This window comes from Rhineura floridana, chromosome 10 (assembly GCF_030035675.1).
Source record: "Rhineura floridana isolate rRhiFlo1 chromosome 10, rRhiFlo1.hap2, whole genome shotgun sequence".
Classification (NCBI taxonomy): Eukaryota; Metazoa; Chordata; class Lepidosauria; order Squamata; family Rhineuridae; genus Rhineura; species Rhineura floridana.
Window position 1 is genome coordinate 57255872 of NC_084489.1, and position 202900 is coordinate 57458771.

The following is a 202900-nucleotide window of genomic DNA, read 5'->3' on the forward strand; positions in this document are numbered from 1 at the left end:
GCAGTGTCATCGGGGGTCACACAAGGCAACCATGGGGTGCCCCATGGCCGTGGGAACCAGCACCCCCTCAGACAGAGTCAGCACAGGCCAAGGCAGACAGGAAGAAACGTTCAGCACCAGCAGCAGACGTAACTGCCCACAGCTCCCCAACCGCTCAAGGCACCCCAGCACCAAACAGAGGGGGTCAAAGCAGTAGCGATGGAGTATCCAGCAGTACCATCGGGGGTCCAGGGGAATGCTCAGGGAGCGAGCCACAGGCTCGGGAACGGAGCCCCCCCAAGTCAGAGTAAGCAAAGGCAACGGAGGACAGTAAACAGCGTCCAGCAATAGCAGCAGATACTGTGCACAGTGCCCCATCCACTCAAGGCACCCCGGCACCAAAGGCAGGGGGACAGAGCAGGAGCAAGGGGGTGTCTAGCGGTAACATCAGGGACCCAGGGAACCATTCTGGGAGCAAGCCATAGGCTCGGGAAGAAGCCCCTCTTCCTCGAGGATTTCTACCACCGGCAGAGCATCAGAGAGCACAACCCGAGGGAGCGCTTCGTTGTGCAATTACGCTACCAGGGGACTGAGGCGGAGCAGCTGACACGCAACTATGTAGTGAAGCACCTGTTCCTCAACCAACTAGGCATCGCCAAGGAAGAGCTCCTAGCCGTGATCATCCCGCCAGGGCTGCGTGAGGTCGACGTGTGCCTCACCACGGAGAGGGCGTATCAGGAGTTCTGGACCAAGTGCACAGCTGAGTGTTCATTTTCTCAGCTCAAGCATATTAAAAATCCCAACAGAACAAGTATGCGACAAGTCAGGCTGGATGCCTTGTCTCTGCTAAGTATAGAAGCAGATTTGTTACACCAGATTAGTTTTGAGGACTTGATCAAAGACAATTAAAAAATCTAGGAGAAAACTTTTTAAAGTATAAATAAAGTTATAAGTAGGCAACAATGTCAATAAGCATTATTTTGCATCTTTTGATCCATGTATGCTGAAATGCTATGTATCTTCAAGGTTAGAAAGCAGTGGAATAAAAGATGTTTTGTTTTGTACAAATAATGATATTTCTCCATTAGAATATCTTTTAAAAAAATTGTCCACCAACATCGATTTCTGTAGAAAGAGGATTTTCAAAACTGAAAAGTATGCTTTCGAGATCAGTAGAGATAATATCAGATCTTATTTTGCCTTATAATCTTTGGGAGGGTGATTAAAAATCATTTTCAATGAATGTTTATATTTGCATTTTTCCCCTTACAACAACTTTATTAAGAAATGCATAAAACAGTGTTGAAAATTTGCATTTTTTCTGTTGCCCTAGTTATAAGTAAATAATTTGCTTATATTGTTTACTGCTATTTAGTTTTAAATAAAATTTAAAAAAACAACAGTTTTTATTTAATATAGTTGTGGGGTCTGGCCTGGAAGAAAATTGAATTTTCAATCTCTTATTTCACCTTCAGCACTTATTGAGTCTTAATGTCTTGTCAGTTAAGCAATGGAAGGGCCGAGGGGAGCACCATTGTTGGGCTGTGCTTAGGGCATCAGTTGGCCTTAATCCAGCCCTGACAAACATACATGATTACGGGGAGTAAACAGTAGATCTAGTTCCCTTTTTTTTAATCTGTCTTTTGTTTAATTAATTCACAGCCAGTTCTCCCATGTTACAGAGGCCAATTGGCCACAACTAGGACTGTGCAAGCAGTCAATTTACTCTGCATCTCATGTGCTAGTTTGGGAAGTGGTGTACACACAATATCTGTGTTGGAATTGTTTTTAGCTTTTTTAAAATATGGGTTAAACATGTTTTTATAGGTACTTTGTTTTTAAGATGTTTTTCATGTTTTTGTTTGCTGCCCTGGGCTCCTGGGAGGAAGGGCAGGATATTATTATTATTATAGCCACAGTTCATAACTGTCCTGGATCTATGCTGCTACTTCCTATGAAATACCGCATTTTGATGTGTTTTTACCCAACCAGCTTTGATCCAAAGTGAGAAAAAGACGGTAATGTGTACACAGCCCAGTGGAATACTCTTCCAGCAGAGATTCAGCAAATATCCTTGCTTTTGACTTTCAGGCATCTCTTGAAGACCTTTTTATGCCAACAGTTGTGTAAAATTTTCTGTAGTAGCCAGTCATTTTAATTATTGTTCTGTACTCCTTTTTTTTAAAAGTGTTTGTATCAGGGCTGTGGAGTTGATATGTCAAACCTTTGACTCCGACTCCTCTATTTTTCTACTATCTGACTCCGACTCTTTCGTAAATGGCAAATGTATATTTTTTCTACTGTCTGACTCCTTCATAAATGGCAAATGTATATTAATGTATTATTATTAATAAATTAATATTGATATTAATAAATTAATATTAATATTAATAAATTAATATTAATAAATTACTGTTATTTTGAAGTCAGAGTCAGTACATTTCTTCCGACTCCACCCAAAATTGCTTCCGACTCCACCCAAAATTGCTTCCAACTCCACCCAAAATTGCCTCCGACTCCACAGCCCTGGTTTGTATTGCTATATATTGCCCTGATATTTTAGGAGATGGTGATATATAAATATTTATATACTTTTAACTAAAATATACATCGGAACATGATAGCAGGCCAACAGGTATCAACATAACAATCCAGACTACAAATAGATAATACACATCTGTACATAATAGCAGGCTAACACATATCAACCTAACACAACCCAGACCACAACTATGAGCAGTTTCAGATTTTTGCTCTATTTCAGATTGAATCCAAGCACAAACTGGCTAATTCAGGTTGCACAAATCAAGTGGATTTGATGCTCTTACACAACCAACCCACTTCCAAACAAAGATTATTTTTTTTAAAATCTGACTTTTGTGGTAAGGAAATTGGTGGGAAACTGCACTGGAAAGTGTAGGATTATTTATTTATTTATTAGATTTTATTAGTCGCTTGTTACTGGAAGGTCTCCAAGAGATTTACAACATTGTTAAAAACAAAAGTAAATATACCATACAGTAAAACCAAATAATAAAACAGTAACAACCACCCCCATACAACCACAGAAAGCTTGGGCGGCACACTAATGCAGGATAAGGATAATGACTGCTTGATAAGACATTGTATACAAACATATCAGAATGCATGCTCTGTAAACAGCCTGTGTCATATAATCTCCCACCAAACTTTGTGCAAACAAATCAGAGTGATTGCTCAATAAACAGGCCATCTGGAAGCAACCTATATCACAAACACAAAACAAGAACTAGAAGTGCATGCAAATCAGATAATCAAAGCAGGTGGCCCATCCACAGACTACATGTCAAGCCATATCTATCTCACACATATATGCCAAATAATATTCAAGAATTGAGTTTTTAGAAGACATTCTAGAAAACGTGTGTCCAATCTAGAGACAGTAAATGATATCAAGACAAGGAGTAATTCCCAGAACAATCAGTGAATGCAAGACAGAGAACTGAAAGCACAGCTAGAACAGATTGCTGAAGAACATGAGCATCAGAGACCACAGCTCAGGTCCAATATATTGTTATGAGTATGGGGTTGGAATGGATGATTCCTGTGGGTCCCCTTTCCAACCTCTGATTTGGAATCCTGTGCCTTGGGGCTGGCTCTGCTGGCCAGATGAATTTCTTTTGTTAAACAAATAGAGTAGCCAGGTAGGATAATGGGTCTATCAGTTGCCCAGCAACTGGTGAAATGGGCCAGGAAGATCCTTTTGTCATTGAAACTCTTCAGGAGAGCCTTCCCCCTCCTTCCTGGCTGCTAACAGAGGTTTGTGCTTTGACTGTTGTGAGTAGTGTCTAGAGCAGCCTTTCCCAACCAGTGTGCCTCCAGATGTTGTTGGACCACAACTCCCATCAGCCTCAGCCAGCATTGCCAATCATCAGGAAAGATGGGAATTGTGGTCCAACAACATCTGGAGGCGCACTGGTTGGGAAAGGCTGGTCTAGAGAATGGCTGGGGCTGCAGGCAGGCAGAGAAGCTATCCCTCTGCACCATGACTTTAGGATGCCTCCTGCAACCCAGATGGAAAAGCTTGATATGTTGACCCATAGGCATGACTGCCTTGTGTTTCCATCAAGACTAAAGCAAAGAAGAGCAGAGCAGGGGTTAAGCTGCTTGCAGAGCCTTGACGAGGCTGTCAAGGCCAGCACCTGGTGCTGCCAAGGCAACCAAGGGAGATAAAGGCTGGACAGCTCTGCCAGCCGAGTGTGGGGGGAAAGTCTATGGAGGAAAGCGGAGCTGGTGTTTTGTATCTGTCTGAGGCTTGTGTTTTATCTACAAGTAAAAGACTCTTAGAACTTTCTGCACTTGTCTCTGTTCTCTGGTTAATCTTACCGGCTAACCCCGGAACTGGGCATGCGCTTATTCACATGAACGACAGGGGTTATGGGCCCAGATTGCCCAGTGTAAACCAGTTAAAACCAGTAGAACCAGTGCAGTGGTGAAGACTGGAGCCCAGGCTTAGGGGCTGAAAGATGCAAGCGAGCTGAGAGAAGCTGAGGAGAGTGGCCGAGTGAGGAACAGGTGCTGAACATGGCGTTGTTGGCAGCAGGTATGCCTCTTGAGCGGCTAACAGACAAGAATTATTCCAGCTGGAGACTTTGTATGCAGGCTTTTCTGATCAAAGAGGACCTCTGGGAGGTTATAGAGAGAGCACCCCCATCGGTTCCACAACTGGCGTGGACGCGGAGAGACGAGAAGGCAAGAGCGTTTATTATTCTTGCGTTATCTGATTCACAGTTGCTGTATGCAAAGGACCAGAACACAGCAAAAGAGGTATGGGAGACTTTGAACAGAATTCATGTATGCCAGACAGCGAGCAGTAAAATATATCTGGCACGTCAATTATATAGGGACGGCATTTCTGCATGGTGATTTAAGAGAGGAAATATATATGGAGCTGCCTCCAGGTTTTGTGTCACAGAAAGGGTTCGTGTGTAAACTGCATAAATCTATATATGGATTACAGCAAAGTGCACGCTGCTGGAATGAGAAACTGGACAGAGTGTTGCAGGGGATGGGATTCCAAAGGTGCAAGGCAGACTCATGCGTATATGTCCAGAGAAAGGGAACGAAAACCACTTGCTGTGAAGTTTATGTGGATGACATCATGTACATATATCATGAGGAGCAGGAGGAACGGGAATTTCGTGAGAAACTGGGCAGGCAGGTAGACACGAAGAGTCTGGGGCCTGCTACACATTATTTGGGCACAGATATTGTGCGTGCGGTAGATGGCAGTATAATATTAAGACAGGAAGGAAAGATAAATCAGCTCCTGGAGGAGTGCAAAATGACAGAATGCAATGCTGTTAAGACTCCCATGGTTGTGACATTCCAACAGAACATGCAAGAGACGCCTTGTACAGAACCTGATATGTACAGACATATAATAGGAAAACTACAATATCTGGTGAAGGTGTCTCGCCCAGACATCTGTAATGCCGTCAGCATATTAAGCCGGAAGGTAGAGCATCCATCGGAGGCTGATTGGCAGGGAGTAAAAAGGGTATTACGTTATCTACAAGGTACAAAAACAAAGGGTCTGGTTCTATCAGGAGCGAATGTAGGGGGTCTGGAATGCTTTGTGGATGCGGATCATGCAGGTGAGCTGAGCAGTCGCAAGTCAACCACTGGCATAGTTGTGATGTGGCATGGGTCTGTCATTGACTGGAGTAGCAAGAGGCAGACAGTGGTTGCCACATCGAGCTCAGAAGCTGAGTATGTTGCTCTATCCCATGCCTGCAATGAGCTGCAATGGTTCACAATGCTCATGCAGGATATAGGCATGGAAATACAGCTGCCTATCACTGTGTATGAAGATAATCAGACTTGTATCAAAATAGCCACATCAGAAGCACATACTAAACGAACAAAGCATATCAGTGTCAGGTACTTTCATGGAAGGGACTGCGTGCAGAAGGGGTTTATCAACCTGACATATTGTGACACCAACAACATGGTTGCTGACATCATGACCAAGCCTTTATGTGAGGATAAGTTCGGCAAACTGGTGCCAAGGCTTGGAGTGGTCTGATGTACAATGTAAATAAAAACATGTAACTGAAATGTAATGTATGATACAATGTACTGTGGAAATGTAATCTGTGAAATGTTACTGGAAACTGAAATGTAACTGTTATAGTTGAAATGTATTGCTGAATCATGTGTAGTCTTAATGGAAAGGTGGGAACTGTTGACCCATAGGCATGACTGCCTTGTGTTTCCATCAAGACTAAAGCAAAGAAGAGCAGAGCAGGGGTTAAGCTGCTTGCAGAGCCTTGCAGAGCCTTGGCGAGGCTGTCAAGGCCAGCACCTGGTGCTGCCAAGGCAACCAAGGGAGATAAAGGCTGGACAGCTCTGCCAGCCGAGTGTGGGGGAAAAGTCTATGGAGGAAAGCAGAGCTGGTGTTTTGTATCTGTCTGAGGCTTGTGTTTTATGTACAAGTAAAAGATTCTTAGAACTTTCTGCACTTGTCTCTGTTCTCTGGTTAATCTTACCAGCTAACCCCGGAACTGGGCACGCGCTTATTCACACGAACGACATGATATTGGACTGCTGATGCCTTGAACCCCTCCATCCTAAACTCAGGTTGGAATGTGTGTAAATAAATAAACCATATTTCATAAAGACACCGCAGTCTCCGCTGACCTTCCCAAAGGAAACCAAACCCTTGAGATCTCACCTCTCGGAGATTGGGGAGGCGCACAACAATATACATTACATGGATCACGGAATTACGTATGTGAGAAATGCTTACTCACACCCTCATACATACACATAAAGTTGACAGACACAGGAAGGACAAACATCAACTTTTTCATGCACACTGTATGAGAAAGTGTAACTAGGTTGTTCTTTTTCTCAATTCGGATTGAAGCTGATTTGGGGAAAGATGCATCAAAATGCAGTATTTCAAAAGAAACTACAAGATAGATATGAATTATTGCTAACATCATGCATAGGCCACTTCCCAAACCAGCAGTGAAAGCACATTGAATGGTGGGAGCGCACAGTAAATGGGAGCGTGTACACAGCGAAAGCCAAGGAACTTAAGACACAGATGTACCTCTCTCTCTCTCTCTCTCTCTCTCTCTCATAGAACCTACAGTTCTAGGATGATAAAGCCCCTCCTTAGACAATGAAGGGTTCCCAAGTACTGAAGTGGCTGTGCCCACCTAGCCTAGTCATTGGTTCTCCTCCACAAGAAAGCATATAAAGGCTTCCTTTCAGGCTGGAGTCAGGACCAGCCCAAGATATTTTGTTGCCTGAAGCAGAACAGGAAATGGGCTGAGTGCTTAAGGCTAGCCACATATTTGGCACCTGAGGCAGAAAATTCACAAGTACCTCTCCCTGACAGCAAAAATACCACAATAATAAATTGAATAACTAACAATTTACTGCCTTTTCATAACTCCCAAAATCATTAGGCCTCACTCTGCGTAATGAGAGGGCTGGCTGTACGATTATAGCCATTATTGGGTTGGTGAGATCCCCTCGACACTGACTCCCAGGGCTGCCTGCAGCCTAACTCAGACATGTATACAAGGACAGGGTAGGGTTGCCAGGTCAGAAGCACCCCAAACCCTGATATTTCAGGGGCAGGCCCTAGTGATGTCATCAAACATTATATATTAAGCATTAACCACATTTGCTTGGAGCATACCATTCAAACAAAAAAAATTCTGATTGGAAATAAAGATAGAAATCTTACCTAAAAGAGGGTGTTCCCTGGTCCAGCTGAAGTAACGGGATCATTGTTTCTCACCTGGTTAGGGAGCCTGGATAGGGTTAAGGTGTTGGACTATGACCTGGGAGACCAGGGTTCAAATCCCCACACAGCCATGAAGCTCACTGGGTGACCTTGGGCCAGTCACTGCCTCTCAGCCTCAGAGGAAGGCAATGGTAAACCCCCTCTGAATACCGCTTACCATGAAAACCCTATACGTAGGGTCGCCATAAGTCAGGATTGACTTGAAGGCAGTCCATTTCATTTTCACTTGCTTCTTTCAAGGTTTACATGCCCTCAGGCCAGACCAGTCACCAAAAAGCCATTATAGGAAGAAGGGAGACTAGTGTTGTGGAGATGTTAGATGGGAGTACTCAGGAGTAAAGATGGATGTCCCTGAAGACTGCAATTCTAAATAAACATACTAAGTGATTAAGCCCCATAGAATTCAACAGGACTTACTTCTAAGTAGATATGGTTAGGATTGTGATGTTGGTAAGGCCTGTACAAAGATATTAATTTCCAAGCAGGGTAGGCAACCCCCCACCTGGAATGCCCTGCCCCTGCCTTTTAATGTGGCTCCTCCAAATGTCTTTACAGACGTGACCCTTCACTGCAGACAGAGTTTTGAGAAATGAGTAAGAAGATTCTCTACCCTTTCCTGCCTACCCTGTGGGCTGCTATAAACGCACTTTGACAGCCAATCCAGTTCCAGTGAATACTAACTGACAGAGAGAAAGCACACATGGTTTGGTCTACCTTCACAGGCAGTGGCTTGGGATCAACAGCAATTGCAGTCACACTTTCCAGTATATGAATTCTCTTTTTCCACTATTGGGCAAGAAGCAAACCATAACATAACCAACAAAGTGCATCATCAGTGGATTTAAGGGGATTGAGCTGAAAGCATGGAACCACTGTTACTGTTTTTATGGATGTAAGAGAGTAAGCTAAATGAAATGCAAATAGGAAAAATAATATGATTATTTCCTAAATGCAATACCATACCAACCACAACAGGATTCCCATGAGTAAGGCAGAAAACTCAGCATCCCATAACTAGTCAGGGTTCCTAACCAAAACCAAAACCTAAAAGAATCTTGGCAGCCAGTCAGCCAGGGTTGCAAAAATTCCCATTTAACACAACTTGACCCGGGGGCTGCAGTTAGTGCAGAATGCTGCATCACAAGTACTGACATGGGTGAGATCCTATCAGCACATAATACCTCTGCACTGGTTGCTGATTTGCTACCAGGCCAAATTCAAGGTGTGCTTTCTGTTACGGGTGCCACATAGTACTTGTGCTGCTCATATAAGAAAGTGATCCTTTAGTGTGGCAGCACCTATGCTTTGGAACTCCCTGCCTATTGACATTAGGCAGGCACCTTCATTGTACCCTTTTTGCCATCTGCGAAAAACATTTTTGCTTAGTCAAGCCTACCTAGGCATGTAGAAGCTATTATGTTTTTTATCTGTTTTAACTCGTTTTTATTATTTTTAATGTTTTTAAATACTTGTCTTTAATTGTTTTTGCCAATGATTTTATTGTTTTAATTCCTTCTGTAAACCACTTTGCGGTCTTTTACAACAAAGTGGCATATAAATGTTGTAAATAAAATAAAATACATAATGAATTTTGGAGTCACTGTAGCCCTTGGGTCTCTTTCCTCTTTTAGACACAAAGGAGTCTGCCTTATATTGACTCAGGCCATTTGGTACCATCTAGCTCAGTACTGATGACATGGACTAGCATTGGCTCTCCAGGCAATAGTATTTTCCAGTGATGGAATTTTGAACCATTGCATGCAAAGCATGTGCCCTACCACTGAGCTACAGCTGTTCCCCTTTTTAAAAATTATCTTTTAAAATTGCTCTTTTCAATTCACTAGTGAATGTACAGCATATCTATGGCAGATCCACACCAAACATTTAAAGCACATTCAACAAACATTTAAAGCACAGGAATCCTACCACAGAATCATGGGAACTGTAGTTTGTTAGAGCGGAGGGAACTATAACTGTGAGGGGGAAACTACACTTACCAGGATTCTTTGGGGGAAGTCATGTACTTTAAATGCAAGTTGGATGTGCTTTAAATGTATTGTGTGGATCTGCATATAAACCATTTTAATTAATTTTTCAAAATGGAAATCAACTCCAAAGTTTACTGGATAACCATGCGCTACTCACCATCTCTCAGCCTAATCTTCCCCCCAGAGTGAGAACAACAGAGGGGAACCATGACAACCTCAAGGAAGAAGAGCACACTTGAAATGTAGAGGAAATAATAATGTACAAACATATGTGAAATCAGATACGTATTGAGACATTGTATGAAGAAATATTCATATAAGCATGACTGTCAAAGATGTTTATTATTTACACAACCCGAAAAGATATTTATAGTGCAATCCTGTGCATGTTTACTGAGAAGCAAGTCCCGAAGTAATACCACCCTGGACTCCTACTGGGAGGAAGGGCAGGATATAAATAAATAAATAAATAAATAAATAAATAAAATGCATTCAGTTGGGCTTACCCAAACAGGGAAGTGTGCACAGGACTGCAACCTCACATCATAAGGAACTTCACTCACCCAACACATACTTCAGAATCATGCCACTTTAAGCTGTTTTGTAACTGTTTTATACTTGTTTTTACGGTTATTGGATTTTAAATGGATTTATTTCTTGTGAGCTGCCTTGCCTTCCAGTCAGCAACCCTACGTCACAGAGTTGTTGGAAAGACATACACACATGAGATGTAAAAATACATACGCCCCATATAATAGTTTATTGTTAAAACCAATTGGTCATTGCAGAATATTTTTTTAAAATCAGTATTAGTTTCCTACCAAATAAAAGCAGTGACATCTAAGCAGGCTCTGCGTAATTGCTTTAAAAAAATTAGAGGGGGAGAGAAGATTTATAACACAATCCTTTGCTATGTTTATTCAAAAGTCCCAACCATGTCTACTCAAAAGTAAGTCCTTTTGAATCTATGGGGTTTACTCCCAGGTATGTGGGATTTGCATTGCAGCTTTACTCCCAGAAATGTGAGTATAGGATTAAAGCTTCATATTGGGAAGTTTTTCAAAACAGGCAATGAATTAGGCAAACTGCCCTCTTCAACAGCCCAGGAAAATTTAAACTTGTATGACTCCTTATAATTAGAAAAGTATAACACATAAGATGCATGTACAGTTTTTGAAAATTTCTGTTAAAAATTATTTGAAAGATAAAATGTATAATATGTGTTAACACAGGTGTCTATTGCGAACCTCAGTATGTGAACCTGCCACACACATGACCCATTAAACACATCTCCTCGAGAGAAGGAGAATCTTTTGCTAGGGATAAACCGAGAGCTTTGCCCTGAAATGTGCCTAAACAGGTGTGTATAACCCAAGAAATGCAGGTCCAAACCATACTAAAGCAAAGCTTTCTTTTATTGAGAGAAAATAGAAGAACAGCATTACAAAATTACTGGGTGCGTGGCAGCATTAATCATTAATATACTAACCCATTCATAACTCTGTACTAAAGAAATAAAAGGTCCTTACTACTATAAGGAATCACAGGCAGTAGAGATTACCTATTTTAGACCCAGAAATGGGCAGTGATGTGAAGGAGCTCTGGCCAAACAAGCAGGAAGGAATCTCTTTGCCTCAAGGTTTGCATCGAGACACATTACCTTCCTGATCTGTGGCCTGTAGTCCTGCACTGCATTCCTTCAGATGCATTCTTTGAGCTACATGTTTGAGCTCAAATTGCCATCTTGGGTCTCAAGCCCTGCTCTTAAAATACCTTTTTTCCTCTCACCAAGCAATTGTGTATGTGGGGGGGGGGGGAATGAGGTGTTTGGGTATGAGGTGATCTCATATTGGGTATATAATTTTTGCTGACACTCAGTAGCTAGGCTACTTTCTTTAAGTAATGGGATCATCTGCTAGGCTTCAGGGAAGCCTGCCAAGGAAGAAGATAACATTTAATTCAGCATCTTCTTGTTCCTCTTTGGTTGTCAACAGAATGGCCTTACTTCTGTCCTCTTTCACAGTCATTCAGGAAGGCATTACAAGTCAGAAAACAGGGGGAGTGGGGTGGGAAATGTAGTCCAGAATACTCCAGGGCCTTGCCACCTCTTCAACTCCAAATGAACCAAAGTGGGGATTAGCCAGAGCACTCATAACATATGCTATTTTTGCTATTTTAATTTTGTATTTTAAAAAATCCTGCATGTACACTTTTACTGTAATCACAACTGAAATTGTTTATTGTGCATGCCTACCAAGATCCTGCTGTGATTTTGTTCTAGATCTCCTGCTTGATTATTATGCAGTATATGCACACAGAGAAAAAGGTACTCTTGCAGCTACTTCAGCCAATAAACTTATTCAACTCGTGATGTGCAGATAAGCAAGAAAAGGAAGCTATTTTCAGAACTTGCAATGGGTTCTAGCTATTGCCTGGAGACCAACAAATCTCTCATCAGTCACAACCCTGACTTCACTTATTGGCTAAAAACCTGAAAGGGCGGGGATTTGAGCAGCTGGCTATAGCTCATTTAACAGAAGTCATGGGTGTGTGTGACATTTTGCGTTTATCTCTTGAACCAGACCATCTAGGAACTTAATTTTTTTAATGAAAGCTAAGTGTCTGGAGATTGGGGTGACTCACCCGGAGACCCAGAGAGTACCCCCAAAAGACCAGAATTTCTGGGTGAAAACCAAAAGCCTGGCAACCTTAGGACGGGACGCTGACTCTGACACCTGGCTCCTTCTCCTCTACTGGGCTGGGCTGTATTCCATGCTCTTCCCTGCAGTTGACACCATTAGTCTTTTGCCTCACACTTCTTTCCTAACTCTAAGCCCAACCTGGAAGGACTTCAGGGGCACCATGGTGAAGCACGCAGGCAGGCAAGCAAACAGGAAGGAGGCAATGGGCTCAAGCAAGCAGATAGGTAGGCTAGCAAGGCTGGACAGGCAGTGCTCAGGCAAGTCCTAGCTCTGCTGCTCTTGCCGCCACAGCCTGAACCATCTCAGTCATCAAACAAGTCCTACTTCTTCTGGCTGCTAACAAGTTTGCTGACATCACTATATTTTATTTAAAATACTTGTCATCCATTGCCACAGGCAATCTCAGAGTGGGGCACAAGACTTACAATAAAACAATACAGTAAGAATATCTGTACAGATGAATCCTAGAAAGTATAACAGCTCTACTTAGTTGGAAATAATCATATTTTAATGGTGATATCAAGCATTTACTATGCGCTTTTGTTTGGAGAGGATTATAGTACAAATTGGAGACTTTATTTAAATCATTGATTTAAAATGGGGGTGGATCCTTGATAATTTAATGAACACATACTGCTCTGATTCAAAGGGAGAGGCAGAATGGACTTTCAAAGGAAATTATATACTTTTTTAAAATAAAAATTTGTCCCTACCTATTTTGTGATAACAGCTGGTATAGCACAGTGCGGAGGAGAGCCTGGCTGGGAGTCCAGAGTCTGTGAGTTAAAAACCCTGCTCGTGTCTCCTGGGTGTCAAGGCCAGCTAAAGATCATCCCCTGTCCCGTCCAGAGTCGGAACCACGAAACTGAGACACAGGTGCAATTAAATCTCATTTTATTGGAGTAACAGAAACATCAAAAGAAGTGCGCTTCATAGAAAACCCTACAATAACTCACTAGAAGTCCCTAACTATTCTCTAGTCATGCTCTGCGACGTAAAAGGAAAGTTGACTCAACAGCCCCCCTCAAAACGCAGCAGACTTAAATAGGGAAAGTCTTGGAGTGCAATCTCTCACTCCTTCGCACCCCCGCCCTCTGCCCGGAATGCTTTTCCCGCCATCGGGAGCGCGGTGAGGGGGGGTGAACCTCCACGGGCTCATCTGATGAAACAGGGTCCTTATCAACAGACAAGGAAGTAGAGGACTGGGAAGCATCAGGCGTCTCTAAGTTACTGCGGGTCGAAGGGGGAGTTACTGCTAATTCACGGCTTGGTGAAGGAGGAGTTACTGCTCTCTCGGAATTCTCCCCTAATGACTCCGTGGGGTTGCTTGAAGGCTGAGCGTTGTCCCCAAGGGGGGCTGCATCCATGGGAATTGGCAGGGTAACTAAATCGCTCTGTTCCTCAAGGTCTGGAGTAGACACAACAACAGCTGGATCTTCGGGCAGTTGAGGCGCCTGCAACTCATGCCTTCCCCCTCCCTGCCCTTCGAGGGAGAGCTGGGGCTCAACATCCCCACAGTGAGTGGCTCAGGGGTTATGTGCCCTGCCACCTGTGCAGCCATGGGCAAGCTGCATAGTCCCAAGGAGCCCAGTTGCCCCCCAGCTGGCAGTTGCAGACAAGGAAAGGGCTGGCTTGTGCAGCTGTAGCAAGCTGAGCAGGCCCTAGCCAGCTGGGGAGGACTAGCCTTAGAGTGAGGCAATGGTAAACCACCTCTGAATACCACTTACCATAAAAACCCTATTCATAGGGTAGCCATAAGTTGGGATCGACTTGAAGGCAGTCCATCTCCATTTTCATTTTGTGACCCCATCCCCTTTGTCTTTGTGTGTGGTGGTGGTGATTACCTGACAACATTTTAAAGTCCCTTCCCTGAGCAGCCATTTTAAATTGGTTGCCCAGGGGAGGGGAATGGTTTGTGAGTGTCTCTGGGGGGGGGAGTTGGTGAAGTGAAGTGAGTGGGTGCTCTGCCCCTCTAGTCTTAATATACTGGAAGCAAGCTTAGGGTTGCAGCCCTATGTACTTTGGACTTCAGTCCCATTTAATTCTGTAGGACACTTCCAAGCACATATGCTTGCTGACCTAGTATGTGTCCTTTGACAGCCGGTGATGCTTGCTCTAAGCTTATCCTCCCATCTACACTCTGGAACTTTGGCTTATTGAGTAGTAGCTGGAAAGCCACAATTTTAAATTGCCCATGATGCTCTGGAAAGATAAGAGCATTGTGGGTAATTACAACTGTGGGCAACTCATAGCCATTCACTCCAGATTGCAATGCTGCTAGTGCTGTTGCCCACCATCTCCACTGCCAGTGATCTTTGGTCAGTGCCAGTGCCAGGCTATTTTGCGCCCTAGGCAAGGCTAACTACTTGCACCCCTCAAAAAAAAAATTGCTAACTTCAGTTTTCAAAAACAGATGTCTTGTAGAAAAAATGAAAAGCACAAAACTTGAAACTGCTAAATTTATTTTAAATTGCAATAATAAGTAATACAACAATATTTGATTATCTTTCTCAAATACAAAAGAAAATGTTTTAGCACACAAATCATTTTGAATAATCTTGTGAATTGTGATGTTAAAATTTAAGTCTCTTAAAAGTTTTGTTAGAATGAAAAATTTTGAATTAATTTCCATGTGAAATAGATCTTTAGTAAAAGCCAATGTTAAGTTGTCTGACATGCAAGGGTTAAGGGATGAAGGTCGACACTGGAACAACAAGTGAGATTCACATACAACTGTATCATCTTGTGTGCTGTGTGTAACTATGCCAGGCTAAGACTCCCAAGATTCCCAAGACTCCCACCTGCGTGCTTTGTGCAATCTGCCTAGTGATAGAAGAATATATCTATGCTTGTGAGAACTGTAACTTTAGACCTCACTGGACTAGCAAGAGCTGCCCCTGAGTCTCCGTTTGCAAACGAAATAAAGAAAGCCTTGGTTTGAAACCTTGAGTCTCACGTTGTTTGAGTATTGGGATCTCATCCAGCGGTACGAACCTCGAAATTGAGTGTAACAACTTGGCGAGCCAGCCAGGAGATTCCTCTGGTGACCCGTTGACTCCTTGGGCCGCTCCGGAGAGCCAGGGGTAGAGCGCTCCAGGTTGTTTTGGCCTGCCCTGGGGCCAGGCAGACGGAGAGCAAGTAGCACGACGGTATCAATTGAGGACTCCCTTTTAGAGACTCGAGCAAACCAACGCCCATCCGGACGCGGATCCCCCTTCCTGACGAAACCCGGTAAGCATTGCGGGAATCTAAGGAAGGGTGGGAGGATGAGAGCCTACTGAAAAGCCCAGGGATCCTGTGGGACGTGGAATCCCCATCTGACCCGGTGCGTGCGTGTGACTGAGACGCAAAAGTGCTTGCGAAGTGAGTGTGGAGTCTGGATTCACGGTTCCATCTATCCCGCGAGGGAAGCGGCTGGAGAAAGATGAAGCAAGAGAAGGTGTGTGCCAGTTGGGTCAGGGTTGTGAAGCAACCAGGTGAAAACCCCGAGAATGGGAATAGGGGCATCCAAATACAAAGGAGGGACACCCCTTAGTTTAGTGTTAAAACATAAAAACCGGTTTTTGGGGAGATATGGGGAGGGGATAGTGTCTAAAAAGGGAATGGAAATGTGTTGCCAGAAGGTGTGGCCAAGCTGGGGAGTAGGCTGGCCAGAGGGAGGAACGTTTGATTTAAATGTTATTCAAGCTGTTTGTAAACAAACCAAGACAGATGGGTATGCAGATTCAGCACCATATGCTGAAGTGTGGAAAGCCGTGGTAGAGGCTAGACCACAATGGCTTGTTGAATATGAATGTATAAAGCTTGGTAAAATAATGTTGGTAGCCAGATCCGGAGGTCAGAAGCCCAAGAACCCCTGCCCTATCCTCCCTGTTGAGGAGGACTTTTTATTGGATAGCTCTATAATTCAACCCCCACCTTACAACCCACCGCCGGCACTCGCTCATCCCCCAGCAACGCCAGCAACGCCCGCTCCCGGTATACTTCCACCCCCACAGTCGACGTTCACCCCCCCTCCGTTGTTAGTAGATTATCAAAGAATGGTGCGGCAGACTAGTGAGGAAATAATGAAGGACCTTTGTGAACAGAGCGAGAGAAGGCTACTGCGAAATATACAAAGGGAAATTGACATTATGCAGAATCAGTTTGAGCAAGATATGAGAGAGGCAAGTGAAAGGAGATATACTGGACCAGTAACTAGATCCAGGACCCGAGAGCAAGAAGATAGTTTTAGAGAGCTCCAATGCCCCATGAGAGAGGTGGCTGACCCCACAGCGCCTGCTGAAGCTCCAAGAGCATATGTATACGTTCCTTTCACAACCTCTGATTTGTTCAATTGGAAGAATCAAACCCCTACTCTGAGGGAGGATTCTTCAAAAATGACAACCCTATTCCAGTCCATTTTTCTGAGCCACAACCCAACATGGGGAGATATACAAACCTTGTTGCAAACCTTATTGGGACCTGAGGAAAGGTCCATGGTTTTAAGTCAAGCAAGAAGACAGGCTGAGTTAGAAGCTGGCCAACAAGGAGGGGTGCCTGTGGGACAAACTTTCCCTGACCAAGACCCAGGATGGAATTGCAGGACAGGAATACCTCAAGCTCTGCAAAATTATAAGCGCCTAATCCTCCATGGTCTAAAGAATGCTATCACAAAGACTGTGAATGTAAATAAATTATATGAGGTTCGACAAGGACCCACAGAGGACCCACCATCCTTCCTAAATAGACTTTATATTGCTTTCCGGCAGTATAGTGAGATGGACCCAATGACCCCCGATAATGCCCGACTGGTGGCCACAATGTTTATTGGGCAAGCCACCCCAGACATAAGAAGGAAGCTTCAGAAATTACCAGGGGCACAGGCTCTGCCAATAGCTCAGTTGATGGAGGTGGCTTACAAGGTGTATGTGAATCGGGACCAAGTTGACAGAAAGGAGGGGGAGAAGCGATGGAAACGAGAATGTGCGGTATTGGCTGTAGCCATGGGAGCGCGACCAAAGGAGGGAGAGAGACCCCGAAGGAGATTAGAGAAAGATGAATGTGCAAAGTGTCACCGCCGAGGCCACTGGGCGCGGGATTTTACCCAGAAGGTAGATAGCGAAAAGGGATGGCAAAGAAAGAGCAACCGAAGGTCTGAGGAAGAAAAGAAGGAATGTACAATTTTTGGAAGGGCAGGGGAACAGTTAGAGGACTCAGATTGAAGAGGGTCTGGCTCGCCCCGGGGAAGTCAAGAACCAACCATCCCCATTGAAGTAAAGGGGCGAAGATATGAAGCTCTTGTGGATACAGGAGCTACATTTTCTGTTTTACCGGGGGCAAAGCCTGACATAATAAGCCCCCATAAGATGCAGATTGAAGAGATAGGAGGCATTAGCAGAGACTCCATTTTACTTGGCCACAATTAACAAAAGTGGGGGAAGAAATAATTGAGCACCAGTTCCTTGTGTCCCCTCAGTGCCCAATAGCACTTCTGGGAAGAGACATTCTGACAAAACTGCAAGCCAAAATTAGCTTTGAAGGAGATCAAATGAGAGTCAGAATCCCTAAGTGCTTTACTTCCACATACCAAATGTTGTTGCTAAAGGAACCAGGGGAAAAGAATCGAGAAAAGGGGCAACTTCCAGAAGAAATACCATCTAAAGTATGGGCATCTTTAGGGAATCCGGCACGAGCTAAATATGCCGACCCTGTGCAAGTGAGATTAAAGCCAGGAAGTCAGCCCCAATCTACCCGACAGTATACATTGTGTAAAGAAGTTAGAGAAGGATTGCAACCCCTGATATGTCCGTTTTTAAAGGACGGATGGCTAAGAGAAACCACGTCCCCTTTCAATACCCCAATAATGGGGGTCCCTAAAGCTAACAGACCTGGCCAGTATCGCTTGGTGCAGGATTTGAGAATTGTAAATAATGTAGTCCAAGGAGACCACCCAGTTGTGCCAAATCCCCACACTATCTTAACACAGATACCCCCGACCGTGAAATACTTTACAGTTTTGGATCTGAAAGACGCTTTCTTTTCAATCCCTCTCCACCCAATTTATTTGCCTTCCAGTGGGAAAACCCACAGACAGGAAGGGTGTGTCAAATGACTTGGACTGTTTTGCCACAAGGATATTTGGGGTCCCCATCAGAATTTACGAGAGCCCTTCTCAAAGATTTGGAGGAATGGAGAAATGGGCACAGAAATAGCCCCCTTTTGGTTTATGTGGATGATATCCTCGTGTGCGCTGATACACGGGCAGCGTGTGAGATAGCTTCAATTTCACTGCTCAAGGAATTAGGAGAAAGGGGATACAGGGTCTCAAAGGACAAAGTTCAATGGTGTCAACCTGAAGTTACGTTTTTGGGATATCAGATCCAGTATGGATCAATAGCCTTGAGTAATAAAAGAAGGGAGGCCATTATGAGAGTGCCCCAACCAAAAACACCCAAAGAGCTAAGAGCCTTCTTGGGGCTAACAGGATTTTGCCGACAATGGATCCCCGAATACGGAAACAAGGCTAAAGCCCTTTATGAGTCATTAACAAAGGAAGGTTTAAAAGACTGGAAATGGAGGGGCAATATGGAAAAAGCATTTACAGAATTAAAATTAGCCCTGAGCCAACCCCCAGTGCTTGCCTTGCCTAACGACCAGAAGCCCTATAGACTCTATGTTACTGAAAAGGACGGAGTGGCTTCAGAGGTATTGGCCCAAAAGTGGGGCCACGGGTGGAGACCCTTGGGATTTTACTCAAAGATTTTGGACCCAGTAGCAAAAGGGTGGCTGTCTTGTTTACGTGCAGTAGCAGCAACAGCGGTATTGCTGAAAAAGGCTGAGAAAATTGTTTTGGGAGCCCCCTTAAACATTCAGGGACCCCATGATGTTGCAAAAATCCTGGGATCAAAGGCAGATAAAGTGTTGAATCCTTCCAGGCAAACAGCATACGAGCAAACCTTGACAGGAAGGCGAGGCTTGACACTTTCGGTTTGTAACACTTTGAATCCAGCTACGCTCCTGCCAGAGCCTGGTGATCTCCTGCATGACTGTTTAGAAGTCTTGGAGCAGGATATTTCCATTAGACCAGGGCTGTCAGACGTTCCACTATTAGAAGCTGACCAAGTGTTTGTAGACGGGTCAAGCCGCATCTATGCTGGAAAACGCCTTACAGGAGCAGCAGTAGTAAAAGCAAATTCAGTAGTTTGGACAGGAAAACTTCCTGGACACTGGTCTGCCCAGCAAGCAGAATTATTTGCAGCAACAAAAGCCTTGAAATTATGGAGAGGGAGGAAAATAAATTTATACACTGACTCTAAATATGTGTTCGGAACAGCCCATGCGTTTGGAGTTTTGTGGAAAGAACGTGGCTTTTTAGGGAGTGATGGTAAACCCATTCAAAATGGAGAACAGATTCAGAACTTTTTAATGTCCCTATTATTGCCAAAGGAAGTATCAGTGATGCATGTACCAGCCCATGGGCGCTGCAAGAACCCTATCTTGAGACAGGGCAATAAATTGGCCGATGAAGCTTCTAAAGAAGCAGCTCTAGGAGGAGAGACGGATCCTCCTCTGGAAGGGGCCCTGCTACCTAGTTTGCCCTTAGCTGAGTTGAAACCCATTTATTCTCCTAAAGAAGAGGAAAGAGCATTAGAGGCAAAAGCAAAGGAAAGGGCTGACGGATGGTGGCAAGTACCCAGTGGACATATTATAATACCTAGGCCACTGTTAAGACATTTGGTGATTGCAGCCCACAAAGCTACACACCTGGGAGGAAGCGCTTTGGGGGATTTGCTAATGCGACAATTAATTGCACCAGGACTATATGTAGAAACCCAAAGGGCAGCAACTCAATGCCCCATATGTGCAGCACAGAACCCAGCTGGCATTAAACCTCCACACCCAATGGGAGGCAGGCCTTGGGCATTTTATCCATTTCAACGTCTTCAAATTGACTTTGCAGAATTGCCCAGAACAAATAGGTATAGATATTTGCTAGTAATCATTGATCAGCTTACAGGATGGCCAGAAGCATATCCTTGCAGAAATAACACAGCTGCAACAGTAGTTAAAGCATTGTTGAAAGAAATCATTCCACGTTTTATGCTACCAGAAGTAATTGAATCTGATCAAGGACCACATTTTGTCTCAAAGATTGTACAAGGTGTTGCAACTGCTTTGGGAATACAATGGAAGTTACACACCCCTTGGAGACCCCAATCCTCTGGTCAGATTGAGAGATGCAATCATTCTTTGAAATTGATTGTGGTAAAGATCTGCAGAGAAACCAAGTTAAAATGGCCTGAGGCTTTGCCATTAGCTTTGACTCAACTACGATCTACACCAAGGGGTGAGACTAAATTAACACCTTATGAGATGTTGTATGGCAGACCTCCTGATCTGGGTATAAGGAAGGGGCAAGGAGTATCTTTGATAATAGGGGAAACACAGTTACAAGAATATGTAATTGCCCTGCAGTCTGTTTTACATGATCTCCATAGGTACACCAGAGAATTCCAGAGGTTGCCATTGGAAGGTCCAATCCACCAGTTCCAGCCAGGTGACTGGGTCCGTGTCAAGAACTGGCAGAGAGATTCCCTGAATGACAACTGGGGACCACCACAACAAGTCTTATTGACAACCCACGCCGCAATCAAAGTCAGTGGGAACCCCAAGTGGATCCATACAGATAGGGTCAAATCTTCATCCCAAGCAGTGGAACCCGGGGAGGAGACAGCGCAGGGTCTCCCACCAGCTGAGGGCCGGAAGAAGACCCCTGAAGACAAGTGGCTTTCGGAAACCGTGCCGGGTTTCGGCCTGAAAATTAAATTGCGGAGAAAGCAGTGACTTTTCATATCTTTCAGCACCATCTAGTGGGCACCTGTGGAACTATTTAGTTATTGTTTTAAGCACCTTTATATTATATCTTAGGTATAAGTTGTTTAGATAAGAATATGTTTTTAACCATTTTGCTGTTGATATCCTCTACAGGAGCAGAGAGAGGTATCCTGGAATTAACCAGAAACATTTCTAAAACGTTTAACCTGACCAATTGCTGGATATGTACCCCACTAGTAATACAGCTGGGACAAATACCTCTGTATCCACTCCCCCTAACAGCTTTGGAATTAGCAGTGGATTATAGAAACAATCAAACCTGGGAAAAGGAGGATACTGTTCAAGTTATACCTAGGAGAGGCCTTTGGTGCTGGGAAAATTACGAAGGTACAGGTCCATTTGTAGGACATTCTCCCTGTGTGAACACTCGCAAATGGACTACAGTACCTATTTGGCCCAGTGGGATTGTGTGTAATAGTTCAGTTTATAATGATACGCACATCAAGGGCCACGAGTGTACAAGTAACTCTTGGGATTCCTTGGTCAAAGAGTGTTACAACCAATCAAATTCAGGTTGCCAATGCCACCAGTGTAAGACCAATCCAGATTCGTTCTTTTCATCCTGGATATGCCATCTAAACTCCAGTGGTACTTACAAAGATGTTACACGAAGAGTATGATGGGTAAATCAATCAGGTCACGTACAAGTGTGGAATAGCTCACTGGCCCACCAAGATTCTTGGTATGGAAAACACTCCTTATCATGTAAGGCAGGCACCAATAGAAATTCTGCCTTCTTAATATGTAATCACACTTCCCAAAATAGTATCTCGTATAGACCTTTTTATGGTTCATGGTATTCTACCCTTCAAGAGGGAGGTTTAACAGAATTTAATGGTTCCTTGACAAAGACTCAGACATCTGTTTGGGCAGATGGAAAGAAAGCTCTCAAACACCATTGGTTTGTATGTGGGACAACTGCATATACTACCAAAGGGATGGACAGGTTCTTGTTATATGGCTTATTTAATTCCACATGTACACATACAGCCCAAGGGAGACCATATATTTTGACCCCTGTATACAAACAACAAAAGGAAAAGAGGGAGCATATTACACCAAGGGAATCATCAATGGGGAAGTAAAGTATGGACCCCCCAAGATTTAATAGATTATTATGAACCGTTGACATGGTCAGCAATCGGATTACAAACATCCAGACATTTGACAAATGGAGTGCTTAGGCTACAAGCAGTGGTCAAAATTGTAGCAAATGCAACTGGGGATGCCATAAAACTCTTGACACAAGAAATAACTCAGATTCAGAATAAGGTAATTTTACATCAGGAAGGACTGGACTTACTGTTAGCAAATTCTGGAGGACTATGCGCAGTCTTAAATACCAGTAAAGATTGCTGCATAGAAATAGATGATAAATCTGAAATTGTCAATCAGTTAGTGGATCATGCTAAAAGGATAGCATATGTTGGGGATCAACATTGGAATGGAGTGAATATCAGCTGGTTGTGGAATTGGCTCCCAAATTGGGGTTGGATAAGGCATATGTTTGTGATTTTTTGTGTAATACTATTAATTTTGCTGCTGGTTCCATGTATTTTGCCATGTGTCAGATGTATGATGGAAAATGCGATGAAGAATCTAGTGCAAAGACAAATGATGGTCAGGTATCACAAACTAACCCTAGAGGATTGTATGATTTAATTCTCTAAACGCTTTTTGAGGGACGATTTTTAGAATGAAAAATTTTGAATTAATTTCCATGTGAAATAGATCTTTAGTAAAAGCCAATGTTAAGTTGTCTGACATGCAAGGGTTAAGGGATGAAGGTCAACACTGGAACAACAAGCGAGATTCACATACAACTGTATCATCTTGTGTGCTGTGTGTAACTATGCCAGGCTAAGACTCCCAAGATTCCCAAGACTCCCACCTGCGTGCTTTGTGCAATCTGCCTAGTGATAGAAGAATATATCTATGCTTGTGAGAACTGTAACTTTAGACCTCACTGGACTAGCAAGAGCTGCCCCTGAGTCTCCGTTTGCAAACGAAATAAAGAAAGCCTTGGTTTGAAACCTTGAGTCTCACGTTGTTTGAGTATTGGGATCTCATCCAGCGGTACGAACCTCGAAATTGAGTGTAACAGTTTCAATTTCAGGCACATCAAAATCTCTCTTTGCGTGCCTTTTCCTTTGCAAATTTTGTCACCAATTCCTTCAGGTCAAGTGCTGATGCTTGGGCATGTTCAATTGATATAGTTGCCAAGCCAACCAGTCTCTTTTGCAACATTGTTGAGCGCATGTAAGTTTTTATACGTTTGAGCTTTGAGAAACTGCGTTCACCACTTGCCACTGACACTGGAAATGCGAGAAGGCAGAAACATTAGGCACATTATCCAGGAGTTTTTGTTGTAGTATGAAGAGAAGTACTCCTTGTGGCGGCATAGACTTTGGAAGTCTTCAAGCTATTGCTATAAGTTCACAGCACAGATCTTCAGCATCAATATCTTTGTTTTCATTGTGCATCAATGATTTTTCCAAATTCTTGCAGGCCTTAAGTACATCTTCAGTAGATTTTTTGTTGATACTGTATATATCATGCAGGAAGCCAAATAGGGAATTATATTGTTGTAGCTGTTGGCATCTCTCTTCAACAGATTGTATGGCCATGTCTAAGACAGCATAGTAGAAACCTACTTTGAATTTCTGCTTTGGATCTTGCCGTGCCTCTTCTTGGGCCTCATATTCAAACTGCCCTTTCTTTCTCCTTTTTCTAACCTGTTCTGTCCCAAAGTTTGGTAGTATTTCTAGCTCCTTTGCAATCTCAGTAGCGTCTATCAAAACTTGTTGAAAACCCTCATCACACCTGCAGCCCACAAGGTAATTCTTGGTCACTTACAATTGGCTTGTAGCTGAATTTAAATCAGCTTCCTTATTTTGTAGTAGCTTGCTTGTAAGATTGACTTCAAAAAGGATGTTGTACCATGTAACAAGGGATACCACAAACTTACACTTACAAATTGCATCAGCAAGGGCCTTAGCTTCAATTCAGGACGTATTTCCAGATAAACCTTTTAGGCTTGTGTCATCAAAGATCTCTAGTAAAACATCATATATACTACCAAGATGATATCTCAGTGGTTTCAAAGCATCAATCTGACTCTCCCATCTTGTTCCACTCAATGGTTTAACAGTTATGCCTAAGTCAGATACATGGCTAGTTAGAATTTGCCAATGCTGAGTCGATGCAGAGAAATAATTATAGATCTGTTCAACCAAACTGAAGAAACTAGTTGCTTCCAGACAACACTTAGTGGCATCATTGACTACCAAGTTATATTATATATTATAAAGTTTAAAGAGTGTGCATTGCAGGGCACAAAAAAGGCACGTGGGTTTATGTCCAGGACTCTCTTTTGTACGCCATTTTCTTTGCCTTTCATGTTACTCCCATTATCATAACCTTGACCATGCAGATTCTCAATTGGTAATCCCATTTGCTCAAGCTGTCCAAGAAGAGTTTCTGTCATAAAAGCACCTGTAGTCTCCTTTAGTGGAACAAATCCCAAGAAATGTTCTCTTATGATAACCTCAGGCTCAGACATCTCATTATCTGATGGTTTGATTACATCAACATAACGTACAATCGTCATTTGTTCAGTATGACTAACATCAGGTGTGCAGCCCAGAATAATTGAGTGGTATTTGGCTGAGTTTGCATGTGCTAAATTTTTCTGCTTTACAGCACCTGCTAGAAGCTGTATAAGCTCATTTTGGATATCATTTCCTAGGTAGTGAACCATTGTTTCTTGATCTTTAACTCTGCTCAAATGTTTATTCATGACAGGATCAAAAAGGGCTAGATATTCTACAAACTTCAAAAAATTTCCATTGCTAGCACTGTACAACTTTTCAGTTGTACCACGGAATGCCAAGTTTTGCATGCCAAGAACTCTGACCAAAGCAATCAAGCGTTCCAAGATTTGTCGCTAATATTGTTCTGCTTCCTAATTTTCTGCTGGTTAATATCATCAATTGTTTTTCCTTTAGATAAGCGCAATTCAAGTTCTCTCCAGGTCTGATAGTTTTCTAAATGGTCAGTATTCCTCTCATGTGAAGAGAGAATTGCTCCAATGTTCTTCCAGTTTTTTTACCCTGTTTCTTGTAGGGTTGATGCGACATTTAAAAAAAACTAATCTGTATAAAACTGTGCCCCTCAAAGGTCAGTACTGCGCCCCTCTGAGGTCTGCACCCTAGGCGGCTGCCTAGTTGGCCAAATGATAGCACCAGCCCTGTCTTTGGTGTGTGTGTGTGTGTATTAAATGAGCAGCTCCTCATGAAGGCACATTGCAGGGGGAGAACTGACACCTGGAACCAGCCTGCATTCTTGGAATTGCCAGAGTGGTTTAACAGACAGTCCCTCTTCCCAGAGTATTCGGGGAGTAGTAGTTCTGCGAGGGGAATAGGGGTCTCCTAACAAGTCTCAGCAAACTTTACAAGCTATACTTCTGAAGATTCTTTGGAGAAAGCCATGACTGTTTAAAGTGGAATAATAATGGAATAAAGGTATGGTGTGTATGTGGCCTTGTTCACAGCACCACAGTTCTCACAGTACCAAGTGGAGACATCTGGATGCTTTCCCCCATTACCTTTGGGTAAGGGAGATGATCAATCACTATCCTCAAGTCTAATCTTCTTATTCTTATTACCATCCGCCCTTCATTCTGAGGTCTCAGGGCAGGTTACAACAATTTAAAATAATCCTTAAAAACAATTTAAAACATCTTTCAATCACACAAATAGGGTGGGTCCTAAAAATACACAACTCAGGTGTCAAAGGCCTGGGTAAAGTGGCATGTCTTCAGCATTCTTCTAAAACTGTATAGTGAGGTTGCCCGAGACACGTAAATGGGGAGGGAGTTCTAAAACTTAGGGGCTGCAACAGAGAATGCTCTCTCCCAGGCCACCACCACCTTCGGGGCTTCTGAGGGTGGGGAAACAATCAAGACCTCAAAGGGTCTGTAGGGAAGGAGGAGGTCTTTCAGATTTTGGGACAAAGTTATTTAGGACTTTAAACACACATGAGCACCTTAAATTGGGCCCAGAAACAAACTGGCAACCAATGCAACTGTTTTAAAACAGGGCTTTTATGAGTTCTAAAAGCAACCCTATTTTGTACTGGATGAAGTTTCCACAAAACCAATTCTGGCCCACTTGCATTGGCTGCCTGTATGTTTCTGAGCTCGATGCTGGTTTTAACCTATAAAGCCTTACATGGCTTGGGACCACAATACCTGATGGAACACCTCTCCCGATAGGAATCCACCCGTACACTATGCTCAACATCAAAGGCCCTACTCTGAGGGAAGCTGGGAGTCTGGCAACAAGGGAGAGGGCCTTCTCAGTGATGGCCCCCAAATTATGGAATGATACATTTGACAAGGTGCACCTGGCGCCAACACTGTTATCTTTTCGGTGCCAGGTCAAGACTTTCCTCTTCTCCCAGGCATTTTAGCATGTGTTTTAAATTGTGTTTTAAATTGTTTTTAAAAGATGTGTTTTTAAATTTGTATATTTGTTTTTAATGTTTTTAGTTATTGTAAACCACCCAGAGAGCTTCGGCTATGAGGTGGTATATAAATACAATAAATAAATAAATAAATAAATAAATAATCATCTTCAAGGGCAGCCCAGCATGGACTGCATTGCAATAATCCAGTCTGAAAGTTACCAGAGCATGGAATACAGTGGCCAAGTTATTTCTGTCTAAAAGGGGCTGTAGCTGGTGAACTAGCCGGAGATGAAAAAAGGCACTCTCAGCCACCGAGGCCACTTGAGCCTCTAGTGACAGTGTTGACAGCGGCGTCACTAGCGGGAGTGCGGGGGGGGTGCAGACCTCTGGTGCGCGCCCTCCCAGGGGCATGGATGAGGTGGCTGGGCTTGCATGCGCGCATACGCACACACTCGAGGCCAGCCACCCCATCCATGCCCCTGGGAGGGTGCACGCCGGAGGTGCACCTAGCCGGAGAAGGCCTGGGAATGCCGGCGCGCCTCCCTCACCCCATCAATGCTGCTTCCGGTCTCGCCCGCCCACCCACCCGCCTCCGAGGAGGAGTTGAAGCAGCCTTGCCGGGCAACGGCGCAGGGCGGGGCGGCTCTGGGTGTCACCCCCCTCATGGTGACACCCGGGTGCAGGCCGCACCCTCCGCACCCTGGTAGTGATGCCCCTGAGTGTTGAATTCAGGTGCACCCCCATCCAGAACAGTCTCCTCACCTCCTGGATGTAAGAAATCAGGACACATAACACCTCTGTCTTTTCAGGATTCAGCCTCAATTTATTGGCCCATATCCAGCCCATCAATGCCTCCAAGCACCAGTCTAACACCTCAATGGCCTCTCCCAATTTAGATGGAATAGAGAGGTAGAGCTGGGTGTCATCTGCATATTGATGATACTTCACTCCAGATTGCCTGATGACAGCTTCCAGTAGCTTCATATAGATGCTAAATAGCATGGGAGACAAGATGGAACCCTGCAGAACACTACAGGACAGTTCCCATTGTGCTGAACAATAGCCTCTCTGGAGGTAGGAACAGAACCACTGAAGCAGAGTGCCCCCAACCCCCACCTCCCTGAGAAGCTCCAGAAGTATACCATGGTCAACAGTATTGTAAGCTGCTGAGAGGACAAGGAGAGGTGGCAGGGTTACACTCCCCCATTTCTTTCCTGAGAAATATCATCAACCAGGGTGACCAAAGTGGCTTTAGTGTCATGGTCAGGTCATGGTGAAGCCAAATTGGAATTGATCCAAGTAATCAGTTTCCTGCAAGCATGCCTGAAGCTGGACCACCACCTTTCCCCAAAAGGGGATATTCATCACTGGGCAATAGTTGTTTGATACTTCTGGCTCCAGGGAGGTCCTCTTAAGGAGGTAACACACTGCCACCTCCTTCAAGACAGATGGTACTTCTACCTCCTCCCGTGAAACATTGATCAGTCCCTTGACCCACCCATCAACCCCTTATGGCTAGCTGTAAGAAGTCAAGATAGGCAAGGGATTGTGTTTGGTGTGCCTCCTGGTTATGTTAGATGGCAGGGATGGAGGGAGACATTTCTGAAGATATTTTCTTCCCTAATGACTTCTCAAAACCCACACTTCACATCTTCTTATTCTTTCACTTTTCTTTGTCTGGCATCAGACATGAGTAAGCCTAACCAGCAGATTCATTTTTCTTCTACCTTGGCCTGGAGGGTCCAGCCAGATTTTCATTCTTTATAGTACAGTTTAAGGGCTCTGCAATAGTTAACTGAACTAATCTATTATATTTGTGCAAGAGCTTCCTCTGGTGGTGACAATGTGTCTTGCAAATCATGTTATGTGGAACTAATCCAGGTCTTTCCTGTCAAATTAACAGCGCTCACTGTGGAATTTAATTATTGTAGATGTTGTCATGCATTTATTTGAGAAGCTAGTGCTATTCAGCAGGACTGCTAAAACAGCTATTTTAGGAATATTATCTTTTGTTTTAAGAAGTTTCTGGCCATCATAACAATAGAAACAATCTTAAAATGCTATAACAAAGCATATCAAAGAGGCATCTGGACAGCCATTTGTCAGGAATGCTTTAATTTGGATTCCTGCATTGAGAGGGGGTTGGACTTGATGGCCTTATAGGCCCCTTCCAACTCTACTATTCTATAATTCTATGATTCTATTATCTGTATAGGGAGACATACAGTACTCAATTCATTTTGAAATAAGTGCCCAGTTTTTAGGCTGAAGTCGCAATGCATAACTGTAAGAATTTTAATGTATCAAACAATAAAAGCAAACTTTAAATACTTATTCCAAAGGCACTTTGGATTTTTTTGGTTTGATACATTAATATCCTTACACTTATGTATTATTTACCCTTAACTCTTTTTTTTCTATACTTTTGCATTTTGTTAAAGACAAAAAAAAATTTTCTGGGAGTTAGTGCAGAATGCTGTGGCACGATTGCTGGCATGAGTAAGACCCTATCAGCACATAACACCTCTGCTCTGAAATCTGCACTGGTTGCCGATTTGCTACCAGGCCAAGTTCAAGGTGTGATTTCCATGCTACGGGTTCCAAATAGTACTTGTTCTGCTTTTGTAAGAAATTGATCCTTTAGTATGGCAGTACTTATGCTTTGGAACTCCCTGCCTATTAACATTAGGCAGGCGCCTTCATTGTACTCATTTCGGCACCTGTTAAAAACATTTTTGTTTAGGCAAACCCACTCAGGCATGTAGAAACTATTTTTTTTAATCTGTTTTTAACTCATTTTGGTTTTATTATTTTGAATGTTTTTAAATACCTGTCTTTAACTGTTTTTGCCAATAATTTTATTGTTTTAATTCTGAACCGTTTTGAGGGTTTTTCTTTTTTACAACAAAGCAGTATATAAATGTTGTAAATAAAATAAATAAATAAATTTCGGAATCACTGTGGCCCTTGGGTCTTTCCTCTTTTGTACCGAGTCAGGCCATTTGGTATCATCTAGCTCAGTACTGATGACATGGACTAGAATTGGCTCTCCAGAATTCCAGGCAATAGTCTTTTCCAGAGAATGAATTTTGGACCTTTGCATGCAAAGCATGTGCCCTGCCACTTAGCTACAGCCCTGTTTAAAACATATCTTTTAAAATTGTTTTTTTCAATTCACTAATGAATGCACAGCATACTAGGGCAGATCCACACCATGCATTTAAAGCCAAGGGCGTCACTACTTGGGTGCGGGGAGTGCGGACCGCACCAGGGTGACACCATGAGAGGGGGGTGTCACCCAGAGCCGCCCCCCCACCCCTAGGCACCAGGAAGCAGGGCAGGCGGACAGCGGAGAGCTGCCCTGTCTGTGCGGTGTGCATACAGCGTGCTAGCACGTGAAGGAGGTGTGAGCGTGAGCGCTGTGAGGAAAGGGCGCCGGGTGTCGTTGCAGTGACTGTTACCAGGCTGAGGCACGTGAGGGAGACGTGAGGGAAGGGCGCTGGGTGGATCTCCCACGCAACGGGGCCTCAACTCCAGCGGCATTGCAGCCTGTTGGGCAAGAGACGATCATTTGCCGCGGCCATTGGAGGGTCTCGGGGCACTGTTACGTTGAGCTGCTTTTCTTTTGGAGTTCCAAACAGCCACATCTATTGCCCGCGTTCCAATGGCTCTGGCGTCATCACCCCTGAAAGTCTGCGTCATGGGCTCAGGAAACTGGTGAGCAAGCGGGGGGGCATCGAGTCGAGAAGGTAGCAGGGCATCGAGAGGAACCTGCGCTTCCTTATCCTCAGCCCTGGTTGCTTTGATGTCTAGTGGGCAGGTGGGGGTGGGGGAAATCAGGTGTTTATTCCTCCCCCCGACTCTGTCATTATATTTCTTTCCTATCAAAGAACCCACTGCATGGCTGCAAATAAAAGTGACAGTCGGAAAAACAGGACACGGGCAGTGATACTTTTACTTCCTTGTTGGACAGTAGAACTGTTACACCCCTTAAGAACCTTTTCAAATGTATTTAACACCTGATCATACAGTTTACCCTCTTTTATTTTTTTAATGGAAATATAGTTTTTCCCACGTGGGTAAGAGTTTGGGGTTGTTTTTTTAGCGCTTAGATGCTGGGCCTGACTGCTCGCCTTTTCTTCTCGTTCTGGTTCATGATGCCTTAAACCTGATGCAAGATGATGGTCTTATGGCATGACAAGTTGCATGTCTAACTGAGACAGCTTGCAAAATCAACACACGTGGGCACGATGCAACCCACAAAATTCAGTGCAACATTGTTACATTCAAATAGAGAACTCATTTTCTGTGTGAGGAATCCTTGTGTAGCGAAAATGGCACCATCCATGCACAAGAGAAAGCTATTGGCAAGAACGCCAAGATTTATAGAAGAATGAAAAAAGTGGGGTGGGTGAGAAATCAAAACAGTCCAATGAAGAATGAGCATGCTCAGTGGTTGTGGGAATGGTGACTGTTGTGGGAGGGAAATGGAATGGAAGTATCCTAGAAATGGATATGGCTGGCTGGCACATTAAGCAGGAGTGCTCCACATGTGCAACATTTTCTTTCAGGCCCCACTTGTTATTTATTTTGTGTGTTTGTATATCATCCCCCCCTTGCAGGGACCCAGGGTGATGTATGTTTCTCTCCCCCTCCCTTACTCCACTTTATCCTCACAGCAACTCTGAATTTTGGCTGAGAAATAGTGACTGATCCAAGGTCACCCAGTGAATTGCATGTCTGAGTAGGGATTTGAATCTGGCTCTCATGGGTTCTAGTCCAATATGTAAACCATTATACACCAGTGGCTGTCATTTGTTTTGTATGATGGTGTCTTTCAAATGAATGTGCTCTAGATATATAGTAAAATGAATGCAGGTCCATCATGTTTCACTTTCTGCTGCTCTTCCCTCATGCTCTATGTTAGGAGGCACGAGGGAGGAAGTGGAGAGCCAGACCGCGCTGTAGGGCAAGGCAGAAGCAGAAAGCAGAAGCAGAATGGAGGTGAAGAGCTGAGGTTAGTGATGATGGTGTGTGTGCTTGCGTGCCCCCACTGCTCGTTCTGCTGCCTTCCTTCCCACCTGCCACCTCCTCTCCCCTCCTGCTTGTCGGTGCCCCCCCCCCCTGCTGCTGCTTCATACACTCAACCTTTTTAAGGGAACATTTTCAGGCAAGCACCACCTGGATAGATCTCAGTAGTTGAATCTTGAACAAAACGCATGTTCTTGTCAATTGCAAAGTGAAACTGATGAAAATGTAAGATCGCCTCTCCTGGAGGTCTCCCCGGGCTCATTCCTGGGCGGGGCGGCTAACAGGAAAGGGGGAGGCGAGACTCTGCGTTTTGGTCTCTCCTGCAAGAAACAGGCAGCTGATGGGATTATTTCTGGGGCGAGAGAGGTGCAAGAGGTCAGCTTTGAGTTGGGGGCTGATCAAGATAAGTGGCTTAGGAAACGGGCACAGGCTCCCCTTCTAGGAGTAAGCTGATGAGGACGGGAGCCAGCTTCTGGGTGCAGGAATTGGTGGGAGTCCCCCTCGTGCACACAGTCCATGAGTTGCCTGCCTATAGGGTGGTATTCAACAAAATCCTTGGGCCAGCAGAACAACTCCAACTAGTGCAAGGGGATTTCCCCCTCCTCTCCCCCACATGTGCTTCATAACAACCCCAGATCTGCTCTGGAGGGTGGGGGAAATCTCAGAACAAATTTAGGGAGTGCATGGGAGAGAAGGAGTAAACGTTCTGTTGTGCAAGAAAAAGTCCTTGTGCTGACAAAATGCTTGTGATTGCTACATTCAGTTCAGCCCATAGTATAGTTTTCAAAGAATATTAGCAGCTTTAGCTTTTTAAGTAGAGATAAATGCCCTGCCACTAGCAGAAATAACCATTAAAAGGTTTTGATCAGTGGATAAAAGTAATCACTCATCAGTTTTTGTGATGAAATTTTAGAGTTCAAAGACCAAAACTCAATTATAGTCCATTTGCTTATATTCACTCTTATACATTCCACCAAAACTAATAAACTATGAGGTTTCTTGACTGGAAGAAGGGAAATATTGGTGCAAGAAATTAATGCTGAGTAACATTTACTGAGATATTTGTGTATTATCAACACACATGCGCGCACGCACGCACATACAATCTGCATTTGAAGAGAAAAGGCTGAGTAGCTGCTGCATGAGCCAAGAAAAATGCTGCCTTTTTAGAGAACTGATGGCTTTGCTGAATTTCAGAAATGTGTTTGAAATCAGAGAAGTCTGTTTATTGGGAGGTTATAAAAAATAGATAGGACAAGATATGACTTAGACAACTTCAAGTCTCTCCCTCTAACAGCTGCCCTTTGCTATGACCCTGACCTTTAGTTTCATCATGCCAAAAGTCCCTTAAATATTTGTTCAGATATTTTGGGAATAGGCAGGTAACAGCTATGATGTCTGCTCTGATTAGTTTCCAAGCTGAAGAATATGATATTAAGGAAAATATATTATAAGAATTCCTAGGGACTTATTATTCTGGAAATAGTAAAGCATTCATATGTAAAGTGCATGTTGAGATGTAGCATTATAAAAAAAAATACTTTTTACTAACCAAACAATTTGGTGCCAGAATAACAGGAAACAAATATTACATTTTTAAGCCATCCCTATATCTTTATTTTCTAGTGGCCTGTATAATTAGCTTTGAGTGCTATAGTCAGGTCTGTGGCTTCCTTTGGAATCAATCCATCTCTTGTTTGGCCTTCCTGTTTTTCTACTCTCTTCTGTTTTTCCCAGCATTATTGTCTTTTCTAGTGAATCATGTCTTCTCATGATGTGTCCAAAGTATGATACATAGAGATCGGGAATACCATGGTCTGAATGATCCTGACTTTAGTGTTCAGTGATACATCTTTGCATTTGAGGACCTTTTCTAGTTCTCTCATAGCTGCCCACCCCAGTCCTAGCCTTCTTCTGATTTCTTGACTATTGTCTCCATTTTGGTTAATGACTGTGCCGAGGTATTGATAATCCTTGACAAGTTCAATGTCCTCATTGTCAACTTTAAAGTTACATAAATCTTTTGTTGTCATTATTTTAGTCGTTTTGATGTTCAGCTGTAGTCCTGCTTTTCTGCTTTCCTCTTCAACTTTCATTATCGTCATGATCTGTGGGTGGGTAGGAGGCAACAAGGGAGGAAGTGGAGAGTGAGACAGGGTGGAGTGGAGAAAACAATTGTTTTAAAAATGGAGTGGAGGGGAAAAGGAGCCAATGGTCAAGAACATGGATAAAGGAGGAGAAGGAGGCAGAAGCAGAATGGAGATAAAGAATTGTGGAGATGAAAGATGACAACGTGTCTGTGTGTGTGTTTGCACTTGGCACATAAAGTGGCCTCCACCACCCTCTCTGGTTACTGTGCTGCATTTGCAGTATTTTAACTTTTTTGCATCTCAGGGTAAAATGTTTGCTTGGGTGAGTGTCCCTTAGTTGGTGGCAGGGCAGGGTCCAGGAGGTGGTTAAGTGAGAGAGATTACGCTTGCTGGCTGAGTGGGGGGGGGGGTTGCACTTGATTTTACATGCAAAGATCTGAGTAGTGGCCTCTGCCTCCCACCCTTACCAGTGGAGAGACCACCATTGCTATAAAAAGAATTATTCTACTCCGTCTGTATGTGTGTGTGTTTATTTTTAATGTTGTTTTAGGCTATTTAGATGTGCAGCAGCCAAGGCCAGCACCTTGTAGACTTTTTTAAAAAAAGTAACTGAAATGTAACTGTAGTGATTACTTTTGAGAAAAAGTAATCAGTTACTTTCAGAGCAGTTGTAATTGTAACAGTAATTACTACTTTTTTGGGCCATGTAACTGTAACTGTAACTGATTACTTTTTAAAAGTAATCTTCCAAGCTCTGGTGATGCCACTGTTTAAAGCACATTCAACATACATTTGAAGCACATGAATCCTATTACAGAATCCTGGGAACTGTTTGTTAAGGGTGGTGGGAACAATAACTATGAGAGGAAAACTACACTTCCCAGGATTCTTTAGGAGAAGTCATGTGCTTTAAATGCAAGTTGGATGAGCTTTAAATAAATTATGTGGATCTGCATTACTTCATAAACTTTGCCTACATATAAATCATTTTAATTAAATTTTAAAATGGAAATAAGGTACAAAGTGTACTGGATGACCATGGGCTACGCACCATCTCTCAGCCTAATCTGCCCCTCAGGGTGAAAACAACAGAGGGGGACCATGTCCACCCCAAGGAAGAACACCCAAAATGTAGAGGAAATAATAATTTGTAAATAATAATTTACTTTTTTTTTTTTTCAATAATTTTTATTCAAATTTTCATAAAACATACAAGACGAAATCATAAAACATTCAAAGACAAAAAACAAAATCAAAAATAGTTAAACAAAAAAAAAAATAAAAAAAATAAAAATAAAAATAAAAAATAAAAAATAAAGAGTAAAATATTGACTTCCCATTTGTCAAAGATCAGATCAGTTATAAGTCTATAATATATAACAATCCTGTCTCTTAAGTCATATTATAAAATCACTTTCCTCCAATAGTTATCTTACTTAATCATCAAATCTCATAAACATTACTTTATTCTTTCCACAAAAAGTCAAAGAGAGGTTTCAATTCTTTAAGAAATATATCTATCAATTTTTTTTTTCCAGATAAGCATATCGATTAATCCATCTCATTACTAATTATGATAATCTTATTGTCATAACCATAGTAAAAATAAACATTTCAATTAATCCATCACATCAGAATCTGTTAGGTTCAGTAATTTCAGTAGCCATTATTCTATTATCCCTATTAGTTCCATTTTCCATCTTCCATCTTCAGTAGTCTTGTTAAGTCCAGTAATTTCGGTATCCAATCTTCCATTATCAGTATTCCATAATAATCTTGCTGTCAAAGCCATAGTCATATAGTAAGAGTCTGATGGGAATTACCTCTATCCCAAATATTTTCTTGCCATCCATTCTGAATAGGTTGCTGAAATACTGCTGTAAAATCATATCTCTGTTCTTTTTTTCAAAATACACTGGGTCATCTCTTGAAAGTTTTTCCATTGTCACATGGCTGCAGTTAATTCCATAGATTTTCTCTATATTGGGCTCCATCACATCATTCCAGTCCAGAAGATTATCCATGCCATTGATAACTTTATCTCTAGAATCTTCATTAATTTCTTCAGAGATAACATTGAGTTCCAAACAATAGATTTTATTTCTAAAGTCCATAGACTCCAAATCTTTTTCCTGTTCCACGTTTGTTCCAATCTCCGGGGTCTCCTCTCTCACAGGGACCCCTGTTCCAGTCTCCAGGGTCTCCTCTCTCACAGGGACCCCTGTTCCAGTCTCCAGGGTCTCCTCTCTCACAAGGACCCCTATGTCTTTAATCTCCTGTGTCTCCAAACAATAGATTTTATTTCTAAAGTCCATAGACTCCAAATCTTTTTCCTGTTCCACGTTTGTTCCAATCTCCGGGGTCTCCTCTCTCACAGGGACCCCTTCCAGGGTCACCTCTCTCACAGGGACCCCTATATCTTTAATCTCCTGCGTCATTTTACTCAATTCAATTTTCAGCTCCTTACAACCCTGTCGCAGGTTTTGTTTCGTTATCTCAATCTCATCCATTATTTTCTGAAACATAGTTATTTCCAGATTCTCAGCCACTTTCTTAATTGCCATTTTAAAAGAAAAATATAGGAAAACCACTTCTTATTTCAGCAACAATTGGGTTAATACTCCAAACTTGGTGACATCACAGTATAAACAGAGCAGACAGCCTTATCTCTCCATAGTTAAGTAAACAAAATGCAGTTCCCAGGATCGAAACAATTAATGGCAGTCGTCAGGAAACAGATTCGTCAAAAAAAAATAGACCAAAAAGAGAGTAGTCTCAGACAATATAATATTCTTCAAAATAAAAATCTGGAATAGAAATCCCTCTTCTGTGTATATCTTTAGAATGCAAATCCAGGACAGCTTTTTGCAACAAAAACAGAGATAAGCTATTAATTAGTGCGTAGCAGAGAGAAGTTATGGCTCCCCAGTGAGATGTCAAAAACCGATCAATCTGGCAAATCTCTTTTAAACAGCAACAATTTAAGTCAAATAAAAGAAAAATATAGAAAGAAGGGTGCTTGCCTGTTAGTGCGTTCTCTCTTAGAAGATAAGGTGAACGTTCGCTTTATCAGATAGAGCTTGCTGTTGAAAATCCGTCCCACCTTCGTCGGCTGGACCTCGTCCCATAAATTAATGAGATCTGGTCGTCCCAACAAAAATAGGCTTTGAGGTTAATCTCTTCGTTTCTCCCTACCCGGGAGAAGTTTAATCAGTCAAAAAAAAAGAAAAAACTGACTGATATATCTGAATAAGCTTCTTTTGAGGCAGGAGCCCGTCTCAAAAGCAGGCACAGGCTAAGTCACCCTTCCCGGAAGTCCGTAAATAATAATTTACAACCATAGTGTGAAATCAGATATGTATCAATACAAAGTATGAAGGGATATTTATATAAGTATGAATGTCAAATATGTTTATTATTTACACAACTTGTAAATATATTTATAGTGTAATCATGTGCATGTTTACTCAGAAGCAGGTCCCAATGTATTCAATGGGGCCTACTCAGACAGAGAAGCATGCACAGGACTGCAATTCAATGATAAGGAACTTCATTCACCCAATCCAAAATGCAGAATCATGCCACATTAAGCTGTTTTGCAACTGTTTTATATTTGTTTTATGGTTACTGGATTGTAAATGACATTATTTCTTGTTGTGATTTGCCTTGGTTTCCAACCCTACCTCACAGGGTTGTTGAATATATTCCATATAAACACACACTGGGGATGTAAAAATGCATAACCCCATATAATAGTTTATTGTCAAAACCAGTTGGCTTTTTTTAAATGTTCCAAGTAAAAGCAGTGACACCCCTAACTCCTTTTTTTAAAAAAGGATTGGAACAGGAGAAAAAGGTTTACAGCACAATCCTAATCATGTCTACTCAAAATAAGTCCTACTGAATTCAACCTTGGAACTGGGTAGGAATTTTTACCTCTTTCACTTTCGTTTGCTAACAAGTTTTTTGCCTGCCCTCTACTGTTCTTCTAATTCGGCTGATTGGTTTGTCTTTGTTTGGCTAATTTGTTTAATTTGGATTTGGCTGATTCGTTGCCCAGTCAGGTAGTTAATATTGTAAATAGGTTAATTTGGTCCCCGATATGTGGAATTAGTATTGCAGCTTTACTTCCAGAAACTTCCTTTTGTTCCTGGAAGAGGAATAAGCCTGGTGAGATGGGGAGGGGGTGGCAGGGCTGATGCCTGCAGAGAAGAGGAGGAAAAGCCAAAAGGTGCAACACTGGAGCATAACTAAGAATGGAAACTGATGCTGATAAGCCTGCGCTGCTTGCCGGGGCCGAGTTCAAACTGCCCGCGTGGTGGGAGCCATGGTGCAGGAGGTGGAGTAGTAGTAGCTGGAGCCTAGTTGCACTCGCAGACCCCAGCGCAAGTATGGCTGTGGCAGTGGGGAGACCCTCGGTGTGGTACATGGCCAGTGTTTTGGTGGCTGTAGGCCAGAACCGGCTGCAACCTCACCATGTAGAGGAGCCCCTGGAGACGAGAGACCGGATGGTTTACCCCCGGAACACCATTGTGCCGCCAGACGGCCTCTTTCTCAAGGAGGTGGAGTATTGTGAAGTTGACTTGGAGACCGAAACAACAGAGGCGGAAGGGCAGCTTCATTGAATGCACCATGGCTTACGATATGACTCTCTTCCAAGTTGTTGGAACAGAGCAGAGCAGGGGATAAGTGGGGAAGTGTGATGGAATTTGCTGTGTTGGTATATTTATTTGTTAATAATTTGTATTAAGTATGAGTTTATTTGTATTATGGCTTCATTGTGTAATTTTTATAGTACTTCTTGTGTTCTCTTTTTTCTTGTACACCACTTAGAGATATTTTTATATATTAAGCGGTACAGAAATAGTCTAAATAAAATAAATAAATATTAGGAAGGTTTTCAAAACACATTATGCATAAGACAAATAAACTGCCCTCTTCAACAGTCCAGTAAAATTTACACTTTTTTGACAATTAGAAAAGTATAACACTGCAGCATGTACACTTTTTTAAACTTCTGTTCAAAAATTATTTGAAAGATAAAAATTATAATATACCGTTTTTGCAAGTAATTAAAAAAACCCTGCATGTATACTTTTATGCCTCCCAAGATCTTGCTGTGATCTTCTGTTGTAGTGCAATCCTATGCATGTTTACTCAGAAGCAAGTCTCAATCCTGCACAAAGTACTCTTTATGCTGCTGAAAGCTATATATTTACAGTACTGAATTTCTCATGTGAGACAAGTAGAAAAGGAAACTGTTCTCAGAACCTGAAATGAGGTTTAGCTATTGCTATTGTCAATCACAACCCTGATTTCACTTATTGGGTAAAAACCTGAAAGGGCAGGGATTAGGGCAGCCAGTATTAATAGAAGTTGGGGGGGCAGCTGACATTTCGGTTTATATCTTTTGAACCAGACTACCTAGAAGCTTAATTTTTTTTTAATGAAAGCTAAGTGTCCAGAGATTAAGATGAGTCACCTGTCGACCTAGAAAAGACCCCCAAAATCAGGCGTCTCTGGGCGAAAACCAGACACCTGGCAACCCTAGTTGAAGGGGATAGAATAGAGAGGGAAATGTTACAGCTGCTCCAGTAAAAGTGTCATTTTTCCTGCCTTGCTGACAGGCCAGAAGACCTCTGTCGGTGGCAGGCCTTTGCAGCCATGGCCATGCACGCCTGTGTCACATAGGAGGCAGGGCAGGGTGGCTACTTAAGCCCTGCCCTGCCCTGCCCTGCCCTCCCAACAGGGCTGGATTATCCATTAGGCTTAGTAGGCTGAAGCCTAGGGGCCCGGAGCTCTTGGGGGCTCACGATCCGCAGAAGCAGGACAGGAGCTGCGGATCGCAGGACAAGAGCTTCCGAACCACCCGCCATTCCCCACTTCACTTACCTTTTTCTCTGCTGTTTTTTGCTGTTTGCCATCAATCAAGATGGCAGCAGAGGCTTCAGCCTCTTAGGGAAATTTCAGCCCCCATCTTGATTGATGGCAAATCTGTGCACACAGTGCGCGCAGCTGCAAAAAAGCGGAAAGGTAGGTGAAGCGGGGGGGATGGGACGGGATGGGATGGCAGGCGGCTCAGAATCAGCCTAGGGGCCCTCCTCAGCTTAATCCGGCCCTGCCTCCCAAGGCCTATATTTGGCCTTGCACAGTGCCCACCCCCTCAGGGCAGTACAAGTTTTACTGGTCACCTCGGGGCTGGGTCGGAATTTTTAGCTCATTGATTTTTGTTTGCTAACAAGTTGTTTGCCTACTCTGTACTATTCTTCTAATTCAGCTGATTGGTTTGTCTTTGTTTGGCTAATTTGTTTAATTTGGATTTGGCTGATTCGTTGGCTAGTCAGGTAGTTGATATTGTAAATAGGTTAATTTGGTCACATTTAGCGGATATGTGTGGGAATTTCACAGGGTAGGGTTTGGTGAGCACCCTTAGGCACCCTTTAAGGTGAAAAGTGTGATATGAGACTTGCCTTCCAGGTTTGTGAGGCCTCTTGGCAGGATAAAGTCCACTTTTGGGGCTAACCTGTAACACCCAATCAGAGTTGTGAGGCTCTGTGAGGTGGTGGGGCCCAGAGAAGAGGCTTGGGCTTGGACTTCTCTCTTTCCCTGATTGGGTAAGAGTTCTGTCCTGCACTTTTATCTGCTGATTTATTTATTTATTTATGTATTTATTAAATTTATATACCGCCCCATAGCCGAAGCTCCCTGGGCGGTTCACAACAGACAATATCAAAATACAATAAAACACATATTTAAAACAATTCAAACAACATTAAAAATGGGCTTCCTTAAAAATTTTTAATTTAAAACGTTTATAACACATATTAAAACATTAAAATGCCAGTTTTATATAATCAAGCACTTAATTGGTTTCATTTAAATAAGCGTGGCCCTTGATCTACCCACACTGCATCTTGTCTCGCCTCTTCATTTCCCATCTATGCAAATCATTTTGCGTTATGACTTGGCAACCTAACCTCTCACAAGGATACAGTTTGACAAACTGAATCCCCTTTGAAGGAAAAGTCCATTGAAGAAGCTACAGATAAAGCTGAGGCAAGATATTTCTGATCTAATGAGGAGTCATACAAAGTCAGAGAATGATAACATGCCACAATTATATATGTGGGCCGTTTGGACTGAACTGAATTAGACAGGAAAAAGGAAGTTATAGATTAATTTTGCAAGTGATGTAATTGAATGAAAGCTATTTCACTCGCTTGCTCTGACATGAAGAGGCATGCATTGCAATCCCAAGAAATAGTCCTAAATGTTTCTTTTTTACTTAGGGCTTTCTTTTCTATTCAGAAAAGTGATTTTACACTGCAATACAAATATTTTAAAGTGCTAACCAATAACATATTTTTGGATTCTCTGCTGTTTATTCTGACCCCTCCCTCCTGCTTGGTATTAGTTCCCACAGCAAGCCTATTAAGTGTTTATCAGCAGTTGTTACACAAGGTGCATTTAAATACACACAAGACTTCCTAAATCACAGCAGGTGACATAGGCAAGTTGGTGTGTATGGTGCTGCCAGATAACAATGGCCTGTTTCTTTGACTGTGAGTTCAAAGCTTAAGATATCAGGGATTTCTCTGTTGTAGGAAATAATGTTTTGGTAGCTCTACAAAGAATTGCCAGACATCCTGCGTTGCGTGGGATGTCCTGTTTTTGGTGTTATGAGGGGGAAAGGTTGGGAATGTCATCATGTGGTAGAAAAATGATACAAAATGTATAATAGTCATGTTAATGATTCTTCTGTATTGCTTTCAAAGGTCTTATTCAGTGTTGCGGTATACCACCCTGATATTTTGTGAGGGGACGGTACAGAAATACTTTTATAAATAAATAAATTAATTAAAATGCATAATAGTCCAATAGTTCACATACTCCAGTTCACTGAAGTTCTTTAATTTAAACTGACTCAGCAGCATTGAATCACACAAGTATCTTCCAGTAATAAGCTCCATCTTTTAAAAAAAGAGCATGCCTTCAGTTATTTATGTATTTGTTTATTTTATTGATTGATTGATTTTCTTACCCACCCTTCACTGTAAGGTCCCAGAGTAGTAAAGCAGGGAAACTAGGATGAATGAGTGACTTGAATGTCTGCTTTTCAATGCTTGCATGTCATAGCTAAAGAGGAAAATTGATCCTTCCTGTCCTGATGTGTTATATGAACACCCAGATATTGATATAGACCTTGTATCTGAGCTAAGAACCCCCTCCCTCCAGTTACCCACTTTCATTAAAGAGGCCACCAAAAGGAGAGGAAACAGTAGCCCTTCCATTGTGCTTCAATCCAGCTCCATAACCTGATCAATTACTACCTGGTGAACTTTGTAAGTCACATCTAGTGCATGAGTTTGCTTTGTTCCTCCTCCCTCCCAATCCCTTTTCCTTTTGTGCCACATCTTTTTAGATTGTCAGCCTAAAGGCAGGGACTATCTTATCTCTGAACTTTGCAAGGCACTCTGTGAACCTTTTTCAGCTGAAAAGTGGTAAAACAACAACAACAACAGGAGGAGGAGGAGGAATGTTCATTTTACCTCTTTTGATTTTACTGCAAAACTATGCAGATCAAATGCTCAAGATATGGAACACCTTCCATACTGGATTATAGAAAGCCACCTCTTTGTTATCATTCTTAAAATATCTTCTCCAATTTAATGTGGAATAACAATAAACCTTGGAAAAGTACAGTGCTTTTTCAAAAAAATCACTCCTAATTTTGAAGTTGCAAGCACTTTCAAATGAGAAAACAATAATAAACATTAATTAATTTATAATGTCATTTCTTTATTTCTATTTAATTGAAAGACTGTGCAATTTCTAGCACAGTTCAGTTTTCACTAGTGATGCGGCATGTTGGATGCTTATGGTGCTAATGGTGGGAGTCATTCATTGGCGATCACTCGTGGCCGAGGAAGATTGTCTTCCAAGATAAGGTCTTTAACGGTGGGTCCATAAGTGACTGTGGAGGCCAATTCTGGATTCACACAGCCTCCCACAGTGAGGACATAGGTTTCCAGATGGAAGATGGTCACAATGAGGATTTGCTTGACGTGCCTTCCGCTTAGCTCGTTTGTCCCTTTCGCCCTGTACTCGTGCTTCTTCAAAGTCCATAACACCTTTGATAATGGCCAACCTCCAATTAGGACGCTCATGGGCCAAGGCTTCCCAGTTCTTGATGCTTATGTTACATTTTTTTAGATTAGCTTTGAGAACATCTTTAAACCTCTTTTGCTGCCCACCGATATTCCATTTTCCATGCTTAAGTTGGGAGTAAAGTAGCTGCTTTGGAAGACGGTGATCAGGCATTCGAACAACATGGCCGGTCCAGCAAAGTTGATATTAGAGAATCATTGTTTCAACACTAGTGGTCTTTGCTTCTTCCAATACGCTAACGTTAGTCCGCCTATCTTCCCAAATAATTTGCAGAATTTTCCGGAGGCAGCGTTGGTGGAATCTTTCAAGAAGTTGGGAGAGGCGTTTATAGATGGTCCATGTTTCACAGGCGTACAGTAACGTTGGTAGTATAATGGCTTTGTAAATAAGCATTTTGGTCTCCCTGCAAATATCCCAATCCTTGAACACTCTACGCTTCATTCCGGAGAATGCGGCACTCGCAGAGCTCAGATGATGCTGAATTTCAGTGTCGATGTCAGCTTTTACAGAGAGATGGCTGCCAAGATAAGAAAAGTGATCGACATTCTCCAGCGTCGCACCATTAAACTGGATTGATGGTGCTACAGAGGGATTGGTTCGCACTTGTTGATGAAGCACTTTGGTTTTTTTGATGTTAAGCGAGAGGCCAATCTTTTCATATGCTTCTGCAAAGACATTTAGGATAGTTTGAAGATCTTCCTCTGAATGTGCGGAGACTACATTATCATCGGCATATTGAAGTTCTATGACAGAGGTTGTAATTACCTTACTTTTTGCTTTCAGCCTACTGAGATTAAAAAGCTTTCCATCTGTTCAATATGTGATTACCACACCAGTGGGAAGTTTCCCCTCAACAAGGTGTGTAACAAACGTACAAGTGATAAAGCTCTGGTGCCCAACTATATAGATGGGGAAAAACACCATCTATATTACAATGTGCTATGGCATTTGTGACAGTCATGGTTGTGGTCCCAGCCTCTGGCTCCTATTGGCTAAGTTGATGTGATGTCTTGCAATGTTTTCAAACAGACTGTGTGATGGGGAAAATGGTCCACCATTAAATCTTCAAATCATTCCTGTTTGTCAGCTGCGATAAAGGTCAATCACACAGCCTTAGGGACAGGAAAAACTGGGTGGGTTAGGGAGAGAGACTAAACTGTACGGAAACTAAAAGGCAGGTGGACCCAGCACAGCATGGCTGAAGGTGCAGGGTGCGGGAGGAGGGACAACAAGCGACTGGTGACTTTGATGTCAGTGGGGCACTGAATCCACTCCAGGTTTTAGTTTGAACTTTCAAGGAGCTGTCCCAGGTGGTTTCACCTTAGTCCTGAAAGTTCAGATTCACTGTCCCACTGACATTGGAGCCACCCGTCTCCATTGACAACAGGCAATATATTGAGAGGGGCCTTAGGGAGAGAGAGGTGTACAAGGTAGAGGTATGAGGCAGAGAAGACAGGGAGTTTAGAAAACGGGGGACAATGAAAAGGAGCAATGGTAGAAAAGCCACCCTGCTCAAGAGTTTCTATGCTGTTGACAGGAAAGGGGGGTAGAGAATGATGAATGATGCAAGACCCCCTTCCTCAGAGTGAGGCAGAGGGACCATGCCAGCAGGTTAGCAGCAGCAAAACATTTCAAAAGCAAGTGGGAAGATTTGGCCAGCAGGTCTTTGCTTGTGCCAGCCCTGTACCCTCTCCTGGATGCTGCTTTCAGTGTTTTGCATCTTTGCATAGCAGTGAAGGGACACCACTCACTGACGGCTTCTTTGGTTTACACATAAGTAAAGCCAAAGGACACAGACTGGACCACATCTAGAAGTGGGAAGCCTTTGAACTTGGGGATATCTTTGTCATTTTCTATAGGTTAGCTGCTGAAATAACCTGCTTGGATGGGCGGCATACAAATGTAATAAATAAATATGCTACTGACTTTTGTTGTTTGCTGCTGCTGCTTAATGTTAATAAATACTGGTGTAAAGTGTGTGTGTGTGTGTGTGTGTGTGTGTGTGTGTCTGTGTCTGTGTGTGTGTGAGTGTGTGTGTGTGTGAGTGAGTGAGTGAGTGAGAGGGAGAGAGATTCCAAGACATCCAAACTGAGGTACCAAGTTTTTCAGGGTGCGAGTCTGAGCTAAGCACAGAACCCAGTGCTGGACTTTCCTCTCATATAGGCTAGTTTACTGCATGCAATGTTTATTTAAGGGTGCTTTGGACTATGGCACAGTCCAGAATTCTACCATCCCCTAACCTTCTTCAGGCACTCCTTTGTCAATGTAATGGACACTGTGGGGAGAAGGAAGCTGGGAGGAGCATCTTAGCGGCTTTTCCCTCTGTTTCCATTGTCCTCCATGAGTCGGAGGGCGACTTTCTGCAGCAGGGAGAGTGTTCTTGGGTAGGGTCCCTGCACATTTTAGAACCCCGGAAAGTCAGGATTCTAAATGGCACAGGAAGCCCACACAAGTAGCCTGTTGCAGTTACTTTCCAATGAGGATGGGAGGAATTTCAGTTCTCTCAGTTTTACATTTTTCCAGTTTGAAATGCTTGACATTTCTGCAGCAATTTGCGAACTTTGGTTTTTTCCCCTTAAATCCTCAGCATTTTAGTGTGAATTTCTCTTAATAAACACATTCTGGTATGCAGTTTTAACTAACATACACATTTCTGTGATTTCTCTTAAGATAATAAATTTTTGTATGTTATTTTCATGAATATATTTATTTTTATGCATACTTTCCCCTAATAAATACATTTTAAAAACATTGCTTGGTTGGACAACTGCATCGCAATTCGGATAAGTGTGAATTTTGAAGGATGGCTGTGTTTCGGTTCTCATATTGTTTTGGAGAGTGTGAATTTAACAGATTTGGCTTTAAATGCAAACTGAATCAAATTTCTCTCCTATCCCTAGTTTCCAACTTGTGGAAGGAGATGGAAGGTGAGTACACTCATCCCCACTTCCTCTTACATCGTATGGAGAAAGGAATGTTTTAATGACTAATCTCATACTCATTCTGCTTAAAGCATCTCATAAATCATTCTGCTTAATGCATAGATCAGCTCTACTAGTTCCTAGGTTTCCACCAAAGATGAAGTAGAGTGTCTTTGGCAAGTCTGATGGGAAATTGCATTCCGTGATTTTAGAATAGTCACTAAAATAGCCTCTCTCCTTACCCTTATTGTCCAGCTGTGGCATGTAGTTGGTAATGTTCAGGGTTATGCCTAGGGAATCTCAATGAGTTGACTCTTATGTAATTTGGACACATATTGTTTAATATTTTATAGGTACAAGATTTCATAAATGTTTGATCTTTCATTTACCAAAGCATGTTGTGTAAGCGAACAAAGCGACTGAATGTGGTATTTATGACCATCTTGGATCAAAGGTTGATGCACAGTATCTGCTATTTAGTGCCATAATATTTTTTTCTGTGAACTAAAGTCACTGAAGTTCATTGTCAGTTCTTTGAAATGACACTAGCCAAGCAATAAGAATATACTCAATAATCAAATATACCTTGATTAGCCAGAAAAGTGTAAAGAAACATTGTGGGGATTTTTTTTTTGTCATTTTTGCTTTCTTTGTCTGGTAAGGATTTCTATCTTCTTGGGAGAGAAACATCACTTTCTTGCCCTAGCATCCATTATAACATTTTCATAGACTTTCCCCCCCTTACTACAGTTCAATGTGAAATCCTAGCCCAGTTTCCTCTGACTCCCAAAGGTTCCCTTAACATAGCCATTTTTGGCAGCAATAAGCATATTCCTGGCTGTAACAGTGGCAATGGAGATAGCTAGGATGCAGTTTAATTGGAGCCAGAACTCAGCCACAGAAACTATTTTTAATTCAAGGGTTTTACCTTGGACCATGTTATTTAATCATCTGAACATGTGCTTGAGTGGTTTGCATGACCATAGCAAACTCCAACATATTTGGGATCAGAGTCATTGGGGCAGACAGTTCCCACCAGAAACCCTCTCTATTTTTTTTTAAGGAGTGGTGGTCAATTTTATATTCTTTCATATTGTTATACTGTTTTATGTAAACTGCTTAGTGTTTTTTTTCTGACTAAGCAGTATATAAACCATGTTAAATTGCTTCCCATAAGCTTATACTGATGAAGTCTGATTTTAGGAGGAAGACTTGGTTGCCTCATCTGTTTAAACTGCAGAGGGCTCAGATAAATCACAGAGAGGATGTGCAATTTATTTATTTATTATTTGATTTATATCCCGCCCTTCCTCCCAACAGGAGCAATGAGCTAGACTTATATTTTCAGATGTAGTGAGAATGCCCAGAAAGTCTGGAACATGATTAGGTGGACTGAATAAATAGTAGAGCTTTTAAATTGTTTTTAAAAAAAAAATAAATTGTGTTTTTAAATTGTTTTTTTGTGTTTTAAAATTTGTATATTTGTTTTTATTGTTTTTAATTGCTGTAAACTGCCCAGAGAACTTCGGGTATGGGGCGGTATATAAATGTAATAAATAAATAATAGAGCATTCTAAACTAGTCAAGACGAGACAAGACTTCTCAATAACCCAACATGAATTTTCTTAATTTACATTGAGCACATTTGCAGTCCCAGGTGTTTAAGGGGTGTTATTCTGTTTTTGACAACTGCTAGCATAACATTGACAAGAAGGTATATGTCTTTTTTTTTTAATAATTTTTTTATTCAAATTTTTTCAAAAGACAAACAAAACAAAGTCAAAAAACATAACAATACAACAAAAAAAATAAAAATAAAATAGTTGACTTCCGATTTGTCGCAGATCAGCTATAAGTATATAATATACATCAAACCTGTCCCTTAATGTATACATACAGAATCACTTTTCTCCATAGGTTGTCTTAGTTAATCGTCAAATCCCAATATCATCATTTTATTTTTTTAAATAAAAAATAAAAATAGACAAGAAGGTATATGTCAAAGACGACATCAATTCTGAGAATAAGGCTGTGGACATACCATGCATTTAAAATGCATCCCTTCCCCCAAGAATAATCGGAACTGTAGTTTACCCCTTGCAGAGCTACAATTCCCAGCATCCTTAACAAACTACCATTCCCAGGATTCTTGGGTGTGTGTGTGATTTAAATGTGCTTTAAATGTATAGTAGGTAAACAGCCAAAATCCTAAAATAAACAAATGTCTCCACACAAAATCAGTGATGATTATGGTGGTCATCATCATCATCATCCTCATTTTACCTTTCTGGAAACAAATCATCCCAAGGTAACGAATAAGTGAAAATACATATTTTTAAAAAATAATAAATGTATAAAAAGCTATCATGATCCTTCCCACAGGGCAGCTGACAGTAATAGCCTGTGCTATCTTTTTTTTAATCTACAAAGCTTGATTTCAAACTGTAAGAGACCCTTTACCCAACAAATGCAACCTATACTTTATGCAAGAATCTACAAGAGATTTCCCCTAGCCTTCCACATATGGTTTTCAAAAAACTTCTTAACCTTACAATTTAAAACAAATAAGCAAAATCAGGCTTCCCACAAACAAACAGCATTTTCTAGGGAACGTGGTGGTGTTTAACTAAGCTATGTGTCCTTGGCTAACACACACACACACACACACACACACACACGACTTGCAGACACATTTCCTTCATAACAATTGTTCACAGCCTTGATAACACAAATAGTGAAGAATACAAGGAAATTACACATGCCAATCATAGCATGTGGTATAACTGAATGACAATACGCCATGCATCTCATAATAATGCCAAATCTCCAGTGAATGTGCACGGAGTAATGAACATGAGCAACATCAGCTTGAAACCTATTGATGAACATTTATTCTGTCATGCTCTTTTGGGAAATGGCAATTCTATAAAGAGTAGTAAAAACAAAATTAAACCTTATAAGATGCGTCCATTGTTAGTTCTGAGTAGACCCATTGAAATTAGTGATCGTAACTAACTTAGGTCCATTTATCTTAATAGGTCAGATCTGAGTAGGAGTTAATTGGACACAACCTTATGCAATATTGCCATTAAAAGTGTGATGGTGGCTGAATTTGTTTACACTACCAGGCTTCTTACGTGCTTATTTCTCATTTCTGATAAACATCTGTTTTCTGGCCATAATTTATTATAACAGAGCACATTTCCCCCCACAAAGCAACAACATAACAAACAGCATATTATGTTATTCCCAAACGCTGTACATATAGTGGCACCTGATCATAAATACCTGAACAGAAGTGTAAGTGTGCAGGTTGGCTGATGTGACTAACAATGGCTTTCTGCTTGAGTCCAGGATGTTTGGCTAGCCATCAGTTTCATTAAACTGGGATGTTGCCATGATTAGTTGTCAGCCCTGAGAGGTGGTTCCATAGTTAATGAAAGACCTTTACAATGCAATCCTATCTATTGCTCAGAAACAAGGCCCGTGGAGTTCAATGCTTGCTCCCATGTAAGTGAGAACAGGATTGTTGCTTTAGGAAGATAAGATGGGGTGGTGTCACCAATTCTTTTCTCTCACCTACAACCTCACCACCATCACCCACCCACCCACTGTGTATTCAAGTGAAATTCAACAGGCATGCCTTACTAGATATGGAAATACAACGATGAAAACTTTGCTACAGGTGGGAACAGATCTGATCCAATCCAGTTTGGATCCAATGCAACATTGATGGCTGGGATTCAAAGATCTATGTAACTGGGGCCATGTATCCCAGCAGGGATGTTTTTTGTCAAACGTCAGATCCCTATGCCAGATGACATACCGTCCCTGTTAAAGGGATGGGCTTTTCTATTAGTTGCAGTTAACTGTTTGCTTAATCAAGCTCATAATAACAACAGTTTTTGCATTAACGCGTGCTATACAGACTGAACTGGCTGCATAATTATACAGTCACAAGGGTGGCTATATACCTAGGGTTGCCAGGCTCAGGGCCCGAGACTGATCCTGTATCTTTAGGAGAAGAGAAAGTCAGCCAAGTGCAGGTGTTCTTGCAACATTGTAATGAGAAAAACCACAAGGTGGAATTCTCCCTTTTCCCTGCACTTTTAAAGATACAGAAGACCTCTTGGTTGCCAGGCCCGGCCTCCAAGAGGTCTTCTGTATCTTTAAAAGTTGTGCAGGGGGAAGGGAGAATTCCACCTTGTGGTTTTTCCCATTACAATGTTGCAAGGACACCTGCACTTGGAACCTGGCAACCCTAATACTTTAGCCAGCATGGATTTTTCACATTCTGCCATGTTAAATTGAAAATACCCCCATGTCATTCTGCTGCTGCCCATAAGCTCATTTCAAAACAAAATCTTACAAAACTTACAGCCCTGAACTCAGAAACACTTGCTTAACCACCCTCTAAGTTTTCATAGTGATACATAAACCACTCAGAGAGAATCAAGAGTTCAAAATGTAAAATGAGAATTTAATCCAGACCCCTGTTGGACTTTTTTCTGTCATTAATTAAAATTCTGAAATTAATTAAAAATCAGCCAAGTTCACAGAGTACATGTGTTGAACACCTAAGAGCATGATTCTGTGTTAGTTTCCACAAAGACAGTTAGAAACACGTACTTATGGGGTTAAGCCAGCAACTGAGCCGTGCCAAGGCCGAAGACTGCAGCTGTGGCTGACAAGGGCACCAAGATGTACATAGTTCAGGGGAAACCGAAAGTGTGTGTGGGGGTTATGGAGGAGTCTGTTGGAGCTGGAAACACTTGTAGAGAAATGTCTTTTGCTTTAGTAAAGACTCTTAAACTTTCCTACCGAACGGAACTGGTCCTGGGTTATTCTGGACACTGGGCAATGCTTCATTTCATAGAACCACAACATGTAATCCTATTACTGACCTTGCCCCATTCTCTGACCTTCATCTTCTGCAGTTTAAAAGTTAAAAAAAATGCCTGGACAATTTTTAATTAATTTAAGAACATTAACATTGAAGTCTATGATAGCTCAGGCATGCTCACTAAGAACCAACTGTCAGTGTTCTAAAAGCCAGACCATGATGCTGAACCAAGTACCCTGGTGGGCAAAGCTGAGAAAGACTAACTCCTCCCTGCTCACCCACCCAGTTTAAAAGTTAAAAAAATGCCTGGCTGATTTTTAATTAATTTAAGAAATTTAGCATTGAAGTCAATGATAAGCCTGGGCATGCCCAGTAAGATCCGACTGTCAGTGTTCTAAAAGCCAGACTAACATATGTTTGGCTTGGCTAATCAGGAGGCCACACCCATGCCAGACATTGATTTCACTTTAAACAGTTATGACTTCCCCCAAAGAATCCTGGGAAGTGTAGTTTGTGGAGGGTGCTGAGAGTTGTTAGGAAATTTCTATTCCCCTGACACAGCTCCAGTGGCCAAAGTGGTTTAACAGTCAGACCCTCTTCCCAGAGATTTCTGGGGATTGTAGCTCTATGGGGAGAATGAGGCATCTGGCAAATCTTGTCGTACAACTCCAGACCCTCCTTTTCCATCTGTGCACATCATCTTCTGGGCTTCCCTTTGGCTTTGACCCAGTTGCATCATTAGTCACAGCACTACTTATACTTGTCCATTGTTCTTCCCCAGTAGCTTGCTGAGTGCCATCTGACCTGGGAGTCTCATCTTCCAGCACTATCTCATGTTGCATATTGGATAGTCTATTCATAGGGTTTTCACGGTAAGAGGTATTCAGAAGTGGTTTACCATTGCCTTCCTCTGAGTCTGGATGCATCTTAGTCTGGTGTGTCAGCTTTGTCCATTCCACCTTGGGTGACTCTGCTAGGAGTCTAGCCTCTTGGTCTAGACTCCTGATGGCATTGCACTCAGCTTCTTCAACACATTCAAACTCCCTCACCACATTAAGGTGTACATCCTAGAGGGGGGAAATACATAGACCCCATATAATAGTTTATTGTCAAAACCAATTGGTCATTGCAGAACATTTTTTAAAAAAAGTAAAATCAGTATTAGTTACCTACATAATAAAAGCAATTATACCTATGTAATCCCTGCCTAATTGCTTTAAAAATAGGATTGGAGGGGGAGAGAAAAATTTACAACACAAGCACAATCCTTTGCTATGTTCACACAAAAGTCCCATTCAATTACAGCACAATTCTAACCATGTCTACTCAAAAGTAAGTCCTATTGAATTCCATGGGGTTTACTCCGGGTATGTGGGATTAGCATTCCAGTTTTACTCCCAGAAAAGCAAGTATTGGATTAAAACTTCATATTGGGAAGGTTTTCAAAACACTGCCCTCTTCAACAGCCCAGGAAAATTTAAACTTGTTTGACTCTTGCACAAAAGAGAAAATAAGTTTTTTGGTACTGCTGAAAGCTGTATACTTACTCAGTCTACAGGATTTTCAGATAAACGGGGGGGGGGAGCCAGTCTTCTACCTTTGCAATGGGGTCTAGGTACTGCTTGGAGGTCCAGAAATCCCTTGTCGATCACAACCCTGACTTCACTTATTGGCTATAAACCTGAAAGGGCAGGGTTAGAGAGATCATTTCACAGACATTGCGGGGTGTGCGTGATGTTTTGGTGTATATTTTGTGAACCAGACCACCTAGAAACTTAATTTTTAAAAAATGAGAGTCTGGAGATTAAGCTGACTCACCCAGAGACCCAGAGAGGACCCCCTAAAATTCTGAGTCTCTGGGCAAAAACTGGACACCTGGCAACCCTACTCCCTACCCTACCCTTCCTCCTCTTCCCTCCTTCTTCCTCCTCCCTGCCCCTCCCCCAGGTCAGTTTTACCTATCCTAAGCATGATTGCACAGAAATAAATCCTTTTGAACTCAATAAGCATGCAAATGATCAAAACTACCCTACCCTCTGCCTCCCTCCTATTCCTGACCCCTCACCCCTCCTCCTCCCCTCTCCTCCTCCCCTCTCCTCTCCCGTTACCAAATTCTTCCAAGCTAAGCAGGAAGTGGATTGGACTGTGAAAGACCAACCAAAATTGTGTTGGCATTTTTACAAATTTGTAGGGCAGTACAATGTATCACAGGAGGTCAGGTCTCCTGCTCCCCTGGTGCATTCACTATAGCTGCCCAGTTTACCTCCTTTTTAAAGTTTGATAGAAATATCTGTTGGCTATAGGTATGTTCTTAAACCACAAGGTCTTTTGCCTATTAGTGAATATATTATGCTATCCTCAGCATAAGGTTATCAATGTAAAATGAATACTTAAAGAAGAGACATGTGATAATCATAAGTACTGGCTGTCTGCATCCTAAGATCCTCATTAGAGGGTATTCTCCAGGGTCTCCAAGGTATACCAGTTGCCTACCAGTGAAAGGGCCTTATTGGTGGTGACACCTCAACTATATAATCCTCTTAGCAGGCCAATCAGGTTTGCCTAGCACCTACCCTGGTATAATTTTAGTATCAGGTAAATGCCCTTTTTATTTTCTCAGGCCTTTTAATTCAGTCTTACTGGGGAAGGGCCATAGCTCAGTTGTAGAGCATCTGCTTTGCATGCAGAAGATTGCACCTTCAATCCCTGTCATCTAGGGTTGCCAGGTCTCCGGTTTTTGGCCAGAGTTTCAGGGAAAAAGGGGCCGTCTCCGGCCTCCGGCAATACTTTGCTTAAACTGGATGATCTCTGGCTTTTCATTGGCCGCCTTCCCGCCCTTTGTCATTGAGGCAGGGAGAGCTGGTACCGCCGGGGCCGGGCTCTGTCTTCCCAGGCAGCAGCCTGTCTTGGACAGGGGCAGGCGGGAGCGGCAACGAGGGGCTGGCCCTGGGCGCGCGAGGCGGGCGCTGCTTAAAAGGCCAGTCGGGCGAGCACGGCGCTGTCATTCTCACTCCTGCTGTGGGCGCCGCTGGGCGGGAGTGGCTGCGATGGAGCTCGGCGGTGGCGGTGGCGGCGGCCGCAGCGTCTCTGGCTGGGGAGCGCATTGCGGCCGCTGCCGCCCAGCGGCGCCCACAGCACGAGGGGTGAAGCGGCCAGGCGTCCTCGGGGCTAAGAAGGAGCTGGCCCCGTCCGGCGTCCACTGCTGCTGTGGGTAGCAGGCTGGAGAGGGAGAGAGAAAGAGAGAGAGGCTGGAGAAAGAGAGAGATGCTGGAGAAAGAGAGATAAAGAGAGAGAGGCTGGAGAAAGAGAAAGAGGCTGGAGAGAGAGAAAGAGAGAGATGCTGGAGAAAGAGAGAGAGAGAAAGAGAGAGAGAGAAAGAGAGAGATGCTGGAGAAAGAGAGATGCTGGAGAAAGAGAGCGATGCTGGAGAGAGAGAGAGAGAGAGAGAAAGAGAGCGATGCTGGAGAAAGAGAGAGATGCTGGAGAAAGAGAGAGATGTTGAGAGAGAGAGAGAAAGAGAGAGATGCTGGAGAGAGAGAGAGAGAGAAAGAGAGCGATGCTGGAGAAAGAGAGAGATGCTGAGAGAGAGAGAGAAAGAGAGAGATGCTGGAGAGAGAGAGAGATGCTGGAGAAAGAGAGAGATGCTGAGAGAGAGAGAGAAAGAGAGAGAGAGATGCTGGAGAGAGAGAGAGAGAAAGAGAGCGATGCTGGAGAAAGAGAGAGAGAAAGAGAGAGATGCTGGAGAAAGAGAGAGATGCTGGAGAAAGAGAGAGATGCTGAGAGAGAGAGAGAAAGAGAGAGATGCTGGAGAGAGAGAGAGAGAGAGAGAGAGAGAGAGAAAGAGAGCAATGCTGGAGAAAGAGAGAGATGCTGGAGAGAGAGAAAGAGAGAGAGGCTGGAGAGAGAAAGAGAGAGTTTGGCCCTAATCCTCAGTTTCTTACTATTTCCTCTGGATAATTGCACTGCTGGAAACGGACAGAATCATCATGTAATTGTCTTTTCTTGACAGGATGTGGGAGTGAGATTGAAATGACAACAAATAGGAATGTGTGCCATTGTTCCATTTTTCTGCACATTTCCCATCTCTCCAAAGCAGCCTTCCCCAACCTGGTGCCTTCCAGATATCTTTGGGCATACAGCTGCCACCAGCTAACATCTGGAGGGCACCAAGCTGGGGAAGTCTGCCCTAAATTGTCAGCTGCTTCAGGTCTATCAGATCTAAGCATATGGTCACCCTGTTGTGGGAAAGTTCCCATTAAACTGACTCGTGTTGTCTCTTTAAGTCTCTAATGTGGCAATTTAAGCGAACAGACCTGATCTTGTTCTGGGTTTTGGACTTCCAGCAGGGGCTTAGACTAGAAGGACTAAAAGGCCCCTTCTAGCTCTGTGATTCTATGCTACATGTAAGTGTGTGTGTGTGTGTGTTACACACAAACGCACAGGCACACACACAAGCATACTTTTTTTCTTTGATCAATTTTGCTTAGAAAAAAAGTGTCTTGTTCTTGTCAGTTGACTTCCTTTTTTATTCTTTGTATGTACTTAAACAAGCTGGTCTGTTTTAAAAGAAAAGCTTGGTGGTGTTTGTGAAAGCCCACGAAAGAGCAATTTCAGGTAACTGCCACAGCCAAATGGTTAAGAATTGGCCTTATGACATAATGTGTACTGGCTGGTCTCTACAGAATTCCAAACACCATTTCAGACTTAAGGCTGCCATCTATTATCCCAAAGGCAGCCAAAGTAGCATCCTCCAGATATTGTACTAAAACTCCCATGAGCCCTATCCTGCTTGGCCAGCAATCACAATAAAGTCCAAAAACTTGACTGCATCTGTTTAATTATATGCATGGAAATGGAAATGGACTGCCTTCAAGTCGATTCCGACTTATGGCTACCCTATGAATAGGGATTTCATGGTAAGCGGTATTCAGAGGCGGTTTACCATCTAAGGCTAGTACTCCCCACCTGGCTAGGGCCTGCTCAGCTTGCCACAGCTGCACAAGCCAGTCCCTTCCTTGTCCGCAACTGCCAGCTGGGGGAAACGGCTCCTTGCGACTATGCACCTTGCCCACAGGTGGCAGGGCACATAATCCCTGAGCCACTCACTGTGGGGGTGATCTTTAGCTGGCCCTTGACATCCAGGAGACACGAGCGGGGATTTAAACTCATAGACTCTGGACTCCCAGCCAGGCTCTCCTCCCCACTGTGCTATACCATCTGTTGCATGAGCATACAGTTAACATACAACTGACTTCATAGCACCATGCAGATAACAACCGGCTCACTCTGCATTAGCATAGCTGCTGCAAGCACTCTTAGTTCATTTTTACAAGATAGTTCAACATGCTATCTTGTTCATTAAAAAAATGCATTCATTCCTGACTTTACCTCTTACCACTTCTCCAGGCTGTAAAAAATTAAATAAAACACCTTCCACTTTCCTTTTTTGTATCTTTAATTCAGTTGTTGTTGTTAATGTGCCTTCAAGTCAATTTCAACTTATGGTGACCCTATGAATCAGCGACCCCAATAGCATCTGTCATAAACCACCCTGTTCAGATCTTGCAAGTTCAGGTCTGTGGTTTCCTTTATGGAATCAATCCATCTCTTGTTTGGTCTTCCTCTTTTTCTACTCCCTTCTGTTTTCCCCAGTATTATTGTCTTTTCTAATGAATCATGTCTTCTCATTAAGTGTCCAAAGTATATGTGTCCAAAGTCAGAGGAAGGCAATGGTAAACCACCTCTGAATACCTCTTACCATGAAAACCCTATTCATAGGGTCACCAAAAGTTGGGATCGACTTGAAGGCATTCCATTTCCATTTTCCATCCATACTCCCTAAGATGGTGAGAAGGAATGACCTTGTCACTTCAGCTGGACCTCTTTTAGGTAAGATTTCTATTTTAATTTCCAATCAGAAATTTTTTTTTTAATGGTATGCTGCACGCAAGCGTGGTTGATACAATGAATCATGCTTCATGACGTCACTAGGGCCCGCCCCATGATGTCACTAGGGCCCACCCCATGACATCACTAGGGCCTGCCCCATGACATCACTAGGGCCCGCCCCATGACATCACTAGGGCCCGCCCCGTGATGTCACTAGGGCCCGCCCCGTGACATCACTAGGGCCCGCCCCCATTTTCTCAGGTTTTTGGATGGTTCCGACCTGGCAACCCTACTGTCATCTCCAGATATGCCTGGGAAAAGACTCCCTGTCTGACACCCTGGAGAGCCACTGCCAGTCAGTGTAGATAATAATGAGCTCGATGGACCAATGGCCTGACGCAGTATAAGGCAGCTTCCTATGTTCCTAATCCGATCTATTTTACCTTGGCTAGGTTTGTTGTTTTAAATGTTGCTCCAGGTGAACTTGCTCTTTCTATCATTCACATTCAGCTTATCCTTTTTATATATAAACAGTTCAATATCACATCAACAACCAAAGCTGTCTGTCGTACAGCACAAATAAAAAGTAAGTAAATAAAAGAATAAAACTAAGCTGGTGTGCATGTTTGAAGTAGCTATTTGGTTTGTAGCCTCCATACTGACTTCTAGCAGCACAATACAATGCTACAAGAACTTTTAATGTGGACAGGCTCAGCAGGTCTTGGCTCTGAGTCTTATGCTCCCTGCTTTGCTGATATAGGAACTCATATCAGCACCCCATCTGAGCTTTAGAAAATCTTCCCAGATAATTAATTAACTTCACAGTTGCCACAAATATTTACTTACACTGAACTATCAGGTGTTCCAAGCAGCTATTTTTCCTGAAAATGAAGATGTACAGTAGGGGTGCTGATTTTGTTTCTGCTTCAGGGTCATATTCCCTTCTGGGCAACCTTCTGAGGGCCATGTGGGCAGGGCCAGAGGCAAAAAAGGTTGGCAATTATGTTAATTTCAACCTTTGTGTAGTAGGATAGTTGCTCTGCGTACTCCTTTCTATTCTCCAAGCAAGAGGCATTAGAGCTTCAGGACACATTCTAGCCAGGCAAAAACACTTGGGGCATAAACCAGGGCCAGACAGGGATGTGGCCTGGGAGAGTTACGAAGGCCAGATAGAAAGGCCTGGAGGATCATATTTGGCCCACAGGCCTGAGGTTCCCCACTCCTGACCTAAGGATCACCCCTTGGCCTCTCTTCAGAAGCTGCTTAATAGAACTTGGAGATCAGTTATGGCAGAAAAACAATGGAGAAAACAGATTTGTTTCTTCTTACTTCATCCAAGTGTGAACAAATCCAGTGAGCAGTCTCTAGGGTTGCCAGGTTCATGGCCTGAGACTGATCCTGTATCTTTAGGAGAAGAGAAAGTCAGCCAAGTGCAGGTGTTCTTAACATAAGAACATAAGAAGAGCCTGCTGGATCAGGCCAGTGGCCCATCTAGTCCAGCATCCTGTTCTCACAGTGGCCAACCAGGTGCCTGGGGGAAGCCCGCAAGCAGGACCCGAGTGCAAGAACACTCTCCCCTCCTGAGGCTTCCGGCAACTGGTTTTCAGAAGCATGCTGCCTCTGACTAGGGTGACAGAGCACAGCCATCACGGCTAGTAGCCATTGATAGCCCTGTCCTCCATGAATTTGTCTAATCTTCTTTTAAAGCCATCCAAGATGTAGCCATTACTGCATCTTGTGGGAGCAAATTCCATAGTTGTTGCAACACTATGATGAGAAAAACCACAAGGTGGAACTCTCCCTTCCCCCTGAACAGATTTTAAAGATACAGAAGACCTCTTGGAGGCCGGGCCTGGCAAGCAAGAGATCTTCTGTATCTTTAAAAGTTGTGCAGGGGGAAGGAAGAATTCTACCTTGTGGTTTTTCCCATTACAGAGTTGCAAGAACACCTACACTTGGCTGACTTTTTTCTGTCCTAAAGATACAGGATCAGTCTCAGGCCATTGACCTGGCAACCGTAGTCTAGTCCCATAGTTTTGTTGTTGTTATGTGCCTTCAGGTTGATTTCAACTTATGGTGATCCTATGAATCAGTGACCTCCAATAGCATCTATTATAAACCACCCTGTTCAGATCTTGTAAGTTCAGGTTTGTGGCTTCCTTTATGGAATCAATCCATCCCTTGTTTGGCCTTCCTCTTTTTCTACTCCCTTCTGTTTTTCCCAGCATTATTGTCTTTTCTAGTGAATCCTGCCTTCTCACTATGAGTCCAAAGTATTATAACCTCAGTTTCATCATTTTAGCATCTTAAATTGTTTTTTTAAGTGTTTTTAAATTTGTATATTTTTATATTTGTTTTTAATGTTTTTAATTGTTGTAAACCACCCAGAGGGCTTCAGCTATGGGGCAGTATACAAATATAATACATAATAATAATAAATAATAATGATAGTTCTGGTTTAATTTGTTCTAACACCCAATTATTTGTCTTTTTCATCGTCCATAGTATGTGCAAAGCTCTCCTCCAACACCACATTTCAAATGAGTTGATTTTTCTCTGAAGAGGTTATATTTATTGCTTTGCCATCCTTCCTTCGGCATGTAAAAGTTCAATTGTTTAAAGATTACCTTGCTGCATGACACCTGGCAGTTGATACCGTTTAAATAGCTCAATTGCTGATATAAATTAAATTGGGTCATAAAAAAGCTCCGCCTAATCAAAAGTTGCATAACATATACTTGTTAATTTTTACCCATTTGTGAGGGAGTGGAGGCGGGATCCTTCCAAGTAGCAGCTCGTATTTCAGCCTATGGAGATATACAACTGCCAGGTATGATGTGATGGCCACTACCTTACAAGGCTTTAGAAAGGATTAAAAAAATCATGGAGGATAGATTTACTAATGCCTGTTAACCATGGGCCCTTCATGTAAACGGAACCTCCATGTTCTGGGCAGCATACCTTAGAATATCAAACAACAGAGTATGGTTGTTGTCTTCATGCTCTTATTGTAACTGCCAAGGACCTTGCTTGAGACAGAATACAGGACTAGATAGATTCTGGTCTGATCCATTAAGATAATTATTATGTTCTTTGAAAAGGGTTTGAATGCATTCGGAAACATTTAACAGTACAATCCTATGCATGTTTACTCTGAAATAAGTCTTACTAGTTCAATGGGTCTTGCTCCCTGTAAAGTGGGTTGAGGATTACAGGCACGACTCTAAGTCCCATTGACCTCAATAAGGGTAGCTTCTTCTAGGATAGCATTGTCATAATATATTTATTTATTTTAAATATTTGCAGTCACTAATTAGGATCAAACTCTCCCTCTCACAATATTAAATCAACACAGGCTTTAAACCATAAACCATAATCAAAATACAATTGATAATAGGAAACCTTCAAGAATCAACAACAGCACTAATTGCAAACAGCATTCAGCCCAATAAGAAGAGTAAAATCATAATATAAACTTATGTTATGTTAATGTTTATTTATACCCCGCCTTTCAGCCAAATGGCCCTCAAGGCGGCTTACAGAAAAAGTAAACACAAATATAAAAATACATCAACAAGGCAATACATCAATAAGCAATACATAAATAAAGCAATACATTGTACAAAAAATAACTTAAAAAGTTTCTAATTATAGAAAAAAGTTATAGAAATTATAGAAAATTATAAAGAAATTATAGAAAAAAGTTTCTAATATAAACTGAAGTAGTACCTTATGCATAACAGTCCAAGAAGATTCTTATGGAAGTTAAGGCAATTGTAAACATACAGGCAGTGGCAGCTGGTGTGGTGGATAGAGATGCCCTCCTGAATAGGGTTACCAACCGTACTCTTTTAACAGTACATGTACTCTTTTTGAGATGGTGCAACAGCATACTCTTACTTTTCACTTATCGAAGCCAAATGTACTCTTTTTGAAATGACAAAATGATGGTAACCTTACTCCCGAAACCAGCATTGCTACAGCTTATGTTGATAGGGACTGGCCAGAGTAAGGATGGCAGAAAGGTTGGTGCTGCAAGGACATGCTGGCAGGAGCACTGGATTGGCGTCAACAATGTGTCTGCACATTTCCAAACTTGCCACTGCCCTAGTCCCGTTCAGATAAGTTGCAGCGATGCCAGCATTGAGAAAGCCTTAACAACCCCCTAACCCATACTGAAACACATTCAACACCCCATCCCCATGGAGGTTTGCCAATACATTGCCAGGTGGAAATGTACGACCCCATGGAGGTTTGCTAGGACAGCAGCAATTCTCTTTCAGTATTAAATTTTACAGCAACTCACAGGAAGATTCCTCTGGCAATACAGTTGGACTCAGAAGGTCCATAAGGCAATACAGGACATCCAGCAATCTTTGCTGGTCCCAGGCACTCCATCCTCCCCAGCTGATCTGGGTCTGAAAGACCGAGGAAAAGTGTGGGTGCATAGTACCTAAGATATAAACAAGCAAAATTTGTGACAACATCACTGCTGGTCATGGGGCACATCTTTTAAGGCATCAGCCACCCTTAGCTTTCAGCTTTTGGCTTTGTGGAGCTTGAGCCAAAATGAGATAGCTTTAACTCTGAACTTAAAGCAGCTATATATAGAATTAAATCTTAATATAGGCCTCCACAACCTATGGCCCACCAAGCTGAATGCATTCATCCTTACTATCTGTGACAGCTGGTAGCTCCATGTCAATGGGGCAGTAGAGTCCACTCTGGGTTTTAGTCCAAAGTTTCAAAGAGCTGTCCACAGTGCAGAAGTAGAAGCACCTTGGACAGCTCCTTAAAAGTTTGGATAAAACACCAGAGCATATTCCGCTGCCCCACTGACATGAAGCCACCAGCCACCACTGCTTACAATTGTGGCTTGAAAGGTGATTCATAGCTGATTCCCTTCCAGACTTTTTTTTACAGTTCCAGGGAGCTACCAAAACAAGGCTTATCCAGCCAAGAGAGACAGTCATTTATGACGGCTGGTGCAAACAAGTTCTTAAATTTCACACCAGTGAGCTAGTTGTGGTAAACAGAAAGGAACCAGAGACAGAGCAACATTAAAATAAACTGTAAATATTTATTTAAATGCGAGCACAGAAATGATGAAAATATACAAACTCAGCAATTACCGAAATAGAATGAAAAGAATATATGAATCAATTTATAAATGGGAAATAATACTGGGTAGACAAATAAAAAGAATTAACCAATTCTTAATTGGTTAATTAAGAATTAATTAATTAATTAATTAACCAATTAATTAATTAATTAATTAATTATATTTACAGTTAAAAAAATAAAGCATATATACATTACTAAGCCTTAAATTGCATCCTCCCAAACCTTTCACCAGTCCAATCTAGTTAACAGCTAACTAAATTTCCATCCTTATAACCTAAAGTGTGGGTGTGTGGAGGGGATAGCTCCCAATCCAAGCAGAGATTCAAGGAACTGGTTTCTGTGGACTAAGGGAGGAAAGTTAAGAAAGATGAGTCCAAGATCCAATGTACAAGGTTCAGAATGGTCCAAATAGGAAATAAGTTCAGGTAAAAATACAGGGAAAATGCTTAAAATTGAAATAGCAAAAACTGAGTCTTATCACAGTAGTGTAGTGGCAAATTCAGAAATAATAATAATAATAAAATTTTATTTTTGAGTTGCCTATCTGGCCGAATTAACGACCACTCTAGGCGACGTACATTTACATGGTAAAATACAATAAAACCAATGAAAACCACAACAATGATTAATATACCGGTATTAAAAGCAACCCGCCCCCGAAATCCTATAGGCCTGCCTGAATAGACAGGTCTTCAAGGCCTTGCGGAAACCTATCAGGGAAGGGGCATGGCGAAGGTCAAAAGGAAGGGAGTTCCAGAGGGTGGGGGCCACAATCGAAAATGCCCTCTCTCTGGTCCGCACCAGCCTCGCTGTCTTCACCGGTGGGATCAAGAGAAGGTCTTGTGTGGCTGATCTCGTCAGGCGGCATAATTGGTGATGCTGGAGGCACTCCTTCAGATAAACTGGGCCGAAACCGTATAGGGCTTTAAAGGTCAATACCAACACCTTGAATTGGGCCCGGTAAACAACTGGCAACCAGTGTAGATCTATTAACACCGGAGTGATATGATCACGGTGACGGCTGTTCTTAATCAAGCATGCTGCCGCATTCTTTATCAGTTGCAATTTCTGGACTGTTTTCAAGGGTAACCCCACATAGAGCGCATTACAGTAGTCTAAGCAAGAGAAGACCAGGGCATGTATCACCCGTGGAAGTAGATGGGCAGGAAGGTAGGGTTGCAGTCTCCTTATCAGATGTAATTGATACCAAGCTGCCCAACTCACTGCCGAGACCTGAGCCTCCATGGACAGCTGGGAGTCAAGAATGACTCCGAGGCTGCGGACCTGGTCTTTTAGGGGTAATTTTACCCCATTGAACATCAGGTCTATATCCCCCAACCTGCCCCTATCTCCCACGAGCAACACCTCGGTCTTGTCGGGATTTAGTTTCAGCCTATTTCTTCCCATCCATCCACTTACGGATTCCAGGCACTTGGAAATGATATCCACAGCCAACTCTGGTGAGGACTTAAACGAGAGATAGAGCTGAGTGTCATCCGCATATTGGTGGCACCGTAGTCCAGATCTCCTGATGATGGCCCCCAGCGGCTTTACATAGATGTTGAATAGCATGGGGGAGAGGATAGAACCCTGTGGCACTCCACAATTGAGAGGCCAAGGGTCTGAAACCTCATCCCCCAATGCCACCCGTTGATGCCTGTTGGAGAGATAGGAACGGAGCCACCGTAAAACAGTGCCCCCATTCCTAATCCCTCCAGGCAATCTAAAAGGATACCATGGTCAACGGTATCGAAAGCCGCTGAGAGATCCAGGAGGACGAGGAAGGTGAGTTCTCCCCTATCCAACGCCCTCCTCATATCATCCACCAGAGCGACCAAGGCTGTTTTAGTTCCATGTCCAGTCCTGAAGCCGGATTGGAATGGATCTAGATAATCTGCTTCATCCAAGTGTGTCTGTAACTGTTTGGCCACCACTCGCTCAATCACCTTGCCCAGAAATGGTAAATTAGAGACTGGGCGGAAGTTATTCAACTCTTGGGGATCCAAGGAGGACTTTTTCAAGATGGGCTTTATGACTGCCTCCTTGAGGGCTAATGGCATTGCACCCTCTTCCAAGGATGCATTTACTATTGCCTTGATCCCTTCGCTCAGTCTCTCTGTGCAGCTCATAATGAGCCACGAGGGGCAAGGATCCAACAGACAGGTGGTTGGCTTCACAGTAGAGAGCACCTTATCCACTTCCTCAGAAGGAAGAGGCTGAAACCGATCCCACTGTACCGGAATGCAACTGGCCGGCTCTGACTCACTTCCTGTATCCACGGCGCACGGAATCATGCTCTTCAGGCGCTCAATTTTATCGGCAAAGTGTTTAGCAAATGTGTCGCAGGAGGCTTTAGAATGTTCCATGGGTTTCTGAACAACTGGACCGACCAGATTTCGAACCACTTGGAACAAGCTCCTGGGACAGCACTCTGCGGACGCAATAGAGGCAGCAAAAAATTCCTTCTTTGTTGCCCTTGTTGCCACCTGGTAGGCAGCTATTGCTGCTCTAACCAGTGTCCGATCGTCTTCAGAGCCAGATTTCCGCCACCGGCGCTCTAGTCGTCTCACCTCCTGTCTCAGACCCCAGAGCCGTGGTGTATACCAGGGTGCTATCTGAGCTCTATTCAGGGGGAGAGGACGTTTCGGAGCCACCCGGTCTACTGCCCTAGTGATCTCCTTATTCCACTCCAACACCAGGGTTTCGACCGGGCGGCCTTCTGCAGGCTCCAAATCTCCCAGCGCATTCAGGAATCCTTTAGGATCCATCAGGCATCTGGGGCGGACCATCTGAATAGGTCCTTGTCCCCTGCTGGGACAAGTGCTGGGTACCTTCATGACAGTCACAACCATGCCCTCTCTCCCCTTTTTTGTTGCTGGGTTGAGAATGAGATCCTTGTTAATGCCTTCTCCCACAACAACAGATGCCCCTTGGAGCCAATAAGCATGAAGGGGGAGGGTTTACCTACTGAGAAGAGTCTTCTCAGTGGTTGACTCACCTCCTTTCACTCTAATTGGATCTAATCAATAGGAAAGGATAAGGAAGCATGTTAGAAGACTCATCTCAGTGGTTAACAAACTCCCCTTTCATGCTGATTGGCTTGTAGAATTCTGGAGACATAGGGATCCTGCTCCGAAAAACGTAAGGGGTCTAAGACCCTCTGAGACTCGGGATGACTCTACCCCTGCAAGGGAATCAAGAGATGGTAAAATCAAAATAAAGAGGATTTTAGAGAAAAGGAAACCCCTGTAAAACCCGCATCTCTTCAAAGCAGGCTAGCTCAGAGAAAATGGCCAAGGACAGCTTCAAAAATGGAAGGAGGGACATGCTCAAAGCAAGAAATCCCATCTCCTCTGAAAGAGAAGTCAACCTGGCTTCCAAAGGCCTCAGAACAACCCAAACTCTATTGGAAAACCTTGGAACAATGCAGAAATAAAATTCAGTCAAGGAAAACGAGTCAGCTCTAGCATGAGGCGCAGTCTCTTGTGGATCCCTCTACATCTTCCAGTTTTCCTGTCTTCTGATTTGTTCTATTCTCTCACTCCACCTTTTCTCACTAAAATTTAGTTCTGCATTAGTAAAATGACAATCGGGGCAAATTCCTGTAAAACTGGTGCTTTTTTATTTTTAATTAATGAGTTTTTTGGGGATTGACATATTATTGAACCTTTATATCCAGGGTCTCAGGGGGGCAGTCTTATATCCCTTACTTTTTGAGGAACAGGGTCCCAGCAGGGGCCCTCTGTCTCCAGCATCCTACTAGCCAATCAGCATTGTGTGTTAGCCAATGAGAAGAGTCTTTTAACATGATTCCTTGTACTTTCCTGCTAATTGGAGCCAATCAGAGTGGAAGGAGGTGAGTCAGCCACTGAGAAGACTCTTTTCAGTAACTAACACTCTCCCCTTTCATGCTTATTGGCTCCTAGGAACATTTGTTGTTGTGGGACAAGGCATTAAGAAGGATCTTGTTCTCAACCCACAGAAACAAAAAAGGGAGGGGATGTGGCTGCAACTGTGACTGTTATGAAAGGGCTCTGCACTTCTGAATTTGCCACTACACTGCTGGTCCCACGGAGTTTCATGAAGGTCACTCAGAGCTGCTAATGGGTATGTTCTTCATCCTGGTGCTTCATCTCACCTTGACTAAAACAATGCCAATTCTTCTGTTCCTTACATTTCAGCAGGGTCTAGGCAGGCAAACACAAAGAGTTGTCTTGACTACAGTTTGCTTCTGTTCCATTCCACCGCTTCTGGGGTGATCATCTTCACCAAGTACATGGATTCCCCCCCCCCAATTATGTGAGTAATAGTTGGTAGGCCACATTCAGTATTGTCAGGCATGACTCATGATGAGCTATGCGAGTGTCTTTATATAAAGAGTAGCATAATAATATAACAATGAATATAATTAGCCTTACATGAGGACTGTACAAGAACAAATTTAGTCCTCTCTTAAAATAAGTGAACTTATGGCATTTCTTGATTGTGTTCCGTATTGCTATAGGATGGGTGTGTGTGTCATCTTGGATGTCATCTTGGGATCCCTTCCACACCTATGGTTTCATATCTATAAGATGGGTTTATGTAGAAAAAGAGATTGCTAAAGTGATCAGACCAGTTTCTTTGTTAAGGTCATGGCTCCAGCCTTGTCTGTTAAGTATCTCTTTGCGTGACTAAAGAGCATAGGTGACTGGTAGCCACATAAACTACTGGCTGGAGATGCTTGGAAAAGGTGACCTAAAAGCAGCAGGCTTTCCCCCCTCCCTGGCTGGAGGTGATGTCATTCGTGAGTGTAAGACAGCAATAGACTAGCATTGTCTTAGACTGGGCTGGGAAAAGAGAGACAGGCTTGCCCTCTGCGCTGAATTCAAAGCTATGACTGCCTTTTGCCCCAACTTAGGGTTGCCAGGCTCAGGGCCTGAGACTGATCCTGTATCTTTAGGAGAAGAGAAAGTCAGCCAAGTGCAGGTGTTCTTGCCACACTGTAATGGGAAAAACCACAAGGTGGAATTCTCCCTTCCCCCTGCACAACTTTGGGAAGGGAAAATTCTACCTTGTGGTTTTTCCCATTACAGTGTGGCAAGAACACCTGCACTTGGCTGACTTTCTCTTCTCCTAAAGATACAGGATCAGCCTCAGGCCCTGAACCTGGCAACCCTACCCCAACTTAATAGAGCAAGTTGAAGGGTAAATGCTGTGAACACTTCCATCTTATGCTCAGCCTGTATACATGTGTAAATAAAACTATGTATCACAAAAACACCACCGTCTCCAGTGACCTTTCATTCTAAGGAATCCAAACTTGAGGTATGTGATGGCACCCCTGAAATCTCTCACTGCTCAGAGATTGGGGTGTGCATAAATACATGTTCTCAAGGAGAAAAATAAATCTGATGAATCACACAAACTTGGTTGCCAAACAAAGGATGTTAATTAATTGAAAATCTACAGAGCCAACCAGTATTGAGCAATTGGTAGATGTATATGGGAAAATTGTCATCCACCTAGCAAGATCACCAGTTTACATAGCAAGATATGATTATGCTTTTTTTAAAAAAACAACAATTGAGAGGAGCACTTTGGAAGAGTTACAGCACATTTCTAAGCACATTATTTACTCTGAAGTAAGTCCCACTCACTATTTTGATGGGGCTTACTCTCAGCTAATGTCCTAAACACATTATGGCAGCCTTTGCCCACCTGGTGCCCTCAAGATGGGTGTTGTAGTTCAAAACATCTAGAGGGCACCAGGCTGGTGAAGGCTATACAAGGGAATACATTTCTAAGTAAATGTGGTTACGAATATGTGTCATTTATATTCACAAAAAGCAAAATAAAAAATGTATCATTGCTACACAACATTTTGAATCCTCCTTTCCTGTAAACTATAATCCTTTCCCTAGAGCATTCTTTCCACCTCCCCCATATTCAGATCTCCTGTCTCCTTATCTCTAACAATATTCTTTACATTTCATAATATTTATCTGATTTCTCTATGACAGTTTTTTTGAAAAAATATCACAAAATGTAGTTGATATTAATATTTCATTTTCATCAATATTTTAGAGAGCAATTTCTGACTTTAAAAACCTTCATGAAACAGGAAGGATTTTTAGGGCAGAGTTGCAGGGAAAAGGTTCGTTTAAAGAAAGTGACAGTTCTGGCTTTGTTAAACATTAAGTCATGCAGGAAGTAGAGTTCAACACGCATGAGCCTAGCCCTCCAGGGACTTGGCAAGGTCCAAGGGGAGTGGGAACTGCTAGCAAATACCTATTACAGCAAGTGTTTGCCTTACCATTGCTTTATGTGACACAGCAGTCATTTGCCTTATCTACAACTCATCACCAGCCACATCCGTGTAACTCGTAGCTATACAACATTTCAAGAAGAAAAGACAAGAAAGAAGAATCCCAACTTTTGGTAAGTCAGAACTTTTCTATTTTTCCCAGGTTTAAGTGTATCCTGCTACTTTAAAAAAAAGGGCAGAAAGAGAGAATCAAACTAAATGCAGCTACTAAATAGATTACTTTGATGCTTTTTTAAACCTATAATGAATTCTGCAAAACTCATTTAATTGGGGATCTAAAAATCATATTAATGTCCAAAAATCATATTAATCTAACCACATGGTATATACTGTAACCACAAACTGAAGACACAACATAACAGCATTTTTCTCCTCTCCCCTGCATTTCATGTTACTCCATGTAAGAGCTGTCCAATATAGCATTTTATTTAAACCAAAATAATTACTGGCCCGTTGTTTTGAATATTATTTGGTTAAAATCATTTGTTTAAAAAAATCTCTCTCTCTTTCTCTCTCTCTCTCTCTCTCTCTCTCTGTACTTAGTTTAATAGCTGCTTGTTTTTCTTTAAGCCCCTTATTGGTTTATAATTTAATTTCCTGAGATATTCAATTTTCTCATTAGGCACAAATGGCATTTGAAAGCGAGGCAAAGACACACATGAATGGAAAGCTTGGAGAGATACCTGAAACTGACAATGTTGCTCATGATGAAAGCAAAAGGTACATGTCTTCCTGCTTTTTCAGTTGCTGAATTCATTTTATTTGGGGCTTCATAATGCTTTCTGTTTATGGAGGCAAAAATCCTTTGGAAATATACTGCCTTTCAAACCCAGATAGTCTGTTAAAGATATTTTCTAGTTACTTCTTGGATTATATAGAAAACAGCAACATTAATGACATATCCCTTTTGGTGTGTGTCTTCATTCACTTGTTGCATGACATGTTAGAACATGAGCAAAGGTTACATCTGAGGCTTTGTAATTTAGAGAAAAGGCGAGTAAGAGGAGACATGATAGAAGTATACAAAATCATACATGATATGGAGAAAGTGGAGGGAGGAAAATTTTCCTCCCTCTCTCATGAAGTTGAACTTTGGATGATTCAGGGTAGACAAAAGGAAGTACTTCTTAACGCAGCACAACTATGGAATTTGCTCCCACAGGAGGCAGTGAAGGCCATCAACTTCAATGGCTTTAAACGAGGTTTAGACATATTCATGGAGGATAAGGCAATCAGTGGGGGTGACTAACCATGATGGCTGTGTTCTGCCTCCATTGTTGGAGGCCCTATACGTCCAAAAACCAGTTGCTGGAAACTGCAGGAGGGGAGAGCGCTGTCGCACTCAGGTCCTCTTGCAAGCTTCCCACATAATCTGGTTTGCCACTGTGTGAATAGGATATTGGACTAGATGGACCATTTGCCTGATCCAACACACTGTTCTTATGTTTTTATATTGTCTTTTTGATAGCCTGATCACTGTCCACTCTGCTTTCTTTTTTAACTTGAAATGCTATTACATTTTTGTTTGTAAAAATACAAGGACTGAATTTTTTCAGCAGTAAACATTATGAACAAAAGAACAACTTAGAAAAAATTCTGACATTATATGTTCCATCATCGTTACATTCTTTGTGACTACTTTTTGACAAAGCCTTGACGCCATTACATATATCCCTATTCCCCCTCCTCACAGAGCTATAATTCTCAGAGTTCCTTGAGAAGAGGAACTGATTGTTAAATCATTCAGGAAATTGTAGCTCTGTAAGGGGAACAAAGGTCTCCTCACAACTCTTCGAACCTTAACAAACAACAATTTCCAGAATTCTTTGGGGGAAGCCATGACTGTTTATTTATTTATTATTTGATTTCTCTCCCGCTCTTCCTCCCAGCAGGAGCCCAGGGCGGCAAACAAAAGCACTAAAAACACTTTAAAACATCATGAAAGCAGACTTTAAAATACATTAAAACAAAACATCTTTAAAAACATTTTTTAAAAAGCTTTCAAGACATCTTTTTTAAAAAGGTTAAAAATGTATTGTTTCTTTTTTTTAAAAAAGGTTTTAAAACATATTAAAAAGCAATCCCAACACAGACACAGACTGTTTAAAGCATTATCATACGGCTTTAAATGTGTAGTGCAAATGAGGCCTGAACTGAGAGAACACATGATCGGGGTGGGGTGGGGTGGCAGGCTGCTAATTGTGGTGAACCTTTGTGGAATGGAGATCCTTTTGTCCTAGCATACACCTGTATTTCTGTGTTAAGCTTCTCTATCCTGGTTAATTTTATGCTGTTAATAGAGGGCAGAGCCCCACGCTCACTTTGCTCATCAACACCCTCAAACACAGACACACACATCAGGTATCTCCAAACGCATATGGGCACAGACACACACACACACACACACAGAGGAAGTCATACAGTCCAGGCACCTTCAAACACCCTCCCCCAAGGCACACACACAGGGTCTCACACGCACATATGCACACAGGTTGAGACTGCTGCCAAAGCCGCCATCCACCTACATACCCACCTACCCACCCACCAAGGCCGAGGCTGAGGCCACCGCTGCCTCTGGCCTCCCTCCCATCTACCCACCGACCCAGGTTGAGGCAGAGGCCACCAGTGGTGGCCTTCCATTCACCAAGGCCAAGGCTGCCACCACTGCCCACACACCTGCCTGCCGCCGCTGGTCTCCCACCCACCAAGGCCACCGCTGCCTGTCTTCCATACACCTGCCAAGGCTGCTGGTGGCAGCCTCCTGCTCACTGAGCCCCTCTGGCCTCCCATCCACCTGCTGAGGCCCAAGCTGTGGCCACTGCTGCATAGCTTGCCCACTTGCTCAGTAGTGTTTGCCACTGCACTCCACCCCCGATGCATGATGTCATGATAGCGTGGCGGCTTACCTTGTTACATGTACATAGAAATTAGGTTAGTTAATTTGCATTTCTTTATACAATGTGGTACAGATTTATCTCTTTTATCATGTATAACATAATTTGTGATTGCTTTTACATGTTTTGAATTGTTATTGCTATTTTTGTGGTATGTTTTGAGCCACTTTGGGCACAATGTTGTGGGAAACTTGTGGTGAAAAATGTGGGATTTAACTGTTTTACTGCATTATATTGTAGTTTTGTTTAATATTGCATTCCATTGTACTATATTGTAGTTTCTCAGTTTCATTGTGATGTATATAGTAGTTGGTTTTTTTGTAAACCACTTAGAGACTGTCTAAGCATTAAGCAGTACATAAAATATTAACAGTGCTTAATGAGGCATTCCTGCCTTGATAAAAGTGTTGTGGGTGCCAGCACAAAAAGGTTGCCATGGGCAGCAAAAAAAGAAGTGATGGTACTTGGTACTGATGCAGTGAGTACCATTACAAAAAAAAAGCACTGAATATTAAAAATAATAAAAAAATGGTATACAGAGTATTTCTGGAATCTCCAAAGCTCTGATGCATTCCCAATTCAGAAGCGGTTTGATTCACTTGAAGGACATCTCTTCACCTCAGAAAAGTTCAGAAAAATATCTCTGTGGCCCCATCTGCAGCAGAGCTTGGAAAAGTTACTTTTTTGAACTACAACTCCCATCAGCCCAATCCAGTGGCCATGCTGGCTGGGGCTGATGGGAGTTGTAGTTCAAAAAAGTAACTTTTCCAAGCTCTGATCTGCAGTATATATTTGAAGCAGTATCAGACCACTTTAAACATTCATCGCTTCTCCCAGGGCATCCTGGGAACTGTAGTTTGTCAAGGGTGTTGAGAGTTGTTAGGAGACCCCTATTTCCCTCATAACCACAAAATCCAGAGTGGTTTAACAATCAATCTCTCTTTCCAGGGAACTCTTTGGGAGAAACAATGACTGTTTTAAGTGGCATAATACTGCTTTAAATGTGCCTCAATCTATCCAATTTGGCTTGGGATTCATCCAAAACAAATGCACAGTCCTAGTATAATGTTGTGCTAGCATGTAGTTCTATGCTGGCTCAAAATTATAGAGTAAAATTCTGAGTTGCTAACTCTGAGGAGCAGGAAGCACTTCTAAATTTGCTATATCCATGTCTGTTTTTTTTCTTACTGGACCCTGACAGTAATTTGGTGGCGTGGCTGTTTAAGAGACCCTGTGCACACCCACCCACTCACCCACCCACTCACCCACCCACTCTGTGTAACTGATTTAAAAAAAGAAACTTTAGAAACAACTGCAAAATGTATCAAAACTAATTTTCAATTTGCTTTTACTTCATGTTTTTAAGGGTAAGTTGTGTTTTTTGTTTCTTTTTAACTGTCAGACTTAGTTATTTTTCAAAATCTCAAAAGCCTATTTATTCATTATTCAGCAGTGCAGGAAAGAAAAGCAAAGAGAAGCCTAAGATGGTCAGCCCATTTACAATGGTAAGTTCTGTTCCACATGGCCATTGAATTTTAATTGATGCACACTAACATAGGCTCATTGCAGATGTAATGCTGATGATCTTTTAACACTGGTTAAGACAAGAGGGGGAGAGGACCTGTTGCCCTCATGATGTTTTGGACTCCAGCTCCCATGAGCAGCGACCAGCATGATCAGTTGTCAGTGATGGGGGGAGTTGTAGTCCAACAGCATCTGGAGGACCACAGAGACTAGTTGTAAGCTCCCACGCTCTGTCTCCCCTCTTTTCTTTTTCCTCACATGCAAATTTGAAGGGAGAGGCTCTTCCCTCACACTGGAGGTAAAACAAAGACTAGATAGCCACTTTTTTGAGAAGCTCTAGCTGTGGATTTCATGCACTGAGCAGGGTGCTGGAGTTGGATAGGTGCCTTGCAAGACCCTCTACAACTCTGATTCTATGCTTAATTAGATTATCTGGGTCCAGCTATCCAACAGTTTAATAGTAAAGAAGATGGAAGGATGGGACAAAGCTGAGACATGTAAGCACATTTAAAGCATATGGATTCCCCCAAAGAATCCTGGGAACTGTAGTTTGTTAAGGGTGCTGGGAATTATTTGGGGGAAGCCATGTGCTTTAAATGTATGATGTGGATTTGACCTCAAACATACCTCAAAATGTTTCACAGTTCTCTGTCCTCTCCTTTGTTTCTGTAAATGACACTGGGACCCATTCTTTATTCCAGCATTCTAGCACTGGGCTGACATCACGGTCGGCATTACTGGGCATCAGATGAAGCCTGCACCTCAGTGAAGGGACTCTGCTGACCACCATGGTCCTGTTGTTGCTCCTCTTGCCATTGCCACCACTTCTGTTCCTCTGGCCCAGAGGAAGAGCACAAGCAAGCAATGCCTGCTTACTTGCCTGCCCTTCGTCTCTTGGCAGTGGTGAGGACTGAGGACTGAGGGCAGAGGCAGAGGCAGAGGCAGAGGCAGAGGAATTAGATAGATGCAAAGAGGAGAAGACCCCCAAATCCTGGGGCTCGCACTCGTCTGGCAAACAGCCTCCATGGTACCCACCTCAATGGCATCTTAACAGCATATTCACTTCACAAAACAGACTGCCATTTTTGGTTAAGTTCATCCTGTTGCTGAAGTATTTATTCACTATTGATTGGAAAACTCATCTTGCAGCTACTATGGAGTGATTTGATAATCTTTTAAACTAGTGCTACTTTTTCAGTAGTTAGTTGCGCCAAATCACTGTTTGTGTTAGTGCAGGTGTGGGGAATCTTTGGCCCTCCAGATATTGCTGAACTAGAGCTCCCGTCATCCCTGGCCATCGGCCATGCTTGCTGTGGTTGATGGGAGTTGTAGTTCAATAACATCTGGAGAACTGAAGGTTCCCTTAAGTGGGTGCTCTTGGGTGACCTCTTCCTGACAAAATAGTGGGGATATGCACAGTATAATGCCATAACTCTGGATCTAATTTAACACTAGTGAGACAGAATGGGGGGAAAATATATTTCTCTTGTGCTTTTGTGTTGATATCTCTGAAATACTGACACAAGTACATGTCAGTTTTATGAACATTAAATGCACTTTAATGAAGACACATAATGGATTTTCCTGTTTTCAGTTTCGTTACGCTGACTGCCTGGATAAGTTACTAATGGTACTAGGTGCTCTCCTGGCAGCTCTTCATGGAGCTGCCCTGCCAGCCATGATGATTATTTTTGGCGATATGACCGATAGCTTTGTTGCATCAGGAAAGCCTCCAGGTAAGTGCTTTGTTTCTTTAGGAATGCCTCCTCTGGGTAAGTGCTATCTTGTGGAACAAGAGATTTTCTGAATTACAGGGCAAAGAAGGAAATAATTGAGGTCTTCTGTGTAACTGACCCCTCCAAAAGCTACAGGTCAATAGGCAGTTGCATTCTGGCACTGCCTAGTATAGCAACATACAAAATAGGAATATTGTGGCTCCATGTTGGAAGTCTTATGTTGATAAAGGATACTTTGGCAACTCTGATAGGCACCCCGTAGTATAACAGGAATATTATGAGTGAGAAAGATTGGGGAAAAAGACAGGTGAATGGAATAGAAATATACTGCAGATAGTAAGGATGATAAATAAAATGAAGGTAAATTTTTCCAGAATCCAACTATGGGTATCGCTACAGTGAATCCACTTTGCTTAATTGCTCCAGTAATGGGAACATTATGCCAATTCAAGGTATACGGCGGTCCATCTAGGTCATTTTGTCTACACCAACCTTTCCCAACTAGTGGGCCACCAGATGTTGTTGGACCACAACTCCCATCAGCCTCAGCCAGCATTGCCAATGGTCAGGAAAGATGGGAATTGTGGTCCAACAACATCTGGAGGCACACTGGTTGGGAAAGGCTGGTCTACACTGATAGGCAGTTGCTCTCCAAGGTTTCAGATGATTGTTTTTTCACCAGAGTTAGAGGTCCCAGGAGTTGAACATGGGACCTTTTGAATACAAAACAGGTGCTCCATCATTGAGCTATGCACAGCCTAGGGCGAGCTTACCTCAAGAACTGCCTTCTTGCTTATTAATCTGCTTTTTCTCTTCCTATGTGCAGATGGGTGCAGAAATCCAAATTTAAGCAGGCATTCAATGTTGAATAGCTTTCAGCTGTGTAAAAGTGGTTTTTTAACCATCTGGCTGCTATAAAACTCTGATCATTTTTATACTTTTCGTATTGTAGATTTTTTAAAAAGACAATTATCTAGATGTTTTATTTGTTTTAAACAGTTTGATTTATTGCTGTTCTTGTGTGATCTGAGCAATTTTAGATATAAAATGTTTATAGAAAACTGGGATACAATAAATAATTAAATAAGCAGCTGAGTGCAGCTGAGCTCCTTGGTTGAGGATTGACTCTGACTTCTCAGCTGCATCTGAGACAAAGAATTGGGGGATTCCTGCTTCAGGTCATTCAGTGTTCTGTCTAGGTTAGCCTTCACCAAGCTTGTGCCATCCATGTATTTTGCACTACAGCTCCCTTCAGCCCCAGCTAGCACAGCCGGGCAGGTGCTAGGTCTAACCCTGCTACCGTTATTGCTGCCTAGCCTAGTTCCCCATCCTGCTTTCTCCCTTCTAGAACATCTTCACAGCTATGCTTGTTTACAGACTCACCCTTATCTTGCTTTTGCTGCCTCCATGTCATGATTTCACTGCTTGACTTTCACATAAGCATGGGCTCTTCTGATATCATGGCCTAATTTCCCACGTATCCTGTCACTCTGCCCAGGGCTGGTTGGCTGACTGGACAGATCAATGGGAGAATGGAAAAGCTCATATGGACTATCTTAAAAATCCGAGATCGTATCATAATGATAGTTAACAGTAATAAGCCATTAAGGCAAGTAGTAATCAATTGCCTATGGCAATTGATTAGTACTTGCTTTAAACAAGCACAGTGTACGTCTTTAATTCCATTGAAAATGAATGAAATTTTAGTGCATTTTAAGGATGCAACACTAAGCACTTGCTAGGAAGTAAGTCCCATGGAACTTGGTAAAACTTACATCTGTGGCACCTAGAGGTGTATTTATTCTTTTGACATATTTTGGTCTTTGTTACTTCCTCTGCTTTCTCTTTCTTGTCTTTAGTCCTTTAGAAATTTTAACTGAAAAAAGATATGATTTAACTCTGTCAATTACATTGAAAAATGACCTATCCAAGGTTCTTGCTTTGCAATCCTGATTACAGCGCCTACATTGTTTTTGCTACTACTCATATTAGTTTAAATGTGAAAGCTGAACTAGAGGGCCACAATAATTAGGCTGTAGATCAACTCTAAGGCTCAACGGGCTTTTAAAAGGAGCCATTTAACCAACTAGAAAAAGCACAGTGTTACTTATTTATGCAAGCTGCCCTTGGTTTAGCTTCTATATGACTATGAAGCATTTCCTGTGATAAAGAATGCATATTTATTTATTTTATTACATGTTATATCTAGTCTTTATTTGATCATGGAACTCAAGGTGGCATACACAGGGTTCCTAGAGCTCTCTCATCCAGGCACTGATGAGACCCAGACTTGCTTAGCTTTGGCAAGGTGGTTGCTTTGTGAATCCTCACACCATGTCCTGAAGCTATGTGTCTTTATAGCTGCTCAACTGTCTAGTTAAACTTACCATTCTTTCTCTTCTTCAAAACCATACTGTCTTGGTTTTGAGAAAATGAGGGCAACATAGGAACTGTGGGGTTTCACTATGGCTGACGACCCTAATATGGGACCCACGGGCTGGGCTGAGAACTTCCCCTTGGTGCCTGCAAAGCCCCGCCCCTGCTCTCAATTGGGGGGGTGTTTATTTGGGGAGGGTGCTGCCTACTTTTACATCAGTGTATTATTTGTTTTGCAGTTTGAGTGAGTGATTTGCAGGTTGTCTGGGATGGGTTGTGAGCATCAATCATTTTTCTATGGTGAAGTGGGTATTTTGTGGTGCCCATGGAAATTGCTTATATTTCCACATGTGCCCCAGGCCCAGAAAGGTTGGGAACCCTTACAGGATTGGGAAATAGGTGGAGTTGTCCTATGTTTGAAATAATGTCCCTGATAAATTAACTGAAGAAGTTAGCAAGATGATAGTGGAGAAGGAGTGGAAGTATCAAATTCAGCTTATTTTTTTCCCTCCAAAAGATTTTGGTAATGGATTGTGTATGTGCTTGCAGTCACATGCAGCTGGAAAAAGTAAATAAATGTCTAGAACAAGAAGGGGGAATAGCCAGAAAGGAGAACAGCAAGAAACATTCTTCCACATATGAGCAAGGGATATCAGTACTGGACCTGTTTTGAAGGTGCTACCAGTAGTACCTGGCAGTGTGGTTCTGATTACAGCCTGCCGTTGGTGGGGCATACTGGGTGGTGGGTGCAGACTGCACCAACGGAATACAAAATGAATTTGTTAAAATAGATTCTTAGTGTTGCCTTTATTTCATTCTCATGTATTTTTTTCCTCTTTCCTCCCATTTAGCTAATATTTCTTTAGTTAATATTTCTTCAGCTAATATTTATTTTGATAGTATTGTTCAGCACATAAATGAAAAGCTACAAGAACAAATGACAAGGTAAGGCATCTTGCTAATTACATATATATTTTTGTATCATGCAATATTTGAGATGTTAAAAAAAGTAATCCTCCTGGTGTTTATACCAAGTCAAGGGGAATCAAGATGCGGCATATGTCCAGGGGAGGAGGGTGGTTGTCAGTGCAATTGGGCTGCACAAGCAGAAATCCCCCACCTGGGTGAAGCCACTGAGGGGCAGCTGAGGCTTGGCTGGCACAATGCCTAAAAAGGGGGTGTTCCAGGGGGTGTCAGGATGGAACCAAGGGGAGGGGGACTTAAGCTGCATCCTGGCCTCATTTATTTATTTATTGTATTTGTATACCGCCCCATAGGGTGGGACGGCGGGTTCCGGTTCCGGTAAGACGCTTTCTCCCCCAGCTCTTTATCTCAGCTCCTTTAGTTTATAATTGCAAGTCTCCTAAATCCACTTGCGTTATGATAATAATGATGGTATGAAGACCAAAGACTCGGTGTGTTTCCCAGCATTGTAAATATCACTACAAAGCTCAAGGCCAAATACAATTTAAGATAACAAGCTGTCCTCTCAAACAGAATGCATGCCAAATGAGCAGAAGAAACTCGACATTAAAATGAGTTATCTTCGTCCCAGAGTCTTAGAACAAATGAACAATTCGAGGGAGTAAACTGTAGAGCTCTTTACAACAGAGCGTTCAAGACTATTTAAACGCATCGGTGCTTAACTTAACTATCAAGAGAATTGATTGCTGCTACAGGCGTCCATCTTAAGGCCACATAATGATTTTTACAAGGAAAAAATGCCAGGAGCTAGGCATTTCCCTGAAGGAAGTGAAATCCCCTCCCGGACCATCACAAGCCAAGATAACTCAGTTCTTTTCACCGAACTCAATTACTCATCATCCTTCGAATACTTCAATAAATAATTCAAATGATTACCTTCATCAGCCAGACGCTCACGACTGGTCACTAGATCATCAACTAATGATAAATCCGCCTAAGGAGGATATTCATACTAAAAGCCTTGCTGAAGAACTCCAGGATGCAGGTTTTACCAGCAATCCAACCCTGAGGGACGAGCAGATTCCGACAGAAATAGTAATAATAGATGATATAAACGATTCACAAGATTTAAAGACTGCTCTTTTAGAGAATCAGACCACAATCAAACCTTCAATACAGCAGAGTATGGCAGGATTGAATTTACCTTCGATAGGTTGGGGAATTGCGGTAACTGAAGAATTGAGTTTAATAAAAGCTTATATAACTGAAACAAATAGCCTATTAACCACCCTGACTAAGTCGTTGAGACTTCTCTTGACGGAAGCACCAAAACCCCATGAACCTATTACATTACTCAAGTTACTCAAGAATCCTCGATACGGAAGAGGAAACTGAAAGTTAAAAATGCTAAGACCTCGCGACCGGCTACCCGGAGAGTAAATAAAATGAAGAAACCGAAGAACATAAAGAATTTCAAGTCTGTTCTCACAAAGAAAATGAATTTCAAACCTCTACTCAAACTTCTGCACGCTTCTAATAAAACCCAGCAAACCCCTATACATGATTCCAAAATAAAAATGTCTTCAAGAACCAGCCCCCAACGTCTTAACAGGTCAAGTCCCCTTCTGAAGAAAAACAATTTCTTAATAGAGCTCAGCTCAGAAATGACAGGTAATGGATCCAGGATATCAGATATCAATAAACCCTCCGACGCCGATTATCCCCTGGACAGATATTATAGTGCCCCATATTGGAACTTACAATTGGTGAGAGACAAACTAGCAATAACCCTTTTATCTACGAGACCGGAGCAGAGATCTCCTTTATCGACAAAACAACAATTTGAATCCTGCCTTAGATCTCTTCTCCCGGACATTTCAAGCAAGAATTGTACCAAACATATCTTTCATCTGTATTCGCATTTGCCTGAAAGACGAACCATATTTACTTTCCACTCGATACATACTGCTGATCGAATTTACAGATGTAGGGAAGACTTTATCAATCATGGTATCCGGATTCAACGCTATTTTGTCAATAAGGCTACACCGACTCCACTTTGTAGCCACTCTGTCCTACAACTAAGGGAAGAAAGATCTCGGCCCCATCCCTCTTCCAATAGACAGAACAATCAGGAACATCTTACCTCTACTAACTCACCTGTCTAATGCTGCCTTAGGCCCCACTGGCATGAAGGCCTAGATCATGGGGAGTTTCTCCTCATGAAATCTTACGATCATTTACCTAAAATAGAACAGGAAGCGATTATTAAGAGATTGACCCAGCTCATTCAAAGCTTAATAAAGCAATGCCCTGAGTCAAATAGAGTTGATTCCCTCCAATGTCTCATTCCAGCTTTAAATAACATTAACAAATCTCCCCCTAGAATTACGACTAAACAATTTTCTTCGCATACCCCACCATCAAGTAATAACAACAGGCCTTCAACTTCTGTTAAAGGAAGGGAGCTACCCAGACCCCAATTCTATGATCCGATTCCAGGAGTAGCCAATCCAACCACTAGCTCCGCCTGGCTTGAGATGCGTTACCTGCAACCTGAGGAACTAGGCTCTCCGACCAGAAACCGGGAGATAAAACCAAATTCTCTTTCTAGACCAACCCAAGCTCCTGGGGTAACCTCAAATGCCAGTATACTATATCCAGAAATACACATTATCACTCCATGCCCTTGACCTCCGCTAAATGTAACTACCAAAATTAATAGCCCACCATCGTTCTCTAGCCCTGGGCCAGATCCAAATTCAACACGTTTCACGGTGAAGGACCCACCTTTTTCCATACTATCATGGAATATCGCTGGCTGGAATAGTAAGACGCCAGCCCTAGCGTTAATGCAATTTCTACAAAAAATTTAACCCAGTGACCCTTACAGTCGCTAATTTTGTGTTGGCCGCTCAAAAGCTGAGAAGCTAAACTCTTTTACTCCTTCACCAAATGGCCTTCCAACAGCCCCTTTGTAAGATTGCTGAATCAACCTCTGAATGGTTTAAATAGGGACTTCGCTATTGGTGGCTAAATATATTTATGCAGCCCAAACTAAGTGATCAAACTTTGCTTTCCGAAGGCCTATTTCAAAGCTGTAGTTTGTCTAGCTTGCTAATTATTCTACTTTGACTTATGTACATACTTCAAGACATTTTAACCATGCATTTTATTATTTCCCCATGTATTTTACCTTGTATTTTATCTTGTACTATGGGTCTTTGACCGCAAATAAATAAATAAATAAATCAATACCGCCCCATAGCCGAAGCTCTCTGCGGCTCAGTCCTGTGGCCCCTGGTGCCAGCAGATCACAATCACCACTTCTTTCTTCTTTCACCTGGGGCATGTGCAAGGAGGGAAAAGCGGTGATAACCTGATTAAGGGGAGGGTTTTCAAACATGTATCAAGTAACCATATGCACCCTTGTGGATGGCAGGCTGTAGGATTAATCTAGATTGAAAGCAGCATGTTGAGGATGGGCAAGAATGATTCCTGACTGAGAAAAAATACATTTTGTGCTACAAACAGGTTAGTGTGTATGCAGCTTGAAAGTTAGCTTGTTGACTGAATGATGTTTGACAGATTAAAAAAAAAAGTTGGTTGAAGAGAGCAGACCCATCCCCAGATGTTTTGCTGTCTGTGGCAAAGGACAAGGTGGTGCCATCCTCTTTTCATGTAAAGCAGCTGGCCAGACTGAGACACTGGCAACAGGGCAGCAACCTCCACTGCACCCCAAGGCAACAGGCTAGCTTATTGGGCAGGCTGTATGGTACATGCAATTCTGCTTCCTCCACCACCTTGCTGCCTGTCCCACCTCTGTCCCCATCATCTGCTGCCTGAGGCAACAAGCTCACTGTACCGAATGGTAGGGTTGGCTCTGATGGACCTTTATGACTATGCTGCCACCCAGAAGACCATGTGTATGTGGGGACACTTTAGTTACCCAGAGTTTTAAAAGTTCTTGTGTTCAGAAAACCTATGTACAATTACCATGCCACAACCAGCCAGGAAAACTCTAGCATGATCAGAACATAGTGAAAGTAATCATTTATATATATTATTATGACTCCCATGTGGAGTGCTGGCTTTGGGGTGTTTTACAAACACCTAGAGCAACATGTAAATCAGCCAAAACAGTTGAGAGGTAAAGCATGTTAAGGGATTTTAATCAAAAATGACTGTTTTGCAGACTTTTGGGTGGCGTATGCATTTAATGTGCATTATTTCCCCCAAAGAATCCTGGGAACTGTAGTTTACCCCTCACAGAGATACAATTTCCAGCCAGAGCTGGGAAAAGTTACTTTTTTGAACTACAACTCCCATCAGCCCCAGCCAGCATGGCCACTGGATTGGGCTGATGGGAATTGTACTTCAAAAAAGTAACTTTTCCAAGCTCTGTTTCCAGCACAATTAACAAACTACAGTCCCCAGGATTATTTGGGGGAAATAATGTGCTTTATATATACAGTGTGTACACAGCCCAAAATCATTCTTCTCCCTCTTTCCAGTCATGTTCCTTTCATGTACTCTTCTGAATTCTTTGCCTTTTTCCTTCTCCCTTCCAGTTTTCTTGCGACCTCATTATTCACAGAAATACAAATACATCAAGTTGATTTAGCATCACTTGTTTTGTTTACATGGTTTAAACTTTGGCCTCTTGAAGACCCAACCCATATCTATAGATGAAACGGCAATCCTGAATGAAAGGCATGCCGGAACATGTCTGCCTCTGAAATCAATTTATTATTGCAAGCACAATCAGTTTTGTTTCCTGTGATGGGGAAAAAAACCAAGCAGTTTGCAAGCACCAAAAGTAGAGTAAAAAAAAAAGGTATAAGATTGTGATTGTGTGGGTTAAGCATGCATGCTAGTTATTGAACTGTACGCGAATAGTCGAAACGTCATCTTTCAATGAGTACATCTCAGTACAGAGTAGGCTTGCTGTCTTGCACCTTAATAACAGCATACCCCATTATTTATGCAATTTGTATTAATTATTCCTCCTAGACAACATTATTCTGAAACAATGTTCCTGTGTATTCCCGCCCTTCCATATTCTCCCCTTTTAAGGTGATGTCAAAGGAATTGTTTTAAAGGAACTTTTACAGTTCCCATCATCATAGCAGAGTGAAACTTTTAGCTGTGAACTGACGGTGCTATTATTATCTCACCTTGGTTGATAACAGAACAAAAAAGAAGGGTCCCTAACGGACAAAATATAAGCAATAGCAAGACCCGAGATGTAGGAAAGGGTTCTATATTGAACTATATATAAAGGGGAGACTGGTAGAATAATCCAGTTCAACTTCTTCTCGTCTCTTTCAATCCTGCCTGTTTCTTTTCTTAACTATCCTTGGAAGAAACGATAGCAGTTCTGTCTTGAAGACATGATTGTTGTGCTTCTCTAGTCAATAAGAATACTTTTACATAAGCAGCTGTTTTTAGATGGTAATGTCTTAGGCTGCAATCCAATACATGCTTGCCTGGGAGTAAGTACCACTGAACCCAATGGAGCTTACTTCCAAGTAGACACGTACTGGATTGCAGCCTTAACTGTCAGTACAGTCCACTATTAAGCATCTAGGAGGGCCTTTCTTATGCTTTTATTGTGAGATAACAATTTTCGCTATACATGTTGGGTACATTTTCTCCTTTATGAGCCCAAAAGAAGAAAATTATTCCCAAAACCAATTTGTCTTTGTAAAGCCAAAGACTAACACAGATGCTGTTCTTGAACTTGCCTCTGCAATGTTGTACTTTCAGATATTCAATCTATTATTCAGCAATGGGAGCTGGTGTTTTTGTTGCTTCCTACATACATATTGCATGTTGGACACTGGCAGCTGGCCGCCAGATCAAGAAAATCAGGCAACATTTTTTCCATGCCATTATACGGCAAGAAATTGGATGGTTTGATGTAAATGATGTTGGGGAACTGAATACCCGTCTCATAGAGTGAGTATATATTTCATACATGGTTAATGTATTTTTGAACAGAGAATCTAATGTTAATTATCATTATTAGCTTGATTAATTTGCATAAAGATTTTTGTTTATTGGTATGATTTTAGGCACTGGGTATTTAAAGTAGGTTCCTAATATTGCTTGACTCATCTTCAAAATTAGAGAGAGAATAAAATTGAGAAAGAGAGAAAAGTTTAAGAAGGAGATAGAGATTTGGTCCCCACTGGGGAAAAAAACCTGGACTCATGCATTGTGCAAATTTTATCCTAACCAGTTTACCTTAATCTTTTTTAGTGATGTCTCAAAAATCAATGAAGGAATTGGTGACAAAATTGCAATGCTCATTCAGGGAATAGCTACATTTCTAACAGGATTTATAATCGGGTTCACTAAAGGATGGAAATTGACCCTTGTAATACTTGCAGTCAGTCCTGTTCTGGGGCTCTCAGCTGCAATTTGGGCAAAGGTGGGTATACTTTTGCTAAAATATACAAGTATCTTAAACAATAAATATTTTTCACTTGTGAAAATATCACTGTGGTTGTCTCTAAAAGTCAGTTTTTGATTATTTCTGTGTTTTGCAAGGATATCCAAAATATGGCATGAAACTGGGGGAGGGCATTGCCTTCCTGGCCTGCTTGTGTGCTTTGAGGTAGCATCAGGTTAGCCCAGGGGCCACATTCCTTTCTGGGCAACCTTCCTGGGGGCCACATGTCAGTGGTGGGTGGGGCCAGAGGCAAAAGTGGGCAGAGCAAAGGATGGAAATGCTAACCTGTGTACAGTGGGCTAGCGTCTACATGTATCTCTTTTTATCCTCCATCCAGCCAAGCAAGAAGTATTATCAGAGTTCAAGGGCAAAAACATTTGGGATGCAAAGCAGGGCTAGGGTGGGGTGTGGCTTGGGGGAGAGGGTGTGGTCTGAGGAGAGTTCTGAGAGCAAGAGAGCAAGCCCTGGCCTGAGGCTCTCTACCTCTGACCTAGATCTTTTTCTGTAATATGTGTACATGACCATCCCATAGACAGCTGGTCATTATGAGGGCAAAACTTTTCTGGGAGTGGGGACTGGACTGGCTGTGGCCCACATGGTCTATTCATGGCTGGGCCCCTGCTTCATTCATCTCAGTTGGAATATACAAACCAGTCAGCATAAGATTTTTCTGAAATTTCCTGCTGTGTGTCCTGACAATATAGCAAGATGCTTTGTTTTTGTAGCAAGGGGTACTATGCCACTGCCAGAGAACCTGTGTCCCTCCAGATTTTGGGACTCCCAACTCCCACCATCCCTGACCTTTGGCCATGCTGGCCAGGGATGGTGGGAGTTGGGAGTCCCAAAATCTAGAGAGACGCAGGTTCTCTGACAGTTAGGGATCGTGGGAACTGTAATCCAGCAACAATATCTGGACACAGATTCTCTACGAGTGTACTATACCATGATTGTTTTGGGGTGTGTGTGTGCGTGCTTATTTTTAAAGGGAAGTATAAGTAAAGAGAATGAAGCAGGTGCCAGACCTCATATCCAATTATCTTGAATCATGGCACTAAAAGAAATACTGTCTTTGTCCTACAGGTCCTTTCTGCATTCACCAACAAGGAGCTTGCTGCATATGCAAAAGCTGGATCAGTTGCTGAGGAGGTTCTATCATCAATTAGGACAGTGATGGCTTTTGGAGGACAGAAGAAAGAAATTGAGAGGTCAGGAAATGTTTTGTTGCTGTCAGTTCATTTTGAGTGGCCACTCTACATGTGTCGTATACGTCTTGTTTATTCTGTGTTTGACATTTTCCAAACTGAACAGTAAAATTTGAGCCCATCCATCTGGCTAAATGCCAACAAAGGTTAGTAAGGAGTAGGCCAGGGACATTCTCTCCCCCTTGCCCGACTTGTTCTTCATTTAAACCAGGATTGGAGAACCTTTTTCAGCCTGAGGGCCACATTCCTTCATGAACAATCTTCTGAGGGCCACATACCAGTGCTGGGTGGGGCCAGAGACAAAAGTCGATGGAGCAATGGATGTGAGTCTTGTCTCTGTACAGTAGGATGCATTCCAGCCACACAAAGTCAGAGGTTTATGCACACCCCACAGGTACACCTCTCTAGACTTCATCCATCCAAGTAAGCAAGAGGCATGATCACAGTTCAAGAACACATTCCAGCCATGCAAAAACACTCAAGGGGAATGCAGAGTAGGGGCAAAGAGGGATGTGGCCTATGGAGCAGTGTATCTTGGGAAGAGTCTTGAGGGCCAAATAGAGAGGCCTGGAGGGTCACATTTGGCCCCTGGGCCTGAGATGCCTCATCCCTGATTTTAACATGCCCTATGCAGCTTTTCCTGTCTACAAGTAATAGGCTAACAAATTTTATAGTGAACCATGTGACAATTCTTTTACAGTTTCTGGGACCTAAAATCTCATGTCTTCTTGACCCTGTCATCAAGCAGAAGCAATCATTTTGACCACTTGAAATATTGTAGGAGCAGTTATGGAATTAGGGCTGTGGGAGAAGATATAAAAAGATGGAATGGTGGCATTAGTAGGCGACTATATTGGGCTTTTGTTTAGGAACTAACTTGCTAGTTCCTTTTTCTTTGGGTTGAATGAATTGCATTTATTTCTACAGGAGGAGTGAAAAAAGAAATCCACATCTGAATGGACTGGTGCTTTTTGTTAAAAGAAATTCTTCCAATAATAAAAATTGAGAGAAAATATATTTTTTTCTGTCTAGTGCAGACTATCTAATTTCATCAGTTTGCTATTCTTCCTTCAGGTATTATAAAAATTTAGAAGATGCTAAAAACATTGGAATTAAAAAGGCTATTACGGCGAACATTTCCATGGGAATTGCTTTCTTATTAATATATGCATCATATGCATTGGCATTCTGGTATGGAACTACTTTGATACTGTATGAAGGCTATACTATTGGAAAAGTCCTGACAGTAAGTAATGATTTTTAGTTTTTCTTTTGCAAAAAGAACAACAAATTCTGCCCTGAAATTCAGCATTTATTAAAGTAAATGAGGATGAGGGTCTTTGTAATGCAAAAATAAAGGATGGAGCCATGTATACTTAACAGTATATGAACTGGCACAAAGGTAGACCCATAGAAGCTTCTGTATAATAAAGAAACAAATGATGTATTAGAATTTTATCCTGCTGTTCCAAAGGAGCCCAGAGTGGCAAACAGCAAAACAACAAAATAAAAAAATGAAATTGTTTTATGCAGAGAGAGCAAGTGTGACGCAGTGGTTAGGAACAATTCTCATCAACTTGAGCCAGGGATGATAGGAATTGTATTCTAAAACATCTAAGAACATAAGAACCTGCTGGATCAGCCATTGGTCCATCTAGTCCACTATACTGTTCTCACAGTGGGCAACCACTGTTCTTATGTTCTTATGTTAACCAGTTGCCCATGGGAAACCCACAAGCAGGACCTGAGTGCAAAGAGCAATCTCCACTCCTGCGGTTTGTAGCAACTGGTATTTGGAAGCATATCGCTTCCACTTATGGAGGTGGAGCATAGCCATCATGGCTAGTTGCCATTGATAATCCTCTTTTAAATTAATCCAAGTTGAGGTACATCACTGCCTCTTATGGGAGCGAATTCTATAGTTGAGCGAATTCCATAGTTTAACTATGTGCTGTGTGCAGTAATTTCTTTTGTTTGTCCTGAATCTTCCAACATTCAGCTTCATTGGATGTACACAAGAAAAGATTTTCTTTGTCCACTTTCTCCATGCCATGCATAATTTTATACAGTTCTATCATGTCACCTCTGAGTCACCTTTGTAAGTGGCAATAATGGTTAAACTGAATATTTTGAAAAAAATTGTTAGTGTTGCACCTGTGCTCCAACTTTTTTCTGCAGCTACCACAAGACAAAAATTAGGTCTTTGCTTTTATGCCATTTGCAAGTCTTCAGTTGACTTCTCAAGTGACATTCCATCAGGAATCACTCATTGGACTCACTCTGCCCTGTGCTATGTGAAGACCACTTGAGCTTCCTGGCTCCTTTTGGCTGCAGCAGTGACCCTGTGGCCATCCAGATGCTATTGGACTCCAGTTCCCATTCACCCCAGCCACCATAGCTAATGGTCAGGATGATGGGAGTTCTAGTCCAACAACATTTGGAGGGCCACAGGTTCCAAATCCCTGATCTACAGCCTGACTCTGCATAAAGCAGCTGCTGGCAAGCTGGTTAACTCCTGTTGGAGCTCCTAACAGTGGTGGCCCAAGCTGTTTGGGTTCCTGAAACACCTCCTGTCTTTTTACTAACATACATAAGGTACACTCTCTGGGAAAGCCCTGACGTATAAAGCTTCATGAAATTGACTGGCAATTGATTGAGTACAAACCACATAAGGTACTTCCTCCTCATAATGCATAATCAGTTTATAGAACTGATTTCCACAAGATGTGGAGACACCTATTGTGTTAGATGGCATTCATAGAGGAATACAAAACTGAATGAAAGGATAGTCTTGCCAAGGTTGCAAACCATTATGATTAAAGGGATCCTGCATGTTCAGAGACAATATGCTGTTGAAAAATAATTGGAGGGAGTGCAGCAGTAGTTGTTGTTATGTGCCTTCAAGTCGATTTCAACTTATGGTGACCCTATGAATCAGCCACCTCCAAGAACATCTGTCATGAACCACCCTGTTCAGATCTTGTAAGTTAAGGTCTGTGGCTTCCTTTATGGAATCCATCCATCTCTTGTTTGGCCTACCTCTTTTTCTACTCCCTTCTGTTTTTCCCAGCGTTATTGTCTTTTCTAGTGAATCCTACCTTCTCACTATGTGTCCAAAGTATGATAACCTCAGTTTCATCATTTTAGTATCTAATGATAGTTCTGGTTTCATTTGTTCTAACACCCAATTATTTGTCTTTTTCGCAGTCTATGGTATGCGTAAAACTTTTCTCCAACACCACATTTCAAATGAGTTGATTTTTCTCTTATCCACTTTTTTCACTGTCCAACTTTCACATCCATATATAGAGATTGGGAATACCATGGTCTGAATGATCCTGACTTTAGTGTTCAGTGATACATCTTTGCATTTGAGGACCTTTTCTAGTTCTGTAATAGCTGCCCTCCCCAGTCCTAGCCTTCTTCTGATTTCTTGACTATTGTCTCCATTTTGGTTAATGGCTATGACAAGGTCCTTGACAAGTTCAATGTCCTTGTTGTCAACTTTAAAGTTACATAAATCTTCTGTTGTCATTACTTTAGTCTTGACATTCAGCTGTAGTCCTGCTTTTGTGCTTTCCTCTTTAACATCAGCATTTGTTTCAACTCATTACTGGTTTCTGCTAGTAGTATGGTATTGTCTGCATATCTTAAATTATTGATATTTCTCCCTCCAGATACCTCCTTCATCTTGGTCCAATCCCACTTTCTGTATATGTTCTACATGTAGATTAAAGAAATAGGGTGATAAAATACACCCGTCTCACACCCTTTCCAATGGGGAACCAATCACAGTTTCTCCATATTCTGTCCTTACAGTAGCCTCTTGTCCAGAGTATAGGTTGCACATCAGGACAATCAAATGCTGTGCCACCCTCATTTCTTTTAAAGCATTCCATAGTTATTCATGATCTGCACAATCAAAGGCTTTGCTGTAATCTATAAAGCACAGGGTGATTTTCTTCTGAAATTCCTTGGTCCGTTCCATTATCCAACTTATGTTTGCAATATGAACACTGGTACCTCTTTCCTTTCTAAATCCAGCTTGGACATCTGGCATTTCTTGCTCCATATATGGTAGTAGGGGAGGGCTATTTGTTATACAGCCACTCTTGTGGCTGTATACTGTAGCCAACATGGATTTTTTACATTCTGCAATGTTAAATTGAAAATACCCCCGATGGCATTCTGATGCTTCCCATAAGCTCATTTTATAACAAAACCTCACAAAACATAGTCCTGAACTCAGAAACGCTTGCCTAACAACCCTCTAAATTTTCATTGCGAAACACAGAACAATCAGAGAGAATCAAGAGTTCAAAGTGTAAAAAGAGAGAGAGAAAAACAAACCCCTTTTGTACTTTTAGAGTTCTCATAATTTGTTGAAATTAATTAAAAATCAGCCATGTTCACAGAGTACATGTAATCCTATTACTGACCTTGCCCCATACTCTGAACGTCATCTTCTGCAGTTTATTTATTTATTTTATTATTTTATTTTATTAGATTTTTATACCGCCCGACTAGCGTTAGCTCTCTGGGCGGTGTACAACAAAATATAAAAATACAAAACATCTCAAAATCTCATAATAAATACAGCATAAACATATATAAAAACAAGGAATCAAAAACAGTTACAACAGAATTTAAAAATAAAACAAGTTACATATTAAAATGCCATAGCAAAGAGGAAGGTCTTAACCTGGCGCCGAAAGGACAACAATGTCGGCGCCATACGCACCTCTTCGGGGAGACTGTTCCACAATTCGGGGGCCATCTGACGCCCTTCCCTGGCTCTCCCTGTCCGGTTCCTACCTGCACTTGGCTACTGCCTGTCACTAGGCACCACCAGGGACTCCACCAGTCCGGACTGTCCTTTATTTTATTGTTTCTCTCCCCGCTCTAGCACAGATCTCAACAGATCCCCCTGCTAGGCAACCACCAGTCACGTCCTAATACTAGTATTCCCAGAGACTCTGAATACTGGTATTGTTATTCTCTTCACCACTGCCACCATTTGTTACAGTTCCCCTTCAGCCTTGGTCATTACCTTACCCTCCCTTCTGGTCTGTGAAACCCCAGCCAAGGATCAGGCCTTTGGTAAACCAAATTAAGTATTTATTAAAGATAACAAAGCTAACAAGATTAACAAGATTTCTTCTTAAGGCACATAAGCATATGGTTTTACTCAATACTAATCCGAACTCCACCCCCCTCCTTCTCCACTCTCTCCTGGCAAACAACTCTCTCAACCCCACCAAACAACCCACTCTTTCTCTTCTTCCCCCCAGATTCCACTCTCACTCTTCCTTTTATACGTTCAGCCATTTTAAACACTCAGCCAATCATCTAGCATTCTACTGCCCATTCACTCCCCCTCCTCTTTCACTCCACTTACCATGTATCTTCTAAACAACCAACACTTACCATATATACATTAATATAGGAACATCACATTTCCCCCCCCTTAAACAACGGCAGAGTATTATTCCTGTTCCAGGATTTATACGTCGCGTTAACAATATAAACAAGTCTCTATGGGGAAAATGTCTTTCTTTGTTCCTCTGTCTGGTCACGTCACTGCAGTCCCAGCCACTTGCCTGGAAAGTCCATCGGCCAGTACATTGTCCTTGCCTTTGATGAACTGGAAGTCCACTTGATAGTCCTGTAGGGCCCAGGACCACCTCTGCAGCATAGTGTTATGGTTTTTCATAGTCTGCAACCATAACAAGGCCCGATGATCCGTTGTTACCGTGAATCTTCGTCCCCACACGTATGGGCGCAACTTGTTCAGTCCCCACACGACCGCTAGGCACTCCTTCTGGACCGACAAATAGTTTTTCTCCCTCGGCGTCAGCTTGCGACTCAGGTACGCCACTGGATGTCTGGTGCCTTCTCTCTCCTGTGGCAAGACGACTCCCAGCACCAGGTCCGACGCATCTGTAGCCACGATGAATGGTTTCTCATAGTCTGGTGCTATTAATATGGGTCCTTGGCACAAGGCTTGCTTCAGTAAATCAAAAGCCTTCTGACATTCATCCGTCCATACCACACGCTCAGAACACTTCTTCTTTGTTAATTCATGCAAGGGGGTTGCTATTTCCCCAGAATTTCTCACAAACTTCCTATAAAATCCAGCCACACCCAGAAATGCCGTTACTTGTTTTTTGGTTAAGGGGATTGGCCACGCTTGTATTGCCTCCACCTTGCTCCATAAGGGGGTGATTTTCCCACTCCCCACCTTATGTCCTAAATAGATTACTTCCTTTAGTCCAAACTGGCATTTCTTAGCTTTTATTGTGAGGCCTGCTTTTCTTAAGGCCTCCAATACTGTTGTCAGGTGGTGGACATGCTCAGGCACCGACTTGCTAAAAATGGCTACGTCATCGATATAGGCCACTGCAAAATCTGACATGCCTCGCAACACAGTATTGATTAGCCTCTGAAATGAACTTGGTGAGTTCCTTAGTCCCATGGGTAAGGTCACAAACTCATATAACCCATCTGGTGTACTGAAGGCAGTTTTGGCTCTGGATTGCTCGTCTAGTTCCATTTGCCAAAATCCTTTACAGAGATCTAGTGTAGAGATAATGGTTGCTGCCCCCAATAACTCTAACATTGCGTCTACCCTAGGCATAGGATACGCATCTGGGACAGTAATTTTATTGATTAGCCGATAATCAATGCAAAACCTTGTCGTTCCATCTTTTTTCGGAACCAGGACAATACTTGAGGCCCAGGGACTGATGGATTCCATGATCACTCCTAATTCCAGCATCTCTTCCACCTCCTTTTTGATCTCATTCAAAACTTTCCCATTCACACGGTACGGAACAGATCTGATTGGGGCATGATCTCCAGTATCAATGGAATGTATAACTATACTGGTTTGGCCAGGTTTGTTGCTAAAGAGATTCCTATAGGTTTTCAAAACTCTCAGAATCTCTTCTTTTACTTCCTCCTTCACCTCCTCTGACCATTCCACTTGATCTACCCCTCCTTTGTCTTTGCTTTCCTGTACCAAATCTGGAAGTTCAGGCCCACTTCCCTCAGGGAATAAGGTAACTTGCAACACCTGTGCATCCCTGGTATGGTAAGGCTTTAACATATTTACATGAACCACTTTGCTTTTGTTTAATTGGTCTGTGGTGATTACATACGTCACTGTGTCAAGCCTTTCTCTGATGGTATATGGTCCTTCCCAGTTAGCCTGTAATTTGTCATGTTTCTTGGGTATGAACGCCATAACCATATCTCCCACATCATACACACGTTCCCTGGCTGTTCTGTCATATCAGTAACTTTGCTTCTGCTGAGCTTGACTGAGATTCTCTTTCACCACTTCCATCATTGATGTTAATTTATTGCAGAATTCCAATACAAAATCTACTACAGATGTTTTGTACTCTCCCAGGGTTCCTTCCCATGAATTTTTTAATAGTTCCAAAGGTCCCCTCACTTTTCTAGTGAACATGAGTTCAAGGGGTGAAAAGCCTGTTGACTCCTGAGGGACTTCTCTGTATGCAAATAAGAAGCATCCCAACCATTCATCCCAGTCTTGTGGGTGATGTTGAACATAGCTTCTGATCATGCCCTTCAAAACGCCATTGAATCTCTCTGTTAACCCATTAGTGGCGGGATGGTAAGTAGTGGTCTTTAGATGTTTTAGACCACAACATTTCCACATACATTACATCACTTCTCCCATGAATACACTGCCTTGATCCGTCAGCACTTCATGAGGGAAACCCAGCCTCATAAAGATTTTTAATAAAGCCTCTGCCACTACAGGGGCTTCTACAGATCTCAGTGCTTCTGCGTCTGGGTACCTGGTGGCAAAATCCACCACCACCACTAGATATTTCTTGCCATGCCTTGTGGGTTTGGAAAAAGGGCCCACCAAATCTATTCCCACTCTATAAAAGGGTTGTCCAATTATAGGAAGGGGCTTTAAGGGTGCCTTAGTCTTTACTCCACTTTTTCCCACCTTTTGGCATATTCCACAAGATAGACAATGTTGTTTTACATCTTTGGAGATGTTTGGCCAATAATAGTGTGCCGCCAATCTCCTCTTGGTCTTTTTTATTCCCAGATGTCCTGCACATGGGACATCGTGGGCTACCTCTAGCAATCTGGTTCTGTATTTGCTAGGTACTATCAATTGCTTCACCGGTTCACATTCATCCTTTCTCTCAGCAGGCATCCACCGTCTATATAAAATCCCATTCTCACATACAACTTGATTCCTCAGTTTGTCAGTGAAAGGAATCTGTTGGGTCAGAGCTTGTTCCTTTATCTGCTTCAAACTTATATCTTTATGCAGCTCTTCCCTGAATTGCTCTGCTTCTTTCTTATCAGAGACCACTTGATACAGTTTGTCTCCTTCAGCAGGCCTGCTAGTGGTTGCTATGGTGACCTGAGGCTGGTTAACAGATTCCACCCTGTTTGTTTCAGCCCCCCTTAATATGGCTTCTTTTTCTCTGCCAATTTGCTGTCTGGTCACTACATAGATCTTTCCTTGGGCGCCCATTACATCTCTTCCCAGTATTACTGGTTCTTATTGCTGGGCATTAATGCCTACTTTATATCGGCCCTCTCGGCCTCTCCAAGTCATTTCCACCAGGGCCACAGGCAAACTTTCTGGTTGACCCCTCACTCCTTGGATAGTCACAGTTTCCTGAGGTAATATTACCTCAGATTTTATTAAATCTGGCCTCAGTAATGTCTGAGCGGCACCAGTATCAAGCAATGCCCAATAATTTGCCCCTTGTACTCTCACTTCCTTTCTCAGAATTGAATCAAGGTCTGTTACTTCTGTCCAGTTTATCTGGCAAAACTGAACCTTTTTCGCTGTTTCTAAAGCCTTGGACTCTGTTTTCACTGCCCTTGTCTGAGCAGGATTACTAATGGGGTTGGCAACCTCACATTGAAAACGTAGGTGCCCCGGTCTACCACATTTGTAGCATAATTTCTCCTCACTTTTAGGGTACACAGATCCACTCTGGGGTGTCCTGTGCCCTTCAGATTTTACTGGAGGACTCACTCGCTGTGGTACCACATCCCTTCTGCCAGCATTATATGGTCTGGGTTTAAAATCTCTTGATGTTTTCCCCACCCAGCCAGTTCTATTGGAGGCGAAGTGATCCGCCATCTCTGCGGCCTCCTGCACCGATGTAGGGGAACGGTCTTTGACCAGGAGCCTTATTTCTGGTGGTAACTGATGGTATAATTGATCCAATATCATGAGGTTTTTCACCTCCTCCACAGACTGAGCTTTGTCAGCCATTTCCCAAATATGTCCATCAGTTTTGCCCCCAGCTCCACGAAAGACCTCCCTGTCTGTATCTGGCAGTTTCTGAAAAGCTTTCTAAAATAATCAGGCCCCAGTCTGAATCTTTTAAACACTGCTTCTTTGAATTCAGCATAGGTGACAGGCCTGTCTGAGGGGAAATATTGGTATACCTCAGCCAATTCCCCTTTAATCAGGTTTGATAAATACTGCATGTATTTATCTTCAGGTAGCCCCTACAACTGAGCTGCTTTTTCAAAGGTGCTGAGGTAAATTTGAGGATCTTGACCAGGCTCATAGACAGCAAAGTCCTTTGGAGTAATTTTTATTTTTGCTCCATCTCTGTCCTTTCTTGTTTCATCAGAATGAAACTTGTAATTCGGCATCCACTGCTCGTTGCTTCTCCCTCTCCTCAAACTCCATTCTCATTCTCTCAGTTTCCATCTTCAACTTCTCAGTTTCCAACTCCCTCTGCTTGTCTTTTTCCTCAGCCTCCCATCTTAACTTCTCTCTCAAGTACTCTATATAAGCGGGATTGCTTAAGTATCCTTCTGGGGTCTCTTCTCTGACAGGTTGTTTTTGCTGGGCAGTAGCAAATCCTATAAGTGCTACCCTCAATTCATCTACCCCTTTACCCTCGTGAGGTAAATTGAATGTTATGCACTTCTCCACCAGCTCCTCTCTTTTCATTTTTATGTATTCAGCCATGGTGTTTGAGTTCATTCACTCTTTGCCGCACACTCTTTGCCAGTCACTCTCACAAGAAATCTTGTTTTGTTATTTCTGTTTGCCACACCACTGTTCTGGATTCTCTAGTATTCGTATCTGGATTCTCTGTTGTTCGTATCCCACCGCTACTGCCACCACCTGTGATGTAGTCTCCTTTGTCACCACGTGTCTTTGGGACTCTCTTTGGTTCATATCCCAACGCTCCCACCACCTCTGACGCCCTTCCCTGGCTCTCCCTGTCAGGTTCCTACCTGCGCGTGGCTACTGCCTGTCACTAGGCACCACCAGGGACTCCACCAGTCCGGACTGTCCTTTATTTTATTGTTTCTCTCCCCGCTCTAGCACAGATCTCAACAGATCCCCCTGCTAGGCAACCACCAGTCATGTCCTAATACTAGTATTCCCAGAGACTCTGAATACTGGTATTGTTATTCTCTTCACCGCTGCCACCATTTGTTACAGTTCCCCTTCAGCCTTGGTCATTACCTTACCCTCCCTTCTGGTCTGTGAAACCCCAGCCAAGGATCAGGCCTTTGGTAAACCAAATTAAGTATTTATTAAAGATAACAAAGCTAACAAGATTAACAAGATTTCTTCTTAAGGCACATAAGCATATGGTTTTACTCAATACTAATCCGAACTCCACCCCCCTCCTTCTCCACTCTCTCCTGGCAAACAACTCTCTCAACCCCACCAAACAACCCACTCTTTCTCTTCTTCCCCCCAGATTCCACTCTCACTCTTCCTTTTATACGTTCAGCCATTTTAAACACTCAGCCAATCATCTAGCATTCTACTGCCCATTCACTCCCCCTCCTCTTTCACTCCACTTACCATGTATCTTCTAAACAACCAACACTTACCATATATACATTAATATAGGAACATCACAGGCCACCACTGAGAAGGCCCTAGATCTTGTCGCCGCCCTCCAAGCCTCCCTATGAGACGGAACTCGGAGGAGGGCCTTCGATGTAGAGCGTAGTGTACGGGCAGGTTCATATCGGGAGAGGCGTTCCGACAAGTATTGTGGTCCCGCGCCGTATAGGGCTTTATAGGTTAGAACCAACACTTTGAATCTAGCCCGGAAGCTTATTGGCAGCCAGTGCAAGCGAGCCAGAACAGGTGTTATGTGTTCCGACCTCCTGGTCCCCATTATTAATCTGACTGCCGCATTTTGGACAAGCTGTAGCTTCCGAACTGTCTTCAAAGGCAGCCCTACGTAGAGCGCATTGCAGTAATCCAGTCGTGAGGTTACCAGAGCATGTACGACTGATGTTAGGTCCTCCCTGCTCAGATAGGGACGTAGCTGGGCTACCAGCCGAAGCTGGTAGAAAGCATTCCATGCCACCGATGCCACTTGGGCCTCAAGTGACAGGGAGGGATCCAAAAAGACTCCCAGACTACGAACCCGGTCCTTTAGGGGGAGTGTAACCCCATCCATTACAGGGTGTATATCCACCATCCGATCAGGGAAGCCGCTCACCAGCAGCATCTCAGTCTTGTCTGGATTGAGCTTCAGTTTGTTAGCTCTCATCCAGTCCATTATCGCAGCCAGGCAACAGTTCAGCACATTGACAGCCTCACCTGAAGAGGATGAAAAGGAGAAATAGAGCTGCGTGTCATCAGTGTACTGGTGGCAATGCACTCCATAGCTCCTGATGACCGCACTCAACGGCTTCATATAGATGTTGAACAGCGTGGGAGACAGAACCGAACCCTGCGGGACTCCACATTGCAGAGCCCACGGTGTCGAGCAATGTTCCCCAAGCACAACCCTCTGGAGACGACCCGCTAAGTAGGAGCGGAACCACTGCCAAACAGTACCCCCAACTCCCAACTCCCCAAGCCTCTCCAGAAGGATACCATGGTCGATGGTATCAAAAGCCGCTGAGAGATCAAGGAGGAGATCAACAGAGTTACACTCCCTCCGTCCCTCTCCCGACATAGGTCATCATGCAGGGCGACCAAGGCTGTCTCAGTGCCGAAACCGGGCCTAAACCCTGATTGAAACGGATCTATATAATCAGTTTCATCCAATAGTGCCTGGAGCTGGCCAGCAACCACTCGTTCCAAGATCTTGCCCAGGAATGGAACATTTGCTACTGGTCTGTAGCTGTTGAAATTTTCTGGGTCCAAGGAAGGTTTTTTCAGGAGTGGTCTTACTGCCGCCTCCTTCAGACAGCCAGGGACCACTCCCTCTCGTAAAGAGGCATTTATCACTTCCCTGGCCCAGCCAGATGTTCCATCCCTGCTAGCTTTTATTAGCCAAGAGGGGCAAGGATCTAGTACCGAAGTGGTTGCACGTACCTGTCCAAGCACCTTGTCCACGTCCTCAAGCTGAACCAACTGAAACTCATCCAATAAAACATGACAAGACTGCGCTCCGGATGCCTCATTCGAATCATCTGCTATAAACTGGGAGTCTAAGTCCCGGCGGATGCATAAGATCTTATTCTGGAAGTGTCCAGCGAACTCATTGCAGCGGACCATCGATGACCCTACCATGTCCTGAGGGCTAGTATAGAGTAACCGTCGGACAACTCTGAACAGCTCCACTGGGCGGGAAAGAGATGACCTAATAATGGCAGCGAAATATTGTTTTTTCGCCACCCTCACCACTTCTAAATACTGCTTAGTGGAAACACTTACCAGCGCATGATTGCATCCATCGGGAGTTCGTCTCCACTTCCGCTCAAGCCATCTTCTATCTTGTTTCATCGCTCTCAGCTCAGGGATATACCACGGAGCTGTATGAGCTCTACACAGGAGAGGGCGCGCAGGAGCGATCGTATCAACAGCCCGAGTCATCTCCGCATTCCACAGTTCAACCAGGGCTTCGACAGGAGCGCCAGTCTTATCAGCCGGAAAATCCCCCAGAGCCCTTTGAAAACCTTCAGGATTCATTAGTCTCCGGGGGCGGACCATTTTAATAGGTCCCCCACCCTTGCAGAGGGAAAAAGCCACTGTAAGTCTAAACTTCAGCAAGTGGTGATCTGTCCATGACAACGGGAGAGATGTAAAACTCCCCACATCCAGATCACCATCCCCATGTCCAGTTGCAAAGACGAGATCTAGAGTATGCCCCGACACATGTGTTGGGCCGCTGACATATTGGGACAGCCCCATGGTTGTCATGGAAGCCATGAAGTCCTGAGCCGCCCCGGATAAAGTAGCCTCAGCGTGAATGTTGAGATCCCCCAGTACCAGTAGTCTGGGGGATCTCAACAGCACCTCCGAGACCACCTCCGTCAGCTCAGTTAGGGAAGCTGTTGGGCAGCAAGGTGGGTGGTACACCAACAAGATTCCCAATCTGTCCCTCTGACCCAACACTAGGTGCAAACACTCCAGGCCAGTAACTGCATGGACATGGTGCTTGATGAGTGAGATGGAACTCTTATAGACCACAGCGACCCCACCTCCCCGACCCTCAGATCTACCATGATGCTGAACCAAGTACCCTGGTGGGCAAAGCTGAGAAAGACTAACTCCTCTCTGCTCACTCACCCAGTTTAAAAGTTAAAAAAATGCCTGTCTGACTTTTAATTAATTTAAGAATTTTAGCATTGAAGTCAATGATAAGCCTGGGCATGTCCAGTAAGATCCGACTGTCACTGTTCTAAAAGCCAGACTCACAGCTGCTTGGCTTTGCTAATCAGGGGGCCACACCCATGCCAGACATTTATTTCATTTTAGACATTCATGGCTTCGCCCAAAGAATCCTGTGAGGTATAGTTTGTGAAGGGTGCTGAGAGGTGACTCCTATTCCCCTGATAGATTTCCAGTGGCTAGAGTGGTTAAACAGTCAGCAGCTCTGATTGAAGCTCTGTGAATGGAACAGGGCATCTCCTAGCAACTCTCAGCTCCCTTCACTAACTACACTTGCCAGGGTGCTTTGGGGGAAGCCATAAAGTGGAATAAAGGTCTGGTGTGGATGTGGCCAGTGACAGCTTCGGTTTAAATTTGGGTGGGAGACTACATGTGCCTGCTGTAGAATAAAAAGGTGGGGGAAACCCTGAAATAGAATGATACTGTTCACAATGTTTTCCTTTTGGAAAGGAAAAGGGCTTCCCCTCTGCCCAGTGCCCACCCATCCAATCTCTTCCCCTCCCCCTCCCCTTCCTTCCCTCTTCCTGCCCTCCCTGCCCCTCCCCCAGGTCAGTTTTACCTATCCTAACCATGATTGCATAGAAGTAAATCCCATTGAACTCAAAAAGTATGTAAATGATCAAATCTTCCCTCCTCCTCTCTCCTATCCACTCCCTCTTGCCCCTCCCCTCCCCTATCCCCTTCCCTCCCCCTCCCCTATCACCTTCCAATCCCCTCCTTCCCCCTCCTCCTCCCCCATGGTCAGTTTTGCCTATCTTAAGCATGATTGCACAGGAGTAAATTCCAATGAGCTCAATAAGCAAATGATCAAACCTGCCCTCTCCTCCTCCTCCCTCCCATCACCTCCCTTTTGCCCCTTCCCTCTGCTTTCCTTTGCCCCTCCCCCTTCCCTTCCAATCCCCTAATTTCCCCTCCCCCTCCTTCCTCTCCCCTCTCCCCTCCCTTCCTTCTTCCCGCTCCCCTCCCCCTTCTCCTCCCCCGTGGTCAGTTTTACCTATTCTAACCATGATTGCACGGGAGAAAATCTCATTGAACTCAATAAGCATGCAAATGATCAGACCTGCCTTTCCCCTCCTTCTCCTCTACTCTCCCTTCCTCCTCCCTTCTTCCTCCCCTCCCCTCTTCCTTCTTCCTCAGAGGCACATGTTAGCAAATTCTTCCAAGCGACACAGGAAGTGGATTGGACTGTGAAAGACCAACCCAAATTGTGTTGGCATTTTTAGAAATTTGTGCGACAGTACAACATCTCAGAGAGGAGGTCAGGTCTCCTGCTCCCCTAGTGCATTCACTATAGCTGCCCACTTTCCCCGTTTTTTAAAGTTTGCTAGAAATATCTGTTGGCTATAGGTACGTGGAAATTTTGTGGCCTGATGCAGCAATGGGTGCTTTTCTGTTTTTCACCAGATGAACAGGAGCTGTGATGAGCACTTCAGTGCTCTTATTTGGCTCCATGTCAATGTGGCTTGCAAAGGAGGAGATCCTCCTGGCCCAATCTGTTCCTACTCTGTTCTTGCCATCCTTTTAATGGCTTCCAGCCTCTGCCATCCTGAGGCAGCTCTTTCACCTTGCCTCTTGGCAGGGACACCACTATAGGGAAGGGCTGTAACTCAGTGGTAGAGCATCTGCTTTACATGCAGAAGGTCCCAGGTTCAGTCTCTGGCATCTCCAGATATGGGAGTGTCTTGTTTCTGAAACCTAAGAGTTGCTGCCAGGCAGTGTAGTCCAGGTGTGGGGAACCTTTGGCCCTCCAGATGTTGCTGAGCAACAACCCCCATCATCTCTGGTCACTATAGCTCAGCAGCATCTGGAGGGCCAAAGGTTCCCCACACCTGGTGTAGATAATGCTGAGCTAGATATGGTCTGACTCAGTATAAGGCAGCTTCCTGTGTTCCTATTTTCCTCCAAGTTTTGGAGAGCCATTGGGCAAGACACCCTCCACCCCCCAGTGAATCTATGTCCTCATTGCAGCAGGCCCAAGGGGCTCTCATTAGTGGGTCCCTGCTGGGGTTGCAGGCCCTCTTCAGATGCCCAACCATGCCACCTCTTGATGATGACCCTATCTGTGCACTGTGTTTTCACTTTGAGAGCGTACCTTTGGACCTGTGTATTTGTTAATCACTTTGCTTTGCTTTCCACTAATCTATGTCTGTACTTGCCTTGTCTGCTTGCTTGTATTGCTGCCTAATTGTCCTTGGTTTTTCTGACCCTGCCTGAACTTGCTACTCGAGTTCCCTGTCCAGTGACGCCAAGTATGTTCTGGTTTATCCCCTGACACATGCACTGGCTTCCTTGTATTGTGCAGCCTAGCATTAAGCAAGGGAGGGGGGGAAAGTGCGGTATATTATGATATGGGAGGCTCCGCATTACTCCCACTCGCTTGCTGGCACATAATGAAAGGATATCACTTTGGTGTAGGGGAAATACACAGTGCTTTTAGTCCTCTTCCTTTTTCCCTTCCAAATTTTGGAGCCAGGCTTTAGGAAAATATTAAAACATATTAAACTGTTTTAGGGCTCATAAATAATATTTTTAGACATAAGAGGTTTTTCTTGCGATTAAACAGAATAGTTGGCTGTGGTTTGATAAACTAGGAGGGGAGGAACCAATGGGTCCTCCCAATATAAGTTTCCTCATTTTCACTGGTTGATATTGAGACGCCATGCAAGCCTATCAGATCCTAGGATCAGGTGAAGGCTCTTGGGATGGTGGCTACCAGATTGGCTCTGGAGCCTGGACATTGGCACAGGTTTCTACTGTGGATTTTCCAGAGCAGGATCCTCTTAGTCTTAGGGCATAATGAAGCAAGTGACAGGGAGCTATCTAGTGATCTTCTAAGCATAGTGTGGCATTTTAGCTGATGGTAATAGAAAAATATGGTTTTGCAATGGGACCTTTTCCTCGTAAAGATCTAAATAACGCAACATATTCAGTGTTAATGGGATTTAGCAGAGATAACATTCTGTGGATTGCATTCTTTTTGGGTAGACAACAAATAAAGTTGCCACTTATCTGTATGTCGTTTTTGTTGTTGTTTAAATTGTCTACCAATCTTTTTATTTGGGAGTATAATATTATTTCTAGAGAAAGTAATCATGTGTACACTTAGTGGGATTCACTTCTAAGTGAATATGCTTTGGACTGGGCTGTTAGGAGTTTCTGGGAGTTTCTTCTGATTGTGCCCAATAGGTTATTTTCCAGATAATGATCTCAATGAAAGGAAAGATAAGATCAATAATTTAAAGGATAGAAAGGGTCTGGAGGGTAAGAATTAAGCAGTCACTTGACAATGCAATTTTATACAAGTTTTAACATAAGCAAGCCCTTTTGAATTAAATTAGGCTGGTTCCCAAATAATTGGGTATAGGATTTCAGCCAAAGGTACACAAGTTCTAGCATGAACACAGTGAACTCTGGTTCTTTTGAACAGCAGATTCCCGTGTTGTATTGCACAAATCTGCTTTTAAAATTCCCATTTCAAAAGTGGTTTGCGTGCTGCATGGGAATTAGCTGCTGTTCAAGAAGCATCACTTTAAAGCCTCCCTGGGTGCATGTCATTATGTGGTTCTTTGGCTTCTTGCCTTATTAAAAAATAACATAAAATACAAAAAAGCTGAAAGTATGCTGCAGTGAGAAACATGTGTCCTCCTTAAAAAAAGAAAGTGTGAAAGCCGATCTTTTCATGCCTCTTACACTCATAAAAACAAGCCAACCAAAATGCAGAGAGTGGGAACAAAATTAGAGAACTGCAGGGACATCTCAGCAAAATTTACCTTATGAACCCGTGATGTGGTCTTTGAAACCAGTTATAGGCTCTGCACTCTTTCGTATACCACTTACTGTTTTAACTACTGCTTTGAGCTTATGCTATGAATAAAAGCTCTATATCAATTATGTTTCCTTCATCATTGGTCACTTCCAGACTACCCATTTATTGACCATTCATCCTGATTTGTTTGTGGGGAGGTTCTAAGACGCCAGTTGTTTGTTGAACATTCATTCATAGCTGTTGGTTGGGAGGTTATTCAGTATGGTGTGCCATCAAGCAGTTGTCATCTCACCCTTTCCCATCACTTCCCTTGCCATAAGAGGGTTTGTTGTGCAGAAGCTCCAAAACCACTTTAATTGCGCAAACTGAATTTACCGGTATGTGATGGAATCCCACCTGAAAAATACTGACAGTCTGGAAGCGCCCTTGGTTTTTGTTATTTAGTAGATACATTTCTGCTTGAAATTCAGGCACATTACCGCTAAGATACATGTTTGGCTAAAATGAATGAGGATTCAGAAATATATTGTCTTCTTATTTTGGACTATATTCCCATTTAGGTCTTCTTTGCTGTGCTAATTGGAGCATTTAGTGTTGGTCAGGCGAGTCCAAACCTAGAAGCATTTGCTAATGCAAGGGGGGCTGCTTATGCAATATTCAACATCATAGACAATGTAAGTATCCTTTTCAGAGCCATAGCTCAAAATGATAGAGACCCAGAGAGTCTGAGATCTGTTATAAGTTTGTAATCATCATTGGTTAGGATCCAAAGAACAATGAGACTAGTTCCATGGTTTGCACAGCTCCTGATGTCACGTGGCAAACCACACCCAAAACAAAGGGAACTTGAAAGCACTTTCTGATCAGAGCTTGGAAAAGTTACTTTTTTGAACTACAACTTCCATCAGCTCCAGCCAGCATGGCCACTGGATTGGGCTGATGGGGGTTGTAGTTCAAAAAAGTAACTTTTCCAAACTCTGTTTCTGATGCAGTGTGGGGGTCTGCTATTCAAAGGGGAAAAAACCTCACTGGGTATACAGTGATTGTATATGTTTTATATTGTATTTTATTTTGCTGTACGTCGCCCAGAGTGTCCGTTAATTCGGACAGATGGGCAACTAACAAATAAAATTTTATTATTATTTATTATTATTATTATTATTATTATTATTATTATTGTGTGTGCCTAAAGTACTTCTTTGACTCCCAGCCATCACATATATTGTTAATGGTTTCTTTCTAATGTTCACTGACTAGCTGTGTAGATCACAAAATAACAGTAAATAGCACTGAAAGGTTAAGAATCAATACTATCTGGCCAAATGAGAGCATAGTTTGTCCTACCTGTTGCTACCTTGAAATAATCAATCCAGTTCATACATGGTCTTCTTTTGAGAGATAACGTAAGACAGAGTAGTTATGAAATAAGGAAGAAATTGGGGACAGAACAAGCATTTGAATGAGTGGGAATAGTATGTGCTGCATGCATCCATAGATGAGGACCAAACTAGATGCGGCATTCAATGTGTCTTTGCATTCAATGTGGGGGCTTTTACAAATAATCAATATCAAGGCAAGTCACTGCTTCTCAGCCTAACCTACCTCACAGGGTTGTTGTGAGGATAAAATGAAGAGGAAGAGCACTGTGCACACTACCTTGAGCTCCTTGGAGGAAAGGGTGGGATATAACTGTAGTAAATGTAGTAATAATGTAACCTTTCCCTTCTGAAAAATACCCCTCCCCTGATGTTGGTGTTGGCACTGGGAGAAAATCTCCCAATGAGAACTTTCCTTCCCAGCTAATGGGGGTGAGGGGTGTTAGTTGGGACTGTGGTGGTGAGGAAAGAGTTAAACCTCTTTCGCATGAGCTGAGTTCCTGATTTAAAATGGAGGGGGATGCATCTGCTATTTATTTTTTCAAAAATGGGTTGCTAAAGACATGTTTAGCATCATGTCTAGAATGGCATCTTGCATGAATGCGTAGTGGGCTGAATACAACATTATGTCAAGGTCTCTGCATGTTAACTTGCAATCCAAGATTTTTTTTTGCTTTCAAGTTTTAAGAGAAATAAGCTGACCTTTTTTTATTTGTATCTTATTTTCTTTTATATAGGAACCTCAAATTGATAGTTTTTCAGAAACTGGCTACAAACCTGACCAAATTAAAGGAAACCTGCATTTCCGAAATGTACATTTCAATTATCCATCAAGGCCAGATGTTGAGGTACTCTATGAATTCCCTCTACTGCCATTTAGAATTTCCCACTACTGCCATTTATTTATTTATTATTTGATTTATATCCCGCCCTTCCTCCCAGCAGGAGCCCATTTAGAATTTAGTGTGTAAATATGAAGGGAACATTCAGTACACACTCTGAATGGTGTTTAAAATGTGTAATTAATGAAGGGAAAAGGAAAAGGCTGAAAATGGAAATGAACTGCTTTCAAGTCGATCCCGACTTATGGCTACCCTATGAATAGGGTTTTCATGGTAAGCAGTATTCAGAGGGGGTTTACCATTGCCTCCCTCTAAGGCTAGTCCTCCCCAGCTGGCTAGGGCCTGCTCAGCTTGCCACAGCTGCCCAAGCCAGCCCCTTCCTTGTCTGCAACTGCCAGCTGGGGGGCAAATGGGCTCCTTGGGGCTATGCAGCTTGCCCATGGCTACACAGGTGGCAGGGCATGTAACCCCTGAGCCATTCACTGTGGGGGTGATCTTTAGCTGGCCCTTGACACCCAGGAGACAGGAGCGGGGATTTGAACTCACAGACTCTGGACTCCCAGCCACGCTCTTTTCCCCACTGTGCTAGATCTCCAGAAATGACTGGAGGGGGAGGGACAACCCCACCTCTCACCAAGGACCTTTGGGGGGAAAGGGGGAGATTGTTTCTGGGGATCCATCCATACTACCACCACAATTGAGGGTCCATCTAAACTAGCACCACAATTGCAATCTACTACTCCTACAATCACAAACTTCCCCCTCCCTTGGCTAAAAGTGAAAGTTCCGGGAAAGGACTTTAAAATTAAGCAGTTACGTACATACAGATTGAGAAGTAGCATCCCCCTACAAAAAAAAATGATCGAGAGTTGAGAATAAAATGAAGAATAAAACTTATTCCCACAGAGTCACTCCCACCTCCACCCTCCAAAGTTAAAGATGTAGCGTAGAAGAATTATGGGGGGCAGGGGAGTGATACTGAACCAGTTATGCAGAATCATAGTCACTGGTAACGGTAATAATGTATGGCTGGTTCACATGGAAATCCACCGCAAAAGAAAAATGCAATACATTTTTTAAAAGTCAGCATAAAAGTAGAATTCAAAAATCACAGGTCAGCCGTGGTGGTATTACTACAAGTTTGGTGCATATGCTGTGTGACTGGCAAGCAAACAAGGAGCAGAAGTGCAGCAGAACACCACTCGTGGAGATTGGCCCTTGGTGGGTAGTGGGAAGGGGTTTCAAACTATAGAGGCTGGGTCAAATGGAATTGCACCATTCTGTCCAATGGTCTAGTCACATGAGCTCTTGCACTGAGACAGCAGCTCATCAGAAAGATTCAGTAAAATGTTTTACTTCCTTGGGAAAACCTGTCTACCCCCATTGATGTTGGGTTCTGATCCCAGCATAGCAGGCAGATATTGACTTTGGACCAGGAACGCTGCTTCAAGGCTATTACTGATGCCTGTACCAGTGGAACTTGTGGCTGATTCTGCACATTTTAAATGTGTTCCACTGTCATCCATTTTTCTTTGAGCATGTATCATGACCATGCATTCTAAGAGCATGGATACATGGTACAACTATTGCAAAGCAGGAGACATTTAATTGTAGCTTGAGTTTCTTTCTTTTTTTCCTCATTCAGGTGTTAAAAGGCTTGAATCTGAAGGTTAACAGTGGCCAGACAGTTGCCTTAGTAGGCAGTAGCGGTTGTGGGAAAAGTACAACTGTCCAGTTGATACAGAGGTTTTATGATCCTATGAAAGGCATGGTAAGATACTTGATCTAAATGCCCGTGAAAGATGTTAGCTGGTTGCATGACCGCTGTCAATTCAAATGTCACATTAAGGGTAGCTTCTTGAAACTGGGTGTAAAAATCTTATCTCCTGTTTTTGCCCTGGAATATTCATTGTAAGTAATGTCTGGAATACTGTGTGTGTGAAGAGAGAGGGTGAGAGAGAGCATCTCTGAATATTCTGAGATGGCTTCAAATGAAATACATATGAATATAAGACAAGACACAGAATGTATTGATTTAAAAAACTTTATACTCTGCTTTAAAAAAATGATATATATATGAGCAACAACAGTACAAAAGCACAGATACAAACTAACATACATTAAAGATGGGAGGAGAGCATATAAAGAAACAATACAAGTAAATCAATCTATTTATTTATTTATTTATTTAATTTCATTTATAAACCGCCCATAGCCAATGGCTCCCTGGGCGGTGTACAACATACAATAATACAATAAATGAACAAAATCACAGATAAAAATACAAATTCATAATAACACTAAATGATATTAGCATAGCTAAAACATTAAAACAGTAAAATACATAGAAATATATTAAAATGCCTGGGAGAATAGGAAGGTTTTAGCCTGGCGCCGAGAGGATAGCAGCGTAGGCGCCAGGCGTACCTCCTCAGGGAGACTGTTCCACAATTCGGGGGCCACCACCGAAAAGGCCCTAGATCTTGTCATTACCCTCCAAGCCTCTTGGTGAGACGGTACTCAGAGGAGGGCCTTAGATGTCGAACGAAGTGTACGGGTAGGTTCATAGCGGGAGAGGCGTTCCATCAGATATTGCGGGCCCACACTGTGTAAGGCTTTATAGGTCAATACCAGCACCTTGAATCTGGCCCGGAAACAAATTGGCAACCAGTGCAAACGGGCCAGAACAGGTGTAATATGTGAGGACCGCTTGGTCCTCGTCAGTAGTCTGGCTGCTGCGTTTTGCACTAGCTGCAGCTTCCGAACCGTCTTCAAGGGCAGCCCCACATAGAGTGCATTACAGTAATCCAATCTAGAGGTCACTAGAGCATGAACAACTGAGGCGAGGTCGTCACCGCCAAGATAGGGGCGTAGTTGGGCTACCAAACGAAGATGGTAAAACGCATTCCGAGCCACTGAGGCTACCTGAGCCTCGAGTGACAAGGAAGGGTCGAAAAGAACCCCCAGACTAAGAACCTGTTCCTTCAGGGGGAGTGTAACCCCATCCAGAACAGGATGAACATCCTCCATCTGAGCAGAAAAGGCACTCACCAACAGCGTCTCAGTCTTGTCTGGATTGAGTTTCAGTTTATTAGCTCCCATCCAGTCCATTATCGCGGCCAGGCAACGGTTCAGCACATCAACAGCCTCACCTGAAGCAGATGAAAAGGAGTAATAGAGTTGCGTGTCATCAGCATACTGATGGCAACACACTCCAAAACTCCGGATGACCGCACCCAGAGGCTTCATGTAGATGTTGAAAAGCATGGGGGACAGAACCGATCCCTGAGGGACTCCACAATGGAGAGTCCAGGGTATCGAGCAATGTTCCCTAAGCACTACCTTCTGGAGACGATCCGCCAAGTAGGAGCGGAGCCACTGCCAAGCAGTACCCCCAACTCCCAACTCCGCGAGTCTCTCCAGAAGGATACCATGGTCGATGGTATCAAAAGCAGCTGAGAGATCAAGGAGAATCAACAGAGTTACACTCCCCCTGTCCCTCTCCCGACAAAGGTCATCGTACAGGGCAACCAAGTCTGTTTCTGTGCCAAAACCGGGCCTAAAACCGGATTGAAACGGATCTAGATAATCGGTTTCATCCAAGAGCGCCTGGAGCTGGCTGGCAACCACCTGTTCCAAGACCTTGCCTAGAAATGGAACATTCGCTACCGGTCGATAGTTGTTCAAATTATCTGGGTCCAAGGACGACCTCTTCAAGAGAGGTCTCACTACAGCCTCCTTGAGACAACGAGGGACAACTCCCTCACTCAAGGAAGCATTGATCACTTCCTTGGCCCAGCCGGCAGTTCCAGCCCGGCTAGCTTTAACTAGCCAAGAAGGGCAAGGGTCGAGTACTGACGTGGTTGCACGCACCAGTCCAAGCATCTTGTCAACTTCCTCAAGCTGCACCGACTGAAACTCATCCAACAATCTATGAAAATTAGACAGGAAGGGGAGGAAGAGCAAGGATCAGAAGGACAAGACATGCAAGAGTTGGAGTAGGGGCCGTGGTAAAGACAGTAAAGAAAGTACTCATAAGAACATAAGAAGAGCCTGGTGGATCAGGCCAGTGGCCCATCTAGTCCAGCATCCTGTTCTCACAGTGGCCAACCAGGTGTCTGGGGGAAGCCCGCAAGCAGGACCCGAGTGCAAGAACACTCTCCCCTCCTGAGGCTTCCGGCAACTGGTTTTCAGAAGCATACTGCCTCTGACTAGGGTGGCAGAGCACAGCCATCATGGCTAGTAGCCATTGATAGCCCTGTCCTCCATGAATTTGTCTAATCTTCTTTTAAAGCCGTCCAAGCTGGTGGCCATTACTGTGTCTTGTGGGAGCAAATTCCATAGTTTAACAATGCGCTGAGTAAAGAAGTACTTCCTTTGTCTGTCCTGAATCTTCCAACATTCAGCTTCTTTGAATGTCCACGAGTTCTAGTATTATGAGAGAGGGAGAAAACTTTTCTCTATCCACTTTCTCGATGCCATGCATAATTTTATACACTTCTATCATGTCTCCTCTGACCCGCCTTTTCTCTAAACTAAAAAGCCCCAAATGCTACAACCTTTCCTCATAAGGGAGTCGCTCCATCCCCTTGATCATTCTGGTTACCCTCTTCTGAACCTTTTCCAACTCTATAATATCCTTTTTGAGATGACTAAAATTACATAGATCTCCAAACAAAGTCAAATATTTCAAGGGAACGTGTCTGTTATTCTTCATAATAAATAAACTCAAAGCTGCTTACAAAAGAATGGGTAAAATACATAAAATGCCACAAAACAGTGTAAATGTTAGTAAAAACAGTTCAAATTGAGATGAAACTAATATAATGCAATAAAACCAAGAGCAGGATAAAACATTTCAGCATAAAAACTGGGAGACAGAACTCTGCTCTGCAGAAAAAGCTTGGCAATATAAAAAAGCCTTAGCAGTTCACACCAAGCTTCAGCAGGAAGGAGACATCCAAAACTCTCTAAGGAGGGAGTTCCACATCCACACCATACACCTAAAGTACATTTAAAGCTTATGGCTTCCCCCAAAGAATCCTGGGAACTGCAGTTTACCCCTCACAAGGCTACAATTCCCAGCACCCTTCACAAATTTCAGTTCCCAGGGTTCTTTGGGGGATGCCATGTGCTTTAAATGTATGGTGTGGAGTGAGTGCTACAACAGAGAAGACCATGTTTAGAATCAATTGCAAGGTGAGTTTATTCACCATCCAAACTCTTGAGAGAGACTGCCAGGAAGTCTTCGGGGGGGGGGGAGAGTGGTACTAGCTCTTCTTCCTCCTGGGTCTCTCTTCCCACGCCTCTATACTCATCTCTCCCCCAGTGCAAAACTCCAAGCTAAATTACCCTCAACTGTTTCCTTACATAAGGAGTGGTTCACCCCCTGTTCAGGAACCTACACTATCCCCCAAGACCCCACCAATTTTTGTGGCAAGAAAAAAAAGTCGATGCAATGCCCAATCATAAGATTGATCATTTGATAAGCAAAGAGGGGACCATAAACCCTCCACTGATATGCATGGATCAGCTGAGGACCGGGGGGGGGGGGGGCTGTGTACCATGTATGTGTGTAAGAATGTGCATGCAAGAGTGTGGAGCAACCATACCCACCATTGTCATGTGCACTGTACATTGTTTAGAGATTTATTGCTCAATTATGCTTACTTAAAATGTGAGTTATTGCTTTTCTTATTACTAGCAACTGTATTGAGTGCAGAATTTATATTGATTTTTGTTGAAATGTAAACCGCTTTGAGATTTTTTGAAATATAAAGTGGTATACAAGTTAAATAAAATAAATAAATAAATAAATGTGCCCCCCCCATAGGGTTGGCCGATGGTGAATCCAGTCCTCAAGCGAAAGACAGTTTAAACACCCCTACTTTATATGCTTCTGTCCTCCTTGACTAGGAAAAGGGGACAATCTTTTCCTCCCCCCTATTGGTTTTTTGCTTTGGCAGGCTTATCTCAAATGTGTATACCTCTCTTCCTTAAAAACCTTGCAGCTGACTACTGCAGTTACTGTTATCTGGCAGCCTTGCCTGATCATGCCCGTACTACTCACTCTCTCCCCTATATTCCTGTCTAAACAATCCCTTCTCTTCTACTCCATTTTCTAGTCTTTGTATTAAGCTCATGATAATCTTTTTACTTTTAATTCCCACTTTCCTTTTCTGATGGTTTGCCAATATTTATTCTGAGTTCCAGTTGGAACTCTGCTGGATGATTTTGTATTTGTGTTTCTTTTTAGATTACCATTGATGAGCAGGATATTAAGTCTCTGAACATAAGGTATCTGAGGGAGATTATAGGTGTGGTGAACCAGGAGCCTGTGTTGTTTGCTACGACAATTGCAGAAAACATTCAATATGGTCGTGGAGATGTCACCATGGAAGAGATGGAAAAAGCTGTCAAAGAAGCCAATGCCTATGACTTCATCATGAAACTGCCAAATGTGAGAAGTTACGATATCATCCGCTTATCTTATTTTAATGCCTTAAGTGACATGTTAAAACTGAAAAATCAAGCAGAATGAAATATTGCACTAGGGTTGCCTTCTCCAACCTGATGCTCTCACTATATTGTTAGACTACAGCTGCCATTATCCCTGGTCATTGCCCATGCTGGCCTGGGCTGATGGGAGTTGTAGTTCAAAACATCTGGAGTGCACCAGATTAGGAAAGGCTGCACCTTTAAAAAAGTATTACAAAGGGGGTTGGAAAAAGAATCCACACTACCTGTATTTAAGATACAGTTTGACAAAATCTTGTGGGAGATTTTTTTTGAAGCCTAAAATAACCTGTAAAGACTTCAAATAGAAGATCTTTATTATTTATGGAGCACCATGTGCATGGTGCTTCCAAAAGGGACAAAAACAAAGAGAGCCCCTGCCCTAAGGAGATTACAATTGAAAAATCAACACATCGGGGACAGTGGAGGCTACTGGCTCCAATATCAGTGGAGCAGTGAATCCACTCCAGGTTTTAGCCTTAACTTTCAAGGAGCTATCCAATGTGTGCAGCGCTGAATGGGGATGACAAGCGGAGAGAAAGTTGGGGGCAAAGGTACTAGTGGATGGACTTGTGCATTCATTTCAGTTATACACAGTTAGGGCTGCACAGCAGATATTGCTAGAGAAAGATTCTTGGGTCAAAATTTATGAAGCTTTATTTTCTTACTAAAATCAGTTGTCAGAGTTTAAATACAGTCATATTTTAATTCTTTAAAATTCTGTTGTTTGAAAGGAGAGTGTTTCAACAGTGTACTGTAATCTGAGTATTTTTTTTCCTTCTCATCTTCCTGGGTGTGTTGGCCATGGGTCTGTTTTCATACATTTTTTTCCTAAATATAGATGAACCTATCTAAGCAAAACCCAAAAAGAAAATGTTTCTTAAAATGCCTGGTGCAAGTATTTTCCTAGCTATTGACACATGGTGTATTTTCAGCAAGCAAAATACACATACCATGCTTGTTTATTCTTTATTTAATAAATTTGTTACTCATTATTCACACGAAATTTTCCAGGATGGCTGACACTTCATGCTTCAGAATTCCTACATAGAGATTGCCTCTATGCAGGAAAAGTGTCTACTTGTGTGAGAGTGAGTGTGGGGTGGCCATGCAATCCCTCTTAGCCAGCCCTCTGGGACCTGCATGCCAGTGATGGGTGGAGCCAAAACAAAAGTGTGTTTGGCCAAAGCGGGCATTTTGGTCACAGCCACTGTTGTATTGGCTCCGCCCACCCCTGGCATGCAGCCCCCAGAGAGATGGCCAAGAAAGGTACCTGTGAGCCAGAAATGGTCCACCACCCCTGGTGTAAAGTGTGAAGCTACCCTTGCCAACTACATTTATTGGTTCTGAGTTGTAAAAAGAAAATGTCTTTTTTGTGTCTTGTAGAAGTTTGAAACTGTGGTTGGAGACAGAGGGGCCCAGCTAAGCGGAGGACAGAAGCAAAGGATAGCAATTGCCCGAGCCCTTGTCCGGAATCCCAAGATCCTCTTGCTGGATGAAGCTACATCAGCTTTGGATACTGAAAGTGAATCTGTGGTTCAGGCAGCACTGGACAAGGTCTGTCCTCCTCTAAAAATCTTATATAATAGAAAACTGTTTACAAAGCAAATGAATAATAGGTTGCATTATGAGAGTGGAACCCAGGGCCAGCACCAGAGGGCAGCCAGGCAAGACCCTGGCCAAGGACCCCTGAAGGGCCCCTCCTTAGGCTGGGTGGGTAAAGCTCCCTTCTGCAATCCATTGCAGCATCGGCTCCTGACCCTGCCACGGATTGCAGACAGGTAGCTCCCAGGCATCCCCCTACTACAGTGCAGGCCTGCGACGCCTGCCTGCACACCCCTCCTACCTTTCCTTTGAAGTAAATACTGGCTGCACCACGGGCGCATGCCTGCCATCAACCAAGATGGCAGCCGAGGCTTCCCTAAGGGGCTGAAGCCTCTGCTGCCATCTTGGTTGATGGCAGGCCTGCACTCACGTAGCGCGCATGCATGGTATCAACCAAGATGGCGGCAGAGGCATCAGCCCCTTCAGGAAGCCTCGGCCACCATCTTGATTGGTGGCAGGCATGCAGCTAGTATTAACTTCAAGGGAAAGGTAGGTGGAGCGTGCGGGTGGGTACTGGGGCCCAGGGCACGGTGGTGTCCAAGGGCCCTGGCATACCTGGTGCTGGTCCTGGTGGAACCACTAAGGGGTCTTTCCTGCGTCCTCCTCCCCACTGACATGAAAGGGCAGCAAAGTATTAGTTATTCAACAACTGTTGTTGCATTTTTACTGCCAGGGAAACAGGGAGGCACTTCTGAGGTTTTCTGCCTCTGGTGCCAATTTAACCAACCTTGGGTATTACTATGCACCTTGATTTGGAGGGGGGCACCATTTGCTGCTTCACTTCAAGCATCTGTGCTAGTCCAGTTGGAGGGTCAGGGAACCTTCAAGAAAGGACTGGGATGCTGGGATGGTTTGCAGTGGACTGAAGTAGGAAGAGGGAACCAGCAGAATTCAGGGGGCTGCCTCAAATGAGAGGAAGGACCTTTCCATTTGTCCAGGGCACTTTTTTGGCTGCAGCCAAATATGAGTAAATGGCTTTCAAAAGCAAATCCAGCATGTGGTTTTAAAGGAAGCCCTTCATAAAGATTTTTGTCCTCTTCTCTTTCAATTCAGAAGAGAAAATTAATAAATTGACAGTTAAATCAAGAATATTTATTGGGCTGAAGGATGGGTTGTCATCCAAAAACAGAGCAGGTGCACAATAAAAAGAATTCTTACAGATTCCTACAGATATTGTAAAGCAGTCCAGGAGCTGATTCTGGAAAGCCTCTATACCCAATTTCTTTTAAGGGCTGAAAGGTAAAAGGGAGGGTAGATTTCATTCTCTCGGGGAGATGTGGGTTGCAGAAGAGGAGAGCTGGTTCAATACCTGGTTAATTAGTTACTCTGCCAGGGCTGCTGTAGATGGTTAATTTTAACCCAAATTAAAGATTAATTAACATGATAGTGATATGCCAAAAGATGAGTGCTAAATAGTGCGCTTACCAAAAAAAAAAAAAAAGACTGTGAGAGCTGGCCAGCTGCAATGCTTTTCTAGCCCTCCTTTCAGCTCCAGCTCCCCTGAACCAGAACCAGGGAAGAATTCAGGTTCAATAGGTTCAATGTAGTGAAGGGTACTGCTGAATTGCCTTGTGGAAGAGCCAGGTTCAGCTCCCCTACTGGCCGTGCCACACTCTGACTGGCCTTGGGGAAATAATGCACTCTCGCCAAGTTAGTGTTGAGGCCAATAGAGACATAAATCTTGAAAAGATGCTTTGCATCCTAGAAAAGTTTGCTGCAAGTGTTTTTAATGCCACATCACATCAGACAGAAATGCAAGCGATGGTGCATCTCTGAACATATACAGAGAACCTTCCCTTTGTTAATAAATTGGAAGAGGTTACAGAGCAGAAGGCATGACTGTGCGTGAGACCCTTAAAAACTGAAGAGCCACGGCTCTGTGGTAAGAGCACAAGCTTTGCATGCAAAAGGTATTGGGTTCAACCCCACAGGGCTGGGAATGACTCCTGCCTGAAAGCCTGGAGAACCACAACCAGACAGTGTAGACCAGGGGTGGGGAACCCTTTCCCTGCTAAGGTCCACGTTTCCTCCAGGTTAATCTGCTGGGGACTTCATGCTGGCTGTGCATGGGGCCAGAGTCAAAAGTGAGTGGGGCACCCCTTTTATCTCTCTCTCTGCCATCCCCTTTCCCCCCAGCTGTCCTTCTGTCCCTGGCATCTCCAGTTAAGGCTGGGAGGGAAACCCACCCGAAATCTTAGAGAACCACTGCTAGGCTGCATAACCAAGACTGAGCATTGTGGACATCCAATGTAGCTGAATGTTGGAAAATTCAAGACAGGCAAAAGAAAGTTCTGATTCACACAGTGTGTAGTTAAACTATGGAATTTGGTCCTACAAGAGGCAGTGACTTTAAAAGAGGATTAAATGAATTCTTGGAGGATAAGGCTATCAATCACTACTAACCATGATGGTTGTGCACTCCTTGCACGGTTGGCGGCAGTATGCTTCCAAATACCAGTTGCTGGAAACTGCAAGAGGAGAAAGTGCTCTTGAGTTCAGGTCCTGTTTGTGGACTTCCCATAGGCATTTTGCTGGCCACTGTGAGAACAGGATGCTGGACTAGATGGGCCAATTGGCCTGATCCAGCAGACTCTTCTTATGTTGTTATGTTCTTATGAGCTAAATGGACCAATGATCTGATTCTGTATAAGACAGCTTCCTATGCTCCTATCCAAAGTAGATTAAAGTTGCAAAATGTGAGGCAAGAGCTTATAAACATGTGACTATTGTGGTGTAGTGGTTAAGGTGCTGGACTACGACCTGAGAGACCAGGGTTTGAATCCCCACACAGCCACGAAGCTCACTGGGTGACCTTGGGCCAGTCACTGCCTCTCAGCCTCAGAGGAGGGCAATGGTAAAACCACCTCTGAATACCGTTTACCATGAAAACCCTATTTGTAAGGTCGTCATAACTCAGAATCGACTTGAAGGCAGTCCATTTCCATTTTTTCATTTTAATTGAATCCATATGTGTCTTTTTAGGCAAGGGAAGGTCGCACAACCATCATAATAGCCCATCGGTTGTCCACGGTCCGAAATGCAAACCTCATAGCTGCTTTCGAAGATGGTGTCATCACAGAGCAAGGGACTCATAATGAACTTATGGAAAAGAAAGGAGTATATTTCAAACTTGTTAATATGCAGGTATTGGTTCGTTTGCTCTCTTTTCTCCCCTTCTAGCACCTTGAACTTGTTTCTTATTTCATACAAGTTTTACGTCCCCACTGCCCAGCTCCACCAAACTCCTTTAGCAATTGCTACTGCAACACCTTTTCATATCTGAACAGTGTTATATATTGTGTTTGATTCTTTGGATCACTTTGCAAACGTGCATCATTCTGTCACTACCTGAACAGTAAAGGAATGAACAAGTCACTGTGAGAACAGTAGGAGACAAATAAATCAGGGGGTGGGGGAGAGGCATGTGACTGGTGCAGAAAAATAGAAAAGTGAATTCTGAGCATCTGTGAAGAAGAATTTCAAAGATTCATTCTGCCAAGACAGTTTTCTAAAATAAGAACAATTTAATTAATTAGGACAGTAAGAGCCATATTACTCTTCCTTTGGCCCTTTTTAACACCATCTTGTTTTTCACAATAAACACGTGGCTATTACTCAGCTGTTGCAAGGATTTCCTTGAGGAAACATTTCCTTTGCATGTTCCCCGCATTCAAAATGTTAAATTTTGTCTCTAGGGAAGTGTGATTCCCATCACCCCCTGCAACAGCTAGTATATCTGTTTTAACTGTGATTGCTTGAGCATCGTGCACACATACACCACTGGCAACATGCACAGTGCTTTTTCTCTCCCTGCTGAGGGTGTTTTGTGACTTTTAAATATTTAATTCTTTAGAAGCTTTCTGTACCCTGCAAGTCTGGAAACCAATAAAATGCCATCATTTATTTTACCATACATTTACTTCAGTCAGTCAGTGACAGAATGATGCAGTTTTGCAAGGTGATTTGCAGAATCTGATGCAGTTCATACATTATTCAGAGTTTTAGTTTAGAGAAAAGGTAAGAGGGGACATGATAGAAGTGTACACTTACATCCTACCTTTTCAATGACAAGCATTCTCCATCACATAAAAATGATCCTAAATAAGACATGCTGGAGGGGCAGTGATGCACTAGGTACATTTCTACGTCTTTGGTGGGATTATCCTTAAATTCAAAGTTTTGGGCAGGGAATTTTCTTAGAACGTACAAGGACTGTGGGAAAACATATTACAATTACAGCACAATTGGTGGTATTAGCTATATTTGATGGGAACAATGCAAGCCTAAATAAAGATCTCGTGATATTCCTGTCTGTGTAGCATCCTCGTTCTGCTCTGGGCTGTGTGAACAAACAGGGTTGGTGGCCCAACCCTTCCCTTCCCTTCTCCTTTGTGCCTTTCCATGCTAAGTATTTATGTTGCTGGGTGCTAAGTATGTGGGTGTTTTGTCCATGTGGCATGATAGTGTATACTGTGATGAACAGTCATTGACCTATCCATGCAGGAAAAAATGTCATGTGAGAAATACCCACAAGGCAGAGATGAGGAACCTGTGGTCCTTCAGTTGGTTGTTGGACTCCTAACTCCCACTGGCCCCAGCCAACATGGCAAGCAGTCTGAAATAACTGGAGTTATAGTACAAACAGCACATTCCCCATCCCTGTCGTAAGGGTTTTTTGTTATGACTCTCTATAATTAAATGTGTTTTACTCTTTAAAAAAAATATTCATTGGTGTATTGTTGTTGTTGTACAATTTTGTTACCTGCCCTGAGCCTCTGGAAGTACGGCAAGTGAAGATTTATCTCGCTGACTAAATTGGACAACTGTGCCTTTTATCAAATAGGCTTGGTGCATGCCCAAGTGACTTTTAATGTTGAGGTTTTATAGTTTTCGGTTCTAAACACTATGCATAAAGTTTTATAAACATTTCACACAAGCGTTTGAAGATCCAAATCTCTTTCAAAACTTCTATTCCTTTATTTCAGTCAATTGAAACTGAGGTTCATTCAGAAGAGCCAGATGAAAATGAGCTCAGCATTGAAAAAAGTGCACTGAAAGAAGCATCAAAGGACTCCTTAGCGAATGGATTGCAAAGACGTTTGACTCGCAGGAGCTTCAAAAAGTCAGAAGCACAGGATGAAGACCTTGAGGTCCAAACGGTTCAACCTGTAAGTGTCTTGGCTTTAAATGGCAACAACACTAATTATTTTTTGTTCCTATACTAAGACAAGTGCCTAGACTTGTTTGCAGGTCTGCATTTCCCTTCCTGGCTGGTCTTATTTTCTTCCCTTTTATACTTTTCCTGTTCTTGTATTACGTTCTTCTGTGCAAGTTCTTCTGCTGATGACCCCTTTGGTTTTCAGGTCTTGTAGTTGAGTTTCCTGCTTTCCTGCAACCCCAGTAGCCTCCCTCTCCATTAGAGTGCCCCCTGTTGCAATAGAGTTTGCTGTGAATATGCCTGGCAGCCTTGATTGTGCAGGGGCTCCCCAGTGTGTGAACATGGGTTTTGAAGGATATGTGTCTGTAGGCCGTACTGTACAAGTTTGCTGAAGGAAACAGGTGCAATGGCAAACAAAATGGTATGTAAAGTGTGTGACCACTCTCAGTTAAAAGCTCTTCCTCTCTCCACTTTTGAGTCCTGCCTTATTGAAGACCCATTACAAAGTCTTTCATGAACTATTTTGGTCCTACAGTTGATTCTTCCTCCTGTAAGGGAGGGCCATAATCCTATGCTAGAGCACAGGCTTTGTGTGCAGAAAGTCCCATGTTCAGTATGCAGGTCAAGGACAGCTGATGAGAATAACTTCTTCCTGATACCGTGGAGAGACTGTGACAGAGCAGGCAAAGGTCTGCTGGGAACAAACAAATCCTTGGGAGTTTTCTAAATCAACACTGCGTTGAGAAATGTTGTTATAGTACTCAGGTCTGTACTGTTATAACACTGTGCTGAGAAAATGAAAGTATTTATGAATGAAAGCCAGAAAGAGGCAGAGAGCACTGCATGAAACATTTTCCTATATTCTAGAATGAAAATTTGCCCCCAGTTTCATTTGTGAAGATTATGAAGCTGAATCTGTCTGAATGGCCTTACCTTTTGGTGGGAACACTTGCTGCACTCATCAATGGAGGTTTGCAGCCTGCATTTGCAGTAATATTCTCAGAAATCATAGGGGTGAGTATATATTAAGTTCTGTCTCTGACATCCATTCCAAGGCAACATTTAAATGAAGGATACTTTCAGGTCAAAACTGATCCTTAAATAAAGAATTTGGATGGAGAAGCTCGGATTTGTGCAGGAGAAGATTAAGGGGCAGTTCTTCTATAGCAGCTGCCCCTAGTTGAATGCTAGTTGGTGATAGGGATAGCAGATTTCAATTTAGTTGACATCCAAGGAAGAACCTACCTAACTTGCACTTTCCGAAATGATACAAGAACAGAACCACAGCCATATTTTGAAATTCACACTTCTCTGAATTTTGCAATACAGTTTTCCAGACAAGTAATGTGTACAAAAATGCATTTACTGCATATAATAGGGTGGATTGCATATACTAGGACACTGTTCTTCAACTTTGGGTCCCCAGATGTTGTTGGACTACAACTCCCATCAACCCCAGCCAGCGTAGCCGGTGGCCAAGGATAATGGGAGTTGTAGTCCAACAACGTCTGGGGACCCAAGGTTGAAGAACAGTGTACTAGGATAAAGTATGGATTTGAAAAAAATGACAAATGAGAACAAAAATTGACAGGTATGCTGATCCCTAGTTGGTGATTACTTTCACAAAATACAAGATGTACTGGCTGCTGTTAGGCACTTTTTTGCTCCCATTTGGGTTCCATATTACTCCTGTATTACCTCTGAACAGATTGTTTCTACATTTTTGAATTTATTCATATTTATAGAAATATTTCTAAATTTCCTTTTGGCCATAACAGCCCTCCCCCCACCAAGTCAGTATAGAAAAACATGTGTGTTAAAGACATTTACAGACCAGATGTTCCTGCTCTTCCTTAAGTGAGCTGAGATTTGGCCTTTGCGCTCACACAGACAAACCCAGTTTCTTGATCAGCATTGGAACCTGCTCTTAACTACCCAGGTTTCAAAGTGTCTTGGCAGTCTTTGCACATGGCTGCTGTTAGACTCTAAAGTAAAAGGAAACACGACTTTGAAGCCACAAATACTCAGTCATATGGTTCCCCAAATGGCCATCTGGACTGCAGCCAATAACAGGAAGTATCCTTTTGGGAACATCAGTGAATGTCTTTTAGTCATATCTTTTCAACATATGTCTCTCTTGCAACATTACATAGCCTCGGTAGGGACATGCCAATACAGTGGAAAGAATAAATGAGCAAAATCTACCCAGAATATTGTATTTTAGGTTACTGTTTAGTACTGGTTAATGAATAGCTGATAAGCAGTAGTCCATTTATTTAACCATATGGATGATTTTCCTCTGTATATTGAACATTTTATGCTTAAGAGAATGGATTTCAGTACAAGTAAGCAAGGTTTTTAGACATAGGCTAATGAAATACAATTAACATTTAGATTACTATTTCTGTAGATTTTTGCACTAAGTCACGACATTATACGAGAAAAGAGCGATATGTATTCATTACTATTCTTGGGACTTGGGATCCTCTCCTTCATAACTTTTTTTCTTCAGGTAGGTTGCATTGTTCTATTTTTATTATTTTGGGTATCCTGAAACTTAAAGGAATGAAGAATTCTTGTTTATTTTTGTAACAAATGAAAAGTATTACTTTTAATCCAAAGAATTTAGACTACTTTTTGAAGAAGGTCCAACATGCTGTGCTTAATTCTAGTAAGTTTATATAGTTGCTTGTTGTGCTTTATAGCAAAATGATATCAGACATCTTTTAATTTCACAAGACCTTCACTGTTGCAAATTTGAATTGGCAGACATGCAGAATATTGCTTTGTTGTTGAAAATGCAAAGCTGCAAATGGGGCAAAGTATTTGAATGCAACAATACTTCAGCTGTGCTCAGCGTAATACATCCATTAAAATACCCATGTCTACATTTTTACCAATTTATTTTGATATCAGATATACTTATGTCAGAAGCCTTTGTCTTTGCAAGTTGATCTTTCATCTTAATTCATTGGCTTGACAGTTTTACCACAATACACAGAAAAATTCTCTTTAGACCTTGAACACAGAACACCTATTCTGAATTCAGAATGAAGCCCATTTATTTATTTGTTTGTTTGTTTTATATGCCGCCTCTCTTCCCAGAAAGAGCCCAGGGTGGCAAACAACAAGCGACAAAACACACACCAAAAATTAAATAATCTTTAAAAAATATACTTGCAGCATTTCAAACCAAAGCCACTGATTTGAGTTTTGTATCAAATTCATCACTGGAAAAATATTCTTGCAGTATTATGATAACCTGGGGCAATGCTTGTGTGGCTCAAGGACAATAGGTGCTTTGGTTCTGGAAAACATTGTGCTTGGCTGCCATGTCAGTACAACTTGTTGGTTTGAATTCTTCTGCCCATATTATACAATTTTGTGATTTATTTCCAGTGATGAGAAAGCAATGTCTACTGAGCCATAAAGCATCTAGTAGTTTAGGCCAATGGTTAGGGATAGGGGAGGAATTCAATGCAGTTCACATTTAAAGGGGAACTTCACTCATTCACACTTTCTAAAACAATATGTGAACAGAAACATAGCTCTTCTTCAAAATGTCTCTAAATTTTGCAGTGCAGTTCTCCAGCCAAGCAGTGTGTACAAAACTGCATTTACCAGGATAAAGTGTGCGTATAAATCATATATTGGTGACAATAACATACAAAACCACATTTTATTAGGGGAAACGGCTTTGCAAAAATGTGTATATTAAGCAAAATTGCATACAAAAATGTGTATCTTAGGAGAAATTTGTCCTAAAATGCTGAGGAATTTTTATGAGGACTTTAAAAAGAAATCGCAAATGGATTTGGAAATAAGGAGAAGTGAACTGAAGATGAGGGGGGAAATGAGAGACTGAGAGAAATGGACATATTCACCCATCCCTGAGCTCAGACATTTTTGCCCACTAGTGGGGTGCTCAGTTGCTTCTACTTCAGGAATTGGATGGGAGGAGAATAGACAGAAGGTGGAGGGAGCCAAACACCAAACTGATTGGTTCCCTGGCAGGATGAGAGTTTTCTCCCCTCCTCCTTTTTCTGTCATATAGGATGTAAGGTGGCTAAGTTCTTTGCTTCTGGTTTGAACTTGCTGCTTCCAATTATACAGAAACCCTTCTCTTTCAGGGTTTTACCTTTGGCAGAGCTGGAGAGATCCTTACAATGAAGATTCGCTACATGGGATTCAAAGCCATACTTAGACAGGTATTAGGAAGAGATTTGTTTGCCTTCTTATTTCAGTTTTTATCTGATGCTAGACCAATGGATGAGTTATAATATTCACCTGTATCTATCCCCCCCTCAACATACAATAAACAATAATCTACAGCCTGTATCCAAAAGGATCACCTGACTAGTTCCTTGCATCTAGAAGGAGGCTGGTTTGTGTTCCTTGAACAGTACCTCTCCTCAATGCCACAATGGTAAATCACTTTTGAAAGTGTCAAAAGTAAATAGTCTTTATGACATGGAGAGTTGTTCAAAGAGAAAAAATACATTCATGAAAATGCTGAATTAGTTGTTGGAATCCCAGCCTCTATGTTGAGAAACTTTTGGGCTCAGAACCCACAAGACCATGATGGATCCCATCTATTTACCTTTGACTTCAACGGTATTTAGGAATTAATAATTAGGTACAAGGCTGCAACTCTACAACTGCTACACAAATAAATAATTATCCTAATTAATGATATCTTGTCCTCTAAATCTCAACAGCAAAAATAGGATTTGTAATGCTGTTGTGGCCAATATTGTGTTTGTATCTTAAAATGTGTTATGTGTTACAGGACATTGGTTGGTTTGATGACCCTAAAAACAGTACTGGAGTATTGACTACAAGGCTTGCTCATGATGCTTCTGAAGTAAAAGGCGTAAGTAATATTAAACTGTCCCCTACTTGAGTTGTCACCTTTTTCACAGTTCTAGATGTGCTATAAGCTATTCAGTCACATACGAGTTCCATACTTGATACTCACTCATGTAACCCTAAATCAAACCATGGCTTCTCATGAATGTATGAATGTATGGGCTCCTGGAGAGGAGATAGTTTTCACTTTGCTCCTCCTCCAGTCCTGTTGTGGTGCTGTGAGCTAAGCCATCATTTGGCTTAGTATGCCATCTGAATCCAGATTCATGGTTTGCCTCCTCTAAACAAACCATGAATTGTAAACCAAGAACAAACCTTGGCTGATCTTTTCTTTTTGGGAGCCCACATGCTTATACTAAACCAGTGGTTCCCAACCTTTATGAGCACGGGACCCCCTTTATAAGCTGAAAACAAATTGTGACCCCCCTCCCCCCAGGGAGGCAGGCTGGCTGCCAGGAAGGAAGAGGGAAAGCAGCCTCTCTTTGCAGGTTTGCTTCTTTTTGCTCACAAGAAGCCCTCTCCTCTCATTCTAAGCAAGGGCGTTGCCAGTAGCGGCAGTGCAAGGAGACAGGAATCAGTGATAGTAATCCCCTCTTCTTCCTGGTAGCTCCACCCTCAGCCTCCTTTGGCATCTGCCTTGTATTTTATAGGCAGATGCCTGCCCTTACTGCGCCTGAAAAATACTCTGGCGCTTCAGCAAAAGGCCTCCCCTCTCGTTTGGAGCAAGGGGGAGGTGTTATCTGTAGCGGCAGTGGAAAGCAGACAGTGTAGAAGGAGTGAAGACTTTTTTAAAAAATTAATGGATAATTCATTTCTTTACTGTTCACGGCCCCCTCTGGATTACTTCGCGGCCCCCCTGGGGGTCCCGGCCCCCAGGTTGGGAACCACTGTACTAAACCATGGTTTAGCTTGGCATTGCATGTGAATTGGGATACGGAGTGGTTATAGGAAATAATTAATAGCTTTAGCTGTTTAGAGAAGTTTCCTATTCTTGTCCTTCTCTGCATCATAACAGAAATTTCACAACCTGTTCCCATTTCCTACGGTAATGTAGCTCACCCTGGGATGACGTAATGAGTTGCAGAGAACAGGGAATAAGAAGCACGTGTGCCTTTTGTCCCTTGCCACTAGTGGTGCAGTAGAGCAGGAGCATGGGAAGACACAGCTCTGATACTTTGTCATAGCAGTAGCGATTATGTCCTCTCCTAAAGCTGCCTTTGCCAATGGTGTATGCTTAGGGAGTTGGAGGACAGATCTGGTTTGGCACATGATTCCTTTGTTTGGTAGGCTAGGCTCAGGCAGGGATTGACTCAAGGTTATCCAGTAAATGTGGCTGATCAGGGATGTGAAGTCAAGTCTGCCCAACTACTGCACCAACTCTTGCCAGCTCACTATTCTATGACTGTCGGCTGATCCTAATAAATTGAGTATTATGCCATGTATGTACTGCCTTCAAGTCGATTCCGACTTATGGCAACTCTATGAATAGGGTTTTCATGAGGCTGAGAGGCAGTGATTGGCCCAAGGTCACCCAGTGAGCTTCATGGCTATGTGGGGATTCAAACCCTGGTCTCCGAGGTCATAGTCCAACACCTTAACCACTACACCACACTATAGAGTTGCACTTTGGGCAGAGCTTGGAAAAGTTACTTTTTTAAATTACAACTCCCATCAGCCCCAGCCAGCATGGCCACTGGAGTGGACTGATGGGAGTTGTAGTTCAAAAAAGTAACTTTTCCAAGCTCTGACTTTGGGATATATATTTATCAACATAGCTGGGGTGCCTGTGGGCTCTCCTTGGGGGTGTGGCTATGGGGGTTCTCATGATGAGCTCCTACATTTCAATATTTATCACCACACCACTAACAAAGTCATTCATTATTGTGATAACCTATAATATCCCCAAAGCTGCAGTCATTTACAGTAGTGTTATGGATTGTTACCATCTGTACTATAGCATACCAACCAATCTTTGTGGATCCAAAAATAGGTACCTCCCGTTGATCTTGAAGGCAACTCTCCTTGCTGCTTTTTACTTACTATTGAAGTAAAAACTAGAAAACTGGAAAAGATTTTTTAATATTCTGGCAAAAGCCAAAATGTTTAAGATGCTTTCCTGTTCTCAAGCTTTAAGGCTCATCCTATTATTTTCTCATCCAGGTACCTTCTGCTTAGCTTGATCAAATTAAGGAACTCATTAAAAGATAATTAAGAAGCATTTCTAAATCTGAATGGCTAGAGAAGGGTAGAAACACACTCAGTGTTTTGTCGGCTCCAGTGCATCTCCACCTCTCTCTTGTGAAAAAGGGGACACATGACTCTAGTCAAACCCCACCCCTTTTTTACTGTAAAACCTGGTGGGAGCAGCTTGAGTGCTTTTTTTTTTTTTAAATCAGCTTCAAAGAGATTTTGCAACTGATCAGTAGATCAGTCCAGTCCCACTGCAGGTGCGGCTAATGGAAATGCTTTGTTCTGGTGACTAATACGTTTACACTCTTTAAGTTTCAGAATATTGATGTTCTGTTTGTGAGGCCTTAGACTGAGCTATCAGGTGGCACAGATTTGAGTAGAATAATCTTAATTACAATGCAATTGAACTGAAAACCTTACACAAGGAGAACTGAGGGCTAGGTTACACAAGATCTTATTGGGCTCATCTGTTCTGAAGTCAGTATGTTTAGCTTACTTTCCTTCCCACCCCGAGCACGTGTCTTGTGATGGGCATTGAAGACTTTAGAATCAAAGTTGTGAGATTCTGAGCATGAACTTAAATCTCCCCATCTGACTATGGTCTTGGACTCCATGGTCTTTGAAATGACACTTTGAGGGTATAGATTACTTGAGGGAATCTCTCAGTCTTTTTACATTGGCTTACACAGTCAGAGGCAGCATGTTTCTGAATGCCAGTTGCTGGAAACCGTAGAAGGGAAAAATGCTCTTGCACTCGGGTCCTACTTGCAGACTGTTCATAGGCATCTGGTTGACCACTGTGAGAACAGGATGCTGGCCTAGATGGGCCAGTTGGCCTGATCCAGCAGGCTCGTCTCATGTTCTTATGCTCTTACATAAAGATGGGAATGCCTGAACACTAGAAGACAACACACAACTCTGCCCAGATTACAAGTGATCATCACTGTGTAGTTCTGCCCTGGAGTGCAGGGTTTCCCCCAACAACTTGCCAGTGTATGCAGGCAGGGAGCTGATCTGAATCAGGATTGCATTGAAACAAGTAGGACCTTTTTTGTAATGCAAACTGCAGATATAGGGAACCTGAATCAGGCTAGAACTGCAGTAGAGGATAAAGGCATAAAGCTCACCCACACTAGGATCCAGAGAGACCCTTGGCTAATTTACCTCATCTGACAACACCATTGCTGAGGAAACTTCAGTGAAGCTCAAATCAGCCAAAACAAAAACTTTGGAGATTAGCCTTGAAAATGTGTCCTCTGGCTAAGGAAAAAAAAGTTGGTAAGTCTGTAACCTGTTCCTTTGATAACTTTGTACTGCTGTAGGGCTTTTAGTCTTGTCTGAAAACAAAACATTTCTATACTTAAGAATTATACACATTCCTTATCTTTAATGTAGAGGCTAATGTCTTTGGGAAACTTGGGTTATAGTTGTGAAAGCCTGGAACATGTGAAACATAAGAAAGGAGAAGGTGCCTCTGAGCATGTGCTAAGTGCCTTTCTCTTAGCGCCGAATGACCATTAGCACCCCTTGCATGCATTTGATGTTAGGGGCCAAGCAAGGGGTTGGAACTTCTAGTAAGGCTTGATCTTTAGCAACTCAGTTGGAGGATATAAACATCTGCCTTCCTTTTTGTTTGACCTTACCAGACTCCCCATTGACTGTCGTAGAGAGCAGAATCCCGTTCCGTGCCCGGTACTTCCGGGCAAAGGGGCGAGTTTGTGGCCACTTCCGAAGCTCAGGCCGCCATCGGGCGTGCACGCGGCACGCCAGCGCACCATCGTGACACACAGGAAGGAGGTGGGGCGGCTGAAGGCCATTTAAGGCCGCTCTGCCAGCCTCCCGCCCTCCTTTGAATTTTGGCGGCTGAGGCTTTGTGGCGGCGGCTGCTGCGCGGCGCGGGGGGCCTCCCGGCGCGGGCGAGGCCTTCCGGCCGCTGCGGGGCCTTTGGTGAGCCGGCCTTTGGCGGCTGAGGCTTTGTGGCGGCGGCTGCTGCGCGGCGCGGGGAGCCTCCCGGCGCGGGCGAGGCCTTCCGGCCGCGGTGGAGCCTTTGGTGAGCCGGCCTTGCGGGGGCAGCGGCGGCGGCGGGACGCGGGGGGCCTTCTGGCCGCGATGGGCCGGCCTTCCAGCTGCAACGAGACACGTGAGGACTTCCAGCGGCGGCGAGGCGCGGGAGGACTTTCAGCCGCGGCGAGGTGGTGTAAGGAAGATTTATGGTTGCATTCCTAAGCACACTTAGAGAATAAATAAGGCCCACTGAATACAGGGAGAATTACTTCTAAGTAGCATAGAAAGGATCAGCCTGCTTATGCTATTCTTCTCAGTTGCACTCGGTAGAATAAGATCTAAACTAGTGCTTTGTTGTTTGATTTTTAATCATGCAATGAGTGCCTGCCAGGGACCTTTACCAGCTTCTTTTTAATTACTTGGTTGGCTTCTTGGTTTATCTTCCCAGTTACCATCAAGAGGTCTTTTTTCAGCCCTTGCACTCGGTAAAATAAGATCTAAACTAGTGCTTTGTTGTTTGATTGTTAATCAGGCAATGAGTGCCAGCCAGGGACATTTACCAGCTTCTTTTTAATTACTTGGTTGGCTTCTTGGTTTATCTTGAAAGCACCATCCTGTGCATCAGTGAGAATTTCAAGCATGGCAACGAGGTTAATAAAGATTTTGGCCCCCAAACTACTTGATTAGTCCTGTTGATTCTCTGTGGCTGTTCATAAAAAGGCAGCTGCTTCATTATCCTGATCTACCCATGGAATTATAAAGAGCAAGCTAGCATTTAATCCATGTTTTTCAAAGTATCCTAGCAGGAGGATATGTTAATATGCAGTGGAGATGGAAAATGCATCTGAAGTTTAAATGAGTCAGAACTGCAGATCCCTGGATAGTGGGAATTCAGGTGGTTGATTTTTTGTTTGAACATCAAAACCATTCAGTACAATTTAGTTGAGTGTTTTTGTTTAAAAAACAGCTGCTTATTTTTGTTGTCAATCATTTAATTCCTATTTAATTCACTGCACAGAATGGTGAATCAATGTGATACAATGGGTGACAATACTGTTTAAAAAGGGATTCAGCTGAAGAACCAAACTGAGGTATCAAACAGTTTACGAAAATGAAAAGCTAGGTGATCTTATGATTATAAGTCAGCCTTCCCTAACCTGGTTTCCTCCAGAGCTTAGCAGCCATGGGTTAAGAACATAAGCAGAACCCGCTGGATCAGGCCAGTGGCCCATCTAGTCCAGCATCCTGTTCTCACAGTGGCCAACCAGGTGCCTGGGGGAAGCCCGCAAGCAGGACCCAAGTGCAGGAACACTCTCCTCTCCTGAGGCTTCTGGCAGCTGGTTTTCAGAAGCATACTGCCTCTGACTAGGGTGGCAGAGCACAGCCATCATGGCTAGTAGCCATTGATAGCCCTGTCCTCCATGAATTTGTCTAATCCTCTTTTAAATTTAATCCTCCTTTAAATTTCAGCCTCCTGCTGCCTGTGGCCGCCACTTCTTTTGCAGAATAACCTAGAAAGATGCTCTGTCATAACGTAGCGGCCATTTGGATTGGAGCAATGCAATGTAATTACAAAGAGCAGGGGCTTTTTGAGGAGGGTGGGGGGCAGCTGGAGACAGAAGGGAGGCGGCAGGAGCCTGTAGGGACCCCAGTTAGTGCTGCAACCTCACCTCCAAAACTACCTCAACTCCAAAATGCAAAGGGAACTCATCCCCCCTTTTTTCACTGTTAAGCTTCTCCCCCCCCCCAAATACATTCTTCAAACCCAGGTAAAAATATATGAACCTTTCCATCAGTTAAGTCCCATAAACCTCTGTCCTAAAACCCATTTAATCTGTGATATTCTGAGTAAACACACATAGGATTCTGCTGTATGTGTGCAATCACATGCACCCTTCCAGGGGAAGAAGTAACGAGACACTCGGGGATTTTCTCATAAGTAAGTATGCATAGAATTGGTCCAATTCATATTTCTCTGAGTAAATTATTTAAACATAATGGAATTAATCACGTGCAGGCTGCACATTTGCTTGCATCTTCACTTTAGCTAGTTTACAAACTGGTCTGTAGATAAGGTGCCCACCTTTTTACAGGCCTCTAGTCCTGTGCCTTTAAGGGTCATTTGATCTGCAGACATTAGAAGATGACATTGCTTAACTCCATGCCATCTAATAACTGCTGAATACGAACCTGCTATTAAAGGCACAACAACAAGCCAGAAGGATATGTGGGGCCAGGGCAGCCCCCAGCAGAGGCTGCTCAGAAAAAGTGTCCCTTCCCAGCTACGCTCGAGGGCTATGGACCTTGCTTGCAGACTGCCCAGTTATGGGGGGACTCATTTTATGATGTGGTTTTTCTTTATTATGCGGTTTTCCGGATCCTATGGACGCACTGGTCCAGGGGACAATTGATGAAGACATACAGTTGGGCAGGGTTATTGGCCCCTTCCCATCATCCCCTACCTCTGCTCTCTCAGCGCCCCCCCCGTATAGTGCCCAAAGTGGCAGTGGGCAAAGTCTACCTGATTCACCATCTGTCATACAAGTGGGGTCACTCAGTGATGCCTTATGGGCAAGTGTGGCAGCTAATCTGCCTGCATTGCCGGCCGTTACACACGGTGGATTTTGAGCTGCTGAGTTTTGCCTATTAAGTCAACTGTGCAGCAGAGCATTACCTAGGGGCTGCTGTATTCTTGCATGGAGCACTTCAGCCCCTTCTTGGAGACGAGAGGGCTCAGAAGCAGTGGGGCACTACTTTCCTGATGGCACAGTTTATAGCGTAGCTATGAACTGGGGGGTTCCTTTGGCAGCTGGGGAAAGGGAAGATCCTGCCCCAGTGTTCACCTTCCAGGGTATGAAGACTGACTTTTGGACCCAGGGCTGCAGGCTCCCCTGGAAAAGCTTGAACTGTTGCAGATCAAGATCCTGCAGTTTTCAGGGGCTGGGGAAGGTGTTTGCTTCCTCCCCTTCAGGTGTTGGGGGCCTTCTACGGTGGGGGTGATGGTGCCATAACAGGGATTTCACAGCCTTACCACAAGTTCAAAGTTTTTGGCTGCCTTGTGCGCCAACCTGTGGTGGCCCCCTCCTTTCCTGCGGCGCGTCAATGGTGTTTCAGTTAGAGGAAGGACCGACTCAGCTAGTCCCATACCGCATACTGGGAGATGGGGGAAGGGAGTCAGAGATGGCCATATGCCTATCTGCTGCCCCAGCATGCTCACCAGCTATCAGAGGGCAGGAGGGGATTCCTGGGAGTTAGGGGCTGGCAGGGGCTATGCAAAGTGTGGCCTATCCCTATGAATCACGTGCTGGAATTCATCACATGGTAGGAGTGTATCTTGTCTGTCAGTGTGTCGCAAGGTAGGCTGGCAGGGGCCCTTTAGGACCATTCAGATGTCTTGGGATATGTCAGGTGCTGGCCAGCTGGCCCATGCACACCCCCATACCCCTTATCCTCATCCTCCATGTTCACCTGACCCGCCAGGGATGGTTGATCAGGGAGGTGCCCTGAGACCATCATGCTTCAAAGCTCAGCAGTTGCATGTAGCGGCCCTCACACTTAATTCGGAGCTTTCCGGATGGGGGGCGAGGGTGTTTGGGGGCCAGGTCAGACTTCCAGGCAGACCAGGGGTGCAAGAGTTAGTCCACATTATTTTACCCTCCCCCTGGACTGGACATTTCCCCATGACGGCGTCATAGTGTTTTTGGCCTGAAGCTACAGGCCTGGTTGCCTGATATTCAGGGGGAGGGATCTTCCCTTATAAAGTTTCAGTCTAGTGTCGCAGTGCCTGGGAGCAGACCCATGGGGGTTTGAGGGACATGCTCCTCCGGAATGGGGTTTGCCTACCCGGCAGTGGAATTGCCTACCTGGGACGGTCCATTTGGTTTTGGTATATGCAGGTGCATGCCATTAGGAGGTGGAAGTAGGGGGCGCATGGAATACATTCACCCTGGGGGTGAGTCTGAAGGTCCGCGACCCAACTGTTCATGATTGTTTCTGTTTTGGCAGGTTGCTGGATGGGGATGGAGCAGACGCGCAGCCTACTCTGCAGTCATGGCATGATCTCATAGGCTGGCCTTGGGGCCGCAAACGCACATTGGTTCACAGCTGGGCCTCGGATGGTGGGCCACAGTTTGGTGGCTGGGTCAACAGAGTATGCACTGGAATGGTCTCCTACCCATGTTTTTCCAGCAGGGTTCAGGGCGGAAGGTTCTGCAGGTGGTGGTCATTCCCCTGGGTGGGAATTACCTTGGTTACTGAAGGGCAAGACATGTGAGGACATGCAGTTGAGGCCACAATAGCATCTGTTCGTCTGCTGTGGTCAGACATGGAGGGCAAGGCCCTCAGTGGCAGGCATGTGAGGACATGCAGTTGAGGCTTCGGTAGCCTCGGGTCGTCTGCTGTGGTCAGACATGGAGGGCAAGGCCCTCAGTGGCAGGCATGTGAGGACATGCAGTTGAGGCCTCGGTAGCCTCGGGTCGTCTGCTGTGGTCAGACATGGAGGGCAAGGCCCTCAGTGGCAGGCATGTGAGGACATGCAGTTGAGGCCTCGGTAGCCTTGGGTCGTCTGCTGTGGTCAGACATGGAGGGCAAGGCCCTCAGTAGTAGGCATGCGTGGACATGCAGTCGTGGGGCAACGATGGCATCTTCCAGATGGACCTGCAGAGGGGTCTGCACGAGATTCTTATCGGGTGTGGGGTAAAGGAGACTAAGCAGAGGCTTGTCCCCCTTTTGTGGCAAAGAAGTGCGGGAAAAGGTTTAAAGGGAAAGGGCAGCTAGGTGACACCTTTAGGCACCTTTGGGGGCAATTGGCAGTCCGGGGGCCTGCAGCTCAGGGCTGTACGGCCCAGGGGGCAGAACACGGGCCGCCTTTGGGGCCAACGTGCCTCATCCGCTCGGAGTTTCACGGCTCTGGGGGGCGGTGATGCGGGTTGGACCCCCTACACATCTTCAGGGTGTGGCTTGAGCTGGGGTCTGGCACAGGGCAGCCCCGGGCTCAGGCAAGGTTTAGTCGCCCTATGGCTGCAAGCAGGCTTTGCCTGGATCATCAGAATGCTCCCGCACTTGATTTCCCCTCTGCAGGTTCATTATTCTAATTGATTCCGTTTAATAAAGTGGCCCATGATTTAACCCAATGAATGGTGTTTGTGTTTTATTTCGGCAATAGGCCACAAAAGAGAGCCATATCTTCCACTGTTTTGCAGTGGCTAAGCTTCAGTCTGTCTGTCTCCTGTAGCCTCATGGCTTGCCAGCTGTGCTGTGGAGATCAGCTTTCTGTACACATAGTCCATAAGCTCCCCTGAAGCTTCCGGACATCTTAACAGAGTGTTACAGAGATGGTGGTGTAATTATTTGCTTGCTTACTTACTTACTTCATTCATATCCTGCTTTTTCTCCAAGGAGCTCAAGGTAGCATACATGGTTTCCCTCTGATCTCCATTTTATCCTCACAACAACCCTGTGAGGTAGGTTAGGCTGAGATATAGTGTGTGGCTCAATGTACAAGCAGGCCACACTGGAAATAAACAGACACTCTTCCTGCAGGCAGCAAATCTGCTAACCCTGTATCAGATTCTGGAACAGCCTCCTGATCCCAATGATGCTTCATCTTCAGCATGCACCAATTTGCACTACTCTCTCCCTCTCTATCCGCTTCTTCTCAAATAAAAATGGAAAAAATGACTTCCAAACTGTTCTGCCTTGCCTAATTCCACTATCTGAGGAGTGTCATGTTCACAGACTCTGGCAGGCATTGTATTCCAAAAACCAAAGAGATATGCTCAGATATCAGGAATACACCTTTTGTTGTTAGCTCCCATTGATGAAAACTACCTACTGTTCATCCTGGTTATTAGGATAAATTATTCAACTAGATTAACAATAGATGCTAGGAGACAATCCTGAATGATTAATATGTTTTGTGTTTTTTCTCTCCTTCAGGCTACAGGGGCCAGGCTAGGTATGCTTGCCCAAAACATTGCTAACCTTGGGACAGGGATTATTATATCATTGGTCTACGGCTGGGAGCTGACCCTTGTCATCTTGGCTATTGTGCCAGTCATTGCCATAGCAGGACTCATTGAAATGAGAATGTTGTCTGGACATGCCAAGAAAGATAAGAAGGAACTTGAAAGCGCAGGGAAGGTAAGTCTCTGTTAAATCGTTCTATCTAATAACAAACTCGGGTGGTTGAATGCCGACAGAATTAGAACCAAAACAGGGCCACTATGTCCATCTGCTTCCCTGAACCCCTAGGTATCTTGAAGAAAAAATACTTTTAAGAAAGGAAGCACTTCTTGCCCAAACACAAAAAAGCCCAGTAAGGTCTTGCTAGGCAGCCTCTGAGAGCCAGGGCATGTTGCATATAACCAGGAAAAGAATAATGGAAAACTAGGTGAGAGGGAAGATTGAATAGGCCTGACTGAGTGTCTTATAGTTTGTAGCATCCTAGAGAAGGGCACTCCCGACTGACTGGAACCCTAAACATGAATACCCCTATTTGGGAATGAAAAAATACACTACGACAACCTTTGCCAACCAGGCTGGCTGGGACTGATAGAAGTTGTAATCCAAAACATCTGGAGGGCATTAGTTTGGTGAAGGTTGCATGATGACATCTTGCTGCGGGCTGTACTTGTTGAATGAGTTCTTGTCCTGCGCCGCCCTTTTTTGCTGGTCACCATGCCCGTGAGATTTTTCAGAACACATTCCAGGTTTCGCCTTTCAAGTTCTTCCTCGCAATCGACTCTCCATCACCTCCCACCTCCTCCAACTCCCCCCCCACATCTTTCACCGTTGCTGGTTTACTAACCTAATGCCACCACTGATGCCCCCTCCATAGGTTATGCTGGAGCTTTCTCACACCCAGTGAGGTGAAGTACCACTTTGCCACATCCTAGTGTTGCCCCAACTTCTGGGAGGAGGGGCATTATTTGGGGTGGAGCTTCAGCATGAGGACCCCCACTCGGACGGAACAGAAAGAAGCTGCAGTATAGCACCTCCCATGCTGCTAGCACAACATGAGAGGAGGACTCCTTACAACATTATCCTCCAGATTGCTAATTCTATTTGAGGCTGAAATGATGCCAGCTGGTCTCTAACTCTAATGAGGCTGAAAACCAAAAAGGATGTGATGGGAGGGGGAGAGGATCCTGCGATTTCCACATCCCCTCCCTCCTGCAGGCACTTTAACTTGGGACTATTGTGTCATTTTCAGAGTAGAGGGAAACTAAGAACGTAAGAAGAGCCTGCTGGATCAGGCCAATGGCCCATCTAGTCCAGCATCCTCTTCTCACTGTGACCAACCACATGCCCATGGGAAGTGCAAAAGCAGGACCTGAGCATAAGGGCACTCTGCCCTCCTGTGGTTTCCAGCACCTGGTGTTCAGAAGCATACTGCCTCTGACCATGGAGGGAGAGCATAGCCACCATGGCTGATAGCCACTGGTAGGCTTGTCCTCCATGAATTTTTCAATATTTGTTATTGTTTTATTATGTTACTTACTACAAAAAAATTATCAAAGCAAAACTTCTTGTAAAGACATCCAAGCTGGCAGCCATCACTGCCTCTTGGGGGAGCACATTACATGGCTTCTTCTGTGTTTTGTCTTTCTTTCGTCTACCCTGAATCTTACAACGTTCGGCTTCATTGAATGTCCCCAAGTTATAGCATTATGAGAGAGGGAGAAAAACTTTTCTCCTTCCACTTTCTCCATGCCCTGCCTAATTTTACACGCTTCTGTCATGTTCTCCCTTTACTTGTTTTTTCTCTAAATGAAAAAGCTTGCTGGGTTGTAGCTGGTACCTGGAACCAGTTCTGCTTTGGTGTCCACAATGAGCCTTGAAGCCCGTCTATTAGGACTCCCACCAGTGGAGAGCCACATCATAAGAGCATGGTGATGTTTACTCTGCATAGCTCTGTCCCCAAGTCCTGCTCACCAAGAGAAAATTATAACTGGGAACTAGTTGCTTTGCCAGTAGCAACTGAATTTATCTCTCTTACAGATTGCAACAGAAGCGATTGGCAATATCCGGACTGTTGTTTCCCTCACTCAGGAAATAAAATTTGAACAAATGTATGGAGAAAATTTGCAAGGGCCATACAGGTGACAGAAACTGAACTTTTTGATCAACTCTTAAAAAGACATGGTTAGGATTGCACTGTAAGCCTGGATCTAACTCTTAGTTTAAAGGACAATTACTTTTAAAGCAACATCCTGGGAATCGGCTCCGGATTAGCTCCAGACTTATACTGCAATCCTAATTATGCCTACTCAGAAATAAGCCGTATTATATTCAGTGGGGCTTATTCCCAGGTAAATGGGGTTAGGACTGCAGTCTTAGTCACACTTAAGAATAAGCCCATTGTATTCATTGGGTCTACTTTACTTATGTTTCAGTCAGGATCCGACAGAAAATGTTTTGCCTAGAGCGAAATCTCAGGGTCCTAGGCCACCTGCCATTCAGTTCATAAGATGAAGTACAACATACCTATATCCCTGTACCTGTGCTGTGTATTTTTCCACAACCAATGATTTGATCTATGGGAGGTATGACTAGCAGGTGGGTGGTAGCACTGCAGCAGGGATTTGATATGGCTGGCCTTGTGGTTCCTCCATATTCTAGGACTGTGCATCTCACATGGAATTTCCACGCTTTTTATTGAGACAGTTGGAGTGTGTACATTAATGTACACATTATGTTGACCACCACGACAGGGGCTTCTTGGTGGTAGTTCCCCATTTGTGAAATGCTCTCCTTAATGAGGTGCATCAGTCACCTTCATTATTAACTTTTAGGAGAATTTTAAAAACATTCCAGTTTACCCAGGCATTTGATGGCTGAAAGACCTGTCTCTGGCCACCCTGAAATTTTTAGTTTTGAGTGGGTGATTGCTTTTAGGAGTCTTTAACTGTTTTTAGAAGTTTTAATTGTATTGTGTTTGCCACCTTGGGCTCCTTTGAAGGAAAGGGGGATGATGATAATGATATATTTAAAAAACACAGAACGCTATTCACTTGTTGTTACAGGAATTCTGTGCAGAAAGCACATATCCACGGACTGACTTTTGGCTTTTCTCAAGCAATTATGTACTTTACCTATGCGGGTTGCTTTCAACTTGGTGCCTACCTTGTGGAGAATAAATTCATGGAGTATAAGGCTGTTTTCTTGTAAGATCTCTGTCATTTTTCTTTTTAATCCATGCAAGTCTTACTGAATTGTATGGGCTTATTGTATTGTCTAGGTTTATTTATGATTGACAGTGGCTTGGAATTGTTTATCAGTTCTTATATGGGCTGAATCAGGCCCATATAATTCTACTTAAATAGAAGCTATAGCTATGGGATAGAGTTCATGTCTTCCTGTTGCATCCTTCCTCCAGACAAAATTGTCCTGCTTTTGGGCTTGTCCAAAAGTGGTATAACATTCACATATGCACATAGAATCCAACAAACCAGGACTGAAATGCATGATCGATATTCCACAAACAATATGGGAAACAACTATGTCATTTGGGCCCACGTGTTAGATTTCACACGCATATGTCAGATCATTGGTCCATTAGCCCAGAGGTGACCAACCTGTTGCCCTCTCAATGTTGTTGGGCCCTAACTCCCATCAACCCCAGCCAGCATGGCCAATGGTCGGAGATGATAGCAGCTGTGACCATCTAGATGTTGTTAGACTACATATTAGCCACTTGATCTAGTCTAATATTGGCTACTCTAACTGGCAATGGCTCCCACAGGCCTTTCACATAATCTGCTACTTGATTCTTCTAAGCGGAGATACCAGGATTTGAATCTAGGACTTTATGCATGCACAACTGATTGTTCCCCTTGTTGCATACATCCTTAATAAGACAGAAGATAATCTGAACTGGCCCACAATAAACTGTCCTTATGATTCTGCATTCAGCACCATGTCAGTGCAGAGATATCCTTGAAACCATTGTTGTCATGCAATTATTTCTTATTGCTGTTTCATAGCAAATAAAACTAAGGCTTGACTGCTTGGAGGCCCAAATGATTAAGAAAATGGAAGCACGGCAAGGTTTTTAGCATTCTGTATCATTTTTGTTTGTTTGTACTTCTAGGGTAATCTCCAGTGTTGTCTTTGGTGCCATGGCAGTAGGACAGACAGCTTCATTTACACCAGACTATGCCAAAGCCAAGATATCTGCAGCTCAGATGTTCATGCTGTTTAACAGAGTTCCCTTAATAGACAATTACAGTGATGAAGGACTGAAGCCTGTAAGATGATACCTGGACATTATTTTTTACCCCAGAAAAGTTTTCAGTACTTGAGTTTGCTAACTTATGAGTTTAAAGTATATGAGTTATTTATTGCCAGAGCCACTAAACTACGATATTTGATTTTGTTTCATTTTATTCCTATCGATGTAGCCCCTCACATTTCCATCTTTCTTCTCCACTTAAATTATATATATGCTTTGTCCAGCAAAGAAGCACGTGCAATTCTTAATGCCCATTTTGGAGACATGTGTGCCTCCAAGGCATAGTCAATTGGACTCCACATACTTGTGACTTCATACCATACTGCTTCCTTGCCCATCAGTGCAGGTGTTGGTCCCTGCAGTACCATAGTGGTCTATGTAACTTGCACAGCAGGAATTATGCTTTAAGTGTAGCACCTTCTTTAAGGTACCTGGTCTGTTTATATTCTTCCACTTTAGCCCCAAAACAGGGGCATGAAGTCTGGATGCACTTGTAATAAAAAGCATGGGAAGCAGCTGAGACAGACTGGCTAAGTGTGACACTAAACCATGGGTTAGCACTATGGGAATAAGCCTTTGTGAACTGAAAAAGGGTTGCATGCTTCCTCCTCTGCTGCCAAGATTTGATTTTGCCTCCTTCAAATATCTGCTTTAAACCAGGAATGTGTGTTTACAACAAACAATGGCTAGTTAAACAAGTCAGCTCCATAATTCATAGTTTGAAGCTGGCTTATTTAGCAACTAGCCAGAGTTTGTTGTGAACCAGGATTCCCGGTTCTTACATAACACTTAGCCAAGGTTTAGTGAAGGCAAAACTAATATTGACAGAAATCCTCTTCCCAGCTGTGCAGGAGAAAGGGAGAGCATGTGAACCTGATACTTTCCTGAGGCACTGAAGGAGGCTCACCCATGTAGTGCTAACCACAGGTGGAGACCCTTTGGCCCTCTGGATGTTGCTGAACTACAACTCCTATCACCTGTGGTCATTGGCCATGCTGATTGGGGCTGATGGATGTTGTAGTTCAGCAGCATCTGGAGGGACACATGTTCCCCACACCTGTCTAAACCATAGTTTATCATTGTGCACAAACACAATCTTCATGCAGGAGGCCAGCCCACAATCCCACCCTTCCAAAAAATGCTCAGTTTTCTAATTTCAAAAATCTTGTCAGTTGTAAAGAATACAGTGATGGACCTGTACTTTCTCATTACATCAAAGGAAAGTTGCAAAGACCTCCATGTTACATCTGTACCACCCCCTTGCCCAGATCTTAATGTCATTTCCGATGCACTATGTGTTGGCATGCAATCACTCAGCCATTTTTCTGAAATAGATGAATACTGCTTTTAATTCCAGGAAAAGTTTAGCGGCAATGTTGCATTTAAGGAAGTGGCCTTCAACTATCCCACCCGGCCAGATGTCTCAGTGCTCCATGGGCTGAATGTCGCCGGGCTGAAGGGACAGACATTAGCCCTTGTAGGAAGCAGTGGCTGTGGAAAGAGCACGCTAGTCCAGTTGCTTGAAAGGTTCTATGATCCCCTCAATGGAGAAGTGGTAAGTTATTTGCCTGGGTTTTCTATACAAGATGAATGCCAACTAGTGATACATTATGTAATTTTCATTTCATGGTAGTTTTCATTTTGGGATGAACCTTTAACTCTAACTTGTAGTGGAGACTGGTGGCCCCAATGTTAGTGGGGCAGTGAATTTGTCTAGGTTTTAGTCTGAACTTTCAAGGAGCTCTGCAAGGTGAAAGCACCTAACTTGCAAATGGGACAGAGTTGGTTACAAACACAACATTACATACATAACATAGCATACTTAAAGCACATTACTTCACCCAAAGAATCCTGGGAACTGTAGTTTGTTATTCGTCCGGGAACTGTAACTCTGTGAGGCCTAAGCTACAGTTGTCAGGATTCTTTGGGGGAAGTGACATGCTTTAACTGTATAGTGTGTATGCAGCCTACGTTTTGATAGATATCCTGCCTACCTGTTTTCATTCTTGGATTGCAGCTCCTGACATATTTTTCCATTACAAAAAGTGGCCACTGCAGGCAGCTCTATTTGAATCTGGCTTGTGATAGGGAGTAAAGAGTTAAGAGTCTCCTCCCCCCCCCAAGCATAGCCACTTAGTTTCTCCCAACCTCTACCTCCCCAGGCTGCTGTTAGAACTCTCATGGCACATGTAGTTTGACCCTGAGAGGGAATGGCTGCATAAGGCAGGAGAATGTTGGAATCTGTGGCCCTCCAGAAGTTGTTGGACCACAACTCCCATCAGCCACAGCCAACATGGCCCGTGGTTGGGGAAGATGGAAGATGTAGTTGAGCAGCATCTGGAGGGCCATAGGTTTCCTCATCAGTGGCTGAATGCCACCTAGTGAATGCAGTGTAGTAAATTGATATTTAAACTGGGGCCTTCCTGGTTCAAAGCTTAGCCTGCAATCCTAAGCCCACTTACCTGGGAGTCAGCCCCACTGGATTCAATAGGACTTACCTCTGAGTTGATATGGTTGGTATTGCAGTCTAAATCTTACATTATCTCTCATAGCATCGTAACATGTTTTTATATGTTACCTGAATGAAGAGTGTTTGGGATGTCAGACAATACTTTTCAAGGGTTTATCAGCTGTCCACTATACATAATAGAAGTGTTGATACAGTACTATTCCCCCATCCCCAAAAATGCTCATGTTTCCCTGCTTCATAAATCTTTATTCTTCTTTTCTAGCTGCTGGATGGCAAAAATGCAAAGGAGTTAAATATCCAGTGGCTGCGGTCGCAGATTGGAATTGTCTCCCAAGAGCCAGTCCTATTTGACCGCAGCATTGCTGAGAACATCGCCTATGGAGATAACAGCAGAACGGTGTCATTTGATGAGGTGGTTGAAGCAGCCAAAGCAGCCAACATACACGCCTTCATTGAATCTTTGCCAGATGTAAGTTCCTTTTCAAATGTGCTTCACTGCAATCCTAGGTGCATTTCTTCTTGAGGAAACTTTCCTAAAATCGATGTGACCTACTTCTAATTAAGCGTGTTTCGTACTGAGGAGGTAGGCTTGATGTGAAAAATGAAACAAAATGGCATTTTAAAGGACAGAGGACTGTACATTTGCAACAGCACTGAGCCATTTAAAAAAAAAACTACCAGAAAATGTAAGATTTCTTGAATTATCTTTGTGTTAAGTTGCATGATTTGTGAAGTATAAATTATTCTCACTGCTACTCTCACTACAATAATCTTCGCACCATTTTATTCTGCTTCATAAGGTTGGAAGAAGCTTCTAGGGATTGATTTATACTGCCAAGTTCCCTATAGCCAATCATGCATATGCCAGTATACGAAATGCATGCAAAAAGTCTGTTGCAAACCAGGGATGGGAGGCTTTTTCAGCCGAAAGACCAGGTCTGGAACTTGCTCACCCTCATTTGGACCATTTTTGATAGGTGGGCAGGACCACCCACCGTCAGTCTTCTGACATCATTATGATGCCAGGTAGCAATTTCAGAGGGGTGTGCTGTCAGTGGGTCCCACTTTGTCCATTTGCAGGCGTGGTTTGAATCTGAACTGCACATGCAAACGGACTTTAAAGGAGCTCATTGTCAGTGAGCCTCCCTTGCAAAGGAACAAGGAGTACACTTTAAGAGTCCTGATCGTTCCTTTGCAGCCACATCTTCATCTGCTACACCTGCCGGCACATATGACATCAGGAGTGGGGCAGGTGGATATAGTTTGGGGGAAAGTAGCCAGTTTTAATTAGGCATCTGGGCCGGTGGGTCCCCATTGCTACTGATGTGAAGTACAATTACCTGGTAAGCTGGGAGCTTTCTGTCCCTTTTTTCTAGTGGCAATAATCACGGAAGTGACTGCCAGCTCAGTGTATGTGCAGTCTTTTTGTGTGTGCGTGCAGAGTTGAACACTGTATACATGATTGCATGGAGGAATTTAGCAATGTGAAATGCTCCAGCCTTTCACTATATAAAACTCCTGGTCTGATTTCCACCATGGTCTGATTTTTACCACTCCCCTGGCTTCCCCTGGAGAAATTGTGGCTAGTTCAGATGTTCTTTAATTGGGATGTTTTCCTAAGAGGATGGGCCGTAGCTCAGTATTAAAGGTACATCCTTTCAATCACCAGCTAAAACAGGGGTGGGGAACTGGCAGCCCTCCAAATGATGTTGTTGGACTCCAACTCCCACCAGAACCTGCCAGCATGGTTTAAGGTGAAGGATGATGGAAGCTGTAGTCCAACGACATCTGAAATGCCACAGGTTCCCCACCCGTTTTTAAACTGACTAATCTGTTTAACTGATTTAAAGTATTTCAGTGGACTAAAAAGGAGCCCCTAGTTAATTGGGCTGTAGACCTTTAACACAAACACTATGGTTGTTGATACAAGTGTCTAGAAACCCCTGCAGGTGGCAAGCACCATCTGCATTCTCCTTCTTTCTCACATCAGAAGAAATGCCACATCTAAAATGATGCCTGCTATGACATATGGGTGATTGAGCTGTACACAAAGAAAATGGACTTCTTTCTTCAGAAACATTGTTCTTTTCCATATGCAAATATATGCAAATTTAATCGGCAAATTAACAGAGTAAAACTGATTTAAAATTTCTTTAATTTGGCTGCAGCCCTGGTGGTAGAGCATTTGCACACAAAAGTTCTCATGTTCAATGCCTGGCATCTCCAGCTAGGACTGGAAATGTTCCCTGCCTCAAACCCCAGAGAGCTGCTACCAGTCAGACAAAACTGAGCTAGATAGACCAATGGTCTGACTCAGTGTAAGGCAGCTTTCTTTATCCCTCAAAGGTAATCTATCCTCATTCCCTGGGATGTTTATTCAAGCATGGATGCCCAAGATCACTTCATAAGCATATTTCACAATTGTTATCCTGACCAAGCCTTACTGATGTTCCACAATTCCACAGTATTGCACTGAGTTGTGAATCCCTGCGTCACATCATACCTTGGATGCTGTTGCTTACAAAGTCGTTATACCACAAGATGAAAAAGAAAGGACACCAGAACAGGGCCACTTACCCAAATATTCTTTTCATTCCTTGTGTAACAAGCCTTCAGTCAGCTGCTGGCCCCTTCCTTTGGACATTTTTGGGGGCCAATTTGTCTTTAGGTGCTGCATGATATTAAGGTATTTGCCACCCTTTTCTCCCAAGAGCATCCGTTCCCTTGTGCTGCAGAGGATAGTCTTTGGAGGGAAAGTGTTAAGAACATAAGAAAAACTTGCTGGCTCAGGCCAATAGCCCATCTAGTCTAGCATCCTGTTCTCACAGTGGCCAACCAGGTGTCCATGGGAAGTCCAAAAGCAGGACCTGAATGCAACAGCACTCTCCCCCCTTGTGTTTCTCAGCAACTGGCATTCAGGGGCCTACTGGCTTCAACAGCAGAGGTATCAATTGCTTTGTCAGAGAATTAGTAACAGAGAATAAAAGTCCGATTATGTTTCTAGTATAACTAATGGGACTGACATCTAAGACAAAATCCTATATGGATGTACTTACTAAACTAATATTTATTGTGCATAGCAATATAACACTGCTGTTGGTGACAAAGGAACTCAGCTCTCTGGAGGCCAAAAACAACGCATTGCTATTGCTCGTGCTCTCATCCGCCAACCAAGAGTTCTGCTACTGGACGAAGCGACCTCTGCGCTTGATACTGAAAGTGAAAAGGTAAATGCTTGCCTTTGTATTGGGTGCACTGAAGGCATAGGCCCCTGGTTATCATGGCTTCACATGACAGTATACCCCTCTACTCTGCAACACTGCTAGTCGACTGGAGGGTGGGGATAATACTTTTTTGGATAGTAGCACGTTAGATGTTAAATGCTTTGAACCCTTCAGCCATCTTTACAAAAACCCTGTAAGGTAAGTTAATATTAACTCCCATATTGCTTACTTGGTGGTATGGAGGAACTGGGGCTGACCATGTGAGTTCAGGTCAGAGGCAAGATTCAAACCGGGGACAACCTAATTCATGATAATACAAGTCCTATTAGTTCTAGCCAGCATGGGCAATGATAAGGGATGATGGGAGTCATAGTCTAATGACAGTTGAAGGGCTACATGTTCCCCAGACTTGGCCTACTCCATAAAAGTTTATGCCATAATTTTTAGTATTTAAGGTGCTAGGAGACTCTTCATTCTTCTGTTGTGGCTCATCTGTTGTGTGCATTTATAAAAATGAACAGTGATCAAGTAGAGTTTCCACACTGTATTGTATTAAAAAATGTTCATTGCCTTATTCCATTATTTTACCTCTTACTCTGCTTTCCACTCATTGAAAAGAATCTTCTGTTTTCAATAGGTTGTCCAAGAGGCTCTGGATAAAGCCAGACAAGGCCGCACCTGCATTATAATAGCTCATCGCTTATCGACAGTGCAGAATGCTGACAGTATAGCAGTGATCCAGAATGGGAAAGTCATAGAACAAGGAACACATCAACAACTGTTGGCTGCAAAAGGCATCTATTACTCTCTAGTCAATGTTCAGGCAGGATCAGCCCAAGTATAAATAAAACAAGAAATTGCTAAAGCTGAATTTATTTTTAAGAGACAGCAATGGAATGAATTCCAGAAGGATTCTCAGAATGATGCTTTTCTCTCTTGAGCCATTCTCCACACTAGGGCTTGCTCACCTTTTGTTATTCTCAGCTGTCTGAGATAAATGCGCTGTACTTTTTGAAAGTTACAAGTGTACAATCACTCCAAGGACTTTGCTTTAAAAAACCCAAATGTGTTCAGAAAAGAGACAGCCCCCTTGTGTCCTAGAAGCCAGAAGTACAGATTAAGATGAAAAGAAATGTCAAGTTTAAATAAGACCAGACAGATCCACTTATTTAAAAATGGACATTTGTGCTGGAGTGGAATAAACAAGTACTTTCAAGTCAACTATGCTGGACTCTTGCTGAAAAGGGTTTTTACAAAGTTTTGGTTGGTTGTTGAAGCCACCTTGGGATAGCTGCAGCAGAAAACATGTCCCAAGCAGTTTTTATGAAGAAGCATTAAAATGTTTTTCTTGATAATTTCCTCACAATGTGTTGGGAAGCATATCTACTTGTGTGGCTGTGTTCTAGACAACTCAGCTAGAGCCTGATCTAGCTGGACTGTTTCCTCTGCCCAACAGGGCCGGCTGATATCAACTGCCTGTAGGGGAGAGCCCGATGGCTTCTTTTGATACTGTTGTGATTTTATAAATGTATGCCTTAGGAGGGTGTGTGCCCTTAAGGGAAGGATATAAATTATTATTAAAAAATACATAGCCTAGTTTGTTAACCACAGTTTCAACAAACCCTAGTTCCCCGTGTTTAGATGTAAAAAGAAACTGCAGTTAAAGTAGAAACTCCCCATCTTTTCCTCTGAAAGAAGGTGAAAGGAGAGAGAAGTACAGTCCTGAAACTTGGACAGGTTTGTTTTTATAACAGGCAGCCATGGTTTCCTACCTATGAATTGGGCCTGTAAGAAAATTTTAGGAAGATGTTTAATTTTTGTTTCAGTAAACCCAAGGCTGGGGAACCTTGCCTTTGTGCGGTAGGCTAGTTTTCTACTCGCTCTCTCTCTCTCTCACACACACACACACACCACTACCGCACCCATATCCTGCCAAGTAAGAGGTGTTATCAGAGGTCACAGACACATTACAGCTGGGCAAAACCACTTAAGAAAGGTAGACAGATCTGGAGGATTACTTTTGGTCCCTGAGCCTGAAGTTCCCACCCCTGCTATAAGTTGAAAATGCTAGAAATAAAGTACATCAAATGTTAATCTGCAATCTGGGTGTAAGTCTATTAAACTCAATGGGGAGTACTTCTCAATAAATGTGCATAGGACTGCACTGTTAATTTTATAAGAACAGCCCTGCTTGTTCAGACCAAAGGCCCATGCAGCCCAGCAGCCTGTTTGCCATATGTAATTAGATGCCTAAGATAAGAAGCCCACAACAGGACATGAGCGCAATAGCACTTTTCCATTTGTTTCCCCATCAAGTGGTATTCAGAGGCATACTACCTTTAATACTGGAGATAACATATATCTCTAGAAGCTTTATTCTCCATCACTATCTGAATGCCAAAGCCATCCAATTTGGCAGCTCCAATACATCTTGCAGTAGTGAATTCCATAGTTTAAGGGCCGTGTGAAGAAGTACTCCCTTCTGTCATCCTGTGGAATCTCCCAACAATTAGCTTTATTGGATGACTCCAGCTTGTAATATTTTGTGTGTGTGGACTTTTTTATCGATTTCCTGCAGACTATGCATAAAATATTGTATCCCCCTTACTCACTTTTTTCCTAAGCTAAAAGCCCGCAAAATTGTAACCGTTCTTCATAGGAGAGTTACTCCATCTGTTGATCATTCTGGTTACTCATTTTTGCATTTCCCCCCTCAGCTCTACAATAACTTTTCTGAGGTATTTTGACTTCAGATTGGATTATATAGTTTGCTGCTTTTTAATATTGCTTTTAATTGATTGGTAGCTGCCATGGGGGGGGAGGGAGGGAGAGAGAGAGAGAGAAGGTGCAAGTAAGAGTAGGGTATAAATGTTTTTAAGAAAACAAAGCACCATATGGGTTGGGGTAGGGGACAACTGGGCTCTGGAGCCTGTAACCATTATAAGGAAAGTGTTATGTACACACAGATTAATCAAGTCAACACTTGTTTGTCTTTGATATGGTTTTATTCTAAAGGGAAGAAATTACATAACTGAGAAAAAGTAGGCATCTCACCACCACCACCACCTTTAAGATGCCAAGAAGTCCTGAGAATCTTGTGGAGCTACACATGTAAAGCAATAGTGGCATACATAGTTTCCAATAATCACCTTATATTATGTAAGCTTTCAAGTATGGTTTTCACTTTCAGCTCGATTTGGAAAATAAAAATAAAATTTAAAACTAATTTCTCAAGTGATCATTTTCTCCTTTTATACTCAAAAGCTTTTTTATATTATAGAGATGCTTTTTGAGTTACAACAGTTCCATCATATAAAACAGATCAAGAGCTAGTATCCCAAGTGTTCACATATGTATCTTGATTACTTTACAACAGGGGTGGCTGATAGGGGGGTTCGATGAGGTCCCTGTGCTAGCAAGTTCTTCTGCCAATTTTGGCAGTAGCAATAATATTGAAAAAAGATAGAGACAGTGTTAGGGTGTAAATCACCTGCTTATGCAGTCATCAGATTGATAATTTGAGGGGGGGGGAGTCCTGTGTGCGTGCACAAGTGCCTATGGGGTGAATCCAGCCCTTGGGGACAAAAAAAGGTTAGCCACCCCTGCTTTGGAAGCTAAACATTTTAAGAGCCATTATAAGCATTCCATCTAGGAAGGAACCATGATCCATTATATCTGTAAAGCTGCTCTAAGGTACAGACTATGCATATCATTGATATAACTTGGTTTCATTTGAATATCCTATTCTTGTACCCTCTGTCACTAGTTAAACTAAAGTATTTTCTAAACTACCATTAATTCACTCATGTTTTGCATTGGTGAGGCTTAGTTCAATGTTGCATAGTTTCTACTAAGAGTTTTGCATTGTTGTTGCAAGGAAAATTGCATTGTTGTTGCAGTAAATCTCATTTTTTTTAAAAAAATGTTTTGCATTATTTCTGCCTAGGATATATGCTAAACTAGCAAGTGTCTTGTCCAGTTATGAACACTCCTCTTCGCTTACACTTTGATCCTTTAAGTGTTCAGTATATATAGACATAGTAATGCACAAAGGAATAAAGGCACTATAGTGTCAGTATTTTCTCTATAGCTGGGCTGTGATCATTAACTTGACCATGTCCTGAAAAGACTGGAACAGATTCTGACACAGATTTTCTGCATCTGTGTCTGGGCATGACTTCCAGGTGGTACAGGCCACAACAATTCTATTAGTGGAAATGTTAAAAACAATTGTTTAGATAAGTGACATTCTAAAAATCAATACAGATATTCAGCTGTATATGGATGAACATACTAAGCACCTAAACAATGCCATCATGATTTTAAAAAATGGAGCACAAGGTACAGAGCAATTCTGAATATTAGAACAATTGCTTCAACATAAAGGATGTTGGTTTGGAGACAATTGCAACACCTGTTCCTGATATCCTGATAATTTTAATATTTTAACAACTTATTTTTAGCATCTTAGTATAACAGTATATTTGTATTTTAGTATGTTTAAATTGTTCTATAAATGGTTTTAATTGTATTTTGCTGTCTTGCTTGTTGTGAACCGCCCAGAGAGCTTCGGCTATGGGGCGGTATAGAAATTTAATTTAATAAATAAATAAATAAATAGTAATATCTCTGCACTGGATCCCAATACATTTCTAGGCCCAATTCAAAGTGCCAGTTTTGATCTTTAAAAACCTACCTTGTATGGGCCTCAAAGTATCTCAGGAAACATTCCCCTCCCCATGTATCCCCCCCCCCAATTTTTCAATTTGCCAGTGAGGCCCTGTTCTATGTTCCATTATAGTCAGCAAGTGTGTGCTTTTTCCTCTTTCCTTTCCAAGAGTAGACAAACACACTTATTCCATTTGGCATTTAAGAATTAGTAAAGAGATTTTGATATTTTTTTAGAATGCTAAATGTGGTTTTAACTAGAGTTGTGATATATTTGCATTTTTTTTGGTAAACCATCTTGTGAACATTTTTGTTCAAAGGATATCTAACAATATCATAAGACGGCAAACTTTTCTGTACTCAACATCATAAATCAAAACATAGCACTTAATGTGCCAAAGTACATATCTTGTTTTGTTGTTTGCTGTCATAATAAACATACTAAACAGCTGATGGCTATTCTCACTTTAAAATGGTGAACTGGGGCTGAAGCTGTACGTGACTGAAGCCATCATGCAAGGCTGAGACAGAACATCGTTGGAACAAGTAACTCAGTTCAAACACTTGATCCAGTGAATCACACTAGCTCATGTTTTTATAATACAAAGTCAATTGTGCATCCAGAATCAGCTATTCATATCAATACAATACAAAAATAGTCTGCTAAACCTATGAAAAAAATAACATCTCCATGGAAATACAGTACTAGTATTTCACAGCAATGAAAGCAACTTTTATTGTATTATCAGTATAGAAACCACAGAAATCACAGTCTTGTGTTCTAATTGAGATACTTGCCATATCTTTCACCCTCGTTTACTTCCCTTTCAGGATACATTTTTCTCTCATTCTGCCTCAATCCCTCCCTTTTCTTTGGAAACAAAAAAACCCCCTGTACTGAAGCCAGTCAAGTGTTGGCTGCAAGGGCAGCCTGTGATCTCTGGTTTCTATGCTGAAATACTGCAAGGGCCTACCTTTGCACTGCTGACATACACAGAGGGAAACTCTGACAGCAAGTTTAAGTTTTCCTGTTGAGTAGGGCTCAGAGTATCCTTACCTGTCATCTCTAATTCTGTAGAAAAAGCCGTAACCATGATGCACCATTGGGACCACAGCTCCCCCCACTCTTGTGTAGCCGACGAGGCTGGTTGAAAGCACAAAGTTTCCACCTCCCCCACTGTGAATTAAAAATCAAAACACAATTACAAAAAGAATTATTTCAAGTCCTGAATCAGAATAAAACAAATACAGTTGCTTTTCCTTTTAAGATTAGTAGGCTAAAATGGAAGAAGTAAATGTGCTTCAACATCAAAGCATTAAGACTGGTTGCCAAAGAAACAGAGGAAGTTGCCATATACCAAGTCAAACCATCTAGCTCAGTGCTGTTTAACATGGCTGGCTCTTTGGGGTTTCAGGTGGGAGTCTCTCCCAGCCCTACCTGGAGATGCCAGAGATTGAACTTGGGACTTTCTACAGGCAATGCAGTTGCTCTACCACTAAGCTAGGGCCCTTCCATGAAGGAGGAGGAGGAGCTGGCTGGAAGGTGGGTTCATGTCCACTCTGGACTACCCCGGTGGCCTCAGGACTGGAGGAAAGGGGGTTATCTGCTGCACCCAGGGACTGTTCCTCCATCTCTAGTTCCAAAGAGGCACCAGGATAGCCTCTTTCCCCCTCCTTAAAGAGAGTGCTGCAAGCTATACAGAGGTTCTCATGGAGCATCCGGCACTGCTTGGGCTACAAACAGCTGCTCCGTCACCAAGGCAACATTGCTCCAGTGGGCTGTTGCCTGTCCTGTGTCACCTTGTCAAACTCCGACAACCTCTGCTGCTTTGGGGTTTGGAGTGGGATTGCTGAAGTGTCCTCCATTCTACCATTGAAGGTCCCGCCCTCAGGCAAAGACACAGAATTTAGAAAGGTTCTAAATACCTTCTAGTGAAAGCAGGATCTAAGAAGAGTTCTGGCATAGGAAGGTTGTGCTCTTTTGACAGAAGCAGGAGGCCCAAAAGATGACGGTCAAACCCTGTCAGAGAAATGCAAATCTCCTCTGTTTAAGAAGTAATGTACAGTTCTCTTACTCTTTGCTTGTCTCCGTGGCCAGCTGTAGATTTTCATAGGTCCCTGTGCAAGAGACCTGTAGTGGACAAAGTATGGTTCAAATTTACTTTGGCAATCTTGAATTCGTTCAGTCTACTGGTCTCCCAAATACAGCAAGAGCAGTGGGGAAAATGGATTAGGGATTGTGCCCAGGGGCATCTGCAGTCATTTTTGCAGCAGGGTATGTGGGGGGGGGAGTGAAGTAAATACTCCAGATAAATAAAACATGCAAAACCAGGATCAAAGAACAGGTCTACCATTTCTGGTAAATCTGGTGACTAGGTGGTAGCAAAGCTTAGATAGACCTAGCCTCTGATTAACATAGAACATAGGAAGCTGCCTTATACTATGTTGGTCCATCTATCTCAGTACTGTCTACAGCTCTTCAGGATTTCATACAGGGGTCTCCCCCAGCCCCACCTGGAGATGCTGGAGAATGAAGCTCGAGCCTTCTGCATGCAAAGCAGATGTTCTACTGCTGAGCTATGGCCCTTATCCAACTTTTACACATGAAAATGAGGAGAAAGAGATTGTATTCCAGGTCTATTCCTTGGTAGTTTCTCAATGGGTATACCTGCTATACAAGACAATGTCTTCCCACTCTCCGCTGAGACACGCACTTCTTTCCCTTGTTCCTTTCACCTCCTCAGTTAACTGCACTGCTACTGCAATTAACTTCAGAGCCCCAACACATGCAGTTCCCTGAAAAACAAACCATTCCCCCCAACACACCAGGTAACATGGGACTACACTTCCAGGTTGCCGGCTTACTCTGCAAAGGAGGTATAACCCACACTCTCTCAGCCACAGCCCTGCTCCCTGCAATATGGGTATAGTAGAGATAGATTTTATCTGTACTGACTGAATTTAAAAAAAAATGTTTACAAATTCAGGAAGAACACACAACTGTTTGTATGAAGATCATGAATGAGCTCCTGTCTTTGCTGCTGCCTTTTGGTTTTAAGTTGACACACGACTCCCAATCACAGCTACACTGCAATCCCAGATATCTGAATGGTTTTCTACAGGGCAGCAATCACTTCACCACCAGGGAAGACCAGCATAAAAGGCTTAAAACCAAACCAAAGGCCTAGGGTATTTCATTCTAGTATTCTCTTTGTCTAACGGGCTGGACCTGTTTTCCTAAATGTCAGTCGTTGCTATAATTACATTCATTGGGCTAAAAACAGTGAAAGACTGGAGCAGGCTAGTTTCTCAAAAAACAAATGAGAATAGTGCCTGTATATTTTGCCTCTTAATCTTTGGTTCTACAAGTAGAGACTTCTTTTATAGATATAATTAAAGCTGGGCATCAGGGGATTATGGTTCATTTGTGGGGAGGCAACTACCCACCTTGCCCCTGCTGTAGAGACCCATGATCGTGCTAAAAGGGAAGTGATGACAGCAGGGTGCTCTTATGGGGCACGGCTTGCTGCCTCCAAACCATGGAAGGGTGCATTAAGAAATACGCCAGAGCTGCAGCTCTGCTCAGTAGTATATTCTAATAAAGAGGAGGAGGGGAGAACACAACTCCCAATTTATCACAACAGAAGAATTCCTTGGCAGGTAGCAAAGAGACCGTACCTTTTCCATTCTGACACTCTTTCATCAGTTTATTGTGCTTTGCAAATGCCTTCAGCATAAGCTGCTTTCGTTGCCTGGGCTGCATAAAGTAAAAAAAGCAAAATCATTCCAACTGATTGCGGCATGGGACTGAAGACTCCTTCCTCAAGCCAGGAGCTCCAAGCAGCATAATGAAAAATGGTATGACACTGTCATGTCCTGAAAGCCATTTGAAAACTCTTTGTCACTGCTTCATGACCTGCACTTCTAGGGCAAAATTTAAACTTTAGAGTTAATATAACAATTTAGAACAATTGCCTGGTTAACAATATATCAGTCAGCAGGACTGAGTCACTACCTTTTCACAGCTTTGTCCTGCAGAGATGAAAGGCAAATCCATACACAAACCATGGAGATTCATGGGACAGCACGACCTACTCTATTGGTTCAGCAGAGAGATGACCTACCATTTGGCTCCTCCTCTCCCTGAACTATTTTGTTTCAAGTTGGTCACTAAGAGAATGAGGTAAATTTAAGAATGGGTGCCTGAGTTTGCTTGTTTCTTCAATGGGACCTAAAAATGCTTTAATGTCCATCATATCCTCCATGAGTTTGTTTTAAATATCTCTTCCCAAGACTAGGTTGTTTTCAGAGGGGAAATCCATTTTACTCATGACAGGCAGTATCGGACAGATACAAGTGACACTTGCCCAACCACATTTTCACATGGCAAGAATAATGAATATGATATCTGATAGACATACCCTATTTTCCACAGGTCTAACATCTACCACCTGCAATCACTGGGTAACAATGCATAGTCCTTGCATTAACAGCTAAGAGTCTTAAAAATAATAAAGGACAGTGACCACAGCAAGACTGAAGATGCCCAACAAAAAAGTACACAGAATTAACCCTGTCAAGGAATTAGCAGTTCACAACTTTAGTACATTATCCCAGGATGTTTGTTCTGCAACTATCCTGCAGTGTGAGAAAACTGAACAGAGCTCTATGGGTCTTCTGCATTGTGATCCTCACAAACCAGCATTCAAACTGTTCACTTAACAGTGAATGAATACAGAGATCACATACAAGCAAGACACAACAGCACAGGGAATATAATGAAAAAATAGGAAGAAAAAAGAGGACTTCTCCATGGTTCTCTATTTTTCTACCAGATTTCTAATTCCTGCTACTAGATAGCAAATCACAGAAGAGAGATCTATCACTGCTCGACCTAAAAACCAGGAAGCCAAATGACAGTGAAACAACATCATTTGTGCTATTAAAAAAATTGCTACATCTCCCATGATGAAGGGGTCTAGTCTAATGTCTCATAGAAGAGTTGTGTGTATTATAGAACAGGATTGCATTTGTGTCTATGCTCTCTGCCATGCAAAAAGCTGGTGGAAGGGAACTGTTGGCATATGGGACTGCATGAAGAAGGAGAGAAGGTATAATTATAATTACCAAAGGAAACATGTTTTTTTTTAAATCTCAACTGGATTTCAACCCTTATTGCCCAAAGGTTTGAAGATAGCTCTGATCCCCACATCACAGCTGCTCTTCACACCAACAACACAGAGCAAGTAAAATGTTGGAAATGTTAGAAGTCCTGTTAGCTACAGTATATTATCATTGTAAGTGCTTACAGCAAAGGCTGGATCTAGCATGGATTTACACCATTCGACTGCTTCCATGGTGCATGGTCTCATTGTCTCTGTCCGGCCATGGTAAAAACGTCTGGTTGTAGCGGTTTCATAGCAGCAACCTGGACTAAAAAAAAAATGTTAGGACAATTTGCAAAAAGGAAGATCTCTCTGTGCCTGAAAGAAAAAGTTTCCCATTGAGCAAGTATTATGCCTAAACAAAGGACAAAGAGCCCATGTTTTAGATGTTAATGGGTGTAGGGGGAGGGGGGACAGAATAACAAGAGATCTAATTCATTTTTTAGCTAATGCAGGACAGTAAGAACTTTCCTAGTCATCTTCAAGGGCAGGGTAAATGTGCCTGAGCCTTTAAAGGGGGTGTTATGTCACCTAAATGTAAGCTCTTAACCTGTCTGCAACTCTTGGCACTTCATACATACATAATTACTCGTTTACCAACTCAGACTACAAAGCACAGCAGGTCATTGCCCCTGGCAATTTCCCACCCTTGCTTAGTCAGTGTAACCCAATCTTCTTTACAAGTCCAAGTGGCCAACGGGGAGGGGCAGCGAGAGGGGCGACACAGCGGAGAGGTCAGCACTGTGCAGGCATACTGGAGGAAATGCCGGATTGGCTTGGTAATATGCTCACACGGGGCCGACCTCCCGGACGGCAGTTTTATGCAGGTCTTTCCCGGTGGTAAAGCAACTGCTACACAGCAGAAAACAATTCAGATATCCAGGATTTTAGAGTACCTGTGATTGGGGAATATTGCATCACAGTGGAAAACACACCCACCCTCCTCAAAAGTGACACAAAGGACCATTTAACCCCTGGATCTTTGGTTGGGGGGGGCTTGCCTACCAACAGCTGTTTTTGAAGGTGCACATACTTTATTTTCCCCATTTGATGGCTACCCTGATATGCGCTTTCAGATCAGGTCCTGCTGGCATTGCCAGTATCAGCAAGGACTGCTCTAAAAACCATGTATATTTATTTATTTATTACATTTATACCCTGCCTTTCTTTTCATGAAACCCAAGATGGCTTACGTATGGTTCCCAGGCTGTCTCCCATCCAGGCACTGACCAGACCAGACCTGACCCTGCTTAGCTTCAGCAAGGAGCTAGCCTTATGTGCCTTCAGACCATAGCAGCTCTCAAAGCCCTGATGTCTCCTTCAGCTAAGTCTTTAGAAAGAGCACATGGGGGTCTGACAGCTGTCTCGACATCCCCCAAAGAGGGTCTGAAGCTTCAGGAGCAGCCCGCTTGCACCCAGGAGATCTGAATGCTTTTGAAGCACCCTGCTTTGGATTGGTATTCGGCCTTCATTCGAAGTGGCTGCACACATCCCTACTATATTTTTGGATGAGCTACTATGGATCTGCAAAGTTGCACAAACTACCTGATATTAATATTAATATATTAAGGTTATTTGATACTGTACGCTGAAATTTTGCCTGAATAATAAAATGGTTCTTACTGCCCGTTAAGTTTGTAATAGGTCAGCTGGAGAGCAAGCTGAACAAATGTATCAGGATGAAGCTGCTGTTTCTTGATCAGTGCTTTGCCAAAGGATGTAAAAGCATAATTCACCACCTGTATGTCAGATGCCTGAAAGAAAAAATGTTATCACCGCAGGAAACAGGGGTGGGGACCCAAACAAAAAATTCTACTGTCTATTCCAGACTCCACACAACTGAGTATGCCTTGTTGACTATTTTAATATTTTTCCTTGTATAACACAATTGGATTCAAGGAAGGTGAATACAAGAACTCACCCTGTACAATTATCTTTTCATTTAGATCAGCATTCACCAACAAGTTTTCCTCAAGATGTTTTAGATTACACCTCCCATCAACTCTAACCATCATGCTCAGGAATGATGAGTTGTAGTCCAAAACATCTGGAGGGCACCAGGTTGGTAAATGCTGGTTTAGATTCACTAATAGGAAAAAAACCTTGCGGTTTAAGAATGTACCTATAGCCCACAGATATTTCTACCAAACTAAGCAGGGAAATTGGGCAGCTACAGTGAATGCACCAGGGGAGCAGGAGACCTGAACTCCTCTCTGAGATATTGTACTGCCCTACAAATTGGTCAAAATGCAAACACAATTTGAGTTGGTCTTTCACAGTCCAATCCACTTCCTGCTTAGCTTGGAAGAATTTGGTAACATGTGCCTCTGAGCATATGGGGAGTGGTGGCAACACCTGCCATCTTCAAAGATAGAGAATTATATTTTTGTATGTTTGTTGGTGTTCTTCTTACTTTGCTTCTTTCCTGTGATACGAATGTTTCTACAGAGAATCTGAACTAGAAAATTTTATTTCCCTCATTATTCATCCCAGAAATCTGTGTTAAATTTATTTTTATTAAATTTTTAGTGGTCAATGTCCTATGATGGTGCAGACAGCCTTTTGTGTTTCAAATTGGAGGTTATGTTCTATTTCTATTTTGGGTGCAGAAACAGTTGAATCTGAAGCTGCAGTTTGATGTAAAAATCGGATTGATTACAATATGTTGCTAGTTCAGCAATGACTCTAGCTGTTGGAAAAAAGAGGATGCATGTTTTCAGCCTACTATGTTTAAACCACTTTATTTAAGGCAAGATGGGCATGGTCAATTAAAAACACAGAGCACACCTAGAATTTTGCTAGAATATATTTCCCCTCCCACTGGTTTATCTTGTGCAAATTGAGACACTGCTGAGGTTCACTGGAGACTATTCTGCAGAAGTCAGTGCCATTATTCCACAATTATGTTTGGAGTTCTTTTAGTGTAAATTTTGCAAAATGTTGCTGTACTTCACATATTCACAGAAATAGGAACAAAAGAAAATGATTTCCTATAGGAAACTTCACTAAAATGGCAAAGTAAATCAGACATGTTTAAAGTGACCATCTGAACTATATCAACTGTCTTAATAATGTTGCTTCCTCCTTGCTAAAACAAGATCAGAACAGCACGTTTTCTTTCTATTATTTCAGCTGATTGCAGGTGTTGCCACCACTCACCATATGCTCAGAGGCACGTTACCAAATTCTTCCAAGCTACACAGGAAGTGGATTGGACTGTGAAAGACCAACCCAAATTGTGTTTGCATTTTGACAAATTTGTAGGGCAGTCTGGTATCTCAGAGAGGAGGTCAGGTCTCCTGCTCCCCTGATGCATTCACTACAGCTGCCCAATTTCCCTGCTTTTTAAAGTTTGATAGAAATATCTGTGGGCTATAGGTACATTCATAAACCGCAAGGGGTTTTTTTTGCCTATTAGTGAATTTCCCTGCTTTTTAATCCGGGAGGTAAGAAATGGGATCCTGTGCAAGTTTGCTGAGAATGGATTGATCATTTGCATGCTTATTAAGTTCAGTGGGATTTACTGCCCTGCAATCATGCTTAGGATAGGTGAAACTGACCACAGGGGATGGGGAGGGGAGGAGCAGGAGGGAGGGGAGGAAATGCAGAGAGGAGGACTGGGATGGGAGCAGGCAGGAGGGGGAGGGGAGGAGGACAGGTTTGATCATTTGCATGTTTATTGAATTCAGTGTGATTTACTCCCGTGCAATCAATCTTGGGATAGGTAAAACTGATGGGGGGAGGGATGGAGGACTGGAGTGGGCAGGGTAGGAGGAAAAAAGAAGAGGGAAGGGGAGGAAGAGGAGAAGGAGGGGAAAAGCAGGTCTGATCATTTGCATGCTTATTGAGTTCAATGGGATTTACTCCTATGCAATCATGGTTAGGATAGGAAAAACTGACCATGGGGGAGGAGGTTGGGGAGGGAGCGTAATGGAGGGGAGCAAAGGAAGGGGCAGGAAAGGGCAGGTTTGATCATTTGCATGCTTACAGAGTTCAGTGGTATTTACTTCCGTGCAAGCATGCTTAAGATAGATAAAACTGACCGTGAGGAAGAGGAAGGGGAGGAGGGGGAAGGAGGGGATTGGAAGGGGATAGGGAGGGAAGTTGCAAGAGGGAGGGAATAGGAGGGAGGAGAAGGGAGCGTGGGTTTGATCATTTGCATACTTTTTGAGTACAATGGGATTTATTTCTGTGCAATCATGTTTGAAAATGGAAATGGACTGCCCTCAAGTCGATCCCAACTTATGGTGACCCTATGAATAGGGTTTTCATGGTAAATGGTATTCAGAGGTGGTTTTCCATTGCCTTCCTCTGAGGCTGAGAGGCAGTGACTGGCCCAAGGTCAACCAGTGAGCTTCATGGCTGTGTGGGGATTCGAACTCTGTTCTCGCAGGTCATAGTCCAACACTGACCTGGGGGAGGGGTGGTGAAGGGCAGGGGGAAGAGATTGGGTGGGTGGGCCCTGGGCAGAAGGGAAGCCCCTTTCCTTTCCAAAAGGAAAACACTGTGAACAGAATCATTGCTTTTCAGAGTTTCCCCTACCTTTTTATTCTACAGCAGGCACATGTAACCTCCCACCCAAATTTAAACAAAAGCTGTCCCTGGCCACATCCACACCAGGCCTTTATTTCACTTTGGACAGTCATGGCTTCTCTCAAAGAATCCTGGGAACTGTAGTTAGTGAAGGGTGCTGAGAGTTGCTAGGAGACGCCCTGTTCCCCTCACAGACCTTCAATCAGAGTGGCTGACTGTTAAACCAGTCTGGTCACTGGAGCTCTCTCGGGGGAATAGGAGTCTCCTCTCAGCCCCCTTCACAAGCTACACTTCCCCGGATTCTCTGAGGGAAGCCATGACTGTCTCACGTGAAATCAAAGTATGGTGTGGGTATGGCCCCCTGATTAGGCAAGCCCAGCAGCTGTGAGTCTGGCTTTTAGAACTCTGACAGTTGGTACTTACGGAGCATGCCCGACATCACCATAGGGTTCCAACCAAAATTTCTTAAATTAATTAAAAAACAGGCAGGCATTTTTTTAACTTTTAAACTGCAGAAGATGAAGGTCAGAGTATGGGGCAAGGTCAGTATTAGGATTACAGGTACTCTGTGAACATGGCTGATTTTTAATGAACTTCAACAGATTATGAGAACTCTGACAGAAAAAAGTCCAAAAGGGCTCTGGGTTCCCCCCCCCCCTTTTTACACTTTGAACTCTCAATTCTGCATGACGGTTTTGTGTATCGCCATGAAAATTGAGAGGGTTGTTTAAGCAAGTGTTTCTGAGTTCAGGACTATAAGTTTTGTAAGGCTTTGTTTTGAAATGAGTTTATGGGAAGCATCAGAATGGCATAGGGGTATTTTCAATTTAACATTGTGGAATGTGAAAAATTCATGATGGCTATAGTATACAGCCACTCTTGTGGCTGTATAATAAAGGCAGTTATGAGGTTTATCCCATGTACATTTACAGAGCTGTGAAACCTTTGTTTCTTTCTAATTGTACGCCCAGAGCCACAGCAGCCAAATGCTGCCAAAGACTGCTTCTTGCTACTCTTCTAATACCTCGTAGGCATGCCAGCAGTCTATTTTTCATGGCTACTGCTGGTTTCCCCATGTCTGCTTTCCTCCAGCTACATTTATAGCAGGGCTGCAACCTTTAAAAGAGATTAATCAATTAAAAGAAACTTTTTCCAATGCAACCCTGTGCGTGCCTCCAATAAGTTCAGTTGGATTCACCTGGAATGACACCTATATAGATTGCAGCTTCCCTTAAAGGGGCATTCTAAATTAAATCAGGCAGCATTTTTTAAAAAAAGGAAAAAATAATCATGGTAATTTCAGATAGATAAACTGAGTCTGAATCCTAGCAAGACGGAGGCACTGTGGGTTGGTGGTCCCGGAGTTCAGATAATTGGTCAGTTGCCTGCTTTGGATGGGGTTGTACTCCCTCTGAAAGAGCAGGTCCGTAGTCTGGGGGTGCTCCTGGATCCATCTTTGTCGCTAGAGGCCCAGGTGACCTCCCTGGCTAGGAGTGCCTTTTACCAGCTTCGGCTGATAAGACAGCTGCAGCCATTTCTGGACCAGGATAGCCTGACCACTGTTGTCCACGCACTTGTAACCTCCAGGATGGATTACTGTAATGCGCTCTATGTGGGGCTGCCCTTGAGGTTGGTCCAGAAGCTGCAGCTGGTGCAAAATGCAGAGGCTCATTGGGGCAGGGTATCGCCAACCTGTTACCTTGCTACTGAAAGAATTGCACTGGCTGCCCATTTGCTACTGGGCCAACTTCAAGGTTCTAGTTTTGGTGTACAAAGCCCTATACAGCTCAGGACCAGGATACCTGAAAGACCATCTTACCCCTTATATACCCAGTCGATCACTACGCTCCGCAGGTGAGGGCCTCCTGCAGATACCATCTTATCAGGAGGTCTGTTCTGCACAACATAGGAAACGGACCTTTAGTGTGGTGGCACCTACCCTGCGGAATTCCCTCCCTTTGAATATTAGGCAGGCGCCATCTCTGCTATCTTTTGAAGACTTTCTTCTTTCAACAAGCCTTTTAGGCTGAGACCTATCCCAGTCTGCATCTGTATTAGAATTGCTTTTAATATGTTTTCTTTAATAATATGTTTTTAACCCTTTAAAAATGTTTTTAAAGCTTTTTAAAAAAATGTTTTTAACGTTTTTTTTTAATGTATTTTAAGGTCTTTTTATGATGTTTTAAAGTGTTTTTAGCATTTCTGTTTGCCACCCTGGGCTCCTGCTGGGAGGGCAGGATATAAATCAAATAATAAAAATAAATAAAAATAGCAGGCACCTTTTAAAACCAAAGCATGCTGTTTCTTCAAGGCAATTGTTTCCAGCATTTGCCAGTTTATGCAGATTTACAGCACAAGCCTATGCAAGTTTACTCAAAAGTAAGTCCTATTAAATTCAATGGGGCTTACTCCCAAGTAAGTGTGCACAGGACTGTAACCCTAATTAGTTGAAACCCATCTGATAAAATTGACAAGATTACTTTAATCAGGTGGAAGCTCTAATTTACAGTGAAAATGTGAAAACTGGAAAAGTCACATTGAAATTGCTGTAGGAGGGAAAGAGGTTTGTATTACTGAGCTCTGAAAGCTGTAATGCACTAGACTGCTGCTATCCCATATATCAGAGTGCTTAGTAAAGTCAATCAGACAGCTAACTCTGTCCAAGTAAACGCATCAGTGTCTACAGAAAAAAATGCAGAGAACATACCAGCTTCTTATACTGTTCCTTAGCATGAGCAATGTCATTTAGCACTTTCTGATCCAACCTGAACAGAAGTTCCTCTGGCCAAGGGATGTCCCGCACTTTCTCTGATCCCTGTTTGTCATTTCAAAAGATGAGAGAGAAGCCCAACATTTATTTCCATGGAAGTGGGCATATGTAATAGCTGGAAAAGGATGGAACTATAATTCTTTCATACCTTCCATCTTCCCTCTGATTCAATGACCTTGGCATCAATATTAGAACAGAGGACTACTAAAACCATTGCATCAAAAGGAGAATGCTGAAACATACATAATATAGAAAATACTGTGTTAGTGCAATAAAGGCTTGGCCCAAACCTGTTGATTTCTATTCTCTGTGTTTCTCCCACAAAACACTCTTGAGGTATTAAACTGGCTGTATTTGCATGCAGTGATGAACCACGATAAACTATAAATCTGGCCTATCAGAAATGAAAATGTGTGCTTGCACATACTGAGCGACTGCTCTCACTTTGCTTCTCCCACAGCATGGGAGGGATCAACAAACCAGGAAGCCTTTTCTTCATTTTACGTCTGTATCAGGGATCATGTTTGTTGGTTCCTAACAACCCATGATCACTAGCCGACCAAAAGCTATGGTTTGTTGTTAGATTTGCTGATTAGGGAGCAACAAACCACGATCTCTGGTATGGAGGTATTGGAAAGCCAAGGCATTTATTCACAATGAGGAAGGTGTGAAGTGGGAGAGGCAGCATGCTGCTCTTTCTTGATAAACCACGACCTGCCAGAAAGTCTGGTTCACCATTATGATTATAAATTGTGATTCATACATTGCAAAGAACACATGTTTTATGCACACTTACTTTTATGCAGACATCTTTTGAAATATTTGCCAAAGTTGAGTGCTAAAACTGAAATTGCTGTACAAAAGGACAACTTCAAACATCTGTAGGCAAAGGGTTTGAGGAATACACAGAATTGCTGGTGTTGCAAATAAAAATCCACTTACATCACAGTTTGAGCCCAACACTCCATTTGAGAATATAATGCAGTTGTAGGATTTGTCTCCCCAGCGTAGCGCTGGATCTCCCAATAGTGACAACGCAGTGATCTAAGCCAAGAATTAATATGTAAGTTCTGAAGGAAAAAATCTGTGACATTACTTCTGGAGAATATGATAAAAATAATCAGAAAATCAAACTGAAATCACATCATTCCCCTATCACCTGGTTGCATCCAAGGTTGAAATGAAACAGCGAAGTCCCCAACTGCCCTTTGACTCCTCCCTATCAAAAACTGGCTCCTGCAATGGCCATTGCACCTGGTCATTACTTAAACAGTATGAAAGAGCTGCTACATTCATTTGCTTTACTTTCCTCTGCCCTCCCTATTCCTTTTCAATTTAGTATCACGTCTCTTAAGTTGTAAGCCACTATTTTAAACTAAGTGTTTAGCAGAAAGGTATTATATTATTGGGATAAAGAAAGAACAAACAGGTGCTCAAAAATACAGTCCCTCCCCTCATTAGCTCTTCTATATATAGACCAAAGGATTGATTTACACTTTATGTGGAAAGTGTATTTGCATGCATACACTGGAATTCTGTAGTACTCAATATTGTAAAGTGAGAAATGGAGATGTCAATCTCACAACACCCAAGAAAACGTCGACACAAGCCAAAGTGATGCAAATAGTCCCTGACATGTGTCCACCATGTACGCCCCATGGAGACACATGTTTTCTGACTATATCATGCCACATGCTGCAAACATTTGCCACATAAAGTATGAATTGGCCCTCAGAAATGAAGATATGACCACAATACTCTCATGGTTAGATATTACAGTTATTGCCCTATAATCTTCTAGTGGCTAATCATTGATCAGTGTTTTGCCTCTCTTGCCTGCTCTTGAAAGCTGCCTGCAGAAACCACGTTATTGTGAGAAGCCAAGTTATAAAAGAAAAAGGGATTAATGCTGATGTTTAATTCTGATGGCTGTTTTGCAATCATTATTGTGATCTTGGTTTAGTGCTAATATTTTGGTTTATGATATGGTTTTGATTTATGCTATGATTAAACGGGGATTGTTTTATATTTTATAACTTTTTTTTACTGTTAGCAACCTTGTATTTCTTCTGAAAACCAGGCAGGATAGAAGTCCTTTAAGTAAAATAAGCAAATAAGGCCACTCTCCTACGCTGCACACTTAACAGGGAGTAAGCCCCACAAACACAGTGGGAGTGAGCATGTATAATGCTCACATCTGGCACGCTCTCTCATTTGACATATTTTTTACTAAGAAGGACCAATTTTCTTTTGGTCCGAGGAGTAACCTGTCGGGGAAAGTTACCCTTTCTTGTTAGGCACTACCTGCTGAGGAGTGAATTGCTCTGCAGACACTTCGGTGAGGTGCACCATATTCATTCCCACTGTATAACTGTGATTTATTGTGGGTTGTACTGTAAGGATTAGTAGCAGAGAAGAGAATGAAGCTGGAAGGAGCCAGCTGCGTACTGACAATGATCCCACAAGATCTGTCCCTATTATTTTATTATACAAATAGATAGGTGGAGTGAAAACAATAGCTTCATGCAGGTCCACTCTGAAGTTACACCAGTGCATGAGGCTGGCCAAATATTTTCTTAACATGACACATTGCGTACAATCTGAAATCTATTATTCTATACATACCTCTGAATAATCTTCAGGTGTAGCTTGAGGACTTGCTTCATCAAGGCAGACTACAAATAAACTACTCTGTATTTTTTCCAACAGGGACAGGTTCTTTGGATCAAAGTTGATAAGATAGTCACGTGTCTAAGAGATAAGTGGAATGCTGATTAAACATCAAAGAACCCATCAGTCCATGCAATCTCTGCACTGCCTGCCTCCTAAAAAAGAAATGAAGTTTTCCAACCTTTGCCCATGAGGTTCTTTCCTGAGATGTTAAGGCAGCCAATCCTGGTCCCTCAGGTTCATTGTGGCACCTCTTTTTGATGTAGGAAAGTTGCCTTGATGCAGAATTTAAAAAAAACAAAAGAACATGGCAAATCAAAGCTAGTTAGCAGTCGGGATGCAAAATATCAGTTAAGGCAAGTATTTTCTCTTTTATGCCTGTGAACACACAGAACTTGAAACAACAGAGCTTGAAACTGAATCAAGTGTCGACCAGCACACCCTGTCCACCTTCATACCCCCATATGCTTTCTGTTAGACCCCTTCTAGGAGTACAGGATGCTTTGATGAATTCCTTACATGCTTCTGCCAAAGCGACTTCAGCTTCAAGCCTTTTACAACTATACCAGACCAAAAAAGGCAGAACTACTTAGATTTCCACAGTTTCTAGGAGGCATGATGCATATAATCAATTACGGATTTTACTCTAATTTTCTCTATCTGTACACGTGTGCATGTTGCTGTTTTCTAGCATGTTATCTTTTTCACTATCATTTTTTTTTAAAGTAGTACTTTGACTGTTCCGTTTCATGTAGGTTGTGGTGATGCCTTTTCAGAGAAGTGATACAGACGTCAATGTTTTTTTCCACACAACAGCCCTTTAGTGCTGCTGAAGCACTCCTTTTCTACAATTAGCTGGAAGTGGAATTAAAACTAAGTTTGAACCAAGATCCCGCCCCCTGCCTTTTCATGACCACATTTACTGACTGTACAAATAGGAGATGGTGAGCTGGTGGTGCTCAGGAGGGAGTGAGATGGAGTGCAAAAGGTTTGAGGATGGGGAACTTACCAGTGGCAACAGTGACCCTCTTAGAAGCCGCTGTCTGGAAATTGTCATTTCTCTCCTCCCCTCCATTTTTTCATATGACTACCTTTCTCGGCAGCAGTGGTAAGCTTTCTGATGGCCATCAGCTGTATTCTAGGGCATTCTGGGGAGAGACAAGGCCAGCACCAGAGGGTAGCCAGGTTGGGCCCTGACTAAGGGCCCCTGCAGCCCAGAGGGCCCACCGAAGGGCCCCTCCTTAGGGTGGGAGGGTGGCTCTTCTGTTCTGTGATCTGCAGCAGCATCAGATCCTGAAACCCAACCCTGCCGTGGATTGTGGAGAGGGAGCTCCCAAGCACCCTCCAATACAGATAGCACAGACTTCAATAAGCCTGCACACAAGCCCCACCTCCCTCTCCCGTCAGTGTGAATGCAGTGTGTGCTGTGCACACATGCCTGCCTTCACCCAAGATGATGGCAGGGGCTTCCTTAACAGTCTAATGCCCCCGCTGCCTTCTTCGTCGATGGCAGGCATGCGTGCTACGTATGTACGTCATTCACATGATATGAGAAGTAGATGGGGCGTGTAGGCGTGCTTATTGAAGTCCGTGCTGTCTGTATTGGGGGCGCATCAGGCTACAGCACCACGGGTCCATGACAGGCTAGTGCCCAAGGGCCCAGTCATGCCTGGTGCCTGCCATGGGGATGGGAGAATGGCAGTTGCCGCTGCCATCAGCAGTAAGCATCCCCAAGTTTTCAACCCATCCCAGAAAGTGACCAACGGGGCACCCTGTTTTGCCCCTCCCTATTTTGAGCCAAAAGAGTCAGTGGTTCAAACCAGAACTTATTACAGTTCTATTTTACCATGCAGCGTTCACCCAGGGCCAAGAGACTTTACGCAGAACTCCCACTGAGCCAAGGACTCTTGCATTAGTTTGCTCCTTTCAAGCTTTTGCCTTTTTTAGTTCCTGTTCACCAAAATTGGAAGATTAGTAGTGACTTGCATAACAATAAGTTAGTTTCTGTTTGTCGTGGGACTGGAGAAAACGACTACTTTCTTTTGTTTTTTACATTTCTTTTCTTGAAAAAAATCAATAATTCAAGCTTGTCCCCATGGGGAGCAGAAGCCGTTTAATTAAACGGCAATTCATCACAAACCCTCACATATAATAAACAGGAAGCAATAGATCCTCCAAGAAGGACACTTGCAAAGGCACAGTAAGCCCTTCAAAGTGGCACTATTACTTTGCCACTTTTTTTTTTTGCAGTAAAATGTAAACAAACAAAAATGCCACAAATTAGGAAAAAAATACAATCAACACAGAAAATACTAGAATGCAATGATCTGCTGTAATTTAAATGATGTAATTTAAATTCTCCATTAAAAAGTGAACGAACAAAAGATGGAAATTTCAGAGAAAATGGTTAGTGTGAAAGAAACCTAAGGCAGCTCCTGATAAAAGTGTAACTGCAGTTCACAGAACACTGCTGCTGAGTAGATGCCATTCACTTCAATGAAGCTTGCACACAATCCCCCTAAGAATATATAATCTTTCTTGTAAAGTGTTCCTTCAGTGGACACAGAGAGGCATTTTTTAGAATACAAGTGTTAGTTAACATGTTGGATGACTCATGTTTTAATATATAAAAAACAAAGCATAACTTGCTTACAGCTTTTTAACTTGCATTTATTGCAAATATACCTAAAAATCTCTGGTGGGCTCAATATATAACCATCATGTACAGCATCAAATGCAAAAACTCGACCTCGACACAGCACTACCAAATGAGATGGGCATTCACCTTCACTCTCTGAAAGAAGAAAAAGCAAAAGCATGTGAACATGATGCTGTCATGCCATCAATGCAAAATACCAATTAAAGTGCTGCAACAAGTAAGATCAGTATAATAAACTCTTTCAGCCATTAGTCAATACATGTTCAAAGGGAAAATGTGTTACTCAGTCCAACACACCGCACAAGTGGCAAAGTTTGCACTGCAAGGATAATTGGAATAGAAAGGCTACAGCACAGTGTGACAACGCAGCTGAAGATCCAATATTTTCTTAAATGTTTACTCGGAAGAAAGAACACTAAAAAGGACAGGAGACAGGTGGTCAATACAATTTGTTTATATTTGGTTGAACCCTGTAGTGATTTCCAGTGGACACTTTAATCGGAGCATTTTTTTTGTCTAAACCCAAAAAAACTGGGCTAGGGGATTTTTAAAAAAAATAAATTATATCAGCAGAAGCCGAGATATAAACAAGGCTGAAACACTGTGTACTCTGGATCCATTCTGGAGCAGGTAATCTACTAATCAGTATTTGCCACTGAAAAAGGCCATAGCGTTGTTTATCTACATCAAGTTGTTTAGTTATACTCTCTTCTCTCTTTCAATCAACATGGTATTTTATTACTGTATTTAAAAGTTGTATACTTTAATTTTAAATTATTCATTTACTAATAATTTGAGTAAAATTTGTGTAAAATTTTCAGGGTTTTTTATGGTCCTAACATTTACACTGTGAACGCCAAAGTAAGTCACATTAAGTTCAGTGGATTTTACTCCTAAGAAAGTGTGCAAGGATTGAAACCTTACAGTCCAATCCTATACATGTTTACTCAGAAGTAAGTCCTCCTGTGTTCAATGAACCACATTCAGAGATACGTGTGCACAGGACTGCAGTCTTAAACAGGCACCCAGCCCAGCCTTCTGTTCCTGTTGGAGAGGCATAAATATATTGCATCTATAGCCTGCCTTTCAGCCCAGATTAGCTCCTAAGTATCTTGCTATAAAAATGTGCACAAACCTACAACTGTGATAGCGATATGTCGAGTCTGGAAGGTGAGGAGATGGCCTGTTTTGGATGGGGTTGCACTCCCCTCAAAAGAACAGATCCATAGCTTGGGGGGGCTCCCAGATCCAACCTGCCACTGGAGGCCCAGGTAACCTCAGTAGCTATGAGTGCTTCTTTCCAGATCCGGCTGGCTTTCCAGATCCAGCTGGCTTTCCAGATCTGGCCTTTTTTTGGAAAAAAAAAATGAAGTGCTGGTTCTCATATCTTGATAAATCTGCTATGGGTGCCAGCACAGAATGGCTGCCATGGACTCTGTACTGGTAAGTACCATCACACACACAAAAAAAGCACTGATGGTTTGCCAACTATAGCCCCTCTTGGACAGAATGGACTACTGCAACGCACTCTACATAGGACTGTCATTGAAGACGACTCAAAAACTTCAAAATACGGCAGCCAGATTACTGTTCTATTTGGAGGGCATAAAACCTGTTTTAAAACAGCTGCGCTAGTCGCCAGGCCCAATTCAAGGCATTAACGTTAGTCTTTAAAGCTCTAAAATATCTGAAAGGCTGCCCCCATCTCTACAGACTCTCTTGGGTGTTAAGGTCAGCAGAAGGGTCCCTCTTGGTAGTTCCACCACCTTCAGAAGTGTGAGGAATGGTTGCCTTGGAGAGGGCTTCTCCTGTGGCAGCTCCTGGACTGAGGAATTTCCTCCCCACACAGGTGCATCTAGCATCTTTGTTGCACAGCTTTTGCCGCATGCCTCTGGCCTTTCACAGTTAAGGTATTTTGTTTTGGTGGACCCGCCTCTGTTGCTGAATCTATACCGTTGTTGAATCTGTACTGTTGTTATCATAACGCTTTTATGTATTTTGCTTGTTTTTAAGACTTATATATATTACATGGTAGTAAGCTGCCCTAGGACTTTATGGTGAAAGGCAGGTAAGAAATCTTATAAATAAAATAAAAGTATGAGTTGGCAGAGTTGACTGGTCCCTAGCAGTTGATGTCCAGGTTCCAGGCCATGGAGAATCAACTGCAGATGAACTGTGAGGCTAGGTGATAGTAAAGATGCCAGCCCACACAAACAGCTCTTCATGTTGACCTGGAAAGAAATTTTATCCTTGAAGAATGGTTGTGTCTTCCAGTCACCAAGACAAAACAGAAGTCAGCATTTGCTTTCTCCCTATTCACTACATCTTCCAGGGGGACAAAGTTAAAAGGTCCCTTTTAGGACCAGGGAATGTGGACTGGACTTGAGGCAACTTCATCCTTATAGTTCAGTGTTACTCCTGCCATTGGTCTCCTGTTACTTGCCTCAGTTAGTGCTTAGCGCTCTGGTAGATGAAAGCTGATTTATGAAAGAAGCAGACAGTTAATTTTTCCTTCAAATATTTTACAGTAGGAGGCATTCCCACATCATGCATTGCAGATATCTACATACTGACATAAATGAAGAGAACAGGGGCAATTGACCACGTTTTCCAAAGGCAAGCAAAGCAAGCAGGTGTGCCTACCAAGATTACTATCTGGCCAGGTGTTTCCTGCATCTGCAGAACAACATTTCTAATTATTATATGTACGTGAGAATCAACTTATAGTTGAAGTCTAATCAGAGGCAACCTGAAGACCACTGGTGCAATGATGTTTTTCCCTGTGTTTTAGAACATTTTTAACTCTGTTTTACAGTATTTTTTAATTGTAATTGTGTTTTGGAATGTTTTTAACGTGGTATGTTTTTCTTTTACTTGTTTTGTTAATGTTTGCCACCCTGGTTGCTTCAGGAAGAAGGGTGAGATATAAATTCAATTAATAAGAATAATAATAAGCACCAATGCAAACAATAGGTTTCTTGGCACACTGGGCCATTTTGTAAGAGTCTCCGTGACATTTATTAGTATGCCATGAAATCTCTCTTGTTAATGGCTATAGTATGGGAGAAGTGGGACTGCAGGGCCTCTCCATCATCTCACCCAAAGTTGAGTCGTTTTTCATTCCTGTTCTCCTTGTACTTTTTCCATTCCAGCTAGCCATTACATTCTGTGACTAAGAACTAATGCAACTATTAGCTAGTGTTTCAGCTTGCTTCCCGCCCCCCCATATGGCAAAATAGTTATAAGCATTACAATCTGCCAAAATTCACTGTGACTGAAGTACAAACAGTTGGATTTTTTTACAGTCAACAAAAGCGGGTCAAAGGTAATCCACCTTCTTATCAATTGAATTTGTAGATGTGACTAACCGGTTTGTTTGTTCTTCTCTAGGACTGCAAGATCCTGTTACTGAAGGTGCTACTGGGTTTAAGAGTTGCACAGGACAACACATCTTGCGGCTTTTAGTGATAAGATGCTACAGAAGGCAGATTCTAAAGGATGTCCAGACCTGGCAACCCTGCCCTTTCCTGTAGCTGTACTGTTAACATGAACACAGCACATATAGTGTTTTGAAGAAGCTCTTTTAATCCTGGGTAGTTTATCTTCTGCAAGATCTCAATTATTTCTATGGCATATTACCTTTGTTGTGCATTTTTGTTTAATTACAGTTTTAAAAGTCAACTGCTAGCACAGTATTTCTTGCAGTAATTGGCTGAATTAAAGATCTCAAGCCAGCCTAATTGCTTCTGGATTCTCACACTGCAGATTAAACCTTACTGTGAGGCCAACATATAAATCCAAACAACCAGCTGTTCTTGATTCTTAAACCAGAGAAACCAAATAAATGTAGTGGTTGAGCAGTTTATCTATGCAATTAACATTATACATGCTATATAACTAGCAGAGGAATACAGTATAGTAGGGCCCTGCTTCGACACCCTGTTTTCGGCATTCCGCTAATATGGTGCCAGCGGGGCGATCAGCTGGAGCTCCCCGCACTCCAGCTGATCGTGCCGGAGGAGGGGAAGATCAGCTGTAGTGTGCTACAGCTGATCTCCTCTTTTGACGCAATCAAGACTCCCGCTGGAGCTGATCGTGCCCGAGGAGGGGAAGATCTGATCTTCTCCTCCTCTGGTGTGATCAGCGGGTTAGATTCCAGACCCCCGCGCTACAGCTGATCCGCTTTTCGGCGGTTTTCGCTTTTCAGTGGGGGGCTGGAACCTAACCTGCCATATGAGTGAGGCCCTACTATACCCACTTGGGGGTGTCCTGGTGCCCACTGGAAAAAAATAGTTTTCTTCTAATCTAAAGAAACTCTTTATTTACCTAGAGTGGCCGTTCATTCGGCCAGATAGGCGGCCTAAAAATAAAATTTTATTATTATTATTATTATTACCTGTCCTGAAATAATTGCCAATGGAATCTTGTGTAATTCCTGGTATTTTGCAGGTGTTAAACAGCATTCGGAACTGCTCCATGTCCAGAGGCATATTTCCAGATCTGTGTACAGGCAACTTTTCTCTGCAATGAGGACAGTAAGATTTTGTAAGATATTAAAGTTTCACTGAAAAGCAGGGTCTAAATGATAACCATATAGAACTTCAGGAAAGAATCTTTACCAGATGAAACTACCTAGTGTCTGAAGGCTTATAGCTTTTCTGCATAGCCTATGATGTGGATCAGTTTCTTGAGTCATCAAAGCTATCCGTTCTTCAGAAAGCAGTAGTGAGGTGCCCTCTATTCTCTCTGTTTATGAAGATTACACTCTGATCCTATGTATGCTTCCTTAGAAGCAAGGCCATTCACTTTAATGGAACTCATTCCAATTTACAGGCTTAATCTATAAGAAGCTGATATATGTTTGAATGAACTTGTGTTAAACAGAAGACTGGACTTCTAAGATCTTTGGATTTTTTCCCTATCAGGACATTGATAGTGCAATCCTATACATGTCTACTAAAAAATAAGTCCCAGTGAGTTCACTGGAGTTTACTCCAAAGTAAGTTGGTACAGAACTGCAGCCTCAACCAAAGGGACTGAATTTACCAATGAACATTAGCAACATGAACACAACCCAAAAAGTGATGAGGATTATAAATATCTATAAGAACTAATACATTGTGCTTTTAAGTTTCTTACGTTCTCATTAGTTCCCAGAATTTCAAGGTATGCCATACAGTCACGCATCCTCTTTCTATTTGAGTCCCTTCTTTGAGTGGCCAGTAATGTTCAAGGTAAGGGCCTGACCCTCCAAAATTATGATAGATTTGTGTTGGTAAACGGGCATCAAGATAGGCCACATTCAGCCACCATTCCTCCAGCTGAAAAGAAACAGCAATTAACAGCATAAGGAGTTTTTAACATAGCTCTGTTATTTACTTAGATTCATCTCCCATCTCATGGCCTCAGGGCATTACTTCATGGCTGGGATCCAAAGAACAGCACAAGCAGTTTTGCACTTCCATAGAAGATTGGTCATCTAATGATCACACAGCAACCCTCCGCGCCACATGACAAACCACACTTGAAACTAAGAGGACTCTTGTAAGAAGTTTCTGATCTGACATGGGAGGTTTCTGTCCAAAGGAAAATAAAATTTTAAAATGTGTTTAAAGTAGTTGTTTGGACTAAAGCCTATTTTTCTGTTACATTTTAGTTTAGTTGCTTTTCATATTCTTAATACAAGGTTCCTTGAGTGCTCCAGTGCACCAGCCACATATCCCTGGGTCAACTAGTTGGAAATGCAAGCTCTGGCCCTTGTTAACTAGCAGTTAAACCTTACTATCAGTCAACATCCTGCATGCGAACATGAGGCATAAAGCATTTATTTCAAGCACAGAATTGAAGTGGTCTGCATATGATTATACCACATCTAAACTAGTTTTTAAATTTCAGAAGTATGGATTTTTGGAAGATCTTGGATATAACATATGAAATTTCATGTTCAAAAACTACACAGAAATCTTCAAAAACTCTATACAGGTCTCCATATAATTCAGACAAGAAAGAAGGATTTCCTTTTTGTTTTTAGATATGAAATGGTAAAGTATCACAAGCCAGGAATCCAATTTTAAAATAATTTTTGTAATGGTTTTTTTAAAAAACCCTTCTTCAATCAACAAATATAAGACCCAAGCATAACAGCCAATGCTTGAGCACATTACACTTTTTGTACCTGCATCCAGATGGATCAACAATCCAATTAAGATGAAGCGCTGGTCTTAAATCAATTTATGCTGCACTCCTATGCACACCTATCTGGGAATAAGGTCCACTGAACACAGTGGGACTCCAGTTGACAGTAAAAATGCATAGGATTTCTCTGCAAGACCTATTGACTTTAATGGGATGGCAGAAAATATAAATAAAAATATATTTTGGATTAACTGAGCTGGTGATCAAGTTACTGTGTATTTGTGCTGATTTCCATACATAAAAAGAGTCTTGTTCTCAAGATTCTGCTGATATGAATGATTCAACCAACAAGAGGAGGTAATGTATTATAAATAAGGCCAAAACACTGAGTCAATGTTTGATATTTCTAAAATATAATGCTTGTACCCTTTTCTGGCCATTCAGTAGAAAACTGATATTCACATACATTTAGATAATAAAAAGCTTTTCTTAAAACATACCCAATTTCTCTTCACTTTAGCCCTTTCGAGTAATTTTTGCTGTAGCTCTTTCCCAATCCCATTTTCAAATCTTTTTACTATGTCATGAGTTCTTTGATATTCTTCTTGATTTAGAAAAGGCCTCACTGCAAAACAAATGTTTATTAGAAAAAAATTATTTGAATATATTCATGACCATATTTCAAGTTTATTTTTATCCTCCAAAGTACTAAAATAGTGTGCAGGAAAAATAAGCTGCCACAGGTAATGGTTTCTGCAGAGAGCTACTTAAGATAATGGCTATTTAGACAAGCACAGTGTTGGTTCAAATATGCAGGTTTATCTCCATAGTATTAAATGATGGTTTACATGTACAAATGACCCATCAGAAATTAATAACCACACACAAAACTTTCATCATCAGTCAGTAACAACTCAAACACAATGTTCTTGGAACGGAGATAGATCTTGTTGATTAAGCCAAATGTGCACAGCCTGCAGTCACTACAAACTCAAAATAAAATGGTAATCTCACACCAAGCCTGACAACAAACCAATGCTCAGTGGGGTTTTTTTGGGGGGAGGGGTGTTACTACAACAATCCAGAAAGTAAGTGTAAAATGACTTAGGCCAGTGTTCTTCAGTTTTGAGGCCCTAGATGTTGTCAGACTACAACTCCCATCAACCCCAGCTAGCTTAGCCAATAGCCAAGGATGATGGGAGTTGTAGTCCAGCAACATCTGGGGACTCAAGGTTGAAGAACAGTGATTAGGCCATGTCCTTCGGCAATTCCTTGTCAAGCCTGTATTTTGTCTTACGAATTTAACTGAGCCAAGGCTATTTCTGTACTGTAAAATTTGTAAATGACTAAGAGAGAAATGCTACATCAAGGAAGTTGGCATAACCTAAGTCAGCTGAAGTTAAATTGGCACTGGATCCTAACTCCATTCAGGAGCCCTTGGGAGGGGAGAATGCTAGCTCAGCAGACAGAGCCCAGTGGAAAGAAAATAAAAGCAGCAGAAAAACAGAGCTATTGTGAGTATTTACTCAGACCACCCTTATCCCTGGCTTAACCTATGCCGAGACCGAAAGTCACATGACCCAGCTGAACAGATGTGGGATATGACGTAAGTCTCCTCCTTTCAGTCCATCCTGCTACACCCCTAGAACACCCATTCTTGGGGACTTGCACCCTATCTCTAACCCTTTGATTGAGCCCTAGTAGACCCTAGAAACATGAACCTCCTATTTCATGGCATAGTTTTAGATTACCCCATCTGAAGAAAAAAACAGTCAGCAAACAATCACTCTGTGGTCTTAATTACCATCCACCACTGCTGGCAATCTCATGCTAAATCATGCTGGCAATAAAGTGTTCTTATTTTCCCTCATTTCTCGCTCCATATATGGTAAGAGCCTTTGTTGTAGAATCTTGAGCATTACTTTACTTGCATGGGATATTAAGGAAATAGGTCGATAACTATTGCATTCCCTGGGATCCCTTTGTTTGGAATTGGGATGATATTCAACGCTTCCAGTCTGTGGGCTATTGTTCAGTTTTCCATAGTTGTTGACAAATTTGTCAAAATTTGGACAGATTCTGTCTCAGTAACTTGTAGCAACTCTATTGGTATGCCACTATTCCTGGTGATTTGTTTCTCCCAAGTATTTTAAGAGCAGCTTCCACCTCACATTCTAAAATTTCTGGGTCTTCATACAGTTCCTCCATGAACAAATCTGTCATCCTTGCATCTCTTTTATATAATTCTTCAGTGTATTGCTTCCATCTTCCTTTTATTTTATCTTGGTCTGTCAGTGTATTACCCTGTGGATTATTCAACATCCCTCCTCTCGGTTTGAATTTCCCTTTCATTTCTCTAATCTTTTGGAATAGGGCTCTTGTTCTACCTTTTTTATTATCCTCTTCTATTTCTGTACAATGATTATTGCAGTAGTTCTCTTTGTCCCTACATACTAGTCGCTGTATTATTGTATTTAGGGTTCTAACCATGTTTCTCTCTCCTTTTCCTTTTGCTTTTGCTTTCCTTCTATCTTTAACCATTTTAAGAATTTTGTCAGTCATCCATTGAGGTCCTTCTCTTTTTTTAATTAGAGGAATTGTCTTTTTGCATTCTTCCCTGATAATGTCTCTGACTTCAATCCATAGTTCTTCTGGTTCTCCATCAGCTAAGTTTAAAGCCTCAAATCTGTTCCTTATTTGATCAGACCAAGGAATTTCAGAAGAAAATCGCCCTGCGTTTTGTAGATTAAAGCAAAGACTTTGATTTATGTAAATCACAAAAAAATATGGAATGCTTTAAAAGAAATGGGGGTGCCACAGCATCTGATTGTTCTGATGTGCAACCTATACTCTGGACAAGAGGCTACTGTAAGGACAGAATATGGAGAAACTGATTGGTTCCCAATCACGAAGGGTGTGAGACGGGTGTATTTTATCACCTTATTTGTTTAATCTATATGCAGAACATACCATACGGAAAGCAGGTTTGGATGAAGATGAAGGTGGTGTGAAAATTGGAGGGAGAAATATCAATAATTTAAGATATGCAGACAATACCATACTACTAGCAGAAACCAGCCATGATATGAAACAAATGCTGATGAAAGTTAAAGAGGAAAGTACAAAAGCAGGACTACAGCTGAATATCAAGAAGACTAAAGTAATGACAACAGAAGATTTATGTAATTCTAAGGCTGACAATGAGGACACTGAACTTGTAAAGAATTATCAATACCTTGGCACAGTCATTAACCAAAATGGAGACAATAGTCAAGAAATCAGAAGAAGGCTAGGACTGGAGAGGGCAGTTATGAGAGAACTAGAAAAGATCCTCAAATGCAAAGATATATCACTGAACACCAAAGTCAAGGTCATTCAGACCATGGAATTCCCGATCTCTATGTACGGATGTGAAAATTGGACAGTGAAAACAGGATAAGAGGAAAATCAACTCATTTGAATGTGGTGTTGGAAGAGAGTTTTGCGCATACCATAGACCGCAGAAAAGACAAATAATTGGGTGTTAGAACAAATTAAACCAGAGCTATCACTAGAAGCTAATATGATGAAATTGAGGTGATTATACTTTGGACATATAATGAGAAGACATGATTCAATAGAAAAGACAATAAAAACAGAAGGGAGTAGAAAAAGAGGAAGACCAAACAAGAGATGGATTGACTCCATAAAGGAAGCCACAAACCTGAACTTACAAGATCTGAACAGGGTGGTTTACAACAGGTGCTATAGGAGGTCAGTAATTCATAGGGTCACCATAAGTCATAATCGACTTGGAGGCACACAACACAAAACTGTGCATACAATTAGAGCCTTCCACCACAATTCAGACCGTTTACCTAGATGCTTGCTAACAGGCTGATATAGCCTGTAAGCTGTCCTTTAAGGACATAATCCTTATAGCACTTGGCTGGAAAAGTCTTCAGTTGACAATGTACAGAAAATGGTAATATAATACATTGGCATAAATGCCCAAAGTTTAGCAAAACATTAAATGATAGCTAGAAATTATTTTGATTTAGTATTGTGGCAAAAAAAAAAAAAGTTCAAGTCCTCAGTTACCGCAAATGTTTTCTAATAACGTTTCATGAAAAACAAAAACTTCTGACAATGAGGTCTGTAAGTATTAATCAACTACAGCTTTAATTGGTTAATCAATGGGAGCTCATTTTAATTAGTGCCTTCCACCAAGGTAAAACCAACAGTGGATATAGATTTTAAATGGTGGAGATGAGTTAAGGTTAAAAGGGACACTTTTAAAGACTATTTCGGTTGTATTTGGAAAATTAGACAATGCTGAAGATAGTCTTCTAATAATGAGTGCTAGCTTTTGCTTATAAAATAGTAACATCTCATGTTTCCTTCAGTATCTCACAGGCATTATAATGAGATCTAGGCAATACAAAAGTTTATTTGTATTTACAGCTCAACTGAACTCAGAAGTAGGCCCCATTGAGTCCAAGAGTATTCAGGTTGCAATCCTATACACAGTTATCTGGGAGTAAATTGCACTGAATGCAATGGGGTTTACTAGAGAGGAGACATGTATAGCAGGGGCTCTCAAATTGGTCCAACAACTAATGATCTGCAGACTTCATTCAGGTGGCTCATGGCATGTCCATAAAAATACAATTAAAAATCATATATCTACCACAGCGTATTACAATTGCTACAACAGGCAGAAAAATCATTCAGTGGTCCACCACGACCCTCAGCAATTTTTATGTGGGAAAAAAAGTTTGGGAGCCACTGATGTAAGGGATTGCACTACCATCTGCTAAAACACCAGCAATTAATCAAATAAATCATTTAAACATTTGACCACTCTAGTGGTAAAAAGAACACCTCACACCTACAGTGACAACAGATAAATAATATTTGATTTAGTACTATTATGACATTATGAAGATCCTCCGTGGCGCAGAGTGGTAAGCGGCGGTAACGCAGCTGAAGCTCTGCTCACAGCCGGAGTTTGATTCCAACGGAAGGAGGAAGTCGAATCTCCGGTAAAAGGGGTCGAGGTCCACTCAGCCTTCCATCCATCCGTGGTCGGTAAAATGAGTACCGGGCATATGCTGGGGGGTAAAGAAAGACAGGGAAAGGAACTGGCAATCCCACCCCATGTATACGGTCTGCCTAGTAAATGTCGCAAGACGACACCCTAAGAGTCGGAAAACGACTCGCACTATACGTGCGGGGACACCTTTACCTTTTATGACATTACAAATTTCTTTATCTTGGTTTGTAAGCATAGTACCATTTACAGCCTTGCTATTTAGAGATCTGTTTAATGATCTGCCCGGGTGTCTCCAACACAAAGGCAGGACTGGAACAGAGAGTTATGGCAAAGTGAAGGGTGTGTGCCTTGGGTTGGTATCAAGTAACTTTTACAAGAACCCTTTAGCAGTTTCAAGCTCCTCCTTGATTTTCCTTTTTCAAAGTACTGAGTTGGATAAAATTATACAATCATGGCGCAGTTCAGTGACAAACATTTTACAGTAATTTCATTTGGCTTAAATATGAGAAGCACTCTTATATTTCATGCTAACCCACCAGAAAGTATTGTACTAGAGCAGCTGTGTTTCACAATTCTTAATACCTTCAGAAACTTTATGAATATGAAGATGTTTGGCTAAACAGAAAATAAGCAACTTATTAACACCAACAGTTACTAAGCAACTAATTATTTTCAACAGTTTCATCCACAATAAAAGTCAATTAAGCAATCATTAAAAACACACATACCTGAATCAAGGTACTTCTTTAAAGATTCATCAAGAGCAGGAACTGGCAATGAAGGAAGAGAGTTCTGATACTGAAATGTTCGCTCTTCAGAAGAATCAGTCACTTGGTTTTCCATGATGGTGATCTGCAACAAACAGTAATTTTCTATGGTGAATCCTAATATTGTTTGCACTTCCTGATTTGCAGTTAGTTCATTTTACTTAGATATTTTACACTTCCATTGTAAAACCCTTCCAAGAATATGTATTTACATGTGAGAGTAATTAGGCCTGCAAAATAGTTACATCTCAGAACGTAATTGTTTACACTGTTACACATAAATAGCATTGGGACGGCGTGGGTTGTATGTTTGCCTTGCCATATAGTAAGTAGTGTGGAAGAAAATAATAAACTATTAGCATCAATAACAGAACTGGTTGTAATCCTATGAATTTTTAACAAAATCAAAGATCAGTAATTAAGGGTGTTCTGTAGGATCTAAATGAGATGGGGAAGCTGTGGCCCTCCAAATGATGTAAGCATGACTAATGTTCAGGTATGATGGTAGCTGTAATACAGCAACCTCTGAAGAAACACAGGTTCCCTATCTCAAACTGAGATCTACGATGTAGATCTAACAAAACATGGAAGGACAGACTGCTACCCCCATTCTCAGCTGTACAATCTCTCTCTTGTCAGGTGTGCACATCAAAGTAGTCCCCTTACCAACAAAAGTTAGCAATCAGCAATATGTCATAGAATCATAGAGTTGGAAGGGGCCTTGTAGGCCATCGAGTCCAACCCCCTGCTCGCAGCAGGAAATCCACAGCTAGAGCATCTCCCACAGATAGCTGTCCAGCCTCTGCTTGAAGACATCCAGCAAAGGGGATCCCACCACCTCCCTAGGCAGTCGGTTCCATTGCTGAACTGCCCTTACTGTCAAGAAGTTCCTTCTAATGTCCAATCTGAATCTACGCTCCTGCAACTTAAAACCATTAGACCTAGTCCTACCCTCTGGGGCAGCAGTGAACAAATCTGTACCCTCCTCTATGTGACAGCCCTTCAAGTACTTAAAGAGTGCAATCATGTCACCCCTCAGCCTTCTCTTCACCAGACTGAACATGCCAAGTTCCTTCAACCTTTCCTCATAAGACTTGTTCTCCATACCGACTATCATCCTCGTCGCCCTCTTCTGAACCCGCTCTAACTTGTCTATATCTTTCTTAAAGTGAGGCGCCCAGAACTGAACACAGTATTCCAGATGAGGCCTGACTAAGGCAGAATATAGTGGGACTATTACTTCCCTCGACCTGGAAACTATAGCTCTGTTTATGCAGCCCAAAACTGCGTTTGCCTTTTTTGCCGCAGCATCACACTGCTGGGTCATGTTCAACTTGCGATCCACTACAATTCCAAGGTCCTTCTCACACGCACTACTGCTAAGCCGGGTATTTCCCATCCTGTACCCATGCATTTTGTTTTTGTGGCCTAAATGCAGAATCCTGCATTTGTCTTTATTGAATGTCATTTTATTAATTTCAGCCCAATTTTCTAGTCTATCCAGGTCCCTTTGGATTTTATTCCTGTCTTCCATTGTGTTAGCTATCCCTCCCAGTTTCGTATCATCTGCAAACTTCATAAGGCTTTCCTCCACCCCATCATCTAAGTCATTGATAAAAATGTTGAACAGTATCGGCCCCAGGACAGAACCCTGTGGCACTCCACTCGAGACCTCCTTCCAGTCCGAAGCAGAGCCACTGACGACCATTCTTTGAGTACGGTTTTCCAACCAGTTGTGAATCCACCTGACAGTATTTCCATGTAGTCCGCATTTGACTAGTTTGCTAATCAAAAGGTCGTGGGAGACTTTGTCAAACGCCTTGCTGAAATCTAGATACATGACATCTACAGCATTTCCACCATCTACTAAGCTAGTGACCCGATCAAAAAAAGAGATGAGATTAGTTTGACAGGATTTTTTCTTGACAAACCCATGCTGGTTCCTTCTAATCACAGCATTGTCATCTAGATAGTTGCCAATGGACTCTTTTATTATCCGTTCTAATATCTTTCCCGGTATTGAAGTCAGACTGACCGGCCTGTAATTCCCCGGATCTTCTTCTGTCAATCCTTCCTCCACATTCACAAGACAATCATCCAAGCATTGCTGAATTTAAATTTAAATTAAAATTTAAAACAGCTGTGCAGAAAAATGAAGCTGCTGTATTTGCACATAATTTAGCATAAGCTTACATGATGATTATCCTGTGGTGGGCTTTCGGAAGTAGAAGGGAAAGTGTTTTGAAAGCTTAGCTAAACTTGCCACCATTCAGTTCCAAGATAAAGTTTCTTGGCCCCAGCCAATTCAAACTCTCAGCCGTGATCACACACATGAAGTTCTGATCTAAGCAAGCAGCATCACAAGTACTTCCACAAACTTCTTAAAGCCGGTTTGTGGATCATCACCATTCACAGCTCAAGCAGTAACCTACAAGTTGCCATGACAGTTGTAGAACCACATTCCATACAGCAAGCCTAACTTCACTGAACTAACTGGGGTTAGAAAATAATTCCCACAGCCTCACGATTATGTGCAATAAAAGTGCCATTGACTTCTTCAACCCTCCCTACACATACTGCTTTGTCAAGGCTTTTTCTAGAGCATGGGTTCTCAACAAGGGGGGAATTCCCCCCGGGGTGGAATTTTAGGGTTCCAGGGGGGAAATTGGGACCACTATTCAGCAAAGTGTAATGTCCTGTAGATTATGTATAATCTGTAAAATTGTAGTTTGTTTTTAATTTAATCTGCGACATTCAATAAAGTTTATTGAATGTCACAGATTAAAATCGATTCTTGAACATGCAGCATTATTTTCATTTGCAAAATTAAATTATTATTTAAAGACCAGAAAGTGCTCCAAGAAATTCTGTTATAATATAAACTAAGAAATTTTTCTCTCATGAGAAACACCACCGTTACTCGCAAAACGTCAACACGCTATGAGAGACTATCTTGGGAAGGGGGGAATTATATTCTGAACAATGGTGAAAGGGGGGAATGGAGCAAAAAAGGTTGAGAACCACTGTTCTAGAGCATCTTGAGTAATGAGGTGCTGAGAGTTAACCATTACAGAAGGGTAGTCCTCCTGTCTCATCAACAAACTAAATGTCCAGGGATCCCCGGCAAAAGGAAATGCCTATCAAATCAGTCTAATTATGCTGTGAGGATACAACCCTCAATGTAACACTTCTGTTTGTGGGGATATCACATTTTGCCAGGCTGTCAAATAATAATATTTGATTACTAAGAACACATCACTTGCCCTTCTTGTTATAAATGATTTCTGCTGTGATTGTGAGCAATGTTTATAATATTTATTTTTTATTTCTGAATTTGTAAACCATTCAACATTCAAAGAATACATGAGTGGTGTACAAAAATAGAAGATAAAGCATGGTACAAATCATAGGCTCTCGATCACACTGAAATTTGCTATGCAAATTTACATGCGACCAAACTACATTAAGCAATTTATGGATTACAGTCATAATATGCATAGTAAGCATTTTCATAGTTCGCTTCTGGATTTTGCCCAATTCATGCTCTGAATGCCATAGCCAATTAGGTTTATCTGACATGCAATTTTTCCTCCACAGTACAGTTCATGAGTTCTCCTAGCGGTAACCTTTACACACTATTCCATTTCTCTCCCTGCCCTTTGCTTATCACCAGTAGGTGGTTGTGTCAGAAGTCCTCGGTCAGGGCCAGACTTCTCTATTGATTTTTGTGAAACATTTTGTGCCCCCCATGGCATCACTGTTCCAGGCTGTGCCCCGTGCCTGCCTGTCTGGCATATTTGCCAAAGCAAGGTAACCTAGGAGTGGACACAGGTGTACTCCTTTTGGGCAATTAGGAAACACACATCTCACTTTGTCCATGAACACTTACTACAGTATTATATCGCTATAATTTATTTATACACCACTTAATGCATACTTCGCGCCACACAAAAATGTAAAACTAAAGAAAGATGGCTACTTTTAAAAATAGTCTCATAATAGGTTGCAGATGGGGTAGCCCTGCTACTACAGCAAACGGCGGGGGTGGGGGAGTCTTGGATTAACGTTTATATTGTGGCAAAATACATCCGATTATCTTGAAGACCTTATACAACAGTAAATAAACACGGCAAAACTTCCTCTCTCTCTCTGGACTCTTCTCTGACCAAGGATCTGTTTACATTTTTGGAGCAGAGAGCATCGGGGTATGTGTTTTGAGGAGTGTGATTTGTTTAATTTTTGCCATTGTTAGGAGCCCTGAGAATAGGAGGCGACTTATGGGGTCGGACGGGAAAAGGAAAAAGGGGAACAATCCCCCGGAAATCCAATGGAAGGGCCGGTTGAGAGTCCGTCCGTCCGTCTCCGCGCCCCATAGGGGACAGGTTTCAAGAGCTGTTTAAACCAGGACGTGCCCACTCTGTGCCTTGTTCCTGTCCGCCCCCGAGCCCTCCTCCAACAATGCTTCCCAGCCGCCCCTACCTAAACTCAGACGCCTCTCAGGCCGCGCTGCTTGCTTGCCTTTCGTTTGAGAGGCCTTGCCGCGGTAGCAATCTCCGGCGCCGCCCGTCTCTCAGCCTCCAAGTCACAACTGAAGCTCCTACTTCTTGGCTCCGCTTCCCTCTCACCTTTATCCTACATCCAAGCCCACAGAAAGGGAGAAGGAAGAAGCGCCAACTCTTAGCCGTTCCCCTCTCAGGCGGAACCCCGGGAGCGTGAAGGGCGAGGAGGCCGGCCTTTAGGCGCATTGGTTGGAGCTGTGCTCCTGGGCCGGGCCTACACGGGGCCTATTGGAATGGAGAAACCAAGGGGCGCCCTCCCGTCTTCTGTCAGCCGCTTTCGCCCGCTGAGGTGAACGTAGCGAGAAGTCAAGAGAAAAGCAGGCAGGCCGCCTCTTCGCGTGGCCCGTACTGTTGATCTTTCTATTCCGACCCAGGGCCCGAGTTATTCTCCTTCCATTGACAAGCCACTTACTAGTCTGAAGTCTTGCTGCTGCTATATGCTAGGCTGCTTTCCTGTTTCTTATTCCAAGGAACTGTTCTTTATTTCTTATGAAAATGCAGGGGCCCGTTTAAAGAAGGGGTTAACCATAACTGCAAAATTAAAGCAATTTTTAGTATTGTCAACGTTCTGCGAACGGAACGGAACAGACCGGAATGGGCCCTTTATAAAAGAAATTGATGCCAAAAACACTGTGATGTGTTAGAAACACTTGATAACAACATTTAGGGGGGAAAAACATTCGGATAGGATTTTTATTAACCCTTTAACAACCAAAATGCCCTCCGGAATGGAATGAAACAGCCCGGCACGACAACTTCCCAGTGAGCCTGACATCCCAAATTCACCAGTCCCACATGACTACATGGGATACATGCAATAAGACACAAAACTTCCACGAAAACCACGTTCCGATACCTGTTCCAGGCTATAATAGGCTTTTACGTAAAACAGCCTGGAACGGCAACTTCCCAACGAGCCAGACCTCCCAAATTCACCAGTCCCACATGACTACATGGGATGCATGCAATAAGACACAAAACGTCCATGAAAACCACGTTCCGATACCCATTCCGGGCTATAATATGCTTTTACATAAAACAGCCCAGAACGGTGACTTCCCAGCGAGCCAGACCTACCAAATTCACCAACCACACATGTTGCTGCCTCTCCTTTTGTTGGGAAATGGGAGATAACACATGATGACCCAGGAACCTCTGGGGTGATCAGCAATACCCTTTCTTGCTGTTTGTAGGTCCACTAAGCAGCACTATTGGTGCTGCTACCAGGTTGCGAATGGCTGGTGAATTGGGGAGAGAGAGAGAGAGAAAGAGAGATTGGAGGGGCAAGTCGGCTGGCTTTTACTCATGGCTTTTCTGCTGTAGGTAATGAGAGAAGACACTACTTGCTACCACTGAGCTACCTCCACAGTATAAATATAGCATACCTGGGCTGCTGCCTTTTTGGTCTGAAAAAAGAAGGGATCATCCTGTCTCTCCAGAGACCAGCAGATCTTATAGTGCCCCTAGTGGGAAGAAGAGTAAACTGCAGCTATTCTCTAGCACCAAAGCTATCTGTAGTTGCATTCAATACTAGTATAGCTTACTACAAAAACCTTGCTAGGAAAGAAAAGCAACAATGTACTATACTGTTTTCACACACATACCTCATTAATTATTACTAGAGCTGCCAACTAAGTAATAATATTTATTGGAGCAATTTGTTTTGCAGTTAAATTTGCATACTATCAACATTTCATTCAGGATGTTTTGTGTAGATGACTGTACAATTTATAAATAAACACTACCACTCAGAATGAAAGGTCATCTTAAATATATATTACAGTAACATAAGAGAATTAAAGTATTCAGTTATGCATGACTGGTGCATTTGATTGACTTGGCTGGTTCAGATGTTGTTCTGGGCTCTGTTCAGAAAGATGTATTATTGCATGGAACGTGGCTTATGTGGAAGTTTTGCTTCTTATTGCATGCATCCCATGTAGTCATTGGGAGGTCTGGCTCGCTGGGAAGTCGCCGTTCCGGGCTGTTTTACATAAAAGCGTATTATAGCCCGGAATGGGTAGCAGAACATGGTTTTCATGGACGTTTTGTGTCTTATTGCATGAATCCCATGGAGTCATGTGGGACTGGTGAATTTGGGAGGTCTGGCTCGCTGGGAAGTTGCCATTCTGGGCTGTTTTACGTAAAAGCGTATTATAGCCCGGAATGGGTATCAGAATGTGGTTTTCGTTGATGTTTTGTGTCTTATTGCATGCATCCCATGTAGTCATGTGGGACTGGTGAATTTGGGAGGTCTGGCTCACTGGGAAGTTGCCTTTCCGAGCTGTTTCATTCTGTTCCGGAGGGCATTTTGGTTGTTAAAGGGTTAATAAAAATCCTATCGGAATGGTTTTTGTTCCTAAATGTTGTTCTCAAGTGTCTCTAACACATCCCAGTGTTTTTGGCATCAATTTCTTTTATAAAGGGCCCGTTCCGGCCTGTTCCATTCCATTCCGTCTTTTACACCGTCCCCAAATTCTCTGCATCACAACCACCTCTGTAAAAAACGCATCATATCTGCTGATGCTGCAGTCTGTGGCACAAAAACATGCATCTGAGGTATAGACCCTCAGGATTTCTTTTTAACAGATGCTGCTAAATCACAGATCACATTTGAGTTCATGGAATGCATCATAGCACCTATGGTTTGGGAAGGATGCCCAAAGCTGGATTATCCTTGGTACAATTGCACCATGGCCCTGCCTCCAAGACGACCCAAAGTCTAAGCTTTCATTTTTTTAAAAAGTAAGTAAACTAACCTTATATTTAGGAAATTAGGTGAGTCAGGCTTGCTTTTCCTGCATTTTCAGTGTTTTTAGTCAATGAGTGAAGTCAGAGCTGAGACTGACAAGTCAGCATCAGGATACAGAAATAGCTGTGTCTAAAGACCAACAAGTTCCCTCTTCCCTTTGGTTTCTGTTTCCTAGTCTATCTCTGCAGTTTGCCTTTGCCCAGGTCCAGGAGAAGTCAGTCAGTCAAGTTAGAGAACACTATGTACAACTGTAATGAGTATAGTACAGCCTTATTTATCCTAAATGTTTCGATTATCTCCCCCAACCCTCCCCCAAAAGCAATCTAATAAATGACAAGGTTTGGAGCTTTGGGGATGGGAAGCGGTGTATAGTGTTCTGTGTGAACAAAGTTAAGAGTTTGGCTAAATATAACAGGGTTAATAGAAGGTTTGTGTTTTGACTTCTGCACAAAATGACAATAGTGAAAAATGCATAGAAAGCATTTAAGATTTTATTATTGATTATCATTTGTCTTATTACTGATCTTTGTAAGCCACTCTGGAAGCCTTGTTTGGCTGAAGAGTGGGGTAAAAATGCTTTGTTTTCTCTCTCTCTTTCTCTTGGTAGTATAGTATGCAAAATAAAAATATTCCTGTTGCAGAACACGAGCTCGTTTGAGTTCTTGAAGCAATGAGGTGTGATCACAGGTTAGTAAAAAACTCAGCAAACCAGAAACAATTTTTTAAAAAATGGTGGGGGCAGGGGGAGTCTCTTTTAATATAAGGGCAAACAGACTGGATGAAACTAAAGGGCCACTTAGTCTTGCTTCCCACAATGGCAGCCAGATGAATCAGGGAGCCCATAAGCAGAATTTGAGGCCAATAACCTTTTTCTGTTGTCTGTCCGGCCTGAGCATAATCAGATGTAGACTGCCTCTGAACTTGGAGACAGAAAGGTGTCCATCAATTGATATTTAGACCAGATTGCTGTAGGTAACCTCAAGGTTCAGAGCCAGTCTACTTGTGAATAAGTTGAACTTCTGGAGGCTTACAATAGGAAAGGGCTCTTGGTCTCACACTCTGCTTTGTGTGCTGTATGAGGAAGTCCTGTCTGTATAACAATCACCAAAAACTATAAACTAATTTCTTTTGTCTTTGCTGTTTTGCTACCCTGGACACCTTCAGTGCTTTGAGCAACAAGCATTTGACCTTAGTGAAAACTAAACACTTTCGCAAGCTCATGTCTGATGAATCATGGGAGAATGAAGTCGGAAATTTCTCAAAAGTTCAGAGTAGAATCATTTTATTCAATTGTTGATAAGTTATCCACTTGCATAATTCACATCTTAATGCCAACAAAACTGTACTGGACAAGTTTGGATTCCTCAGCAATTTTATTAAGATGTCAAGTGAAAAGACCCTCAGTGCTGCTGCAAATTTACAAGCATGTTACCCAAACAATCTTGATAGATCTTTTCCTGAATAGTTTCTTCAATTTAAAACCTTTGTGAAACAGTCATATTTGCCATTACAATCCTTAAAAATGATGAAATTATAAAAGATAACACAATTATAAGAGTGTTTTCCCAAATGTAGATGATGCCCTCAGAATTTACTTGTGTCTGCCCATCACCAACTGCAGTGCTGAGAGACTATTTTAAAAAATGGCACATATCAAAATGAACTGAGGGCAAACATGTTGAATGCTTTGAAATGGAGGGCAAACATGCTGAAAGACCTAATGCTTTGGTGTGATGAGCACAGAAACAAGGCTTCTGCACAGTGTAGATTTTGAGGACATAATCAATGACTTTGCAGTAGCAAAGACAAGAAAAAGTTGATTGTGAGGCAAGGCTCCTGCTTTGTAGAACTCATTGTCTTTTCATCTGATATCAGACACATACCTTACAGTTTTAATTTTTAGGCACTTACAACATTTATTTTTATTCTGACCTTTTCTAGTGTATAATCTGACACTGTTTATTATTCCTGTTTTAATCGTGTTTTTTCAGAATTGTACTCCATTAAGATACAAGTATGAATACGTTGCAGCATACAAATACATCTAAATAAATAAATAAATATTAATTCATTAAGTTTTTTTTTAAAAAAAATCCATGCATTCCTTTCTGGGGGAGAAAGTTCTCCCTTTTTGGGAACCTGCATCAGGGACTCCAGCCACCTTAATCTGATCTTGAGGATCCCTTCTAAAAATTTAGAGGGTCCATACTTTGGATCCAAGTTTTTGCACCATGGCAGTGCCATGAAGCCCCATATACATTATTTTTATGGTGCGGTCTATGGCCACTGATGTGATCTCTGATTTGACTTCTCTTCCCTACCATTCATTCCAGATGACTCCCTTCTCTTACAGATACCTCACATGTAGATTTTCAGATCCTATGTTATGTATCTTTCTGAATTCACATTTTTCAGAAAAATACACACATTAACAAAAACATAAGACTGTAATACAACACAACAGCAATAATCACCATACCTTTACTACAAGTTGCAAAAGGTATGGAGGTATTTTCACAGCAAATGTTAGTCAGGACAGGACAGTATAAATGTCAGAGAAATTAGATAGGGCACCTCATAAATTGATTTCCAGTGTTATTTCAGTAAGAATATTGACAGGTCTACAATATTTCTAATGCCAATTATATAAGGAACACTATCAAAGCTAAAATTAGTCCTGTAGTGAGTGTATTTCCACTGTGGCATCATTGTTTAAATATTGTTTGTTTCTGTACAACATGCCAGGTTTCAAATCATGTGGGAAATTAGGTTAGGGGACCCCACTCACCTACATTGACATATAGTCACTTTTGTGTGTATGTTTGCCTCTCAAGAAATTACTTGCATGACCTGCCTGATAATAGTTAAGTTAGCACTGACTCTGGAAACTTCATGGTTTATAAGGTCATGACCTCCTCCAAGCACGGGTTGACTTAGGATGCAGCTAGGTACCATGGGAGGAGATCTGTGACTGGCTCTTGCATGTTTTAATTTTTTTTATACAATATACACCCATTAAGCTCCTTTACAATTACTGTTTTATTTCTGCCATCCAGTCATAGTAACATAGGAAGCTGCCTTGTATTTGATCCATCTAGCTCACTATTGTCTAAATTTATTGACAGTGGCTCTCCAGGTTTCAGACAAAATTCCCTCCCAGCCCTACCTGGAGATGCCAGGAATTGAATGTGGGACCTTCTTCATGTAAAACAGATGCTCTACTACCAATGAGCTATGACCTTTCTAAACCATTTATCTGGTTGTGTAATGAGTGGCTACTTGATTGCTAACTAGTCATCAAGTGAAGGGCAAAGTAAACAGATAGTACTTTTGAGTCAGAAAATCAGATGAGTAAAAAGTATGTTCCAGTTTCTGCACCCCTGTCTCCCACCAGCTCCCTCGGTTTTAGATGCCACTTGACAAAGAGCTCCATGAATCTGCTCCAAATCTCCCAGAACCTAGTTTGTTAGATTTGTTCATAGTCTGCTAATTGCAGGAGGTCTTGCATCCAGCCTTCCATGCCTGAATTTCCAGAACTAATGGGTCATGAGTTTTGCTGCTAGTGGGGCCTGTTGGAACCATATTTTCTGCTCTTCTGACAGTCCCTACTTAATAGAATTGTAGCATTGACATCTATCTCCAAGAATATGTCCAAAACCAATTTGATTCTGGTTTCTCCTTCCTTTGAAAAAGGATCTACAGCCACTTGTGGTTGCCTGCATCTCCAGCACTCATCCGTGGCCAAAATGCTTAGGTGCTGAAAGCGTGCTGGTGTCCAATAGACTTGAATCAGTATTGTTTGTTATATAAACCTCAGTTATCACAGGTGGCTTTATTTTTAAACAATGTGTATAGTAAATGCCAGTGGGAATGTCAGATTGAGACCACAGCCCTGTTTTGTTTTATTTTTTTAACTCTTAGAAAGCAAACCAAACTCCTTCCCTCACCCAGTGAGGCTTTAGGAGAAGCAGGGCCACCTGCACCTGCTGTGCATGGCAACTGGAACAGAAGGTAGGAGAGCAGGCAGATCACTGAGCTAGACTAGAGCTGGCACATTGACAGTGGGGTCAGCCTGGGATCCTGGACTGGCTCATTTTACCCCACCTCATCCCCACCCATTTTGGGGCTACCTGCCACTGGCACTTCTGCCCACCGACTCCTTTGGTGAGTGGAAGGGGGAGCTCCGCATCAGTGGAGTGACACTGGCATGACTGCAGGTGGTGGCAAGCAGGAGGTCAGTGAAAGCTGGCAGGGCTGGGAGAAGGTATGCCCATCTGCCCAATCCAAAAACGCCCAACCTGGCTCGAAGGGTTGGATTGCTCTGTTACCCACCCAGTTTTTCCATTGAAAATAGCTCAAGTTATTTGCCCCACACATATAAGTAGCATATGAATACCAACAGGCTTCCCACACACAAGAAAGAGCAGCTAGAGGAGGAATTTCCATCTGGAAAACAGCACAGGCACAGTGGAAACGCTGCACCGAGGGTTTGGTTAGTCCCAGCTTCCTGGCACATATTTCCACATAGTCAAGTAAAAGTGCACGTCGTTCAAATGTTACCGTTTTAAACATTGCACAAGAAGTATCCATGAGAACACCTGTGATAACATCAACCTTTTACAAGGCGTTTGTCTGGTTCTAGACTCATGGGCACATTGTAGCTGAATGTCCAGAAGATGGCAGTGTTTGCCTACAGCAAAGTCTTCCATAGAGTAGTCAAATCCTTTGTTCTCTTTACTAGTTTCAGCAGAGCTTTGAAACCATATTTGGTTTGTCCTGGAGATGAAGTTGGGATTATTTTCCTGATTTCTTTCAAACTAACTGTTTCTCTCTGTATTTGACTTCTTTGCCTGTTTTTTAAAAAAACATACATATTGGCAGTTTCTCCTCTACTATTAATCTTAATGTTCTGTCTGTTGGTTTTAGCTGTTACAATGGACGTCACTTGGTCATTTATCCCACTATAGATAAATCAGGATGTTTTGTCCAGGGTGTGGGATGATTATTTGTGACTCTATTTAAATATAGTACCTGTTTGTAATAGCCAGAAAAGGCATGATAAATATTATAGGAGGTTGAATTTGCATCTAAATAGCTTTTAAAATTATTTTTAAATTATTATGGGTGTGCAGAAAAGAGAAATACAATAGGAGTGAAAAAATACCCATAAAGCAATGTGTAGAATCAGATTTATGTTGCTTTTGGAATAGGTTTAAATATTGTTGTAATGGTCTAGGAGCCATCCTTCCTGCTGAGTTCCATCTCCTGCTGCCAGCTACTCGTGCTATGTCATCAATCACACCCATTTTTTTTTGTAGGATGTGTGAGTCTTTAACCATAGTTAAGGATGTGGTCTGAGTTTCTGCATAACAATATGCAGTGGTTAACATTAACAAAACCTTATATACCGTATAAACTTTTTAAAAATTGCTGTTTTTAATCGATATGTTTTAAATGGTTTTAATATTATCGTTCATTTAATTACATTTTAATATCTTCTGCATGTTTTATTTATATGTTTTTAACTGTACAGTAGGGCCCCACTCATATGGCAGGTTACGTTCCAGACCCCCGCTTAAAAGCGAAACTCGCCAAAAAGTGGAACTCCGTCAATAAAATGGTGCCCAATGCCCGAAAAATGCCATAAAAGCAGAGCAAGCGGCATATGAGTGGGGCCTTACTCTAACTGAAAGCTGCCGTATTAGCAGAACGCCGAAAAGCGGGGCCCTACTGTAATTGTTTTAATTTTGGTAAGCCACCTTGAATCCCAGTTCTGGAAAAAAGGAAGGATATAAATGAATAAAACAATCATCATCATCATCCAATAACAAACACATGAGTGTAGCTTGTTCATGGTTAATAAATCATAGTTAAGCCATTGGCCCCACTTTGGATGATTAACTTAAGCTATGGTTTATAAACCATGGCTTAGTGTTACATGTGAAGCACGTCAAAGAGTATCGGGGGTTAGCAGCACCTAGGTCTACAATAGCAGTGTCCTCATCCTTGTTCCCAAAGCAAAGTGTTAAATGGCTGGAAAAATGACAGAGAAAACCATTAATCTTCCTAGCTTGTTTTTGTTACATTTTACAATAGTCCAGTATTGCTCCCACTTCCACAGACATATCTGGATGCCTTACCACTGTATAGCAGGCAATGTTTTGTTCAGTTAGAAACCAGCATATCCAAGCTACAACTGCTTAGTAACAACAGCTACTACCCAGAGCATTGTTTGGCAAGCATCATTGTGACTTTAGCGTATGTATATATATTTGAAGTACATCCCACTTTTCCACTATAATAACCTATATGGCAGCTTACTAATTAAAAAACGCGACCAGTAAATAAAAAATATTGTTGCCTTGTTTGCTGATAGTAGTTGCCTTACAAGCCACAGCAAGAGAGGGGGTTGGGCATTATTATTTTTGTGATGGGGGCGGGGCGGAGTGCCCTAACAAACAGGATAAGAACTGGTAGGAAGAGGCATGCTTCACTGGAGTACTTTTACAGTATATGCGGATGCCAGTGTGATCAAAGCTGGAGTATCACATAAAATCCAGGGACAACTTGCTCTTAGTCATCTCTGTTACAGTGCCTTCCTATGTATGTCTGCTTGAGTTCAGTGTGGTAAGTGGGTATAGGACTTAAGCAGATATAGGATTGACTTTAACCTCTGTGAACATCTTGCCTCTTTGTTCTAAAGAATATTAGAACAAATGTATTGGCCTGATTTGGGTGTCCTTTTCTACAGACCTACAGCAGCTTAACAATATTTTGCCTTTCTCCTGGGAACTATTGTATTGAGAATGGGTGTGCAGGGATCTCTTAACAAAAAACCTATAATAAAATATAATTACATTTGGTCTCCTAGTACATGGCTTTGCTTGCATGAAGAAACATAGTTAAATGCAAAGTATTCCTACCTACCTAACCTCTCTATCTAAATTACAAATATGTTGAACAGATAAAAATAGTACTATGAATACATAAATGAAACAATGGAAATCTTATATGTAAATATAATGTGTAGCTGAACTATGAACCTAAGTAGACAACAAATTCAAATATACAACTAGATGAAATGAATATGTACATATTTTATGTACATATTTCAAAAGAAACCATCTCTGTAACCCGCAGTATACCCAACTGTGCCAATGGCCATTAGCCATGAAAGCAACTGCCAAAGTGACATTAGCTGAAACTCAGGGCATTATTAAGTAAACCTCTTGGTGGCTCTTTATTTTAAAGGTATATCCCATTTTCCTGCAGCAACAGCCTGCAAAGCTGCAAGGAAACATAAAATAAAAATCACAGGCAGTAATAAATTCCTTCTAAAAAAAGAAATTCTCAAAGCACAATGGCAAGCAATTCCAACAAGGAAAAAAGGGGGGAAACAGCAGAAAAAACCAATGTGGCTTCACAAAAAGTTTAAAGATAACCTGAAAACAAAAAAGGACACATACAGGAAATGGAAAGAAGGCCAAGCCACGAAGGAAGAGTACAGGCAGGTATCATGGAATTGCAGGGATGGCGTCAGGAAGGCTCAAGCTGAGAATGAGCTCAGGTTAGCAAGAGATGCTAAAAGCAACAAAAAAGCTTTCTTCAAGTACGTCCATAGTAAAAGACAGAGAAAAGAAATGGTGGCATAGCTACTCAATGAGGATGGCAAAATGATAACAGATGACAAAGAAAAGGCAAAAGTGCTCAATTCCTACTTTGGCTCAGTCTTCTCCCAAAAAAGGGTCTATGACCCTCCGGGGAAACATGAAGTAGAAGGGGCAGGATTGGAGCTTGAGATTGATAGACAAATGGTCAAGGAATACCTAATCACTTTGAGTTCAAATCATCAGGGCCCGATAAACTGCATCCTAGAGTATTGAAGGAACTGGCTGGAGAACTCTCAGAACCTATCTATTATTTTTGCGAAATCATGGAGGACTGGGGAAGTGCCGGATGACTGGAGGACAGCTAATGTTGTCCCTATCTTCAAAAAGGGCAAAAAGGAGGAACCAGGGAACTACAGACCAGTCAGCCTAACATCAATCCCTGGAAAAACTCTGGACCAGATTATGAAACAGTCAATCTGTAAGCACTTTGAAAACAATGCAGTGATTACTAGGAGCCAACATAGATTTATGAAGAACAAATCCTGCAAACTAATCTTATCTCGTTTTTTGATCAGGTAACCTCCCTTGTAGACTGTGGGAATGCTGTGGACATAATATATCTCGACTTCAGCAAGTGCCCCATGATATTCTGATTAGCAAAGTAGCTAAATGTGGGCTGGATGGAACAACTATCAAGTGGATCCACATTTGGCTCCACAATTGTACTCAAAGAGTGCTTATCAATGATTCCTTCTCAAAGGGATAGAAATATATATATATATATATACATACACATAAGACAGTTTTGAAAGCAACAAACAGAACTTCACTCAAGCTTGCTCTGGATCCCTGTAAGGATTCCGTTAATCACCTAATATATATATATGAACGAAATTGTGATTAACCAAACAGAGGTTTTTATTATATTAACAAAACGTTTCAGCTTCCGCCTTCATCAGCTGCTAACATAGAAAGTTTTCTATGTTAGCAGCTGATGAAGGCGGAAGCTGAAACGTTTTGTTAATATAATAAAAACCTCTGGTTAATCACAATTTCATTCATATATATATATACACACACACACACACATATATATATATATTATATATATATATATATATACACACACACACACACACACACAAACTGCGCAGAAGTAACAAGTGGGGCACCACAGGGCTTGGTCCTGGGCCCAGTACTCTTCAACATTTTTATTAACGACTTGGATGAGGAGGTACAGAGCATGCTTATCAAATTTGCAGATGATATAAAATTGGAGGGAACAGCTAATACCGTGGAAGACAAACAAAATTCAAAGGGACCTTGATAAGCTGGAGCATTGGGCTGAAAACAACAGAATGGAATTCAACAGGGATAAATGCAAAGCTCTACACTTAGGAAAAAGAAACCAAATGCACAGTTATAAGATTGGGGATACTTGGCTCAGCAATACGACATGTGAGAAGATTCTTGGAATTGTTGTTGATCACAAGCTGAATATGAGCCAACAGTGCGATGTGACTGCAAACAAGGCTATTAGGCTGCATTAACAGAAGTATAGTTTCCAAATCGTGTGAAGTATTAGTTTCCCTCTATTCAGCACTGGTTAGGCCTCATCTTGAGTACTGCATCCAGTTCTGGTCTCCGCACTTCAAGAAGGATCCAGACAAACTGGAACAGGTTCAGAGGAGGGCAACAAAGATGATCAGGGAACTGGAAACCAAGCCCTATGAGGAGAGACTGAAAGAACTGGGCATGATTAGCCTGGAGAAGAAAAGACTGAGGGGAGATATGATAGCACTCTTCAAGTACATGAAAGGTTGTCACACAGAGTGCAGGACACAGAATAATGGGCTCAAGTTGCAGGAAGGCACATTTTGACTGAACATCAGGAAAAATGTCCTAACTGTTACAGCCATACGACAGTGGAACCAATTATCTAGAGAGGTAGTGGACTCTCCGACACTGGAGGCATTCAAGAGGCAGCTGGACAGCCATCTGTTGGGAATGTTCTGATTTGGATTCCTGCATTGAACAGAGGGTTGGACGATGGCCTTATAGGCCCTTTCCAACTCTACTATTCTATGATTCTGTAATAATTTTGTCTGATTTGCTGTTAGGCTGATGGTTGCCTCCAATACCAAAGCAAGAAAGGTTAGGGGGATTTTGTATTTGAAGGAGGGAAAGTGTGCCATCCTTATCACCAAGGCAAGAACTGAATGATAGTAGGAAGAAGCAGGGGTGGAGTTTGCCCTTCTGAGGCACAACCCCCCTTAGGTACCCCAATATGATAAAAGTTGGAGTGTCTACCAAAACTGGGGACATGGAGTCTGTTTTCTAAAAACCAAAATACTCACCAACAGGAGAAGAGCTGAGAGGTGGTAGGAACTTGGAAGAAGTAGGAAGTGGAGTCTGTTTTTTATAGGGACAACCTCACCTGGGGGTCCTGGGGCTATTAATGAAAGCTGGGAGACAACTGACTCTGGAATTCCAGTTAAATGCTGCCTAAACTTCCTGCCTCTATCTTTAAACAACAATCTTCTCAGACTAATGTCTTCTGTTCACTTCAGTTTTTGATCTGGATAGATAAATGAAACCTATTAACTTGCAGTGAAGTAACTATAAACCTAACTTAATTCAAAATGTATAACTGGACTAAATGAACTAAATAGATCAATATTTTAAAGAAAACCATCTCTGTATTCCACTGTGGTCTCCAACTGCACTACTGGCTCAGTTAGAAATGAGTACATCCAAGCAGCAAGTGCTTAGTGACCTCACCTTCAATTCAGAGTATTGCTGATCAAGCACCATTGTGACCTTACAGTCTCTCTCTCTCTTTGTATCTATATAAAATTGCATCTCTCTTTTCAACAGCAGCAGCTCCTAAATTACAGTCTTCAAAATCAAGATTACAGCAATAAGTAGTAAATTGTCCATATACAATCCTTACTGCACAAAGACCAATACAAAATCAGCACTACAGTAGGGCCCCACTCATATGGCGGGTTACGTTCTGGACCCCCGCTGTAAAGCGAAAACCGCTGTAAAGTGGAACTCATTGAATAGAATGGTGCGCAATGCCTGAAAACTGCCTTAAAAGCGGAACAAGCGCCGTATGAGTGGGGCTTTAGTCGAATTGCGTCTAATTGAGACCGCTGTATTAGCGAATTGCTGTAAAGCGAAGCGCCGTAAAGCAGGGCCCTACTGTATAGGATAACAATTAATATTAAATGTGTATTTAAAAAAATCAGGTAAACAGGATGGACTTTTGATCAGATGCTTAAATGGAGTCAAAATGGCTTTAAAAGCCTATCAGAAATGTGGAAGACCCAGGTTTAAAAGGCTTATGTGCACCTTTTTCAACAGAGCAATGTTACATCAGGTCCTTCAAGAGACCCAGGTGGTGAAGGCTTTACATGGAAGACCCTCCCTCTAAAGGCAAATTGGAATTTAAAAGTTGTAATTTGCAATGAAAGGTTTCTTTGATTGCAGAGGATTGTACTTTTCTTCTGTAAGAGTAAGCTATGTGTGGAGTAATGGCAAACAAAGATGTTTCATAGTAATAATGTTCACAGCTGTTGTATCCATTCAGTGTGCTGTGTACATTGGTAAGCGACGCGGGCAACTAGATCATCAGCCTGTCCTACAACCACAATCCACATGTGGGCTGTGATGAGCAAGGTGCTGATCATTGCTATGGAGTAGCAGTGGACCAGTAGGACTGATGTGCGTGGCCCAGCAACAGTGGTGCAAATATATCAACAGAAGTGCCAGGTCTCTGCAGTAGTCATAAACAATCAGTCAAGAAACAACTAGCAATGCCCTCAGCATCCTCCTCTTTAGAATACAATTGCCTCCAGAGGGCACAAATTGCTCAAAACTAAACTTTCCAACATGTCGGTGGGCTTCAAAGACATGGTGGCTCTGCCTGTTTTACAGAATGTAATGCCACTGCCACAATTTGTGCTTCTAACTTAAAAAGGTACCTAGTATAAGAACTGGAAAAACCCCATTTAGCCTTCCTCAAACACATGATGTGGACTTGTTAAGCACATGGTAAAGGTGAGTCAGGCACTATAATAGCTAGATAAGTTATTTTACGCAGAAAGTCCCTGACATAAAGAATCAGACAACCAACCAGCAAATTGGGGAACATCTGCAGCACAGTGGTAGAGCATCTGTTTTGCATGCAGAAGGTACCAGGTCCAATCCCTGGCATCCCCAGGTAGGGCTGGGAGAGACTCCTAGACTACAATCCTGCAGAGCCACTGCCAGTCAGTGGAGAAAACACTGAGATAAATGGACTGCTGGGCTGACACAGTATAAGGCAGGCTTCTATGTTGGTTGTTCTATATGAGTGGTTCTTAACCTTTTCCACTGCCAGCACCCCTTGGATTTCCATAATATACTCTTGCACCCCCTGAAAAAATACAGTTCATTTTTAATTTTATTTTAATGTGTGTTTTACCCTAATTTGGCAAAGATAAATGACAGTTTTCCAAAATCTTTGGTTGTATAGTTAACACCTTGCCCGGGGATGCGCCCACCCCAGGTTAAGAACCACTGTTCTATACCAAACATAGAAATCATATTTAAAGGGAAAGCAAGTACAGTCCTAGGCAAGCAGGGTTTGGTGATGAGCTCATCTGTTCATGGGCAAAGTGGCTGAGATGAGAACTATTAGTTCTCCTCTTAATAGAAGAACTTCAGGTTCACTTTATGGCACTAAAAAAATATGCCAAAATGAATGAGAAGCAAAACTACAACCGTTTTCCTTTGCTTTAGTAGTGTTATCCCTCCGCCCTGAATTCAGGCCTTCCTTCTAAATTTCTTCCGATTTCTGGGACCCTTCCGTCTCCCAGACCATCAGTTTGCTGCTTTGCATCAGAATGACAGCGATTTAAGTGCTTTGAATTTTGCCTGGATGCAAAAGTTTTGGAGAAATAGGTTTGTCATGACAAGACCGAGGCTGCAATCTGGCAACCATATTTTGAACCAGTTGAAGTTCTCAAGTGCTTCTCAATATCTGGATGTTACCAAAGAATAAGCATGGCCAGATCAGGACTGTCTAGAATTGGACCACACACCAACCAAACATGATGAAAGGCACATCATGCTACAGAGGCCACTTGAGTGGCCATGAACAAAGTTTGATTTTGAAGCAGTCACCAGCTATGGAAATTATATTTACGCCTCAAACATCACTTCCACAGTTTGGGAGTGCTTCAAGATTAGCCTTTAATGATCTTGTAATGAAACCCCCAACAGCAACAGTTGACTAACCTTCATGGTGTGGTGAAACACCCCCACCTCCCCTGTCTTATCTGGATTGAGCTTTATTAGTCCTTGACCTGGCTCATAACTGCCATATTATACATGGCTCATTCCTATATTATACATGAAGACACAGGGGAGGGGGAGCTCTATCAATAGCTACTAGCTACAACAGCTAAATTGAACCTCCATATCCACAGGCTGTCTTAGATTTATTCAGAATGTTCTTTAAAAAAATACCACCCTTCATCAAATGATCTCAGGGTGGTAAATATTAAATGCTGCAAAAAACAATGAGAAAGTGTGAGATCACAGGCTGCCCATGGTAGTAAAACCTATAGAAGAGTACTTCTATATCCTACTTGAGAGGCCTGAGCGGCTATCAAAGCAGTTACAAAAGATTCTCAGAACAAAATCACACTCAAATCTAGTACAGGAACAGAAATTACATTATGTCCTTTATGGAACGAGGACATTCAGGTTCTGTGTTCTTTCCAGGTGTCATACCAGCAGGCATCTCTCTCCAAGTTCCGCTGAGGCAAGGGAGTGGGGCTGAGCAGCTGAATCTTGCTCCAGACAGATGTTCCCTGCAGGTAATCGCCAGGCGACAGCAGGCCCTCTGAGGCAAGGGAGTAGGCCTGTACAGCTGAGCAACTTCTTATGCTTAAGGTGGTTCAATGACTTTTAGCTAGTGGGGTAACTTCATTTTACTTATTCATACATACAAACATTTATATACCACTCTTATGGTCACAGGGCGGTGTACAGAAATAAAACAAGTACAAACTTAATTAACAATAACAATTTTGAATTACTACAACATTGTAAGCAACATTATAAAACAATACAACAGGGGAAAACTCTTCAGATTAATCAAAACTATCCTACCCCCACCTTCCAAAAGCTTGGCAGATCTGTACCTGCCATCTAAAAGAATGGAGTCCCAATCTGCGTCTGTGTTGGAATTGCTTTTAAAGTTTTTTTTACTCCCCCCCCCAAACAATATGTTTTCAACCCTTTTTATTTAAGATGTTTTTAAAGCTTTTTTAAAGAATGTTTTTAAAGTTGTTTTGTTTTAATGTATTTTAATCAGAGCTTGGAAACGTTGCTTTTTTGAACTACAACTCCCATCAGCCCAATCCAGTGGCCATGCTGGCTGGGGCTGATGGGAGTTGTAGTTCAGGGGGGTAACTTTTCCAAGCTCTGATTTTAATGTCTGTTTTTGATGTTTTAAAATGTTTTTGGCGTTTCTGTTTGCTGCCCTGGGCTCCTGCTGGGAGGAAGGGCGGGATAAATTAAATAATAAAAGTTCCATTTATGCCAGCCACTGCTGAAAAGGCCCTTCTCCAGTACTAGATTTGAGTGTGATTGTATTTTGAGGTATTATACTGCTATTGTTCCTCCTCAGTAGCTCTTTCCCTTCTCTTCCATCTGTCCCTCCTGCGTGAAGGGAAGTTCATGACTTCCTTTTTTCTCCTTTTCAAGATGTACCGTTCCCACTAATAGCAAACTGAAATGCAGATTACTATATTGTGAAAACAGGTACAGCGAGAAAACAAGGGGGAAGTATCAAGCTTTCTCATCCTAATATGTATAGAATAATAGTAAAAAACAAAAAAAGAACATAAGAAGAGCCCTGGTGAATCAGGCCAATGGCCTGCTTAGTCCAGCATACTGTGCTTACAGTAGACAGACGCCCAAGCACAAGTGCGCTCTCCCCTTCTGCAGTTTCCAGCAACTGGTATTCAGAAGCATATTGCCTCTCACCATGGAGGAAGAGTATAGCCATGATAATAATACACCTTGAGGGGGTCAGTTGCTACACACCTCCAAAAACAGCCCATTAAGAACTGAGTGTGATGAATGCCATTTGGAGAAGGGAGGAAGAGCACGAGAGAGAAGGAAGAGGAATGACCTAATTGAGCCCCTTCCAATTTACAGCATTTTGGAAGAGAGCACGGCTGGCTGGCTACAACCCTGAACAGAAGCACATCTGTTAGGAGGATGCATGGCAACAGTTTGTGACAAGCCCAACTGGTTTTATATACTGCAAGTTTATCTGTGGCTCACATTCAATATACTCGAGTCACAAACAATTGGCCCTATCCACTTGTCCAGTTGCTGCTACACAGCCTTACTGCCAGTCAAAAGCACAATCTCATTGCCACTGGTCTTCTCTCCAGGGCAGTAGCTGCAGCTTTCATTTCAGGTGCTGATGCTCAGTCCAGCCCTTGAAGTGATGCCATCATGGCCCTGGTCCAATGAGGATTTTTGCACAGCCGGGGGCATAAAAGGGGCTCTGTGATGCTGAATTTATCCACTAATGTAGATGATCACTCCTGCTGTTACTATACCAAGTAATACCCAAATTGAACATTTCCAATTAAAGTGGCTGTTATTAAAGGCACTGCTAATTTTCTTTTTAATATAGGATTATTTTTTTAAGAAGGGAAGAGACAGTAACCTGGCTGCTCAGAAATCCCAGTTTTTAATGGTTTGTCTGCCTGCCTAAGAGTGGCAGCGACTTTCCATTTTGCAAATGGTAAGAGTAAATGGATAGTTCAATAGCAGGTGAGTATGTGTTTCTCAGATCAGAAGTACAATTCAGTGCAATAATTTAGGTAGATATCATTAGGTAGGCCAAAAGAAACATATTGTTAGGAAGTAGTGACATTTTTTCAACTTCTTTCCCCTTTTTACAATCCATAAACCATTCACTTAAAGACCTATACACTGGAGCATCCTCAGAGGCATTAAATTTCTTACAAAACAGCGAACTGCCATTATCTCAAGTCCTGTGCAATGGGCAAATTCATTGATTTAATTACATGCAATGAAACAGCATCCAATTACTGAGTAAAGTCATTTCCATGGGTATCATGTTGTACTGGCAGTGTAAGAGGCCCACAACAACAGATCTTTGCTAGGTCTTTTATAAGGAGAGAGAATAATTAGGCATCAAATAGGGACATTACCATTAATATAAAGCAGCCCCTGAATGGCTCTATTGAATTTGTTGTGCAAGTCACATCCAATTTCTACGCTGACTTTTAAACTAAACCTGGGAGAGGGGAGGAAAGTGTTGAGACAATTGAAGCCTTTGTGGAGCAGATTTCAGAACACATCCAGTAAATGAGTCCTGTGCTATAGAATACTGGTAACTCTGGCCAAAGAAATGAACAGGGTGTTACAGCAGTGTTGGTTCAGAACCAGGAGGGGAATGGTGGGAACATCTCATTTCAATTTGTTGCATATATATTTTGCTAGACTGTTTCTGAAGGACTCTGCATGAACATGAGGTCTATGCAATTTATCTGGAATTAGGTTAGGACAGTTGTTTCTTTGGAAGTTTTGTTCTTCAGTGTTCTTCAAGCACCCAGCTAACCATTGCTATTTTATTCCAAACATATTATACTGATGAAAAAGTTTTGAGATTGCTAGAACTGATTAGTCCACTAAAGCAGTAATGCATGCCCCACTTCCTGTGTGGTGATAAGCCCCAAGACAAGTTTGGAGGAGAGACAAGATCACTAGAGGGTTGAGGTGTTTGTGTAATATTTGGGCTTATATACATCTATCTGAAGTTTAGTTTAGTTTATAGTTTATTTATAAACTATAGGCCCCCAAAGTGGGGAACAACGTATTAAAACATATTACAAAAAAAAAATTACATAAGAAATAACCAGTAAAATATATATAGTAAAAATACAATACAACAAGAACAATGCAAATACAATGCAACAAATTTATTTTCAAATGATGCACACAGTTGCCACAGCAGACATGGTCTTAGGAGAGACAGTCCTTCTTTTCTTGGAAGCGCATAGGTGGAAGCAGTCAGGATATAATTTCTACTAGCAGCAACTCCACATGGGATTTCTAGAGGGAAGCATCCCCTCCATCCCCCAGTGTTTTAGCTCCTAGCTTTCCCTTTCCCAGTTTTATTCGAAACTGTGTTTTTTTCTATCTCACTGTCCCCAAAATCCTGCTTCTAGCATTTTCAACACACACTCTCTCTCATCCTCAGCCCCCTACTCCAATGGTTTCCCCCACTCAGAACACTCAAGAATATACCAGGTTTTTTCCCCTGCCTGTTCTGAGCAATCTCCTAAACAAAAGTAAGTATAGCTTATACATTGCAAGATACTCAGAATACTAATCAAAAGGAATGACTGGAAATGATAGAGAGGGACCACGTATGTTCCACCCATTCCAGTTCTTTAGGAATTCATTGACACTGATTCTTTTAAAATTATACTAATGAGAAAAAATAGATTCAGTAGTTTTTAATCCAGAGCATGTTACTGAATGATTTTTACCCTAGTATCGCATGCAGCAAATATGCTAAAATGAAATACAAGGGCAAAAGTTAATGAGGCTCCAAAGCTGCATTGAAATGAGACAGTATAAAGGCATTTCGCCTCAATTGATGCTTGTTCTAATTATATGTTGTTCTGTCATGTACATTATGCTTGTATATTTTCTCCTTAAAGAGCAATATGCATTATTGCCACTGCATCATTTTCTGTCATTCATTGAAGAGCTATAGTATTGGCATTATCCAAACCACACCAACTAGAGCTGCATAGCTCAATCCTATGCCTGTTTATTCAAAAGTTAAGTTTCACTTTAGTCAAAGGGACTTCCAAGTGAATGCAGCCAAACTGTAGTTCTTGTTTTGACAGTTATCTACAATTTGGCTCAGAGTGAAATGGGAAGCCTGACCTAAAGGCATTAAGGCTGCAATCCAGTACATGTCTACTCAGAAGTAAGCTCCATTGGGTTCAATGGAACTTACTCCTAGGTATGTATGTATTAGATTGCAGCCTAAGTCTCATTAATTATATATCAGCTGCTGTGTGGTTCTGCAGAAGCATACTTGATTAAACTAGGTCTGGATTAAGCCACTCTATTGCTTTTAAAGTTTTTTAAAGACTTTTTTAAAATATGTTTTGTTTCTAATGTATTTTATAAATGTTTTTAGTATTTTGTTGTTTGTTTGCCACACTGGGCTTCTTCTGGGAGGAAGGGCAAGATATAAATATTACTATCAATAATAATAAACATAGCAAGGACAGCAAAACCCAGGAGTGCATTCTGAATGCCAACTGCAA

General features: G+C 42.5%; 2 protein-coding genes across 12 annotated transcripts; one reads left to right on the top strand and one right to left on the bottom strand.

Annotated features, from left to right (window-relative positions):
* The first annotated feature begins 31769 nt into the window (after positions 1-31769).
* On the top strand, positions 31770-147812 carry ABCB1 (ATP binding cassette subfamily B member 1). 7 transcript variants are annotated; one of them, XM_061585614.1, is made up of 31 exons: positions 31770-31836; positions 46009-46035; positions 65868-65992; positions 68201-68305; positions 68815-68912; positions 72537-72591; positions 74205-74346; positions 77574-77667; positions 83416-83607; positions 83911-84082; positions 85184-85308; positions 86380-86551; positions 103259-103372; positions 104812-104922; positions 106562-106687; positions 111173-111376; positions 112819-112989; positions 116020-116181; positions 118023-118205; positions 119063-119209; positions 120606-120707; positions 122326-122403; positions 122985-123068; positions 133196-133399; positions 135260-135360; positions 136285-136425; positions 137352-137508; positions 138850-139047; positions 140225-140431; positions 143043-143189; positions 143824-147812. In XM_061585614.1, exons 5-31 carry the CDS (start codon positions 68821-68823, stop codon positions 144028-144030), a joined length of 3888 nt encoding a protein of 1295 aa, XP_061441598.1. In that variant the 5' UTR covers positions 31770-31836; positions 46009-46035; positions 65868-65992; positions 68201-68305; positions 68815-68820; the 3' UTR covers positions 144031-147812. The 7 variants fall into 7 exon arrangements, with proteins under 7 accessions (XP_061441598.1, XP_061441600.1, XP_061441597.1 ...); XM_061585613.1 differs by lacking the exon at positions 65868-65992 and adding an exon at positions 66067-66184 and having other exon boundaries at positions 31781-31836; XM_061585615.1 differs by lacking the exon at positions 65868-65992 and adding an exon at positions 66067-66184 and having other exon boundaries at positions 31781-31836; positions 68204-68305.
* CROT (carnitine O-octanoyltransferase) lies at positions 146170-183552 on the bottom strand. 5 transcript variants are annotated; one of them, XM_061585624.1, is made up of 17 exons: positions 183533-183552; positions 177550-177673; positions 172287-172411; positions 170791-170972; positions 170048-170172; positions 165678-165786; positions 163174-163267; positions 162948-163073; positions 161265-161366; positions 160471-160554; positions 160260-160367; positions 154643-154773; positions 153164-153287; positions 151533-151611; positions 149781-149874; positions 148912-149031; positions 146170-147391 (listed from the first exon to the last, which is right to left on the bottom strand). In XM_061585624.1, exons 2-17 carry the CDS (start codon positions 177662-177664, stop codon positions 147271-147273), a joined length of 1839 nt encoding a protein of 612 aa, XP_061441608.1. In that variant the 5' UTR covers positions 177665-177673; positions 183533-183552; the 3' UTR covers positions 146170-147270. The 5 variants fall into 5 exon arrangements, with proteins under 5 accessions (XP_061441608.1, XP_061441607.1, XP_061441603.1 ...); XM_061585623.1 differs by lacking the exon at positions 183533-183552 and adding an exon at positions 183225-183459; XM_061585619.1 differs by lacking the exon at positions 183533-183552 and adding an exon at positions 182214-182371.
* Positions 183553-202900: the final 19348 nt, after the last annotated feature.

Coding starts and splice junctions, on each gene's coding strand:
- ABCB1 (XM_061585614.1), top strand. CDS start 68,821: ATGGCATTTGAAAGCGAGGCAAAGACACACATGAATGGAAAGCTTGGA. Junction 116,182..118,022: donor TCAAACTTGTTAATATGCAG/GTATTGGTTCGT, acceptor CCTTTATTTCAG/TCAATTGAAACTGAGGTTCA. Junction 139,048..140,224: donor ATCCCCTCAATGGAGAAGTG/GTAAGTTATTTG, acceptor CTTCTTTTCTAG/CTGCTGGATGGCAAAAATGC.
- CROT (XM_061585619.1), bottom strand. CDS start 182,333: ATGCGCCTAAAGGCCGGCCTCCTCGCCCTTCACGCTCCCGGGGTTCCG. Junction 165,787..170,047: donor TGGCAATTATTTCAGGACAG/GTAATAATAATA, acceptor TTCTTCTTTCAG/AGAGTGAAGGTGAATGCCCA. Junction 163,268..165,677: donor AGCCCACCAGAGATTTTTAG/GTATATTTGCAA, acceptor TTCTGCATCAAG/GCAACTTTCCTACATCAAAA.